The sequence below is a fragment of the Dicentrarchus labrax genome, unplaced genomic scaffold (assembly GCF_905237075.1).
Source record: "Dicentrarchus labrax unplaced genomic scaffold, dlabrax2021, whole genome shotgun sequence".
NCBI lineage: Eukaryota > Metazoa > Chordata > Actinopteri > Moronidae > Dicentrarchus > Dicentrarchus labrax.
Window position 1 is genome coordinate 14410564 of NW_026136712.1, and position 288358 is coordinate 14698921.

The 288358-nt window shown below is 40.7% G+C and overlaps 11 protein-coding genes and 1 long non-coding RNA gene across 19 annotated transcripts; 5 read left to right on the forward strand and 7 right to left on the reverse strand.

The window, feature by feature from the left end:
* The first annotated feature begins 4655 nt into the window (after positions 1-4655).
* Positions 4656-30945, forward strand: LOC127373107 (vinculin). Its single transcript, XM_051417207.1, has 21 exons — positions 4656-5013; positions 14580-14650; positions 17215-17365; positions 19026-19134; positions 19799-19921; positions 20039-20199; positions 22741-22831; positions 22960-23107; positions 23879-24032; positions 24127-24302; positions 24989-25179; positions 25817-26016; positions 26953-27081; positions 27222-27371; positions 27535-27643; positions 27739-28041; positions 28141-28265; positions 28376-28561; positions 28649-28852; positions 28966-29070; positions 29201-30945. The coding sequence occupies exons 1-21, from the start codon at positions 4846-4848 to the stop codon at positions 29345-29347; spliced, it is 3201 nt and encodes a 1066-aa protein (XP_051273167.1). The 5' UTR covers positions 4656-4845; the 3' UTR covers positions 29348-30945.
* Positions 30946-32172: 1227 nt separating this feature from the next.
* On the forward strand, positions 32173-136798 carry adkb (adenosine kinase b). 2 transcript variants are annotated; one of them, XM_051417209.1, is made up of 11 exons: positions 32173-32509; positions 36050-36124; positions 36235-36288; positions 49158-49236; positions 75210-75382; positions 77320-77428; positions 107149-107319; positions 123760-123795; positions 127448-127562; positions 135164-135250; positions 135577-136798. In XM_051417209.1, exons 1-11 carry the CDS (start codon positions 32460-32462, stop codon positions 135699-135701), a joined length of 1074 nt encoding a protein of 357 aa, XP_051273169.1. In that variant the 5' UTR covers positions 32173-32459; the 3' UTR covers positions 135702-136798. The 2 variants fall into 2 exon arrangements, with proteins under 2 accessions (XP_051273169.1, XP_051273170.1); XM_051417210.1 differs by lacking the exon at positions 32173-32509 and adding an exon at positions 35069-35183.
* Positions 35197-36040, reverse strand: LOC127373109 (uncharacterized). The gene is made up of 3 exons (XR_007886882.1): positions 35870-36040; positions 35648-35757; positions 35197-35521 (listed from the first exon to the last, which is right to left on the reverse strand). It is a non-coding gene; the product is annotated as an uncharacterized LOC127373109 (long non-coding RNA).
* A 2722-nt stretch (positions 136799-139520) lies between the features above and the next one.
* Positions 139521-163280, forward strand: kat6b (K(lysine) acetyltransferase 6B). 6 transcript variants are annotated; one of them, XM_051417476.1, is made up of 17 exons: positions 139521-139750; positions 142209-143071; positions 147177-147285; positions 148848-148963; positions 149192-149273; positions 149772-149901; positions 150889-151850; positions 152959-153080; positions 153567-153679; positions 153799-153940; positions 154075-154236; positions 154822-154915; positions 156472-156703; positions 156997-157156; positions 157585-157863; positions 158738-159029; positions 159157-163280. In XM_051417476.1, exons 2-17 carry the CDS (start codon positions 142454-142456, stop codon positions 161991-161993), a joined length of 6450 nt encoding a protein of 2149 aa, XP_051273436.1. In that variant the 5' UTR covers positions 139521-139750; positions 142209-142453; the 3' UTR covers positions 161994-163280. The 6 variants fall into 6 exon arrangements, with proteins under 6 accessions (XP_051273436.1, XP_051273439.1, XP_051273435.1 ...); XM_051417479.1 differs by lacking the exon at positions 139521-139750 and adding an exon at positions 141164-141187; XM_051417475.1 differs by lacking the exon at positions 139521-139750 and adding an exon at positions 141203-141438.
* A 161-nt stretch (positions 163281-163441) lies between these two features.
* LOC127373851 (serine/threonine/tyrosine-interacting-like protein 2) lies at positions 163442-169424 on the reverse strand. Its single transcript, XM_051418691.1, has 7 exons — positions 169087-169424; positions 168642-168859; positions 167618-167812; positions 165516-165617; positions 165178-165397; positions 164874-165097; positions 163442-164349 (listed from the first exon to the last, which is right to left on the reverse strand). Exons 1-7 carry the CDS (start codon positions 169212-169214, stop codon positions 164135-164137), a joined length of 1302 nt encoding a protein of 433 aa, XP_051274651.1. The 5' UTR covers positions 169215-169424; the 3' UTR covers positions 163442-164134.
* A 1974-nt stretch (positions 169425-171398) lies between these two features.
* On the reverse strand, positions 171399-175583 carry LOC127373540 (dual specificity phosphatase 29-like). The gene is made up of 5 exons (XM_051418119.1): positions 175530-175583; positions 175231-175299; positions 173739-173924; positions 172565-172785; positions 171399-171790 (listed from the first exon to the last, which is right to left on the reverse strand). Exons 3-5 carry the CDS (start codon positions 173891-173893, stop codon positions 171573-171575), a joined length of 594 nt encoding a protein of 197 aa, XP_051274079.1. The 5' UTR covers positions 173894-173924; positions 175231-175299; positions 175530-175583; the 3' UTR covers positions 171399-171572.
* On the reverse strand, positions 175359-179240 carry LOC127373541 (dual specificity protein phosphatase 13-like). Its single transcript, XM_051418120.1, has 3 exons — positions 178929-179240; positions 178515-178732; positions 175359-177965 (listed from the first exon to the last, which is right to left on the reverse strand). The coding sequence occupies exons 1-3, from the start codon at positions 179054-179056 to the stop codon at positions 177754-177756; spliced, it is 558 nt and encodes a 185-aa protein (XP_051274080.1). The 5' UTR covers positions 179057-179240; the 3' UTR covers positions 175359-177753.
* Positions 179241-179839: 599 nt separating this feature from the next.
* On the reverse strand, positions 179840-183102 carry LOC127373542 (dual specificity protein phosphatase 13-like). The gene is made up of 3 exons (XM_051418121.1): positions 182553-183102; positions 182270-182487; positions 179840-182117 (listed from the first exon to the last, which is right to left on the reverse strand). The coding sequence occupies exons 1-3, from the start codon at positions 182675-182677 to the stop codon at positions 181924-181926; spliced, it is 537 nt and encodes a 178-aa protein (XP_051274081.1). The 5' UTR covers positions 182678-183102; the 3' UTR covers positions 179840-181923.
* LOC127373539 (sphingomyelin synthase-related protein 1) lies at positions 183088-188549 on the forward strand. Of its 2 annotated transcripts, none has more exons than XM_051418117.1 (6): positions 183088-183260; positions 184227-184802; positions 185579-185674; positions 185803-185920; positions 186008-186158; positions 186661-188549. In XM_051418117.1, exons 2-6 carry the CDS (start codon positions 184246-184248, stop codon positions 186963-186965), a joined length of 1227 nt encoding a protein of 408 aa, XP_051274077.1. In that variant the 5' UTR covers positions 183088-183260; positions 184227-184245; the 3' UTR covers positions 186966-188549. The 2 variants fall into 2 exon arrangements, with proteins under 2 accessions (XP_051274077.1, XP_051274078.1); XM_051418118.1 differs by having other exon boundaries at positions 183103-183443.
* Positions 188550-189109: 560 nt separating this feature from the next.
* On the forward strand, positions 189110-193320 carry LOC127373515 (voltage-dependent anion-selective channel protein 2). The gene is made up of 9 exons (XM_051418056.1): positions 189110-189268; positions 190417-190488; positions 190616-190665; positions 190814-190966; positions 191050-191102; positions 191204-191431; positions 191544-191694; positions 192350-192407; positions 192491-193320. Exons 2-9 carry the CDS (start codon positions 190422-190424, stop codon positions 192580-192582), a joined length of 852 nt encoding a protein of 283 aa, XP_051274016.1. The 5' UTR covers positions 189110-189268; positions 190417-190421; the 3' UTR covers positions 192583-193320.
* An 89-nt stretch (positions 193321-193409) lies between these two features.
* On the reverse strand, positions 193410-199064 carry LOC127373514 (catechol O-methyltransferase domain-containing protein 1-like). The gene is given in 8 exon segments (XM_051418055.1): positions 193410-193677; positions 193763-193780; positions 193782-193897; positions 195972-196026; positions 196709-196827; positions 197344-197449; positions 197563-197684; positions 198870-199064. Coding segments are annotated over 8 exon segments (771 nt in total). The 5' UTR covers positions 198952-199064; the 3' UTR covers positions 193410-193524.
* Positions 199065-226955: 27891 nt separating this feature from the next.
* On the reverse strand, positions 226956-229719 carry LOC127373670 (zinc finger protein 503). Its single transcript, XM_051418341.1, has 2 exons — positions 229138-229719; positions 226956-228540 (listed from the first exon to the last, which is right to left on the reverse strand). The coding sequence occupies exons 1-2, from the start codon at positions 229390-229392 to the stop codon at positions 227107-227109; spliced, it is 1689 nt and encodes a 562-aa protein (XP_051274301.1). The 5' UTR covers positions 229393-229719; the 3' UTR covers positions 226956-227106.
* Positions 229720-288358: the final 58639 nt, after the last annotated feature.

The window sequence follows — 288358 nt, forward strand, 5'->3', positions numbered from 1 at the left end:
CATACCTCAACAGAATGCATCTACTATAAATATCATTATTGAGGCTCCACCTGTGCTTTTCCTGCTATAACATGTTAAAGTGTGAGCTGAATACTCTTAACAACTTAGCAACAATAGCAGGTGGTCTAATAAAATAATAAAAAGGTTATAAATACATACATAATTAACCAAGACAAACTTTATCTTTGTTTTCTAAGATTTTTGTCCAAATAGAATAAAACTTACGGTTTGTTTAGGCAGACAACTGGAGCTGGCATATTCTTTACTTGCCTAACATGTATCAAAAAACGCCATTCATTAAGAAACACTGCTGCTAACTGCTACTCTTGCATTTCATTAGCAAGCTAAGCTAACATGCTATTTCAGCTAAAAGTAAAAGGACTTTTCCTCCGATATGAAGGCGACCTGTGCTTTCCTTCATCAGTTAAGCTAAGTATTTGCTGCTGAAGCTAACCACAATATTTACAGTGGCATTAGTAGGTGATATAAAAACTTATGTGACTGAGTATTGTATCAGTGGAGCACATATTTTAGGTTGATGCCTTTATTCCTATTCTACTGGCTCACAACAAACTATAAGCTCACATTGTTTTGGCTATAGCAATATAAACATTAGTGCTATATTTCTTCCCCTGTAATATTTGCAGAAATAAGAAATTCAACATAGATTTGTCACGCACATTTACATCTGCAAAATTCATTGATTTATGTCTCAGCTTATTTCACTTTTTTTTTACCATAATTACACCTAAAGTGCATTGCACCTGTTCAACTCATTGTCATGCTAGTACTCATACTGCTTATCAATGATGAGTTATAACATTACATAAGCAAAGATTGTCTGCTGTGGGTTTGACAAAAAGTTATTGTTATATCTGCATAAATAATGAGTATTAGTCTGCTGATACATTATCAGGTGAATTTCTAGGTTTACATGGGTATTAGTCTTCATTTTAATGAGATGGTATATTCATTGCAATGGTTGGAGATGTTTTATTGAAGAAAGGCTTCATGGCGACTGGTGTCTTCTGTCTAATTGCTGGTGACTCTATCTAATGTCTAATCTATGTTTTGCTTGGTGTATGCTTTTGAGAAATCTTGTGTCCCAAGCCTAAACGCTAATTATCAATTCAGTACATATTCTGCATTAACAAAATAAACCCGTTCCACATGAGTTGGCTGAATAAACTCATACTTGCCCAAACTCAGTGTGCTGGCAGAGACGACTCTGCTTGATTCAGAAACCACTGCCAGCAGTCTGTTCAGTCAACAATTTTCAGAACTCAACTGAGTTGATTTAGTCATATGATTTACAGTATTTTAGTGTCTCTTAATAATTCCATGATGGATCGGTCATGTGAATGGCCAGACAAGAAAATAAAACTATATGTTAATTAATTAATATACTAACAAGCATAATATGTTCAGTAAACTATCTGCTATCTGACTAAAATTGCAATATAGACAGATAGCAGTTTCATTTGTTGGCTGACTTATAACCAAAGAGACCCTTCATTGGGTTCATTGTTACAAATGCCTTGTTCAAACCTGGAGAATATGTATGTAAAATCTATAGTCAAGATCCCACATTTCCACAGATACTACATATATAAGCCTGAAATACAGGAAAAATGTGTGATATCAGACTTTCATGAGAGTACTATAAGCAGAGAGTTTCGTGAGTCTTCTCCACATTTTTGATGCTGATGTTGTCACAGGTCACGACAATGGTACTGAGTCAGATACCTCAAGCAGTGCTTTCTTGCTGAGTCTCCCCAGCTGATGACAGTATATACTAAATCGGAGAGATGACCACATGGTCAGTATGACGGAAAATCTTTAATCTTAAATATTTTACGATGAAAATGATCCTAAATATAATAGAGTATGTAGAATTGTGCCCAGGTATATCACATAGAAGGTCAATAGAAACTATATTTGTCATGGGATAAAAATAGGAATTGACCAAAACAAAAAAAAAATGAATAAAACGGTTACATTTAAAAACTTAAAATAAATTGCATCAGTCTCTGAAACAGTATATACTGTATGTCAGCCTTCTCTATGAAGTGCAACACAAAGACTTTGCTCTATTTGCAGACTTTAGTGCCCTCATGTGGCGTTTTTCACACAGCACTTGACTACACATTGATCCAACAGCGAGCCAAACACACTTTCAATACATGTTCAAGACAGAAGTTTACCTTTAGGGCTTTGGAAGCAATTTGTAAAACTGTGGAAACAGTGTTAGACAACAAATGTAATCATAAAGATGAGATCATGAACTTATTAGGATGAATCGTCTGGATGCCCTCACAAACTCCTGTAGAGTTTCCATTCCAACTCACTATTTTCATATTAATTCTAATTTAACTGTACAGTTTTCCAGTAAGGGATTTTCTGCACCACAAATAGTACTACTAAGTCCTACTGACTTCTTTATTGATCCGATACAGGACCACACTTTAAATACCCCTCAATGTCTCAATTTAAAGTCTGTATGAAAACATTCAGGGCTAATGAACAGATCTTACTTACACTGTGATTCAGAAGCAGGCGTCTTAACTAATATACTAACTACTAACTTATATTTAAATCCTCCAATTCTTCTCATTGTTGCTACACTGTTCACTCACTTGCTCTTGAGCTTTTGAATAACTAGTTCTGTGTCTACCAAATAACTTGAAGTCACCATGTTTTTACATAAGCTTTTGAAATTACAATATGTTGTCATATATTTACTTGTTCTTGGCCTTACACAAAGCACATGCTTGCAACTTGCAACAACACTTCCTTACAAAGTGTGTCTCAACACACACAATCAGTATCATCATAAATAAACTACTTCTTCTCTTTTCACACTCTTTGGGCAAAACATGCTTTATATAGTATATACTTCTTGTCTGCGTTCCCCTTTTGCTGACTGCATTTACTTATTTCAACCAGAGGATGGCGCCCACTGCTCACTCTTGTAGAGATTTAAAAAAAGAAACGAAAAGCAGCAAGACACTAATAACTGAACCATTATGAAGAACCTTACATTAAAAACTTTTTGTCATACAACAGTCATATTGAGCAACAATTACAACTCTCCCGGTGATACTGTATTTTGATAAAGCATCCAAGAACAAGTCTATCTCAGCATGTTTTTGTGCACTACAAAGATTTGTGCACTGCTGGCACTGCCATGTCAGAACATTATACCACCTCCACACAACAGCAGGAACCATGTCTTATCAGCCCTACAGCGAGGGAGGAAAGGTGTAGACCACCCAGACTTGCTCACATTCCAGCATGGACACACAGGGACGGCCTTGTCAGTAACTTGAGAGCTGAGGAAAAGGCAGACCATCTTTGATGTCTATATTCAGGATGGACTCTAATGGACAGTGCATTTATTTGACTTTTAGGGGAGATGCAGGGTTATAATATATTTGGTGCTTTTTTCTATCAAGGTATAAGCAGGGTAGACATAAAAACTATATTTTTGAAGTGAGAGATGCACCCCATGTTTACTTAATAAAATAAGATACTTAACAAAATGTAGGTGTCTGTGGTGAAGTTTAACGCGTAGCCCAAACAACAAAGTTAAGATAACGTAGGAATCCTGATCTCTTCAATGTGATTATCTGTTATTGGCATTTGGTATAACAGCTCCTTATATATAAAAAGAAAAGCATATCAGCCCCTTGTATGTTTACACAAGGGTTTAAACAGAGTAACTTCCTTGATTCTTTCTTTTTGGACTCTTCCTTTTTAGGAAATGGGCCGCTGCCTTGCAATCCCTCTTGGGATTCTGTGGGAATTCCTTTGCTGGTTTACTTGGCAGTTGGTTTTTCAATCCTCAAATATTGTTATTTCAGGGTGTGAGGTTGGGACGGAGAAGGAATTGAAAAAATGTGTGATGCGGCCTCAGGACACTTTTAACAAAGCACTGTCCTTAAGTTTGTAAACAATTCTGTGTGGTTGGTGTGATCTACAGTAAGTGACAAGGGAATCCAGGCTCTTATTTTGAAACACTACAATTGGCAAAGTGACACCAATGTGTTTCCAGAGTGCTGTGGTGTCTCATTGATGCTTGCACATCCTTTTTTTTATATCCCATTATCCCATTTTTTATCTTCCATTGCTTCCTAGTAAAAATTCCTGTTTAAATAGACTGTAAGAGATTATTCTGTAAGGATCAGATTGCCGTTTAAGGACTTTAATTATTTCAATATTCCCTTTTATGGATACTTGAATGGATCAATTTGAGGTTTATTAAGAATATTCCTGTTCTATCCTGTTACTTTTCAGTGAGCTCTGTATTCTGATTTCCCATCAGTCACAGCTTCAATATATGTGCCAAAAGCTTGTCTGACTAGTTTAATTTATAGCGGCTGGAATCTACTCCCCTCAAACAGTAGACACATATTTCCCTTTTTAGGGCATGAGAATGTATTACGTAATTTAGGGAGCACTCGGATCTCTAGCGAACTCGCCTGTGCTGAAGGGGAGGTGCCAAGACAGAGCGGCACCCCGCTAGACCAATCAGACGCCGGGGAACTCGCCTTCTCGCTCGCTGATTGGTCAGAGGGCGGACAACGTGGGTGACGTTTAGGTTGCTCACGCTCTCTCCTCTGGCAGTTGGGGTTTTTTTTTTTTTTTTTTTTTTTTTTTTTTTTAACGTTGATGGTTTCACGGGAGTAGTTGTAGTCTTCATACCGGAGGGTGAAACTGTCCTGCTGGGAAAAGCTATCGGGATTATTTTAGGCTTTTTGTAAGCGGGAGTTTTGGGAGAAAACTGCCTTAGGTGGTAGGATATTTACTTATTTTTCTCTTGGATAGTGGTCTAAAGTTGTCACCATGCCGGTTTTCCACACGAAAACGATAGAAAGTATCCTGGAGCCGGTGGCTCAGCAGATATCCCATCTGGTGATAATGCACGAAGAAGGTGAAGTTGACGGGAAGGCTATCCCAGATCTGACGGCGCCGGTGGCTGCCGTGCAGGCGGCTGTTAGCAACCTTGTTCGGGTGAGTAACTTTCTTTCCCTTTGTGAAATTGTACCTGGCAAAGTGTGGCTCACACTCGGCGGGTGTTTGGTACGCTACCTGTCGCTCTTTGTCCCACACACCGTCCTGCTGTCGTGTTAACTCACTTGGACGTATAAAAACAGAGCATATGGGTGTAGCTAGCTATGTGTTTAATATAAGGGAAATTGAATGCATGCTATAAAAGTTTCTTGAAGTTGTTTGCCTCGGGGGGGCAAAGGGCAGTGACGCCCTTTTCCCCTTGAAAATATGCCCTGCCTCCTCTGTAGCTGACTGCCATATCCTGACGTAGGCACTGGTGCTAGTATGTATGAGCCAGGTAGTGGAGCAGAAATCCTGTTTCATTTAATCCTCTTCATTTGCACTTGCTGCCATTTAATATGACTGTGAGTTTTAATATGAATGAATCTCTTTTAGTTCAGGAACTTCATTAACTGAAACCATGTCATTAAGGTGGGGCAGTTCATTGCACTTCATAGCATTTGCAACCAAAACTTCCAAACAGATCTATATAGACTGGGAGAAATGATTGATCATTGAAGTCGTAAAATATTATATGGCAGCTGTCAGCCTGATTATGAATGTCAGCTATATAACTTCTTCAAAAGTATTTTTTTCTTTGCTGTGGTCACATACTATATTTTGATTGCTGTCAATACAAGGTGTGACTCCCTTTTTATAGCTGTGATTGCAGAGACGTGTCGTCAGTAGTTAACACTGCAGGTCTGTCTGTAAAATCATTAAAAATATGCATCAAAACATACACTAATAACTTGTTTTTGATTTATAGCCTAGGACCCAAGACCACAAGAACCTGCCAACTAACAACCAACCAAACAGACCTAAAAATATAACCTCCCTGGTGATACAGTAGCTATAAATCTTGACTCACTCTTGATGCGCTATGGCAAGCGCTCATATCTAGTTGGTACCCATGATGTTTTCTACCCGCGCAAAGCAATTAAAATGTCTTTGGGGCTATTAATTATGCATTTCCAGACAGTCTTTTGAAAACATTACATTACATTGCAGCTGTGGTTTTAAGTATATTTAGATATAAAAAAAAGACCTATCCACAGTGGTGTTCCTCAGAACTGTCAAGTGAGGAAATGACAATGTTTGTTTCCTCAAATTCTAGACCGAAACACAAACCAATACATGGAGAGTTTTCCTGGAAAGGAAAGAAGGGGCTGTCAGATATTGTGTCTTTTAAAGAGAGGAAGAGATAGAGACTAAATTAAGGCGGACTTGGTTCCTGTGTGGTGTTCTCTCTGTCAGCCTGGTCAAGCACAACCCTGGCAGTTGTTGGGCGATAAATTTGGAAAATTGCTCTGGCGTCTCCTGTCAGCAAAGGAATTCTTTGTTTAGAGGGATTGCCTACCATTGCCCCACAGTTTATTTAGTAGGTTTTATGGTTCATAACCATTTCAAGCGAGCTGACTTTGTTCTGTGCCTTTGTTTTGTCCTCAATGCCAACTCTCAAATTAAAAGTCTGGACGTACAACCATCTACCATATCATACTGCAGTAATGCCTTGGTTACACATTGTAAAACATTAGACCTGAACTTATTGTAATAATTCATTACATACTTTGCTTTTGTTTTTTGTAATCAGATGTAAACAACTGGTGGGGAAGTGAGCTGCATTCAAATTTAACGTGTTAATAAAGAGTCATTAAAGAAGATGCATGTACTAGTCTGTCCTTCAAAGGAATTATAATGATTGGTGTGTGATATCAAATTATACACACAACCTCTTACTTTAGGTACATACTGCAGACATACAAAGTCATGCAAGTGTGCTCAGTTAAAACAAAATTGAAAACATCATCCGAACATTGCAGTTGTGCTAAATGTTCCACTTTTGTCTAAAGCCTGGCCCCCCAAGTGGCTAGTAAATCAACGAATGCAGCTTTAAATATAGAAACATTACATTTTAGCTGATTAATGCAGCGCTTGTCAGCATTTCCTGACAGATGAAACGTCCTGTGCAACCTCAGCTAGCTTGGGGTGAAATGATCCAGGCTCTCTGGACATTCTGAATTGTGATCAGATGTTTCCAGCAGTGGCATGAATGAATGGATAGGCCTGTAATTATTTCCAGTTGCCGTGGCAACATAACAACATGGACAGTGTTATGATTTCATTGAAGTTGGGGATCAGATGTAATTTTCTTCTGGTTTCAATCCCACTAGTCCCGTGAGTCATACATCGCAAAATGAGAAAATAAACACACTGTGTGGATCTTATCTTTGACCTCTTTGTTACTGATGGCAATGCATATTCTCAGGAAACTATTGTTTTTTTTTCTCACTTATTCACTGTTTTTACAATTTTACAGAATTTTGACTTGTAGCATTTTCAATATTTGCACCTGTTGTAAGTCACTCAGTTTAAGTGAGGCTGTTAAACAATGTAAACATATAACTTGAGAGCAAATCACTGTCAAGGAAAAGGATCATCCTTGGAAGGGAAAAGCTGTCTAATGGCATTTCTCTAGACATTCTCAGGGCGGGGCTCTGTCAAAGAAAAGCTATTTACTTCATTGTCCGTGTTGCCCAGAAAACCACATGTTGCACAGACTTCCTCCAGCCTGAATTCTGTTCAAAGTCTCTTGAGCTAGAAGCTTAAACACTGGTTGGATTTTGGATGACAGATGATTGTACCTTTCAAATGACGTATACTTACGGTTGTGTCCTGTCACTTTCCTTTACCAGACAGAGAAAGGGAAGATGAGCTTTTAGGATGCTCTTGGATGCTTAAGTCTGTCTAAAGATATCCGATGCACTCACTGTGACAAATGTATAGACCTTTTAAATTATTAATTTGAAAGGGCCTAATCTTATTATTCCAGATGCATGGACATAAAAGTGTAGTGCTCGTACGCTGACCCAGTATTTTAAGCCTAGCACGACCACAAACCATTGTGAGTCAAATATGTCTGGTTTAACCGAGACCCCTCATGAGCGCTCAGCATCTTTCACTGTTTACTGATTGAAACAATGAGCCAGACCTCAATTAAAGATGAATGTGAGGAATGTGCAGAATTCCCAGCAAGCAGGAATGCATCCCTGCCCAGAGGGGGGTTTGAGCTAATCCTTTGAATGAACCATTTTATTGAAATTGAGTATTATTATCAATTATCAACAAGGTATGCCAGAGAAAAGCCTGCGTTCTCACGCCGTTTTTGTCAACCTTATATTTGTCTGTGATATGTGTCTGACCAACAGCTTCAAGCTGGTGAATATCTTCTTCAGCAGGATGTGGCTAACCATAGTCAGTGAACCTGTGGGTAAATTCTGTATTTGGAATAGTGTGACAGACAATTTCTTCATTGCTTGTGCAACACCCATGCCTAGTGCTTATTGCACAAATGGCTTGTGCAACAATAACATAACTTAGTCGCAAGGCTTAAAACCTGCTCAGCTGCATATAAAGAACCAACTCCATTGCTCCAGTGCTGGATCATTCTAGTTTTGTCTCATATGTTTCAGGTTTAAGTTTCATCTTGAAGATGTGGTGCTTAAAAGTGTTGTTTGAGTCATAATGAAACATCTAAAACATTCAGAGTAAAGTTATATTTGCAGTCCACATCACAGCTTAATGTTTATATTGCATATTAAGTGAATCTGAGAGTTTAGATATTTTCTTACTGGGTTAAATGCATGAAAAACATGCTTCTCTGTGTCAGCAGTCATTCTTTTGAGTTGACTATACAGGCCCTTTTTTATTTCAGGCCTGTTGTACTTCATTATTTTTATAGCTCTTTTTTATAGGCGTGGGATAAAGAGAAGAATGCCAGTGATGTATGGCTCTGGAGCGGATAAAGTAGTAAGTGTTAGTCTTCCTGTTTGCACAGATCACAAGGCTCACATGACTTGTAGAGATGATCCTGTGTGCAGAACACTCAGTGACTGTACAGCTTATCTTTGGATAAAAAAAAAAAACTCTTCTTCCATCTTCTGCAATACTTCTCAGGTTTCAAAATACCACTGTGCATCGTTCATCGTGTAGCAACCCCAGAGAAATGCAAATACTGGAAGTTGGGCTTAACGGTAGTCTATGACTCTCATTTTACTCATTCGAACTTTAACAACTTTTAAGTGTTGTTAGTCTTCAGCTTCTTAAACTTTAAGAGAAATACTGCTGATACAACACAAGGACATATTTAAATACTTGGTTGGATCTGTATTTGATGAACTCTTGAACAGTCATTTCAAGCACCTACTTCTTTAATCCTTTACAGATGGGAAACAAATGTGTTCATTAACTAAAGTGCTTAAAGGCATACAAAAGAACATGCTTCCTATTACCTGGTACTCTTGCTTCCTGCAATTTGTCAAAGGGAAATCATTTCATCCTGCTCACCATTTGATTCTGTCATCTTGACCACAATGCAAGGATCACAGAGTCTGAAATGTTTGCGTGGTCTCCAATGAAAAGAGATAATCTTGTCGTCACAGACATGCATTGTTGAGTTATGGATTCGTACTGCACTGATACTGCACAGTCTATTTTTTGTCATCACTCAGAGAATTCGTCAGGATAGGGGGAGGTGGAGGAGTGTTGAATTGATGAGGAAATGCAGGAAGCCAAGTCAGGAAGACCCAGCAGCTGCTGGCCCCACTTATGAACAGTGTGAGCCAGTGAAGGGAAACCCCTCTCCCTCGGCAATGCACTGTTTATGGCTACGGACCATGACAAAGGATACAAAGCAGTAGGGCTGTCACAACCCACGTTTGGTGTGTTTTATTTTATAACGTCTCTATCCTGTGCGAGACATAGGAGAATAAAAAAAGGTGCCACTACTCTAAACCAAAAGCTTGCACACCATGCATTTCCAGCATTTGAGGGCACAAATAATGTGCTAGAAGTATAAATGGTATAGGAGAAACAGATGATTGGATGCCTGAGTTTGATTTAACTTCCCCCCCAGCTCTCAGTTGATACAATAAGAAAAAAAGTAATCTCTTGTTATCTCTGTTCTTTAGCACTCCTTGTTCTGGTGAAAAAAGGCCAGCTCATTCATGAAGAGCCTTATATCAACTCAGTCTTTTTTTTTTATGAGGAGGATTCGCCCTCATGAGTGCCCCTCCCCAGTAACACTGTACGAGCTGCTAAGCTCTTGTAACTTGAGATAGATAGTTGTGATATATTCTCTCTGGCTGCGGGCTCTGTATTGCCATGGCCAAGCAGGCCATTTGATTTGTGACTTTCATCGCCTTGGACACCCCATGTGTTGCTACTTCCTGAACCAAACTGATAAACCATATTCATCACCACTTGACAGATGCATGATAAAGTCGTTGACCTTCAGTACAACCTCTGATGAGTCAAAAGTAATTTAATATCTCAGAACGCAGCACTTGCTGGTCCTGAGACTATTGATCAAAAGTAGCTAATGGAGTGCTGCGCCATCAATTTGTGTGAACATGTCTCATCAGATTGCAGTGCAAAGTCACTTGGAGTACGAATCAGTGTCTGAGTTGCACTTTGACGAACTAAACCTCTGTGCAGAATGATATACAGTTTATTTGTAGGACATTGCTAAGGGCAGCAGTGACGGCGCTTGCCAGAATTTTGCCATTATAGATCTTTGTGGTCACCATGACTAACACAGCATTGTGCTAAAACTACCCAACATGTGAAAGGCAGGCTGTGTCTTGGCAGCCGTCAGGCTTTCAGAGTGGCCTTTCTTCTCCCGGCAGAGCGATGGGCCGCTGTCAACAAAGCCGAGTCTGTTCCAAAGGAGCAGCTACTTTATCAAGCTACTTCACAACACAGGGTTTCCACACAGCACTCTTGGATGGTAAAAGGAGTGTCAGTGTTTCCACTCCAGACACATGGTAAATGAGACCGTCAGCCTGTAGCGTAGTATGTGACAGCTTGGAAGAAGATGACACTGAATCTGTGAAAGGTTTTTAAAAAGAAGGTGGAAGTGAGCAACTGCCCTTCCTTAAAGTGGTCTGTGAGAAACTATTCAAGGAACAGCATATTTGTGTTGTGGTTTGACCTGTGCATTTCTCTGATTAAGACGAGATGATAACTAGAAGTCCTCACGTCATCTTTTCTTCTCTCCCACATGTTCCCCATCTTCACTATCAATTACCAATTAAGGCTAAATGCCAATAATTAACTTATTTCAATCAGTTTTTTAAAAAATTATACTTTTATGTGGATGAATCAGTAGTTAAAATTATCTTGTCGCAGCCCTAATGTCAGACTTGGTCGGTGTTGCTTTCATAAGCATGTGGTACAAAATTTGGACAGACGCTCAAAATAGCAAATAAGGCCAGGCATCATGAACTGCTTGACAACAACGGTTGTAAACTCGGGTCACTGTTCTATTTCTGCAGCTAATTGTTTTGGAGACTGTTATTGAACTTCAGACAGCAGGAAGAGGCTACGCAGGGAGGAGGAAATGGAAGACAGTGATGACCTGAATACAGTACCAAGGGCCTCAACTCGTCTTGGTTTCTGACACTCCTGCATGCTGCTTTGGGGAGAATATGACTCAACACTCGTTAAACGCAGTATGCACTCTTCTTTAGCCTCCACATTGTTGGCTTATAGTGTAGTCTGTCTTCTCTCATTTGTTCAGTTTAGGTCATGTCTAAACTTGACTTGATCTCTTATAAATCTTAGACTACTCGAGAAAGTTTTTCTTTATAACTGCAGTTTATTAGCTTAGAAGAAGTGCCCTCCAAGGTCAGAATGCTCTTATTTTACGAAGCCAATCTGTGATTAACCTTAAAGTTTGACCAGAGCCCATAAAATTGCATATTTTGCCTGACCAACATTAAAAACCCAGAACCCAGCCAAACAAACCCTCACATGTAACAGGCTATAAATGTCAAATGCTTACTATGACTTTAATGTTTAACTGGTATCAAATTTGCCATTGATTGATTTTACCATTAATAGTTTTAGCTGTAAATCTATGTACCATCATATATCTTAGAAGGAGGTTACTGTGTTCTGTAGTGTTGGTGAGTTTATAAGATCTTTGTGTTACTTTTTTCCCCCTCACTTATGTTTACTACACTGTCAGTGCCCTATATCCCTGCTCTGTAGCCCTGCTGCCCTTTAGTTGAACGGGACAGAACAGCTTTAGTTGTTGCTGTTGGCTTTTGTTCAGAGCCACTCATTGGTGGAATGTCAGGGTGGCATATATACGCTCTGAGATGGACAGCCTCTGCTAAGCTCCCGTTTTAGTTTGGCACAACCTTTGGCCCTAATTTATAACCCCTCAGTTGCTCAGAGTCCCTCTGGTCTGGTGAAAAGAGAGTGAGGAGATGCATGTCTGCTCTGCTCCACTACAGCCTCCACGTCAACCACCTGGAATGGCTCTGCTTCTGCATGTAGTCAGACACGTTGACAAGCAGACTGGGCGTGCTCAGCACAGCATCAGGACTACATCCCCAAGCACCAGAATAAAAGCAGAACCTACTTTCTTTTTGTAATTTGCAGTAGGGCTGCTTGATTATGTTTAGATTAATCAATTAGTTGTTTAGTTTATAAAATATTGGTAAGTAAGTGCCAAAACAGTGCCATTAATACCCAGACCCCAGGGTAATGCCTTTTAAATAGCTTGTTTTATCTGACCGTATGTCCAAAACCCAAACATATATAAATGACTTTAACAATTAATTAACTATCAACATTTGTTTTCAGTTCAGCACAGTGAGACAGTGAGACAAATGTTATATAGTGCTACATTATATCACAGTGAGGTAATCACTCATGTAGTTAATATTTGTTATAATAATAACATAAAGGTTTAACATCTCCCAACTGGGCAGAGATGCAGCTCATTTAGCCAAGTCAGTGTGGCCCGTGTCCCTGTTTGAACGCGTGTGATCTCTCGCCCATGGCAATTCGACGTGGGTGAGTTGTGTCTCTCTACAGAGCTGAGGTCACGACGGGGGAGGTGAGTCATTTTGGCATTTGAGGCAGAGGAGGCGTTCAGCTGCTTTACACATTATAAGGGGCCTGGCGTCCCCCCAGCAGCTGCCTCGTTGAAATAATGGTTCGCCGGACAAGTAACAGGACATCATTCTGGAAAACTGTATGATTAAAGACAAAACTCCCTTAAGGGGAGAGTTGTGGTAACAGAGTTTTTACTCACGCATATGACATGCTATTGATGTATAAAATATGCATCCAAGTTGCATTAAAGCTTTGGAATTGAATATAACTGAGGCAGCACAACTCCTCTGATACTTACTGCTAGAGCTTTAAGTGTTGACTGATACAAAATCCTCATGACTGATGAGCTAGTCATCAGGGCTGGGGCTGGGGCTGGGGCTGGGGCTGGGGCTGGGGCGGGGGGTGTTTCCTGTCTCCACTGGAGACTGTTTTGACCACTCCTGCTGCCGCCTTTACCAATTTCTAAATATGACATATGAGTAGCTAGTTGGCTTGTCATTAATAAACAAAACAAAATGTATCATCTAACAATAAAAACAGTTAAGTTAAAGCATTTCTTCTTTTGTAATTCCATCTAATGAACAGATTTTGGGTTCAGTTATAATCCTAGTGGTTGGCAGTGTCCTTGTTAAAATTGTAACCCTAGTCATATTTCCTGACAGGGGTCCTAATAAGAGAACATAATGGATGAGATGGGGGACAAGAACTCTACTCCATTCGTTTCTATATTGCTAAACCACAGGGTGGTGCATTAGGTTCATACCGTGGTCACTTATCAAAGGAAAAAGGAGAAGCTGTGTTTGTTGATTGAATTAGTCACACGCATTTGTGCTGTTTATGTAGTCACTGTAGTTTACCTTGTGCACTCATTTAGAAAGGCATTTAGACTATTAAATATCTCAACTATATTTGAGTTGCAACTGATTCTGCCTTACCAACCAGCAACCACAATTTCCTGTTGCAACTTTACAGTTTTTCTCAACATCTTTTATCAGTACTGACAATGCTCTGATAAGCATCCAAAGAAATAAAACTTGATCAACAAATTAGAAGTTAATAAAATCTGATTCAAGTAAATGTTTTCAGTCCTATTTATAACATAATATTAGTAACATGTGTGGTGGCTCAGTTTTTAAGCGTTTGAGTTTAATCCAAACTTCGTTTCTAGGTGGGTGGTCACACGGTGGTTACATACCACTTTCCTCCTCCAGTCCACCCACAACTCTAAATTGGTTTATGAAAATGACTGTGCGGCATCTGTATTGACACTGTAATGAACCAAATGACATGCCCAGTGCATGCTGGGACAGGCTCCGTCCCTCTGTGACCATAGAGATAAAACAAAAGGAACAAATGACAAACAGGTGAAGTAAGTTAAACACATAGTCGATAAGTCAAATTGAGCACATGTTTTAGAGGAACAGGTTAACATTGATTCAGTTGTTCTCAACATGTTATTTAAATTTGTTGGCATGATTTATTTGGAAAAAATTGGTGCATGCAAAATGGGATCTCATGATTTCTTTGATGTTAAATCATTGCTTGCAAATGTCTCTGTGTGTAGTGATTATACATAACTTGAGAATGATTTTTACTCATAAATAATCTGTGTTTTCCAGGTGGGGAAGGAGACTGTACAAACCACAGAAGATCAGATCATGAAAAGGGACATGCAACCAGCTTTTATCAAGTAAGCACAGAAGGATATCTCTGCTGCCCTCAATTTCATACAGTGACAAACCTCTCAAATGTATTTAGATGAAATACTTATTTCTCTCTACAGTATGTGGAACCCACTAGCCTCTCTTTGGCTCTCTTTCTCTCTTTATCTGTTGCAGTAATGGCTGGTTGTGCCCAAGTAAAGGTCAGACATGGCATGTTAAGTGCCTCAGAATCTTGCCCTGGTGTAACATAAATACTTTTTTGCACACGGAGGACTTCCTTCACCCTAAAGGAGAAAGGCCACAAACTTGTACATGTCATTATACATAAGAGCCACTGGCTGCTGCTGCTTTTGGTTCATGTTTAAACATAAGACACACAAAAAAGTTTACATACTGACGTAGAAAAGGACAGATGTACATATTTAATCAATGTATTTGTTTCCCTGGCTCACACCACATCAGCTAAATCATTAACTTGTCCCCAGCTGCTGTCTGTGCATATCACAGTCTTTCACCGATCCTTATTACATGAGAGACTACAGTCGAGGGAGGGAGAGGCGGGACCTGGGAGCCCCCCAAGGTCAGGGATGAAACGCATTGGCAGGCACAGGTCATCAGGCTCAACACATTTGGCGCCTCGAAGTCACATCGTCACCCTGTCGTCATCCATCAGCACATGTGCTGGAATGCGTCTCTCTCACTAAATATAGTGTCTGTCGGGGTCCGGTTAATGCATGGCTGTTCCTCGCTAGTGCACGCTGAAGGACACTGCTGGCTGGCTCTGCAAAGACACACACACACACACACACACACACACACACACACACACACACACACACACACACACACACACACACACACACACACACACACACACTCATGTCAGCCTTGATGTCATGCACATACATTAGCTTTTATCCTGCAGGAGACTTGCTCCTTCAGGAAGAATGGAAACTGAACTCCTCTTGTTTGGCCCCTTTGCAATGCCTAAAAATGTGGAAAATAGCAATAGTGATCTCTTGTTACCGCAGCAACATTTGGGACAGTATACTGTGGGAACTAGAACATGTGTCGGTCCTTGGCTTGTTGCCTGTTTCTTTGTGGAATATGGCTGTTATGATACTATGCAGGTGGCATGTGTGATGCAGAATCAAAGGACTGAGCCTGCGGGTTTTGCTGCTCTGGAGTTCACTGAGTGCATCACACCCATGAAGCAACTATCAATCATTTACATTTCTGTGGAAACAGGGGTTAAATTGGGCTGGAGCCAGCTAGAGTGGAGCTCTGCCTCCTAAGGTCCAAATCACATCCTGTGAGAGTTAAGTCAAGTCAATTTTATTTAGCCCTAAATCACCAATTTGCTTTACAATATGTAAAGTAAAAGTGTGCTTCATTTTTAACCAGGCCCAAACTTCCTTGCCCCCATATCCCACTTTAAACTAAATGTCTATTCCATTGACCTTTTGAGAAAAAATCTTAACTCAGGTTTGTCTCAGTAGATTTCTTCTGGAGCTCTCAGCTCACAAAATGCAACTGAAAGCTCCGGACACCTACTATTCCCAAGGTCAAAAAGAAGCCTTCAAGCTCAATTCATTAGGCTTTTTCTCACCAGTCTCTCTTCAGGACAGTAACAATACTACAACACATACAGTTTACTCAAAATATTGTGTTTCATGCTTCATTAATTCCCGAAATAGATCTGCAAATTCCTTAAAAATCATCCAAAAATGCTCTTATATATATATATATATATCTATATCTATATATTATATTTATCTCCTTTTTAAAGGTATTTTCACAATCAGTTGGCTGTATATAGCACAATAGCTGTATTTTGGAGGAGATGTTTACTTATAAGTAACTCCACAATATCCTTATGATTTTGTAAAAATATGTATTCATAATTTGTTTATGAAAGAACAAAGTTTGGTCTTTTTGCATGCCTTGCTTGTTTTGAACAAGATTGGTTAACGTACAAGCTGATAATCACACACACACACACACACACACACACACACACACACACACACACACACACACACACACACACAGCTTGTTGCACAGGAAGGAAACTACTGACAATAGTTTTAGGATGAGCTTAAACTTGTTAAAATGAGCTGTTCACATGATGTGTGAACTCCCTGTAAACATGAAATTTTGTCAGCAGATTTTTTTATTGGGCTAAGATATGTTAATTCATGCCTTGGTTATTTTTAATTACAGCTAGCATCAGTATATAAATAAGGGCGGCCCCCTTCCTTATTCCCAATTTAACCCCTGTATGGGATATGATATAAAACGTAATTCATCTAAACTGGCTTTCACACATACATAGCATTTGCTTAGAATGTGACGAAAGGAATATAAAAACAGGAAATGACACAAAGTCATACTTAGACAGCAGCTACTGTATGTTATGGCTAGCTGTATCTCAAAGCTTCCATCTGTTTTTGCTGTAGGCTATTTACTGTTTTCATGCCTAATGTCCATCTGGCTTCTTAAGGGCTTCATATCATCAGCATGACTTGTTTTTATTTATTTATTTATTTTTTTTCTGCCTTTCAAATCAACCATCTTCTGTCTTCCACAGAGTGGAGAATGCATGCACTAAGCTGGTACAGGCTGCCTCCATGCTGAAAGCCGATCCATACTCTGTTCCTGCTCGGGATTACCTCATCGATGGCTCCCGGGGCATCCTCTCTGGGACCTCTGACCTGCTCCTGACCTTTGATGAAGCCGAGGTATTCATTCTTTCATTCTTTATTTTGTTATCTATTCACCAGCAGAAGTTTGTTGAGCAAGGTCAGAATGCAGATTCTGTTACAGGAAAGAAATATTGATCAGTTGACACTGCTAGATATCATCAGTTTGAGAGGGTTACTGTATTCTAGCTAGGAATGAAAATCTGATTCACATAGTGATTTAATGAATCAGGAGGTTGTTGGGCCCCTAACTACACTTCAGAAACACATGTGAATTTAATAATGGTTTATTGAGTCACCTGATGGTTGAAGAATTGATTTCTCTGCATCTTGTGCTCTGGAGTTCTCCCAGTGCATTAATAAAGCATTGGTGCAAAATGTGCTTTGATTTTTTTTTTTTTCCCCACCTGGACTTGCATGATGTTTACAGATGAATGGAAATACATGAATATGACGTCACTTCTTCTGTGCTTGGCTGGTTATAAACATAAGTATGATGGAGAAATTGTGTTAATGCGATAACTACGTTGCACCCACATACTAAAATGCCACGCTAGGGATTACGACTTCACCACCAAGGAGTCAAATATGTGCTAAACAAGGCTGCCAGTGCCAGAGTCAAATTAAGAGCCTGACCATGCAAAAAGTAATTGCGATGCACCAAATTGGAGCAATTATTTTTTACACAGCATATTTGTTCATTTTAACTTTAATTCAAGTTTAATTAAATGTAAAATAATGTATTAACTTAAATTCATTTACATTGCTGTTCATCTTTCTTAGTTATTTAGTTTTTAAAATATTCAGCTTCAGAGACATATCTTTACCATATCTCTTTAATGACAAAATTTTATTTGTTACCTGTCAAAAAAGTAACACATCTGCTATGTTCTTGCTTCTCAAAAAGTGAAATCGGCCCAAAAAAATCCAGTATAGGTCAGGCTGTAAATAGATTCTGGGTAATGGTTATGGAATAGTGCGAAAGACCTACCAACACTGACTTTAACAAAACACCACTATGCAAAAGAAATGGACAGAACATAACTATTATAGCTTGTAACCACGTTAAAGGTTGTACCATTGATTTTAATTGAGCAGCAGCTGAGCTGAAAGGCTTTTAATGGGTTTTTAACAACCATTTGAGCATTGCAAGTGGCCCTGCTGGTATAAGGACAGTATCCATTCCCGGTACTGTAATGCTTATAAAGAACACAGAGAGGTAGATAAATATGCTGCAAGTGTTACTCCTCCATATTTCTTGTACAAAGCCTTCCTAAAAATTGAACCAGGCAGGAGTATCATCTATCAGGCACATCTTTCTCTTCCTCTCAGGGATGGAGAGTAGAATAAAAAAGTTGCAGATCAGCTCTCTGGGAGCAGACATCAGGCGTCCCAGCGCTGTCCGCAGCAGTCAGCAAGACTCAGCAAGAGTCATCAGTCACCGGTGCCATCATGTTTCCCAATGCAGCTCAGGCATCGCTCTGTATAGTGGGGTGGTGACTCCAGCAGTCCACATAAAGCTGGAGTGAAGCAGGACAAAGAGGCTGGAATGTCAGTAGGCAGCATTATCAGAGTGTAATTAGGGAGAATGTGAATGGAAAGTGGGGTGGGGGGTGTTTGCATAATCACTTTTTTTCTGGCAATGCAACATTGTTTTTCAATTAGCTTTTGTTGTTGTTTTATCCCATTGTTATCATAGGTCCGCAAAATAATCCGTGTGTGCAAAGGCATTCTGGAGTACCTGACAGTGGCAGAGGTGGTGGAGTCTATGGAGGACTTGATCACGTACACAAAGAACCTGGGACCAGGTCAGTCTGCTGATACAGCAGGAGTAAGATTACTTTGCTGAGATCTGGGCTGGACAGTGTCTCTTGAGATTTGCTGTCTTCATTGACAGATTCAGGGTTTGTTTGCTGGAATTAAACATTTTTTGCTATGTTAGCATTCGTATGTGTCCATTGCAGTAGTGAAAGTAGTACTCAAATTTTTATTTAAAGTTTTACTTAAGTAAACGAATAATGGAAGTTGCATAAATCAGATGTATGTAAATCATGAAAATTAAAATAAATCTTCTCTGAAGACCTGCCCCTGCCACATTGTTGATTATGCATCAATAATCCTCCAATCTCCAGTTTCAAGCAGTTTTATGTTTAAAGATTAGTTGAAAGATTACATGCTCCTCCAAATGATGATTCAATTCTCTAAAGCTCTTTCGAGAATGTCTAAAATTATCAAACAAATCTGTCTTTCTGAGTTCCTGAAAAACTTTCTATTGTAAGAGTTTGATCACCATATTTTGCAGAATATGTATACTATTAATCTGAAGATTAACAAATAAACCCAGCTGTCAGATACATGTATTAGAGTAGGAATCTTTAACGGAAATACTCCATATACCATTACACCTAAATTATGTTATTTGAGTAAATGTTTTTGATTCCTTTCCACCTCTGGTTTGTTGCCTGTGTCCAGGGATGACAAAGATGGCAAAGATGATAGATGAGCGACAGCAGGAGCTGACGCACCAGGAGCACCGTGTGATGTTGGTCAACTCCATGAACACAGTCAAAGAGCTGCTGCCCATCCTCATCTCAGGTAATCACATACTGCTTTCATAAAGCAAATACACTGACCCACACAATGTATTTTAGGTGAGCATTTTAAAGATCAAGTATTGTATTGTTTACTGTGAGTTCTGTTTTTGTCTTTCAGGTATCAAAATCTTTGTGACAACCAAGACATCTGGCAGCCAGGGCGTGGAAGAGGCCTTGAAGAACCGTAACTTCACATTTGAGAAGATGAGTGCCGAGATCAACGAGATCATCAGAGTGTTGCAACTTACGTCCTGGGACGAGGATGCATGGGCCAACAAGGCACGTACAAAAATGACATGCTTTTACCTTAGTTTGTCTATTGCCTTCAAAGTCACGTGCACACACTGTTATTTTTATATATACGTGAGGAACAAGAGACTGCTTTGCTCTTTGAGTGTTTAAACTTTTTTTTGTGCATTCTTTGTGGATCACAGCTGGAAGCAGTGTCTGAATGAGCAAAAAGATTAATTTTGTCGGCTACCCACTGTGCTCTCACGCACTCTGACTGAAGAGATTATGAAGTGATTCTCATTCGGTGTATATGTTTTTCCTTTCTTAACAAGGCATGCACTTTGTTTCATCAGGGATTACTTTATTTTTGAAAGGTGTGATAAATGCTTTTGCAATATTTTAAGCGTACATACAGTTAGTAATTAAAGGAGGAATGCTTCAACTTTCTCTGTCTCTATGTAGCTGGTTAATCTTTTGGGTTCTTTCATGTTTTTTCTGCTCTGCATGTTCTGCTTTTTCACTGTCCTGACACTCTCCCAATGGCTCTTTCTTGTGCCACTTTTTTCATTTGTTGCCACTTTTTTGTTGTTGTTGCTCTCAGTTGGTATGTCCAGTTCAACATTTGTATTTATGTCGTTCTTCCTTTCTTTTTACCGTTTCTTTCTCCCTTCACCCCCTGTAGAAGGTAAGCCTGACCCCTCTCGCCCCTTGGTTGTGCAGCAGCATGTCTGACAGATGTGTGTGCTGTCTGCTTTGTGGTGCCATTGTGTGCTTATCAGTAGAGAGGCAGTAGTGAGGTTATACTGCTGACTATTAATAGAGTATATTAGCAGTTTGAATACGTTTGTACTGCTAATGGAATGGTGTTTATTGAACAAGTGTAAAGCAGGTTGAATTGCTGAAATGTTGATCTATGCAGTATTTTGTTCTCTCTTTTTTTGGATTTGTTTTGCTTCATAACATGACATTGTATCACCATCTATGTGTCCTCCTCCTGTGCCATTTAAACCTTGCTATGTCCTCAACCTGTCTGATTATAGATTGACCCGACTCGTGCAGTATTGATTTGGGTGTCATTAATGAGAATTCGCTCAGCATTCATCCCTCTTTACCATGATGATATGGTCTCTCCTAATCTGTACTTGCATTTAACAGCCATAGGAGGAGAACACATAGAAAACCTGATATGGATTTTGTTGTATAAATGGCTTTTTACAATTTTTAGTTGTAATCCAACAGATATGGCTTAGTTTGCTCACACATCTTATTTCCATGAACACTAAATTTGCCCTCTCACTTTACATCATCCCTGTTACTAATGCCATGAACCATGCCATGAACCACACCCTGTCTTAATTTATGAGTACTCCCATTCTGTGTTTGATTATAGGCTGTAATGAATGTGTGTTTGCATTTGATATGAGTGCAAAGATCCTATATCTATCTGTGTTTCACTTTACTTCACTGGCTTTTTCACTCACTCACTCACTCACACACACACACACACACACACACACACACACACACACACACACACACACACACACACACACACACACACACACACACACACACACACACACACACACACAGGTGGTTACTGACAGAACAGCAGTCTGCATGTTTGAACAGTACACTAATACACCCACACAGCTCTGGTAGCATCACTTCACACCTTTCGTACATCTTGTTTTTCCCCTTCCTTGTTCAGCTCCACACTCCCAGTTACTCAAACAAACATGCTTCTTGTTCTCTTTCATTTTTGACAAAGGGATTATTGTGAGGGCTCAGACATAGTTTGTGATGAATATTTTTAAAACAATTAGTGGAAGTTTGTTCTTATTTGGCTTAATTTGTTATGACCTCCTGCTGAACTCTGTGTTGATGAAGATTTAAGCTGCATTATGAAGAACAGTGACTTGTGTTCCTTGAGTTTCTATTATCATACCATGAAAAATTAGCAAATTAGCATCATTTAACCACTCATTCATCCGCTCTGGTCTCATGCTTTGCTTTGCAGCACTACAGGACTCTTGACAATGAGTGGACTCATTGTCAAGTCAGCCGCTGTTGGACAGATTGTTGTATTTCCATCCACTCGGATTGAGATACAACAGAGAGTCATTTGGCTCTTATCACACGACACGCTCATTATTGAGGATATAAGAGAATGATTAAAACAGCATGCGCTATGTGGTTGTGCCTGACAGATGTTAGCGATGCTGCACATGGACTTTGCTGTATATTCTTTCACTGGAATAACAGTGAGGTTTGATCATAATGATGACGAGAGCCTGAAGCTTTTCTTGACGATGGAACTTGCACACTCCAACCTAAGTTGCACTGAGTCCTGGCCTTTTTCTAAATAGTAATATAATTATATTATACCACATGTTAACCTCATTCACACATAATACACTGTTAACAGGAATATACACTCCAGTGTCTCTAATAATCATGTCATGATTTGTAGAGAGAACATGTGTACATGGAATAACTAAGGGCATTGATCTGCTCCTTTTTTTAGTTTTCTTTGGGTACATCGATTCCCTTTAAGTCATTAATTTATTCTGTCTTTTAAACCCAAAGGACACAGAGGCCATGAAGAGGGCTCTGGGGCTTATCGACTCAAAGATGGCTCAGGCTAAGAACTGGCTGAGGGATCCAAATGCTCAACCAGGTAACAAACATCCATGTCCTCCTACCTTTTTAAACTACTCATTCTTTCGCTAATCACGTCCTCAGGCCGATAATCTTGTTGTATCTAGTGGCGTTATCGATGTGTCTGACTTTGTGTTGTGCTTTTAGGGGACGCAGGCGAGCAGGCCATCCGCCAGATCCTTGATGAAGCTGGGAAAGTTGGTGAACTGTGTGCTGGGAAGGAACGCAGAGATATCCTGGGCACGGCTAAGACCCTGGGCCAGATGACTGACCAGGTGTCTGAGATGAGGGCCAGGTACGCTATACACCATAAACAATGTGTGTGTGTGTGTGTGTGTGTGTGTGTGTGTGTGTGTGTGTGTGTGTGTGTGTGTGTGTGTGTGTGTGTGTGTGTGTGTGTGTGTGTGTGTGTGTGTGTGTGTGTGTGTGTGTGTGTGTGTGTGTGTGTGTGTGTGTGTGTGTGTGTGTGTGTGTGTGTGTGTGTGTGTGTGTGTGTGTGTGTGTGTGTGTGTGTGTGTGTGTGTCACAACTATGGCAAGATAATTCCCCTCATATTTCACACAGTCCACGTCTCTTTCATTAGATGGTCTCATGTTCTGTTACTGTATGTTTCCTAGATTCCATAACTACATTTTCATTGGATATTTTTATTGATAAATGCTTCTTTTATACAGTAGTTTTTTTAATTTTTCATTCTTAAAGGTTAAGTAGTGTAAGGCAGTAAGCATATTAGTGGAGATTATAGTGCGTAAGAGTGGAAGTGATATCCTTCCGATATGAAACCTGATGGTCACCAGGGACCCTGAGTCACGCTGGATTAAAAGCAGCTGTCTGGTATTAATCCATAATCTATTTTAACCCCTCGTTGAGTTACTCCTCTGAAAACCGAGAGATGCCTCTGAGCCTAATCTGGAAACAGAAGTTAGGAAAAAGTATTCTTAAACAGGAAGACCATAAGGCTTAACCGTTTGAGTAAACAAACAAAGACATGTGCATGTGTGGCCTTTTTAAAGGCATAGTGATGCTGCGGTTTATGATATCCATATGTTTTCTCTGTCCACCCCAGAGGTCAGGGCACGTCCCCAGCTGCCATGCAGAAGGCACAGCAGGTTTCCCAGGGGCTCGACGTGCTAACTGGCAAGGTGGAAAATGCTGCTCGCAAGCTGGAGGCCATGACTAACTCCAAGCAGGCCATCGCCAAAAGGATTGATGGTGCACAGGTGAGTCATTAACCCCATTTGCGTTATAGAATGTGGATTCAGACCTCAAAATTCAAGTATTTGATGGTATTCTGTGTGTTCTCTGCCCTTGCAGAACTGGCTGGCAGACCCTAATGGCGGCCCAGAGGGAGAAGAGAACATCAGGGCCCTGCTCACTGAGGCCAAAAAAATTGCAGACATGTGTGAGGACCCCAAAGAAAGAGAAGACATCTTGCGCTCTATCGGAGAGATCGCTGCCATGACTGCCAAGCTGTCTGATCTCAGAAGACAGTACGTTACTGACTTATCAAAATATTGCATCATTTTATGCTGGGTTTTGTTGTTTTTTTTTTAGAACTCTGATTGTCCCTTCTTCTTAACCCTTGTAGTCTGCTTTTAGACTTTGATTACTGATGATGATGTTCAGATACTTTAATTTAATACTATACCTTAAACAGATGGGTTTTGATGATTTATGTCTTGACTTGATTGATTGCTGTTTCTGGGAGTTCCTTTTTTTTTTTTTTTTTTGTTTTACATATGCACGAACATTTGAGAAATCAGTTTTCAGTAACGGCTTTAAACTTGGACTTGAAAGGTTTTACAGCCAATAGATCAGTGAGGTATTTTATCTCTTCCATTTCCCTCTAAAAATCTTGTCATAACATGCACACGTAGTTATTCTTCCTGTGGGAGTACAGATTTCATACTGCAGTTCAACTGGAACTCTTCAAGTGTACTGTAGTATGGGTTTTTGTTCAGCACCAGAAACGATAAAAAGCGCTAATTTTACCACATTATTAGGTGAAGTATTCCAAGATTTTGGACTAAACTGGCAGTGTGAAAGCACTCGTAGTCAAACTGATTATAGTTATTTACTCCCTAACTATAGTTGGCCATTTACAGACCTCATTTCAGCCCTATCTTTATGATAAAACACCACCTCAGACCATTTTGCTGTTTTTAATTCCTTATAGGGGTAAAGGTGACACTCCTGAGGCCAGAGCTCTGGCTAAACAGATCGCAACAGCTCTGCAGAACCTGCAGTCCAAGACTAACAAAGCTGTGGCCAACAGCAGGCCTGCAAAGGCAGCTGTGCACTTGGAAGGAAAGATTGAGCAGGCGCAGCGCTGGATTGACAATCCCACCATGGATGACAGTGGTGTGGGTGAGTCTGACTCCCATCCTCCCCAACTTCCTCGTCCGGCTATCGTTCTCTCACACTCCTTCACATTCCTTCCACTGCTCTTGTGGCTAAACTGCAGACCAGACACTTTGTACATGTTGCTCTCTAGTGTACTCGACATTCCACAACGCTCGCCCAACACTGTAATTTTTTTCTTAAGTTTTGGCTTGTCACCTCTCAAACCTGGACATCGTCTTACATGTTTACGATAGAGCTGTAGGCTGGCTGCTCTAAGAAGGATTGGTTTACACAATATTGTGAAGGCAGTGCTTTGTTAAAGAAACAACATGAAATAATACAGAAGGAGCCTTGGATTTCTTTTCCCTCTAGTGTTGGTTCAAGCACCCAGTAAAACTACCCAGGATTTAATGCCAGTGTTTAATCAACACTGGCATTAACAAGCTCATTTACATACAGTTAAGGAGTGCTGTAACTATTTAGTATTTATTCAGTTTAGTATTTGATTTAAGTCATCTGTCAAACAAAAAATGGCAATTATTCTGTGGTTCCAGCTTCTTAAATGTGAGGATTTTCCTCTTTTCTCTTTTATGTCATTATAAACTAAATATATTTGTATGGTAGGTTTTTTTCATGTATTTGTCTGTGTGTGTATGTTTAGGCCAGGCAGCCATCCGTGGGCTGGTGGCAGAGGGCCGCAGGCTGGCCAACGCTCTGCCAGGCCCCTACAGGCAGGAGATGCTGGGTAAGTGTGAGCAGGTGGAGCAGCTCATGGCCGAGCTGGCCGACCTGGCTGCCCGCGGTGAAGGGGACTCCCCTCAGGCACGTGCTGTGGCTCAGCAGCTCCAGGAGGCTTTGAAAGTAAGTGGGCTCATTTTCATTCAGGCCTGTAGCTTCACTATGATAGAGCAGGATTCATACACAGAGACAGAGAAACAACCCCCTCTGCTGGTTATCAGTGGTGGAAGACATACAAAAATCTAGTAGTCGGTAGTATGACCACAATGGGAAAAATTGTAAAATGAAGTTATTCGTAGTACTCAAGAACAGTACACATTGTGAAGAATGTACCCTATCAGCATTGACTTATTAATACAATAACACATACAATGTAAAATGATTAAACTTAATTTTTTTTTGTGCCAAAAATTGAAGGTAATGAAATAAGATTATAAGAGATGTGAGAGAGTTTGAGAAATAATGGTAATCAGATCAACAATTTTGTGGTTTTCGTACGCTTGTATGAGTCAAAACATTACATGCTACAGCCTGGGACACTTCTCCAAAACTACTAGCAACATGATTCTGAAACAGGTTTTTCATGGTTCCCTAAAACCTAAATTTTTAGTTTTTGATGTCCAAACTGAATGTAAGCTCTACATTTGAAAGATAGGTAGCAACAACAGCCATCAGATTTAACAGAATGAGTAAAATGTGTAATATTATCACTCTAATGTTGTGGAGTATCTCTCCAAAAATGGAAATTCTCAAGTAAAACCTCAAAACTGCTTTCTTTCAGTACTTACTTTCCATCCCCTGGTGGTTCTACAGAATACATAAACTCCGTGTGGCTATCAGTTTAGTTCTAAAACAGTTGCCAATTAATCCATTAATTATTTGGAAAAATCTGTAGTTATTTGTTGCAGCCCTAATCATATTCTAATGTGTATTTTGTCAGAGGGTGTTGAAGCTCAACAAGAATTTGTATTTTTTAATGAACATCATCAAGGTTTATTATTATCTGTAACCCCAGTGAGCCACTGTGAGTGTGCTGACATCTGTTTGTCCTCCTCCCAGGACCTGAAGGGGAAGATGCAAGAGGCGATGACTCAGGAGGTGTCCGACATCTTCAGTGACACCACCACCCCCATCAAGTTACTGGCAGTGGCTGCTACTGCCCCTCTGGATGCCCCCAACAGAGATGAGGTCAGTGGTACAGTCACCCTGCTCCCTACTGTGATCTCAATGCAGTGAGCCTCCTTCAGTGGTGTTACATTTATTGGCAAGGTGTTGTATTATTTCTAACAAGCGTTTTTTTTATAATTGTTTTATTTGATCATGTGTAGGTCTTTGACGAAAGGGCTGCCAACTTTGAGAACCACGCCAATAAGCTTGGCACCACAGCAGAGAAGGCTGCTGCTGTCGGCACTGCCAACAAGAGCACAGTGGAGGGAATCCAGGCTGCCGTCAAGTCAACAAGAGACTTAACACCGCAAGTATGTCACGGTTTAGTGTTTATATCTGTTTCCGTTTGTGTCTGCCCTCCACTCTGCATCACGAGTCACAGAGCTTAAGTGTTTCTCGCTTCTTCAGCCAAGTCTTTAGCAGTTGTCATTGGACTGACAATTAATGGCTTGGATTGTTTTGTTTTTTTCCTAGGTGGTATCTGCTGCTCGTATTCTGCTAAGAAACCCTGGCAACCAAGCTGCGTATGAACATTTTGAAACCATGAAGAATCAGTGGATTGACAATGTGGAGAAAATGACAGGTGGGTGTGCCATAAAGATGCTGTAAATTCCCTGATCACATCCATTTCATACCTCCTGGCGTATTTCCCGGTATAAACATGTTGTGGATGTTTAGGTTTGGTGGACGAGGCCATCGATACCAAATCTCTGCTGGATGCCTCAGAGGAGGCCATCAAGAAGGACCTGGATAAGTGCCGCGTGGCCATGGCCAACCACCAGCCTCAGATGCTGGTCGCCGGCGCCACCAGCATTGCCCGCAGAGCCAATCGTATCCTCCTAGTGGCGAAGCGAGAGGTGGAGAACTCCGAGGATCCTAAATTCAGGGAGGTGGTGAAGGCTGCGTCTGATGAACTGAGCCAGACAATTTCTCCTATGGTGATGGACGCTAAGGCAGTGGCTGGAAATATCCAGGATCCAAGTAAGTTAATGTTGCTAATAGGTTTTAAGATTATGTTTCATGTGAATGTGGACTCTTTTGATTGGAGATAAATGTGTTTTTTAATTTTGTGATTACCAGGTCTTCAGAAGGGCTTTCTGGACTCAGGTTACAAGATTCTTGGTGCTGTGGCGAAAGTCAGGGAGGCATTCCAGCCCCAGGAGCCAGACTTCCCACCACCTCCTCCTGAACTGGATCAGCTTAATGTAAGTGCTCAAATAAGAACAACTTTGAATTTGGCAAGTCATCTGAAGCTGCTTTGGTTTAGTGTCCAAAACGACTGCCAAACCATAATTACTTTAACTTGTCCTCATAGCTTAATGATGAGGCAGCACCACCCAAACCTCCTCTTCCTGAGGGTGAGGTTCCTCCCCCCAGGCCTCCACCCCCAGAGGAGAAAGATGAGGAGTTCCCTGAGCAGAAGGCTGGTGATATGGTTAACGAACCCATGATGGTGGCTGCCAGGCAGCTCCACGATGAAGCCCGCAAATGGTCCAGCAAAGTAAGTGAACACTGCAAACGTAATTACGGACTTTTACTTTGAAATCCTATACTTTCAGATTAAGTGTGTTCCTGTCGTACCTCATAGGGAAATGACATCATTGGTGCTGCCAAACGAATGGCCTTGCTCATGGCGGAGATGTCACGTCTGGTGCGTGGAGGCAGCGGAAACAAGCGTGCCCTCATCCAGTGTGCCAAGGACATCGCTAAGGCCTCTGATGAAGTCACACGGCTGGCCAAGGAGGTGGCCAAGCAGTGTACTGACAAGCGTATCCGGACCAACTTGCTCCAGGTCGGTTCAGTTGTCTTTATCAGAAGGTTTGCAGTGGCTTTTCACTGTAGAAATACTATATTGTTTTGGTATCAAATGTTTTGACCTTGCCTGACTTTCTGATCTTCTTTCAGGTGTGCGAGCGCATTCCCACCATCAGCACTCAGCTCAAAATCCTGTCCACAGTCAAGGCCACCATGTTGGGTCGTACCAACATCAGCGAAGAGGAGTCAGAGCAGGTGAGCACAGTCTTTATTATGAGTGTCTCAGATCACAATATTCCAATTATTTTTCTATAATAGCTGTTTATAAAAAATTAAAGATTATTCCAGCCTTGCTCATCACTGTATCTCATTTCTTCTCCGACAGGCTACTGAGATGTTGGTCCACAATGCTCAGAACCTGATGCAGTCTGTGAAGGAGACGGTCAGGGAGGCTGAGGCAGCTTCAATTAAGATCCGAACGGATGCGGGTTTCACCCTCCACTGGGTCAGAAAGACCCCCTGGTACCAGTAAGAGAAAGGGCTTCATGCTGGTTCTATCCAGCGGTCCAGGAGGACATTGAATGGACAGATATATACTTTATCAGAGCTATGATATCAGTGCCCCACATCCTAATAAGGGTTTTCTCTTCTAGTCCCATGTCCTGTCTGTAACAGTTGCTGTTCTGGTAGAATGTAAACAATGGGACTATCAGTGCGAGTTATGGGTTAGATCCTCACTGGGAAATTCCTTTTTTTTCCCCTGAAGTGTGTAAAAGTGTTTTAAAGCTTATTTTGACAAATCCCAGGAATATATATGTTTTTGATTAGAGGTTGGATTTCATATAATGCAAGGTTGTTGTTGGCCTCTTCTAGACGCAAACCTTAAGTTAAATTTAAATAACTACATATTCTCAAGACATTTTTATATCTTTGTACTGATAATTTTATTATAACTATCATTCATTCTCCTTTGCTAGGATAAGCACATGGACTTGAGGAGGTGTTACAAGTACAATATAGGCCTACGCTCAGCACACGCAAAATATATTCAGTGGTATTATGCCTGTTTACACTATTCTATATTCTCACAAGTGAAAGAGAAACACTGTTCATTATTTTACATACTGTAATGCAATTGTAGCAGTCTTCATTTTCTTAAGAGCTCTGCCAAAGACATTCTGCCATGATCTTTTGAAAGAATAGTTATCTTTCTTTGGTCCGCAATATGTAATTTTGAGTTTAAAAGCTAGTTTTTCTTTTTTTAGACAAGTTAATTAAAAAAAAGTGACTAAAATTTCAACCAACAGCAGGTAAAGATGAACACTTCTTGTAAGCTTGCAATCAGATCATTCAACTCTTTCTTGGTATGTTTAATGTTTCACATGTTGCATTGAGATTACATGTAAGAAACAGGCTTGTGCTTCACCTCTAGGCCTAATAGCCAAAAAATTACTTCTCTACTTTTCACAGCAAAGCTAACAAAGCTTCAGAGAAGCTCCTCTTGACTGCTGTTTTTTCTTTTCTTCTTCTCCTAATCACTGCACACAGTTGTATGTCTCATGTTGTCTTGTTGTGCACAATCATTTTTTTTTGGGATGTATGAATTGCACACTTCTCCTAGGTAGTCAAGGGAATGACCAGAGTTTAGAGATGAAGCACAGTGTCATCTACAACTGGTGAAATCTTAATTTTATGCTATCACATTTGTTTCAACATGTTTCGAATACACTAAACAATAACTGGCCACTGCTTTGTGGCTACTGTAGTTTATATTATGAAATGCCTGAAGACCGTTGGTGTGAATGTGTCTTTTTAACCAACTGATGTGCCTTGTGAGAGAAACTTTATTTTACAATTGATACAGTTTTCATTTACAGATGTTTTTTGTATCATTTGTAGCAAGGTATGATGGTATTGATTTGTTCAAAACACTTGTTGTACATGATTCTTCCTATTAAGTTACATCTGCTTCATGACTTTTACTTCAAGTCAAATTATGCTCTATGCAAACCTGAGAAAGTTTGTTTAAAAAGGATATCAGCATTATGCAACTTAGTTGGGTTTAAATGGGCCTGGACAACATTTTGCTGAGGCATTGTTCACAATTTTGTAATAAAGCATTTTATAGCACTTTGAGGTGTCTTTACTCTATAATCTCTGTTCTCACCTAAAAATGACAATGAGAGCTGTTGTGAACATCTTGTAAGTATTTGATATAAACAGGCGGTTGCATATATTAACAGACTGTATCTCCGACTTCTTGCTGACCTCTACTACGCCACCTGGATCAGCATGCAGGTATTACGCAGATGTCTCAGTCAACTAAACATCATGTAAATGTGTTTTTTTTTTTGGTCTGAATGAACCCACTAGGGGGCCCTGGGAAAAACAATAAGCCACTGCGGTCCTTACTGACCCCTTGTTCTTTGCTTGAGCATTATATCCTGTCACTGTCAAGTAGGCCTACCCATGAAATACAGTTCCCATGGCAGACTACACATGGCAGCTTAATTATATTTTGCCTAGAGCCCCAAAAACCAACTGGAATTTTACGTGCCGTAAGGTTGCTCTGTGTGTTGTGAGAATATAATTTATGCACCAATTAAAACAATGTCAACAAACTGAATAATGGTGATAAAACTAATGCAGGACTAGCCTTAAGGCCCTTCATTTCAGTTTTGCCATATTTCACATTACCACAAAGTAACCCACAATGAACCCGGGGCTTTTTAGGTCCCTGCTTTGTCCACTAAGTAATCCAGCCCTGGCAAAAAAAAAAAAAACTGCATGATTTTTGAAAGGAGTTTGGTTAAAAGCATACATTTACATATTTGATGTGTAAACAATTATGTGTTGATTTTGATGCTGAAAGGCTTATTTAAAGGGTCAGTTCACCCAAATTACAAAGAAACATGTCCTCACTTATACCCAGAATGTGAGATATCCCATTTATTGTTTTATGTCCTTTTATTTTTATGTTTATTTTTGCTTCTTACTGGACAGTAGACATGGACCGTCTATATTTAGACTCATTTTAACTTAAAATTTGCATAATACCATTTGCTGATGCCTCTATTGTCCCCTGTTGGTGAAACAAATTTGTTTAGAGATATACACCATGTAAATGTTCACACAGGGCCCACAGACAGACCAGGTAGACAATATTAATAGAGTTTTGCACACTACCAAACTAATTTGCAATCGATTAAATTACTCCAAACCCACCAACATGCAATGAACAATGGGCCACTGTGGGATATAAATGCAGCAATATCCTATAAATAATGTAAAGTACTATAATAAACAACAGTATCTTGAACTCAGCAGCCTTTTGTCTCCTGCATGCAACGGGGCAGGCTTGTGAAGTTTAATCTAGGTTGAAACAGATGATACAGAAAGCACCGCGATAACGCGAGATAACTATCCCTTTCTGCCACATTGGCTCATAGCTAATAGCGACCATTCTCTGAACATAACCATTAATTTTCCTCCTCTCTCTAGGTTGCATGCTGGTTCTTCACCGCCGTCTGTGGAAAGGGGGGAAAAAGGAAAGGAAAGGAAGCCGCAGCCTCTTCACTCATCCTCCCCGGCAGTGAGCAGTGGCTTCCCGGGCGTCAACACAACAACCGTCGCTGGTCAAACAAATGTCCGACGAGGAGCCAAACATGTCGACTGGGAGGAAAACGGCGTTAAGGTAATTTAAAAAAAAAAAAAAAAACCCCGATAGTATGTGTGTCATCTGATTCGTGACAGTTATCCGCTGTAGCTAACCGTGAATTGACGCCAACGTCGGCGGTTGTTGTGGTCAACCGTCGGCAGGTTGATGAGGCGCTAAGCGGTGTGTGAACCTTTGAACGTTACATCAGGTATTCAGGTTGCAACGGCCGTTAGCGTTTAACGCACAGAATGCTCGGTCATAACGATGCTAACGGCAGCTAGCAGGAGACGGTGGGTTCATCAGTTTGACTGGGAGACAGGAATTGTCGTTACACCTATCATAACATAAATATATATATATATATATTAATAAAATAAAATAAAAATGCTAGTGACGATATTTAATCATAAAATGTAAGAATTGTGTGTTTATTCAGTTTTTTAAAAATATATTTTTTTAAAATTGCAAGCGTGTGAAATATATGGGGAAAAAAAGACCAAGACGTACGAATAATGCATTAAAATATAGGTTACAGTAACGTTAGATATGTATATGTAAGTTATATCAATCGTAATGAAGCACTATTAGCATATGCACAGTGCTGGCAGGCAGCTGGTGTCTTGTTGACATTTTGCATAATGTTTAGTGAATGGTGCTGCATTCACTTGACTTGAGGAAAACTTTCCCATAGTCAGTGCAGTGTTAGTTGTAGTTACTCACAAAATGTAATTTATTACTCTTTTCAGGCATATTACTTTTCCCCACAAATTGATAATTGTGTCCTTTTCTCCCCAAAATACAGACTTATGACGATTAAAATCCAGTTTTGTTTGTTAAAATCAAAGTAATGGAGTATATCCAGCCATTGAATGTAAGCATTTCTATCTTTCAAACCAGTTTCCTGCACGATTACACAAATTAATGCATGGATGTGATTGGATTAATGGATTTCAAATTAGTGGGGGGTGCCTACAATAGTTTTTTGAGGTGCTAACTGTAATATTATTACTGAAATGTATTAGTTTCATTATTAGCTACTGGGGAAAGTAATATTATTACTGTAATATTATTGTGAGTTACTGCCCAACACTGGTCACACGATTATGAGTTTATGTTTAAAGCCAGTAAAAACAGATGAGTAAGGTTTTTGATTTTCAGCACAGTCGATCCAAACTGCAAAGTGCAGATAATCAAAAGCAGAAGAGAAAGAAAAATAAAATCACATGTGCATAACAACGCCTAACAGAGAGAAAACAAACAACTTAATGCTTCAGAAGTAATAAGAGAGCAGATTAGGCCCAAGAGTTAATGTGCATTTAAAGTTGACCCCTGAGAGCATCAGTAGAGTGAGAAAAACACATGGAAGGAAGAAGGAAGTGACCTTTTTCCAAGGGACATTTTGACATACAAAAATAAGATAAGCACGTGTGTAAGTCATAAGATTATTGATGGCTGAATTACACGTTGCTGTTTCAGTTTCGAGGGCCTGGTGCTGTGCGTGCCGGGGACAGAGCCATTGTTAATGATATTAGTAACACCTGTGCTCTTCCTACCATGACCAGTCTTTAAAGAAAAAGGCCTATTTGTTCAGTTGTTGTGGTGGCTATTGAGAGATTCATGTCGCCATAGTAGCATTAGTCCTGCACCCAGGAACAGACACAAGCTTTTGTTCAGAGCATCTTAGGTCTCTGAAGCCAATGGAAAAAGGCTAGATGTGAGAAATATGGCCACAAATGTCAAATAGTCCCAAGGCTACTTTATATTCATTGTGGCCCTTGATGCAGGTGCAAGACAAAAGTACCAACAACTCAACACAGTCAATACTTGTAGCATCATCAATAAAAATCCCAAATATCAATGAATATTATTGATGATAATATACAGTTTCATACAAATTATAACTCAAATGTTGAGCTTACAATGCCAAGTTGCCCATAGGCCCTAATTTGACCTTCCTATATAAATAGCTTATTATTTTAATGTAGCGAAAGGAACAATATATATAATGTGTTATTACCTGAAGTCTGATTTGTCTACACAAAATAAGAGTGCTGACAACTATTAGCAACATTTATTCATTAATTCACATTTATTAATGTTTTATATGTAAAGGAACAATCCATGCTCCAAATATCATTACCAAAATTGTGATTAGAACTGGCAATTGTCTCCCATTTAGATTGAATTCAACACACATTTTAGATATAGAAGAGCAATTAAATCATTAATTTTTTCTTGTGCTATGAAGTATTTTCTATATAATGTTTGTATACAGCTACAAAATAGATATTATTGTATTGTATCAGTTAACAGAATTTGCAAAATGCAGATTTTTTCATATATATCAAACTCAAACAGTTGAACTATATGTAAATAAACATGCAATGCCTCCTTAAAAATTCCAGATTTCATCATTTATTTTACATTTTCTCTGGTATTTGTTTTAAACCACGGGGTCCACTTCCTTTCCCATTGGCATCAAACGCAGCACAGAAAGCTTTGCAGTGATTGGAACATGTGTAGCCAATCATATGCCTAGAATATACTAAGGCCCGCCCATTCTTCCTCTTTCAACCAGTCAGTGTTGGTTAAAGTGCAGCTTTAGTTCCTGTAGTTAAAAAGCACATTGCTTGACAGAGAGGAGGAAGCTGTTGACCATTTAATCATCAGGTTAAGCTGCTGAGATTTCTGACATAATGCCAACTGCAAGGTAAGATCCAAGAGATAATATCCTCCAGTGTTTACACAGGGAACACTTCCACTGTTATGTTTGTCTTTTAACATTTCCTCACAGTGCTGTTTCAATGGGTTGATTCAAAAGAAAGTGTAGACTTTCAGGCTTAAGTTGGAGCAGCTTCAGTGAGTCTGGATCTTCTTACATCCATTCTGATACAGTTCATGTAAAAACCAAAGTGCTGCTGTTATTTCTCCCTGTGATCTCCACCAGACATTCAACACAGTGGTGTCTTGTGTTTTGTGAAAGTTGAGTCACCGGTTATGAAAACTCTGTTGTCAAGAGTAGACTTTGACCACTATAATATCTTGTTGCTGAAGGAAAAAAAAAAACAATTAAAAAAAGTTCAAACAAAATACAGTTTTTCATGCTTTGACGCCTCAACTTAAGTCTAAGCGTGCATTAGCCTAATGCCTTTGAATGATACACTCATGCCTCACATGTGTTTAGATGAGACCATTGATACATCAGTTGTTCAGAGAATGATAATGCTTTATTTAGATCTTTTATATGTGCTGAAGTGCCTGCTTTTCCTTTGAGTAATCTCCATCTGAATGGGGGGAAAAAAAGAATGAATCACTGGTTTTACATTTACAAGTCCATTAGTCTGATATATGAGCTCATGAGTTTGAAATTTAACAGTTAGCATGTGTTGTACTCACATTGAGCTTCGAGAGAAGATCAGGTAACAGAAGCCATCCCTAATAAAAGTTTTACTGATTTTGATTCAACAAATTAGAAACAGATGATCCTATATCACAGCAGATTGTTTGTATCCTCTGTTCGTGCAGAGCCGGTGAGTGGGAGTCTGCATAATACAATATGTTTTTGTCTCCCCACAGTGAAAACACCCTCTTCGGGATGGGAAATCCCTTGCTTGACATTTCAGCTGTTGTGGACAAAGATTTCCTTGATAAGTAAGTCCAAACAGCTCATCTGTTTCCGCTGATATCTTCATATTTCTGCATCTTAAAGCACACTGACGTTATTTATGTATTTATATATTTATTTGCATTATTTCCCGAAGGTTCGGACTGAAGCCGAATGACCAGATCCTCGCTGAAGACAAACATAAAGCCTTGTGAGTCAAAACTTCACCGGGGCACCACGTGCTTCAGTAGTGTAACGCAAAGTGTTAAAATTACGAACCAAATAAGGGATACACTGGTCATTCATACCCACTACTACCATCTTGACACTTAAGCCGTGCTCAAAATAGCCGAGTTATAAATCAGCCCTCTGTAACTTGGAGCCTCAGCACTGGACCCGCCCACATTTTTCCCATGCTGAATTGGTGCCAAACTACATCAAGATGCCTCTGAATTTACTACTGCTTTGAATCTCATAGTATATCTACATTGATATTTACACAGCATGGCATTACATTTACACAAAACCAATTAATTGTTATTATTTATTCAGAGAACGGTTTCACTGAGCACACATGCCTCTTTCCCAGACCCTCCCTCCTTCACATTGCAAACAGATGCTACAGTAATATTATAGCCTTCCTCGAAAACGTAGCTGAAGATGCCACTATACTCTTCTGAACCTGCAGGTAAACATAGGCCGTAAACAGCAAAAGAAGATTAAAATGAAAATAAAAACGAAGCTTTAATTGCTGACTGATCTTACACCGTCCTCTTTGTTTGATAGTGATGATGATGATAGAGTGCAGATGGTGTCTTTTCATGGAATTTGCCTGTGTTAATTTTAGCGCGGACGTAAAAAGTTCACCATCTGTAAGTAAGACGATGGTGAGAAGGGAGAGTTTTCTTTGAAGTCTCCAGGATTAAACAATTTTCACATTTTTAAGTAAATCACATATTTGGGATGTCAACATTTGTTATATGCTTGTCTCTTCTAAATAAGTGTCAGGATGTTTGATTTATGATTGACTGATCTTTAATAATTACCTTGATAGTAAAAGACACTAGAGTTGTAAACCGTGGCCTTTGGTAGTCATTCATTTTATTTGGCACATTCCACACTAGACAGAAACTATACTATATTTCTGGGTTCAGAATAAGAATCATAATAATAAACAGGTGTATTGGTATTTTGATACATGCACAATAAACATAGTAAGCGATAAGAAAAAACAAGTACTGCTAAAGTCAAGAATCATAAAATATTAAATAGAAATACAAAAACCCAATATGAAATGTATATAAAATGTAATTGTATGTATATGTATATGTATGTGTATGTGTGTATGTATAGTATGTAAAAAATCTATCTGTATTTAAGGATCAACTCTATCATAATTCACAATTATCATGATAATTCACAATTATCATAGAGTAAAGCAAGATTTCAGTGAAATTGGGATTTTAAAAGGAACAGACAAGACAAACACAGAAAACATGTTTCGCTTAATATATTTATTTTAAAGTTTTGTCACACTGAATAACGTCTTCCTTTTTTTTAAATCAACATTTCATTTATTTTATTAAATGTAAACAGGGTGTTAACTACAGCCTCTGTGGTGACTCATGGCTTCACTGATAGGATCCCTGAGCTTCTCTTGTCCATGTTGATCACAATGGCGCTTACAGACATTGTGTGTAATATTCACACATAGGCTGTTGCCAGATTGTTTGCCTTCACCTGTCCTTCACTTGCAAGAGTGCCACAAATTACTTTTCTTAGGCCTTTATTTCACCAGGGCCACTCACACAGCACAAATGCTCTTCTACAGGAATTCATTGCTCCACACTCGGGCACATACACACCTCGAAGCCACCCAGTACAACAGTTTTATCTATTGGATGTAAGATAACCGCATAACCCTTATCTGCTGGCCACTGAGCAGCTCCACTTGAACAGTTTGGTGTTGCGTACCTTGCTCAAGGGCAACTCAGTGGTGGTATAATGAGGAAGGACGGACGAGTGCTGTTATTTAACTTTCTGTACCCAATTTCATCCTGCTAGTCCGGGGATCGAGCCTATGTCAGCGTACGCCAACCTTGGTTTTCCCACAATGCCTCCACAGCATGTACTTTTTTTTTTTTTGCTCCACTCAAACTTGATTTTGACATTCAGTCTTTGTCAGGATACTCGTTTGATCAAGACCAGTAATTTCAGATTTGTAACCACGAACAAGGCTACACACAAGAAGCTACATAATTGTACACACTGGCTCAAAGTTCAGACAAAACAAGGGAGACCACACAGATAACCAAGGTTTTGAAACAAAAGAAATGTATTTTACCACTATTAAACTATACAACAGGTATAAAAATATGTACATCAGTGTTGTCAGTAGTGTATTGAGTGTGAGGGTGTGCGCTTACTGTGGTGTAGGGAAAAAGATAATGTGAAAAACAAATGGAAGTCAAAGCAAGAGCCTGCTGGCTGGGAGGGGAGAGATATAACTAACAGGTTCAGCTCCCTATATAGCCCAGCAATCTGGGAGCATGTTAACTCGGGTGTAGCTCATCCTCCAGCCGGTTCATGACAAAGTGGGGGCTCATAAAATTGACTAGTTTGGTAGTTCATCAGTTAGAATCCAGAATATGTACAGAGCTACCGTAAACTGGAGACACATCTTCTGGTACATCGCCATTGTTGCTATTATTAATTTTCCGATCATTTTTAATATTGTGAATTTCTGAACATTAGTCCTAATGCTTTACTCCACAATCTGGTCCTTCGGTGCAGATCAAACATTTGTAAATATTCTCTCTGATTTAAAATAGATTTAGAGCATTACGCAGCCATGGCAGAGTTGCTCTCTGAGTGCTTTCTAGTTTTTATGACATCTAATTTTTCAAGAGTGCATGTTGAACGAACAATTTCCGACCTGACAAGTGAAGAATTCTGTTTTAGTGTCTTGTGTAAACCTTCAAAGCAAACCGTGCATCAGAGCACCAGAGTAATGCATGTACAACATAAAGACAGATCAGTACATCAGACCGTCTGTACCTTTCTTTTTTTTTTTTTTTTAAACAATAGTCTACCTTGTCAGGTCTTGTTACTTGACAAAGGGACACATGTGACCTTGGGCGGCGGCAGCAGCAGCACAAAGCAGCATCATCAGCAGTGTTGTTCTCCTCCAGCACAAAGGCAGCGGTGTTATCTTTAGCCCCACAGACACCGTTCCCTCCACATTCTGCACAAGGTCAGGGCAGGATTAACATGCAGCTTTGGTGGTTTATTCCCAACACAATGCATTTCAATGCATGTCGCCTCCCAATACCACCCACCCCCACCAACATACTCGCCCTCGTGACCATCAATTTATATCTGAATGTACAGTATATGTCGTATTTTTTTTTATCACTTTATCTATTAACTTCTAGCAGTACAGATTACGAAAAAGCTCAAATTTCAAAGTACATAGAGGTCATTCACAAGGTCATCGGTGTATCGAAGAAGAAGAACTTTGACGGAAGTGTTGTGACAAATAACATCATTACTTAAAAGGCCACAATAGACTTACAAGGCTAGTCGACTAACACCATTGTTGTGCTTCTGAATCTACAGAGTGTAACACGATTCATTTTTTCTCCCCATCACCCTGGTGGGAGAGAGATCATTGGATGCAGTGCACTGTGGCCATGCCTGAATTCAATTATCTAGTCACAGCAGAGCCCATATAATCCTGTTGTGGCTGAGAAATTGCCTGCTGTAGAAACCATCAACATCCCTGTTAGTACTGGCTGGGGATTTAATGTTTTTTTCTCTGAATAAGCCTCAACTGTGACTTTTGATGCCTTTTCATTTTGCTTCAAATGTTTCACAAGTTCCAATTAATTCCCAGTATTAACTCTAAACGCTATTCACTGTGAAATCAGAGCTGAAAGGATTTGTTGATTAATTGATTAGTTGACCAACAGAAAATGTCATTTATCAAGCAAAAAACGTAATTAATTAATCAAGAAAGAAATCAGATTAATTCTTAATTAAAATAACATTATTATTAATATTTTTAAATATGTCATAGAACAGATAACTAGTATTATCATATCATAGGAGGGCCACTTCAACATCCAGGTACTACAAGAAAGTGCAGTATTGTGGAAATATTTCCACTACTAACATCATACTTAACAAAACAACTGGAAACAGCCGTCAGTTTGTCGTAGACTAAATTACTAATCGAGTATTTAAATAAATAATAAAGAGATAAAGTAAATTGTTAATGAAAATAATAATTAGTTGAAGCCATATTGAAAACCAAGCGGAGCATCCGCTCTGCTAAAAAAACACTAACATCCTGGGCGACCTCGCTGCCTTGTGGTTGAGACGCATACCTCACAACCACAATGTTTGGTTTGTTTTCCGGCCCCATGAAGTTTGATACCGCCCTCTCACTCTCAAACTCGTGTATCCTGTCTGTATCTATACTTTCTCCTGCGTAATAAAGGCCACAAAATGCTAACTTAGAGTAAAGTATAGAATACCCATAACCGCTCCACTGTCTCCTCCATACAAGGAAGCTTCTGCTTTTCAGAGTTTGCAGTGTGGTGGTCAGAGAGTCTCGTGCTTGTACTGTAACTGCTTTTATTTGGATGTTATTTCCTGTGGTTTTTGAGCTGCAGTTGAAATGGTTGTTTTCAGTAGATGCTGGGTTTTGTTTTTTCCGAGGTTGCCATGTCTGCTTTTGAAATTGGGGTATGAGAGGAAACCAGCAAACCAAAGCGCTGTGTTTGACTTCTTTTATGCCTGCTGAGATGTGTATTCATTTTACATATTGTCAGATGTAATGCTGGAGGTCTTGTTAACTTTTTGTAGTCACTGCTGCCATCATGTGGCTTAAGTTTGGTACCTGCAAGGTGGGGAATATGTTATGACTTTTTAGAATTTGCAAATATTTGGGGTACATATTGTCTTTATCTCAGACAATCAGGCAAATTAGACAAACAATGCATTGTAATTACAGTTGTAATATTTAAAAAATATTTATTTTTTAAGCAGCTGGTTGATATTTTATTTGAACTTTTCACTTTTTTCTTAATATTGAAATTCTTTTGCGCAGTATTATATTCCACAAAAATGGTTGTGTACCCTTTTATGTCCAGCAGGGGGCAACAGTAGCCTGCTGTTTTGACCCCAAGGAGTCTCCATAGGAAACAACATGTCAACATAATGAAAACACGCCTCTTTCTGCAGGAGATTATAATGTGGGCAAATAGACATTTTATTTCAGGATAACTAGGCATTACAGGTTGTTTAGAACGCGCGACATTTCATAACATACCATCCACCCAAAGCCTCTTGGGCTTGTTAACCATATCATATTAGAGCTAATGATTATTAGTGTGTCAAATGAGTGAGTCATTGTTATAGTCAGTGTATTGTCACCTCCGAGGGGGAGAAATGAAACATCAGCTGGCTCCTGAATATTAGTCCCGTTCAAACATTTGTTTTATGACTCCCTCTGTCCAATGATAATTAATTGTTTACTTTCTCATCTCTGGATGATGGCGTGACTCTTTTCAGAGGTTGTTTGCTCACAGCAATTAAGTTCATCAGTGCTCATCCTCCCTCCTCCTCCTCCTCCTCCCTCTCCCTCTCTCTACCCCCTTCCATCCTTTTCTCTCTTTCTCTGTGCTAAATGCAGATTAGCAGCGTCACAATCGCATCCAGAATGAGAGTAAACTCCTCATTATGCCGTGTGACCCTCTGCTGCATGAATAATTCAGGGATGCAGCGTTAGTGGTTGGCTGTTATTAGCATTCCGGATGGCGAGGGAAAGGGAGAAAGAGGGAGAGAGAGGGTGGGAGGCTCATATCACTGACAGGGCTGACTCAGGGGGATCAGCCCTGGATTGAGACACACATCACACACACATCATCACACGACACAGGAGATCAGTGGAGGTGCCTCTCCACTCACACACCCCGCTGTCTGTGTACATCTTACACACCCCTGCTGCTGCCGTGCAGCTCAATCTGCTTACTGGGAGGAAAACAACAAAGGCCTCTCTCACTGAGTACATGCTAAACACTCTGGCTCCTGGGTGTGTGTGCGTGTGTGCGATAGATTCTGCTCTGTAAACACACTTGACTCTACCCCTCCAATTTTTTTTATATTTTTTTTTATTTTTAATACATAACGAAGCAAACTGTGAGTGCTAGAAACCCCCGGCGGAGCTATCCTGGTGTGTCAGGAGGAGAAACACTCCCCCATGTGTGCGTGTGTTTGTGTGCGCTTACATGCAAGCATGCGTGCAGAAGCTGCATGTGCTTGCCATGGTGCCACTTCACTGGATGCACTCATGCTTGACTGAGTGTATAGACACATTACACGCCCCCCCCTTTTGTTTTTACTTCCCAGTTCCCTTGTCTGTTGCTGAGGCTGAGTGCTGTACTACAGTACTTAAACTCACCTCCGCCGGCCCGCTGGGGGGTCAGAACATCCGGCTCCCCCTGCTGCTGAGGGCAAAGGTCGCGGGCCTGCATCCATCAGCCGGCCTCTGAGCCAAAGAGAGAGAGCAGAGATTAATGGCACTCAACTGGTAATTGAGACATCAGAAACATGTTCAGTCGTCAAACGCGCGCTCCTCTTGATGTTTTATTGATGTGCATGAATCCGACGATTTGGGGCACTTGCATAAATCTGACGTGCTCACCAGAGCTCTACTCAACCGTAAGAAACGTGGATCTTGACCTTTATCTTTATTAAACAAGGAAACTTTTCAAATAATGGAAATAAAGAAGCCTCAGATCTTGTTCTACTGTGGGTTTTTTTGTTGAGGAAATAGGGTAAGACGGGGCGATTTCTCTGCATTTTAAAGCATACATGCTGCATCATGAGAGATGGCTGATGCAATCATAATTAAGGCTCGTCCTTGCCGGAGCTGCAAATACCTCCCTCTTGTTGACAGTGGCTGCCAGCAGGTGGTGCCAGAAGGAAACATCACAAGTCAAAGGGAGTGTAACAAACATAATCCACATCTCTGTGCATGTGGGCGTCCTCCCGTCCTCCCCTCCTCCCCTCCTCTCCTCCTCCCCTCCTCCCCTCCTCTCCCTCCAACTCCCCCTTTTTTTAAAGAGCGTTTTATAATTAAAATGTGGGCGTCTCAGCCAGTACATACAGCATGTTCAGTTCAGAAAAGCATGCTCAGGGCTATTTTTAGTCATCTTTGATCCCCAGCAGCCACACAGGAAAAGCCACTGATGGCAGGAGCCCTGATACATGTAGGCTAGTTGGTATACTATCTGTGCTGATCATTTCTCTACACCTAGTCTGTGCGGGGGTAGAGATGGGAGGCCTGACTGGTTCGCAGCAACTCTCCCCGTGTGTTTAAAGTTCACACTGGGCCATATGGTCCCCGCAGTAGGGGGTGTTGGTGGAATTATTCACATGGAGCTCTCTGAATCACCGAGATCCTGGTATCAACCTCCAAGATAAGGGGAATGTCTCAAAGGCTTTGTGCTCCGGCTTCAAATCTCAATCCTCTGGAGAACACCGGAAGCCCCATCCTTGCTTACAGACTCCGTCTTCCCACTCTCTCCCTCAATGTGTCCCTCTTTCTCTCCTTTTCATGTCCACACACTCTCACACTCCCTCTCCCACATCCACACTGTACAGTGTGACAAACAACGCCACCCTCTGCAGCACGAAGCCAAAAACCTGTGACATTTTAGAGGAAATAATATGAACTCATCCTCCATGACCAGATTTTGCCCCCGCCGCCTAATCCTTGAGTGCAGCCTAATTAAGTACAAACAGCAGTCCTCGGTTAATGCCAACAAATGGGCTGCTGCTGCTGCTTGCTGCTTGCTGCTGGATCGGCCAATTATTAAAGGGATGCACATTTGTTGTTTCTGGATTCTAATGCAATTACTCACCCATTATGACCATGTAATTGTGCAGTCATTAATTGTGCATCCAGTCTATAATACAGAAAGGCTCATTGCGGCTGGAGTCGTGGTGTTTTCTGCACCGAGGGACTCGAGGCGGGTTTTTTTTCAGCTGAACATGGATTGGACTGAGATACCTGAACGATGGCGATATCGTAACACATTTGTGCAAATCAACATTCATCTCGTACTGTAGTGTATTAGAAGATGTCAAAGGACGGGAACAAGGCCTCGCTTGCTGTTTGAATCATGACTCATTTGTGTTCAGTACTTTTATGCGCCTCATTCTTCGCCATCTATTCCCATCCTGCCCTAATGTTCCACTGATAAGAATGTCCTATTCATTCTGCGTTCTTCACCAGTTGCTACAGAGAGAGAGAGACTCTACAGGCATTGAATGAAAAGCACATCTATTTCTGAGGGGGAGCGCGAGCACGGTAGAAGATAATTATTGATTTGAAATAAGAAAAGATAAGGCTCAACCTTGAGCAGCCCAGCGATAGCGCACAGAACAGAATAATTAATGGGCCTGTCTTGTGTCGGGACAAGCTTTCACACTGAGACGAGCGTATTGATTTTAAACAGATAAACTGCGTAACCCTTTGTGAAGGGTTTGACAAACAATTTAATTGGGGGGAAAAACAACAATATTCCTCACCCTTTCCATCTCCCTTTCATCACGTCCCCGAGCTGTTTTTCCTCTGCCTGACCTATGGAAACAATTACTGTGCATCAGGCCTTGTACTGCCTCCAGACTACCAAGGAAGGCTGGTGTAGGATGCACGCACTGATTGGGGGGAATCTAATCAATGGTGGAACCTGTCTCCACTCCAGATGCCTGTGTTGAAACTGGGATTACCGAAGCCTTTTAGCTATATTGCCCCTCTCTGCTTCTGTCAGAGAGAGAGAAAGATGGATCTGCCTGTTTAAATGTACCTGCCTGCTATAGCTGAAGCAGCGATAATTTACTGCTCCTGTACAACCCTCCTCCTTTTCTAATCCCCCAAGGAGAGCAGCAAAGAAGCCCCAGTCCTCTCACTTCTTCCCTTGCCCTCCCCTGATTAGTGATAGGGGCTGTTTGATCATGTTTCCCTGCCTGTCCTTGTGATTTGTAAGCTGTTTAAACGTGAACGAGGCAATTAAATAAGGACGAACGGAGGAGAGTGGGTGCCGCGGTGATCATTAGCGATGAATTACCCCGGTGTGCACTCAAACACTCGGGAGGACTTTCACGCGGACCACTCCCGAGGATCCAGATCCAATCTAGCCATTGATTAACAGAGACTTGTTCTTCCTGTGAAATCACTCGATGGGGATTTTAGGGCACTCATCCGGTCTTATCGAGATAGGCTAACATCAAAGGCGAATGAAGAGGGATTGGGTAAATGGGCTCGCCTTGCCCTCCATGTAAGAGACTTAGAGGAGCAAATCTTGAATTATTGCCTCATGTAAATAATCTACTTGGCTCTTTTTTGGGAGGTGAGAGAGGAACTCATGAGTCACTCGGGGCAGAGAACACTCATAGTACTTTGGAAGCTCTCATATTTCCCTTGATGGGAAACAACGGTGGGGGCTCCTTCCCCAGGAATGTAAACAACACCATGTTCCTGACTTGTGTGATCTGCCCCAACAATTTGAATGTGTTAAGCCAGGGAGATGTAGAGGTATTAGGTTTTGAGGAGGACTCTCATATCCTCTGAATACAGATATTCCTTTCAGTAGCCTAATTCCCCTAATTTGATTTAAGCTGAATAAATAAGTGCCCTATTAGTCTCAAATTGGAAGGTATGAAATTGAAAAATAGCACACTGCCTTTAGTTAAGAGTGGTCTTTAACCAGAGTGTCAGGGGCAGTCTCTTGTAAGGCATGTGTTATATAACACAGACTGTCCATACATTAGTGGAATTCATGGCATATTTGGAATTGCTCTTCCACTGAACAACACCAGTGGGTTTTAAAAGTAGAGGTTACGGGCTGAGGACATTTTGTTCAAAACAATTTCTTTTTCTCTGCTCCCTCCCATCAGCGAGTGAGCTTAGACTGCAGTAGATGGAATGGGATTTTCTCTTCCTAAATGGCCAAGGGGGCCGTTTACGGTGTCACTACTATGGGATCACATGATGTTTGAGGGTGTAAAGGTCTCGAGGCAGCTGCTCCTTTTCGGATGGGATTTTCGAGGCATCCAAGAGCAGGGCCCCATGCTGTCTGCACTGAAAGGTGGAGCAAATACTTCTAGGAAGAAAAAAAAAAAAAGCTCAAATCCTCTGAAGCTGTGTGTCTATTTGAAATGGGTTCTGGAGTCCCTCGGCTGCCTTCATGTTATAAACACCCACAGTGCTCAAATTCTTCCTTTGTCAAGGAGTCATAACAGGTGTCTCAGGAAGGATTTTTTCCCGGTTAGCATATTTTCCACTTGCATGGAAAGTTTTTTTTTTTTTTTTTTTTTCTTTATTAGGAACATTCTGCCCTGGGTAGACCCCCTTGCCTTGAGACATGATATGCAGACTTTCTTTGAAGCAGTAAAGGTTACTTTCACACTCGCTCAAAATTTGGCCATGCTTAGTTAAACCAGGTTGTGCTGCAGTATTGAACACCTCTGGCTGACATATGTTGGTAAGCCATGATGCACTTTGCATACATATTACTCCTGTCTGCAGTGGGTATATGCAATAGACACGAAATATTTCTAGGTTCAACTTCAAAATTCAGGTTCGCCACCCCAAAACGTGCAACCTTTGACCTCCCCTGAGAATGTTTTTTTAATCCTAAGAAGGGAACACATTGACATTCTGCAGCAGAGCCTTTACATAACCAGCACCCCTTGGGATTACACTCAAGCATTTTCTCAACAACCCCTCTTACGCAGTTAATTTAAGGTGGAATTGCACATACAACACCAGTGGGAATGGTATGGTGCACCTTGAACTATTTACCATGTCATTGGATTTTTTTCCCCCCCTCCCTAAATACACTTACAAATGGACAGTCTTCAATTTACGGTTGAGGAAAAAAAAAAAAAGCCAAGGACCTCCTAATGTGGCATATCATCTTGACTGCAGTTAGGTCAATTTCCTTAGCAGGGTGGACACGTTTGTGTAGCCAGCCCCCTGGGAGGTTGTTTATATGAACGATGTGGTGAAAACACATTATTCATGTTCTCAGCTCCTCAGATAAAGAGTCTATCTTGCAGCGTAGCCCAGCTTTGCATCATGTTACGCCTATGCATTGATGCTATTGATGTATGAAATGGCAGTATGATGGGGAAAATACAAGAATGATAAAACCGCCGTCAGTATTTCACTGTAGACCCAAGGGTGTTCCTGTGGTTTATGTTTGAAAAACTCGGCAATTGTTTACTCCCCCATTCCCCAATGTCATGTCTGTTTTCTTGACTCATTGTGTTTAGTCTGTTTCAGTCATTTCTAAACTTTGCTGTATGGTTCATACATCAAACATTTAATCAGATGTGGTCTCTCTGTAAACACATTATCTGGCGATGAGGGTTTGCGCACAAGGAAATTGTACAGCTTGTTTTTTCTAATGCTCTGAAAACATCACCTATAAAATACAAAATAGCTGCCTATCTCTGGCAAGTGAAAAATTAAAAATGTATTTTATTTTATGCATCCCTTTTGAGGAAGCAGTTCAAGTTTGTCAGAAATAACTTTCTCTTGCTCATCTTGCTTTAATACTGTATGACTAACTGCAACCATGTGTGGACAATGTTCCTCTTTTGCTTTTATCAAGCTGACATTCAGACCCCAACTGCCTCTTTTCAACTCCGGCAACATTTGTGGTCAAGTATCCCATTTAACAAAATCCAGCGTCTACTCGCTGCTTTTTTTCCCATGCCTTTTTTTCTATTTAAGCAGTATTGCAAAAAAAAAAAAAGAGTATGTTCTTCTCAAATTTATCATATTGCAGTTGACCTACTGCTGCCTTCTTTATAGCTGGGGTAGAAAGTTGATGACTTCACCCAGTAATTCTCAACAAGGGTGCAGAGTAGATCAAAACATTTGGAAAAAAAACTATATCCACGTACAGCGAGCTGTAACACCTGAACACTATGTCTCGTGCTTGAGAGTGCGGGAAATGAGCAATCATTAGCATTCATTTAGGGTTGTTTTTGTGTATGCCCTGAATGTAAGTCCTATTTTCACTTTCATTTTAGCTCTGTTTTTCTCTCCACCAATTCTTGAGAGAAATATCCGACTCTTTAGCTGCTAAATGCTGCACTATGTTTACCAGCTAGATGTTAACTTTGTCAGTGTGACATTTACATAGTGCTTGGAAAGTTGGAGTTTTTTGCTGAACACATGTTGTGATGAGAGCAATGAGACTGAACAAAACCAATCTGTGGACCTTAAAACCAAAACAATAAGCCATAAGAGCTGCAGACTTCGGTCATCTATCAGTTGAAGCCATTGAAAATATATCAACGGGTGCAGCTTTAAGTTTTGCATGATAATGTGCAAAGATTCTGTTGGCATGTTAAATTTATTATGTCAACATGTTAGCATGCTAAACTTGAATTATTTATATCTGGGGATTTGGCAAGCTATCTTTAGTACGTTGGCATGTTGGCTGTGGTATGTGTTATAAGCATGCTAAGATGTATGTGCACTTGAGCAGGGTGTGACGCTAACATTAGTGTTTCAGCATGCTATGTGGGTCTGGTTCATATTACAAATGACACTCACTGGAATTTGGTGCATCGTATCCTGTGTTGAACTAGTGGAAAACATGACATGTTGATAGTTATAAAAAGCTTGAGAGATCAAAAGAGTCATTCGGATTATTCTCTGGAGACCATGAATGTCTTTACCAAATTTCACAGCCGTCCATCCGAAAGTTTTGAGACATTTTCACATCTTTTTTGTTCACAGTCGCTTTAGCTGTACCTGTGTAACCACTACTGATGGATTCTCTATTGCCTAATTTGTGATACTTATGTCTCACTCCTCCTAAACATGTTGTAATGTGACAAGAAAGTTGAGAAACCTGTCGTCTACCCATGTTACAGGTGGTGGTATTGGGTGTCTACACTAATCCGTTATCAGCAGGTCTGGTCTAATTCACTTTGTACTTAGTATTGAATGTTATCTTTTATAACGAGTCATGTACCTCTTTGTTTCAGGTTTGAAGAAATTGTCAAGAGGAGCAAAGTTGAATACCATGCTGGCGGTTCAACCCAAAACTCAGTGAAAATTGCTCAGGTTAGTCTTCTCTGGCCCTCTGCAGTGTGCCTGAATGTGTTTTGAATATACAGTGGTATGCTTGTAACCTTAGATTTGTCAGCCTGGCAGCCTTGGGAATACAAAGCATAGCTGCACAGCATGTTGACACATTAGAGTTTTAGGTGTTGTGAATCCATCAGACCTGCCACGGAAAAGAGAAAGGCGGGGAGGATTCATAATATTTGCAGTGTTATCTAGTTGGCCTAATTTCCTGAGACATATCAAACATCAATTAGATAGAATTACAAGTAGATGCAATTAACATGTCACAACAAATTATATCAAACAAATGCTGATCTTCTCCCTGGCTGGTAGACAGATTTAAGCATCTAAAAGAAATTGGTGATTGTCCAAATCTAAAATGGCAATCTGAACTTGAGCAGATTATTCACTGAATCTTTTTTTTTAAGTGACTGCAGTGAGTCTCTGAATTTGACATGCAGTGATTAGCTCCTGATAAGGCTTTGGTCTGCTCACAATAAACAAAGAAAAAGCACCCAGTTGAAAAATAATTCTCTTCCGAGAAGAAATGAGTGCAGAAGCTAATTGAGAGGCTGATGTTTGTGAAAGCGCCGACTCCTTCTTATGTGTGGGTTTTTGTTTGTACATGTCAGTTCAGTGTGTAGAATTGGTATTTGTATGTGTGTGTGCGTGTGCATTTTTATTTGTGTGTATTTAGCACAAGATAGATGCAGAAAGAGGGAATAGAAAAGCCGGCAGGCCCTCGGGCTGCCAACATCTCCATGCTTTGGAGACAGTAAGCATCCTTTTAAAAAGACACGCAGAGCTGTGCACCTCCATACAAACACTCTTTAATTATCACAATCAGAGGCGTTAACATAAACCTCAGTCACTCACAGACATGAACTGCCAACTGAATTTTATTCTTTGGGAAATAACATTCACTATTTTTAAAATCCTGTCTGCTTGATGGAGTTTGATTTTAAAAACGGATGGTTTCCTCTTGAGTCAATTACAGCCTTGAAAATGCTCCTTTTTTGTCATTACACTAACCAAAGCCATACATTTAGTTTGGTCAGGCATAGACCTTGACAAGGATTTTTTCATGTTTTATTTAAGAAGACACTGAAGGAAGTGCCCCAAGTTGCATATCAACTCCCTTGTGAAATCAGATGGAGATAGGAGATTTTTTTTTACAGCTGGCCATTGCTGGAGAAAGAGCCGTCATGGCCTCTGTGCCCTGTGAGAAACGTTCAGTCAACTAAATTATTCTGTCTTATAATGGCATGGCAGACCCCAGTCAAATGTTATTCTACTCTGTTTATTTGGATATTTACCCCCTTCCGAGGGAAGATGTAGAGCTGATTCTGAAAGGCTCAAGATAACAAGAGTGTTTTCGTCCCACACCCAGAAGTCTCAGAAACAGTTTCTGTCAATATATACCTTGAAGCGCTGACTTTTCCACATTTCACTTTCAGGTGATGGTGTTCTTTTATGAAAAATGTATAATGCATAACCGGCTCCCAGATTATCACATTGTAGCACTTGCAATATGTGAAACTTCAAACCCTGCTGTATTGTGGAAGCTGAACCTTCAAACACGAATGATATGCACTGCAGCACTGAATCCACATCAAAGGGCCCAGTGACTAAATGAGATGCTCGATCCAGGGCAGGTTTGCTCAGGAGCACCATCGCTGCTGGAGGAGAGAGAGGTGTTCAGAGGCTTTGCACAGGAATCGCTGCACACGCTGGGAAAACCCAGGGTGTGGGAGGATCAATGCCTTTGCCAGTAGAACTCGTACTTTCCTCCAAAACCCAACCGCTTCATTGGAGGCTGTAATAGGTTAAATACTGCCGCTTCATCCGAGTTAAGATTTCTGCACTATCAAGGAAAACCTAAACCTCAGCTTTAAGAAGATGCAGAATCGATGGTAATTGGATTTAGTCAAATGAGAATTGACCAAGCTGAAGCTTAGATGGATAAGTATTGTTTCCCTCTAACCACCGTCTCTGCCCCACTCTTTGATCGAAATCGTCCGTTGCAGTGTTTGCTAGCCGTTGATTGGTTGCACTCAGTGCTATCTTTAGCACTGGGACATTATCTCCCCCCCCATGCATTGTGTCTCCAGTCACTACTTATCAATATTCAAAGCACACATTGTCACAAACCAGAAGTCCCAAGGTAGATGTATTAACACACATGAACTTCCTTAGCTGTGCACCAGTGCTCCTCAATAAACCTTAGATCTTGTTTGGATCATGTCAGTGAAATTGCAAGCTTGTACAGTATGCAGAGCTCTCTTGCTCTGATTCCTAAGAAGAAGAAAAAAAAGCAATGATAGAAGTGGGTTAGAGGTTGTTGCCTTTGCCCAGGCTCCAACAAACATCATGCCCTGAAGGGGCATCCAACATAAAGGCTCACCTACTGGATGTTGCAGGGCTGTAAGGTAACAAAAACCAGCCCAGCATTGCTTGCTCACATACTGCCTCACACTTCAAAGGGCTTTCAGCTCTGATAGGGCACGGCGGGAAACAACAATCATATTTTTTTTCAGTCATTTACAAAGTCGAAGGGGGAAAAAAAAGTGGCCTTTCTGAGCATGTGATCCAGATTTTGGTACCGCCGAGCTTGCATGGTGTTTATCACAGGTGACAGAATCGGTGGGGGGAGTCAGTTGACTGGAGGGCTGTATCAAGAAGCACAGTCAATTCATTTAGACAGAACATCAAAGTCCTCCAACAGCTCCTTAGGGCCCAGAGATTGAAGTCTGAGCTGAGACAGGCTCATAGGGAGTTATTGCTGCTGCCAGGGAAGTAGATCCTACTCTGAGTGCCTTGTGTAAACCGTGCATTCTCATTATGATCCTCACAAATCAACAGCATTGACATATTTTATTTCTTTGCACTGTAAGCACGCTTTGTACCCATTCACCAAAGGGACAAATTGTTATGTTTAAGTGCCCTAGCTGTGAACGCGTAACAAAAAAGTTATGATTAAGTATGTTCTCTTTTCTTTATTTAGATTTTGTGCGATGTTTGCAGACTATATCATCAATTCACTGTGATGTCTTAATTATTGTTTAGAAAGTAAAGGCTTTTGAAAAATATGCCATCTCTGTTATGGTTATGATGCCTGTTTAACATTTCCTCAGACTTGGTCAATCGTGGAAGGGGTGAATGGGGCCCAGGCTTGGATGTTGGCTCTGAGCTCTTAATTGGAAACGCATGTGCACCACACTGTTGAAAGTTGTATTTAAAAAACAGAAAAATCCCACAGCACTACTTGACTTCGAAAAAGGTCCTCACCAGCTCATATTTTGTAGGGCAATACTTAAACTGGGTTTGATGTCACATTGAAGGCATTGACTTATTTCTCGGGTTGAAAATATTCCATGACCTAATGTTTGGCTTTTACAGCTCGTTTTGTTAAATAAATAAAGAACAGCAACTTGCCTCCATTTGAATGGGCTAAATGAAGAAATGCCTGCGTCTGGTTCCACTTAGAGAAAAGAGGACAGTTAAGGAGAAAGAGTGGAGCTTTTGTGTTCAAACTATGTGACTGAACTTTCAGGAGGATGTGCTTATGTGCTAAAATGTACGTTCACAATATTTCTGTTGCTTTCTGTTTTTTACTTGCATTCTTCTAACACTTTAAGATTAGTGATAAGACAGTATTCTTTGTCTGTGAAGAGACTTGGAGGGCTTTTGAGACATTTGTTGTTGGATCATTCTGTAGCTGGGATCTACATAAGAGCTTTGACTTTTTTGTTTTGGTTTTTGATCACGTTGAGTGAGCTTATAGCTGCATAGATCTCAGCGCAGCTGTGCCGAAATGAGCACTCTAATGACCGATTAAAACCTGAACCCTGGTGCGCCTTTGAGTTTCACGCCGCAGAAATCAAACCTCTCAAGTATGCGCCTGTTGTTAAAGCAAAAGCCTCTTGTTTGTTTTAAGACAGGTTAATTGCAGAACCACTGTTAGCACCCGCTCTGAGCCGTTTTATGGCACCGGGGTCTTGCCGTTTCCTTCCCATTACGAAGCAGTGGAAGGTCACAGTCTGTTAAGCTTCTTGTGAGAGACGCATGAAACCAAATGGATTTTTTTTTTTCCTTTTCATTCCCATCTCCACTCATTCTAGGCATTCCAGGTGTGCAAGTGTGCACTTGAGGGGGGCTGCCATTGTTTTCCTCAGCACAAGGAGAGGAAGCAAAGAACGCCTCATTCGCTTTGATGAGCGATGTGTTCATGCGTGGGCTTCAATGTCACCCGCCATGAGGCAGCTGTGAAGTCGCAGCTCACGTCTGTGGTGCCATTTACTCAATGATGAAGTGGGGAGATCTCTGTTGGTTCCACATCCACCTCCCCTTTACACACACATGTACGTACACACACAGTGTCTGAGCATGTGTTCCTCCCACCTCAACTGTATTGTGACTGTATGTCACAGCTAATACCAGCATGCATTAAATCTCAAGCTCTGTGATCACAATGATAAAGGTTGACTGGGCGATTATGCAAGGCTTTGTCATCAGAGGGATTTGTTAACAGCCGATGGCCCCGCCGCGTGACGCCTTCTTTCTTGTGTTTCCTCGAATTTGACTTTCACACGAAAATGATTTGTTTGATTTAATTTTCCTCTCAGATGCACAAGATTTGTGTTGCCCCGGCAAGAAATGGCACAGATTGCTGTATAGGTGACATATTACCATCCCCGTTGAAGTTAATTTGCCGTCAAATTTGTGACTTAATTTAAGCTGCCAAAGGGAAGACGTGGGGAGTAGATTGTAACTCATAAGTATGCATTGGAAAGAGTGTTGATTAACATTGAGGGCTCGAGAGACAGACGCACTCAATGTGTATCATCTGGCCTCAGAGGCTGGCAGTGGAATTGAATGTGATATCTTGCATAACGTGTCCTTGCTTTAAGTCCTTGGTTTCAGGCTGAGGAAGAAAGGCTGCACCATTGGCTTGCTTGCTTTTTGCTTGGCTGTTGTACAGTTGCCCGGGCTTCAGGCGAGCTCTGAGTGAAATCTAAAAGGACTTGTGAAACAGACAGTAGTCTACATATCTGGCAGCATTTTCATGTCAAATTATAGAATGATATTTTGCACAGGACACTTAGTTCGCCTGCCACGTTGCTGTATTCTGCAGTTGAAAGCAAGCACTTGTGTGTTTGGTGCACAGGCGATGAAAAAAAACAATCAGCTCACATGGCTGTGGAATGGTGTGAGAGCCTTTCAGACTGTAAACAATGGTTCATTAAACAAACTATTGGTTGGAATCATCTGTTGACACAGGTCAAGTAACTGATGAATGAAAGGATGATTGTGCATTTTACAAAACTGTTCTACATTTCTGTATGATTATGAGTGAACGATGCCCCTCTCTCATATTTCCCCGCAGAATGTCTGTGGCAGTAGCATTTATTTGGCACATTCTCAGCATGCTCCCACTCTTGCGGTTGAAGTGTTGCATAGCAACTGAGAAAAACAGCTTTAAATATTTTGGTTAAAAAGGTTTTAAGAAAATAAAGAACAGCCTGCAATTACTGTTCATTTCTCCCGAGTTCATAAGTTTAAGGAGCTGTAGTATTGTGCCAAGTAATAAATGAAATACCAAATTAGGCTTTGTGTTTGCTTGGAAAAACTGAGAAACGGTATGTGTAGAATATTGCGTCCCCTTGTGCCAATTCAGCTATCCATCTATAGCTATTTTGTTTATCGAATAAATGCTGGCAGCTGTCTGCACCTTCGCTAATTCACAACTGTTTTGAAACAAAGCTCACAGTAGTTTTCAGAGTGCAGCTTGGCTCAGTTTTCAAGCCAACTGAGTATATCTGTGACAGGATGGAAAATGTGTAGGTGAGTGCAAATTTGAAGTGATGTGCCTCAGGAAAACGGATGGGGATGGAGCGACGGGGATGGGGGCGCATGTGGAGAGAGAGAAGGCTGGATGACGCACAGCAGGTGACAGACAGACACTAATAGTAATGGCTCTTATCAGTGCTTCGCTCGTTCCCTCTTTTCACATGGGCTCTGACATCCTCCTCCTACTCCACCCCCTCCATCTAGCAGGGGGTGCTGGGAGCTCGCTGGGTTGTGCAGCCCGCTCAGACGGAAAGAGCCTGCCAAACACCGGTCCCCTCACATATAAATTGCATCATTAACATCGCCTAGATTATTCCAAGCTCTCCCACCGGGTTTATGGCAGCACCAGCTCAACTTAACTATTTGACTCACTGAAGACATTCAGGTTTCCTGAGTGAGCTGTGCTCAGATCTGTGGTGAAATGCACCAGTTCTATTCTCTCTTAAGGTTTTAAACAAATCCAGAGGAAATATGTCTGTTTTTTTTCACTCAGAGAGCCTTATTATATAGTCTATGCTGTGCTGTATTTTCTATCTTGAGTTGTCAAAACTTGAGTTGTGTGTTGCCACGCACACCAAAGGAAGACTGGTTACTAGTATGGCTGAGCGACATGGCTGAAATCAATTTCACAATATTAGTAGCTATTTTTCGTAGATGTGAATATATCACGTATAAGATAATGAAATCCATATTTAATGCAACATATAGGTGTGTTCCAGTGCTATACGTTATTCCAGACTAGACTCTTCACATGTATGAAACACAAACTTTGATGGCCAATCTTGTTTTTTTTATAACCCTAACCCTATATATTACAGCTCTGTGTAAAATAAGACAAGAACAAACGTCATGTTTAAGTTTCTCTATTCAGAGAGGATGTTGCGTTATTGGGGATGGGAGGGAGAGTTTTTATGATTGTTCCGTTTTTACAGAACAATACAGCCAATGAACATAGTATTGAAAAAATAAAGATAAAACGATGTATTATCCTACGGCCCTAGTTAAAATCCATTTCAATATATAAATAGAAGAATTTCATGTCTTCATGTGTGTAAAACAAGAACTTCATTAACTAATGTCATTGGTTTTTAATTAGATTTTTTAGACACTTGGATAAAACAATAACAAGATGCTGAAGCGATTAGTAAACTAATTTAATCCAAATTTTTGGTACCTTTTTTTTAAAATTAGCCTTTTGTATCTACAGGCGCCGCAAGTTGCCCTTCATGGAGGCTGCAATGTTGAACCGCCATTTTCTTTCAGAATGTATAAAATATTATTATTTTATGTCTAAAAAAGACAACAAGGGTACTCACCAATGTTTGGGTACAACAGTTAAGTTTTTGAGTACAAAGGTTGAAGAAAAGCAGCACAAATCTTAGAATAAGGTTGGACGTGTTAAAGATCCAACGTGTAACATTTAGGAGGATCTATTGGCTGAAATATAAATTTCATAGGTGTTTATTGGTATATAATCACCTGGAAAATAAGAATCGTTTTGATTTACTTAGAATGAGCAGGTTGCCTTCCATGGAGGCTGCCGTGTTGAATTGCCATGTTTCTACAGTAGCCCAGAATGGACAAAACAAAAACAAAGACTCTAGATAGGGCCATTCCCAGGTGAAGCGAGGGAGTTGCAGTCTGCAACTACACAACTAGATGTCGCTAAATCTTACACACTGGTCCTTTTTTTTTTTTTTTTTTTTTTAAAGAAAAACTGAATTACAGATTTATTCATAATAAAAATGTGTAATCTCCTAATATGATTCCACTCAAAGTTGATAAATGATAATACTAAATTATTGGTCAGCTCTAGTTGCTGTAAACTAAACACTACTTAACCCTATACTGCTAATTGCCTTTTCCTTAAAGTATACAAGAAAGTCCATGATCTGTTGCACCTTAGAAGGAGGCTCTTAAGCCCAATTGACATCTGCAGAGGAGCTGGATCGCGCTTCCTCCTCAGATCACTTGGCAATTAACTCTGTAATTACTATCCGAGGTCAGGGTTAAGCTCTGAGTTAAAGGTTGGAGCAGCAAACATTTTTATATGATCCTCTTACTCTATTATCCTTTCTCACTGCTACAAGGTTTTACCTCATGGGGAGAATACATTACATAAAGCCCCTTGGCAATTACTCCTCAATGAATATCCCCATGCTGTATAGTCCATATGATTAATCTGGAATCCCCTCTGCCCCTGTCCAACCGCAGGCCTGGCTCTGCTTACCATGCAAGTTTCATTTTCACCTGAACAAATGGCTCCTTTAGACAAAAAGTGCCAACCTTTTACTTTTACTGGCTGCTTGGGAGAAAAAAAAAAAAAAAACGAGAACAAGAGAGGGAGAGCACAACCTCCTGCAGTAAAAACAGATATTCCAACAAGGAGAAAAAGGAGGGGTGGGGTCAGAGTGGTTGGTGCTGGTGGTGGGGAGTTTTTTGGAGAAGGGGGGACGCTTAATAGTGTTGAATAAAGGAACATTTATTTTTGTGCTTCGGCCTGTAACAGCCTCAGGAAATAGCTCAGTCTCTTGATCGGGAGCAAATCCTATTAACTTACAGTGCTCTCACTCAGGGTAATGGGCTCCACCTTGAGACTTGGGGAGAGCACTTTTCCCTCTGACACATTGATACCAGTGTCTGGAGGGCTTGGCGTTGGGTAGTCTAACACTCGGGCAGAGACTAATCAAGTCAAACAATCTACCGGGCTGGAGCAACACGGAGTGAGGATGTTGATATCCAGCAAGCTCATTCAACAGGCCCCTTCACACGTTCCTAACCCAATACCAAAGGATCAGTGCACGGGATCAGTTCAAGATCAGGTTATTCGAGCCCCTGAGAATTGTAAAGCGATCCCCGAGCGGCTTTTGCTTTCTCAGGAGTGATCGGAGCTGTCGGCTCTGTTATAGACTGCAAGGGCCAGGGCCAAAGGGAACTCCTGGGGTCCCCATTTATTTCTGTCCAGCGAGGAAAGGACTGTGTCTGGGAAAGTGTTTGCACTGTAAGTGTGTGTTTGTAGGAGAAAGTGAGAAAGAGAAACTCAATTTTCAGAATGTGGGTAACCACCATCCCAAAGCCAATTGGTAGAGAAACTCCAATATCTTTTAGTGAAAACATAGGGTACCTCTAGTTTATTATTTTCTGTCAGGAATCTGATGTTTTCAAAAATGGCTGTAGTTAGTTTAAAGCTGCCACGTACTGTTATTAGCCTACTGCAAGAACCTCCAGAGACATGGGAGCTCTCTATCAAAGCATAACTACTCCAATTAAGAGACTGCACTGGATTTGTGGGTGGTAACAGACTTCTACTCTGCTAAAAAAAAAAAAAAGCGGCAAATTACTCGTTTCTCATCTCACCCCGCGTGTTTTTGAGCATTGGCACCGGTTGAAACCCTCTAAAGCCTCATCGAAAGGTGTCCCAAACATGACCACGTTTGATGCTATGTGACACCACTGATGGATCACTTCAGTCTGGACCTGCTCATAAATCCATGTTCAATGGCATGTTCTTCTCCTTTCACCATTACCCCTTGTGCCTGCTGTCATCCGGCTGTCTTATGTCTGCAGAGTTACAGTGTGCACCTGTCAGATACAATTTATGGCAAGCAATTTGTTGTGTACCATGGGAGTTGCAGTTTCTTTAGAACTTTTTTTTCAGTTTTTTTCTTGTATTTGTTGCACATTAGACATGGATGTTTCTCTTGCAGCATTTCTATTCAAGAGTGAAAATTAAGTATCTGTTTTATGTTCAGATAAGTTAAAGGATTACAACCCCCTTTTAGATTATCAAACAAAATGCATTGTCACTCGGTTTATGACTCATTTTTTCTTAGTTCCTGAAGCGTTGGAGGTACACGGTTTCCTCCGGACAGCAACATGAGCTGGCTTGCGACGAGCTGTCACCAGCTTTGTTTGACACAATAAAAGGAAATGAATGCACAGCAATTAGATGTTTGTTCTGTCTTATTGTTGCACGACTGCGCCACTGCTGCTTGTGCTCTCAGCTAGGATTATCGCCCCTAAGAGGGGGAAGCATTACAAAATGACAGCCTCTCATGTCGAACAAGTCAAGCTGATTCAGTGAATATTGAAGAGTTTCCCACCACATGTTCTCCTGCATGTTAAGGGAGCAGCGTTAACCTTGTTTTGATTTGCATCTCCTTAGCAATTAAGATAATATGTCGTAATTAGAATTTTAATGTACCGCTGTGAGATTTTTGATAATTATACAGAATTCTCCGCGGTGATTTTCTCTTGCCTGCTTGTCTTCACAGATGAATTCATGGCTGATTAGATCACTGCTCTAATCAGATTTGAGTTACATTGTAAGATATCTTCCCACATGTCTCTGTCAAGCTGAGTTACTCAGTGTAACTGTGAAACAGTTAATGTGACAACACATATGTTCGATAGGGAGTTTACAAATTGTACTTTTACAAACAGCAGGTTGCTCCAAAACAACAGATAGAAAGCTGAGGTGGAACTTCAGTCTGCCAGACCCATATAATTAAGTATAAAGGCTGGTTAGTTGAATACAGGGTTGAAGTGATGTCTGGTGCTGTGTCTGAAATCACTCCCTCCTTCACTTGTGCACAGTTCTTTAAATTAAAAAAACTCAACAGTTTGCTCTTATTGTGAGCAGTAAATTGAGATCTAGGACATCAGTGACAGGTGCAACACATCTAGCAATGGCTTTTTGTTGCATAATGGGATTCTTGGCTAAAAGTAGTGTAAATGCTGCACATTTTATTCCGTTTACCACACAATATATTGCATAGGTTTTACACTTAAATTCTGGACACGCAGAAAGTAAAGTAGTAGCAAATAGGAAGTGATTTTTGGATGCACCATTGATCTTTGATTGTGTCTCAAGAACACTGTTTATTGATGTTTCATACCCATCTTGGTCTTAGCTGCTAATAGATGAGAAATTGATCTTTTAAACTAAGCTGGAAGTGTAGATTTAGGGATTGTCATTGCAAGTGTTGAATGGATTAGGAACAATACAGGATGGGGATCTTGTTTTCACCTGGTGCCACCAACACGTCACATTTCCACCTGTCCAACACTAACAACCTGTAATGTTACCATCTTAGCTGCATTAATGTTAGCTTATAATATACTATTTATCTAACAATACTAACATTTATTATAGCATGCTAACATGCCGTATTTAGCTTGTTAAAGTGCTAACACCTTTCATATTGTCATAAGCGGTCAATAGGGCAAGCATGACCTCACAAAACAGATCATTTCTAAAAAGTGGTGGTTAAGTGTTAATTTTGTATTTCATCCCTCTGACATAAATATAATGAATACATTCCAGATTTAATTGGTGGTGTTTTAGTAGGTCAAACTGGGATTTGAAAATGAATGTTCATGTTTTCCTTCTCAGATTAGTCTATCTATACACCCCGCAATGCAACACTACGATCATTCCACATTATACATATTTCATATCTAACCTCAATACATTAACTACGGTTGTTTGTTGTGCGTCTGCCTGTGTTTTCGCTCTGCTGTTTCCTAGCTGCTTGTTTTTATTCAGCACGAGACAGCAGCCAATATTCCCCTTGGCCTTTTCACTACAACAGTACAAACCAGTCAATATTGGCAGGAGAATATTTTCCTGCCCAAAGTTGCCACAGTATCAATACTTGAGGACGATAACAGGGGCCAGGGTAAATGAACAGATATCTGCAAAGAAAAACTAAACCTGAGACCTCTTTGTGGTGCGAAATTGGCCACCACAAAGGAATTAATGACGGATCCTTCCAGCATAATTGTCTAATTATGCCGGGCAGATGGGGCACTGCTTTAACTAGGACACATTGTGCTACCTCTCCAGACTCTCCACAACAAAAGGCAAACCAGTGTGACAGCCTCTTCAGCAGTGAGTGGGAGGGAGAGTGAAAGAAAGAAAATGGAGAGAGAGAGAGAAGAGAAGAGAAGAGGAGAGGAGAGGAGAGGAGGGGGAAAAAACTGGGTCTGTCACTGAGCCATTCCTCCACTCGATATGTTACCACAGAAACAAATGTATGGTGTAAACACTGCGTGGATCACAGCTCCTGGGAGGTGAATCACTGCAGTGTAATGAGGTTGGTTTACATGCTGCTTCTCAGCTTCCCACCCAGACTAACTCAATACTTAAACCCTCTAATTAAAGAGAATCGGCCACCCGATAATTGATCACATCGGCTGCCTCGGCATACGCCGTCACTGTAAGGCTTCACACCACTGTTTATTAGAGCTGTCTGCCGGCTTTGTCTCCTGGGAAGGAAGAGAGAAGGGAAATGATAGAGGGGAGGGGCAGGTAAGGATGAAACAAAGGTAAACATGTAAAGAAATTAAATCTCTGTTCTTGAAAGCTGTTGTTAAAGTAGCGGTGGGAGAAGCAGTAGAATATCACATGAGTTTTTGTCTCAAGGTCCTTTCAGGTACTTCAGCTGTACATGTCACTCTGTGGTCATGCTGCCAGCCGTATACATTAAAAAGTTATTAAAGGTGCATTAAGTAATCTATGACCTTTATTGACCTCTATCTGCAACCAGCAGGAATTACAACAACACTGGAGAGACTCTGTGTACCAATTCCATACTATTTACTCTTAGCAGGTTTTGAGTATAAAAGCTTTTTGAGTGTATGTTGTCCACAAACATTTTTTGGAGACAGCATCTTCTCACAGCTGCAAAATGTAAGCGATTTTATCTTTTGAAAAACATTTTTTAGTCTTCTGAAGTTTAATTGGCACTGTTATTCCAAAGTTCCAGTTTGATTGACGTCTATTTATGCAAGTTTTTATTTGTATTCCCTCCTGTTGGTACAAAACAGAGGAGTACATTGATTTCTTAATATACTAATTGTTCAAACAGTAGACAATGAATTTGTATAATGTAGATACTCTGTCATATTAGTATGTAGTATTAAATTGGGACAAAGTGTCTGGTGCAGTTTATTGTAGGCTGTAACTAATAATAGTCAGAATTTGCGTGTTTCAAAACAGAGTTGGAGAGTGTGTTTTGAAAGCTTCAAATCGTAGCATCTGCCTATGTTTTTTTTTTATGGTTTAAAGATGCCATCAAAAAGCACATAATAGTAATTTTATTCAGTCTTTAATTACTAGTCTCCTGGTGAAGTGGTGGAGAATATGTGAAAGGTGCTAAAACAAATCAAATCTTTATTATATATACAGCTTGGGTGAGAATCTTTGCATACATTAGAACATTGTGTAACAGCAATGCAGTTGTTGGCACAGCTCTCCTGTTTTTCTTTGTTTTCGATGCCCCCGTCTCCGCTTGTGCACTTGTGTTTAGTCAGATGTTTTTATTGACCTGTATTATTATTGACCTGTGTTAGCTTTACCACTGAGGTCCATCACTGTGTTTTGAAGCAGGTTGGACAGGAAGTGACAGAACTGACTATTGAGCATCTTCAGGACCTCTGACTTATAGATTTCCTCTGACTCCCTGTGGTGTGGGGTAATTGCTGAGTTTCAAAAATTGATTTATGGAAAGTAAATGTATCATCAAGGCTGGGACTGCGAGGGGAAGTGGATTGATGGTGAGGAGACAGAAGAAGAATCACGCCTGCTGTAGGAACATAACATACAGTAGCATGTATTTGTGGTAAATGGGTCTGGGAGTAAATACCCAGAGTACACCTGCAGAGCAGACAGAGCAGGTTATTACAGACGGACTTGAGCAGGTGTGGTGGAGTCAAGGAAGATGTACGACTACAGTCAGTCTGTTGAGCTAATTTTTTTTCTGAAAGGATTTTTGTCCTTTTGTTTGCTTGACTTTACTTCTTCAAAACACTACAGTCACCATAGCAGCACAGCAGTGAAGTATCATGCTGCTTAACTGTAACAAAATCAGTTATTTAAAATAACATAAAAATTGCTCCCATTAAGAATTAACTTTAAATATTTGTACCATGATTTTGTGCATGCCATTATTACCCTGTCAAAAGGGCTACACGTTTGTAAGTGTGTAAAGAATTTAAAGGCAAATAGCTATAATTAAGGCCTATTCATCAAAATGACTTTTTGAGTGGTCGCCATTATTAGATTTGTTCTATAAGTTACATCTCATTTGTATTTATGAGCTTTACAGCGACCTGACCTTGTCCTCAGACAAATAATTACAGTTTTCCTTGGCCTTATATTTTTGTACAGAATGATCTGATCAGTCTGTCATGTCTACATTGGCAGCATCCCAATTGGCAACTCACCAAAGAGAAACATATTATTACAAAGTGGGTGTAACTTCCTTATGCCAATCACAAAGTGCTGGTTTGGCATTTCTGAATTCCTCCGGCTGGCAGCTGTTAGCGATTTCTCTGACAACCTTTTAAAGAAGCTTGCTGGGGCTTTCCCGTCATTAACAATTATAAAAAAGAAATCTTCTCCTTGCGTGCACGCATACATACAGTGATATACTTAACTTGTTTTTTACATACTGCACATTGTGATACAAGATGCAAAAGTGCAAATTACAGCCTGAAAACCTACCATAAAGTTGAATTAACCTCTCTGAAATAGTGTTAGCAATAAAAAAACTAGAAAATACTTGCCCTGCCAAGCCTTGGTAAAGTGCCAAAATATTGTAATTATTAGATAATATTTAACACTTAACATGTATTATTAAAATTACTTAAAGGCATTAGAGGCATATTATGATTTGAATAACATGTGTTAAGTCTGTTATTAAATGTGTTATTTAAAATGTTTGCACCTGGATCAGCATCGGTATAAATCTTGTTGATGAATTATTATTGAATTATTGCTGTTCTATATTTTTCTTTGCAATTATTTTTCTCAACAAATAGCACAAAAAGATCAAAACCAACAATGAATTGATTGTACTAACAAGTACTGTCTGTTTAATCAAAGTCTGGCAGACCTCCATTATAGTCCAAAAGCACATAAATAAGCCACGCTGATGTACTAGCTGACATTTCCCTTCATTACAAAGAACACGGCCAGTCGGCCACTATAGTTTTGTTGGGTTATTCTTTTACTCACTTGCTACAGAAAATAGAACCCAACAAATGCACTATTTTCTCCTTTTTGAGTTTGTTTAAAACCATGGTGCCAAGCTGTTTTAGCAAAATAGAAACGATATACTTGTGAGCTAAAGATTTAGATCTTTATTAGGAACCTATGGGCTTGGGAGATGGATTTACGCATTATTGGTTTTGGTCTTTTCGTGGGATTTGTTGACAATACCAAAAACATAGAAAAGCATCATCCTTATCCTTTTAAGAACTCCATTAAGTTCCTGAATATGCACAAAAGACTGCGTAGTAGTAGTTCCCTGGCTTATTGCCCAACAAATTTCATTGAAATCTGTTAACAAGATTTTACAATGTATAGTACAGGCTCTTACAGCATACAACTACTGTGTGATAACACATTTCCCCTGAGAGAGGCTAGCATGTCTAGCACTAGCTTGTGACAATATGACTAACACTATGTTCTTGTTGCCATTAGTCTTGAGATATGATTGATGTTGCAATTATGGAAATGTTTCTATACACACATTGGTTTATGCCTAAGTGTAACCATGAGAACAACCACAGCATGTTAGCCTCTGCTTATTTAGTCTTTCTGCAGAGGTTACCAAGTGAAGTTAAGTTTATTGAACTTGGTATCCTTTTGCACTCATTGGTTTTTATTTCAAGGGTGTGAGAGAGACACAGCACTTCCCTCTGGCTCTGAGCGGATCCTCTGTGCTGTTTTATTGTAGTGGTGACCTTGGTTCTTCTCTAAAAGCCTTCTGTCAGTGCAGATTCTTACAGGCACACAGCCGTGTAGGGTTGGCTGAAAACTCATTGAATCTGCTTTGCCAAAGCCAACAGGGCAGAAGGGTGCAGGTGCTGCACTGAAATTGGTTTGCTTTTTGCTTAAAAAGTAAAGTGTCCTTCACCCAGAATGGCTCTCTCTAAACAGTCTCTGTAACCAGAATCGGCTCCCTGTGCTCCACTTTTGGGGTTATGGTTTCAGTGGAATTAAAACGTCTGTTTACATTGTGCGATACAAATATACAGTATGAATTGGATTCTGATACTAGACTGTATATATTTGGGTTATGAAAACTGCTCAGATGGTGATATGTGGCCATTCCAGTAAATATTCAGTGTAGGATGTGAGTTAGGTGAATCAGTCTTGGCCCACATTCAGTTTATAAAGATTATTATGAGACTGTGATTTCAAGGAGAAAATAGACTGAATGAGATCGAATTCATTTTTTTGGCCGAAGGAAAGGCTTGTTGGCACACAGAACAATATCTAAATAGAAATCACATTTTTCACTCCAGTTAGATTTAACTGGAGTGCATTGTCCTCTTTTCTGGCTCAGAAACTTTGCTGTCTAGAAATGTGAAAGTTGCAGCCGCAGAGTTTCGGTATATTAACATTATTGGCACGCAGGGTGTTATATCTGGCAAGGAGAATCCATTTTGAGGGAGTTTGGAAATACAGTATATGTAAAGAGCATCTGTCACAGACCTTAGTTTCTTCTCTTAACCTGCAAAGCGTTAAATAGGTCAGTAATATTTCCCTTCTTTTTGTTGTAAAACGCACAGGATACAGGACCAAATCATTAGCATGGATGGAATCCAGAGCATTAATGGTAACCAGGCAGAGTCGAATGACATTGTTATTGCAGCCGTTCCCGGGAAAGTGAGGGGAGCTGAAAATTTATATTTGATTTATTGCAGGGTTTGAATTTATGTTCCAACTCTCAATAGGAAAGTAAGTGATCTTCGCCTTGCTTCTCACAAGAGAGGGCCCCACAGCATCTGGTGCTGGAAACATCTCTGTATCAAACGGAGTTCCTTCTAGTTTCTCTTTGCACTGCTTAACCACCAAGAATTTACACCTGTAGGGGATATAGTATTACTATGTTTATTGGACTGGATTCAGGTCTGAGCCTTGAGAAGTTATCAGATGAGTGAAATAAGCTCCTCTTTGTGGGAAATGTCAGGTTACGAGAAACATTATTTTTGTTGTGTACTGACTGATTATCTGCTATTTGCTGCTACGCTAGTTATGATTGGAAAGACAAGCTAAGTCATTATTTACCTTGGTTTATTATGTATTAAATGCTTTTTGATAGCTTGAGTGTCTACTCAGTATTGCAAGCATTATGACATTGATATAAAGATCTTTAATCTACTCTGCTCAAGTGCTGTTATTTATTGGGAGTTCTTTTTCCAACAGGCACATACTGTAGATGAGAGCAGAAATATACAGCTCACTGTCACCGTGAGTGTGCTTTTGAATCTTTGAAACATCATATCTTCACGTTATTATCTGCTTGAAGTGATGATACGAATACCATTCTTTATGGTTTGGTAATAACTGCCTTATTTTTCATAGGGACGCACAGCATTATTTATCACTGGCAGTGTTCATGGGGATTAATGATGCATAACTCTGTCGGAGTTGTCTGGCATACAGCACCAGCCGAAGGAATCTGGAAGGTTATCAGAGCAATAAATCCCAAGTTTTTTCGCCGTTGTTTGTCACGATGCACTGCAGCAGCCAGTAGTTATGACGGTTCCAGCTTGTTCTCCTCCTCTCCCTCTCTCTGTAAGCCGTCAGAAAAATAACACAACTTGTTTAAGCTGCCGGTTGATAAGGTGGAATTTGATCGCACAACCTCAAAGTTCAAAGCGGGCAACTGTTCTTAAATCTTTTGCTTATTATGTTGATTCTGTCTGCTTCCAGCTGGATGATGGGGTGTAGATAAGGAGCGCTCCACACACTCTCTCCACCTCTGATGTTCGTTCTTGGCAATGAGAACATGAGCACAGTCTGTTCAGTCTTGCATTTTAACTGTTTTGTCAATTGCCGTCATCCAATTCTGTTATGTCTATAAACGGAAAATTAAATTAGGTGTGCAGACTGTTACACAAGTTCAATCTATACCCGCCCAACAGCAGTATTTCTTTCATCATGGCTTATATTCTGTTTAATTTATCGAATCAATTGCCCCTTTAACTTGCCAAGCAGGAGGAAGCCATCCATGCATTGTCCATGATCCGGGCAGAGAGGAAGATTCAGTCTATTAGTGCAATGATAGGGCCTTTACTGCAGCGAGCTCACTGATTGAATGGCATCCTTCTCAAGGTCAGGCTGGAGCTAAGAGCTATTTTCTGCTTACCTGTGCAGCCAGCCGGCCACAGAATCTGCACACAAACTGCCTTTACACCGGCGAGCTTAGTAAGCGGAGAAGCTCATCACTGATATTTCCAGCTGGTAACATGAAGAGAAACCTCTTTGCCTGCAGAAAAGGACACAAAGGCATGAGTAATATGATAAGTGGGATCTAGCTACAGTGCGTAAAGACATTAGGAATGTTGTTTTTCGATCTGCGCCAAGGGCCAAATCATATCCTCCCATTGTGTCGCTGTCAAAGTAAACCAGTGTGTTAAATGTAAGTCAGTTTGAAGCAAAAGTGCAGACGCGGTCAGAGGTCACACTGGGAGCACGGTTGTTTCGTCTGCTTGTTTTCTGATGAATGTGAAGCACATGCTGTTGCTAGCCTGGTTTCCTTGAAAACACAAGCACCCAGCTGAAATAATGCAGCTTGATCACCATTAAGAGAATTTGTGGCAGTCTTGTTTTAAGCTGCTTATGTTCAGGGACCTACTGTATATAGGTCCAACATACTGTTTAGCAATATAGAAGTGTGTCAGTGAGCCAACAATGGATAAACTAGGAGATTAGGGTTAATAATGTCTAGACGGTTAGTTTCTGTTGAATAATCTTGATCATCATTCCGCTGATGGTAAATTATGTCACAAAATGCAGTCATAACACTCATTAGAGCCCACTTCCTCCCAGCAGCTAATGTTTTGAAGTGAATTTTCCGCACTGTCACATTAAATTTAGCCGGGCCTGACCTGTGCTAAGCCCTCAACTGGGGCTGTCATTTGGCGTATGTTTAAAAAAAAAAAAAAAAAAAAAATCAAAAATCTCTTCGGTAACACGGATCACCCGCGCTGTCACCGTATCCAGGGGGGGCGCTGCCACCTCCACGAGATCAAAGCACCGTGCAAATCCGCCATACTGCATACAAGGGAGTTGCGGTAGGGGGGGCCTGAACCGATTCACCTGTGCAGGGGCCGAGCACAGCTGCACTCCCACCAGCTGGAGCCCATGGACCACAGATAGGATTAGAGGCTTTAGTTGCAAAGGTCCCTCATCATCTCTCCGTTGGAACCTTGTATAGCAACAACCCCCACAAACACAAATGCCACTTTATGATCACTTAATAACAACCCCCATCTTCACTTCATGCACACACACACTCGGTAAACCAGCTCATGTGCTTTTATAGCCACTATTGTCTCTGCAGATAAATAGGACAACAGTCTGGGACTCCCAGCCCATGAATCTGGTGTGGAGGCATTTTCTCTCCTCAGCCAACCCCTCCCCTCTCCTCAGAAAGGTATCATTGAACGGGCCGCCATTGTGAAGCTGCTCCCCGGCTTCTGTTTCCAAGCTCAGCCCCTCATGCCTGCCAGGTAAACCCGTCTGCCTCTTTGCTGCTGCGATAGGGGAGTTTGGCTCTGACTGACTGAAACAACATCACCTTGTTTATCCTGTAAATAATTCACCCCTCCCAGGCAACAGAAACAAAATCAAGGTTGTGTGTTTAACAAGGGAGGCAAGGAATGAAGAAGAGCCAAAAAGAAAAAAAAATCAGGTGTTTCCTTTTTAGATAAACTTGCCGCCTGGGGACAGCGACACATCCCTGATTCCTATGCAGTGCGAAGATGCTGCAGTGAGATGTGTTAGGAGGTGTGTGTGTGTGTGTGTGTCTGTGTGTGTCTGTGGAAGGGTTTATTTTGTGTGCTCACTGAACTTGCCCTTTGATAGCTCTCTGAAGAGGGTGCAGAGATACTGTCGGGGACATTCTTGTCGTGTTTAACATCAGAACCTATGGAGTGTGTCAGCACGTCATCGAGTTTGATGCTTATCATCGGGGGCCGTTCCTCAGAGCTGTCACCTCCCCGCCCGCCGCCCTGTCTGTGACACACGTGTGAATGCGGACACGCAAGCTGCATTCGTCTGTTTGGGTGTTTTGTGTTCGTCTAACATCACTCCCCTGGGTTGGTGTACTAGTGTCTAGTATAGACAGACTGTTTATTTCCTCCTCACTTGTATCATCCTCTCTCTTCTGTTCTGACTTTTTTTTTTATTTGTTGGGGTTTAAACATGGCTGATACCATGTACGGTGCAGTCCATATGCATTTAGACAATGACGTGTTATTGTGTTGGCTCCAGAATAAAACAATAGGTATTTTTCCACGTACAGGCACATAAAAATAAAATCCAGAAAGCGACAATTACCAGCTGTTACTTACTTATTACTTGATTTCCCAATAACCTCAATGCCACATTATTGTATGGACTATGAAAATGAGCACTGATTGTACAAATGTAACTTGTGTGAAACCTACACCAATACAATACATTAAGTATCTATTAAAGGCAAAAAACAACAACACGTGGATCTCACTCCTGCTTCCTCTTACAGTACATGCCTCCACCAGAAATCCTACAATATTAAGAATACAAAGTTCAGTATCTGTCTGTGAACCTTACCTATTACATGTCACGCCATCTTTATCCCCAGTGGCTGATGAACAGCACGCACAGATCACATGCACAATACAAATTCCATCTTAAGTTGTAATCAGCTATGAAAAGCCATCATCAAAGTTACTGGTCCTCAATTAATTATGTAATCTCGTTGTCGCATCAAGTCTATTTGCATAACAGTAGTTGATGGAAAAGCAAATTGATTTGCATTTGCACAATATTTTAATGCAAAATAGCTAACTAATGAGGAAATGTATCCCGTCTCTCTCCGTTTGCACTGGCAGAAATTCCTACATTGTTAAGTTGGTTTGGATGTAAACGGGGACCACCTTCAAACAGACTTAATGAGACATGAATTTGTATCATTACTTCCTGTTAACATGATTTGATTCCCATAGAAACAGGTTGTTGTGGTGGCAACACATATCACAGTGAAGGAACAAAGTGAAAACCAGTGGGGTATCTGGACCAGTTTGATTCAGTAGGAAAAGTTGAAGAGTGGGATTGTTAAAAAAAAATTGTGATGGCTTCTTTTGCTGGACTCACACCTACTAGTGCATGAGGTCATCATTGAACTGATTTCTTCAAGTCAAAGTCCCCATTAAATGGGAACTTAAAGGCGAGACTCAGTGCTTTCACCTAACCCAGTGGTTGTTAAATTTAAAATCTAATGCTGAGCTAATGTAGAGCCCAAACAGTAGGAAATGAGTCACCCTCCAACTACTTGCAGATTGCACAGTACATTTGAACATCATTAGAGCATCAGTCAGTTTTATATTGTCCTGCAGCCAGAGCCTAAAGCTGAACGACAACTGTGAAACAACCCTTACAAAAGCAGACTTGAGTAGTGATACACAAGCCTCCCCACCACGCTGTTGTGTCAGCGAGGGACGAGCCAGGAACTGATCAGAAACAACGAGGATCTGGATATTTGAAGCTGATATTGGGCCGGATTCCCATCGGGCTACATGTTAGGCCTCCCCTTTGAGTGTTGATTGCAGAGAGGAGAATGTGGTTGACTGATCTGAAAGGAAATTACTGGAGAGAGAGCTTATCCATGCCTTTGACTGATAATCAGCTCATTATCGTGTTGATCATTTACAGCTCTCCCCCTCGCCTGCTCTCTATTCTTTTAGCTGTGTCACTGAAGCAGAGCACAGAGACTTTTAATGGCTTGGCAGGGAGCCCGCTTTGGTGAGGCATAGTTAAAACAACCATGCTAGCCCTGGCTAGTCTCCACTTTTACACAGTACAGGTCCCCACCCCACTTATCAACCCTCCCAGGGAAGAGAAAAAATTAAAGAAAAACAACAACAGCGACAACAACATATGCAACCCCGACGCGAACAGTGCCCTAGCACCCCAACATGGCTAACTGTGCATGAAATTGAACTGATTGGAGTTATTGACCAGAAGGCTCCAGCCCCTGAGAGGACAGGGAGGAGGGTGAGGGGAGGGGGTGACGGGGGGTGGTGGCTTGTGTGTTACCTGATTGAGTGAAAAATCCTCGGCCGGTTGCTTTGATGCCCGGCACTTTACAGGAAAGAGTGATTTAATGGAAGCTGCCAGACCTCATCAATGTCAGCGTTTGTGGTGAAGGCCCTCCGCTCCACCGTGCTTTATATAAAAGCGCTCACCATGACAGGTCCTGATGGACAGATGTTTGCTAGTTGTTTTAACTGCACAGTAAAAAAAACAACAACACGGATATCAGCCTCCACCTCTAGCTCTAAAAGACAGGCTGTGGAGCGAGAGCAGGCTGTTACAGGCCACCCCGGTTCGCAGCACCCTCACCCTCTGCTATTTTAGGCCTCTATAAATAGCCCTATTGAATTTTTGCCGGGGTTGATAAGCCTATAATTAATGTGACCATCATTAGGCACGGACATGTTCTTCTCAAGAGGACCCCGCTGGTGAGGTGAAGCGAGGAGAATGGAGACTTCTCCTCTGTCCTTGTTTTAAGGATGAACTGAGCAGTGTGAGAGGCTGGAAACTGGAGTGACGGCCAACCAGCTTCCCGGTGATGTGCAGAAGGCACCACTTTGTTGTCAAGCTGCAGGATAACACACAGCGTCATCTATCAACTCCACACAAAAGCCCACTGTGCAGCGTCTTCAGTAGATCTGAATTGCATTGGAATTGCATCATTAATAGAGCAGAAATGATTCCCAGCAACTCCGGGAGAATACATTGACCCCTGGGGGAGACTAGAAACAAGACAATGTTTTTACAGGAGGAATATCTAACTAGAGGTCCCATTACCACTTCATCAATATACAGCAGCAAGTGAGCGAGGAGACGGAAGGAGGGAGGGGAGCAAAAAAAAAAAAGCAGAAGAAGAGGGAATGTAATAGCTTATAGTGCTAATGGCAGTCTGAGCGCTCAAGTCCCAAACATTCAGCCGCCTCATCTCATCTGGGCTGTGTAATTGCCCTCCTGGAAGCTGCCACGCGAAGCGGCTGCCTCCGTAGTGAAGAGTGGCAGCTGCTGGATGTTGATGAGCAGGCCTGGGTCAGCTCCCCAAGTGGGGCTCCTTGCAACCATGAGATGTCATAATTAATAGCTATCTGGGGCCCTTGGGGCCTGTGTTGGGTGGGTGGGTAGGGGGGGTTAGATGATTTTGGTAAATGGAAGCCAAACAGAAAGAGACGCCAGACATATTCTCTAGTTAACATAATGTATACTTATCATCACTTTGCCTTTAGCGAGTACGCCTGTGCAGCATCTCACCCCCTGCTTTTCAGGGATATTTTTCTTGCTTGTTTGTATTAGGTTTCCCTTCCGTATCTAAACGTACCTAGAGATCGTTCGCTGTGGTGTATCATGGGAACTTATTAATCTTTGGGGACCGGTGTTCTCCCTAGTTAAGTAAATATACATGAGCTGCTGTGCATGATACAAGCTCCCAGCACCTTCAGAAAAATCTGTTAATTCAGCTTCCCTGTTTCTTCCCAACCTCTCTCTCTCTCTCTCTCTCTCTCTCTCTCTCTCTCTCTCTCTCTCTCTCTCTCTCTCTCTCTCTCTCTCTCTCTCTCTCTCACATGCCGCCTGGGGGCAAATCTCACTCTGTCTCATCTGCTGCTTAATTTCACTGGAGCGGCCCTCAGTAATGAAGCGCCTTGATGTACATTTGCCAATTTCTGCCTCTGCCACTGCGGTATAATTGGGATGTGACTAAGCATGAATACCCAGCGCAGGGTTGGTTGACCTCTCTGCGACCCCGCGAATAGCGCTTTTGTCATAATGGAGGTATTATCTCACATAATCTGGGAATGGAGAGGGATTGTCTGCAGGGTGCCAGGGATGGAAATGAATTGATATAACTCCCCGCTCCTGTGCACCACTGAGGGAAGAAAAAAACCTGCAAGATACATTTTTTACATGCTCATAATGAAGACATTTTCTTCTTATCTATTGCTGCTTTGTGTTTATTAGAGTAGGAGAGCAGCTTCTGGCAAAAGCAGGGGTGGGTTTTTTTAGGAAGGGAGGGAGTTTTGATGCTGTGGCACTAAAGAGGATTTCTCTCTCTCTCTCTCTGTGTGTGTGTGTGTGTGTGTGTGTGTGTGTGTGTGTGTGTGTGTGTGTGTGTGTGTGTGTGTGTGTGTGTGTGCGCGTGTGTGTGTGCGCGCGCGCGCCTTTTCCCTGCGTGGGTGCACTGTGTACTCATGCACATGTTGGTGTGTATGTGTGTCTGTTAATGACCCTGTAAAATGACAAGCTGAGCTGGCAGTGAGAGTACAGCCGACGGTCAGAGAGAGAGGGAGAGAGGAGGTGGAGGAGGTAGGAGAGTTCAGATGGGGGTGGGGGTGGGGGGGGGGATGGTTGCGAGGTCGGTGGTACCACTGTGATTCACCATGCTGTCATCAGTGGGACGGGGGCCCCTGAGTGGCCCTCTCTATTCCCACCTGAGAGGCCTGCAAATGGAAGGGCCGCGCTGTCATTATTTACAGCCCGCAGCTCCTAACCTTGGATTCGGAGCTCATCACGGCGAAGGGAAAATCAGATAGGACTTGACGTGTACCCGAGCCAGTGACCTTGATAAGTGTGAGGTGCCTGCAGCAAGAGGTTAGGGAAGAAGAGCCTGCTTCTGTCGGCTTTCGCTGTGGATTTGCGCGTGCGTTTGTACATGTTTGTGTGTATTTCAGCCAGGTGGGGAGGGGTGATGGTGGGGAGGGGAGGGGAGGGGGCACAGCTGAATGACTGAACCATGACTCAAGATGACACGTGGTAAAACCGCTCATGGACCAAGATACAGCAGGCATATGTGGCATTATTACTGTTCATTTTGCCGGCGCCAGCGCTGAACATATAAGTCAATTAATTGAGTAGGCTATTGACAGAAAATCAGTTGACAGTTATTATGATTATAATTGGTTGATAGCTTTTAATTTATTAAGCAAAAAGCTGGTTGCAGCACTGCTAAACTAATAGCACTCTAAATTCAATACTTTGGGGGTTTGGATCATGTTGGTCATACAAAACATGCAATTTGAAGATATCCCCTTAGGCTATGCAAAATTATGATGGGGGGTGGGGGGCTTCATGACGAAAACAAAGGTATTAATGGATAGGGAAAATAATCATTATTTGCAACCTGATTTTTTACCAGGAAAAACCCCACAATACCCTCTCTGATTAGCTGTGTTTGTAAATTGGCAGCCGTGATTTGAAAACACACCTGACTCCTGCTAAAAGTAATGATTGTTTTTTTTTACTGGGTATTTTTTTTTTGTTTTCTATTTGATTATTTATTTATTTTTCCATCTGAACTAGTTACCTGGAGACCAGAGGGGGGGAGCACAAAGAAGCAGGGGAGAGCATCTCTGGATGGGTGATGAAAATGCATTTTTCTTCCCCCACCAAGATGCTATTTGGTCGTGTGAAATGATTAATTTCACACATATACAGGTCATCCCCAAAAGCAGCAACATCTCATTCACAAGGGGCCCCCGTCAGCAACAAAACAGGAGGCTGCAATAAAATGAGCAAACAGCAGCACGTACTGTACGTCAATAAATCTTTGGAGGTTAAACCTGAGCGCTGTAGAATTTGAGCAGCCCCCCTCTCTCATCAGGTAAAAGTCACTGAGTACATCAGAACTGTCGAGACCAAAAAATGGCCGACAAGCAGTTTGGGGAGTGTCCTGTGGTAGCAGGTATACACAAACTCACACACACACACACACACACACACACAGAGTCTGTGTTTGCATAAGTAGGATGGAGCCTTGAATTATGGGGTTTGTGTAAATAAGGAGATGAGACTGTTTTTAGCACACAGGGAAGAGGGAGTGCTTGGATGAGAATAGTGCCTCTATGTGGAGTGGAATTGGTCTTGGGTTGTTTACGACAGCTCACAGCCCTCATATATCACAAGCAGTATGTTTGCTGTGAAGCTACAGTTTGTATGCCATCTGCCTTAGCTGAACTTGACCCTTCAAACAGACTTATATTTTGTAAACTGAGCTCACTGTAACTGCTGTTTTTTTTATTTCCTCTTTCTTTAGTGGATGATCCAGAAACCCCACAAGGTGGCTACCTTCTTCGGGTGCATCGGTACCGACCGCTTCGGGGAGATCCTTAAGAAGAAGGCCGAAGAAGCCCACGTCGACGCACATTACTACGAGCAAAACGAGGAGCCGACCGGTACCTGTGCAGCCTGTATCACCGGGGACAATAGGTTAGCCACCTCTCAGTCACCCTTGACCAAGAAATGACCCTCTACTTCGGATTTGAAATAGTCCTTTTGGTTCATTTTCACATCCTCAGGCAGGCAGTTGACTCCTCGGGGCTGGAAGTCATAACAGGGAATCATAGCTCGGCTCACACATCAAAAGGAAAAAGAACAGCTTGAGTGTGTTTTTTCCAGGCCCCCACTCAGTCTCTACCGCCCCAGTGGGTTGTCATCCATCTATAGGCTGACAGTAGCAATGTGTTAGAGATGGCTGGGCTATCCCAGCTCTCACCTGTCAGCCTTCTCGGCTGTAAAAGGGGCTTTAGCGTCTCTGGCGACTCTCACGCTAGCATCATCATCAGCACGTTTGAGACAGCAGAGGTCAAAGTCTGCACACACACATACATATCACTAACAGCGAGGGCTCCAGTTCATGATAGACCAAGTGTGGATCAATAACCTCCTTTTCTAAACACTCCCCTCCTCTGCAGCCCTTCATCTGCTGCTACTGGAGTTGTCAGTCAGTCAACGGCTGGACCTCAACCGCCCCGGGAACTGGCCCTGTTGAATGGTCTTAGTGGGCTTGTTTGATGTGGGCTCTGACACCTGAAAAGGTCAGGTGCCGTGCTCAGGGAGACGAGCCCTGTAATATTTCTTACAGGTGTTTAACAGACAGCTCAGGAGGCCAGAGGAAAGGTCGCCGGCAGGGCCAGATTGGAAGGAAGATGGCTTTGAAGGACTGGGAGCCAGTATGTCACAGCCCCCAGGCTTTGATTAGTGCAGGTCTTCAAAGAAAAAAAAAAATCTACCTCCCTTACTCAATCTGACAATTTGAGCTGCAGACGGTGAAGATGTCACATTGTAAGCGTTAGGAAATACGTTTATTCCATAATCAATGGTTCAATCAGTCCTCTCCTTGAGGATCTGAGAGCTTTTGTGTCATAATTGGAGCCCAAAAACACTTATTTTGCATCAGCTTTTTCACAAATTTATCTTTTTGCGAAAAAATTAATTTTTTTAAAGAACTTAATGATAATCCCAATATGTAATGACTTCCAATTAGAGTAAGAGTTGTTGCTAGCCTGTGCAGTTAGCTATGTGACGTTAAATCGGCCTCTGTAACTTGTATCCCCAGAACTGAGTCTTTAAGGTGACCTTAGTGTTTCCTACCAAACCATTTAGCACTGCCTACAAGCTCCATAAACCAAATGGTTAGTTTTATGTGTTTATTAGAAGTACTTCAGTGTTTTAATTAAATTGTCAACTTGATGATTATGTCAGCCTGAGAGGACCAGCCCGTAGGCAAACCAAGTCCGAATCACCATAGTTACACGATGCCTGACGCCGTCCGCCGTGCGAACTGTGTGTGAGCGCTTTCTTCTCAACTTGCATGAACGGACCTCTTCCTATAGCAGCAGCCTCCTGTCATATGGTCGCCAAACAGTTTTCCCCCTAAGTAGCAATGATGGTTGCACTCATTTTGATGGCCGCTCATAAAGCGACGGCGCACGAGGACTAGCTAATGAGCTATGTTAAGATAATGCCACCTGCTTCACTTTCCAGCTCCCACCACTCACTACTCAACTCAAGTGTTCATTTAGTAATGCATTTCTGTTGTTTTTCCACCTTTTGTTAACAGTGGGCCACATTTCCAGGTGATATGATAATATGAATAATTTGGAGGTGGTTCATTGTTGCCTTTGAAAGTCAGCTGCTTATTTTGATCCCTCCTTTTTGGGTGTTAGAGACCTTTTTTTTTTTGAAAGGGAAAAAAATAAAGACTTTACTTTGGTTCAGACATTCTAAGAAAGCATTATCATCCTTTTTATATCATGAAAGAACAAAGGAAAGTCTGGGGCCCGAGTGTTTTTAGGGATGTTTTTGAGACAAAATTAAGATGGATGATAAGCGAGGCAGAAGATTTATGGGGTCTGTCTCGGCAGGTCCCTTGTTGCTAACCTGGCAGCGGCAAACTGCTACAAAAAGGAAAAACACCTGGACTTGGACAGCAACTGGGAGCTGGTGGAGAAAGCCAAGGTCTATTATATTGCGGTAAGTGAGACCCTCTACATTCAAAATGACTGTTCCCCAACTCTATTGCCAGAAGAGGACAAAATGTTAAGAGGCTTTATTCAGGAAATGCCTCAGCGTGCCTTCTGCATTGTCAATATAACTATTCATCCTTTGTCGTGTGAAATGAGCTATGTTACCTATTGAGACAATACAGCTCCATTCTCTCTATTTTACCCTCGTCTTTGTGCGCGAAGCTGCAGCACAGTGTGAAATTGTTCTACATGTAATGCATTCATTCATTTCTTCTAACGTGAAGACAAGCCAACAGGTGCTGTGAAAGTGTGAAAATTGATTATTCAAGTTCATTCTGCTTTACCCCCTCCTACACAATCTTCCCCTTACAGACAAAACACACACACACACACACACACACACACACACACACACACACACACACACAGACACAGACACAGATTGAGGAGGACAGATGTGCCCTTAGACATTCACACACACTCAAGCTGCACCACTGAGGTAATGTCTTCACTTACAGCTTCTAGAGTAGGATGGCCTGCCATGCTCATGTTTCACTGTTTGGGATTACATTTAATTCTTGCAGATCAACATTTTCTCTGATCTCGAGTCAAGATGATAGCCCTGAAATTGCACTGCATTCCACGTCTTTAAGCAGTTCATTATCGGCATAAATCAGAATTATAGCCTAGCCATCAACATACCCCTTGGAATACTGTCCCAAGTGAAATTCACAATGCTTCCCCTGTTGCCCACAAGCCCTCTAAACATAAGTGTACTGTAGTCAAATAATGACAGAGGTTTCATAATTAGCCGCGCCGTCGCAGAAACAAACACCCAAAGCAAAAAAAAAAAAAGTGCTTGTGCCAGAAAGCAGATCAGTCAGTCCATCCTCCAGAGTTTGTGTGGTCTCATTTTTAGCCTCTGCTTCGCATTAGCAAACACGGCACATCCTCTGCAAATTGGCAGTTGGGTTGTGCCCACATCCGACAGTCTTGTGCGCAGGGAAAAGCTTCCGTGGGATTTGAGGGGGGATAGAAGGGCCACAAATGGGTGTTTGTCAGTGCTTGGAATCTCAAACGTCGTTTCCAGCGTCCCTCCTGGGCCTCTTTGTCAAAACAGGGGGATCATTCGCTTTATTAGAGTCCCATTCGCACTTCTAAAGTACTTAGCCAGATACACTGCCACAGCTATTCCCACTTAATACTGTGTGGCGTGTCTAGACCGGTGTTCACTAAGGCCTCCTCTCTCCATTAACCTTGTCGAGAGCACTCAGATGTATTTACCCAATTTACAGCCAGATTGTACATTTTCTCCCTCTCTTTCTCTCTCACTGTACAAACCTCTGCTGCGTATTAATGTGCTTTGTTGATTTTCATTAAACGACTGCTGGGCGGTATACACAGAGTCGAGACACTCTAATCTGTAAATGTAATTACCGAAAGAAAAGCGCGCTTGTGTGTATGTTAGCATGTTATTTGCTCGCACGTGCGTCCGTGTTTGTTGGAGCATGTGTGTTAAAGAGGTGATTGATGATTCCTGGCAGAGGCTCTCAAGGTGCCTGCTACTATGTGGTGTGATTGGATGAAAACAGAATTATTAGAGGGCTCTTGCAGCCAGTCTGGCTCATCCAGCAGCAGCGGCGGCGGCAGCAGCAGCAGGGCTGGTGGCAGACGCAGAGCAGGGAGGCAGCACTGCCATTTCTCACAAAGAGAGAGAATGTTGAACTCCTGCCAAATGTTTGGTGGCAGGCTGTTGCTAGGAAATCTGGGTCCTTAGGCAAATCATTGCACAAAGACCAATAACAAAGGCGTGAGGGGGAAGAAGGAATGGCTAAACGCATTTCAGGCAGAGGATATCTTTTTTTTTTTTTTTTTTGTTGAATGCCATCGCTGCTGCAGTGATGTTTACAGTTATTTCTTTCCCCGACGATTGTAAACATCAGAAATGGAGGGTGATGTATTGTGTGAAGGGGAGATGAGTGACTCTAATTGGTGGGGGTGATGTGTGTGTGCTGGCCCAGTTAGCCTCTCTCCCCCCTCTTTTCCTTCACTCCCTCTTTCCTTCCATCCCCATCCCCCTTGGCCCTCCATGGACCCCCCCCCTTTCTCCTCTCCTTTTGCTGTCTCCTTTGCCTCCCCTCCTCTCTCTTTCCCCAGTCTCACAGACACACATACACTTGCTGCTAAACACACACAGCATGCACGCACACATTCTGCAGCATACCACTGGCTTGTTTTTCTTACCACTGAGCGCTTTGCCCTGTAATTTGATCTCCACTGCTTGATGCATCCTCCATGATGCCACTTTGAATTAACCTATGGCTCCACAGCTCTCCTTAGCCCCGGCTAATAAAGTAGCCTCTCCTTACTTATGCCATTTACATTCAGGGAAAAAAAAGAAGAAGCACTTGATCCATCTCATGGTCGTGCACAGAGCAAGTAACATAAATGAAGAAGAGGGGAGACGAACAAGACAATTGACTGTGAAAAGGCCTGTTAATGACTGGGCACAGATGGTCAGAAATAACCCAAGGATAGACGGAGGAGACACTCGCCTCTGCCAACTGGCCTGATACACAAAACTCACCCAATGAGACACAAGCTGCAGTGCTGTTAGGTCACAAACCTGATCACAGCTGTGGATGCTGTTCGTTTACGCCCTAAGCTAATGGCGCAATCCCCGTTAGCCTGCAAGAGGTTAGCCACGCCCGAGGAAAACAGCTAGCCCACCTTTTTTTTTTTCTTTCAAACAGCGTAGCAACTTGAAGTAGAATGCCTCACACTGTTAACACTGGCATACTGCATATAGCATTAATTGGCAGTTGTATTCTTGCCCTCACTGCAGGGGAAAGCTGAGTTCAGCTTCAGTCACCGTAGCATAATATGCACGAAAAGGAGGCGAAGGGGAGGGCAAAAGCAGGGGGGGAAAAGCGCAATACTGGCACCACAAGCAGCACGTCAGCCTGCTTACACTCCAGAGTGGCACACATACACACACATATACACACACATTGTTACTCCTCCCCAACAGCCCCTGCAATTTGCAGCCAAAAAGGCGAAGGGAGAGGTTTTCCACACACACAACTAACTGACATCTCATCAGCCAGCCGAAGGGCTGATTAGCACAGAGGTGACTGCGGCTGTGTCTCTGTCCAACGCAGAGGACCACACTGTCCTCACGCTGACCTTGAGCTTCCTCTCCCCTCCATCCTTCTTTTCTATCCTCCTCTCTCCTTCTGCTCTCCCTCTCACTACTGTTCTTTATCTCCAATATTCCTTCTGTCCTCTGTCTACATATCCTCCCTCTCCTTTTCTGTGTTTTCTCTCTTTCCTCTCCACTCTGTACTGCACCACTCTGCACTGCCCCTGTCCTTCCACATAGCCAGGGAGGGATCACGAGGCAAAATGCAGGCAGTGGAGAGAAAGAGGAGGGAGGGAAGAGAAGTGGAGAGTGGGGGGGGAGAAAAAAACTGGCAGGCTCCCCCTTTGTCTGCAGGCGATCAGTTACAGTCTTGGTTGCCGATGAAATTTAATCCCCACCGCATTTACATGCCAAGTTTGACTTCTGGCAAGCCTTATTAAATAGATTTGTAAATCATTTCATCTTGATTAGAATCTGTTCTCAAGGGATCAACATTTTTTCGCCTTGCTTGTGTTTTGTTATGTGCACAATCTGTGCCCACTGGTGTTAAAATTTGAAAGTCAACCCTTGGTGGTGTTATTTTTCCGTGTGAGTGAGTGTGAGCAGTAGGTTTAGGGGACAAAGAGCGATGGGTGCCAAGTCCCGTCCGTCACCGGCCAAGCCACTGTGTCAGCATGTCTACCGTCTCTGGAGGTCATGTCGGTGGGCGAGCAACTGCTATGATGTGTCTTCTCTTTATTAGGCTGACACCACAGTGTCTTTAGCACGGAACAATGTCATTTCAAATTGTGCCTAATCAGATGGCATTTTGTAATTGCCAGCAAGCATCTTATGAATATGAATTCATAATTGTTCAATTACAAGCCGACTGCATCATATTTATTGGCTTATTTATTTTTTTTCTCCCGCTGGCCTGGGCCAATTATAGGATTTAAATCTTGAGGCAATCAAGTGATAAGGGTGAGGCGTTTAGTGTTTGCTGTCACTATATAATTCTCTCGAATGTTAAACATGCATCTGGGAGGGCTGTATTTGTCAGAAGGCTGTGCGTGGAGGTGCACCTGCCTAATTGAGTGGTAATGAGCTGTCAGGAGTGCGGGCTTGGTGATTGGCTCTCGGCGGGGCGTCCCGTGCCAGTGGGACGTATGGGCTGGCCCGGCCCTGCTGGAAGATCAGCCAGCTCCACAGCCCTGCAGGCCTGAGTGGGCGGAGCGTAGTAAATTAGGGTGGAGAGGCCAAACGGCGCTGGCTGTGGAGACATCCTGTGGCTTTCCCTCAGTCTGTGGGATTTATTTAGGTTGTTTACAATTATCCTTACTCTTGATTTGGTTTTAGTTCTTCATGTCAGAGGTGGAAGAAGATTTTAGATGTTCTGCTTAACTAAAAATAGCAGTACTGCACTGTAAACATAGTCCATTAAAAGTCCTGCATTGGATTTTACTTAAGATCACCATGTATAGAATTATTTGGGTGATTTCTGCATTTATAGAGCTCTCAAAAATTCCAACAATGGAGCAAAAATTTTTTTTATAGATGTGAAAATTAAAAGTTGTATGACTCAACAGCTGTCAGTGATTATGCACACATAGGAACCTCATCTCCCTGTTCTTTTATTTCACTTTTTCCTGTGTGGGCGATGCAACGGGCAAGCCGAGACTCCTGCCATGGTGACAGGCTCAGAATTTTGGAATGACTGGAAAGATGTGGGCTCCCCCCTCGTCCCCTTGTTCAAAATAAATCAGGAAATCAGTATAAGACTGTATGCTGGCGAGCAGAGCTGCTTTTTCAAGCCAAGCCATGTGAGGATATTCACAATAATATCCAGAAAATGGAAATTCATAAACTCTGTTCTCGTGATATGCTATAATATCGTATATTGTGCCAAATACACATAATAGCTTTATGTTTAGAGTATTGTCGGGAACATGTATTCAAGTGTCCAATGTAAAAGTACTCATTATACAGATTGGTCTGGTTATAAAGGAATTATATTATGGATCATTATTGATTATTATTGATTTTTAATGTAGCTGGTGGAGATAAACTGCTGGTAATCTCTAACAATACATTACCCAACAACAACAGCTGATTTGTTGCATTCATTTATCTGATCTAATACAATATAAGCACAGTAAGCTTTGCAAAAGGAGCTATGTTTGAAATTGTTGTGGAGAAAGTTTACAAGATGTCGGGGTTCAGCTCATTTTGTTATTACGGAGGAGAAGTTCTCATCACACTGAATGGCATCTATTTTGGTTTAGATTTGTGTATTTGTGTGATTTATTTTTATTTATTTATTTTTTGTTAGAAATGTGTGTGGAAATACTTAAAAGTTGGCAGGGCTGTGCTGGTTTTATTTTGGGAGTCTTTATTTCCAGCATCCTAATTTGAACAAGAGGAAAAAAATGCTTTAATCCACTGTATCTTGAGTAATTGCCTCTTGGGCTTGGTGGTGGGGGGGGGGGCACATTTTTGGACTCTGGCGGGCGTCCAGGCTGTAGTCCATATTACTCTGCCAGCATGCAGTGACTTTCTCCTTGTACACCCACGTTACCTTGTAAAAACAGTTTTTCTTCTTCAGCAGGGAAAACACCGTGTCCTTTCACCCTGGATTACTGTGTGCATCTGCTCCACCGGCAACAAGTCTGTTTTCCTCTGCCTTGCTGTAAAAGGGATGAAATAGTTCAGACTTAATGATATTTCTACTTTCCATCACCTTGTCCCTCCTGCTCCCTCTGCATCAAAGCAGCCGGTGTATGTGTGTGTGTGTGTGTGTGTGTGTGTGTGTGTGTGTGTGTGTGTGTGCCTTTTTATTCATGAGACCAAGTTGTAAAATGTAGAATGTTTCCGTCCTACACTGGGATGTTGTGGCCATTTGTGCGAGTTCCACGGCTTAATTGAATAGACTGAGTAATTATTTGTCAAGTAATGCTGAGCAGAAAATAAATAGCCACTTTGCGGCTGTGAATTGTGCCTGATGGCCATGTGTTGATACTCTCACCAGGGAGAGTAAAAACCTGCTCTACTGGCTAAGTATCTGATTAAGATTCACATGATGAAACCGCAGACGCTTTAGGATAGTGTGTCTCCTGGGCAAAGATAGTGAGTAGAGTTAAGTGTCAGACGCTGTTATATTATCACGCTGGAGCATAAAGCCTCGACTGAATAAATATTGCTGGAATATTCTTCTCACCGCAACCCATCCGCAGCACTCGGGTCAGCTTGACAGTTCCTGAGAGTGGCCTACAAAGAATCACCACAGATGTGCATCTCTGTGCAGCAGATGCTGGACACTGTTCTTTGAGAATTGTTTCCTTCTGCAAGGTTTCATTTTTCCCTTTTATGTCATTGTAATTTGTTTATGGTCTGTAATAAGCCTGTGCATATCTTCCTTCTGCCAGTTTGGCCTGGATCCATTGTAAACTGGCAGTATTTTCTTTCCTCCCTCTTTTTTTAAAGGAGACTAATGACTTCTGAGGATAATATAATATTTTGTAAGGATTTGATCATTCATTCATTTAAGTAATAATCTTCATTACATTACACCTCAGTTTTGATACCGTTTGTGGCCAAGATGTTCTGCAGTAGCCATAATGTATTTGCATTGGTCAATTACCTCACTATTTAGTTGTTTCCATTGTTACTGAAAGATAATCCATACAGGATGCAAATTTGACAAAAATTTGACCAAAAAATAAAAGTGAACGTCCACTTACTGTGCTAGAGCTTTATTTCTTATCTTACATTTTTCTTTAGTGGATGGAGTTTTCTCCATTTTCGTAATGTGACCTAAGTATAGAGCTCAGTTTACTAGATAATAAGTTGATCGCCTATCAACAACATTCGATCAGGTGTTACCACTTGTATGTTGGCTATCTACTTTAGTCTTCTCCATTACGTAACGTAGTTAGTCCATGGTTTCATTGGACTACACTGATATGCACGTTTCTCTTCTGTCCATTGTTATATGCAGGACTATTTGTAGGCTGTGAGCAGTGACTTCTTGGGAGTCTGTGCTGGCATCTAGTCCTCCACATACCTCCCCTCCGTACAAACCTCAGATCCATGCTAGCTGTTTCCCCTTATTTCCAGCCTTTATGCTATGCTAGGCTAAAGTAACCATCTCCTGGCTGAAGTTTTAAATTCAATGATGTGAGAGTGGTATCAATCATCTAATTATTTTTTATTATCAATTCATATTTCAGTTTTTTTTTTTTTATCTATAATGAAAAATGCTAGTTCCCAGAGCCCATGTTGATACCAAAATACTTGTTTTGTCTTTTGTTTACAATTATATAAAGAATATAAAAGCAGCAAAATCTCAAATTTGAAAAGCTTGAACACTGGAATGTGTGGATTACTTGCTATGCTTGACAAATGCAGATTAATCGATTACGTTAGTCTAATTGAAAAATAGTTTCACTACAGCAGCAAACACATTTTTGCCTTGGTTTCAGTAAGCATGTCTAGGGTTAGCACATGTAGTGAGAAACTGTTTATTTTTCATACATGGTCCCACTCAGACATAGGCTAGTACTCTGACCTTATCTATTGTTTCTCAAGTGTATATTGTAAGCAGCTTTGGAGGCTTTATAGAGACTTAGCCAGCAGGGCTGCCGTTGCTCTGGTGGAACATTTGGACCTCTGGCAAGTGTCAGATTTTCAGCAGCACATTAAATCTCTTAACCCAGTTCTTTTTTCCCCTCCCCTTCCTCTCTCTGTCTCTCTCTCTCCCTCTTTCCCTCTCCCCTTACCATGCTAACAAGCTGGCTATGATTTATTTTTCATGTGTGGCAGTGTTAGCCTCCGCCTTTTTTATTTATTTTTTTCTTATTTTCCCCGGCATCTAAACTCTTGTGCCAGTGGTTAGCCTGGTGCCCGGGCCCTGAGGGAGCAGAGTGGAAATGCAGCCAGAGCAGCTGCACATCCACCCCGACCGGGCAAAGTCCTCCAGTCGCGCTGTGATCGGGAGGCCAGAGCCACTTTGATTAGCATGTCCGTCGTTATTGGCCAACTTGAATGTCATGCACCGTGAGCCCAGTCGTCTAATGCTTCGACTGGCCAACGGGGCCGCTCCCTGCAATTACTGATAGGGCTGCTTGTTCCAGTGTGGAGGAGAGGCCAGGGAGAGCGCCAAAGTGCCAAATCATTGTCCTCGGTAAATAAAAAGCAGACATCTTCCTTTTTGATGTTCTATATGTGCGTGCCTTATTTTCCGATGCTGTGGCGCAATCACATTTGAAAGCATTTTGCGCTCCCAACATAACAAGGGGGAACCAATCAAAACAATAACTGTGGTTCCTTTTGACAAAGCCCTTGGCTCACAATTGTCAGAAGATGTAAGCTGACTCATCCACACAAGAAGGGCATGTATCCCTGGGAGCGAGGGGCGAAAAGCTATGATGAATCTTCCCCTCTGTGCTCTCCTCTCTCCACTGAGCCTGCATGGATTAATTACATGACTAGTAGCTAGTTTAGTCCCATTATTTATTTTTTCTAATGAATAATTTTACTCTCCTTCTCTGCCTAGATTTTATTCTGCTCAGGACTTTTCAGCTTCACCCCGTGGAAATAAGAATGCATTGATTATTTTCCATCTAGCAAATATCCCACCAACTGAGGAATAACATGCCTTTCCCCTAATTGGTTTGTTTATCTTGAGCAACAGACTCTGGGTTTGTTTGGACTCTGGCTGGCATCCACACACTGCACCGCTCCTCAGCATGATTACTCACCTTGGGAGGAGGCTGCTGGAGCAAGGTTGATGTTCCCCGCATAGACATCAGGCTGTCATTCTCCCCGCTTATGTGACATCATTTGCCAAGACAGATTTGTTACAGGAAAAATAAATTCAGGCCTAAAAAGGGATTGATTTAAGGACAGGCTGCGAGTGGAAAAAGGCGACAGGAGGGATGGGGGCTCCCAGACACATTTCACCACTGAGAGGGCTCGGGCCGGATCCAAACAAGCTGCCAACAGAAGATGGATTCTGGCTTCATGTATAATTGATAAACTGTATGTTCTAGGTGTCAGCTTTAAAGAGGGAGCTAGGACTATATCAGGAAGCTATTTTTCCTCTCTGAGGCGAGCATCATTTTTATTTTGTCCTCCCCCGTTCTCTGGCTTATCTTCTCAGTTCAGAAAGCCCCGTTGAAAATTATCGTTTTCTTTGAAGACGACGTTCGGGAAGTGCAGCTTTAAAAGCACATCCTGTTCCTGCGCCTATTAGGAGTGCTAGTCCAGGGCAGATAGCCATCTGCAAAGTTGACTGTACATCCTGAGTTATCAGGATTAGCCATCTCACTCTTGACACCTAGCACATTAATATTAGCTATGGGAGACTCTATCCTGCAGAAAGCAGCATAAAAGGATTAATGCAGCGCTTATCCTTTTGGAAATAATGCCCTTTATTGAGCGGATTTGACACTGTAAAGGCTAATGATGACATTGAATGGAGCCAGAATAAGTAATGGCGCATCATCCCGTGTCATGCAGCCAGAATAGTCGCTATTTGCATTCCGGCGGCTCAAACTGTATTGATTTTGCTGAAGGCGTTCGGTTGTTTTTCCTCTGCAGCAGTAAGAAAGTGTTACTCAATCATCAACGTCCTGTAGCTAATGACAGTCCTCTCCCTGTAGGCCCAATGACATGCTTCGTTCATCGTCACACTGTATGCTACAGTCTCACCTCTGAGCACTGTGAGCTGCAGCAATTACTGTACATGAAACACAATATGCCAGCACGTCAGCCTCCCTGTCTGTCACGCAGAGACTGTGGGATTAATGTGGCCTTGCCCACTCACTTTAATAGTGATAAATTTGTATCCTGCCAGTCAGATCTATGAGTGTTAGCGGTACAGTTTGTACCACAAAGGTCTGACTATTTCAGTAGAACAGAAGAGGGTGGAATACCAACTTTGTACCCTATCATTTCCCTTTGACACAATATTATAGCTTTGAAGAGCAGTTTTCTATTGTGTATTCTTTTTTTCAGGACTTGAAGTGCAAAAAGTGGCCTGATTCATATTATTTTTTTTAATATCGCCCATGTACACTTGACTCTGAATGTTGCTAGATGTAAACAGGAAATGTGCCTGCATGGGGTAACCAGATCCTGCCCCACTCTGAGAATTTAAATCAAGCTAAAATGATTGTAATTCAGTGGGAGAGAGTCTCCTTGAACCCCTAACATGATTTGATTATAAAGAGGTTAAACAACTGTAATAATAAATCTGTCAGGTTTCTAATAAGATGTGCCATTTTGTACCTGGCATTATAGCACTGAGGGGCAGACAAGTGGCCATCGGGCCACCTGAGAACATTCACTCTGTTCTTTCTGCTAAATTGCTGCTTCCCTTAGGTGTTTTTTTTTTTTTTTTTTTTAGCTGACAAGATAGTAACCTTATCAATCACAGCTGCTTCCCTCTCTCTCCCAAGGACTTGTGTTGATATGTTATAAGTGCTCTCTCCTTTGGCGGTTTTAATGGGTATATTGCATGCTCATTTGAGCGATGCCTCCCTGTTTCTTAATGAGCTGATAAAGCCGCAATTATGGAGGCAAATCCTGATTTCTGATTTGCATTACCGACTCTTGTTTCACCACACACGGCGGAAATGTACATGATTGAGGTGCTGAGATGTTGGCCTCCCATCCCAGAGACTTACACGTGTGTGGGGTGGGGTGTGGGGTGGGGTGGGGGGGGGGGACAGGAGATGGACAGATTAGATTAGATACAGTAGATGCTGCATGGCCCCGGCCGCTTGTGCGTAGAATGTGATTTAGTTGTGAGGTTTGAGACGGGCTGTGGTGCTGCTCTGGGCTCTGTGATGAGTGTGGGGACAGACTGACAGTGACAGTGGGGTGGTAATGGCTCTGAATGAGGAAGAATGGCCCCTGTAAGGCCCCTCTCTCAGTGGCAGAGCAGAGCAGCCCTGTCCAAATACACTGCAAAATGAATTCTTCTCTACACCTGTGTGGATTTTTTTTTTCACAGAACTACAAATCGAGGCTATTTATAGCTTCGCCAATCTGAGGAGAAATGGTGAAAGAAATGGAAAATGCTACCCTTTAAAGAAATCCAGCCTTCACTTTTATTAAGTATCAGCATCTTCAGTAACGCCACAGCCCATCAGATGTTGAGACATCAGTGGAGGTAAAAAAGATGAGAGGATGTTGTATCATTTTTTTTTTAACAGGACCCCGATTCCGAGAGCCGAGGGGGAGACACAGGGCCGATCAAAGTCGACCTCTGGATGTGTGATCAGAGTTGCGGACATATCAGTATGAGAGCAATTGCATATGAAATCCCAGGTTTGTTTTCATACAGCCACATATTTGCCTCTCTTGCCCTCTGTGCCCTGTTTCGTCTCTCAAACTGAAACATCATGTCTAGAACTTTGGCTGGGGAGCTCTGCAGTTCATGAAAAATGCATCCACTCCGCTCTTTTTCTAACTCTTCGCCTCTGATACCCTTGTCATATCATATCCATGTCATGTCAGTGTGTATATTAATTATGTAGCAGGCGCAGTTGAGGAGACAATATTGATGCATCTCGACTAGATCTCCTATGTATATTACTCACTCGTCGTCGGGAAATATAAACAAGACTTAATTAAGGATGAGAAGACACTTTAATGTTTAGCCTTGTGAGTAAATAATTCTTTGCCAGTGTTTACAGGAAGCATTTCTATCTGCCGCCTTCTCCCTTGGGGCTCCATTTTATTCTCAGACTCTCACTCTGTTCAACCGTTGTGGTCACTTTTTTCCGGTTCAACTGAGGCGCTCGACCCGGTCATCCCGCCTGGGTTTAGCCTCTCTTTTAGTCTTATGAGCTCTCTCAAAGTATATTACCCAGTAGCACCTTTTATGGGAAGTGTCCCAAATTGCAAAGGCAATTAATTTTCTTTGCAAGAAAAAAAAATATGCATGAGTAAGAGGTCGTATTGTATTCTAACATTGCTCAGCAGTTTCACGTGTGCCAGATCCTGTTTGGGATTTGTGTTTCTGTTTATGAATCCTCCCTGTGTTGTAATCTTATGGAACTGTAACAGCACTTGAACATATCCCCCTTACCAAATGAATATCAGGAGGGAACACAGTTCTGGATGGTTCCTCTTGAAATACAGCTGATTCCCTCCGGTCCTCGTCCTCCTCCTACTGTAACAAATGGTCTCTCAGGATTAAAACCACTACAAACACTTGAGAGATATTAATCTTCTTCCAGGACCTCATTCAAAAGTTGCATTTAAAAGAAGAAAAAGAAGCTTTTTACACATTTGTCGGGTTTATTGCCAAGTTGGATATCTGTGTTCCTTGCAGATATAGATAAGCGACATCATGCTATGAAAGCATAATTCAAGTTGGTAACCCTGTCGTTGCCAACAACTGAGTAAACATTGATCCTGTGCGCTTTGTAATGCTAGAACGATTGTTTTACAGCGTAGTGATTGCAGCGGTTTGGCAGGAATAATTGGAAGTTCAAAGCGTCGATCCGTGAGTGTAGCCTGGGGATAGGTTTCTGGAGAAGCTGACACTTCAGACGTATTATGAAGCCATCACGTCTAATTTGCACAGGCCTCTTTTGTAATTTACCCCCAATTCAGAAGAACAGTCTCTTGCTCTGCAGCACAATGCACACTCTGCTTGCATTGTTCATGCTCATTGGAAGAGACACTGAGTGAATGAGTCTTGGAGCTCAAATAATGTGCAGCACTGTTCCTGTCATATTTGTTGCTGTGTAATGGCTCCTGATTTGTAGTTTCCTGCAGCGCCCTTTCGATTTGGTGCAGAGCAGACGGCGCTGCACGGTATATAGCAACTGTTTTCTGTGCATCCAGTTTAAGCAACTTGTTTACAAGTCGCTGTTGAAGCAAATGCTTGACAGATAAAGGACCTCAAAACATTGTATAGTCTTTGAGAGGGGGGAGGAAACCTCTTCAGAGGAAGGACTGGGGTTTTCCACATGCCGCCCAGACATTCTCACACATATTGAGTTTGTCTGTGTGCATCTTTGAAGATGCAAATGTGTCAACCACATGTAACCAACCACCCAGCGAGAAGCTGAGATGCTCAACTGCCTTTCTCACGGCTCTTAAATGGCTGCCAGTGATCTTCAGCAGCTCTGCGTGTCTGTGAAGCCTGCAGTTCTTTTTTAACAGACAGATTAGTTTTTGTGGGATATTGAATAATTTGTGCGCATTTATCACTGAGCAAAAACGTCAGTTTAACCACATTAGGAGACGGAGGAGAGTTTGGCTGTAAAACTTTATGACTTCTCATGTAGCAAACTGTTACAGTAGATAGTATGTGTAAGCATTTATAGTATAATGATACAGAAGCCATTAATTGGCCATCAATGTAAACCAGAAGTTACTAGAGTCATTAAATGGATTTATTAGTTAAACTCCTTAAGATCTATTTTGCATGACAATACAGACAGAGTAACTTCTACTTGCAGTACATGCAGTCGCTCCTTAATCAAGAGAATATTTATACCTCAAACTTGCCAGCCAGCTTTGACATCTGGTGTAAGAAAAAAAAAAAAGACAGCACATCATAGCTTGGCATATCCTGACAGAGGAGACATTCGTAAATTATTAATTTTTTCCCTTGCACTGTCACCTATCATTGCACTATCCTTCTACTCCGCCTGCGTTTTGAAATGCAAGAGTAGTAGTCCTGCAGTGTGGCAAGTCATGTTACTGGCTCTCATTTCAATATCTGAAGTGAAAGGTCGGGATGATATATTCTGTCCTGCCGCGGTGACAGTGACTTACACGCTACCAGTTCAAGATGGTACACTTTTACGAGGCCCACCCAGCCTGTCGAGCAAACTGATAATGAATCAATCTGTGTGAAACATTTATGGGTGCCCCCCCCTTTCCTTGCGTGAGGCCAATTAGAGCATCCTCGGTGGCCCCTGCTGTCTGAGTCAGGGAAGCCCCTTGCATTGTCATATCAATATTCCTCTGTTGATCTCCAGCTGAGGCGAGTCCGGCTGCTCTTTCCACACATGCTAATTTGCATTCGCCAGCATGTGTGGGAGATGGCATGCTGGCTGCCTCTCCTCCTTGTTCCCAAACCTACTGTTGCCTCCCTCTCTCTGTTTTTTTTTTTTTTTTTTTTTTTTTTTTCTTTCGAGAGGGAAAGGTTTCTTGATTCCTGGCATGCCAGAGAAGGGTCCTCTGAGGATTACATTGGCTAAGCCCTTATCACTCCAGGAAATTCACTGCCTGCTTAAAAAGTGGTAGGAGTAGAAAATCAAGGGGAAGTGTTATTCTTTTTAAGTTTCTCCCTATTCCCATGGAAAGTTATTACGGGTTTGAAGAAAAGTCCTTTTTTGGCACTCAAGTTTTCTCGCAACTGCATTTCATATTTCACCCTTCTTTTTTTTTTTTTTTTTTTTTTCCAAGCGGCTGGTGGAATTTTAGAAGTGGAAAATGTGAAGGCAGGTGCTTGAGAGAGAGAGAGGGAGAGAGGGGAGGCTTAGGGAGGGCTGTGCTCACTGGGAAGCGATGTTAAACATCCAGGGGAAATGTTTGTTATTCTAATGGGATACCACCATGGTAACAGCTTTTAGAGACTCCCAAGGCTTTGTGTGGAGTATATGCACGCTTTCATCAATCTCGCCTAATTTCTTTGGGGATTAGCAAATATAATCAGTCCTTTCTCCAAGTCGTCACCTGCTTATCGACATGAATATTATGGTGAAATTTAGCAGAACACAGCCCTGTTGGATGTGAAGAAAGCAATACACGGGCCATTAATATAAATCACAAATTGAAGTGAGTCACTAAATGGATTCAAAAGTCATTAGTATTCCTTTTGTGCTGAATGACATCCCCGACAGAATAGCTTACATTTTACACATACTTGCTTTTTTTTTTTTTTTTTTTTTAAATCCTTGCTACCGAGAGCAAAGCACTTCTGCTTGTATTACATCTTCAAGTTAAACATGTTTCAGACAGAGGTAATGAATTATGTTATTTTCAGATTTAATACCTTTACAGGGGTTTTAAAGGCAATGGAGTGAACTCATTTACAAGACTTGGTGAAAAAAGAAGAAGAAAACCTTGCCTGATGAGGAGCCTCCGTGTTTAAAAGGCTCCAATAACTCGTAAGCCCCTCTCAGTTTTTATACCTTTTTTCTCTCCCCCTGCAGATTTCCTTAAGTGGCTTATGTGAATTGCAATTGCCACATTGAAGCCGGGAGTATACAGAATACATTTCTTCCCGGCCGTGACCAGCTAACAGCGCGTTGAACTTGTGCGTGTGGTGATGGAGAGGTTTCACACACAGGCACTGCAGCGCCGTGGGAGTATAGCCTGACCTAAAGCTAAGCCCCCAGCCGGAACAGCCTTCCATCAAACTCTCACAACACTGCTCTCTTATCTACTGGCATTTCTGTCTGATACAAATAGCCAAGACGTGATATAGTTGGCTACATGTCATATCTGGCATTGTACTACGCTCTATCTGCTCCCCCCTCTGTGAAATATAATGCTTTTAACTCACCAGCTTTTTGCCTTGGCTATTTTTTCCATCTGTAGCACAGACAGAGACCAGTGTGTTTGCTCGTCTTGGCCAAAGGCCAAAGGCTCTTTCTGATATAATCCCCACCATCGATCAGACTTTGTTTACTCTAACATGGTTTCTCTCCCCTCCAGCAATTAGAAGGCAACCTTCCACCTCCTGCTCCACAGACCAGCTTTATAAGTTTATTTTTCCCTTAAGTGGTAATTTTTCATGTTGTGGCTAAGCTCTCAGAAGTGTGGGTGTATATTAAGTAATGGATACTCTTCAACCAGACTGACATGTTTGATAGCAATTTTTTGTTAATGTTTCTTTGTCTTTGAAGAGGAGAATTCTCCAGTCTAATCATTATACTTTATTATTTAGGGATGATTCACACATTTCCTCTGTAGCCCTTCACATCCGGTGTGTTTCATTTCATTTAGGCTGCTCCACTTAGAAGTCTCAAGCACTTTGAAATTTTAGAGAAATGGATGTGACTGTAGAAGCTCGGGATGACTCTCTGTCCGTCTGAGAGGCTCTCGTTATAATAAATCAGGCGGGAAAGTGACTGGTCTTCTCTGTGGTCTTGGCTAGAGAGGTTTATAATCCACACAGAGAGGAGCACATTTTGTTTTATTGGTAATATTGTGATAACATTAAACAAAGAGTTATGACCACTTTAAGCTCTTGGTTTAGTGCTGAAATACTTACCTGGACTCAGTGAGTTGAATTAGATGTTCACTTGCGTTTGGTTTCATGAAGAAGAATCATTGTTTAATTGTAAATAGAACGTATTTACTATGAATTCTGGGTAAATTAAGACTTCACTACCTCTCTTCTACCTAGAGCAATATTTACTTTTTATTTTATTTGAGTGATTCAAGTGTGAATGTATGCAGTACATAGAGGCAACAAAATTCCATAATAATTTTACAAAACAGTGTAACATGAACACACTTTACATTAAGAATCAGTTACTGTTATACAGCACTACACCAGTGCAGATCTCCATGTATTGCCCAGTATAGAGTAAAGTATTACGTGTTTATTATGTATTGTAAATGAGTGAAGGAAGAACAGGTTTTAGATTGTTGGAAGTTGTGTTTCCATCCCCTGGTTTCTATGACCTTTTTTAGTTTGTTCATAAAATTTTTTTTAATAAAAACGTAATGGAAAAAAGCTGAAATATCACATTAATGTTTTTAAGCTTCTCTGAGGTGGAAAAGTTGATATATACATCGATAAAAGCAAAATGTGACGGAAACCAGCGAAACATTTGACTCATTCCGTTAAAAGCTAAATTGAATGGAAACTTGACTTAAGAATTTTTAAACTTCAACCAAGCACCCACTTGAAGCTACTCAGACAGAAGAAATTGTGGAGGCAGTAAATAATATTAATGCTAAAGTTGATGAGAGTGACAAAGATGATCAAGAAAGGTGTACAAACATGGTACAAAATGCAAAGAAAGGTAATATTAAGTATATGAAAATTACAGCATTGGTAGCAAAACACACATAAGCATTTTTTTTTTTTTGCTACTATGGAAACATAATATCTTTTAGCACTGAGTCACTTCTGGTTAAACTGCTCGAAATCCTGTATTAGACTAGTCCAGTGGTTCTAAAACACAGAAGCCAAAAAAGTCTCTACACTCCACAGTTCACTTGCAGTGTGAACAGGGGAACCAAAATAATAAAAAAAAAAGATCCAAGTTGAATTTTTGTGAAATAAGCCATGTATGCGCCACCTGCAGTGGCTCTGTGCCCCCACAGTTTGAGAGCCACTGGACTGGTCCAAGATTAAAATAAGACTGGTTTAACCCTGTAGATAAGCATGACATATCTTCATGAACGAGACCCTGATGTGTTAGTCATCTTGTGCTTCAGAGAGGCAATATTAACCATGTTGCGGCTAATAAGTCTTGAAGTCAGAATTATCAAAGGCAAACGGCATGCTAATGCCTCTGAACAATTTTGATTTAACATCTAACACATTGCTTCACCCTGTTACTTGTGGTTTTGGCAGACAACCCTGACGCCTACCAGCAGCATCTGAATTTAGTGATTTTTTTTAGGTTTTTTGTTTGAGTCTTAAGAAAGACTCATTTTCTGGCTGTGATTATAGCCATCTCTGGCTATCCTGAAGTGGGAAAAGCTCTTAGTACACTACACTACCAATATTTGAGTGCTTTGAGGGAGGAAAATGTCTGTTTAGCCCAGTGCAGAGCAATAACTTTCACAATAACTCACCAACAGAATATAAGTACAGGAACAGCGGCCAACTTGTAATGGTATTATCATGCATTCAATTTAAAAACGTTCAGTTCAGTTCCTTCAGTGTCTCTATTTTAGCCAGCACTGACCCCATCTCTTTGCAATCAAAATGCCACAGCAACAAGTGAGTCCTTTTTATAGAACTTATTCTTGCATTGACAAGACTGGTAAACCTTCTGCTGAGCGCACCGTTTCTGCTCTTCCTCTTTCTGTGTTTACATCATCTGTGTGCACTCAATATAATTCCCCCTGTTGGCCTGAATAAAAACAAAGGCAATCAGAGTTGACATCATCACAGCACCAGGAAGATAAAAACAGGTGGAGTGAATAAACAAGCTCTAAAGTTTCCTAGCCTTGACAGTATTTCTTACCAGTTGTCATTTTATATAGCTGTGTCATTTTGTGCATAATTCCACGGTGCATTGGCTTGGCTTGATTTGATTTAGGACCTCCACTTTAAAGGAAATTGGGCTTAGGGTATGAAAGTTCACACTTCTTGCCTCCAGGCAATTGATTTTTCTGAGCTTGATTTTAGTGCTGTAGCAATACCAGTATTGAGTGTTAGCACCGTGTTGTGTCACTGAGGTCCAAAGATACTCTCCACCTAACCTTAGAGCTCAGTGTGATTTTATAACTTTAAAGTTAGTAGGGATGAAGTTACAGGGGAAATGTGTTGATTTAACTCTATAACAAGTCATTGATTAGCTGACAGGAAGTGTTTAATCATCTAAGTCATTTGTCAAAGTAAAATTATTCTCCAGCGTAAAAAATATGTTCGGCTTTTCTGTTTTGAATGATTATAAACTGAAAATCTAAAATAGGCAAAACAATTTACTAACTAGTTGATAATTAAAATAATATGAATTACAGTGATTTTGGATAGTTCTGTTTGATTGTAGATCATAGAAAGTCTGTAAAATGCATGACATTTATATTATTTTGTCCTTCAAACATGGAAAAACTCACATTTTCTTAATTGTTGGACATGATTGGTCAGTTGTTTTATTTATTTATTTATGTATTATATAACCAAGAAAGCCTTGTCGAGATAAAAAAAACAATTTTTCAAGAGTGTTCTTGCCAATATAAATCAAAAAACACAAAATATATAACAAGATCAGAATTAAAGGGGCTGTCGACCAATTCGACGTATAAAGGTCAGTTTACTAGTATTGAGGAAAACCCCTCAGTCAGTTTACAGTATAATGTCCTGGCCCTGGAGAAGCTTTTTAAAGGCTGAGAAAATAGCCCTTGATGATGTCATCAGGGGTTATTTTCTCAGCTTGGGATTGAAGAAATTAAAATTAACCTTTGTTTGAAAAGTCGGGCATTAATCAGACACATAGGGTTTAATGAAAAGTCACTGTTATGTTACATAATGGAAAGTGTAAGATCTGGCAGTTTTGAAGCTCAAACCTTGGCGCAGGACCCCTTTTTAAACTTAAATTGGGAAAGTCATAAATGAAACGAGAATCATTCAAAAGAGCGATTCGATTTTTGTTTGCAGTCTAAAAAGCTGCTGCAACTTTTTACCCTATGTGCTCATTTCAAATTCTAATTTGGCGATTAGGGAAGAATCTGTTGATAGCTGTTGGTGTTTTCATCCGGGGGCCATCATATTACAATTTCAATTAGAGGAATTTTTTTTTCCCAAACAGGCATGAATAATTAAAAGTTCTTTTGCTGCCACGTGTTCTCCTATTTTGCTGGTGCTGAGCGCACACAGTCAGAAGTTATTATTAGACTGAATTTAAGCGGCCCCATGTCCTCGGCTCTGAGCAGTGGGCACCGAGCTCCTGCATTGAGTTTGACAGCCTTCACACAATATTGTGCAAGGGCGCTCCCTTAGCTTCTCATGCTGGTTAAATGTAATATGGCAGATGGATAGTATTTGCAGGGAGAGCGGGGGTCTCACCCTCCCTCTCACTCTTTTTTTTTTCGCCGTCTCTTGCCAGTACCTCAGACATTTCAAGGGGGAGAAATATGTATCAAATTAACTCTTAGCAACAGGGCCTCCAAGCTCCCTGCCCTTGTCTTTTCAGCAATCAGAGCTTTGTTATTTTAGTCTTTCAACCAAAACCAAACTGGATTCAATGGCTTCAGCAATTACCTGTAATTTTCCAACCTGGTGCGCTAGCTTTCACCGGAGCGACTGTGAACAGTGAAAGATTGTCTCCTCGGTTCCTCATTTTAGTGTTCAAGTTAAGTGCACTAATTCATTTACATCCACAGAGTGGCACATTTGGAAATGTTCACTTCCCAGCAGCAGGAATGTCTGCAGAGATTTGGTTTCTGTCTGTGCACAACCTCCCAGTCACTGAAACTAGAAACCCCTCTGCAGTGTCGACACTCCGACACTGAACCTCTGCTTTATACATCTGACCCATATATTAATACGTCCTTTCAAGCCAGTTCAGAAGAGACAACTCTGAAGCCCCGACATCTGTTTTCACATTGCAGACTTTTAGCCCATTTTTCCATCGACCCCCACAAACTCCCCTTTCCGTTCCCCTTCCTGTTCTCAAATCGTGTAAGAAACTACAGGAGCTCAACTTGACTCCATAAGTGTATATGTGTGTGTTTGTGTGAGTCGGAGTGATGTTTCCCCTTCAGTGGTACTGAAGGAGAAAGAACTGCTCGCACTAAAATGCTAATTAAGTGCAGTGTGGCAGACAAGGACACTTGAGAGTGTATGCATTAGCAAATTTTAACTCCCTGCAAACCAAACAGTTTGTTCTGGGCTAATCTCCCAATGATGGAGGCAAGAAAAACAGTAGGAACCAGAGAGAGTAGAAAATATAGACTAGCTTTAGAACATGAAGAGGGAAGAGAGAAGCGTGGTTTTCTTTTTCATTACCAAGATAACACAGTCTTAGGAGAAGAAAGCATCTCCTCTGGCATCGTTTTTTTGTTTCATCTCCTCACGGAGGTAACATATGGTATCTGTAAGGGAGAGTCAGTTTGTGCTATGCGGTGAATTATTTTGTGGATTAGTATTGGCATTTAAATGCTCTTGGCTTTAAATCTTGTCTGTTTTAGATCTTAAGTACATTCCTTGGCATCCCGCTCTCCCGCTCAGGCTGGCCTCTTCCCCCAGCCAACACATTTTTGAAACTGTAGAGCTTAACAGGAGAGCAAAAGGCAACCATTTGAAAAGACCCTGAAGCTGATCTCAAATTACTTTTAGTGAGATACCACTCAAATCAAACCAATTCTTCCAATGTTGTGATGCCAACAAACTCTTAACCTCAAGTTCAGGTTAAAAACCTTTTTTTAATTTTTTTCCATCCATTACTTTACAGAGCGGAGGCGTCTGAGGTTAATGTAATTACGGTCTCTGATGGTTGTACAAATTGCAGGCTGGTAGCGTGACACACGCTCCCCTAAAGTGTTCTGTGGTTGGCTCTAATGTCTTGTTTTATCCACGCTCATTAAGACGACCTTGGCCAGGTATGTTTGGTTACTGCCACAACCTTCTAGCTGCATCTCTATATTTCATGTACACCACAAGAGACCTTCACGACATTTGGGAAAAATATCCGCTGGCTTGAAAATCGGTTAATATTTAAACCAGAGAAAATGTTTTAGAAATAAAAACCACCGCAGTTAGTAAGTGATGTCTCTGCCCAGTTGTTAAATCCAGCATTTGTGGCACATTTATGTTGCCCTAGAGATCTTGGCTGACATGATAGCCCCCTTTCCTCATCTCCAAGCGGCCTTTAAAAGCACCCCCCCCTTCTGTTTCCAGTACAGTTGGCCTCCCTCCAGCTCCCTCAGAAGAAGTGGATGAATTCCTAGATGTCTGATAAGCTTCACCAGAACATGATTCTTAATGGAAGAGAGAAGAAGAAGAGGCAGATGCTATCAGCACAGTTGAATTGCCTTGCAGTCAGATCAAACATCCTAAAAGTGCAGGGAATGCTGAATCATGTTGCGAGGTTGTTATACATTTATCTCCTCTGTTGGTTTAATTGAACTTGTTTCTAAATGAAACCAACTGGCCGCTCCGATGCAAACAAAACATCATTAGCATTGTGAAAATCCCAGTTGTTTTTGTAGCTTTTTTTCCCCACTCAGTTCCTTTGAAATGAAAAGCCTTAAATGAGCCCTTTTCATCCTTATAATTTTTTTCCCTTCCACTCAAGGCACTTTGTGACACCATTAATCACTTACCTCTGTTTGTTTGTCCTCTTTCTTTCTCCTGTTTATCGAGCCAGATACTGACACAAATTCCCCCCACCCGTCATCATGTGCGAAGGTCTTGTTTGTCCCTGTGTGTTTGTGTGTAAAACAGCAGGACCTTCAGGATCGGGGAGTAAAATATATCTCGCAACACTAGCGTAGCGTGCCAGAGGTGTCTTGATGGCGATGGAGTCATACTGAGCTAATGAAGCTCCAAACCTCAACTATCGATCCACCTCGCAATGGTGCTTTACAGAGATAACTGAGGAGGAGAGCAGTGTGTGGCCTCACGCGCGCTCTGATCTGTGTGACATCTAATTCTGTGTAATGAACCCTGTGCACCAGAGAGCATGATGGGGGGCTGTCTATGGTAATGACAGGGATAGCATGGCCTGGGCGGCTTTTGAAAAGCTTTGAAACACTGCCGGTTAGCTCACAGGGCTTTTCTAACAACGAAGAATTTATCACTAGAGCAACCGCCTCTATAAAATTACTTGAAACAAAGTTGTATACATGGATTTAGTGAATACACAAAGTCCTTCTGCTGCTCTGCTACTTTGTAGTTTCTGATTGTATGCCGTATTTCCATTTCTCTACTTTGTAACTCTATTGTTACCTTTCTATACCCTCTACAAGCAGCACCTATTTCATACTTGTCCGTCCTAGAAGAGGGATCCATCCTCTGTTGCTCTTCCTGAGCTTTCTCCGATTCCTGTTCTGAAAGACGTTTTTGTGTAATAGAAGCTTTTCCTTACCTGAATTGGAGGGTCCAACTCGAAACCAACAGTCACATTAGCCCTCCCTCCATTGAAACTCATTTGAAAAAATTAAAAAACCTTGAAATAAGTATTTAGTAGCGAAATCACAAACTGTGAACAGTGTATCAGAGCAATAATGTGGTTTGTAGACTAGCAGTGTGGCATTGTACTGAACAGGATGAAGTACACAACTAGAATAATGACTTTTATTTTCAACTACACTGCATAAGTGTTTCTATTGGCCAACAGAGGCCAAGAGTTGAACAAAGGTTAACTACAAGCCGTGAGTCTGCTCGAGCTGGCCAGAGATTGCATCAAAACAGGGAATACATCCTTGAATTCAGTCGTACTGGCTTTCACAAGAAGATTTTCACAGAGTTAGGTGCTTTTGTGACTGCAACATTAGGCTGTATTCAGACTGAAAACAGCACTGCATTCAAGAATTGCAAGGGGCTTTGTATTGCTGTAGGTAGAGGTGAGAAGATGAAATATGATCCAGGAACATCCACAACTCTGAAGGTTAATCAGCAGACCTGAAGGGAAACGGTGGATTGTTTTACAGGCGGTGATCCTGAACGAAAATTTTAAATATTTATTTTGTTTGAATTTAAGATTTTAATTCATACACCATTAATCATCTCCCAACAATTACTGCTTCAACACGTAAACCATCAAATAAATAAAATGACTAACTAACTCCACCAAACACCATTATCCAAGTGAAAATTGTGCAACCAAATTCATTCAGTCAAAATTAAGTAATCTGTTTTGGTAAATGGCGCCTCCTCAGTTCTTCAGCAGTAAATACATTATTTTTTTTAAATCAAAATTTAGGAAAAGTACAGTGGCTCCTCCCCCCATGTTGTTATGAATGTGTCAATGGTGACCAGCCTCGGATCAGACACCATAAAGGGCTCAGATAAGAGGATTGTATCAGGGATGGATGTGTCTGAGAGGGGAGATTCGGACAATTGAGAAAGTTCATAGCGTCTTGCTGTAAGTACCTGAAAAAATTCTACTTGGGAAGGCTGAGTGGTTTTTTTTATGAAAGACTTTGAATACCTTTCCTGTGCCATACTCGTAAAAAACAGCATCCTGAACCGATGATTTTAAAAGATGATTAAACAAAATGGGTTAGCTGTACAAGTTAAATTGAGTCCATAGTCTTATGTTTTACCACGGGGTTCCTGATTTCATTGAGGGGAAGTGAAGATCCAAGAATAGAGAGATTATCATCAGAGTGCAGATGCATCACTACCCAGTCAGGACTGCTGGTGTGGCTGTAAACCAAAATGCAAGGCAGCGCAGGTTAGCAGCCCAATAATAGAAACTAAAGTTTGGAAAACCCAAACCGCCAGTTGCCTTGAGTTTTTGAAGGTAGGCCTTGTTAAGACAAGGGCACTTACTCGGCCATATAAAGGAGGAACTAACTGAATCAAGTTGGTTGAAGAAGAATCTGGGGATAAAAAGTGGTAAAGCCTGGAAAAGATACAAGAGTTTAGGTAAGATGGTAATTTTGACTGCATTGATACTCACCACAAGAAACATGGACATAGGTGACCACTGTTCTCTTTTAATTAAGTCTGTATATTTCCAGTAAATGTAAATTTTGACATATTTTCACAATTGACTTCGATCTTAATAGTAACTGAAAACAACACAACTGTTAACCACATGGAGATGGGTGGGTGGAGATGTGTTGACATTCAGAGTTTTACAAGAAGCTTCTCAACGCGGAAAATCTGCAGAGGTGTTATCAGAGTTCTGCGGGTGTGTGGGCCTACTTATCAGGCACCCAAGTACAGCTGTTTGTAATCAATCAATCAAACTTTATTTGTATAGCAATTTTCATACAGTTTAGTGCAGTTCAAAGTGCTTCACAGATGATAGACCAGAAGATAATAAGACAGAATGGAGTTAAAATTAAATCAGGTTTATTTAAAAATAGAATACAATAATAGAAATGACATTACAATACAACAATACAATCAATTTTACAGGTGTAGCAATAATATTTAATAAAAGCTATATTAATATATATATATACATGATAAGGAAATAGTGCAAATAAATAATGAAATTATTATAAGAAAATATGATAAAAATTGTAATTTTTTTTAAAAAAAAGCAAGTAAATAATGTCTAAAAAGCCAGGCTACAGGGGTCGGCTTTGAGTTTACGTTTAAAAATGTCAACACTCCCAGCTGCTCTCAGATCCTCCGGCAGGCTGTCCCAGCAGCTCGGAGTGTAAAAACTAAAGACTGCCTCGCCAAAAAGGTTTTTGTTCTGCACTTTGGAACTACTAGAGGGCTCGTGCCAGAGGATCTGAGGGCCCGTGCTGGTTCATACACTGTGAGCATGTGTGACCGGTGCGAGACCATGAAGTGTTTTTAAAAACAAGTAAAAGAATTTTAAAATCAATGCAAAAGCTGACAGGCAACTGCAGCCGATTTGTAACTTTTTTTTTGGGGTAGACCAGAAAAGAGCGCATTAAAGAGTTTCTCCGTGTCACTCAGAGAGAGAAATGGTGGTGCTTATGCAGTATAGTGGAAAGTTCACACACGGACAATCCGAGTCATCAGCAATGCAGTGGGTTCATGGAAATTATGAGTAGGTTGTGGTTATTAAAGCAGTACTAATATTGCTTTGAATACAGCTTTGAATCTGCATTAACCTTTCTTTTTTTTGACCACTTGGGGTCAACAGAAGAAGCTGTAAACACAACACTAACATATTATCGCATTATAAAGCGAAGGTTAACATATGTCATGTTATTTTATTCCTTTCCACTGTCAGCCTAGACATATAGACAGATAGAAATATCTATGTCACTGGGTGCCGTTCAGGCAGAGTTCATGGACCAAACTATGATACTCTCCCAGTTGTGTCCTCGCTTGGTTTATTTTCTTTTACGCAGCTTTGATGTCTGTGTCTGAGAGAGACAGTGGTGGTCAAGCGACACAGACCGTGAATGGGGAAAGGGAGCGACAGTAGCAAGAAAGCCAGTGAATCAGAGAAATAAAAAGTTATTTTCTGATTGTTTCACAGCGCTTGCGGTCTAAAGCACACATAAACACACCCACACACCACCGCACCAGTCTGCGGCTAATCACCACAACGTGTAAATATGGCCTGAATGCAGCCTTACACCCTCAATTCAGATAGGGACAAACCGGAAAAAACTTTTTAACAGGGATAAAAATTTAAGAAATATCAAGATGGTTGGAGCAAAGTAGCAAAACGTTGCCTATTTATACATCCAGTAGACTCAGAGCAACATTAGTATTTGTCTAAAGTCATGTTTCTGGCCACCTGGCAAATGGAAGTCCGACATTCACTTTCCTTTTTAGTTTTGATTTGGTCTCCTCGAGACCTCATCAACCCTGAGGAAAATATCTGGCTCTTTAGTTGCTAAATGCTCCACTATGTTCAGCTGGTGAACATAGTTGCTTACTGTGTCTGTCTGCTGTTCGGTGCTGGGCAGGTATTGCACAGTGGGATTATCAGAGCTTTCTCACTGAAAACAGCTGCCTCCTCCGTCTGGAAGGAACTCTGAGGAGAGCAGTCGGACTGAGCCAAAACAGTACAATTTTGGGCTCTAAAACTGAAACAATGACATGAAAGGCTCTAAAAAGCTGAGGGCTGAGCTGAGGAGAACCGAAGAGTTGGGTGATAATTCTCTCGCTGCAAGTGACCCCTTTCATATTATACGTAGTCATTTCATCCATTTAAGGACAGAGGGTCCTTATTTTGTAAAACCCTCTGAGAGAAACTTGTGATTTCTGGCTGTATAAATAAACTTGACTAAGATCTGGGGATTTGATGAAATTTAGTACTGCAGTGGCCATAATTACTCTTTTCACTGAAGTGGTGATGGTTTAAATTCCCTCCATCATTCCTGAGTAATAGGAAGTGTCAAACAAAACCTTCATGACACAGTGCTTTGAACACTCCCCTTTATCCCTGCAGAATTAAAATAGACCTGAAAAAAAGCTTTTCCTTTTCCATGACCACCTCTGCTGCTGGTGCAAATGAAAATGCCCTTCCCAAAATAGATCATTTTTACCCTTCAGATGTCCACTTTTATTTTAAGCCTGGTGACACCATGCCATCCATCACACCCAGTGTTTCAGATGTGAGCAGCCCTGGGGAAAACACTGATACAATGCAGGGAAAGTGTGATAGCGTGCTGCTGCTGTGTAGTTAGGACCTCTATGGTTAGGCTACCACTAATTTCATCTCAGAGTAGCATTTAGACATTTTCTTTGTGTGAGTAAAGTGGAAGTCATTCCCCTTTTTAGGGTAAACATTGAAAATGGATGCCCTGCCTTTCCAACTCTTCCCTCAAATTACCACTTGACATGGCCAAACATCGCTCCGCATTATTGTCTGCCAGGAAAATGCATTTCTGAATGCTTTATTGAATGTTTTGGCTGGGTGGAAATTGTACGAAGTGTACCCAGGGCTTTGATCATCTTGACCTGGAAATGCGATAGTCACCCCACTTCACAGGGCTCTCTGACACCTGGGAAACTGGATCTGGTATTCTTGATACATGATCTGCACCGCAGCACTAAAGACTTAACTTCTCCTGTTTCGTAGTCGGCAGAGACTACTGATGGGAACTGGAATTTCACATGGCTCAGACTGAGGCTTTTTTTTTTTTTTCTCCCACAAGCCACTGGAGTCACAACATTTGGAGGCTGGTGGAAAAAATGGCCTGTATGATTTTTATGAACGAGATTCCTGCAGCATTACTTTGGCTTCACACACAGACGCACAAAAAGGTTTTTATTTGTAGATTGGATTTTTCATTTTTGTGTCTCAAAGCTGACAAAAGATTTCTGGCGGATGTTGTGAAGCAACATGTAAGTGTGCACAGTGAAACCCCAATATAGACCTGACATTCTTTGAGTCATCAAAAAGATAGCATTTTTGATTTGGATATTCATCTTTGGGTTCGTTTTCAAGTGGTCCTGCTGTGTTGTGCAGCAGAGGTGGGCCTAGCGTCATAGATGAAGAAACTTTATTGAAATAAAACACAAAGCTGTAGGGAAAAACCGCAGGAGCACTTTTTCTCACAACTAATTCCATAGATTTTATGGTTGTGACAACTGTTTAGGGTGCCATTTTCTAACTAAATTAATCATAAGATGTATCAAGTTCTGATTGGCTCAACAACTTCCTGGGAGAAACCTGATGAGACTTAAAGATTATGGTGTAATTTTATGGTGTATGTTTTTGGCCATGTTGTTTATTTTCACATAGTGAAACCAATGTCACTGTAACATGGCGTCCCTTGGATCGGAGGCAGTGTGTTTTTCAGATCCATAAAAGCATCACATCAAATCTAAACTAACTTGAGTGCTTAAATAAGAATAAGGTGTTAGAGTATAAGAGGATTGTTTTTGTATTATGTGGATATAATTCATTCAGAAATCTGTTTGTGTTTTACAGTGCTGAGCAATTTAATGTGATAGGCCTGGCAGTGGTATGAGGGTTGAAGCACATTACACAGAGCCAGTGTGTGATTAGAGAAGCTGTGGCATGGCTTTTAAAGTTCACGGCCCCTCAGGATATTTGATCGAGCCGCCGGCCTTTGATCAGTGTTAACATTACGGTAACCATGACAGTTTATTTTCAACTACCAAAAAAAGACCATTTGTGTCAGAAAACAATCTCCCCTTCCTCTGACACGTTGGCACGCCGCAAAAGAAAAATGTCAGGGTCAGTGATGGGCCATTAGCCCAGAGTGAGTTCCTTTTGTGATCCAAGATCCATTTAAAACACCTTTTTAGTCGTCAACAGATGGTACCGTGACACAGCAACCACAGGCGTTGACCTGTGCCTTAACTTGAAGACATTTCCCAAAAAACCACAGGACATACAGCACCGCAGAGGAGCGAGAATGTCTGCCCAGAGAATGAATGACACCCATGAATGTGTAATAAAGAATTCACCTGCTTAGCACGCCTGTATTGTAATGCCTTGTACATTTGATTGACTACACGGTCACCCTCTATTCATCGGTATTATACCCTTTTCTTTTTCATGGAGGTCGCTCCTTCATTCCTGCAAATGTCATAGCGCTTAAATGAGAACTGCACTGTAGCCCACAATGGAAGCTTTTCAGCCAGATTAAATGTATCACTGTGCTGAAACTTTCCTTTCCTCTCTCCCCCTTTTGCCCCTATTGTGACACAGTGGTTTTACAGAGCAGCTTGTTGCTGAAAAACAAGGTTAAGAAGATCAGTATCAAAGGAGGAGTGTTTTTGTGTGGCTTGCAGGAGAGTCTCGCTTCAGGTTTCCACCTGAAACACAAAGGTGTTTTCTTACCTGATTTGTATTCATTCACACAATGAGTGGACCTGCCTCTCTTGTTTCCAAGTAAGGAGAGTCCAGACGAGACTTTTGTTCGCCCTATCATCGGATACGTGCATGTTGCTTCCTCCAGTACAAGCCTTGGAGCCCAGCCACAGGCTTTGTCCTGGATGGATTTTTTCCTGCCCTTTTTCCTCTTCTTTGTTGCTCTGTGTATGTTCTAAAGAAACCATTTCAGATAAATGTTTCAGCACTACCGCTTTTTTTTTCCTTTTCCTTTTGGCTTCTTATTTCAATAAGCCTTGTCACCCTAAAATTGCCTCGTCAGAATCCAGAACCCACAAATTACCAGTTTAAAATGTGTTTCAGTCCATAGGAGCCTGTAATTCAGTCCATTATGGTGCATGTTGTGCTCTCAAAACACAGACAGTCTACCTATACAGTGGTACTGTACAGATAAACTTGTTTGGTTCAATTGAGGTCAGTCAAACTGCTTAACACATGATGTAAGTAAATAATATTCTTGTTTTTCAGGGTTTTTTCCTGACTGTGTCCCCGGAGTCAATCCTGAAGGTGGCGAAGCACGCTTCAGATAACAACAAAATCTTCTGCATGAACCTCTCAGCACCTTTCATCAGCCAGTTCTTTAAAGAGCCCTTGATGAAGGTCATGCCTTACGTCGACATCTTGTTTGGCAACGAGACGGTAAGTGAAACGAGACATGTGTTCAGGCCTCTTCAGGACAGATATTCTGTTTGCCAACACATTGTTTTAATTGAGATGTACAGTACATGTCTTCTTGTGTTTTTGTTTGTATTTATCTCCACAAAATAAGTTCAGTCGTGTTTGTCTGTTTTGTTTTTTAGTTATTTGGTAGGATATCTCAAAAGGCTGTTTGGTTGCACGTCAAGTGCTTTATGTTTTGTCTCGTAACTCCTGAAAAGTAAGGCAGAGAAGCAAAATACATTTTCTTCCAAATCCCTTCGTCCTTGACAAGATAAGCCATGCCCATTTTATGTCATAAAATACTGTACAACATTAATGAATTTGAACATAACAAATTAGAATATAATGACATGTTTAGCCACGCTAGCAGCATGCTGTGTGCACCACTTGGGTCCAGACTGAAATATATCAACAGCTATTGGATGGCTTGCCATCAGATGTTTTACAGACATTCATGGTCCTCTGAGGATGAACCCAAAGACTTTTTCCTCCAGCACCTCCATGAGCATGACATTTTTGTTTTTGACTGAAATATCCCGACAACTAATGGATGGATTGTCGTGAAATTTGGTACAAACATTCATGTCCCCCCTTGACGTGTCTCTTAATATGTGACCAAATACCTACAGAACAAAAGACATTACCGTCAGCATCAGCTGTACTTTGTTTTGTGTCATTTGTAGATGTTGTCATGCTTACACACTAAACGTAGGTAGTGAACATGGTAAACATTATTGTATACCTGCTAGACATCAGCATGTTAGCACCATCGTACTACAAGATTACTACTACAGATTTAGATTTAAAAAAATAATAATAATCTAGGCTGCAGATCAGTCAATCATTGTGTGTGTGAGATGCAAAGCCCATTAGCATTAATACAAGAAGTGCAAAAGATTATGCAATCTTGTTGGAGGTGTGTGCTCTCTGAGTGCCTTATAGTTTGACACTATATCCCCTCACCTTGTTTAAAGCATCAATCAAAATGTCATGTCCACTGTTTCATTCCACTCATTGCTCTCATTTCTCCTCAGTATCCATTTAACTTCTCACTTATCACTGCCCCATAAAGAGATGAATAAGAATTAGCCCAGTAATCATTCATCTCAATCGCGTCACCATTTCATGCCAGTTGATCCATTGATTTTTCTCGCCGCTGTGGAAGCGGGTCGCTGGTTGGAGGTCAAGCTGTGGTCACAGACTGTGGTGCTGCTGGGAAGTATCCTCTAACAGGCCAGCTGAGCTTGACTCAGAGGCACCGCCTGGACAAACTGCAACTTTGGGGTGGGAGGAGGGGAGTGGATGATCACTGAACTGAACTCGCCTCCCCGCTGCTAAAGCTACTAAACAGAGCCCTGTCTTTGGGTTAGAGATGGGGTCCACAGACCAGGACAGAACTGGAAGAAACTGCTCAGCATTTGAGGATTTATCGCTGTTGCTGACTTCAGCTTTTTCCTCTTTTCTTTCCTCTCCCAACATAAGACCTCCCTTTTACATATGCACCTCTCCTCTCTCTCTCTCTCTCTCTCTCTCTCTCTCTCTCTCGCGCTCCCTAATTGCTGTGAGGAACGATTGTGTCTCCTAAACCACGGTGTACATTTTGCAAGCGTTATGTATTTTCGGGTGGGTGGTACTGTAACTGTTTGCTTAAGAAGTTTGCTCACACCTCCAGTCATTACAGTTTAATGACTCTGGATAATTGCAATGCATGTTTGTTGAAGGAGATTATCTTTTGGAGTCTCTGTCAGGGCTTGCTCTCCGGAATTGAACCCGGCTAAGACCACGAAAATAACAGATTCAGTGGGAAACAGAGCAGATATTCACTGCTCAGCTGCCTCAAGCAGTGAGGTCTTCCAGGGTCTATATAGGACTAATGCCTGTCCAGAGTGTTTTGACTCCTTTTGGCCTTCCACTGTGTTGGCTGCTAGGAGGAGGGAGCGGGGAATGACTGCTCATACAGTCAAGCCCTAGACCTCCCATTGTGCACAAGCCAGACAAGGTTGGCGGTCATGCAGTGGTGCATGGTGAGTGACAGGCAACAGGACTGCCTCGCCCACGCTCGCCCATCCAGCCCCCCTGGCCGTCCTCTCACCCCAACTTCCACCCCCCAAAGTGATGGATCAGCCTCAGCCCGCGATGCTTTCATAACAAGTCAGTGACAGTCAGGATCATGCAGACTGACTCCTATAGCCTTGCAGAATGTGCCATAAGGGAAGGCTAATGTGTCTGCCTGTCTCTGCCTTCCTCTCCCACACTTACTGAGTCACGATACAGAGCTACGCACACTTGGGGAAATATTTTCTAAAGCAGCTGTAAGATCTCATGTTTTGAAAGAGACTAATAATAATTTTGGGCAAGATTGAGGTTTGCATTATTTGTCATGAGTGGGATCTTATTTCAGTCGGATCACAATGCCCTTCTGATCGTTTGAAACTCCAAAACAGTTGTGCAACACCACAGACTCCAAAAAATGTCAATAGTCTCTGTTTCTGCTCTTGTTTTTGCCTGCTTCTGATGTTGAAATGTGTCTGTGTTTCTGACTGAGTCTACCCTTGGTAATTCTGCTGTAATTCGATCCTGCTGGTACTTGTTTGAAACCTGGCATCAGCAGGCCCTCCCTGGCCTATCGGCAGCCTTGTACTTATATAACAGTCTCCCATCCATCCTGTAATTACTGCCTTTTTGGGGCATAGTGTAGTGTCTGTTCCTTCACTGGTGGGGGGGGGGGTGTGTGGAGAGGCTAGCGACGCCGTTTGTGCGTTTCCAGGGCCTCTGAGATGGTGCCGACGGAGGCACATAGACATCAAACGCTACTTCACTTAATTGGCAAACATGTCGTGTGATAACCTGGGAACAGCACAGGCCTAATTGAGTCCTCCTGTGCTGTCCTCCTCTGACTACCTGACATGGAACCCAGGGCATTACATTTCCCTCCATTTAATGGCTGCAGTTAATTAGGCCCGAATGAGGGAATCATTACCGCTGGAAAAACCACATGCCAGTGGATTCGCCGATAAAATTAGCCACAATTTGCTTTTGCTATTTGAGCATAAGAGATAAACCACACAATGGGGGGAAAGGATTGGACCATTACTGGCGGATTTGTATTGTGGAATTTTAGACATATCATAGACAAATGGAACGATTAATCAAGACTGAATTAATCACCCTGACTGATGTTTTTTTTTTTTTTTGAAGCCAGGATTCATGGCTTTCTCTATTTAGATCATTTCATGTGCTTGGGCTCTTTTTTTTTTGTTTTTTTATCTGTGCAAATGGTTTAAAAATGTGCTTCCTTTAATAAAACGGTACTGCAGATGAGAAGCTTATTTTTTTGCCCCACAGTCAATACCCAACAACCTCCCCGCTCCTCTGCCATTAACATTATATACCACCCCCATACAGGAGCTCTTCATGCCTTCCATTGCTGTCCAATGGGTTCTGCAGCTTCACACTCAGAGGGAGCTTATTTTTATGGGTCCCCGCCCCGTCTTCCAAACGAGAGACAGCCATTGTAATTGAATACTCAATAGGTGAGCCATTTAACAAAAGTGGAAATGGCATTCGGCTATGTATTAATGTGCTTTGCTGAGGCAAAAGGAGCCATCATCATTTCAATGTTCAAGCTGTTTTAAAAGAGCATTTAGCCTGCCATCTCTCCGGGCCATGAGAGCAAAATGACACGGATTTCTTCCTCCTCTGTACTTTGTGTGAATGTTCCTCGCCTAATATTTTGTATGGTTATCTCGGTTATTTTCCCATCCATCCCTCAGCACCTCTCCCTGATCTAGGTGGAGGGATACAAGCAGCTCTACAGAAGGTTACTGTCATGAAAAGCCCCTCAGGCGTTTTGGCTCTCAGCCCTATTTTTCTCCATCTGCATGCAGTGTGTGTGGGGTGGTGGGGGCTCTAATGATTTTTCCAGGACAGGCTGAAGTGGGTGTACAAGTATATATATATGTGTGTGTGTGTGTGTGTGTGTGTGTGTGTGTGTGTGTGTGTGTGTGTCTGCGTGTTTGTGTGGATGGAAAAAAAAGCAGGCGGAGGAGATACATGGGCAATATGGCGTCATTTCTTAACATCCCTCCAGATTTGTCATTTGGCTTTGTTTGTTTGATAGACTGCTTGGAAGCCTTATCTCTGTGGCGAGGCCCGTGGCTGTTTATCGCCTCAGTGACGTATGCGGGATCGTGGAAGTGCGTGCTCTCTGCTGTCAGTATGTGTGGATGATGGCAGGTTCACTAAAGGCCCCTTAGGGTATGAGGGGTGTTCTCGCACAAAAAAAGGGAAAAAAAAAAAAAAAGAATAGGAGGAAGAATTTCCCCTTGACAGCTCACCCACAGCGGACTCGAGATGTACTTCTCAACGGTAGCTTGGGGAAAATATCCCGTCTCACTGCCTAAAACAAAGAGATGTGAGAGCCAGATTAGCGTATTACCGAAACAGCTTTCCTTTTAGGCTCTTCTCTCTCTCCTCCTGTCAGAGCTGTCTGCAGAGAACGGGGAAGAACATGAGACATTAACCTCCATGTGTTTATTCACAAGGCCCCACAGGCCAACTGGGAGGATGAACACAGAACCATCTCTAAAGCTAGCGAAGCGGAACAATCACAATGTGTCATTGGAGGAAAAAGACATGAAGTATTAGCTGCTGCTCTCCTTTGTGTCTTTCACAGCTGAATTTTAATTGAATGTGCTATTTCTGTGATGAGTCACATGCCTTCCGTTCAGCGCCAGAGTACATTGACCTTCAGTGTGACGTACAGTCAGTGAGTTGTATGATGAGTCATAGCGCACATTAGCTGTGATGATTTGCTAAATCCAAAAGCTGCCTTGTTTTTATTTTTGTTTGATTTATTTTTTTGCTTAAGTAACATTTCTCTTACTTAAATTGTTTATTTTTTCAGACTTGTCTCTAATCCCTCGTTAGTTGAACTGCTCGGCTTTAAAGCGAGACTATGTAAATTTTGCTGACGTGGAAGTCCAAATTTTCTATTCAACATCATATACCTCATAGACCCACTTTACACAGATTCAGTTTATTTCCCTTCCGCCTGTCAGTGGATTAAAACCCAGGACCTCCTTGCAGTGAAGAGCTTATACTCACTGTCTTAGCCTTCAATGTTATTTCACAAAATATAAAATAAACTACTAAAATAACAAGTACCAATGGGGGCATTGCAGTAAGCGAGTAAAACCAACTCTTAAAAACACCCTTTTAAGCATTGCTATAGTGGTTACAATTATTTCAGCTTGTTATTATACTTTTAAATTCATTACATGTCAAAGTAGTGTTTTTGTTTTTGTTTATGACAAAGTTGACCCATATATTACTCAGAAAAGACCTGTGGTCCACTTTTGGGCTGTGACCCGCTGGTTGACAACCAGTGAATTACATCATACTTCCTCTCGCTCTCAGTCAGACTGTTGAAGAAGTGCTTGGCTAAGAGGCAATTTTGGCATAGTGGCCTCAATCAGAGCAGAGATGCAAGTCAAATGACATCAACTAAACCAAAAGTGATGACAAAATGACAGTAAAATTTGTAGTTTATCCGAGCATCACAAGCACTTGACTATTTTGCCATTTTTAGCCATTTGGTCAAATAAAAAATGTTAACAAGTCCCCACCTTGGAACATGGTATCCAGTCATCCAGCTACATCTAACAAACAGATGTTAACTTACTGTTTTAATTCTTGGTAATGTTATTGATGTAGTCCAACAGGAGCACAAGTAGTAAAGTCAGCAATTCAATCAGTTGTGCAGCACTATCTGCCAAAAGTTTGCCGTAACATTAGCTAACATTAGCAGCTATAACTTATTGGTCATCCCGAAGTGAGGTTGAAGCAGTGAAAGTGTATTAAATTGAGCAATGGTGCCTTTTACAGCTTGTGAATTCAACTTTTCATCTGAAATCATTAGAAAGAGAAAGATTGTGTTATTTCTTCTTTTAAAAAGTTATACAGTTTTATGTTAAAGGGGCATAAGCCAAAAAGATCAGATGAAGTGTCGCTACAACATACTCCAACTGCTCCAATTAAACTATCCGCCTTTTCCTGTGTGCATACTGGCAGTGAGGGGATTCAGTACTGGAGAAGAATGATCTTTCCAACATTCCTCTGTTTTTCCTGGCCTGTCTGTTTGCGAGTCATAGTACTTTGGGAGCCAGCATGGCTCCACCAGAGGAGTCCGACTAACCACTGTAATTGTGCCGTGCTGAAGCCGCCTTCCCCAACCCTGGGATTGAACCATGAAATATTCGAAAATGCTGGGGTTAAGAGAGGGGGGTCTTTGGCAGTGCAATGTGAAATGTGAGACCATAGAGCATCTTTAACAAGGAGGCGGATAGAAAGCCAGCCAGCCTGCAAGTCGGGCAGCCAGGGCACACGGTGGAGTCCTCTGAAGGAGAATAATTATGGATGTAAGAGGAGATATTGCGCTGGGAGCAGATCAATAGTGCCCACGTTCTGCTGGCGCTGAGGCCAGTGTATTTCTGTCACAGCAGGAGAGAGTGCAGGATATCAGCTTGTTGCTGGAGGGACTCACAGAAGTTTGAACACCGGCGGGCATCGCAGATAGCCTTACAACCCTCATGCCTGTCCACCAGCCCCCCTCCTCCCAAATCACTGCTGCTTGGAGTTTGGCTGGTTGCTTTCCTCCCATCTCCAATCCTCTTATCCACACAGAGTTGGCGGGAGGACTGGTCTTTGTCTACTCATGATTGTATTCCCACAGTCCAGGCTATACAGTCATGTTTTCCAGTGTCATTTGGAGGACTCCCCTATTCTCCTCATGGTTATAAAATTCTGTATTAAAAAAATTACAAAGACATAATCAACAAGCCTAGTCTACCCATCCATAATACCAAATTAATTTGCCCCATGCCATGGGTAATAAAACCTATGGGCTTATTTTACAAATGTTGTTTAGCTCAATCTGCCTGTTGCTCCTACTTGAACTGAATGAAAGTATTGTTTTTCTAATTTATTGTGGGTTTTTGATCGCATCATGCCAAGTATGTCCTTCTAGAAGAGCCATGTGGTTATTCCACTCTCCCTGCAACTATCACATGTTAGCTGTGTGCATAAATGTGAAATGATTTAGCCTCCTTGTTGAATTGCCCTTGCCCTCCATGCAGCTTTTCATCTGGCAAATGGCCATCTTATGCCACATAAACCGACAGCACGCTGGACATCATCTCAGTTTTTGTATGGCCAATTTATTCAGACAAAGCTCTCATGTCCCTTGTGCACACAAATGGTTTGAATTATTCTGAGAGCTTTTTTTCCCCTCCCTGGGTTTTCATTGTCTGGAGCATGCATGTCCCTCCAGAGCAGATCTTTGTTTCTCATTAGGGGGTAAATAGAGCAGGCCAAATGCTCATATGTTTATTATACACAGGAGGGCATGGTCACTGTTCTCAACAGTTCACAGCAGAAAAAAAGCAGTTTGCTTTCTCGACCTTGTGTTTGCAGCGCCTGCAACCAAATGTCTGTTGAATTTACTGGATAATAAACTGCAAAAAACTGATGGACTGTGATGAAGTCTGATTCAACCTCATCAAAAAGTTTTTTCAACAGACTGTTTTTCCCAGGATGTGGAATAAATGCATTTATGAATGATTATGATTATAATCAAAATCATCATCAACATACACAGGTCATTATTTGAAGCAAAGTTTGCAGATGTTTTGTTGTGTGTGTAAAGATATCAATATATATATATATGCATATCAAATATGCATGCATATATTCATACAAACAAACAAAGAAAAGTAGAGAATAACTAGATTTCACAAACATGGCAGCAAAATTGCAAAATAATAGAAGAAATAAACAGCATTCAAAAACTAGTTTTTTAAATCTGATATATTTCTCTGTAATGATAGTGGTTAAAACTCAAAAGTTCATCTGGACTGTGATGGATCAGATTTGACCCACTCACTCAATGACTCACAACATAAGCAAACAACTCAGTGTTGCGGTTTCTTATATTGTTACTTTCTGGTTGGTGTATGAAAGAAAATGCAGCACCACCTTTTTCTTCCCACCTAAAACAAGAAAGAAGTGCACCAGTCAAACTCGTATACATAAATCTTTGATATGAAATAATGATGATAAAGGCCCTCAGCAGCAGGTTATAAGTTGAGGGCATTTAGAGAACTTAAGTGCTAAACAATTCCCTAACTTTCTGTTGCACCCAAACACATTATCTCTATCACTTAAGATGAATTGATGTATTGACCCAGAAAATGTGCCCCCAAAGAGCATGAGTCAAGATTGCAATTCAGTTGCTCACATATGCGTGACTAAGAAACAGTAATCTCCTAACTGTGGAAGTCCTGGTTCCTGAAAAAATTCAATCAGGTGGACCCTGAACAAACAAACATCCAGACAATCAATAAAACTTACTGAAGCAAAAGTAAAACTTTACTTTAAAACTAATTGAGTTCTCAATTGTGTTAACAACTCGTATTTTCTCAAGTAAGTTATTCAGGTGAATTTAGGAGCCCAAGTTGCATTTGCTTGATCACCTTTTGACTTCGAAGCAGAGTCAAACTTTCAAGAGCACTGTTAAATCAGGACTATTTTATCCATAGTTTATGTTGGGGCTATCCAGATTATGTTGAAAAGCAAACAAAAATCTTTAAAGTCTAAAATCAGGTGGATATTTGGAATTACAGTAATAACTAGTTCAAAGGTGCTGCATTAGCTCTGCTTGTTGAGCAGACACGTTCATCCACCATTTTTCCTTCATCCGGTGTCGTTCCCTGAGAGATAGCCAGTCTCTGGCAGTCTGACGTTGTGCACTGACCCCTTGTTAGAGCCCAGAGGTGAGATGTGTGATAGAGGCCCTCAGTGCTGATAAGGCCATCAGGCTGATAACTAACTCCCCCCTGCACAAAGCTGCTACTGCTGCTGCCCCGGCTTCCATTAGCCCCACCAGACCGGCTGAATGCCTGCCGTTTCCCTCCTGCTCTATCTGAGGTTACATCCTCTGTTCTGAGCCCCTTATGCAAACCCTGCTTTCCCATGCTGAGATTGCTATCAGCAGAGATATTTATGTACTGCACATGTTTCCGATTGTTTAACCTTTGGACCTGTGCTGTAGGTGTTTCTACCGTCCATGTGGGCTTGCTAAGAGACCTCTCTCCTGCCCTTGTAGGCAGACTGAGATGGATGGGAGTAGAGGCTGTTGCTAGAGGTGTGTAATGGACTGGCAGGCAAGGGCACTGTTGAAATTGGTCATATGAAAGCTTAGGCTCAACCCTGCACTTGCTTTCAAGTTTGGACAAATATCATTAAATTGGACTTGATGGGAAATGTTCAAACAAATAATTTTTGTTTTTCCCCTTGATTCTGGTTCAGTCTGTAGTGCTAGTAGTAATCTAATGGACACTACTACTGCTGAGGAATTTGCACATCCTATTGTTGTATAGTAAACCTTTATAGCCATTTAAACACGACATATCTCCCTGTGGTTGACATGTAATAGTCAGTTATCAACTTTATGCCCCAAAGGCCAAAGTGAACAAGAAGTTAATTTTTTAAGGATGGTGGTTAGGGGTGTCCTGATCAAGTTTGTGGTCCAATCCCAATCCGAGTCCTTTTTAATATCATCAGTATCATCTGCTGATACCACATTGAAATAACAGCTGTAGACTGCTTTTAATCTGACGAACCTTATTTTTCACAAGCTAATGATACTGAAGGTCCTGAAATTATATGAATGATACATTAACAGGGAAAATGTGAATCCCGAAAAATGATGTGACGCTCGAGAGTTGGAGCTGTTGGAACTACATAAACAGTCTGCTCTTAATTGTACCGTGGTGTTACAGAGTGATGCTTCTTCCCTCACAAATAATCTTTGGCAGAGTACTTACTATGCCGGCTGTAGAGAGGTTCAATTTGCCCTGCCATCATTATTGAATTAACATTAATTAGTAACAGATGATATGATTTGCGGTTGCTGGTAAAAGCGCCGGCCACTGTCTGCTAAAAACGAGATGCTGCTACTTGAATGTTTTGTACATTTCTCTTTACCAAGGATAATATACCTTTTTCACAGCAGCCATTTTGACATGAAATAGTACGGTAAACACAGGTGGTGTTGATGCTGTGAAAAAGGGCTGATAGCATCAGAGTTTAGGGAATCTGAATCTGAACTCAGAGTTATTTGCTGGTGTGTCCAAATGAGTTTTCACATTCAGGCTGAGATGGACAAAACACAGTAAAATTCAAAGGATCAGATTTTAATCAGCTTTATTTTAGCTGATACTGTCCAATGAAAAATGCCCGTACCTGCCCTGATACCAATCAGCGCTGGACATCTCTTATGGTTGTCCTGAATCAATCCACAGAATCGGGTCTGAGGCCGATCCTGGCTGTTTAAAGCCCAATGTATTTCTGTTGTTTGCATCAGGAACGCTCAAAAGTGCTCCACTGAAAACTGCAAATTTACTTCAGTATTTGTTAATGCTTTTGATGAAGAGAAGTTTTTCAAATCTTGTCCAATACAATTGGACACTTCTCAAAATATTATGTGAAAATATTTTGCAGACTACGTTTTCATAATGCAGAGCTATTCAGCCATCAAACATATTTAGTTTTAATATAGGCTTATTATAAGTGCACTTTGTGCAGCTGCAGTAAGTAGGAAGCAATATACACAAATATACAAGTAATTTAGATAGATACTCATCAGTATGAGATCAACAGATACTCCATTTTAATGGATTTGGATTAGCGGCAAAAAACAAAACATGATGGAGACATCCTTATTTCTAAGCAGAAGTGACATTGCGGTTCACAACAGTGCATTATACAATGAACATATCCTGAGGCTAGTAGAGAGGTTTGACAGAAGTTTAAAATGAATACCATCTTATGCACTGCAGAAGGTATTGCAAATGTAAATGCACTATCTCACAACAATACCCCATCTGGTGAACAGTGGAAAAAGTTGTATAAAGTAGGAAGGAAGGAGGAAATAATGAAGGGTTTTTTAATCCTTTTTTTGTGCTTTTTCACAACTTTGCTTCAAGACATTAAACACTGATAAGAAGACACATTTAAGGTAACGCATTTGGGAGTCAGAGGAAGCCCTAGTTTGGTATCCGACTAAAATGTCTGTGCATGGAAGATGTAAATCTGTCAGTAACAAAAAAAAAAAAAAAAACTGACTTGCACATTGAACCTCAATCACACCCAAATGTAAGAAAATAACTAGGTAGAGATGAAACATGCCACTTAATAGCTTGGTAAAAAGGAAAGTGAAATGCCATCGGTTGTTGTTGAGTAAATTCCCAGAGGCAGTAAAAGCGACTCCTGCCTCTCCGGAGTGTGTTCCTCCATGTGTGTTTACCCTCATGTTTGTGGCATGTCATGCTTGAGCAGGATTGCTGCATTCTCCTGGGAGCTACGGGAGGGCTCGGTACAGGTGATTTATTCCTCCTAATCTGTCCTGCACAGTAGCAGGCAGCCGCCTTCCTTCCACCCAGCATGAGTGAGGTTCTATCAGCTAGCATGATCATATTATCAGCCCACATATCTTTGGGGTGGCAGCTTCCTGTTCACCTGGACTCATGCTGGGGGCTGGCGTCCTGACATCCAGTAGGAGTCATGTTTGTGACCCACAGGCCAAGTCAAGGGCACTAACAATCCCCACTGATGCCATTGCCTTGATTAGTTATTCATTCTCCGCCCCCACCCGCCGCCCTGTAATGTATGCTGTAGTAATCTGGCTGGAAACGCTTGAGTTGAATGCCAGATGTTGTTTTTACTGGGCATTTATGGAAGCTGTCTGACTCGCCTCAGTGATGTCTTACGCTTACATACAAGGAATGACGAAAATATGTCTTATTGTTATATATATCTGTAAGTAGTGATAATTGGCTGAATGATTTGAAATGTCATGACCCTGTCATGCTCAGTTTAGTTTGAAAAGCTTCTACAGTAAGTGATTTGTCATTTGTCCAGACCTGATAATTTGTTCTCCTCTAGTTTGTCGACTATGTCAGTTAGGCACATTTTCCAGCCCTATATTATTTTTCATCTTAATTCTACAATTGTAGAAGTCACTTTTCCATTAAATGGTTGTAGGCTCAAAACTCAGATGTCTTTGAAATGAGCTCTTAAATGCCCAGAAAGGAAGAAGAAAACAAGGGTGCTGTTGTAAATAGCTTGTCAGGGCTATACCCTCCTCAGTATCTCTTCCCCCCCGCATACAATGTCAAATACAATTCAATTTCTGCCTCAGCATCAGCTTAGGCTAACACGGTCAAGCAAATGCCTATTTTCTGAATGGCCTGGGGGAGTTACGCTTTTCAGCTTATCAACTTTTATTAACCTTAGCACTGAGGTTTGCTCTTTGATTTAGATTCTTTGGGAAACACTGAAATTGGATTTTTTTTTTCGACTCTCACTCCTGCTGTGACATATGCTCAACAACTTGTTACATAGAGGAGAAAAACTAAATGCCTGCTTTGGTTTGTTGCTTGGAATTTTTTATGATGGGGGCCAAAAACTTTAATTTCTTTTTCTTTCCTGATCTGCCACGGTGCTTTAAGAGCAAGTTTCAGAGTTTTAAACAGTTTTCTTTTAATGATGGATCAATGGATGATCAGTGTTCCTCAGTATAGCACCATTGTTATTGTAAGTCCATCAGTTATGATTATTGGAAGCAGCTTTAATCAATATTTCTATTTGAAAGGTGCCATATGTAAGAATTTGAGGCATTTTATGTATTATTTTTAATAATTAATATATATATTTGTGAACGGGACCATAACGGACTTTCTCTGTTACCTCTAACAACCTATGGACTGATTTCTATGTAAAAGATTCAGAACAGATTTCCCGGGAAATTCCAAAGGATGTGACGCTTATTCGTGCTCCCGAGTGCCTTTCTCAGTGTCAACAGTGTGCAACACCAGGTAACGCTAGCTTAGAAATGGAGTCCACTATGGATCTCTACAAATGAAGCTGTCTGGGTAACCTTAACTTGCTTGTTCGCCAAATGACTTCACCAGCTAACGTGATCCATGATACTAACCTTTTCTATTATGACAACCAGTGGTGACAAGCAACTTTACATTTTTGGTTCCCTCTCATGGCTCTCATAGCAATGTTTTCAGCCACAGCAGGCATCTGTTTTCAAGGAAAAAGCTCTAAAAACCCACTGTACACTTCTGCTCTGCACACTCACACAGTTAGCAACCAGCTGGTGAACCTAGTGGAGCATTTAGAAGCTACAAAGCCTGTTTTTCTTCTTGTGAGTTGGTAGAGACCAAAGCTAAGTTACATTATCCAGGCGGACAGAAACGAGGCTGATGAATGCTAATGTTTCTGTCCATCCCAGCCACGGAAGTACCCCCAACCGCAAGTCACCAACTTAATATATGACAAAATGAATAAGGTTTTTACTTCTAGAACCCTAAATGCCCACTTTGGTCCTCTATTAGATAAAGACTGAATGCAGATGGAGCTATTTGGCTTCATTAAAAGGAAGAAAATAAAGTCTATACAGCCTGGATAGCTTCCCAGAGAATACTCATATACTGTGGCTGCACAAACCGTTTTCTAAACTAGGCCTGCTAGGCTCCTGTCACATACAGTGTCAAAGAAAACAAAGTGTGAAAACTGCCCTTTACATGAAGTGTGTACTTCCTCTTTCATTTTGCTTGGCAAGATATTGTAGACTCCCGCCCCCTGACTGGGCTCTGGATTATTAGCTTAAGCTCTCTAAAAATATCCCTTTGACTGTTTAAGCCTCTGACAGCAGCAACATCTCACACATTCTGATAGCTTTATACTAACTATGGCTGCAGAAGGCTCATGCACTCAGCTCGCCTTGTTATCTTTTACCTTGTTTGCCCGAGGAGGAGAAGGAGGAGAACTTACGGGCCCCCGAAATTTACAACAGTCCTCTCTCCTTTCGGAATCAGACTCGGAGCGGATCATCAAAGGCGAGCATGCAATCACAGCAATCTCCGAACAAACGAGATGCTTTTTTGAGCACGAGAGGATTTTGCCCAGATGTCACTCGAAGCACTTGTCATTGTTGCGACAGCTGTAGAAGCACATGGACTGTCATTTGAAAAGCATCTACTGCAACGTACCAAAACAGCTCACGTCAAATGTGAAACATACACAGCCTGAAACATAAGAGTTTTGAATATTAATGTTGTAAGCCCCTTAAGGAATTGTGACTTTTATTGCCTATGATTTCAGTTTCATTGGCTTGCCTGTTTAGTAACAATAATTGCATATTTACCACTGTACAGTATTTATAAACCAATATATTAGGTTTAGCTAAGCTTATAGTACCAAATATTTTTGATGTTGGCATTCATAAGAGCGCATAGAAATGAATAAATTCCTGAAACACTGTACACATGTGGCTCATAGACATTGCTTCAATTATCTTTTCTTCTAACACCCACACTCTCTCGAAAGGCTTTTCTCACAAATATTATAGCTGCTAACTAGAGAGAGACGGAGGGTGAGATAGAGGCATGTGCCGCTCAACAGCACTGTTGTTATTCCAGCCTTCATTCATGTGTCTCCTTTAAATGCTTTGAGATGAAATATCACTGTTTTGACAAGACGTTTTCCAAGCTGCTCGTGTCCCTGCCTCATGCTGGTCGGTGATGGAACGTTCCTAAGGAGAAAAGTCAATATGTGATTGTAAATAAATGACAACCAATGTTAGACCTAAGCCCTCAATAGATTGAAAAGACGAAAGGAGGGAAAAAAAGAAAAGACTACTCACCTTTACTCATTATGAAACTGATTCTTGGCTACAGAAGCTAATTGACTAGCCTCTCAACCCCTGTGTGTGAGGGGGGGTGGTGATGAATTGACATATTGCTGGCGCTGTGATGTTGATCCAAGGCAGAGAGCCATGCGGCTTTCCTCCAGGGACCAGTAACCTTATTGTTCCATGTCATCTCCTCCCCTTCTGTTTGAGGACCAGGTTGTCAACCTCTCCCCAAGGTCATGCAAACACCAGCCCTCCTTCTGCAGATAATTGGATTATTTAGAATCATAGCATCAACTTATTGCCCCGTCTGGGGTCAAAAGTGAATTTAGTGCAAGAGGTTGTCTGTCATGATTTGTGACATCGTTTTGACCTGACAAGCAACAGCTTCTGTCACCAGTTAAAGGATCGTACCAGTGCCTATGTGTGTTTTGGCCTACTTACAACAAATCACAAATTGGACATCACAGCTAACAGTATTGCAAATCATCCTGGTGTGTTTTTAGATCTACTACATCCATTGGTTTCCATTAATTTATGGACAATGTGAGAAATCAATTAGCAGACCCTGAAACTTCCCAAAAACACTAATATTGTTGGTTTACATTTTTATATTCCAATGCATGATGTATAGTTTTGTTTTGTTTTTTTGTGTATTTTTGTTTCTTCCTACCATTCCAGGTATTTATTGATATTAACCTCTGTGTGATATAAAAAGAAATTAGCAGACTTGTGTTAGTTTTAGCCTTGAAAATCATGTAGAATTTACATTTGTGGGCAGCATAGTGTACGTTTTGGTTGAATTTTTCAGGCAGCCGTTGGTTTGGTTTTTCATACAATATGAAAATCAAATGCAAAACTTGTTGCCACTCCTTTTCAATAAACAATAAAGCAACTCTGCCAAGTTGCACCTTTTAATGCAGATGTCTAAGTCCACTAATGCATTTTTAATATTGAATGGAAACCAATGGCAAAAAAAATACATACAAATGTAACTAAACTGCATGAATTTTGGTTAAACAAGGCAAGTTGTAAGAGTTTACCATCCAATGCTCATGCCATTTGTTAATGAATGGAAATCAATGGCTGCCTGAAGAGTGGGATAGAAAATATGTATCTCAAAATCTAAAACTACATCATGTATTTGAAAATTTTCACAATCAATGTTACATGATCTGTAGTTAAGAAGCATAAAAAATGCATAAACACTGGTATGGGCCTTTTTAAAGTGCACCTGTTAGGTGACTAAAGAAACATATAGTGGCTGTTGAATGCCTGCAGTGTCGGGGATTCCCACATACCAGCAAATATTCATGGTTTCAGTGGTGGTTTCATTGCTGGAGGCTGACGTGGTGTTATCTCATGCTGCCGTGGTAAGATGAGATGAAGTGGGGCAATAGATTAAATGGGTGCACTGCATGCCTATTAAATCAGGAGTTGGCAGAGCAACACTAACTCAGGTTACTTATTCTCAAGTGACATGGCCGCACATGTGAGGAGAGGAGGCAAGCAAGATGTCTTTACTTCACGTCTGGAGTGTGACATTCTGTTTGTGACTCTGTAATTAACTGCTCATTTGTGTGTGTGTGTGTTTGTGTGTGTGTGTGTGTGTGTGTGTGTGTGTGTGTGTGTGTGTGTGTCTTTTTTTTCTTTTCTAGGAGGCGGCCACATTTGCCAAAGAGCTGGGCTTTGAGGTGAGTTGACCAGCAATTGCACACTAAACAGATCCTAAAGGTTTATTTTTGCTGATAATGAAGTTCTTTTTGGACAGTGATTGATGTGCTATTATACTCTCCAGGCCTTGCAGCAGTTGCTATGGAAACCTGGCAGTCGTCATGGTTTCTTTGTTCAGCCAGCTCTCTGTTATGACGCACTCTGCTAGGTCTGCACCCAACATCGCCTACAGATGTTATTTATTGAATTTTGAAAAGCCTCTTGGGAAGCTGAGAAGTTGGGCATGGTTTCAAGCCTTTCTCTGCAGGCTTGGGGCTCATCAGGTTGCCTGGTTAAAAAGCCTCCTCATTATCTTCATTGCACTCGGGGATGATACTGTATGTCTTCCCTTCACTGATTTAGCATTACACCACACTGAAACACACTGTAGTCTTTTAATAACCAAATTACAGCCACCTGTGGTTTTAGATTATGGAAATGAAAATTACAGTGCTTGTTACCCCATAGAATGTACACTATGTGTTTTAAAATGGGGCTGCCTCTTCAGTATAAAATGAATGTTCCCTTGGTCTACATTTTTGCTTGTATTTTGCATATTCCTTGCGCTGCTTTTTCAAATGTGAAATCAAAAAACACAAATAGCCGGTCTATGTGAGTTTTTCAAATGGGCTCAGGTATTTTAAGTGCCTTCTCTCTTTCAAAGGTAGATCTGCCTTGAATATGGCTCTGCACTGTGTGAATAATTGTCATCCAGAATCACTAACGGTGTGATCAACGTGACTGGAATAGAAATGCAATACTGATGGCAGTGACAGGTTTAAGAGAGGAGAAGGGATGGGGGGGGGTGTAGAAATGGAGGGGGCCTCACATGAAAAAAAAAACACACAAAGGGCAAAGTGTAGACTCTCCTAGTAGTTACAATTCTTTGACATTTTCCATGTCAACCTGATTTGCCAGAACACTCTGCGAAATTGCATTGGATGAATGTGATTTCTCAGATAACATCAGTGATGTGTACTGTACTTACTGCATTTCTAGATGCTTCACAGTTCTCTCTTTTTATTTTATTTTTTCTTGTCACATTCTGATGACAATTTTACTGGCCCCCATACTGTAGTTGTACACTGACAAGTCTTCAAAGAATCAATATACATACAGTATACAGCATCATTCACACATACACACAACAACTGCAACCTTGGGCGATGTCGTTGAAATAATAATTTGTATAAGAAGCATATTTTTCAACCCCTAATATACAATATGTTAAATGTGTAAAATCACCTGAGCTTAAAGGTTTGTTACAGATTTTGTAAATAGTAATATGAGAAATGATTCTTAGCACAAGATCCACCTGCGAGACAATATTCTGGAGCTTTCAGCCACATCTCATGGCTTTAATCAGCAGTTTGTCGGTAGATTATTAAAGGATGGTCTCTTACATCAGATCCAACCACCTGTTATGACTGTGACTGAAATTCTTTAAAAAACAATTTAACAATCTCCATGACAACTGAGCAAACTCCATCCTCTAAGGAATGGCTGAAAGCTCCAGAAAATGTCCAGTAAATGGATCTTGTGCTAAGAATTTCTTGTCAAAATCTAATTTATGTTAAATTCAGTTAACTGTCGTCCATTAATTAGAATGCATTTTATCAAACGAACTACTATAAGTGTACAAACCTGTTGCCTTTTTATAACATCAATCATAATCAATCATACATTTTGACAACAGATTTCGTATAATGACACAATTTAATCATATCATCAATAATATGATTCTTATATAAGCCAATAAACAAAAACTTAGAGTAATTATCCTGTTATAGTGCAAAAAATACATTTTATTACTGTTATTCTGTCAAATTTACAGTAAAAAAAGTAATAACTGCAGACAAAGCCCATTTTACAGAAGTGTATCTCTGACTCCTTTAAGGCCAGTGAGGTTAATTTAAACTCAGTAAAAGTCCAGTTAATTGGTCAGTGTAGTTCTTTTGATGGATACTATAATTGGATATTGTTGAAGTTGCTGCCCAGTAGTCAATATCTGACATATCAGCATTTTCTGAAACATTGTTATCACCACATTATGGATGACAAAAATGACACCAGCACTTCTTCAGTGTAAACACAAGATAAAAAGCTTGTCCTCTCAAAAACAGCAATCAGCAGATCTGAACACAGTCGCCTGATTGTGATCTGTTTCCTTTAAATGCTCAAAGTACTATCTGCATCGCAGCTCTAATTGAATCTTTCCCTGGCTGTGTTTCTCAAACAGCCTGCAGTGGAGATGATCACTTGCTCACTGGCTTCAACACAAAAGCACAATTTAGCACCATTGTAAAGCTTTTATATTTCACGGTTTGGTGATTTATGTCTGATCAATTGCCGCACAATTGTGAATATTTCCATTTGTCAGCAGTAAACTAAATTGACCATATCATTTGTCAATTCATTTGTTTTGCACTTACATTCTTTTTTTTTTTGCATTCTTTTGCTTTAGGAACTTATCAGGTAAGTTTTTCCTGCCAGGCAAACAGAAGGAAGTTGTCCATGTGTGTTTCCGTGTGTGTAGCTTGCCCTGCTCAACAGCCATGATGCTTACCCTACCACCTCTGGCCCTTGGAACCTTTTAGCTCCTAAACCTGAGTAGAGCGCCTTTTTTATGTCAGCGAACATAAAACCGAAGGGTGACAATGTGCCGAAGCCTTGTGTGGTTTTGCATTCAGTGTCTGGAGGAGTGCTTGTGGTTACATCCAGTCACAGTGACAAATTGCCTTTTTTTTTCACCATCGCCTGCTAACAGCCTCTGTATTAACCTCACCATTAGCACTTACTTAGAGTGTTACACCCATTTTTCCTCGGCCCAGGGTCTCCCCGGACCTCTCAGGGCTGATTAAAGGACATTTGGGAAGCATTTAGAGGTGTAAAAGCTCATTGGTTTGAGTGAGCTAGTGTGGCTGGTGGTATCGGAGCCCATCTCTCTGATTATTCCCATAACCACAGTATTTGCTCACCCTGAAGGTGCTCGAGTGTTAGCTTTGATACAGATGCTAGAGGCGTCTACGACCCTTAATGCTAGCTCCTCAGTGTGCTGTATTACGGAAAAGTAGAGTCCACCCCACTGCGAGACGGCGATAAAGACATTCCACCTGCTCATAGTACATCATGATGAGTTAATAATAAAGTAGCACTGACAGGTGTGGGTTTTTTTATCCCTCTCATGATCAAAGGCAAGCACTCCGGAGAGTTCTGTCGTCTCCAGGCGAGAATATCCATTCTGTGCAGATGCTGAGGAGAGATGGCCTGTTTCAGGAAGGGAATGATACAGTACACGCACCACCTATCCCTTCAGCTCGCAGAAGTAGCTTTATCTGACAACAGCATATCTTCACACGCTTATTTCCATCTCACTTAGGGAATATGACATTCTAATATTTTACAGCTCTCCTGTAACTGCATGGAAACATCATTGAGCGCTCCTATTGATCTTTTTTGAAGTGGTTTCATAGCCCATCTGGTTTCATTATCACTTGATCTGTCTGCCAGGATTGGAAAAATCTGACCTCCCTCAGTCACACTTGTGATCTTTGATTAACTCTTCAGAAATTGCTCTTCATGATGCATTCATTCAACTTAACACACTCACCCGGTGGTCTGGTGTTTTTACAGACAGATGACATTGCGGAGATTGCAAAGAAGACCCAAAACCTCCCCAAGGACAACGCGAAGAGACAGCGAGTGGTGGTCTTCACCCAGGGCAAGGACGACACTGTTGCAACTGTTGGTAGGCCATTTGTGTTTTCCCGTTTTTGTCTGCCTATCTACACATATTTCAACTTAAGTACCACTTGAGGCCATCCCAACTTTGGCCCCTTTTGGACATCTTTACCCTTCACTTAAACCTCATATCTCAAAACTGCAGAACGCAGCCTTAAATAGATGGTAGATCGCTGACTGAAGAAAGTCGAATGCTATCAGTAATTTCTTTGAAGTTAGCCTGCAATATTGACACCAGATGTTAAAAAAAAAAAAGAATACTTGCACTACATTCTGTCATTTCAGAGCATAAAAGAAGTGTGGGGGATGCAGAGAGCAGGCATTGATTTGTGAAGTACTTCTAACTTTGTCTTGGACAGACTCCAGGCCAGTCCTCAGCAATTTTTAATGCTTCAACTCTTACATCCTGCCCTTTTTTTTGTGTGTGCAAAATGCTGGTAGAGTGACCTTGAGAGGAGGGTTGACAATGTTGGTCCTCAAATCAATCCAGTTTCCTTTGATTCAGGGCATATTTGTTAGTGGGACATTAAAAGGCAGTGTCATCATAACTGAGCAGGGGTTGCGGGTTCAAGCGGTGTGGGGAGAGACGATAGTTTCCGATTACTGCTGGGAGCCTTTGCCTTTGTTTAGAGCCACAGGGTGTCTCTCCTCGTTGCCCTTGCAGTTCAGACTAGTCGTGCACGGGGAGAGATGGCCTCAGGTAAAGACTCCAACATATCACTCATCACTGGGGACTGCAGAGAGGCACAGCTACAGCAGGACTGTTAGCACTGCAGGACACTGCCTTCACATTTGTCCAATGTCCTCAATTTCATACTGCTGGCAACAGTATTTACAAGCTGAAGCTTTGTACAGTATGTCACTGATGGCGTTATTAAACAATCAATAATTAATTGTGTCTTTTCTATATTTTCTAGTGTGATTCCTTTTTTTTGTCTGCACTGCTACGGGACTCTCAAGAGACTGTCTTGGTATAATAAAGGTTAAAGTGGCTATAATCAATATTTTTATATTAACACTGGATAAAATGACTGTGTGATGTGTCAAAGGGCAGTTCTCCTCAACTCTACACAGGTTTTTAGCGTTTTTTAACTCTTTTTCTTTTTTTTATTCACGCCATGCAAATTTACTGTTTTTAGTTCGCTCTCCACAAATCAATGGGTGACGACACACACAGTCACAGCTCTCATAGCGTTGTTTTCATCGGGAGCAAGCAGCTGTTGTTCAGTAAAAAAGCTCTAAAAACCCTCTGTACACTACCTGCACAACACCAACCAGCAGAAAGACACAGTTAGCAACTAGCTAGTGAACAAACTGCAGAAATAAGCAACTAAAGAGCCAACTTCAAGACTTGGTAGAGACCAAAAAAAGAGCTAAAAGGAGAGTCTTTGTACTTTGATTCATCAGGTGAACATAAACACAACTCTAAATGAATGCTTATGTTGCTTCGTATCTGCTGTATGGCTGTATGGTTGAAGTTACTACCACACTATTAATAAGAATATTTTTACAATTACAATATACGCCACAGTTTGCCAAACGCGTGCAATATAAAATAAAATTTATAATCGATGTTCAGTGCAGTGAACTGTGTTCCACTCCTGAGGGCAACCCGTTCCGGCCACATTCATTTTCAAAGTAGAATTCCTGGAAGTACATTTCCTTTCATGAAAATTTGAAAAGAAATCTTTAAGCAGAAGCCCGACAGTTAAAAAGAACAAGAATCCATCCATTGTGCTGGAGGTGATGGATAATTTCTGCCTGTTTCTCACATTGCTCCTGCATGGAGACAGAGCCGCGCACCGCTGTGAACTTTATATAAAATACATGATGAATGCAGGCGGGATGAAAGACAATGTGTTTCAGATGTCATCTACAAAGGCAAACATGATAAATGTCATTGACTGTGCTATCATTGCAGTAGAGCAGTTACAGTAGTCGGTGCAGCAGAATCGGTGTGTGTGTGAACATCGCTATTCATGCCAGCCAAATAAATGTCAATGTAAAAAGAGAATTAAAGATTTTCATTTCCCAGAGGCGGCGCTCTAATAAACTTGATCTCTCATTTTGTTTGCAATTTGTCCTCCTGTCAGGATTTGATCATTTGCCAGCCTCTGCATGTCATGTTAAACCATTTTATAGTGATTAAGGATGGGAGAATGCCTTCCCCCGTGGTATAATTCTCCAAAAAGAGATGTCAATTTGTTATTGTTTTTTTTTTTTTTCCTGCCCTTCATTTGGAGCCTTTCATCACACCACCGCTTCAAACAGGCCTTTTAAGAGCTGGGAGCTGGGAGCAGGGGAAATGGCCCTTTATTTAGCTGCCACTGACACTGCTGAACTACACTGGGCTGTTGCTTATACACCCATTAAAGCAGTAATTAAGATCATTGTGCCCTGAACCTTAACGGTGAGGAGATCTAATAAACGATCATTCAGCGGGGGTCGCCACTCTAATCGCTGATAAGGACTTGATAAAGCCTGACTCGGCTCCTCTGTGAGTTTTAGGGCTCTCAAGGGGGCCAAGCAGGCAGATTTCGACTTTAAAAAAACCTGATCCATACATGTTAATCACATGAGGTGGAATGAGGAATGAATACTGACTACAAGGCGAAGGGCTCTCTTTTTAAAGCAGGTTTATTTGTCGTTCTCTCTAAAGTTACGGTAGATGAAACGTTGCAGAATTATTGAAATATCTACTTGAAGAAATCTTAATAGTCTGTTTAAAAAGCAGGATGTTTATGGTCTATACTTCATGATAGACTAAATCAATTAACATACTGCACTATGAGAGAGACCGCCTCTCTTTTCCTTTGGCATCTCACGTTGAAGTGTTTTCTTTCATGTCTGCCTGAAAGGATATTGGTTGGCGATGATCTTTTGCCTGTGGTTACAGTAATTACAGGCATATGTATTTTTTTTTTCTAACTCAATTGTGAACAAAGATGCTAGTTATGATAGGGAAACAGATTGAATGTCAACTTGCTCCTAACCTGTCGCATTTGCCAAGAAAGCGGTAACGTTGTTTTCCTCTCCGAGGCTCAGAGTTTGGCTGAAAAGCAAAAGGAAACGTTCCAGAAGAAGAAGTTGTTTCTCACATAAAGATGTTGTACTTAAACTCTGTTGAGTGCTTTAGCTCATGCCTTTTAGCTAAATAGTCATGTGTAATTCCCAGTCACTTAGCAGCTCAGGATTTAAAATGATGTATTAATTGTTTTACTTGTGTAGATGATACAGTGTGACAGGATCAAAGTTAATTTTAATGACCTGCCAACTATTTGATCTACCTGCTCTCTGTCAAAGCAACAATAGCGAGCGCTGGAACACAATCAAGCGAAGCATGTAATAATTTCAGAGTCAGAACAACGCTCCGTATGCTCATTTTCCAATAAAGCAGAGGTCGTTTCATTTGGATGTACTAAGTATTTTTTTTTTTTTTTTTTTACAGGAGAGCATTTTCTCAGTCAGTGTTGTGCTGTGAATTGGCACTGTTAAAAAGAATAGCCAATAATAAAGGACTTAATTGATACTCATTTCAAAGAGACGCCTGTTGAAAGAATTTCTTAAGTTTAATCACCACCATTCAAGAGTTGTAATGAGGGTATTATGAAGAGCGAATTAACAAAAGCACACAATTATAGCTTACTCGAAGGAAGTATTTGAGTTCATCAAAAAAAAAAATTCTCCGTTTTTTTTTTTTTTCTCTGTTGCAGGTTACCTGTCAAAGCAAAGCCATACTACACTCCTACGTATTCACCACCAATCTGCTGCTTTACTCATTTTGTCAAACCAAACTCTAGTTTTAAAAAAAAACTAAAAAAAGTACAGCAGAGTTTTATTGATTGAAAATAATCTTGACGATCTCATTACAGTAAAATGTGAAATTAGTTCAGGAAAGTGATGTTTTCAGACATTCTACAAGCCAGTAACAACAGACTCTGAATATTTTGGCAGGGGCTTTTTTTTGTGTGTCATTTTTGCCAATTGGATCTTTGTTACAGACGGCTGGGGAATATTTGGACTGTAACCTGAGTTAACATGTCAGTCAGGTTTAATTATTTGCATCAATGAGGTTATGTGAACTATCCACCAGCAGCAGAGTACAAACTTTGGTCTTGATGGTAAAAGGCAGAGAAATATTGTGCCACGCTTCTATAAACACTACTCAGAAATGTAAATGCCTTTAACAACAGCATGCCTCACACAATGAGCTGATCAGTCAGAAATGTAAGAGCATGTTAGGGGAATTTGTAGCGGCTATTCAAAGAAAATGTTCAAGCCCAAAATGACAATGCTAACATGTCGATGTTTAGCATTTAATGTTTACCATGCATGCTCGCATTTGCTAATCAAAAAATGCAGCTAAGGCTGATGGGAACGCCATTAGTTTTGCAGGCATTTAGTCATAAACCCAAAGTATTGGAAAAAGATTCTTCTGAGGTGTGGGAACCATGAATTGTTGTGAGGTATTTCAGACTGGACCAAAGTGGTTGACAGGCTGACATTAACATCCCTTAAACCACACTTCTGGCATGGCTGACAATTACAAGCTAGCTGTAAAGTAACGTGATTACTTAAAGGACCAGTGTGTAGGATTTTGTGGCGTATAGCTAGTTAAGTTGCAGATTGCAACCAGCTGAATATTGCTCGCCTCCCAAGCATGTAGGAGAAACTATGGTGGCCACAGAACTCACAAAAACCACAAATGACCATATCTACGGCCAGTGGTTTGTCTGTTCTGTGCTACTGTAGAAACCAAGTGCTAACCTGTCGAGATGTCGTCACCCATTGATTTGTGGTGTACCGCTCGAGTCGTATTATAATTGTTATTATTATAATTATGGTCGTCGCCATGGCAGTTTGTCGAGAAGTGACAATTTGGGTAATTTCTCTGTAAGACTGCATGGTATCGTTTTTTTTTATTGCAGCAAATGGAGCCCCCCCCCCCCGTCGCCCATTACACAGAATGCAGGTTTAAGACACTTTTGCGTTTGCCTCACTTCATAGACCTGGAAGCTCTGTCCATTATATAAACTGTCAATGGTAGAAACATAGCGGTTCAACATGAGAGGACCCACTCCCTTTGTATATAAAAACAGCTCATTTTAAGGTAACGTAACAAACAAAAACACAACAATTCTTATTTTCAGGTGATTATACACTAATAAAAACATACTATATATATATTATATTCCATTTCTGCCAATAGATCCTCCGAAATGTTACACACTGGACCTTTTAAAGAACACGATACTGTACGCTCTGTACGTTTACAACATTATAAGGATGTTTATAGAGACTGAGGCTGGATTTTTATGTGACTTGAACTGAATTCAGTTCATTAAGTGGTTCCAAATTTGGATTAATTTAAATACAGAAAATTGATTGCTGAAAGTGGCTACATTTACATAAGTAGTTGTAATATAATGTAGTTTGGTATAAATGACTTTAAAGATGGCGATTTCCTGGAACCATGTATCAAAACTGAGTCCTAGCTACAGCAGCCATGGGTTTGAATCCGACCTGTGGTCCCCTCTGTCTCTCCCCTCTCCTGTCTATCTTCAGCTATCCTATCTAATGAAGGCAAAACTATTTAAAGAATATATATTTAAAAATCTAGCGAAAGAGCAAATAAGACACAGCAGAGTGCATGTTAGAGTAAAATCAAAAGAGTCCTCTAATTACCAGTGAATTTAAAAGATTTTGATAAGAATCCAAATCCAGAACTGTTAATTGCAACAACATAGCAATAGGTCTAACAGATTGAAACACCTCTGGATGTAGTGTTATCACAAAAACAGGCATCACTTCATGTACGAAGTTACCTGGTTGCAAACTGTCTCTCTAATAAGAACTTACTGCCACACTGGAGAGAGTAACCATTTGTTTAAACTACCGTGAACATATTTACAGAGTAATGTATATTTGATTTCTCGGGTGTAATGAACTGCGGGATCTGTGCTGAACAAGTGCAGCAGCTTCGGATTTTAAAGCATCCGGTTTTATAACCGCCAAGTGCATCGCAGAAGCACCAACACATCTAGCGACTTGAGTTTCTTAACTGTGGAATAACTGACAAACTTTAATTTATTGTTAGCACATTTTCCATTGCGGTTAATCGTTTCAAGAGGGAGGAAGATTCTTCATCTGTGGCATTAATTAAGCAGAGTCGTTATGCTGCTAATTAGCTGAGCCTGACAGGCTTCTTGTCTTAGTTTAATTTATTATCAAAGTGACAATCACCTGCTTTCCCTTTAAAGAGAAAATGTCTTATTATGAAAACACAATCCATCTCTTCTGATACATTCTCTGTACCTGACCTGTAAAACAGTCACTTTCTGCTCCGAAAGACGTCATTTTCAAACCACAATTTGATGGAGTGTCCCTCATAGCCGGTGTATTGCACTCAATTCTTTGACATCATGTGTTGAACATATGCTCAGCTGCAGGTTGTGTATTTTTTTTCCCCTGTAGGACAAGGACAGAAATGTGTTCAAAAATTAATAAGGTGGGGTGTCTTATCTTGTACCGCAGATATTTTGTGAGCCGTTGTTAGATTAGCAGGGAGCCTCATTAAACAACTTTTTTGTCGTCTTTTTTTCTCATGTTCTCCTTAAACTCCAAGCTTTTTTTCTCAATAAGAGGTCTGTCAGCCTCCTCGTGTTCCTTTTATCCACATGTCAGTCTTTTGTCTCCTGCACCTTTTTGAAGGTTCATGTCGGCACCAGAGCCCTCAGATTGTTTGAAGATTGTGTGTGTGGTTTAGATTGCTCTGACATAAGTTGCTGATTTAATGTCACTCTACACCTCCAGACTTTGTCATCTGGTAGATTTTTGTTTCTTTTTTCCCCCCTCTCTCCTTTTAAACTGGAAGTCCCTTTGAAGTGCATATGCTACTGATAATTGAAGCAATATAATCCACCAAAGATAATAAAGAGACCCTCATTTAATGGATTCCGTTTTGAACTGAAATGACTTACAGTGACTGTTCTCGCATTGTTTTTTAATTTATCAGAGCGCTCGCCTAAAACAGTAGAGAATAGGTGTTGAGATTTTTTTCATTTGATCATCTGTTGCTTCTGGAAAATGTATTCAAGCCACTGCAGGACATTGCAGTATTTTAGTTACAGAAGTGTCCTTCAGTTTGACAGAATTGACCTACTCATTGGCACTGAAAAACAGTTAAATGATCAATTTGTTTGCCAAAAGAATTTTCATTATCAGTCAATTTATGTCATTTATCATGTAAAAAATGCCAAACATTCATTCATTATAGTTCCTCAAATGCTGGGAGTTGCTGCTCTGTTCTCTGTTCCATGACGACTAGCTTCGAGCTCCCTAACTATTACTCAACACTAATTATGTACTACCCATGTACTGAAAGGCTTCTATTTTACATCTCATTAATTAGCCATAAAACTATGCCATGCTGAAGTGCTAAAATTAAATAAGTTAACTATCTCCAATTATAACAAAGCTGTGTGAAATGACCTATGATTTTTTTTTTTTTTTTTTTTTTTACAATCAAAGAAGTAATAGGCCAAAACTTGTTGGTTGGGAAGTTGGTGTTCAACTTTAATTAACAGCCCGCCTGTGTCTTGACCACAGGTGAGAGGGTGACCATGTTCCCCGTTTTGGACATCGACCAGAACGATATTGTGGACACTAACGGAGCAGGAGACGCCTTCGTGGGAGGTACGGCATGAAAATCCTCTTCTGCACAGCTTGATTTCTGTGTACATTCCCAATTAACCTTTGATACCGGCCAACTATGTAATGTAGTAATGTCTCCAGATTATATGAGCGTGACATTTAGCCTGCTGTTTTTACTCTGTATGAGCTTATCCTAGCGCCACAGAAAACAGTCATCATTGGGGTCCTGTTGCGGATGAAACATCATTGTCCCCTGTTTTCCACAAAACCATTAGTTACCTGGCTCACATTAACGCTAACTACTCCCCAAACAATTTTGCACGTGATGGATGCTTACAGGTTGACCTCTGCACTTTCTGTCTACCCAGGATTCCTCTCTGCGCTGGTCCAAGAGCATGCGTTGGAGGAGTGCATCCGGGCCGGACACTACTCCGCCAACGTCATCATCAGACGGGTCGGATGCACCTTCCCAGAGAAGCCAGACTTTCACTGATGCATCCAACCACTGCATATTTGTCATATCCACAAGATACTTGTACATGTATGCTTCAGGAGTTTATGTAATTATTTTCTATTTACAGTAACCAACTGCATGGGACTAAGTGCTGCAGCTTGAATATTTCACTCAAGCTGGAATAAGCAACTCAGATGTTTTAATATAATTCAAACACTGTACTGGTATCAGATATTGGAATGATAATGGTTATGTTTTAAAGGAACATTCTGCTGAAAATCTATCTTTTGAGTATCACAAACCAAACGCCTGTAGGTCTGAAAGGTGGAAGAAAGTGTCAGAATCTATCACCACGTGCAGAAACTTCCATATGTTCTGTATGTTTCAAACTACAACAAAACACTCCACTCCACAAAACGCTCTGTTTCCCACTGAAGCGTTGCTGGAAGTACTGTATTACATTATTTGTTTAAGCAGCGACTGAAGTTTGGTTCCTACTTGGGAAAATGGATCATTGGTGAAGTGCATTATCCTGCAGGACAGATTTCTATGGACATGTGGCTCTAAGAAGTTTATTGTTCGCTCCTCCATGAAGGACAGCAGCTGTAGTCAGCTTCGAGTTACAATCGATTTCTAATGGTGACCCAGAGTCATGGCCAAAAAAACATATTTAAACATCCATAGAAACTTCTCAAACCATTACTGCTGCACAATCCACTTTTATTCGCTGTTGATCCTCGTGCTGACTATTTTCCAAACAATTATCGCTTTGCCAATAAATTGCTAATTACACTACTTCCATTGGAGCCTCTGAGCTGTGAGCTGGCAGTAGTGAGACACAGAAGTGGTGTATTTAGTAATGTAAACTATGAGTGCCATCCTTCACAAAGCAGCAAGCTGCAAACTTTTTAGAGCCTCTCAAGCCTACGGGGGGGTGAGTGTTGTGATACTTGCATATTATAAATTATAGCACATTTTCAGCTGAGCGTTCCTTTAATGTCGTGCTGCAGACTGTATGGATGGGGCGCTGTTACGGGCGGCTTCAAAAGTGACATTTATAATTGGATAAAACTGGAAATAATGTTTTTTTTTGTTTGTTTTTTTGTTATTACACCAATAAAACAATCCTAAACTCATCTTATACTCCTATACCAAATCAAAGTCAGCTTCAACACACAAGATTTGTTAAGTACCCTAAAAAACAAAATGCAATAATAATGTTATAATGCACAGGGATTGTGTTATTTCCTCATTATTTAATCAGCCAGAGGCTCCCTCATGCTAATCACTTTTGGACAGCTCAACACCCTCCATTATGGTGGGGACTGTTGGGGGGAGGAGGTGGTGGTGATGGTAGAGGGGGTGGAGAGACCAGGACCAGCCTGGTGTCCTGGCTCCGCTCAGTCACCCACACTCATGCCTGTTGGGTCCTAACTGGACTCTCGGGGTCTGGAGTGGCACTGTGGGTCTACAGGAGATCATTTTTCTCAGTTAAGGGATTAGTGGTTGCTCTTCTTGGCGATCATTAGAGGGACCTGAAAATTAGGCTGATCCTTCGTGCCCAGCTGTGCCGTCGCTGGGGGTTGGAGACGGGGATCAGAGGGAGCCCCCCCCCCGCCTTTCTCTTCCCGCCCCACACCACCTCCCACTGACTGTGGGCCAGCAGAAGTGTCGGGCAGTGTCTCAAGTGTTTTGTGGAAAACAATTCAACACTCATCTGTTGTACAAAGAAGTGTGATTGAGAATAACATTTTTTTTTTTTTTTTTTCCCCTAGAACAACCTGTTACATCATATTTTCTTTTATTTTCTCTGAGCATGTCAGGAAGGAATCCGGGTTTCTACACTCCATGCACAAGAGCTCTGTTTCCTCTAATGAGGCATAGTTTATGCAGTTATGCTAATCAGGGCCGTCTAGGTGAAAACATTCTCCAGCCAAAATGTTATTAACAACTTTGAGACACTTTTTTTTTTCATCAGCATTTTTTAAGGTTTCACACAGATGCGCTTTGAAAAGGACCACATTTCTGATTGGGCAAGATCACACTCCATGGCAGCTGGTTCATTTGCCTCTCAAGATGACAGATGGCAAAACACAAACACAAAAAGAGGGAGCCATGATCAAGTAATGAGAATGCCTGCCACAATAAGGAAACTACTAAATGTACTTTTTTCGCATTTTTCTTGGTAAACTTTTGCTCTGCTCAATGAATGCAAAGGGTTGGGAAACAAACGTAAAATGTGTGCATTTAATGTACTCCTTACAAAAACTATGCTATCTGTTTTGTAAGCAAGTGAGCTCCGGTGGCCTTTTTCAGGAACGTTTAATGTTTTATTGTGTAGCAGCAATCTACAAAATCTCCTTTCAATTATTGTTTTGTGTTAAATATGTTTTTTTTTTTAACAACTTTTGAAGCCGGGAGAAGGAAAAAAAACTTGACTTTGTGATATTTTGCCTACAAAAGCGAGTTCGCGACCAGAATATTATTTTCTGAACGCAGGCAAAGTGAGTAACTGGGGCCCTGGCCAGTGTTTTGCCCCGCAGATGGGCAGCAGTGTTTGTGAACACCAGTGTGGCAGTTGGCAGGGATTGAGGAGGGGGGATGGGCAGATTGCAATGGCACATGCTCCAATTCAAATTATCCCTGGACCCATGCAGCAGTGGAGGACCTGCTGGGGCCCAGGGTGGCATTCATTATAACCCAGACACAGGCAGGTTTGGTCAGCGCCTCCATCATGACACCAGTCCTCTAAACGCATCAGATCCTAACCACCACCCCTCCCCTCCTCCTTCCTCTCCTTCCCGCCCTGTTATTCACCTGCTTTAACAAAATGTTACAACAGCGCCTCGGTGGAATAACCCTTTTTTATTATTATTATTATTATTATTTGTATGTGTTCAACACGAATTATCAAAAGGCAGATTGAAATAAATGTCAAGGGCTTGAACGGCAACGAGACACTGAGCGATATTAACGCTGTAAATGGTGGAGCACAGGCGTTAACAGGTAAATAGAAAAACATCAATGAGGTGATCAAGGTAATAAGAGCATCTGATGAAGATACAACATAATGACAAGACTATTAACATGTGAATTAAAATGAATGCAAATCAAATTACACATCAAATATGTCTTCTTCTTTTAATAAGGGTTAAATGTTTTCATTTGAGATCTCTTTTAAAGCTGCCTGTACAGTACAGCATGTGTTTATAATCTGATGGGAAGTTACCAATTATCTCTCTAATTACATCTGTATTACTGCATGAAAAATGAGCTTTCTGGCATTTCTAATGCTGCTTTAAGAGTTGGTGAATGAGCGAGGGGGAGCGCAAAGAATCTAAAAAGGCTGACAATTTAATGATCTACATTATTGCTAACAACTATTGCTCTTCCTTAGGCATGGTGAAGTTAATTAGCAGATTAGGGGTGTGTTGGTGTATAATATCCCATACTGCCCTGGGTACTATTGGCCAGTGAGAGAAATAGCTAATTTATGAAAGGAAATAAATAATAAAAGTGGATTTTTTTTTATGTGTTTATGTCAAAATCAATCACATTTTTTTTAGCTTTATATCTACAGCACATCAATGGAAGTTAGAAAAATGCCCATAGGGAATAAATGTTAATAGATGTGTGTGTGTGTGGGGGGGGGGTGTTATGACATAAAAGTGTTATGTAGCCTGCCGAGACTAATCCACCACCACAAAAAGAAAAAAAAAGAAAAGAAGAAATGTTCCTCTTGGCTCATCACTGGACATGTTGATGGAGGGGGGGGAAAAGTGAAATTGACAATATCATTGTAGGAGCGCACTAAAGGGGCGACGGTCCGCTCCACTACACTGAAGTAGGGATGTCTACAGTGGAAGAAGAAGAAGGGGGAGGGTACCACTTTGTCACAGGCTGCTATGTAGATTAACCTTTCAATTAGTTGTTATCAGGTCCTCTCCATGTCTCGGCGCAAGCTTTTCAGCCTTCGTTTTAGGAGATCAAATCCCACGAAATCGCTCGGATATGTCGCCGCGCATTTATCCATCGACGTTTCCCCGATAATGAAGAGGAGTATCCGAGGGGGGGAAAAACTTGAAGAGGTAAACTACCAGCAAATATTTACGGTAGCCTGTGTGCCCTCGTTTTTTTTTTTTTTTTCCTTCTCCTCTCTCTTCTCCTTCTTCTCTTTCATACTAGTTATATGTTCATCCTTGCATGAAACTTGGTCGTTAATTCTTGTTGTGTCTTCTCGCCCACGGCGGCGGCAGATTACATAGAGAGAGAGAGAGAGAGAGGTTTTTTTTTTTTTTTTTTTTTAAGGTCTTGTTTGTTGTAACATGTAACCAAAAAAAAAAAAAACCGCTATGGAGGAAGCACAAAAAAAAAACAAAACAAAAAAAAGCTAAAAATGCTGTGTATCATTCCCTCATAAAATATGGGAAACGAGTTGCTGGAGAGCTGAGAAATGGGGGAGCTAAAAAAAAAAAAAACTAGCGATACATAATTGAGAAGCAGTGATGAAGGAGCTACTCTCCCAGCAGTCGTGTTAACTTGTATTCCCCCCTGAACGTCTCTCTTTCTCTCCGGGGCTCACTATTTTTCCCCTCGTTGGAGATATTTGATAGTTAATGGTGATAAAGAGGTCATGCCATCATTGCACAGCGCAACACAGGACGTTAATAATTTCTGCTTGGCAGATGCAGAGAGCGAGCAGGAAGGAGGAAAAGAAAAACCTACTTTTTTTATTTATTTATTTATTTTTTAAAAGCTCAGCGTTATCGTTTATTTATCGCCTCTCAATTTAACGTCACGTAGTTTAAATGTTAAATATCGGGAGAATTACGGCTCCTCTCGGGGAAATAATGAAAAAAAAGGGAGGAAGATAAAGAAGGAGGGAGGTGGTGGTGGTGAAGGGAGGGAGCATAAAAAAGGCGATAGCTTAGACACATTTAGCCCTGCAGGATATCTTGAATATGTGCTACCTGGGATTGCTACACAAATAAATATATACATATACAACGCAATGTGTTTCACTTTATAACAAGCGAGCCTTTTGCGGGTGGGTTTTTTTTTTTTATATAACGCAAAGAAATGATAGATTTAACAAACAGCCAATTAAAGTCTAAAATGTTCCAAATCACTTTCAAGTGTAACCAACTGTTTCAAGGAGGAATCTGAGTAAAGGTGGGCCGGTGTTAAACGCTTCGCAAATGAGGTTAAATATGTGTCTAATTTAATTGTTACTCAGCCACTTTATGCGCGTTTTAGTGTATTTATAACTTAATAACACCCCGTCGCCGCGGTTAGAGCTGTTAAGTTCACATATTACGAGTGTTGGAGGTAAATGATATCAATTCATCACTGAAGGCACCTTAAGAGGCGGGTCAATTGAGTGAAGTGACAGATCATACAGCCAGTGCCGTGCCTCTTAGAGTGAGCTCATACATAAAGATTGACATGTGCTTTATCAAACCAGAAATCGGATCTTGTCTTCACAGCCAATATTGAAGTTGCTAGGGAGGGCACATTAGTGTAAGGTAAGGTTTAATGAGACTCCATTGGATTGTAATCAGCGTCATGTCGGATTCATGTAAACTACAACATTGTAACAAAATGGCGACTGTTTAGGTGACATCAGTAATGCTGGCAACACTGTCATTTATCAGCTCAACTCAGCGGAACACAACTCTGGGTTTGTTACGTAGTTATTAACGGTTTCCAACGTCGTTTAACGGCTCGGCGGTTGTTTGCGGACGCGGCTCAAACATCTAACTGCAGCTGTCAGGAAGTAAGCATTGATTATTTATATATCTGTAGATAGATCGATATAAATAAAAATATGTAAATATGTATGTATCGGTTGTCATGGCCGCTCGCGCTGATCAGTTTGGTCGTTGCGGACGTCGAGCTGTCAAAAGTCGCGTGCGGACAACTAACGGTTAAACTTTACGTATGATGTCCTTTTATGTGTGTTTTTTTTTAGATCGTGTGTGTGTGTGTGTGTGTGTGTGTGTGTGTGTGTGTGTGTGTTAGACTATTTAATGTTACGGTGACATTTTGGAAAATACGTGCTGCAGAATTAAACTTGTAAGGGTTTTTTTTTTTCTTTCTTTCTTTCTTTCTTTCTTTCTTTCTTTCTTCTTCACGTCGACAAGGAATCTGAAACCGAAATTGTTTATCTGTCGAGGAGACTATTTATACTTTACCCAGAACTCGGTAGAAGTTTCTAGCTAACGTTACCTGACATTTGTGTGTAAACTTTTACAGAATACACTCTTTTTTTTTTGACAAATAATCCGGGTTTTGGTGGTGTGGATTATGGTGTCAGACTGTGGATTAAGTCAGTTGGATTTCTGTAGCAACCATGACAGCTCTTGCATCTGTTTTTATCCATCTGTTTTAACACATCTTTAAAAAGTCACTGCATTCCTCTGGCTTAGCCTCCTATAGCCAACATGCTATGAGCTAGAGTGTGAATAAGAAGAAATAATAGAGGAGGGATTGTATTTTACGAACCTGTTCTTACCTATTTGTTTTGTCTTTTCTTTTCTCTTTTAGATTTGATCTGGGATTAAACAAATAAAGCTCCAGGTCAGCTGATAAACTACCGTTGTGGAATTTACTCGTGCCAACTTTTCAGCAACTTCAATGTCAGATACCCAGGAATGAGAAGAAATATGTGGATGCTGGCGTGGAACATAATTTTTTGACCTCGTTATTAAGGATGTGGATGTACCCAGTGTTCAGCAGCAGAAAGGGGGAATCTGTATGGATCACACTTTTGTGAGTCTCATTGTTCAACCATGGTAAAACTTGCAAACCCTCTGTACACGGAGTGGATTCTTGAAGCAATACAGAAAATCAAAAGGCAAAAGCAGAGGCCCTCAGAGGAGAGAATTTGTCATGCGGTGGCCACATCGCATGGACTGGACAAGAAGACCGTCCTTGAGCAGTTGGAATTAAGCGTTCACGATGGCTCTATTCTCAAGGTTACAAATAAGGGGAGCGCCTCCTACAAGGACCCAGGAAATCCCGGGAGAGTTGGATCAATCCCGCCTGCAAATGTATCTGTGCCATCAAAGGAATCTATATGGAATTCAAGCGATCTGCGCCATATCGATTGGAATAAAATACTTAAGAGGGCCATTGAGGGCCTGGATGATACCCATGGCTCCTCGCTAAAGAACATCGAGAGGTATCTGAGGAACCAGGATGACCTCTCAAACATTGTTGATAACCCTGCTTTCCGACAGAGGTTAAGGCTGGCGGCCAAGCGGTCTGTTAACAACGGCAGGTTGTTAAAAAATGGCCCGCGGTATAAAATCAGCCATGGCAGTGCGGAGGGAAGGGGCTCCAGGTGTCCAAGTGCTTCCCCTTTGGTCCTGTCATCAGTGACACTCCTCCCCCACGAGCGAGACCAGGTACACACACCTTGGCCTCTGCATTCTCACTCTTTTAACCTCATGCTTATCCCCCATGCTACCTTGGACTTTGGTCTGTCATATGCTGTTGTCACCCTAAAGGACCTCCCCAATGACCACAACAGTAAAATTCCTGTCAAGATACTACTGTTGTTAATGCATTATTGCTTTCCACCTTCTTGCCCAGCTCGAACAAGCTTTGTTTTTGCGAGAAGTGTGGACTTATTTTGGGACTAAAACGATTGCATTTCCATGATATCATTACAGAGAAAGTTTGGGCCACCGCTGAGCGGAATTTGCCTGATAGGAATTTTACGATTGTGGTCTTTAATCTTTGGGGCTCCATCTTGGCAGGTCAGAAACAACGCCATCTAGAGTGTGTCCATTTGGGGCTGTGTTGCTGTTGGTCTCCATAATAAGAGAGCTTGGATAATCAGAAAGTCATGCTGACAGTGTGTGGTAGGCAGTCTGCTGTAGGCTTCCCATAGGTTATGTAACTCTAGCCTAATGACCTTAGGGGATGTGGCTGGCTGTCTTGTGAGTAGCAAAGCATTAGTGAGGAGATTTTGGGATATTTTATTGGTAATTTACAAGAGCATGAGCATAAACAAGTCTTCACAAACAGTGCTGAGAAATGGCAGCTGAGGTATGTGTGGTAGGACAGAATATTCTCAGACTCCATGCAGCTATTATGACCTTTGTGCTAACTGAGATGCCCCAGAGAGGAAATAAAACCATATAAACAAACTTCCAGGTTGCATTGTTTCTGCTGCTTTTGGCACCTCAGGGGTGGTTTATAGTTTTCAGAGATTGTGTCTCTATTACTGGTGCTTAGCTATAACACACACACTGCAGACAAATGTCTGTAAAATGACAGCACTTTTGTACTTGCGTTGCAATTTTAAGACACTGTCAAGTGCAGTAGAGTGTTTCATGGAAAATAGTTTTCATTGTGTGGTCCTAAAGTGCAATGTACAGTCATCTAGGTAGTTTGTTGTGAAGGCTTTTTTTTTGCAGATTGTGTGTTGAGGCTTATCAAGATGAAGTGCGGTCTAATAGTTTATGCACAAGTTATGCAGCTGAAGTGGCTAGCAAGCATCAGGCTATAGAGATGTCACCCTGCTCCCCACCAGTTTCACAGTGAATAATCAGGAAGCGACACCTTGATACTGCAGCCACAACTGTGACTGTGTCTGTGGTCAGGCCAAAAGTGAAACTGAGAACTGTTTAGAGACTCAGTGTCCTGCGATGGTTCTCATAGCTGAGGAGGGCCTGCTGTTTTCCATTTGGAACATTTCAACCTATTGCTCCCGGCCTGATGACATCACCTAGCCCAGTCCAGGTTTGCCATTCACTTCAAAGGATGAGACAGCTCTGCCTGTTCAGTTGTCGAAAGCACAAGTGTGTGTGTGTGAGTGTGTGTGTTGAGAATAAGAGATACTTTGAGGTAAAAAAAAAAAAAAAAAAAGAGCAAGTCTTGGTTTAGAGTTTATTAGATTCTGAAGAGACTCTGGCAGGAACAAAGGCAAGGAATGAGAGTTTTTTTTTTTTTCCTGCTGCGTTATGCAACCACTTGAGCGCTCTCTCTCTCTCTCTCTCTCTCTCTCTCTCTCTCTCTCTCTCTCTCTCTCTCTCTCTCTCTACCAGCAGTTTTCTAATAGGACCCCACCCCCTCACTCAGGACAGCCTGCTCTTTTGAAGCAGCATAATTTCCTGTAATGTACTTAATTTAGAATTCCCAAGTAAATCATCAGCATCTCTTCAGCTGTGTTTGTTTCTCTATTTTCACATTCTTGTGCTGTGCAGAGTGCAAATTGCTATTGGTTTTAATCACCAGGCCCAAGAATATTCCTGATGGAAATTAATTCTCCAGTTCCTGGATTAGACTTCATAGCTCAGTCAGTGGAGACTATGTTATGAAGCGAAGACTTATTAAAAAAACAAAAAAAAACTTGCCTATCAGCTTTGAGCATTTCATCAGCAGTTTGCACAGGCTGCATATTAGCACTGATGTCTTATTAATTTCAAGCTCTTTACATACATTTTTTCTTCCTTATAATCAGAAATCATATTTATAATGATCAGAGTTTCAAGGCCTTTAAGAAAACTGTTTACTCAGTGATTTGAGTTAACCTCGACAGGCTACAAAATAAAAATGACACACATGCACTTTTTGTACATGAACAAGAAGTAATAACTCTTACTTAAGTAATCATAACACTGAGGCCTTGTTTTCAAATGCTTTAGGCTGCATCTCTCAGCAGTGATAACGTAGAATGGCTTGTGATCAAGGACAAAAGCGAACATTTGTCCATTTATCTCTCCTCTGAGTGAATGTGATTTGAACTTTGATGAGCCCTAAATTGACAGACTGCGTGCGGTAAACTTAACAAAACATTGGGCTGATATCATATGTAGGGCTGCAACTAATGCTTGTTTTCATTATTGATTTATCTTTTTTTTATAGTTATTAATTTAGTCTAGAAAATAGTACTGCTCGTCACAAGTTCTAAGGCGAAAGGTCTCATCGTCATCGTTTGGCATTTTAGCTTTATAAATGTAAACAATTCTCATAATTATTGTGTTTCAGCACATGTTAACTGAATATTTCCAGCACTAGTTAGGCGCATTTGGATTGTGAAGAATACTTTCCACAACACGAGACAATCAAAATCCACTGATTACCTCTGAGCTACAGTGTTATATCCTACAGGTGTAGCCTCATCACACGGTAGCATTTCAGTGTTTTTATGTCCATAATCACAGCTGTGAGAGCAGCAGTGTGCTTCTAATGCCAGTAGCCCGCTTTCAAATATTGACCTGGCAGGTTGGAAAATAGAGTAATCATTGATGTGGCAGTAAACTGCTTCCCCTCACCGTAACAACTAATTGATACAACAGTCAGGAACAATGACCAAATCCCCACTGCATCCTTACTGCATCCCCCCACCCCCCCGGGGGTTCATTTGGATGGTGTTGGCAGGTTGAAATGATGCTCCCGTCTTGTGTTTGTTGACAGATGAAAGGAGGAAAAAAAAAGCAAACGATATCTCCCTTCATTCAACTGGAGGTCAGGAGCAGGTTAGGACCAATAGATTTGGAGGTCGCAAATTTTGTTTAGGTCAGGATGCTGATCTGCGTCATAGAAACCAGGAACTAATTATGGGCATCCCTAGAGTGCCCTTCAAAGCTCCAGTCAATTGACAAGGCCTTAGTGTGTAAACTGATGATGAGGTGGGTTATTTATGGTCACACCCTGTGAGTGTTATTTTCCGTTAAGAACTTCCTCTCAAGCAGAGAAGGAGGCAGCAGTTTGTTTGATGCTGCTCTAGAGGCTTGTGTATATGATCTCATATTTTAAGGGACACCTTATGAAAGCCATATTACGTCAGTCTGAGTTAAGTCTGGTCATGATTTCAGCCTAAGATTGGTTAAGTTTTGACTGGCTGTTTCATGAAGAGATGACACTAAGTCTTCCCCAGTTTCCTCTGCAAAGTCAGCCTCTTTTCATTCTAAGTGATCAATGGGGGAAATCCTCTTAAACCTTCAGCTCATATTTTACTTCTTCTGAACTTAAGCGTAAGCCTTTAAATGAGTGTTTGTTCTGAGACTTGCAACATTTACAGTGGATCATGGCAGTAACAATGAGAACATGTTTTATTATTGAGGTAATTTGATTACATGCTGGTTAATCCTTTCAGACTGGAGTGCAAGCTTTAAGAATTGGATTAAGCCCTTAAACTATGATTACTAAGATCACTTACCCATTCAGATGTAATGGATAAAGGAGGTGGATCTCGAACGCAGAATATCTCTGAGGATGAGATTCATTTATTATTCATTTCAAGTCTGTGAGAAGTCAACTCTTTTTTTTTTTTTCATTCTATGAGCTTACACGTCTACAGCTTCATATTTTTGTGGCTATTTCATTAAATCTCACTCTGGTTTTATCGTCTTGCTTTAACCAACAATATGTCTACAGTGATCTCTAAAATCCTGACCAGATAAAATGTCTGAAAACAAACAGGCTTTCAAGCACTTCATACGCAGCCTGTGCCCGTTTCTGTTTTTTAAACAGTTTGTCTCTGTTTGTGTTCCCACCCAGCTCCGCGTTGACCCCATCCCAATATGCAGTTTCTGTCTTGGAACGAAAGAGTCAAATCGGGACAAGCGGCCAGAAGAGCTGCTGTCCTGTGCAGACTGTGGGAGCAGTGGTAAGTCGTCTTGTGTAACGCTTCAGTTTTTGGATGTTCTCACAAGCTATAACATGCTGTGGTCGGGACAGAACTGTATGTGTATGTTAGCAAAGGCTCACACTGTTGCTTGAACAGTGTGAGCCTTTGTGAGGGATAGAGGTAGGAGATATGATCAAAAAGTCAAAATATGGCATACATGGCATGCAAAATGTGAAATATTATTACTTGTGTTCAGTGCAATGTTCTCCATTAAACCAGACAAAAACTCCTCAAATGTGTAAAACAAAATCTTTCTAGTTTTTAACTTAAATTTGTTTGGAATCATTCATTTGGACCACAACATTCAGTTGTTGTAGAGTTATTATTATGATATTGTTATGCTATTATGTATGTATTGTTAACTGTAGAACAGTATTTAGACTCCGTCATAGCATGATATAGTCTATCTGGAAATTCAGTTGGCAGAATATTTCTATAACTAGAGCAAAATGTCATTTTCTTGCCTGAAATACCTGAAAAATCATTGTACCTAATCACATTGATGCAATTCCTGCAAATTTAAAGTTTTCATTGAGCATTCCTGCTCATTGATTTGCAGAATTGCCCACAATACGCTTTTACAACCACATCAAAACTGCCATTGTATAAAGGTTATAGAAAAATCTGTTATTCTTGACAAATATCTATCATCCCGCATCATACAGCATACTGTCATATCACCCAACACTGGTAACAGCAGTTCTCAGCATCGGGTTGGCAGATGTCACATTCTTGCTCCGCATTTTTCACTTCCCTTTAAGGGATTTAATGGAAGAACAATGTTCAAATTGAGTGGCTGGAAAAATTGCTTGCAACCCTCAGTGGGCTCAAGAAGGGCAGATGCTCCATAAGTGGCCGTTAGAATCTGAAATCACCCGAGTCATTTTCTCTCAATTCAGATTCTTCTTATAGAGCGCACCCGGCACAGCGGATCAAAGATCAACCCTTTTCCCGCTGCAGACGGGTAGCATTTCCTTTACTGTTCTTTTGTTCCAGACAAAACTGCTAACCCCCCATAAAATTACCTCTGCCAAGGAGTCATTTATGTTTGAACAATTATTTTAAATGCCGTAAGGAATTGTTCTCCTGGTGACATTTTTATAGCTCAAATTTGACTAAGTAGCGTCGAGGTGGTTTTCATTAACCGCTCGTAGTGTACACAAATTGTGCTCTCACTGTAAAACAGCTGTTTTACAACCATGAGAGGGAGCCGGGTGAGGGAGAAGGCAAGCTTTTACATGACTTTCATGGATCGGCTTCCATTAGAATGAGTGCTGCTACTGTTTCTGCCTCATTAAGATCAAATTATCTGTAATTAGCGGCTCAGATGTTTGATCATACTGTTTTTAGACACAACTTGTGGCGGGGGGAAAAAAAAGTGTTGCGGACATACAGGCACACCATTGTTTTTGATGAGGTAATATGTTAATATTTAACCTTACTGTGTGAATAAATGAAAAAGCCTGGTCTCTGGCTCTGTGACACAGTCAACTCTCGCAAAAATGTGTTGTGCTAATATGCATTTTCGATTGCTTCTGAAGGGCATCCATCATGTCTGAAGTTTTCCCCCGAATTAACCTCAAATGTGAAGAGATTACGATGGCAGTGTATTGAATGCAAAACCTGCAGCTCCTGTCGAATACAGGGGAAAAATGCTGTAAGTATAATGTCGCATACATCTTAACACATACCATTTTCATCGTTGTTGACTTGGAGGTAGATCTCATATTGTGCATCCCTGAGGATTTGTTGGTTTTTCAGCAGATTTGTAAAAGCTTCTCTTGTGCACGTTTGGGCTTATTTTTCCAAAAGACTTTAAATGACGGGGGGTGTTACATGTATGCAACAGGGACATCCCTTACACATGCCTGCTGTTCCCTTTCAGGACGAGATGCTATTCTGCGATTCATGTGATCGGGGCTTTCACATGGAATGCTGCGACCCGCCGCTTTCAAGAATGCCAAAAGGTGAGGTGTTTACACTGTCTGGCTTCTCTGTTTCCCTCTCTGCTGTCATTTCAAAGCCTTTTTCTTCACAGACGGCCGTTCGGGCCTGTCACTCAGCACACAGAGAGGCAGCGGTGGCTTATTAGGAGCTTTGCATGCATATCAAATTATTTCAGCATCCCCGGGGAGATTTGCTATCTCTGGATTACAGTGCTGACCCTACAGCAAGGCTTGTAATGATGGTGCACGTACTGTAGTAGAACATTTGGCTGGCAATTCATACAAGTCACATAGCTTTGCTCAACAAGCTGACATGAAGTCTATTTCACTGGACAGAGAATTGACCCAATGTTTTTCTTATGGATTTTCGCATTGTGCTGAGTAATTGATTGTCATTGTGAGCTGGTGGGAAGCTCGCCAGCTCTCGGTATTAAAGGAAATGTTTCAAATGAATGTACTGTATGTCCTCTGAATTGATGAACCCACCCAAACGATACTCTGTTTTTGGACACCCTCCAGGAACCTGGATCTGCCAAGTCTGCAGGCCGAAGGAGAATGGGAAGAAACTGCTGCACAAGAAAGCCGATCAGATCAAACGTCGATATGCAAAGCCAATCGGAAGGCCCAGAAATAAGCTCAAACAAAGAATGTAAGTGTGCAATAATGTGAATATTAGCAGTTTTGTTTTGTTAAAGATGTTAAAGGGGTGATATTGCTAAAAGTCAGACGGTGAATTTACAGTATAAACAAACGCCCAGCTTATCTTAACAGTAAAATTATTATCCAAACTGTACATCACAGTTGACAGTTTTTCAGGTTGAAGTTTGACATACCGTTGTTGTGTGCAGTGTTGCATGTTTCCAATTCAATTCAATTCAATTTTATTTGTATAGCGCCAATTCATAACAGAAGTTATCTCAGGACACTTTTCAAATAGAGCAGGTCTAGACCGAACTCCTTATAACATTCCAGATCTGCGCAATTACTTTTGTGAGCACAATTTTGTCATTAGATTATAGTACTAAACTAGGACCCAAGCTGTAACAAACTGGCGTTATAAGAGAATAATGACACACCGAGCAAAAAATAAATAAATAGTTTTTTGTGGATGTGAATGGATTTCTGCTCCCAGAAAACACTTGTTATTTAAACACCTATTTGCACTGAAATAAAAATAAACTCTAAAAGATCTTGTGTACAGTGCGCAGTGGTGGATTACAAGGATTATAAGTATCAAAAGTAAAAGTATTCATTATTCTTGGATAATGTATAATTAATGCACAAATGTTTAAGCAGCACTTTAATATTGTAGCTGTTGAGGTAAAGCTAAGTTTATGTATTTCTGGTAGGTTGATTCATAACATTGCATCATATTTTAGAAGTCGATCACATGCTTTGTCTGTACAATCTTAATCTCCGAAGTAACTAGCAACTGCCAGTTGCAGCAAAGTCCAGCAAATGTCAGGTAAATGCAGTGGAGTGAAAAGTACTAGTCGGGTAGAAGTTTAAATAGCATGAAATGGAAATTAAAGTTAAGTATAGGTACACTATTTGGGTGGAATGTAGTACTTACTTTTTACTTCTGGCAGTGAGAGCTGACATTCTACAATAGACGTTGTTTTTCTTGTCTTGGCAGGTCTGTAACCAGTGGTGACGGCTCCATGGTAGCACTTGGAGGAAGGGGGTCACCTGGTAGGGGTCAAAAGATTACCGTCTGTTCCACACCTTCATCTGGTCATGCTGCATCTGTGAAGGACGCCAGAGACAGATTGGCTGTTGCAGACCCCTGTTGTGCGGTCGACGCCACCCAATTCACCACTTCCACCCCCACCACCACTCCCCCCCTCACGCCCACCTCCACCCCAGCTACACTCACCGTTAACAAGAAAACCAAAGGGCTTATCGATGGGCTTTCCAAATTCTTTACCCCTTCCCCCGTGGGCCGTCGCTCGCGAGCTGTATCCGTAGAGTCGCCCGCAACACATTTAAGCTCTAGAGACAAGGGTCTGCCCAAACTGTCCAAGCCACCAGAGCCGTTTGCCTTTGCTGTTGACGCCACTCAAAAGATAACACCCTCGCCCTCTGCACTTCCTCCCGGTCCCACGTTGCCGGGACTTAGTCCCCCCTCCCACGTGTCCAGCAGCTCCACCTCTGCTAACTCACCACAGAGCTCCTCCAGCCAGTCTAGTGTTCCTTCCCTGAGTAGTCTCTGCAATAGCAGCCAACTTAAGGGACTATTTGACGGACTCTCTCACATTTATACTACTCAGGGACAGTCGCGGAAAAAGAGACTACCTTGCTACGCGCCGCCTAAGCGCATGCACCATAAGCAGGATTCACCCCATGCGTCCAAAACGGGGCCCCAGCGCCTTGGAAAGAATGAGTTTAATAAAAATAGGTTACACTCCACATCTGCTGGGCCGGGCCGACCCAGAGGACACCCATTTAAGATCGTCAGTCATTTCAAACGTAACCCCTTCCTTAAAAAGCACAGGACACTAGGCAGGCTGAGGTATAAAGTGAGCCCTCAGAAGGGAGCCCCCTCACCAGGAAAGGGAGACTTGACAGATGGAAGAATTAAGCCTGAGAATAATCATGGTAAGCAAGGCTCGAAACTCCAGCCAAGACCTGCGTCTCCACACCTTTAAGCTTCTTCTTTATTTTTTTAAAGCTTGACACTCGCAGTTATTTTTTTCCAGACTAGAGATAATCTTTTCTTTGAGAAGACACCCTCAACATTCTAACAGACTACTAATCTTCTGCCTAATTTGAATTCTTTTAGTTTCTTAACCCAGTTTCGTTGCGTTTTGACTTGGCTGCGGAGTTTACGTGGCTTCCATCCTCTCGCCCGTTGGCTTTTGTCATAGTGCATGGCCCACTAACTCCCTCATGTTGCTCCTTGCTCTGTCCTTGACCCTCTGCAGTAGTGCTTCACATTGTGATCACTACCTAGTAGAGGCTGTAGTCACATCAGCGCTCTTCCTCATCCCACCCTCACTCTTGAAATCTCTGTCTCCACTCAACCTCACTTCCAGCGGTCATTAGACACATACAACCCAGTGATTCACCCACCCAAGTTGACTCAGAGCTGACATGATGATTATAGCCAGAAGTGCAGTAACCCTTACATTTCACTGTCTTCAGGAGTGGAGTCACAGTTTAAAAAAATAACACGTAGGAAAAACAAATGGATATATGTTTCAGGCAGTTCTAAACAGTATACTGCACAAACACTACTTACCCGAACAGCACATTTTCATAAATATGTTAATGACACATCACGTCCACTTGTAATGGGTTTTTGTTTTGGTGGTTAAGTCATGGTGTTGATGTCTTTCATAAAATTACTGCCTGCTTTCCAACATCAGTTGCTTTTCATGTCGACACTCGCTCCCTTCACTGCATCTGCTTCTTCATTCATGGGAAGCTGTCTTGGTAGATGACTAAGCACATGAAAGCAGTTACGCAATTAGAGTGATTTAGTTTCACTTCATTACATTAGGGATTTTCATATAAACATGCAAAGATGATACATTATGAAATTCCTCAGAGACACGGCCTCAAATAGGCTCAGCAGCAGTACTCACAGTATAAGCACATTTGCATAGAATGCATTTATGAGATTATTCAGCCAATGCTGCTTCAACCAGGCCTGTGCTGATGTGCTATCTGATGTGTTGATGTCGTGTTATTGTGCCTGTAACAGGCCACAACGGGGAGCTGCGTGTGAAGCAGGAGGCCCGAGCTGACTTTGCGGCCATGTCCAGAGACCATGTCACAGAGGAGGACATCGAGACGTTCGTGCATGTGCAGGAAGTCGCCGTGCAGGTCAGAAAACATCTTAAATCTTCAACTGGAATAGTTAGGCTTAGCTGAGCAGTTTAAAATGTTATTTTTATTGATATTTTTAAGTTGAACAAGGGGGTTATATCTCATGAGCACAGTTGATTTACATCAGATTGTATTCTCAAGATAAAGTTTAGTGAAGATAAGATTTGTAGATGTACTCTTAAGGTTTCTGTGTACCATGGGACAAACGTTTGTTCATCCCGTGTTTTTAATGTATTGCTATTGTGAAAGCTAGTGGATCAGAAGCTAACCCATATGTCAGTGGGGGTTTAAAGATTTTATCTTAAGTAGATTTTGGTCAGTTTTCATTTATCTTTCGTTGAGAAATCAGAGCTGTGAACCACAATCTTTATTTGAGAATTTTGTCACAATAGCATTTTATGGACTGGTGATTAGAGACAGTGTAAAACTGAATTATCTGGGTCACCACATTTATCCATTTGCTTTTATTCAATCTTTTCACAGAGAACTGGATCTCTGATGAACACAGACTCCATGCGATGCCCTGCCATCATTGAATTTGGAAAGTATGAGATTCAAACCTGGTACTCGTCGCCTTACCCGCCTGAATATTCAAGGTAATGTTGCTTTTTACATGACAAATAATGCTAGTTTCTTTGTAAGTGGAGTTTTATTTCAATGTTTATTTCAATGTCATTGAAGTACAAACTGCAGCTCTCCCTTTTGTCTTCATCAGATTACAAAAGCTTTATCTGTGCGAGTTCTGTCTGAAGTACATGAGAAGCAAAAACATTCTCCAGAGACACACAAAGAAGTGTGGCTGGTTCCACCCGCCAGCCAATGAAATATACAGAAAGGACGACCTTTCCGTATTTGAGGTCAGCTTCCCTTTACAGCAATAAAGCAATAACTGTATGCTGCATGAGATTCCACTGAATGGGTTCTGGGAGGAGGAAGGAAAAATGGGAACTGTTTGAACAGTGTCCTCTTGCTCTTTTTATTCCGTGTTTAGGTTGATGGAAATGTCAGCAAACTATTCTGCCAAAACCTCTGCCTGTTAGCCAAGCTTTTCCTGGATCACAAGACCTTGTATTATGATGTGGAGCCTTTCCTCTTCTACATACTTACAAAGAATGATGAGAAAGGCTGTCATCTTGTGGGCTATTTCTCCAAGGTAAGAATTACAGAGTGATTATATGGGAAATGAAGGAATACCGCACATCATTTTTAAATGATGATACTGATACAGTAAGACTTTACTGTTATTTGTCTTTTTCTTGTAACGTTGATTTAACGTATTCAAAGTAAATGATGAGTTGATTCATGGATTAGTAAACCAAGAATGCTAAACATTTGTCAGTTACAGCTTCTAAAGTGTGAGGATTTGCTGATTTAGTCTGTTTTACATCATTGTGAATTGATTATCCGTAGGCTTTGGACTGTCTCATCTTCAATTTGTAAAGCAAATTTTGGGTTCTGGCAAACTGTAATGCATATTTTTCATCATTATCCGAAACGATTAATCGAATAATCAAAAAAAATATGTGACAGATTAACTATCAAAATCAAAGATAATTATCATTTGTTGAAGCCATAATTCAGACCAGTGTGAAACTTTTAAGTGAAAGCTTATCACCTTGTGTGTGTATGTGGTGTGTATGTGCATGTGCACAGCTTTAGACAAGGACAATGGCAGGTGCAGTAAATTGCCAGCTTCAGCAGAGCTCTGACATACTTGATCTGTTTCTCCTTCCCTCAGGAAAAGCTTTGCCAGCAGAAGTACAATGTCTCCTGCATAATGATCATGCCTCAGTACCAAAGGCAAGGATTTGGAAGGTTCCTTATTGATTTCAGTAAGTTCCTTAATGCTTTTTTAGACCACTGAACTGAGTTTTTTTTTTTTTTTTTTTTTTCATTGGCCTTTACAAACACTTTCAGATTAAGGGGTGAATTTGTAGCTTGTGGCAAGGTGCTGTTATTTGGTTAAGGCTTTGAAGTAGCCTAATCAAGAGCATTCATGTACAGTGCTTAGGCAATCACAGAAGATTAGGAGCGAGAAACATTACATTCTGGCTGCATACATTATGTGACGGCCAATAGTATTTCACCCAAGCATAGCCTGAAGAGCTTTTTCATAGAAAAAGCCCCCATTTCTCTCCTTGACTTGTGATGAGGTGTAGATACTGCTTTTATGTTTTAGCCCAGTAAATGCAACACATACAATATTTAAAGCCTCGCGGTCCACTTATGAAAACAGTTGCTGCCTTGAGTGGATTTCTGTGTTTAGGCTGGCGTTTTTTTTGTCATTATAGGCGTTTTATTGTTTTCAAGAGTTGTCTCTTTGCCGAGTTTGTGTGTGTGATGAAGAGAAGGAAAAAGGAGCGAGTGCAGGGTGGGCGGGCGGTAATGGAGCATTTGATTTCCTGTTCACTTTGGGAGCCATTGAGACACAGAGATGCAAGAGGATCTGTGATATTGAGAGTGTGCTGATAACAAAGACAGGGATTAAGGGAGATTGAACACAGCTGAGTTCTGAGCTCTTTGAAGGCTTTATTGGAAAATGTAGCTTTGGAGCTGGAAGTTGTTTAGATTAAGATTTTCTGTTATATTGGATTGTATTAGAGGAACACTTTGTCTCAGGTAGCTCTGAGAGCAGAGCGTTAGGGGGGTGCCTGTGTGAAAAATGTTCTCTTTCAAATCATAATTCAGAGGACGCTGAGTAGCTCTTTTGTATTGGTTTATTAATGATAATATACTTGTAAAATGGCACGAAATGAAATATGACTTTTTTTCAATTAATTTATTTGAATATTCATTGCTAAGTGTTTGTTATCACGGGCTCCTCTTCTTAGCTTTAGTAATGAATATTGTCATGATTACTGGAATATTATGTGTTCACTGTTTGGTGATTAGATTTGCTTGTTTGGTTCTCGGTAGTGGGTGCACATTAAAAGGCATTAATTAATTTCATGCCGCTCATAATGGATGACCCTTGACAGGGCTGCTATAAAACTAATTACACACAGATACATATTAGTATTAGGTTTTTTTCTTGTTCGTTATCTCTCCTAAGTGCAGTCTCTTGTGAGCAATGACATCCAGCTGCTTCTCTGTTTCGCTCTGTCGCTTTGTTTCCTCTTTACTCCCCTCTTTCAACCTCCTTTGTTGCCCTTGCCAGCATGTATCATAGCTTCTGACAGAGGTTGAAGGAGAGGAAAACTGATTGCCTTGCCTCTCTTTATACTATTTGAAGGTGAAATCCCAACCAGCGTTTGGTGTCACATCCTTACATGAATATGTAATCCATAAGGGAGGGGGTGTAGGGACTGAATTGCAATCTGAAATAACCCAGCAGCAACCTCTAGCTTGACTAAAGCATTTTGTTTTTGTTTGAATCTTGTCTTTTTAGGTTACCTTCTCACCAGGCAAGAAGGACAAGCCGGCTCCCCGGAGAAACCGCTGTCAGATCTGGGTCGCTTATCCTACCTGGCATATTGGAAAAGTGTCATACTGGAGTACCTTTATAAGCACCCAGATAAACACATCAGTGTTAAAGGAATAAGCAGGGCCACTGGGATGTGTCCACATGACATCGCCGCTACTCTCCAGCAGCTCGGCATGATTGACAGACAGGATGGCAGGTCAGTTTCCGAGCCGCAGTCTCCTTCAGCCTGTGCTGCCTCTTCTGCATGCTGTCTGACTTATCCAGGCCAGTGGGTATTTTTAACAGCATATCCATTAATGCCGCTGAATATTGACAGAAGTAAGTCAGGTTAAGCACCCCCAAGGACATGGAGCACCTGCTGTCCCAAAGAGCTCGTCTTTGTGCTCGTATTTAACCACACATCACCTTCTGTCTACCTTCTGTCTACCCTGGCTAGTGCTTCTCTCTTTTGTCCACATGAACTCACAGGCTTTTCTCACTCTGACCTAGGATTGTGTTGATCAGAAGAGAGCGATTGATTCAGAGGCACATGGAGAGCCTGAGGGCTAGCCCACGTCGGAATGAGGTAGACCCCGACGCCCTGCGCTGGACACCTTCCACGACTCTAAATGCTGTCCTGTCTGAGGAGGAGAGGGAGGCAGAGATGGATGTAGGTTTCCTCATTTAATCAGGAGACTCTTGTTATTTGTTTACACTTGCCTACAATGCTATTATTGGATGTTTGTTTGATTAGCTGGAGAGTTCAAATAGACACTATTAATGGGAAAAGCATTCTCACTGGCAGCAGGGATCTAATGTTGTGCAAAATTGCCCTAAATCAGTTCACTACATAATTGATAGTGCTGAATATTCCATGAAATGCAATCTTTCCACGCTTGCTTAACGGAAATGTTTCCTCCATGACGGGCAAACATCCCATCAGGATGCTGTTCTTATTATCAGGAGAAACCTGCAGTGATTCATTTGTCATGATGTTAATTCCAATCTCTTGTTTTCCCATTAGCCTCATTGCTCAGATGTTGGAGCTGTGCGTGCGCCTTTCCCAGAGATAATGCGTCTTGTCTGTTTAATTACCAGGCTGAGCGGCTGAAAGAGCAGGCCAGTTGCTGGGAGAAGGAGGAGAGAGAGGGCTACATGATGACTCACAGTAGCAGGCAACCTCTCACCAAGGTCCACTGTAAGGTTCCCTACAGGACCTACGAACGCCGCCCAGCGCTTTCCTGGACCAGGCGCATCCAGCAGTCGCAGGAAGTGAGTGATGACGAAGCCGATGACGACGACGACGACGACGATGACTCTGATGGCTCACCACCTATCCTAACAAAAGCCCATGCAATGCTTGCAGCCAAGAGAAAGGTGACTTTTATTGTTTGTTGATGTGACTCATGCTTCTTCTGCAGCACCACAAGTCAGCTGTTCTCCCCAGTGGGATTATCTCATTGATTATCTGGAGTTATATTCTAGGACAAAGTGGAATTGAATGTACATCATTAGATATTTTCCTTCATTAGGGACCATGTTGTGTACTCTGGTGAGATGGAAAGGTTTGATAAATATTCATGAATTCAGTGGAGGGTTCAGTGGCTTCCTCCTGTCATCTGGAGCCTCCCCGTGTGCCTGCAGCTGTAGATAATAGATTGTGTTTTCACTGCTGGTGTCGAGACTGTGCAGGCTAAACCTTGTACTATTGTCAATGGTCATGGTTAATTTACTGCCCTCCACTGTGCTTCTCACATCTGTTCTGTCTATATGGCACTGCCCCCTTGTGCTGGAGATAATATTACAGCCGGGTGCATGATGTCAGAGAGACCTTTTGAACAAAACAGTATGGAAACCAGAAAAGAACGACACTGGCTGTTGGAGTTTATTTAGTGCATTAGTTACAGTATTGATTTCACATTCTTCTTGTGAAGGATTTTGTAGAGGAGAGCGGTTGAGTCGTAGGCAGCCGGTGGGAAACAACTGGAGAATGTAAAATATAGACTGTGGTTTCTGCTTATTCTGCCTGTCTCATTTGTGGTTTTCCACACTAGGCTGCATTGCTCAAACATTTAGTCTCACAGTGTGGTTTTAACATTTTACATTTAGCACAACAGCCTGAATGAATTTCTGCTATATCCTCATGGAGGTCATCCACCTAGTGCCCTAGTTTTCAGTCTTTACAAAACTGCTCTACTCTGATGGAGGTTTTATTCTGTTTTCATTGGCTCTTCTTTTATTTGTGTTTCAGAGAACCATTGTGCTCAAGAAGAGAGGGCGTAAAAGAAAGAGAATAAACAGCAGTGTTACAACAGAAACCATCTCTGAGACAACTGAGGTGCTGAATGAGCCATTTGATAACTCAGAAGATGAGCGGCCTATGCCCCTGCTGGAGCGCACCTGCAGAGTGGGCGAGATGGAGGAAGAAGAAGAGGAGGAGGAACGGGAGGACAAGATACCTATTACACCAATGAAACGCAGAAGAGGTCGCCCGAGGCTGGACAAAAATGCACAAAAAGACAATCTTGAACACTGGAATGAAGGTATTTGCACCTTGACTGTTGCAAAAGAAATACTCTTTGCTAAATTATTTCTTAGGAAATGTTTGTCTAGCAGATTGTTCTTTCTCTCTGGCAAAACAGTAAAGTTTGTTTTATTTTTTATCCGTAGGAGCTGAGGTCCTCTCTAAGAGACCCAGCAGACCCCGCCCAGTGAAACGGAAGAAAGGCTGGCCAAAAGGAGTAAAACGTGGTCCTCCTAAATGGAGGCTAAAGAATGAGAGAAAGATGGGCTTCAAGCTCAATCTGTACACACCCCCTGAAACCCCAATGGAGGCAGAGCAGCACCACATTCAGACTGAAGAACCAAAAGGGGAACCAGACCAGGATATTGTCAGTGCAGACGAGGGCAGCAAAGCAGGCAGAGGCTCGGCTAGTCCAGATATAACGCTGGACAGGCTCCCCTCTGAGCCCCCAAGTCCTGCTGACCATGGCTCGCATAAGTCGAGCTCCCCTGAAGGATCGCCAGTGGCTTCTCCGGTGTGCTCACCTGCCGCCTCTCCTGGCGCCATGTCCCCGAGGCCTGAGGACAGAGGCGATTCCCCAGAGCCGCCTGAAGATGACCAGCAAGAGAGTGAACACGGGCAGGACTCACCAGCCAAAGATGTGGAACACAGCACAGTGGGTGCTGTATCACTGGAGAATGACAATGAGGAAGATGAGGAGGAGGACAAGCAGAGAACTCAAATAGAGGATCAGGATGCAGATGATGAAGATGACAGCAAGACAGCAGAGCCTGAGTGCAGCAAAGCAGAGTTGGAACAGAGTTCAAAAGAAATGCCTGAATGCACCCCACCTTTTTTAGATCCAAAAGAAGACAATGACTCTGAGTTGAGTCAGCAGGTTTCTACAGTACCGTGTAGTGAAGAGGAACCAGCTACCGCTACAGAAAGCATCCAGGAGGCAGTGACAGAAACGTCAGTAGCAACACCAACACCTGAAGCAGTAGCAGTCGCTTCAGTAGCAGCTGTAGACTCTGACAACCCTGTAGACTCTGAGTCAGAGGAAGAGAGCACACCCAGTCCTTGTCCGGATCACCCACCTCCTCAGCCCGCAGAGAGGCCCACACTCAGTCCCGTGCTGCGGGAGGATCCTCCAATCTGCACAGAGATTGACTCAGAGACGGCCCAAGCTGTTCAGTCCCTGACACAGGAGACTGAGCAGGAGAATGTTTTCCAGGACTGTGTGGAGAGCCAGGAGCCCTGCAGGAGCCTGCAGACCTACACTCACGTGGCCCAGAGCCCCCAGCTCACCTCGCTGGATGACTGCCCCCAGTCGGACCACAGCAGTCCCCTTTCCTCCGCACAATCCCATCCCAGCCAGTCGGTACGCTCCGTTAACAGCCCGGCTGTCTCCATCCTGGAGAGTGGCTACACTCAGATCAGTCCTGACCACAGTGCCATCTCAGTGCCCTCGCTCCACAACATGGAGACGAGCCCCATGATGGATGTGCCGTCGGTGTCAGATCACTCGCAGCAGGTGGTGGACAGTGGCTTCAGCGATCTGGGCAGCATCGAGAGCACCACAGAGAACTACGAGAACCCCAGCAGCTACGACTCAACCATGGGGGGCAGCATCTGTGGGGCAGGCCCCTCCCAGAACAGCTGCTCCTATGGCAGTATCCCCCCTAGTGGCCTGGCCCAGAGCAGCTGTGCCGTGAGCCAGCAAATGGCTGCCGTCAACCCCGGCAGCTGTGGGATGATTCAGCAGAACAGCCTGAGCTCGCCGCCGCACTGCAACGTCAAGTCGCCACAGGGCTGCGTGGTGGTGGAGAGGCCTCCAAGCAACAGTCAGCACAGCCAGCACAGTCAACACAGCCAGCGCAGCCAGCACAGCCAACACAGTCAACACAACTCCCACAGCAGGCACGGCCCACACAATCAGCACAGCCAACACAATCAGCACGGTCCACACAATCAGCTAAGCCAGCATAGTCAACACAATCCCCACAACCAGCATAGTCACCACCACAATCACCACCTGCAGCACAATCAGCTCAGCCAGCACAATCAGCACGCTCAGCATAGCCTTCACAATCAACACAGTCAGCACAGCCAGCAGCAGCCAATGGCACAGTGTGCCATACCCACCAACTTCACCACCACCATGCAGCTGGCAGACATTCCTGAATCTGGCAACCCAAACTTCGCCCTCTATGAGCGGATCAACCACCAGGGGGAGTATGGCAGTGGGCACTACTCTCAGTCGTCAGGCCTCAGCCTGGCCAAACTGCAGCAGTTCACCAACACGTTCATAGAACACCCTCACTCGCTGCCTTTCAACCACTCGGCCTCACACCCCATCACATCTTATGCAAACACCCCTTCGCTGTCATCTCAGCACTCCAGCCTGGTCTCCTTGTCCCAGACCCCACATCGAGTGCCCAACCCACAGGTGCAGGCCACCATGACCCCGCCCCCCAATCTCAGCTCCACGCCAACCATGATGCTACAGCGCAACATGGGCATCCCGCCCTCACAGCGAATCCAGCCCCAAATGGCCTCCAAGAGTCACATCTCGGCACGCTCCAAGTCGGCCCCGCTGTCACACCACCAGCAGCAGATGTACGCCCGGCCACCGCAGACTGTGGCCATGCAGGCGCCATCTAGGACGCTGGCTACCATGCCGCGCATGAACATGAGCGTGAACATCATGCCGGCACCAGCCTACAATGTCAACTCCATGAACATGCCCTCCCTCAACGCCATGAATGGCTACAGCATGAGCCAGCCCATGATGAACAGTGGCTACCATGGCAACCATGCCTATATGAACCAGTCACCCCAGTACTCTATGCAGATGGGAATGATGGGAACACAGCCATACCCCCAGCAGCCCATGCAGGCTCCACCACATGGCAACATGGTGTATACTCCAGCTGGTCACCATGGTTACATGAACACAGGCATGTCCAAGCAGTCCCTGAAAGGGCCTTTCATCAGGCGGTAACTCTCCGCAGGACTGAGCTGTCTCTTCTCACGTGCATTTTGCTGTTAAAGATGCACTGATCTGGCCTTTTTTTTTTTCTTTTTTTGGTGTCTTTTTGTTATTGTTTATTACTTAAAAACCAGCAGCAGCACTTGGAAAGAATGCAAAAATTTTCATCAGTGAGTAAACTTTGAAGCTAATGTTAAAAAGTATTTTTGTTTCTCCAAATGGGAAGCCTTACATCATTACGATGAGAATCTATTTAATTAGTGTTAGTGTCTCTGATGTGTCTTTAGAGCAGGCGGGTTCAGAGCTCAGAGGTAGAGATTTCATCAGTGGTCTTGCAGTCGTGTAGCAGCCTCAAATGAAGCCATTTAATGTGCCTGCTACAAGTGGAGTTAGTGGCTGTTTGAACCTGTTCAGTGTACCTGTCTAACAGTGCTGACAATTAGTTTGTACTATACTCATGCCTTTGTATATTTAAATTATTGTACTTATTTTGTAAAGTGACAACTAGCATGCTTCAGTCTCTGTTAGTGACAGTGCATTGAGTAGTACTGTACAAGTGTTGTGCTTAATAGCAAGCCATTTTAAAGATATCTGGCCTTTATTAGGTTTCCCTTCGCAGGGAAAAAGATGAAACTATATTTTGTTAATTCTAATAATGTAAAAAAATGTAAACTTAGTCCTGTTTTCTGTTCGGTTTGAGAGGTTTTATTGCTATGTATGTATAATTCTGAAGTCTTTTGTAACAGATCTCCTTGAGGCAGCTTTCTGTTTAATAAAGCAGACTGATTTCTGTCAAAATAACAAAGCATATCTCAGTGTTTGTACCCTGAAAATTCTAAAACATTTCAAAATGTCCAGAAGTGTGGCAGAATTTAAAAGAACTAAATGATTATAACGATGAATAACAATAAAGAAAATATAAATTTACTCCAAAGTTGATATTTTACATAATGCCTTTAAAGCTACGTTTTCATTCCATCTGTAGATTTGTTTTCTATCTTTATAAAATGTTGGATTTATATTTTACCGAAGTGTAGAAGAATAGAGCCTGTGAATAGACCAAACTAAGCTAATGGATTGCATGTAAAACGCAACTTGTACTTGTGTTTTTGTTTATATTGCTCTTTTGTAGCCTTTGTACCTGTACAGAGTTGCTGGTAAGAACAGGGGGGAAATACCTGGCTATGTGCACAAAAATTGGACAGAATGACATTCTTGTATTTATGACTTTTCTCCTTTTGTCAGTTACTTAAAATGCTGTACATTTTAGCATAAGAATAAATTATGATTGACCATGTACTTGATTGTTCTCCTTTTAATTTTAAAAACATTTACTAGCCTGAGGCGTGTCACAGAATGAGAATGCAATGATAGATTTTGAATTCGTGGTAATCCAGGCAGCCGTTTTCTCTGCAGAAAAGTATTTTAAAATAAAAAGAAGTTAAAAAAAAGACTTGGACTTGACTGCTCTGAGACTTTATTTACCCCTCCAGAACTCGACGTGAAACAAAATAAAGCAAATGGGACAACAGGCAGGCTTTACATGGCCACACACAGTGAATATTTAATGATTAGGCCTTATGCATTAAAAGGAATTGGTCTCAGTTGTTATGAAATGTTTAAATACCTTGTCATTAACTAACCCTAACCCAACATTCAGACACCTGAAAACACTTTGATCTTGACTTGCAGTTTGCTGATTTAGACGTGAGACTTGGCTATGAGTGGTTTAGAATGACTTGAGACTTAACTTGAGTTTGTCTCACATTACTTGAGACTTGACTTGGACTGTTTCTTTTTTATCACTTGAAACTTGACTTGAGACTTGCCGTGGTAGACCTGAAACTTGATTTGTCCCAAATGACTTGAGACGTAACTTGGACTTGGTTTCAAATGACCTAAATTGGCCTAAAAACCTAAATTGGACTTGTATAGGAATTGTATTGAAGACTTCTCTTGGACTTGTCTCACAAGACTTGTTGTGAATGTTGTGATAGACTTAAGACTTGACTTGGACTTGTTTTGACTGACCATATATCTTTATTTGTCCCCAGTGACTTGATTTCACTTGGACTTGGTCTTAAATGACTTGAAATCCAACTTGAACTTGTCTCCAATGACTTGAGGCTCAACTTGCCTCACGAGTCCTACAATCAGCTCTGCTCTGTAGACTCTCCCCTTTTCTCCAGGAGGTGCATGTCCAGCTCTCTCAGCTGTTTCAGGAAGCCCCAGTTGGGGATGATCCGCCTACGTTTTTTCACGTGCTCGATGGCGTCGACCACCGTCATGTTCTCACAGATCATGAGGTAGGCGAGGAAGAGCGTGGCCGACCGACTCCTTCCCATCACACAGTGCACCAGCAGTTTATCTGGAGATACATAAATCACACAATCAGGGAGTAGCTTCATTCAACCCTTATTTTTGGTTCAGTTAAAGGGTCAGTTCACCCAAATCACAAAAGGTATGGTTTAGAGATTCCAGATTTCATTTGTGGGGGAAAAAATGGGAATGTAGTTCCTATGAAATAACCTGAAAAATACACACTGATGTTGAGTTTTTAAAATGTAGTTTTTTATTTCTTTTAGCTCCACGAACAAACATTCCTTTCATGCCATTATGAAAGGATGGTGGCTGAAGTTTAAGGACAAATATCTCTAAAAATCTTTTTGCCACCAACTCAGTTTTAATTGTGTCTCCCAAAGAATTGGAAAGACATTTTTTCCAAGGCTTTTGAGCACCACAAACAAAATTCCCTTCATCATCCTACATACTCTGGTTTTGGTGGATGTTTATGTGTGAGCCTAGTCATTAAAACCAGAACTATCCAGACTAGAAACCACTAAGTCCTCTGTGATATGGCTGAAATGAACCTTTAACTATGTGTTGTCTTACTCTGAGGATTGCTCAGTGTTTCTTCTATAAACCGGGCGGCGGAGAAGAAATACTGGCTCAGGTCGAAGGTTGTGACGTCTTCTGCTACCACGCCGTAGTAGACGACGTCCATGTCGCTGTAGTAACCGGCTCCAGTGTCCACATTGTTCCACGTCCCCTCTGCTGCATTCAAGATGTGTGTAATCCCCAACCTCTTCAGATTATGCTTGTCCTTTGCAGTCTGCCTGCAAGAAGCCGGCGTGAATATTATTTTAATCCTCTATTATATTGGTCAGTTTAGTAATTTAATACTTTTTTTACTTACTCGTCCCCGATGTAGACATTAGGCCAGACCTCATTGACATGAGTGTAAGCCACACTCCCACGGTTGAGGATTTTCTCCAGCTCATAGCCCCCAGGTGTGACATATTCATCCACAGGACTGGATTCCTCTGCTGCCTTTATAACATTTATCTTGGTGCCAGTCTTTGACTTGTGAGAAGCCATTTTCTCACTGTGGCTTCCTTTCACACATGATTTATTAGCTTAAGGGGGAAAAGAAATACCACACTTGCTTTTTTCCCTTCCACTTTTCTCCCTCTACAATCATGAAAAAGTACATTTTGTTTTTTGTTTTTCACATGCATCTCCAATACCACTTACCGAGGGGTTGAAGTCCTTCGTCTTCCCGCTTGGAAATTTTGTTTTCATCATTCTGGCAGCTTGTTGTGAAGCAGTCCTTAAAGGCAGAACACGGTAAGGTTTAATTCTGGAAGGCTCAAGTCAGGGCACAGATTGTATAACCGCTCTGTGACGGGCATCAAATGCAGAGGATATTTTTAGGGCTGTGATGTGGCGGGCCCCTGACCTTAGCTGCCACGTTCTCTGCCTGTGGGGAAAACTTCCACCCAGCCAGTCCCTGCCATCTACTTCTAAACACACAAATTTAATCTCCACTGCTGGCAGGAATCCGTGCTTATCCAAACTTTGCACTTGCCAAAGGATACCCATATTCACTGGAGTGAACAGGACACTCTGAGCTTTTGCTCAGCCGTATGAGCGACTCCTTGAAATTGTGTCAGGCTCTCTTAGCCTTTCTGCATATCTTCAGACGCTGGGAGAAACTGTGTAAGCGCTGCCTCACAACACCCGTTAAGGATGTTCTGCATTTTCTGGAGCCTCTCGGGGGCCAAAAGAGAACCGAAATGTGTCAGACTGTTAGACAGATGAGGTTTTTCACAGGATGGCACATGTCTTTGATTCCCTGTTATATGATATGCATGGTCCATTCAGTGATCTAAATGCAAGCCCCCAAAGTGAGAGTGTGATGATGACTGTATTGCAGAATGGCTGGATGAAGCTGCTAACATGTCAGACAGAGTTTTCACACCATCAGACTCCTTTATTTTTCCCTCATATCTTCATACTCTGCCATCATTCATTCTGACAGTGAAATCATTAAACCTGTGATATCCAATTCCTTTTATTTTGACAGCATCTCTCTCTCTCTATCTCCCTCTCTTTCTCCCAGTGTGCTCTGGAGAGCATCTCTTATTAAGATGGCTTCAGCGTTTCATCTCTTTTCAAAGTCTGACCTGAATCTGTATACACACTCAGAACCATGCTGGCATATTTTTATCATCTTGTATCAAGCCTCTTTAGACATCACAGTTTTAACTGTACAACGTTGGATTGCAGCAGTTAAGACACAGTATTTTGAGAAATGTGAATATATAAGTGGAGCATTGTTTATTTATAGGAATATGCTGTCTTCGTGTTGTTCAGGTGCAGCAGGGGTTTTGGCAGTTGTGCTACATTTGTTTTAATGGCCTCTTTGATATTGACTTTGCTGTGTATTCAACACAAGCTTAAAGGACTTACAGGTTTGAGTTCCTTAACTACAAGTCATGTATACTTTACATTTTTGCTATCTGTTTTCAAATGCATGCTGTGCTGTTTTTAGATGTTTTTGATGTATTGTTTCTGGTATTTGCAGAGAGACACTGGTTTTAGAACATTTCTGGATAAAAACCAGTTCACAGCAGAGATGTATCAGAGATGTTTTATCTGCATCCAGTCAGAGGAGACTAGTCCAAGTCAAGTCGCAAGTAATTTGAGATAAGTCATAGTCAAGTCTCAAATAATGCAAGACAAGTTCAAGCCAAGTCTGAGGTCTATCACAGCAAGTCCAAGTCAAGACACAAGTCCTTTAGGGTAAGTTGAAGACAAGTCCTCAAGGACAGACCTAATTATTGTATTTAATACATAAATATTCAGGCTGTGCGGCTATGCAAGGGCTCTGAAAAGACAGCAGAAAATGTCATGTCTTTTAAAGCTTTCCAGGGAGGGAAGTCTTAAGTTAGTCAGGTATTACAGCAAAATCAAGTCCTCATTTTTCCTTTGAAAGTCTGACTTCAGTCCAAGTTTTAAGCCGACAGCTGCCTTTAACAGGCTCATGAATCTTGCCTGAGTTTTGTAATCCACTGTGAAAATCAAGTCTGCATTTATTTTTTTCACTTACATTAGTCATATACAGTAATACAGTGCAGACCTTTCAACTGAATCTGTTCTTTAACTGAATTATAATGCAATAAATATGTAAGAAAAGCAGTAATAATTCAGAATGGTTAGCTATAATGTAAGGAATGCATGATCTGTATTAAACACATCAAAACATGCAGAACCACTGTAATGTACAAAAATCCTCAATGGAGGAAATTCTCTCCCAATAATACTCTATTTGTCCTCTGTTTGATGTTATGTCATTTTCCTCTGGAGGGCCAAGGAAGAGTCCAAGTGACAGAGTTGATTCAGAAATCCAACATTTGGAAGAATGTTTCTGTGCCTGCGAACAGCCTCCACCGCCTCTACGAGGGTAAGTCTTTCTTTGATCATGAGGAAGGCCAGTGCCAGAGTCGCTGAGCGGCTGATTCCTCGAGCACAGTGGACGAGCACCTTACCTACACGGACAAGAGACAGAATCACTTACAATGACAGCTGTGTCTATATAAGGCTGAATCTGTCGCTCATATCATTAAATAACATTCAGAATGTGACTAATTGCACCTTTTCCTAATGTAGTGGGTGCAACTAGACACTAATAGTTTAATGTACTCAATAACAAAGTTGGGAGAAAAAACAAACTGGTAAGACCGTACAATGTCTTTATTCCTCTTTAGATGTAAAATGTGAAAAATATCTAGTAGCAAATTCTAAAAAAGTGTCAAGTTGTAATTTGTACTTCAAATTAATATCAAATTAGATTCAAGGAATAAAATAATATCTGACTGAGATTGTCTTAAAGAAGATAAAGAGCAAATATCTGAGTCTCCAAACACATCAGTTTGCATCTTCACACAAACTTATTTTAGATTTTGTAAGGACATTTTTAAAACCAGTATGTAGGATTTAGTGGCATCTAGTGGCGAGATTGCAGAGAAACTATGGTGGCTGCGAAACTCATGAGGAACGTGGACGGCTTTATCTACAGCCAGTGTTTGGTTTGTGGGCTACTGTAGAAACATGGTGGTCTAACGTTTATGACTATAAATTTGAGTTGAGTTGAGATAGTTTTAATGGATAATACTTAATATATACAAACTAAACAACAACATATACATTTTTCTGTCATAATTTCTCCAACTTAGTCAACATTACTAACAAATTTTCAACTTTAAAATGCATCTTGTCACATTTTTATACAACAATATGTTATGATGTACATTATTATTATTATTATACTAATCTAACATGTTTCTTTAATTTTCTGCAGCTCATATGGACGCGTACCTTTCCGAGTCAGAGCACCGTGAATAAAATCAGCCGTTTCAGCGAAGAATGGGCTCAAGTCAAAATCTTTACAGTCTGGTGCTTCTACTCCATGATACTGTATGTTGGTGTCTTTGTAGAAAAGAGGCCCAGTGTCAATGTGCTGGGGGCCATCTGCAGCATTCACCACGTGTGTTATTCCCAGATTCACTAACAGGCTTTTATGCTGAGCTGTAGCACTGTAAACGACACAAGATATGATACCATGCATGCAGCCGTTAGTGGTTTTTCTCGCCTGCGGCCAGCTATGTAAGCATATGTTTGCAAATGCATCACTGGTGACTCAAATGTACAGATTTTATATTTATCCAATCAGTTGGCCAAATACAGGACTTGTTTGCAGCAACAGTTTCTCAATCAGATCAGCATATTGCAGCAGGGGCCCTGAAGTGAGAATGTCACTTACGCGTCTCCAATGTAGAGGTTGGGCCAAACCTCGTTGACAGCTCCAGTGGGGCGTCTGTTCTTCAGCAGAAGGCCGAGCAGATCGCAGGTGGGAGGTGTTTGATACTCTGGCTCCTCCTCTGGGCTCATATTTGCATCTTTTCACTTAAGTGTTGCTGTGTAATTATCACAAATTATATTCAACTCAACATGCAGATAACAGATAATTTTCCCAAATACTTGATGTTCTTGGATGGAAAATTTGAGCAGTTATTGCTGCTCTCGTGCTAGTTTTTTCTCCCTGGAGGCATTTGGAAAGGAACTACAGTCAACTGTAACCTTGTTGGTGCAGCTCGCTCTGTTTTCCATCTGAACAGAGTATCAGTGTTGTTTAGAGGCTAAGCCCAGCTGGAACGAGACAGCTGAAGATGCCAGAGTCTGGGTGGACTATTTATTCCTCAGATGACTGTGACAGAAGCCAGGCTGCATGTGTGGTGACAACTTTAACTACAGAACCACAGCAGTGTTTACAGTTGTAATAGTGTAAGTGATTCAAAACATGGTCAGGTTGCCACATTGAGTCAGTTCAAACCACAACAATATGTAGCTAATATAGAGAATTTAAAGGATAACGCTGGTGTTTTATCACCTGAAGAGACTAAACCGGAATTTATTCTATCACCATTAATTTATCTACTGTCTGATATTATCATTTAAAAACTATATAAAACACAAAAACATGTTGTGATGGACACAGACACTGTAGTTTATTTTGAAACCATTCTGAGACAATTTCCCATTTCTGGAGAGTAACTCAGAGTAACATTACTGAGCGTGCTCAGTTTACTGGAGGGACGTAACTACATTTGTTGTTGACAATCTCACCTCAAGGTCCGTTTACATGATAATTTACATGATCTTCACCAGCTGGTAGAGTTTCCCCATTTGTTATAGATATAATTATAGATGTTTAAATTTCCATTTTTTCCCTAAGCACTTTTAAGGAATTCTTTTTTTAGTTTGTTAGATGCTTTGTTTCTGAGTGTTAAAGAGAAGAATGACACCACTCTTATGTCTGTGTATTAACTATGGAGCTAGATCCAGGAGGACGTTTATTCCCCCCCCGGATCTAATATGAACATTTTAGAGGGCACTGTACATTGACACTCAGAATTTGGACACCTAAATTAAATGGTGAAAAATAAATATAGTGCACTAAAGAGTAAATATAGTGAGTCTTGCCGTTGCCAAGCAACTACCAGAGACTTCAGGAAGTCACTGGCCAGCCAAGAAATAGTAACAGCTCGTGACTTAATTAGCTACTGAGCAGCTTCCATAGGAATGAATGGAGCCCCGCCTCCAATGCTGTGTCCAGTACGCCCTTAAAGGTCCAGTGTGTAACATTTAGGAGGCTCTATTGGCAGAAATAGAACATAATAGTCATAGGTGTGTTTTCATTTGTTACCTTAAAATGAGCCGTTTTTATCTACAGGTCCTCTTCTACAGAGTCTGCCATGTTGAACCACCATGTTTCTACTGTAGCTCAGAATGGACAAACCAAACACTGACTTCAGATGGGGCCTTTCTTGTTTTTTTTGCGAGTTTTGGATCTGCAACTTCACTGCTAGATGCCACTGAATCCTACACAGTGGTCCTTTAATACACACACTGTAACTCCCCTTAGAAAACACAACTTGTCAGTTTTGCTTTTCTGTTATATAACGTGTTAATTGAGTCGAGCTTTAGATGTGCCAGTCTAGCTGTTTCACCCTGCTTCAAGTATTTATGCTGACCTAAGCTCTCCTGGCTCTGTAGCTCAATATTTCATGTACAGAGATGAGGGTTGTATCAGTCTTTAGTATCTCAGTCATCAATATCTCTCAGCAGGAAAGCCAATTTCTATTTCCCAAAAATGATGAACGATTCCTTTAAGGACTTCTATTTCACAAAGTTCTTTAGTTTTTGTTAAAATTCTGGGCTTTTGTTACCTCTAATGGATAGTGACAGCTAAGGAGTGACTGGAAAGGGGGGGACAGAGAGTGGATGACAAGCAGCAAAGGGCCACAGGTCAGAGTTGAACCTACTGCAGCAAGGACACAGCCTTGGTTCATGGGTTACCAGCTCTACCAGGTTAGCTACCCTTAAATGTTGAGGTTCAACAAGTTGGAAACAGCAGTTGACAGTATAGTATTCTTTATACTTCTTGTGTTTATTGTTAACTAATATGTCACCCAGTGCAACTTCATGGCTTCTTTATTTGTTGTTGGAAAATAATGGGCCTGTGTCTACACACACAGAACTGTTATTAGGATCAAATCATTGTCGGTTTTGATCTTTAAATAGTATAAGACACTTTAATTTCTTCACAAAAATGATAGTTATCTCACAAAGAAAAGACAATTAGAACATGTTTTTACAGTTACATCTTTGTTGTAATATCTAATTAAAACTCAGATATCGACAGGAACCAGCAATATAACCCAAATGCATAGACTGATGGATTTTAAATCAAGTCCGCCTGTTGACACTCGATGATCCCTGGTAGTGCAGCTTTTTGTCCAGCTCTCGGAGCTGCTCCAGGAAGCCAGTGTTAGGTGAGATGTTCCTGTTGGCGCTGACAGCTTTGATTGCGTCCACCAGCGTCATGTTCTCGTGGATCATCAGGTAGGCCAGAACCAAGGAGGACGAACGGCTGATACCCATCACACAGTGGACAAACACTTTACCTGCCAATCAGTGGAAACAAAAAACATCCTGTGGATGAATCCAGAGCTCAGCCAGCCTCTACTAGCTCCATTTCTATATTTACAACCATGCAATCACTGGATTATTGTGGTGAACTTTATTCTGATGTCTAATTTGTCACTCCTCTGTGGATTAAAAACCATGCACATCACAGAGAGGAGTACTTCTAACTCCTGACTAAAAGTTTTCAACAATGTTGCAACAAATGTTTCTACACACGGTAATCCCTGGTTCCTTATCGGGCCTGAGGATTAGGGGGCATAGGAGCGCGTAATTGAACTGTCTTGGCGTCTGTGTATTTCTGCCGGGGATTACTGTAGGCCCCGCCACACACTGGAGCCCCCGATCAGCCACCATGTGAATGAGGAGGCCTCATCTTATTACTGTCATGTCAGATACCGACTTCACTTTGCATAACAGGCCAGGCAGGCACAGGCCACAAACATAATTGTGTAATTTCCATGTCCAATAAAAGTCTTGCTTACAAATTACCAGGGCAATCCATTTAAAACCAATTTTCCTGGCCAAGGTCTGAGCTTATGAGAAGATTACCATGGGGGAAAGATATTAGCTTGATATTATGTTTAGTGTTTGATTTGCATTTTAATGACTAATACAACTGGGGGCTGCTGTAATGGGAATTGACTGACAAATGTTTCTGTACTTTGCCTTGCAGGAAAAAAAAAAAAATGTCTTCTCCAAGTTAATGTGTAAGAATGATGAGAAATACCTTGAGCACAGTAAGAGCTCCTCACCTGTGGGCGAGCTCAAAGCGTTCTTGATAAAATTGGCCGCTGAGTAAAAGAAGGGACTCAAGTCAAAGCATGGCATGTCATAAGCTTCCACTCCATGATAAGTGATTTTGGTATCTCGGTAGAAGCTGGCCCCCGTGTTCACATTGAACTTCCCATCAGCAGCGTTAAGTACATGGGTGATGTGGTGAGCCTGGAGTGTCCTCTTGTCTGTGGCTGCGTTCCTAAAGGGAAAAAAACTATAATTATCGGTCCAGTGCAAAGAAGTGAAAGGATTTGTCGTTTCTGTGAGCACAATTGCACAAACAGGGAATGTTCATAAATTACTCAGAAGTCATCATGTGATTAATAAAACATTTACTAATGCTTTATAGATAATTAATAAGACGTATAGGCCTAATGCATAAATCAGATTTTATTTTGTGTTGCCAAGTTGTGGACACACTTTTAAATTATGAAACATTGTGGTTGGTGTGGTAGCTTCACCCATAATAACCACCTAACAACCGTAATAAATAATTAATTAATTGCACAACTGTCTTTTAGAGAGAAAAAAACTATAAAGACTGTTTCTGGAAAGACAAGTTGCTATTAAATTTTTTAAATGCACTTTTTCTGTAGCCTACTTTAAACACCACAAACTAAATTCATTTGATCTTCATTGTATTTGGGTGGTGGCAAAAATCCTGTAGACAGATATTTCTAAATAAACTGTTCGCTCCGACTCTGCTGCCTGGAAACAGTTTGTATTAAGCATGTTAGCTTGTTAGCATGCCCATGTACTAATGCTACATCCATTTGTCTAAAGCTAGCTCTTTATTGTGCTTACATTGAGTGTATAGCCCAATGTTAACCATAGCTTGTTTCCATGCACAGGGTAGGTGTCCAGCAACAAAAGCATAGTAACGGAAAACTTGAAGGCTTCATCATTGAACCAATGTACTGTATGACTACTAACTTATTACTGAAGACTGATGATTTATAGACCTGCAATAACCTGTGGACACTGACATTTATCCATAAGTCAATATGGCAGTTTATACTACAGCTTATTTATCCAGCTGACACGAAGCAACATCGGCATGTCATTGGCGACAATCTATATCCTTTACAGTATGCCTTATTGTAAAGCATGGAGTTGGAAAGAGTGTTTGTTTTTTTACTGTTCTGGTCTCACTTGTCTCCAATATAGATCCTGGGATGAACCTCATCCAGATGGTTGTTGGCCCCACTCTTTGTCCACATCAGTCTTTTGAGTTCCGAAGCCGGGGGGGTCTCATACCTGCCGCCAGCCCCCTCTGGGCTCGCCAAGCAGCTGAGGCCTCTGGGCATGTCTGGATGCTCCACTTCTGCCTTTTACAACCTGTCACATAGACGTACCACATATGATATTCCAACAGAGTTTAACTGAAAGTTTAAAGCAGCAACAAGGAACTTTTCATGTTGTGTTGATTCTGGTGGCCCCTGTGGACAAAAGCAATAGTGTTTCCACCACCTCGATTCATTGATTTCAATGGTTTATTGAACCAAACAGCACTGGTCATTGCTATGAAATATGGACCACAAACGAGCGGTGAGAAGTCATCAAAAGGGTCGGAAATGTTTTTCCTTTACCTTGGTCATCTACAGTATGAGACTCCACTGATGACTACTAATGGGCTTTATTGGAGTAAGAACATCATTCTAGATAACACTGAAAGAGAAATACAATAGTGAGGATGGTTAATCAGAACATCAGGTATGGAGGCCTATAGCCTTTAAATATAGACTATAAATATGCCAATAAATGTACTCCACAGTAGCAAAGGACCATAAGAACACATAATTGTAAGATGACCTTATGATGGTCTCATTATTTTATCTACAGCTCAGTACCACTTGGTGGGTTTATTTATCTCCAGGGACACAGAAAATTGGTATTCAAGGCCTGTAAACATCAGCTTTTCATTTCCTGCAGGCAAGTCAAACCTGTGCATTTACAATTTTCACACTGGGCTGCAGAGAGACTTATACTATGTGTACTGTATACATTAGCATCCATTTAGGCAGCTGTGTGATTCTGCTCCAGGCTGAGGACGTACAAACGATGTGTATGCATTGTTATAGTAAAGAAAGCAGCTCATCTTCCTATTTACATTCCGCTGGTGTGTGGAGACATAATGTGGCACTCAGGGTTCGGAGACTTATTGTCGCGTCCACAGGGATGAGTCATTGAGACCAAATCTGTTTCAGTGACCTTTTGTTAAGCTCCCGTGGCATATGGAGGTGCACTCAAACATCATGATGGCTTTATCTGCATGTGCATAGTTGCATATGTGTCACTCAAAACAAAAACGCTGCAGCTGACCCGGCATATGCTCCATGCATATGAGTGTGTGAGTGTTGGAGGCAGAGTAAAGTGTGTCTTTGCACAAATACAACATGTGCCCAGAGTACCTGGAGGCTCTTCTTTCTCCTCATTGATCTATAAGTACAACCCTTCCCTCCCTCCCACTGTCAGGGCAGAGAACTGATTTCCCTGGTGCACATGTTGAGCTGCAGCGCTGCTTTCATAGCCTCCCCCTTAGGCTAACCTGTCCTTCCTGCTCTACTTCTGTGTAATTAAAGATGCTATGTATGGGAAAGTGCCCACGGTTAACATGGAGGGCAAATAAAAATGGCTTTTTTACCTCCTCCGGGCCTCTTCTCGTGGTTTTATGAATTACACTTCCCTCTTTAGCCTTTTGGATGTGGCTCGTCTGGATTTGTGAGCAAATTAATAAAAGAAGAATGTGTGGTAATCCATCAGGCAATGCAGTATCATCACAGTACATACTCATTTATTAAAGTGCTTTATAAACATGTTAACCTTGCAAACAAAGGTATACAGTACAATAAATTGATACACTGTACATACTAATAAATATTTTCCAACATGGATTTCTGTCTGCAACAAACTCGTAAGAACACATTGTTAGTAGACACTTGCCTTGGTTGGAAACGTTGCGTTTCAAGGTCTCTCTGCACAAGAGCTACATGTAGGTCGACAGCACAACTGTCTGCGTTCTCCTTGGTAATCTACCCTGCAACCTTTTTTGCTATTTTAACATCTGAATCTCAGCCCAAAATAATTCTGGCATCATCTTCTGCATTCCTTAAAGGTTACCCGAGCTACCAGCTCAGGAGGGAGGATAGGACACGGCTTTTTCAATAGCAAGAGAATTAGATCAGTGCTGCTATACTTGAGCTTAAATCTGACACAGTCTTGACTGAGATTCTTCTCTACAGTGAATTGTGTTTAAACCAACAGCTGGACATTTGGTCAAGTCAGGAGTTTCTAATCTCTTTTACTATATATGATGAAAATTTAGTGAATGAAAGCACAAAAACTGATATAAGGTTTGTCTTACTAGATTTGAACACACCATCTGAAAGAAAAAAAACCCACTTGCAATATGGACAAACTCAGTTTTGGCTAAAGCATAAAAATAGTATGTCAAGAAAATAAAAAGGATTACACAAGCGTAGAAAGATGAACATATGTACAAACGAAGCAAACATTTATTTTTTATCACATAAAGTTCTTTTTAAAAAAGAATCCTAATTCATGTAACATTTTCTTGTACCCAAATGAAATATCTATAAATTGAACGTCTGACTCTGACAATACAAATCCTGCCATATAATTCAGTGTAGTTTCACACACACTGCTGTTTCTCTATCATAATATTTGGAGGTGTTATTCACAATGAACTCATTTTAATGTTGATACTGATGAAGATACCAATGTGAGTGTGCGTGTTTGTGAATGATTCATAACAGGTAGGAATCGTTGCTGTCAAACTCTACTATATAACAGATGAATCTGTGTACCTTTTTGTTTTTGACATTCATAATGTTTCTACAGATGACAATCAAAAGATCTGAAACCTTCTGATGTACAGCGTTGATCAGCACAAACCAGCTTGACGAATATACCAAAGGAGTTTCATACTGTGAACACTGATGGGTACAGAGACAGACGCTGTAGATTGATTCCCATTTTGAGTTCTTGACTTGAAGAAACATCTTTTCCTCAACAGAGTTTACATAAAATGATGATTTGTAAAACATTTTCCGTAAGACTTTGGTCCATTCTGCTGTAATACAAAGTGAGGTGCTGAAGAAAACATCATCTTACAAGAATGAGAGGTAAAGGCTCAAAAACATAAATAGTCCTAAAAACTCCTTATCATTAACATTCATTGTTCAGTCTCAGTTTTCACTTCACATTACATTAAGTTTTAATTTGTTCTGCAAACAAACTTTTTGTTAAGACATTCTTTGTTTTTAAAGGTCCAGTGTGTAGGATTTAGTGACGTGTAGTTGTAGAGTCCCCTCACTTCGCCCTCCCCTTCCAAGCGTGTAGTAGAAACTAAGGTGGCCGTAAAACTCACAAAAAACACAAAAAGCCCCGTCGGGAGTCAGTGTTTGGTTTGTCAGTTCTGGGCTACTGTAGAAACATGGCGGTTCACCTGCAGTGTCTGTAGATAGAAACTCATTCTAAGGTAACAAAAACATGACAATTCCTATTTTCAGGTGATTATACACTAATAAAAAACATACCTGCTAATATTATATCACATTTATGCCAAAAGATCCTGCTAAATGTTACACACTGGACCTTTAACGTTACTGCCTCCAAAAACAAAACAATCCTCAGACTCAGCTCGTCAGGCTCCGCTGCTCTGCGTTGTCAGATTTGGAAAATCTTTCGTTCAGTTCGACGCGTATTACATTAACATTTAACAATACCATGTCAGCAGGCTGCCAGTGGCATTAGTATTGTGCTAGCGTGTCGATTTTCTAATCTTTAACATGTTGGTGTAACATGCTAATATTTAGAATAACCTGAAGAAGGTAATATGTGCTGAAACACTGATTCATAGTAGGCAATTCAAAATAAAAAGAGATATAACATTCAGCATGTGTCAATATTTAAAATGCTAATAAATAAATGTAGTAGATGAGATAAATACACTGGAGTTACGTGTTCAGCTTTTCATAACATGCTAACATGATATCTCAGTGTTCTCAAATCTCAAACTACAGCTGAGTTTGACAAGAATTCAGTCATTAATTAAACCAAATTTCATGTCATTGGCTGTAGAAATATTTCAGTCTGGACCAACAGACCAAACCATCCCTAGAAACTAACTGTAAACTTCTCTTGATTACAGGATCTGACATGTATCCTTTTTTCCCGTCAGCTGAAGCTCCAGATCCAGCAGCAAAGCCAGGAAATTCCTGTTGGGGTAGATGGCTCTCTTCTGGATCAATTTCTGCAAAGCCTTTTTGAGCGGGAGGTGACGGTAGATCATGAGGTACGCTAACACCAAAGTCGATGACCGGCTCATTCCCATGATGCAGTGCACCAGAACTTTCCCTGAAAAAAAAACAGACAAGATGAAGGGAGAGGGGGGATGTGAAGAAAGGATTAGTGAGAGGCCTCAGTCTTATTAATATCATACATGGCTGCCCGTCTCACGCTGTGGCCTTTCTTTTTCCCTGCTGCGAGCTAAAAATAGTTCCCACAATTCATCGCCTTTGTTCATTTAAGGTCCCTTTGCTGACTGTCTCTTTAATCCCAACTTGTCCTCTGCTTGATAGCTTCTTTGAAAGGAGCCATGGTCACATTATAGACTTAAATTCTGCAAGGTAAGACCCTTATTATTACCGCTGGCTGAAAATACACACATGCCGTTAGAAGTTGTGTTACACTGTGGTGACATTGAAAGGATGGCATGATGGGAGAATTTGAGTAGATGGGTGTACCGAGGATTAAAGAAGTTAAATAAAAGATGTGCAGGAATTTTAAATAAATATCTTTTTTCTGTTAAATTTTATTGCTCAATCTTTCTGAATTATGTAATTAAAACCCACTGTGCAGTAAAAAAAAAAAAAAAAAAAAAAAAAAAGCCTTGAGGAGTCTTACCATCAGGTGACTTCAGAGCTTTGTGAATGAAATCAGCTGCAGTCTGGAAGTAAACATCCAGATCAAAGTGTGTTGAGTCATCTGCTGGAATGCCACAATACACAAAGCCGTTGCCATAAAAGCTTTGGTTCCCTATGCTGCCTCGCTTGGAGTGCGCAGCGTTTAATACATGAGTTATACCTAATTTCAGCAAGGCAGCCTTGTTTTGGGCTACTGCCCTAGCAAGACAAAGAGACAGAAAGAGGTTCAAGACTTATGTGAATGCTAAGCATCACGGCACAATGTTTTTACACTAGAGTAACAAAATCACTCGTTGAACATAATTGCTGTGTAACATGACAAGTAGTAGGTATCACATTTCCTTGCAAGGCAAACTCATAAAATCTTTAAATTTGAAATAAGATGTATACTTACACATTGCCTATGTATATTTTCGGCCAGACCTCATCAACTTCATTGAGATGTAGTTTGCACGAGTCCAAAAGCTTCTGCAGATCCTTCACAGTCAGATATTCTTTTCTCTTGTCTTTCAGAGTTGACATTTTAAGTCCAAATCCCCCTCTCTTGGATCGATTACTGGTCCAAATGTTTGTTGTATTAAAGCAGTTCCCGTCAACTCCGGCTCAGGATGATCTGTACGAGCAGGTGTTTATCTGCTGTCACTGGACAGTTACCCAATTTAGTGCTTAACCTAGCGTGTAGTCTTACTCGTGCAGAGGGCAGAACAACAAACAGTGCAGTACGGGGCTGTGCTTTTCACACTGCTGTGGGAGTCTGATTTAATAAGCCTCAAACAGAGATGAATCATTCCATAAAGCAGTGATAATTAGATGTAATTAAGGACAAAATGTTTAAGTGCATTGCTTATACTGGATGACAGAAAGTCCAGTGTAATGCAACATTTATGGAATGGAAATACTGTAACAGCCTCATGCAGCTAGTTTACTGCTTGGACATAAATATCTTGTGAAAGCAAATTGGCTGAAGAGGGAAAAAATTAAGCTTTGCCGTTAGCTGCACATGACTTCAAACAGCCCTCACACTGGTGCGAATGTCTCTTTTAACCCTCCTATAATGTTGCAGGTCAATGTCACTCATTTCAGTTCTTATATGGAGGAAAAACATAATTAACCTTTCTTTGAAGGCATGAAATGTAATTTTCTTCTCTTCATTCGAGGTCATGAATGTGTATGTACAGTAAAATGTGGATGTGATGGTGTGTTGTTGATGTTGTACACAAAATAAGTCAATAACGGTTTCCGGTTCATTTTGACCTGGAGGCAGTTATTTATTGATTATTTAAAGTTCTGCTTCTGCTTATTGATTAATCTACCGTAGTGTATGTGGTGGGAATAAAATCCCACCGGATATATACGTAACACTGCTGGTGAATGTGTGATTCTGGTCTGATCCAGATGCGGGTGTAGTTTGACAAAATGGGGTTTTGTGTGTTCCTGTGCGTTTATTTTGTAAGCCTTTTAATCAATGCATCTTTCTGACAGAGACGCTTAAAAGAGCTCAAGGCAATAAGAAGGATTTTAGCACCAGTCATGTAGAGTAAGATGTTTCTGAGCCGTTAATGATACAGGTTTTCTCTGGAGAAGATTCTTCATCTACATCTGATTCACAACATGTGAAAGGACCATGGAAATCTAAACTCTCTCATGTTCTATTCTAACCGTCATCACAGGAAAGCCAAGGCAGACTGTCAGACTGTTCTCAGATAAAGATCCCGAGAAAACAAGATTTATCAGCATTTCACTTTGATCAAAATCCAGTCGACCACTGGAACCACAAGATGTGTTGGCAATAAATTGACATGTTTAAAATGCAGAAAAAACGACAGGAACATGTTCAATTATTGTACATTCAGGACATAAATTCTGAAAAGCCGCTGAGATTTAAGAACCTGAGGGGTGGTATATGATTTTGATGATGTTTTTTAATTAATAATAATTCACAAAATGTCACAGTGTATTTATTAATTCACTGTAAGATTATGTTTTAAATTAATTAAGAATTTGCATTATCTCCTAACATTTTGGCGTAAATGCTGTTTCAAAGCCTTCTACTTGTGGTGGATTTCACTGGAAAATCCCTTTTTGTATTCAATTAGTTCTCACAAATATCACATTTTAAGTTTAAAGAAATGTCTATTAATGCATTTATAGCCTGTGTGTAAACAGTTAATACTTGATAACACAGTATAATGTAGCTATAATCTAATATAATTACACACTTGAACAAATCCTTACAGGCTCTTGGCACCCTATGTACCAAGGTCTTGCTGCAGCAGCCCCAGGTTTGAATCCAACCTGTGACCCTTTGCTGTGTGTCACTCTCTCTCTCTCTCTCTCTCTCTCTCTCTCTCTCTCCCACCCCCCTTTCCTGTCACTCTTTAGCTGTCACTATTGATTAAAGGAAATAAAAGCCCCCAAAGAATACATAGTTAAAAAAAATAAATGTGTTAAAACTAGATGGTTATAACTGTTATATTGTCAAGCATTCATTAACCATTGACATGCCAGTTATGAATGCCTCATATGCTTTAAATTACATTAATAATTACTTTAAAATGTCCTTAAAGATCAATTTAGGAGAATCTAATGAGAGAAATGAAATATAATATTCATAGGTATGTTTACATTAGTGTGTAATCACCTGAATTTAGGGAACGTCGTGTTTTGTTACCTTAAAAGGAGCCTTTTATATCTACAGACACCGCCGGTCGCCTTCCATTGGGGCCACCATGTTGAACTGACATGTTTCTACAGCAGCCCAGAAAGGACAAAGCAAAAACCGGCTGTAGATAGGGGCGTTGTAGTTGTTGTAGCACTGTAGTTTCTCTTCTGCGCTTGGAAGGGTTAAAACAATAGATTGTGATCTGCAATTACACCGCTAGATGCCACTAAACGTACTTACAATTAAATTATACTGTGTAATTATACTGTGTTATAAACCACCTATCGACTGATCATATGCTGCTTATCAATGCTAAACTGGAGGGAAAAACATTAACATGGTACCAGAATGACCTAATACACAAAAACTAATTATGAAATGAATGTTAAGTATCATATTGTGAGTTAAAGTGGAACCACAGTGTTTTAAATTAAATGTATATCAGGGTTGTACCTTTAATTCAATGTAATACAAAGGTTACTTAAGTGATTCTGCCTAAGTGATTATACTGATGTTCTATTAATATGAGATCAATATCTTGTGAATAGGCAGCATGATCCACAGCTAAGAGTCAATGTAAATAGATTAAGCTCAATACTGTTCTTGAAACAAACTAATCAGAGTACAAATCTAAGTACAGTATTTCCCTCCGCTGGCAGATGCTGAGTCCTTCATTTATCTTTGAGGTAAGTTAGAAAATAAAAGTTTTTGAGGTGCAGAGGAATACTCAGGATGTCTTGCGGAGCTTCATATCCAAAGCACAAAGCTGTTTGAGGAATCCTCTGTTTGGGAAAATCCACCTGCGCTCTTTGACCTTATTGATGGCCTCGAGCAGAGTGTAACGTTGGTGGATCATAAGGTAGGCCAGGACGAGGGAGGCAGATCTGCTCACTCCAACTGCACAGTGGACAAAAACCCGAGCTGGTCAAGAAGAAGAAAAAAGGATTACAATGAGCCTAAAGCATGAGCTGATACTGGGATTTTATTCTAGATAACATGAGTGACTCGCAGAGAGGACTGCACAGTCTGAGATAAAACTGAGTGACAATAAAAGCAACACAATGGGTATTTACCACCAGCTGTGTCAAGTGCATTCTGAATGTACTCAGCGGAGGGAAAGAAATAGCGAGAGAGGTCAAAGGATGGCGAGTCATCGGCAGGCACTCCATAATAATCCACAGTGGAGCCGTAGAAGTCATGACTCCCCTGACAGTGCATCCTCCCATGAGCTACATTCACAACATGAGTGATTCCCAGCTTCCATAGACTGTAGCGATCATTGGCCACTGACCTGTGGACAGGAAACACATTAGAAAAGAAACAATCTAAGCATTATTTCATAAGCAAGAGACTTACATGTCGCCAATGAAGAGGTTAGGCCAAACTTCATCCACGTGATTCCCAAACCTTTTTCCTCCATACAAAATCTTCACCAAGTCTTTCACAGAAGGCGTGGCTACATTACTGTCCTGAATGTTCATAGCTGGCCGCACGGATATTTATAGCTTCATCAACATGACAAAATGCTCCCCTGAAACTCCACATTTGTATGATTTATCCTCCCAACTTTTACTCTCAATCACTGTTGAGGCTTTGCTACAACCATGTTGGTACTGACAAGGACAGGTGTTCCTGGTCTAAAATTAAATCAGCGACCCAAATCGTAAATGTTGGTCAACCTCACTCCTCTAAATCTTTTTACCACGATTTCTCACTGTGTGGCCTTTTAACTGCACTGAGAATCCCTTGCTTTTTCATCACAACAATCACTATACTGCAGTATTAAACACGCTGCACTTCCCTCTTTTCACCAATGGGTGTCGCTGTTGGTCAGCTGGAGATTTTTTTTTTTTCCCCCCTGTGCGCAGCTACTATAGACAATACCGCCTTGTGTTGTCAACAGTATTGCTAACCAGCGCGAAGCCTGGGCGAAATGATTCCCAACAAGCCCGTGTTATTGCAGCATACGTTTATACGATTTCTTCAGCTTCTTGTGAGATGCCATATAGCTAGCTAGCTGAGTAAATAAGTTTCTGTCTCGTCCTCTGTCACGTCTCAGTCCGGGTGAGTGAGCGTCAGGCACACGCATTGATTAAGCTAGCGAATAGCTTGCCAGCTAACGTTAGCTCAGAGCTGAATTAGCCTGGCTGGGGTTAGGGGTAGTTGTGGTAGAAGAAAGGATGCTTTTCGCTTGGTTTCGTGTCTCCCTCGGGCATGCTTGTCGTTACACACACCGTCAAAAACCAGGTTGGCTAATAATCTTACTACGATATAAAGAGAAGTTAGTGGAATTAGCTCCTGGCCCCACCTAATCGATAGCTAGTGGTGTGTGTGTGTGTGTGTGTGTGTGTGTGTGTGTGTGTGTGTGTGGGGGGGGCGGGGATGGATTTTAATGGACAAAGTTACTGACCGTCTGTACACCACATAAGCTGCAGTGTCAACATAACAAGTAGAAATGCTATCACTGTATGGGATGTCTTGGCAATCCTAGGTACAGTCTTGGGAGACAGGGTTTGTTGCCACTTACACTGAAGTTAAGCTTGATTTATTATTGGGTAGGATAGTGTGGGCTTGGCATAAAATTGGGGGATGATAAACCAGCAAGTCGTTATCCATAAGTAAGTTTTAAAGTCGCTGTCTGAGCTGGTGAACGGGGCTGCTCCTTCACCTCAATCCTCAGGGTGTGGTTCCCATTGTGAAAACTTATCTTAGCACACTCTTGCCACTGTTTGCCTCAAATAGCTGTGAATGCTTAGCTTGCCAGTGGGGCTCAGGAATTGTCTTAAACTTGTTATCACTTAACATTTTGTCAGAGTGTAGTTATTTTCTGTCTATGTGGCAGTCTTGCGTGGTTTGTTTGGAATTAGTATTGCTGATTCAGTAGAAATAAAGAGTGCCTAACAGTGCCTCCTTCTCCTTAAGAGTCCTTCTCTCATTGGCGAGGAAGTCACTAAGGAACTGATTTTGACAGTAAGGCAGAGTTCAGTTGTTTGAGTTGCACTTTTACAAATTTGACGTTCTTTTCTCCAGCCTTCAGAGTGAGGAGGAAATGACACAACTGAGTGTTCGTCGCTGGACGCCCAAACACGTCGCCAAGTGGCTGAAGGAAGAGGGTTTCTGTGACTATGTCGACTTGCTGTGCAACAAGCACCGACTGGACGGCACCAGTCTGCTCGCCCTCAGCGAGTATGACCTCCGCTCACCGCCTCTGGAGCTCAAAGTGCTGGGGGACATCAAGCGGCTGATGGTGTCCATCCGCAAACTCCAGAAACAGAATATAGAGCTGTTGGAGGAGCTGGGTCTGCCCTTTGATGGCCACTCTCCTACAGGCTCCGGAGGCAGTTTGGACTGGCTGTGTAATGGAGACTCAGGCAGAGACTGTGATAGCACTGACACAGCACCAGTGGGAGAGGAGTATCACCAGTACACTAATGGGAAGTACAAGCAGCAGACGAGGCGCCTGGACCCAGAGTACTGGAAGACAGTGCTTAGCTCCATCTATGTGGTCTTTGTGTTTGGATTCACGTCCTTTGTCATGGTCATAGTGCATGAGAGGGTGCCTGACATGCGCACATACCCTCCACTGCCAGATATTTTCCTCGACAGGTGGGTGTATGACAGCTAAGACTCTCTCAAGTCCTGTTTTTCTGACCTGGGGCACTGGGTAGCCCTTAAAAAAGCAACAAAAACAGTCAGCTGTGAAATTCCAAGGAGAGAGTGAAACAAAAACCAAAATATTTTTATCAACTGTATCACACCAGATGGTGGACATTATAATTGCCCTACTTCCTTGTAGCATGTTTCTATAATTGTCCTCAAATATTCCTGATGGGATAGCTTTGGTTCAGAGAGATCTTTTGAGTGTTTTTTTTAAGTGACCTACTTTGTAGTGTGACCTGTTGTCTATGACCAGCTTTGAGCTTTTTGTGGAATGTCTCAGTTTATTGGGAAAGCTAATTTCAGGTTAATGCCAGTGTGTGCTTGGCAATATAAAACATCTAGTGATTTTAGTGTTAAGGGTCCATATTTTGCTGAAATCAGTCATGGAACTTTGTACATAGATATCAGAACTTGTTTTGAAATATTTAAGCCATAACTGTAGTATTTTAACTTTCAGGGCTGAAGCTAATGGTTGATTAATTAATGATTTAAGTAATGAAGTCATTATTGATTGATCTGCCAATCTGACCGACAGTCAAACCCCCAAAGATATTCAATGTATACTACTATAAAACACATAAAAGCAGAAAATCCTCACATTAAAAAACTTAAACCAGAGAATGTTTGGAGTTTTTTTTATGATAAATGAATAAGTGATGATGAAAATCACTTATCGACTTTTAATTTAAGCACTAATATCTCTTTTCCACTCTTTCCAACAGTGTGCCTAGAATACCATGGGCCTTTGCCATGGCTGAAGCGTGTGGAGTGATCCTCTGTAATATCTGGCTGCTGGTTCTGCTGCTCCACAAACACAGGTAGAGTGCTGACAGTCTTTCACATCAGCGCAATGTCAGCGCAGGGATTCTGCTGTAGGATACCTAAAGTGTGTCACTTAATTCGGGACCACGGAGGACCCGAGCTAATGCTTTCTCACAACTTGTAGGTCCATCCTTCTGCGGCGCATGTGCAGCCTCATGGGGACGGTGTTCATGCTGCGCTGTATCACCATGTTTGTCACCTCCCTGTCTGTGCCAGGACAGCACCTGCAATGCTCAGGAAAGGTAACACCTTTTTTTTTTTTTTCCACTACATCTCTGCCTCCTTTTGGAAGATCACAGTACTGATAGTTTCTTCTCTCCCCCTTTTAGATATATGGTGACATGTGGGCGAAACTGCAGCGAGCTGTGGCCATCTGGAGTGGTTTTGGGATGACCCTGACAGGAGTGCATACATGCGGTGACTACATGTTCAGCGGCCACACCGTGGTCCTTACCCTGCTCAACTTCTTTGTCACAGAGTGTGAGTAGCCTCTAAATCTGAGGTCATTTTTGTCATTTTGCTTTAAATTCAGATCCACTTCATACCTCAAAAGCCCCTTTAAAGCTTTTGTTAAGATTAAGAGGGAATGGCCAATAAATAACTGATAATAAGTTGAATTGGTTGTCAGATTTTGGACACATTCATTCATGAAAACCAGAAGAAATTATGAGCTTTTATTAAAAGCTGTGACATTGGTGGGTTAAAGTAATAAGTCATGGGGAAGAAACTGTGACTATATTTGGCAACATTGTCCCTTTGTTGCCATCCAGTGTCTTTCAATGGTATTACAACTGAAATAAAAACTAGTATTCCTCAGTCTGACCTGGACAAAAGTAGTCCGTCTCGTATGATATGATATGATATGATATGATATGATATGATATGATATGATAGATGATATTGTGAAACTCCAAAAAACAACCAAAGAAAAAAACATTTAGAGTGTATCTTCAGCTGTTCTTTATTCTGGCTTCACAAACAGACACTCCACGGAGCTGGAACTTCATTCATACGTTGTCCTGGGTCCTGAATCTCTTCGGCATCTTCTTCATCTTGGCCGCGCATGAACACTACTCCATCGACGTGTTCATAGCGTTCTACATCACTACCAGACTCTTCCTGTACTACCACACTCTGGCCAACACCCGGGCCTACCAGCAGAGTCGACGAGCTCGCATCTGGTTCCCCATGTTCTCCTTCTTCGAGTGCAACGTCAACGGGCCCGTCCCCAACGAGTACTGCTGGCCCTTCTCTAAACCCACTGTGATGAGGAGGCTGATTGGATAAAAAGCAGCTTCAGCGCTAATGTCAGACACTTGATAGCCTGTGCTGTTTCGTCTGCTCTGTCAAGTTGCCAACTGAGGTGGTGTGTGTGTGTGTGTGTGTGTGTGTGTGTGTGTGTGTGTGTGTGTGTGTGTGTGTGTGTGTGTGTGTGTGTGATATCTTCATCAACAAAGACAACTGATGTGAATCCTGTTAGCACCAAGGCCTGATGGGATACACAGAGCCATACCTTCTTATATTCTGGGACTCATCTTCTAAACCTGCTTCACCTGTCAGCATTTTTAGGCGGATTATACAACATCTACAAACCCCTACATTCATTCATTTGAAACGTGAACACAGTGAAGACACGTCTCATGTATTGGTTGCTTATTTTTCTTTTAAAGGGATAATATTATTTTATGTAGCATGAACTGCATTTTTCAGTACCTCACAACTTTAAAAACATCCTCCTCTGTTAAGAGTATTTGGTGATTTAAAAAGAAGCCACTAAAGACTCTCAGGCAGCAGTCTACCTAATCCTTCCCAGCAGTTTGCTACTTTCTGTGCAATCACAAATACCTGATCATTTCAAGGTTTGGATCTGGATTCTTAGTCTGAAAGTTTTGTAAAACATAACACTATGGACCACTGTTAAAGCAATATGTAAAGATCTACATTTCACTGTTGCTATTTTCTGTATAGCAAAATAATGTTCTACATGTCAACAGGTCTTTGCCATTGTTTGAATTTCTTTTTCATTCCTTGAGATTATGCTTACGTTTTGACAGTGTTACTAAATGTTGACAGAGTAATTCATGCCTCGTTGAAAGATGCAGTAACATAGAGCAGTTCTCTGTTGATATTGTTCACTTAGCGCTGCATTTTCCTCACCAGACGTAGTAAAGATGCATTCAAGGAAACGTCACAATCGGCCAAAAACATGGAATCAAAAGATTTTTTCCAGCTGTCTTAAATATCTAATTCCATTTGCCAATTACCTTGAGTGTTATGATAGGTTTCTCCGTGTAGAAATGTCCCAAATCTTTCATGTTTACTGTGCGATAGTTGTATAGTGTTTTTTAAAAAAAAGAATAAAAAAAAAAAAAACCATAGAGTGTAAATGACCAGATTTGTGTAGAATTTGAAATTTCCCTGATAATAATCCTTTAACATCAATCTGTTGTAAGGGTTCTTGAAAAAGGACCTATAAATTTGTATGTATTTGTTTATATTAATTTATTTAATTTTGTAAATGTCAATAGGTATTTTTATATTTCATATACAGTGTTACAGCAACATGCACATGGAGAAATATGTTTACAGTTGCTCTTAACTTTGTATTTGTTGGAAACACAATGTGCTTTTTAAGTGTAATGTTTATTTCAGATGGGCCTCTGCATTTCATGGAGTGAAACTTGCCAGATGTTGTAATTGATTCGGTCATTGGCACGTTATAATACATGATTATTGTAAATGGAGTTGACAGTCTACAACACATCCTTTCAGTGACGAACGATGCTGTTGTGTTCATGCGCTCCTGCAAAGCCACATTACTCGTTTCATGTCTTGTTCAGTCATTTCCATCATTAAAGAGCTGAAATCAAAGACTGGGTTGTTTTTTTTGCTTGTTTTGTTTTTTTTTTTTTTTACCCCCACTCACTGCACAACCATATAATAAATGTTTGCTATGTGCATAGTTATCAGCATGAGAGAGATGCAGCTCATAAAACAGTGGAAAACTAATATTCACTGTGTATTATCTTAGTATTATAAATGCTGTCAATATAGGCATTTACTGTACATATATTTTATTTTTTGATTTTTTGATTATTGTATTAGGAACTTTTATATTAAACTGTTATTTATATTACTTATATTCTCATTATATTTTACAAATACTGAGACTTTGTTTTCCTTGCAATTGTTGTTATTTATACCAGGTTCATTAGCATTAGCCACATTTGCGTATTGGTTACCATGGTGATTTAGAGGTATTCCTCTTGCCGGTAAGCAGCACAAACAGGGCATGAAAAACATCGACTTTCACACACTACAAGAATTACTGTTTGCTGTGGCCAAACTACAGAACATACAAATTCTCAATGAATTTACCGAGAATTACAAAATGATCATCTCGCCGTTATTTCCGACGGGCACGAAATAAGCAGCTATAATCGGGGTCCTGCGGCGCCGAGGTCAGGAGGGTGTTTGTTGCGGTGTCTCCTCCATATCGTCCTACACCGGTTCCTTCTTCTCGCTTTTATCTTCATCCCTCTCCTGTCTCACAAAGTTGACAGCAACACAATCGACAGCGGTGACATCCGGTAAGTCTTTGGCTCTTTATTTACTTCAATTGCTCTCGTTTTGTATTTAGTTTGAATGTCAGCAAGGTGGTTATCAAACGCCCCCTACCCTCCTCCTGTGTTCAAACTCCTTCAAAATACTGACACAGGCACCAATGACAGTGTAATATGTTTTAATGTTGGCAGCGGTTACCAAAAAAAAAAAAACCACTATTTGAGTAGTAAAACTTACCAATAAGCAGTCCTCAACTGCGCATGCATCAAAGTTTAAGCCTTAACCGGTTTAATTCAGTGTTATTCTGCAAAAGGCTGCTCTGATAATGATATTCATGCCGAGGTATAACAGCTACGTTGAAGAAAAGGTCACGTTAAATGGCGTTTTTGCGAGGTGTGCTGGTTACTGTAAGCATACAGTGACAAGCCTCCGGTCTAACCTTGACATTGAGAAGCCGTGACAGCAGAATCTGGGAGACATGGAGACCGTGTGACTCAGGTGCTGCAGGTGTGTGGCAAAACTAAAATAAAAGGCCTGTGACATCCCTTTATAACTATTTAATAGTATAAGCTTCGTCACACTGCAAGGAATACTATCAGTTTTTCTAATGTTGGTCATTTTAAGTAAATTAAGTCTTATAATAGTAGTAAGGAATCGTAAAATGCAAATTACCTCAAGGCAGGGATGCTGGAAGTCAGTCAGAGCTGGGGGCTGCTGAGAGAAAATCTGTCTATATACTGGCATCATGTTAAATGCATTCATCATTTTTGCTTTAATTTGAATGGCCAGGATCATTTATAGCCTATTTATGAATTATTAACAATTACACATGGTTTTTAAACTTTTAAGGGGATAAAAATAATAAAAAAAACAAGGCAAAACCTCGTTCCTGCCACAAATACCAGTGTACATATGTAAATCCGAGTAAAAAATAAGGAAGTCACGGGTTTAAACATTTTCATGAAATAATGGTTTACGTTATGTCCCGATTTGAGGGGGTGCTGCAGCCCCCTCAGCACCCCTACCTCCACCGTGCTGTACTGCACAAATTCCCAGAAAAGATATGTGGACATTAACTTGCTCTTTTATACGTCCATCAGTTTGCAGTTGCACATTTTTCTGACACTGTACACATGCTTAGTTTCAAATTTTTGAAGTGTCCTTTTTGTGACAGGCAAAATGGCAGTTCCTCCAGCATATGCAGACCTTGGAAAATCAGCGAAGGACATCTTCAATAAGGGATATGGTAACTGGAAGCAAGATAAAAGGCAGTTTTATAAGTGTGTATTTATTGACCCTCAGAGGACAGGACGGCTGTTTAAAATGCGCCACCCAACTCAGAAAGTAGTCCCTCACTGTCATTGTCCTTGCAGGTTTTGGACTGGTTAAGCTTGATGTGAAGACAAAGTCTTCAAGTGGAGTGGTGAGTGACTATAATATGCATTGTAGGTATTATTAGTTGATTTGAGGTCACATATATAACAATATCAGTCTATATGTTGGCTGATAAGTAACAAGAAATTGCAGTACCCAAATGAAATGGATTCATTTCCTCTTGTATTCCCTTTTAGGAGTTCAAAACGTCCGGCTCATCCAACGTAGACACCAGCAAGGTCACTGGAACCCTGGAAACCAAGTACAAGTGGGCTGAGTACGGGCTGACGTTCACAGAGAAGTGGACCACAGAAAACACACTTGGAACAGAAATTTGCGTAGAGGATCAGGTAAATTGAAAACGGTGCTGTGTTGCTGATCACTAATAAAATCGCTCTAAATGAAGTCTGACTGATGGAATGATCTTCTTTAGATCACCAAAGGGCTGAAACTTACTTTTGACACTACATTCTCACCAAATACTGGGTAAGCTACTGTTTATATGTTCATTGTAAAATAGTGACTTGCAATCATTGTATAGAGAATAGCCTTCTAACTCCACTTTATTTTCTTAATTCATTTCACAGCAAGAAGAGTGGCAAGGTCAAGACTGCTTACAAAAGGGAATACCTCAATGCTGGTGTTGACGTAGATTTAGATTTTGCTGGTCCTACTATCCATGGAGCAGCAGTGGCCGGCTACGAGGGCTGGCTGGCTGGCTACCAGATGACCTTTGACTCGGCCAAATCCAAGATGACCCAGAGCAACTTTGCAGTTGGTTACAAGACCGGGGACTTCCAGCTCCACACCAATGTGTACGTTTTAGGATCAGCAAATATTTAAACCAAGCAGAGTAAATAACTTAACTGTAGAGTGACACAACCAGTTGATTGTTGACAACATTGTTTGCTTTTTTTTCTCTCTCAGAAATGACGGTTCAGAGTTTGGTGGATCCATTTACCAGAAGGTAAACGACAAACTGGAGACCGCTGTAAATCTCGCCTGGACAGCGGGCAGCAACGGCACTCGCTTTGGAATTGCTGCCAAATACCAGTTAGACTCCAGTGCCTCCATATCAGTAAGTTTGTTTGTTTGTTTGTTTTTGTTCCTCTAAGGAAGTCCTGTTTCATATCCTGTTTATCAGCAGGTAACTCAGAAATTTATTAACAGTTCAGGGAAATATAAGTTGGAAATTAGGTCATAGGCCGAGGAACAAGTGATTGGTGTTTGCAAGGATCTCTGTTTATTGTTTACTGACTGAAATGTTTCAAGGTCCAGTGTTTAGTATTTAGGAGGATCTATTGTCAGAAATGTAATCTAATATTCATATATATGTTTTCATTAGTGTATAATCACCTGAATATACAGGAACGTGTTTCTGTTACCTTAGAATGAGCTGTTTTATCTCCTCTAATGGAGTCTGCCATGTTTCTAACCCAGACAGTGGCTGTAGAAATGGTCTTTCGCGTTTTTCATGAGCGTCAGAGCCCCTGTAGGTTTTCCTTCACACTTCACAGCTGGTTTTCATTCCCAGGTCATCAAATACAAACACCAGTGGTGTTCAGTTAGTTGCAGTCTGCAACTTCACCGTTAGATGCCGCTAAATCCTACACACAAGTACATCCAGTATATCAAATAATAATTAGATGTGTTAGTTTAGCATTGTAGCATTACAGGCAGTACCGTATGTACTCTTTGAATGCTAGTTTACTGATTTAATGTGTTTTCTCCAGGCTAAGGTGAATAATGCCAGCTTGGTAGGAATTGGATACACCCAAACCCTCCGGCCTGGTAAGAACCATCTGTTGTCTAATATTCAATTGAAAACGGCTACAAACACAAAAATAAACACATATATTTTCTTTGTTTTTCAGGTATGAAACTACTTCTCTCTGCACTGGTGGATGGGAAGAACATCAATGCTGGTGGTCACAAACTTGGTCTGGGCCTGGAGTTGGAGGCATGAGGATCTGCTCCGCCATTTCATAAGAAGAATAGGAATATTAGCTGAATCTGATCCTGAGCGTTCCTGTCTGGTCAGCAACAGATATTTTAAAGAGATGAAGCCAAAACGAAAAAAAAAGAAGCCCAATTCTCGAGCACTGTTAAACTTTTCCACCAGCCTCCTTTTCATTGTGGTCACAATACGTAGTCATGTTTCAATCACATGTAATTATAAATCAGTGACTCCTTCTGCCAATGTATCCTCCATAGTGATAGAAAAATCCCTCCTCTGGGTGCACCATGTCCAGGAATGGCTTCAAAAAAGACAAAACCTTATTTTGCTGAAGTGTGATAGCGTAGAATGTAAATCCGAGCTGTTACTTTTGCACAGTAGAACATACCTTTATTTAAGCTCTTTCTCCTGTTTTATTTGCACATTTTATTTGTATTTTAGTTGTGATGGTCTGCCTGCTGGAGGTCACTCCAACAACATATGCTTATCAAGATCAAAGCCAATGTATTGGCCAGTGTTCACTTATCTTTTTAGAGAGGCTTAATTGTGCTGTGTGATGAGACCTCCGCTACCTGAAATACCTGCTAAGTTCCAAGATAATGCTAAATGGATGTTCCTTTCCTCAGTGTGACTTGAGTGAAAGAATATCCGACACTTTTATTCCCATTTTTTGAGGACTGTGACACTAATTTGGAAGCGGTTTGTGTGTTGGCGTGTCTAACCTTTACAATAAAGTCCTGAAATCAACCATCATCCTCTCCTGTAATTTGACATAATACATAATTCATCAAACCAGATAAATAATATATAATGATAAAGTCAAACACAAAATATAATTAAATTCCGTCACTATTTTATTCAAACATTACAACTTTAAGAAGACCTACAATATCACTATGTTATATTCTTTAAAAATTACTTAAAAATCATAGCACTTATCAGACATTTGTCCTATAGTTTGATAGCCAGTGTGAGACCATCTCCCACTGTGAGCATGCTCAGGCTGACTCGAGTGTCTCGGTGCAACTTCTTGTTCAGCTTGTCGATGGCCACAGTGTCTTCGTCATCCGGGGAGGGATTCACCACCTTACCACCCCACAGCACCTGAATGAAAACAAGTTTAGATTTATATATATGTATGTATTTAACAACTTGAAATATCCTACTTTGTCTCGGATGGAGCCCTTACGTTGTCAATAGCAATGATGTCCCCCTTTCCTCAACAGCTGCAGAGACTTCTCGTAGTAGCGGTCGTAGTTAACTTTGTCTGCATCGATGAAGGCAAAGTCAAATGTTTCAGCCTGACCAGCAGACAAGAGATCATCTGAAAGAAACAAGATGGAAAATATATAAATATATGTAAATTATACTTCAGGTTCTTTCTAACAGCTATACCACAATATACTGAATCTGTCACCCTACATCTGTGTTAGATAAGAACTCATTTGGACAGATCCTTTCAGATTCCTAATAACTTGAAATTAAGTGCAATAAGTTCACTTTAAATTTATTGCACAGCATTTTTACCCATTGGCAAAGAAAATATATTCTGGTGGCAGAGAAATCAGCAAACAAGATCTTCCAAAAAACGGACTTTTGTTAAATGTAAGAAAGCTCCTTTTATACACTTTGACTATGAAAGCAACATGCACAAAGTAATCACTCTGCCCAAGTTAACATCACATGACCATATTTTGAGCTTTCTCTGGCTCTATTGAACATAAGATAACATCTTATTCTAACTTTTTACATTATAACTTCATAAATAAATAAATAAACAAACAAACAGTTCCCAGCTTTAGAGTAGTTTTATGAGTTTGAAAATAAAACTTTCTAACAGTGAAGCAAATGCAAACCTGTTTTGGTGATTTGAAGTGAAATTATTGAAAATTATTAGAAACAAATTGGTATCTAGGCAACAGTATAGGCATTTCACTCATTATGTATACTGGTTAATAAAGTTTAATATATATATATATATACATTTATATATATATATAAAAAACAACGCCACGTGATCCCGGTGACCTCTTCGATGACATATGCACGTGATTTGACGTCGCGCCACGTGGTCACGGTCACTTCTACCGTCTGATTCAAGTTGACAGCAACACTTCAGAAACTCTCCTAAAATGTTCAAAACACGTTTGTGTATTGAAGTCATTCGAGAGGAATTGATTTCATAAACTGAGGAGAATAAAGAGAAGAACAGAAAACGGATCTCGTTGACGGGATTCAGGTACCGAAAAGTATTTTCAGGTAAAACCATTTTGGTCTGCAGCTGTGATACTTAACCTCTGACTAACTTAGCTGGATGGGTTTGTTTTGCCAAATAATTATTAAAATGAAATTGGTTTCAGCTTTCAGATTTCATTCAATCCTACTATTAACTGTGAAGTAAATAATTTAGAAACACCTCTGGAACAATATACAGTGTGTTTTGTCATTTAAAGTGCAATTTGAATTATTATAAGGATTTGTTTTAATCAGATCTTTTACTGTTTATTTCTCAAATAGATTTCCAGGAGTTTTTCTTGACAATCCAGGACAGCCCTTGCTTACAAACTGTCATATAAACTGCAGTTTCAGGTAAAAGTGGCTACATTAATGTGGCCACAGCCCATCAGTAACAGTTCAAATCAAGCAGAATTTATTGTATTTTACAGAAAAATAATCTTGCATGGAGATATGAGAATTTTGCTCTAAGATCTGGGAAAAACACAGACTCAGTGCTGAAACCCATCACTGCACTCAGTTCCACTTTGCATCTGGTGAACCCGCTTTAAAGTGTCATACAGTCGAGTTTCAAACTAAATACACACCCAGGTTTACATAGGCTAAAAATAGAAACAATTCCGGGACAACAGATTATTTCCTGGATATTTGGTCATTTTAATCAATTACCAGGTGTTTACATGAGTGGAAAACTAGTCTCTAATTTTCAAGCTTTTCCAGGTTCTACAGGACGTGTGGGAAACCTGAAATGTGCATCCAATATGGGACATTTTACCCGTAAAGTAGTAACTTTAACATATACTGTAGCATCATCAATTTATAAAATATTAGGTTACAAAAATTGCAGTGGGAATTTGTCTTACAATATATCTATGATTATTTTTTTCTGTGGCATAAACTCCTAGGAGATTTAATCATTCACATGTCTCAGCTGCCTATATTAATGACTATTAATCAGGGACGTGTGCAGACATTTTGGGAGGCAGGGGATCAAGGCAAAAGGACACAATGGCGCTTAAGACCAGGTACCCCTAGAGAGGTTTGAGCAGTTGTGGATGTGAAATACTGTTAATCTCATGGAGATGTATTAATTCAGTAGAATTATCTTGAACAACTTTAATAGGATAGGTAGGTAAGGTAAGAAAACTGGTGTATTACTGTACCCAGAGTTTTCAGTGCTGGCTGTATGCGTAGATCAATTTTTTGCTCGACTCCAGCCTGTAAAAAAAACCAAACAAAAACCAAGAATATTTTATAAAGTAATAGTGCAGCAGATAAATTGTCTGGTAACTGATGAGAAACAATGTAATGCAGTACATAGGGATGTCTTTTGTGAGTGTATTTCACTTTACACTTTCACATTAGAGCCCCACCGATATGTCATTTTTGAGACCAATATCGATTTCAGAGAGGAAAATTCACACATTACTCATATGGGAGTCAATATAGTGAAGCATTTTTTTCCTGTATTATTAGAGAGAAAAATATCTGTGTCGATAATATCAGTCGGGCTCTAATTTGCATGCAGTCGGTTATGCAAACGTGATGTTGTTTACAATAACCTGGTGTTGTTATTTATCTGGGTTACGATGAATCTAAATAAGATGCAGCTGACTGTAAGTTTACATATTGTACATAAGGTATGCATGACTGATTATTACTGGTCCAGTAGTCGTCTTTTATCACACAAAAGACACTGAAGTCTGTTCCACATGGAGGTGAACAGAATTGCTTCAAGCAGAACTACAGTATGCCTATTACCTGTGGCGTATGAAAATCCTCTGCACTGATCAGCACTTTGCAATATGGGAACAATACAGTAATATTACACATAATACAATGAACCACATGATGAAACAGTGTTATGACAAATAATAAACACATAGGTGGTAAATGGTACCTCTTTCCAGAAGGGTTTGCCAATATTGGTGTAGTCTTCACTGATGTCACATGCCACCAAAACTCCATCGTCGGGCAAAGCCAGCGCCATGTTCAGTGTGTTGTAACCGGTGTATACACCTGCAATGGGAGGGCACGAAGGGAGAGATCAGTACACGCAGTAATGTGTCTTTTCAAAAGAATTTGAGTCAAGTGACGACAAACCAGTAAACATCATGAGGAAAAACTATCAAAACTGTCCCCTTATACAATTTTTAAGGAGCAGGTAATTGCAGGTATACAAATACATGTATTGATATCAACAAAAAACAGTCGGACGAGTTATGGACGAGTCCTCTTCCGGCCCTGCTTCTACCCAGCAGCACCCCTTGACTAAACCAAACAAGATGAAGTCAGCTGTTCAGGTTAATGTTTTTGAACCTCTTCTATTGCTTTTCCTAGCTTATATAACACATGTTGAATTGTGCTCCATAAATAAAGCTGCCTTCCCATTTAGTGCATATACACGCACAATGCAATTTGTCTTCGTAACCTGGTTTCTTGTGTGCCTGTAAAGGTACTCTGTGTCTCTAAAGATTGTGGCAGATGTGCACATGCTTTACACACCAGATGTGATGCTATGTCTGAGACCCTTACCAATCTCTAGTGCTTTCTTGGCTTTTATTAGTCTTGCCAGATTGGCCATGAACTGCGACTGCTCACAGGCGACCATCATGATGTTCCAGGAATCTTCCATTGTCCTCTGAAAGGCAATGGGCCGATAATTAGACCGTGAAACGTGATTCAATCTTATGACATCGAGTGCTTAATTGTGCCAGAGCACGGCAGTTTTCCCGGATACCGAGACATCCTCACCAATCTAAGGCTTTTCAGGACCGGATGCTCCCTCATGGAGTGATTGAGGACGTACTGCATCAGTGGGTTGTCTTTCTCGCAGTGACTTTTGGTGATGCTCATGGTGGGAGATTTCTTTTTTCCTGAGGGTGAAAAATGAACCATGATACAATTATATGGATCTTAAGAGCACGATGATGCCATGGGACCTTACAATCCAGCCTGTGCATCCTTCAGGGAACCGAAGTCTGGCCTAGTTGATGTACAGTAGTTATTTGATTAAGATAAAAACTTAAATGATCTCAGTAGGGAAATGCAATTATTGCAGCAGCAGCAACAGATCCAGATAAAGGAAATTGGAAGACAATATAGTTTGACGTCTTGAAGGCAATGCAATGAATCCGTCTAGTATGAGACATATGTGTCCCTACGTTTCTGGATATTTACGTTTTTTAAAGGCTTTGCAGTTTTGTAACAAGGATCAATAGAAGCTGGAAAGGAAAGGTGAATGAATTAATGAGTTGAACAGACTTTGTACTGGGCGTTAATCTGTACAAACTTGAGGCGGTATCTCTGGAAAACACGTTATATCATACTGATAAGAGGTGGAAAAATAGGATTTACACGATCATGCATATCTTTTAATAAATACACTACTGTTAATACATTCAATTATGTTTTTCTATCCATGTAATACCCCGGTAATGCACAGGATTTCATGCTTAACTGTGGGTTATGTAATCTCAGCTGGAAAAAGGGTGCTTTAAGGTGGCATAACGTTAACAGTCAAATTTGGGTCACTCCGTGCAGAATTGATTTGTTCCCTTAAATCTTAATCTGTGAGATTTTAAATCTTAATTAACATAAACCCAAACTGAAAAGCTCACAGTACAATAATGGAAGTATATTATTGTCACACACAAAGCCTAAAGGAGAATATTTATTGCATAATTCTCACTTGTTAAACCTTAACAATTCCCCAACATATACTAGATATTATACTTGTATAAGCTTTAAATAAACAAGCATTAATCCTCTGTTTTGAATATGTGAAAGAACTGCTGGAGCCTTTGTTTGCAAGTCAAAGCAGGGTTAATAATAAAAGCCACCTTTAAACCCTACATAACTTTTATATTCCTACTTTTACTCTACTTTACAGACTTTTTCCCTCCTCTGTGCAGATCCTACGTCTGCACTAAACCCCCATTATACTTCGATTAAACAAGTCCATGTGACTGATCTGTCCGACTGATTTACCCACACACACACACACACACAGACAGACAGGTGACCCGCGGTGTATTAGCGAACAACTTATCTTCTCTTACCAAAGAAATAACCGGCGACAAAAACAACTCCCAGCGTGATGGATCCAACAAACGCTTCCCTGGAAACACTACGAAAAGACATGCTTTTACTTTTATCGATAACTATGACAGAGCCACGCGATTTAAAAAAAAAAAAAAAAACCAATTGACCCCTCCGGTTCAGGCTCTTCCGCGTGGGCTGATCGTTGTACCGTAATGACGCGAATAGAGAGAGAAAGGAGGAGGACGCGCAAGCTGCGACGTGACCGGCATGGAAAAGCGTCTGTCGCCGCACACCGTGCGTACTTCCCCGTCCACTACCTACCATCATGTGACTGCCATTGTGTTGTGTTGAGGTTGTTGTTTTTTTTTGGCAGGGATGCAACGAGTGTAGCGACTGTAGCTAGAGCCAACCACCGAGGGGAAAAGCCCAGTGTGCACTTTATATAAACACAATGACATTATACTACATTTCTCTGTAAGTGAGTGTGTGTGTTACAGAGCTGAGATCTGACAGGTGGAAATTTAAAAAAATGCAGCTGCAAAACCCGATGCATGAAAAAAGGAAGAACTCACCACAGAAGTTCCGTGTAGAGGAGACGATGGGTCCGCTGGCTCTGAGAGGACGACTGTTTGAATTCCTGCTCCAACGAGCATTACAAATTGGGTCAGTCGTAGAAAGTAATGACGGTCATATGACCTGCAGCAGCCCTCATGATAGGATTGTGAAACGGACGCCCACTGTTACGACTGACTGCTGAGTGGGGCCCCTTTCATAGGGAGATGTCAGGACACATTACTGAACAATAGTGGACGAAGTATTCACGTACTGTATAACACAGTTTAGTTCATTCAGAGTGCAGAAATAGTAGCAACAGGATTTACTTTGAGAATAAAAAGCAACCTTTTTAATCCAGAGTGATCACATTCCAATGTTTATTCTATTATTATTATTATTATTATATAAGATGATTGTGTTATTATTACAGTTGGATTAAAGTGTACACAGTGTTGATCTACTGTAGTAGAGTAAAAAGTATAAAGTTGCATGACAATGGTAATACTCAAAATACAATACTTATAATATTACTTTTCTGAATTCTGAATTTCTGAAACCTTGCTCCATTTTCTGAAAACAGTAAACACAAAACCCTTCAAGCACTATTTACAAAACCTCGGACTCCTCGAAACTCCTTGAAACTTTCGCCTCAAAACAGATTTACTTGTGCTCAAAACCAAACACTGCTCTCAAATCATAAACAAAGCGATCGAAATGATATACACTATCAAGCAGTCAGTAAACAATACACCAAAAAATAGAAAACACATTTTCCGTCATTGTCTTTTGATGAATGAAAACATGTTCTATCATAGTAGCTCAAAATTGATCAGAAATTATATTCTGCTTTGCTCTTTGCAATTTTTTTTGTTCTTCCTCCTCCTTGTAACCCTATTTTTACAGTACTGTACCCAGCATCTCACAAACTTGTCCTTTGTTTCTGTGATACTGTAATTCTTGTTCTTTGTTGATATGAACCTGCAACCAGTCAAAATCTATCGAGCAGTCAGTACTGTAAACAAATGGAAAGCACAATGTTCAGGGCCAGACAATTTCCATTCTTAGACTTTCTCTGTCCCACCTTCAACAACCTGTTTGCTCTCTGAACTATCTTATATTGGTTGTGTCACATGATTTGAAACAAGTGAAATCAATTTTGAGTGGTCGTGTTTAATCAATGACATATGTTCTCTATTTGTGTTTGATTGTTGCCACTTGTGTTTACCAGTATGGATGACATGTGCATTAGAGTGCAGAATGTGTTTAGAGTTCTGCTGGAAAAGTCTAAGTGAGATCTGCAAATTGTGTTTTACCATGTGAAATGATTTAAGACAACAGACTGCACATTAACTAAATGAGTTCAGGCAACTGCGAACTTTGTTCAGCCAATGGGTTTTAGTGTTTTAGCGATTGAGAAAAACTGTAATTGATCCTTGAGGGGGAAATTTGTTTGTTACAGTTGTTCTGCTCACACATGGTAAAGAATAGAAATAATACTTATATTACAATATCTAACACAATATACAGAATAGAAATGTATTTATAGATAAGTAAAAGTAAGGATAAACATAAAAATGGAAATTTAAATATAACAAGAGCCTAAGAGATATAATAAGGTAATAAGAGCCTATATACAAAGTAAATGTAAACATATTCCACAGTGACAGAAATTAAATAGCAATGCGTTTATTGAATTGTACCCAAGTACAGTATAAATAAAGCCCCAAGTGGCTGTGAAATCATTAAAGCAAACACACAAATTGTCCAAATAGGACAATGTCACATAATTTAATGAATTGAATGAAAATCAATGAGCTTCAAATATCAACTTTACAGTTTAAGTGTAATCTGCAGTAGGTTACTAGAACCAGTTAGAGTTAAATTTTATTTTTCATTTAAGTTAGTCATCCATTCAGATATAAAAAAAAGACATAAAAACAAGATGTACTATATTTTTTAAGTCATATTATGTTTTTTTTTTTATTACCATTTTAACTAGAGTAACATGTGATTCACCCTTTCTGGCCGAACCCAGTTAATGATCAGGCTAAATTAAGTTTCTATGTGACCTCAACAATAAAGGCATCTGTCATGAGTAGATAAGAGATAATTTGACTGTCTGCAGCTATCATGACGTCACTTTATAACAGACACATGCTCTCCAAGACCTTTTGTTGAAAGATGTAAGGAGACACAAGTCACAAGGTCCCTGTGAAAGCACCATCACAATAGGACAAAATGCTATATAATATAAAAACAAACTACATTGACACCCTGTATTATAAATGTTAAGGCAATTTGTCTGTTAACACGAATAGAGCTGCAACAATTAACCAGCAACTCTTTTGATATCTGATTAATTGTCTTAAGTTATTCTTAAATCTCTAAACACTCTTTAATTCCAGCTTCTTCGATGTGTTTTTTTGCTTTTTTTCTGCTTTATATCATCGTAAAAAATGAATATATCTGAGTTAGGACTGTTTATCTGCCAAAACAACACTTTGATTTGGAAATTTTCACGTTTGTCTCGCATTTTATAGACTAAATGATGAATTGATTGATTGAAAATATAATTTAAGTTCAGTTCTAAATGTAAACACACATTTCCGCTGTGTCCCAGAGCAAACAGTAGGCTTATGAATTTATGGTTTATTCTGAGATACAGTAACTTACCATATTGGCATTTTCTACATAAAATGTAAACATATTCACTGTACAGATTTTCAGATTACACTATGTTGTAAGTATTTAGAACTGTATTCACATAAATGATGATGCACTAAATTAATTTCTACATAACCATAATGTATCAGTCATTTACAATAACGGCTCTATCACCTTCTGTTTTATCATTAATGGATTACAGTTTCTTTGTATTGAAAGATGTTGAGGACATTTATACACAGAAATATAATGTGACAATAAAACTAAACTGTATAAGAAAAGCTAATACAGGTTACTGTATCTGTGAACCCTGCAGGGAAGAAACAGGAGTGTGTTTTATTCTATGGGAGTTACCATAACTGTAAATTTCATTATTTTGCATACAGTGTTAACAATTAATATTGACTCAAAGTTTGAGTGATGTAGTGACAGCAATAGACTGAAAAGGATCTGTTTAGGTGCTTGAAGAGTTTATTTTTAAAAAGTAAAGTGTAGCATTGTGAATTTCTACAATAATGAAGGATAATTAAGTAGCTGGAATAGGTGAGGAACTTCTGTTATAGAACAGGATGATTGGCCTTTGATACAAGTACAATATTATATATAAATATTTATAACTTGATAAACATACAATAAAATAACTGTTTTATAACACACAATTGTCCTTCCTGTATGAAATTAAATAGACAATACAAAAAGTTGAAGGTGAAGAGGTGTAATGTGGGTGTTCATACAGAGAGGGGCAGTGTTGTCAAATCAATGAAGCTCACTTATACTGGTGTTACACATGTTGGCTTTGTCTCCAATTAATAATACTGATGATAGGAAGAAAATAGTTTGGTGTTAGTCTGTTGTGATGGATGTATTTGCACTTCTGACATGACCTTCAACTGAAATGACGAAGCAGAATTAAAGGAATATTTGTGTTAGACAAACAATGGTATTAGTGATAAGAAATAGTTATATAATAGTTAAGTGTGGTATAGTAATGCCAAACCTAATGACTAGCACTAGACAAACAATCCTTTAAATCTTTAAAATGTCTTAATCATCCCAAAATGTACATACATCCCTAAATATAAACTCAGGATCAATAAATCTCTTGATAAATGCTGAATGCTTTCATTAATCTGTACTTAAATCAAAATCAAAAGAGCAGACTAAAGTGAATTAGCAACGTTGAGGGCTGCACTTTATTTTATTCCTTAAACTTATTCCATGCCCATTTCATTTGAATCATAATATAAAAAGTTTAAAGGCTTTTAACGTATACATTTAAGAGTTTCAGTTCCCCAGTGAATGAAAAGCATTGTGAAGAAACACCTCATATACTGTGGAGGTAATGTAGTTTACAGTTTTATATTTTCTTATCTTCAGTAGTAAAGGGAAGCCGCAGATAGAAATGTATCCACCAGAGGGGGAAATGAGCCTTCTTTTTTTAAGTGCTTCATATCAGACAGTATAATATATAATACACAAATATTTCTAAACAATGGGATAGAGACTGTATCACATACAAATTGTGGCAACAAATCCAGTGCATGTGAAGGCCACAGCGCTGGCACAGGTTCCTGTGTGACAGTGACAGTGAGCAGAGGGTAGCATTCATCCTCACAGGGAACAAGATTTGGACCTAATGCTGTTTTCTAAATTACACCTCCTTGTACCTGCTCTACCTGACGGATAGCTGGCTATCTGATGCACTCTCTGCTCACCGATCTCCAGTTCCCAGGCAGCCCTGGCTGCTGGCCTGCCTGCCACCGCTGCTGCTTACTGACAAAGTCCGGACAGCAGGGGAGGGCAGAGTATTCCTCCAGGGGGGGCTGGGACACTTCCAGCTGGGCTGTTGAGGTGTGGAGCTCGCCTCGGGGTAAGCCTCTCGTGTGAGTAAACACCATAACAATCCAGCAGAGAGACACGCTCCCTGGGTCGGGGAATTTTCTAGTATGCCAGAACAATGTCTGACACTGTTGTGATGATTGAATTTTATATGGCGGCCTGAGTCGAGTGTACTGTCTATGAGATGAAGTGTTTTATGATGCCAGGATGATTAATGTGCTCTGAAATGTGTAGGCCTCCTTTGTATGTGTGATGAGGCAATATTCTGTTTTTATCACACATTACAGGAAACTTTATGAGTCTATTATGTTTCTCTATTTCAGAGCACTTGTTAAGATTTAAGTGACCTACTGTATCAACCAACCACACTTTTACTCGCCACTACACTTTATTACTCTGCAAATATGCCCTACAAATTCTAAATCAGAGCTGAACTGTGCTCGTCAGACTTCTCCACTCTCCCCGACAATGAAATGTCATGTAAGTCCGCTCCTCTCAACTCTCGAATTTGACTTTGGCAGCAGTCTTTCTCTTTGACTGACAGATGAGCGAGCGATACGACTCCATCAAAAAGTGCAGCCTGACAGTTTGATTTGACAGCCCTCTTCAAACCAAATATACTTCTTGTTCCTGGCACTACATCAACTTGACAAGAAGAAAAGTGGTAAAAAAAATAAAGAAAAAAAATGAGTAGATATCTATACTTTGATATAGATTCCACTATTAAACAGTAATAGAAACAAATGTCCATATACCCAAACATGTCACCCAGTGTTTAGTTCTTCTATCATGTTCTGACAAGTGATTGAAATATTATTTCTTGTCCTTTTATTTTGTTTTAGGGCAGCAACTAATCTTTATGTTATTGATTCAGCTATAGATTCATGTTTTAAATGAATTGTTTAGTCCATAAAGTGTCAAAAAATAGTGAAAAAAGGAAATGAATGAACTGAAAAGCAATTTAGTCCATTTCATTCATTCAGCCTAACATCCTATTCATTTTAGCCAATTTCTCTTTGGGTGGGGGGGGTATTTTGTTTTTGTCAGTAGTGAGAGACACATCTGCCCTGCTAGAGATTTATTTATAATTTAGGTTATTCCTGTAACTTGATTTATAACAACTTTATCTTATCCGTGCTTGTCGCACATTTTGCGGCCATTTTTTTGTGGCACAGGAAGATGACGTCATCTTTCTTTATTCTGCCTACAAAGTTCTGATTGGTCCATTAATTCTCCAACTAGAGAAAACCACAGTCAATAAGCTATACACCAGACCTGTTTCATTTGTTGAACAAATCAAAGATGTGGGCAGGTGTTCAAAGTAGAGCAGACACCCTTTCTCAATTAAAAGTATGTTTGGATATTCCATTTTCAAGCAAAAATGGCAAAAATATGTATTATGTTTATGTTATCTTAGTCTGCTTTAATGGTAAACTGAATATCTTAAAGATTTGAAGACATTTCTATGGGCTCTGGGAACTTGTGATTGGCATGTTTTCACTATTTACTGACATTGTAGACCAAACAATTCATCAGCAATCTCAAATCAAATTACCCTGAAAATAATCATAATAGTTGCAGCCCTAGTTCAGAGGTGTGGAAACTTGCTAGACACTCATTTTACAATCATATAAAACAGAGATAGCAGCAAATCTTAACAGTTGAGAAGCTGGACATCATTCTTGTTTCATAAATAACTTGAATAATGATTAAAGATGAAAGACTTGTGCAATACTAAAGTAATCCAAAGACAAAATAACTCATCTCCTTGCTGGTATTGTATAGAATATATGATGTGAATAATCCTTTTTATAATAATCTATAATGCAGTGCTTGAATCTTAAAGGACACACCAAAGAACTTTTAAAACCTAAGACCTATGGGTAAACGTGACACTTTAATAGCCATTAAACAACAATTATTGGTCAATTATTCATCAATGTGAAATGTTTTCCTGCCATTAGCAGGGGGCCTACACGAAGTTGTGATCAACTCACTAAATATTCTTGTACTCGTGCTGTCATCCCTCCAGTGTGTAAATCCTCATCATTGTGATATGCCGGCATTCTGCTCTCCCATTTAGCTAATAAAATGCATAGACCTAAATGATTCATGGCAACCATTTACATAATTCATAATTAAATCACAACTCGATGGCTTGGAATTTATTAATAGTGAAAATGCATGTGCCGCCATCGTGATATACTAATTAATATCTTTAGTTATCATTGGCACATTGCTCACTCAGCTGGGGTCTGGTTATGGGGCAGGAATAATGCAATGCAACAACAAATTATCTGTTCATTTAAGTGGGAATGTCTCGGAGTGATTGCCGCAATATGCATTTGCCTTAAGAACTTAATGGGGGAATCTGTTTTATCAGAGTTGTCACATGTTCTGGCTAATCATTTTGAACACTGTAAAGATTAGGGCTAATGCATTTCCATCCTCTAGGTCCAGCATAGGGCTGCAGGGCGTCTCTAATCGCGCTGTACACTTTTCCCACAGTCCACAAAAACACATATGCCACATGCTCCCAGTAAAAACTGAAAAACTGCAACTGAAAACAACATTGCTAAATTGGTTGTTGTGCTGAAACATTAATTCGAGTTACTGACAGAAAATTAATCAGCCACAATTGTGATGAATAATTAATCGTTTAAGTCGTTTTTCATGCAATAATATCAATATAATATCAATCTTTTGCTGGTTCTAGTGTCTCAAATGTAAGAATTTGCTGCTTTTGGTTTATATCGCTATGAAGAAACATTAATATAAATAAATATATTTGGATTTTGGACTGTTTTTAGGCAAAAGAAGTCATTTGAAGAGGCCAGCTTGTCCTATTCATTATTTTCTGACATTTTATAGACTTTTATGGACAATTAATTTAAGTTAAGTTCACCCACACTTCAATTAACAGCAAGCATATTTTTCTCACTTACCTCTACATTATTGCCATTACAATTAAAGAAGTTACCTTGATGAGTTCATAGTACAGCAGAACAGACACTGAACATAGCATACTAATAAATTGATTAAAATGCACAAAATACATATAAATAAATTAAATAAAAAAATTAACATCTCAAAGTGCCAATACTTTACAATTCAAGAGCTGATAGCCTAAAAATACTAAAATATGCAAAATCCTACAAATAATTATAAAGAAAACAATAAACTATAAGCAAAATATACTTCAAGTGCCAAATACAATTCAAGAGTCAGTATGTTTTTATATAAATGCCTTTATATTCTGCCTATATATTCTGCCTCCATACAAACACAATGAAGGTGAACATGGGTAAATAAATCCAGAACTATCTGTATAGCTATTCAGCACTGTAGAGAAAAAAAAATGTTCTCTTTATTTTGGGTACACTGACCCTTTTAATCAAAAATATAATCGACAGATCCATCAACAGGGAATAAGCAGCTCAAATTGGTTGCAACATGTAACAACAGTAGATCCAGTGTATTTAAAAAAATGATGCGATGTGACCTCACAATGACATCCCACTGTTTTTAAAAACACACGGGTCAGGCTAATGAACTTGTGTCACCAAGCACCTTTCCCTCTTTCTCTTATGAGCTCAATGTATTCTTAGTTTCGACAGTTAATTCAGAACCGAACATCCACTAACTCTCCCCACCAGTGGACAAACAAAGGGGTCCTCTTCAGTAATGGTCCCCGAGGCTTCACCACTATCTATTGATCTGCTGTCACCCAATTTCTCCGTGACTTATGCCCTGCTTAATTCCCATTACTGTGCACACTGAAGCCTTATCAGCGAGAACAATAGGCTTGTTGTCACTGAGGGCAAAAATATGAGCAGGCCTGTGACAGTGTGAGCGCAAACTCATGACTTCAACTCCTCAAGCCCTCTCTGTGACCTCTACGCTCCTCCATGTAGGCCAGTTTGAAGCCCGGCGTTAGAATACTAAACTAAATCCGGACTGTTTGCAGATGAATCAGAAAATTGGATCTCGCTTGTTTCATAAAAACGACCCCCAAAAAAGAGAGGGGCCGGCTCCTTAGCCATAAAACTGTCGCTGTGATATGTCTCTAGCAATGATGATTCTCAGTTCCTGCATGCCCCCTCTCCGGCTCTTCCACCCGCTCGCTGCTATCTCTTCCTTTCAATTATATGTTTCTCTGCTCTTTTAGACAAAGAGTAATAAAGCTATAAATCGTGTATCCGGCAGAAGGTATGGACATTCTGTCTCTGAACTGCTGTTGAAACTGCCATAAACCACCCACAAAGTCAAAGATAAGGATTTACAGTTATTTAACATCATCCTTGTCCCCTAAATCACACTGATAAGAGAATTAAGTGATGGCTATAGGTTCTTTGTCCTCTAGCTATTGATTTTTTTAACAGAGAGGGCCAGTGCAATGTTTGTATTGAGCATCCTATTTGCTTTAGGCTTAAGAGTAGAAATTGAGCTATTTGGATTGTTTTATTGAACTACGGATTCTGCTCTACTTAATTTATCTGATAACAGACCCTTCTCCTTGTTTAAATCCCATTCACAGTGGAAATGTTTTTAAATGTAGAGTCACAAACACGACGGAGACGTTGCTAATAGGAATCTGCGTGTTGGAGTGTTTGCCAAGAAGAGGTAAATGAATAATTGAAAGGCCATTGCACCAGTTGTTTTATATAGTTAAGGACAATTGGATCTTTATGCCAATTGTTTTCTGGTATAGTGCAATTATAATGCTCTTCTACATTACACGCACAAGAACTGGGTATGCTCAATGTACCCAGTCTAAATAGGAATGATTGTTCCTTCTTGGCCTCTCTAGACAAAACTCATGACTTGATTTACAGGAAGACATCCATCTATAATAGTAATTGGTATAAATATCAAATGCAGCAAATAATCTGCTTGTTAAAGCGGCCATTGTTTCACCAACCAGGGAGTATATGTCCCTCTTAGCGTATAATGTCCCAGTTTGAACAAAGACGTGTTTAGCTTAGCGGAAGTTAAGTCACTCGTTTCAGCATGAAAACACTTATGTCAGTGCCTCAGAGATGGCGAAGTTGCAGCCATTCACATTTAATGATTCAATTGCTGTTTGGCTTCAAGTTCACGACCCCGGAGCTATGATAAATGTCAAGCGCAAGAATGTCGCGCTAACAAGACATGCCACTGCCAACCAATCATCTTGTTATTGACTGAGAAAGCATAAGGCGCTGTAATGTGACTCTAAATGCTACAATACAGTGTATCTATCTGGGTAACCATGTGGGCCGGTTATTCAGTCTGATTCAGTCTTGTTTGCCTCAGAGCGCCACTGTCAGTTTCTACTCCAGATCACTCTAACAGGCATTAGGGCACATCTCAGATTACGTGTCAATACTTTCATTAATCATGGAAATATCAGGGTGGAGGAGCAGCTATTCATTTGGAAATTAGCTATAGTCCTGTTGGTTTTGTAAGGTTTAATTTGTCCCAAGTGGTTTGTGGTACCCCCATAGCCCTGTCAGATGAGCGGAATCCCTTCATTGATATCAGTTATTTCAGTTTACATGTTTTTAAACTAGATTTCAGTTTTAGTTACAGCATTTTTATCTACCTAGCTATCGATTCTGATACTTCTAACGTTTATGTGTTGCAACTGACTCAGAGTGGTGGGTGGTGTGTTGTGTCTTATTGTAGCTGGTAGATTATTGCTGATCATGACAATAAATAAACAAAGTTTCAGTCTCACACACAAATGTGTATATGTATTTTATTTTTAAATCAAATCATAGTTTATCGTTTTCGAATTAGCTGAGTTACTCCACTTTCTACATACCCCAACCTTTAATATCAGTGATCCTGAATAGTTTGCATCCCACTGTATTTAGTAACACATTGGTCAAGTTAATGAACTTGTGTCTCCAGCCGCCTTTTCCCCCTCTGTTATGAGCGTAATGTATTATTAGCTTGGACAATTAATTATGTCAATTATGTCTCAGTCAGCGTGCAGGAAAATATTGACTTACACCAACTCTTTCACTCAGTCGCTTCCACATTCGTCTCTATTTGTTCGGTCTGTAATTAACCTACAGTACAATATATTCTTCTCTAAGATGTCACCCTTCACCAGCTGTTGGCTTGTTTTTAGAAATGACATCATTCGTGCAGTATTTGTTGGAAGCAGTTAATTACGGCTGGGTGTCATCTCCTTTAGCTTGGCCTTGGATTGATGTGATGACAGTCTTTAATTAATTTAATCCTGTGTATTAAAATAGTCCTGTTTGCGTCAGTGCCTAATCAACATATCTATCACATAGGAATAAACTGGTGACATCAAGGCCCAAGTTGTTGCTGAGTGTCATTAGTAACTGAGTGTAATGTTTGATAAATAACATCTTTAGACTTTATGTGAAACTAGGGGTCAGTGATATGGTTGAAATCAGTATCTTTGTATTAATAACAATATTTTTGACTAAAAATCCTATCAACAAATCCCAGCACTGACCCACCCTGCTCTGTGATGGGAGGTATTTATTATAGTTTAGAGCTGCTGGGTGGGACAGCGTCATGCTGCTTCCATATATAAATCCCAGAAAAAGCTTTAGGGACACCTCTCTATGTATAGCCCAGCTGGGTTTTATTTTGGCAGAGGGTCATTCCGTTTTGTTCACAGACCTCCCAGTTTGTCTGTCTTAGTATAGTGCCTACTGAGGAAGGGTTAAGCAGGTGGCAAGATGGTGACAAGACTGTAATCCTTGTTCTTTCATTAAAAATCTGCTTCCTTTTAAACAGCAATCACACGAGAAGGTAATGTGCAGGGAAGCCTAGCAATGTGCTTTCAAAGACAGGGAAGAAGTCTGCAAGTTAGGAAAAACAGATTTAAAGAGTGCCTGAATTAAAATATTAAAAATAGGCTTTGCAAATGTTTATTAGGAAAGAAATGCGCTCCACATGGTTTTAGAGAATACATGCAATAATGAAATGTTGACAATGAATGTAAACAAGTTTTGTTTGTTGACAATAAAATTCCACAGGGCACCTTTAACTCCAACTTAACATTAACAGTATGCAGATGAATTAATCAATCAGCACTGATTGCACAATTTGAGAGTCATGTTTTGGAGATTGATTTCAACAATCTCTAAAGAAAGTTGTCCTGTTCTGAAAGCTAAAACTGTGTATCTCCAAAATTTCATCTTTTTATCAGCTATGAAAAATTAGCTCCTCTCTTATTTATTATTTTTAAATTAAATTGTTAATTATTGAGTTAAATTGGTTTTGGAATTTGTTATTCTTTTTGCTTGAACCTAAAATGCCACAAAATAAGGGAGCTGGAGTCAGCTTATCGGAGGTGATTTATCAGTTGTTAAGTTGTTATTGTCATGTAAACACACCAAACATTTCCTGGTTAGCCATTCAAATGCAAAGCTTCCTCACAATGTCTTTTCACCATAGCGACTATTAGTAACTATAAACCTTTTTTGACTATGTTAAGACAAAATATTATAAGAAATGATTGATTGCTTGAAAGAAAAAGAGATTAATCAGTAAAGGAAAGATTAGTTAGTTAGTCAAGTTTTGCCCACCTGTGATGATGTGTAGCCTAAATCCATCAATGATTCTGAAAAGGGTTAACTGACCGGGAGCAATTTATTTGGCTATTATCAGCTGGCCAAGCATGTTAAAGGTTTTCTGGAGATCTTTTAAAATCTTTTTAAACACTATTTTGGGGTGACTGCATCTCAGCATCCCTCCACAAAATGCCCTTTTGAGATGACCATGGCCACTGGTGGTGCTCTGCCTCATTAGTGAACTGTGGGAACAAAAGACTCAGAGCTGAGGAGTCCAAAACCCACATAAATACAGCCAAGCCGGAATTATGCTCAAATGTAAAACTCCCAGACAAATGAGATTGGAAAATCTCCGGGGCGTCTTCTAAACTTTGCTGCTGTCATCAATCAGGGATATTGCCATGCGAGTCCATACAGGACTTGGACAAACTGCTTCTTTAAGCATTTCTCCGGGAGGCATAAAAGTGTATTTATGGTCACCACGGGCAGGTATAGAGGAAGATTGGCAAACATGAAAATCAAGTCCTCTCTCGGGTGCCATCCAGCCATGCTCGGCTGTGTTAAATCATAGATGGAAAGAACAACAGTCTGGTGGCACAACAGTTCAGTCTGACGAAGCACTGCCTTGGGCCTGCGTTTTACATTCTTACTACAGCCCGTTATTGGAGTCAATGTTTTGTCTTCATACCTGTTTTCAGCTCTGTAATGAACTTCATCTGTCTTGTTCTGCACATCAGTGACATGTTCCAGTTTAATGTAACCTACAGTTTATTGTATATTACCCAATGCCAAGATTTAGGGCTGCAGAAGATCCTGTTTCTGCACTTAGCTGATGTGGGATTGATTTCCTTTACGGATATATGAATCACTGGGGTCATTACTGAGTCGGACTCTTTCATTAAATTGAGCTATGTCTCCTGCTTCAACACAAGGCCTTTTGAGAGCCCTCCACCAAGAATATACTGTACCTCCATGGGCTAAAACCACTTTGAAAACAGCAACATGTAAAGTATAGGTTCATTTATCCCACAAATGCACAACATTGATCCTCCTGTGGAGAAAAAAGGTGACAACAGAGTCTTGGAGCCTTTTAATAATTCACATGTATGTGGAGGGATTGTAAATATACTGATAAGTGGATCTGGCTGATAAATGGAGAAGCAAAACCTCGTAGTTATTTGAATGAGTAATATCAAGAGTGGTAGAAAATTATAAATACGATACACCCGTGTACTCGTATAAATGCCAGCGTACCTGAATGCTTTCCAAAACGCTTTTAATTGGGAGGCTTATAACAGATCACTGCAAGTCGCTCTCACTAGAATATTCCTCACACACACACGGGCAGTATTGACTTTTCAAATAAAAAGACATTAATGTAGATAACGGCCATTTTGAATCCTCATTAGTCACCGGTAATCTCGAAACATGGGCGATATATTAAGAGTGGTGTTCGCGGCTAGTCATTAAAGGAGAAATAAAAGACAAAATAAATCCAATCTTGAAACGCCTGCGATTAATCATGTTGGCCACCACTGGCTGGCTGGCTGCTTAACAGTTTTATTGAGTCATTTATGCTGGTTTCCCAGATAATCCATTTATTCTGAATAATGCCTCCCTTCATGCTCAAAGTGCTGTGTTCAGGTGATACCGCCATAAACTGTATTTTTTTAATCCCTTCCCCCTAGACAAACATATATTACAACAATTACATGGAATGGCTGACAGAAGAAAAGCAACAATTGTACATTATTCAGGGAAGCTTTAATGAAAGTGTTAATTAAGTATATTTCCAATTATTCCTGAAGGGGATCACAAACCAAGATAGTATCATGAATAATTTACTGTAGAGTATCTAATTAGAACTATTTTAATATAATTTTCACAGCAGAGAGCACTGAATTACTAAACAACGTATGCACAAAGGTTCACTGGTGGCCCTGAAATAGCACACAGGGCTGTACATAGCGTCATGTGATGTGAGACAATGGAGCGATAAGCAGTGATTAAGATGTTCCAGTGTACAACACAAGGGAGGATCCAATTCAGTTGCTGTGAAGCGTAATCACTCTGTCCAGACTCCAGAAGTGGCTCAGACAGCCGTGCATCTAGACCTCTGGAGGCTGACAACACTCCTAAAATACAAACGTCAAGGTCCAGAGTCACCCCGGCCCCACTCGACCCCGGCCCTACCACTCTCTTCAGAGATGATCCTGTTTAGTGTCCAGATGCACAGGAAAGCACTGACTGCTGACAACCACATCTAAACTCCTTAATTAAGTATGTGTTGTTGCTATCCTATAGGGTCCTGGGGTTTCATCATAATGCACAAAAAAGCCAAAGAAAGGTCTTGTTTCTTCTCTCAAGAGTTTGTCAGTGAGGGAAGACTATTAAGTTACCCTCCAGAGTCTTTAATACTTTTGCTATGTCCAAAATCCATACCAGAATATTAGAATTAGTACACAGTATTTGGGATTTTCAACACTGTGTTAGTCCCAATAGGCTCTTTTTTTCACAGCAGACATTTTGACCTGTCATAGAAGGAGAAGCACAGGTGTTACTAATAACATTAATGATGGCTCTGTTCTTATTAAAGTGTCCCAGTGAGTGTGACAGTGAGCCAGCATGCACAAAACCAGGACCCTGAAACTAAAGCAGCTAAATTGAATTCAGCCATCATTAATTTTATTAGTAACACCTGTGCTTTTCCTCCTGTAACATGTCACAATGTCCTCTGTGAAAAGGGCCTACCCCATGTTACAACCTAAATCTAAGGTTTTTAGTACGTAGTGCATTAATGGTGGAAAAGTCACAAAATGAAGTTACACAGTAGTGGCAAGTTGTGGTTTGATTGACGTCTCTTGGCACACATCTTGTGTTGTTTCCTGTAATTACAAAACAGGAAGGTACATTGATTTCTTATAGCAGCATACTATGAAAATTACTATTGAGTACATACTGTATTCAATTAGTGTAGTATGGAAATGGCACACAACATTGGTGTAAAGGTGACTCAACATAGGTTTGTACTCCCCAATAGAGGAAGTAATGATCTATGACATGAATAAAAGTTTCATTTAAGTCAATAGCAATTAAGCCCTTTAGGTAGTTTTATATTTATTGCTCTAAAATATGGTGTGTTGAGTAGCTTTTGTTGGGAAAAATAAAAGACAGAAGAATCTGGCACCTGCAGAGCAAAGACAAACATAATCAGTACTAGTTTGCCATGTTTACAGTTTAATGAAAAATACCACAGCCTTGCTGGCAATGATTTATTACAATATTTAAAAAGTGATCTCTGAGAAGTGCTGTTCAAACGCAATTACTGCTCATCACCAAAGATGGCGCCAGAGGTTAAAGGGCACATACCTCTGCTAAGGCTGCACACGCCTTTAAATTAGTGGCTGTAATAATACAAATGTTTAGAAAGTTTTGATCTGTGATCCTTTTTTATAAATACTGTCAATGGTTTGTAATGGAAGAAATATACATAAACAATTATGAGATACATGGGAAGTAACAAGTGAGTGCAGTTGTTCATGAGAATGTGGCAACAACATTCAAACCTGTACTATCTCATGATGGATAGCACAATGGAGCAGCACTCAAACGTTTCCATATTTCACTGAAATCTGTTCCCTAGTTTTTGAGTTGTACTGCTAAAAAGCAAAAAAAAAAAAAAAATAAATAATGCAGGGCCAAAACCTCTTGCCCCTTTAAGTTTAAAAAAAAAACCCAGCTGCTACTTTTCAATCCGAACGTGAGTGGTCTGTTTCCGTTCACCATTAGTAGATATGCAGTTGTATATTTAGTAATGAGGATTTTGAGTGTACTCAGCAGCGTCTCTGGAGACTTTCTCACAAGGTTCTTGACTTAAAGCCTGAAACCTATCAAGTGTCCCACACTGCACAAGTCCTAGCACCTGACGACATGGTCCTGCAGGGAGTTTCTGCTGTCACAATAAATCAGAAACAGACAGGATACAGTATAATTACGCGGGGGTCCCGTTTCACTCGGGCCCTGTCGAATGCTTCAGCAAAATCTACACTGCACGTGGTGGCGCACACCACAACTGTGTACGTTGCCATACCCACAGAGCTTGATGGTTGACTTGAGAGGAATAATCCATGGGAGATAACATACAAAGAGCCGTTGATAGTTTATGTTGAATGTCTTATATTGTACACAGTGATGTACTGTACTGCTGGTAGCCCCCTTTATTCTTAAACCTCTCTTGCTTTGATAGCAGATGGAATAAATGGGATGCCTTTGAGGGAAAATCAGCCTGTTTTATATCTTAACATGTAGCTGATACCTTAGAACTGAGGCATTAAAGACATTTGATGATGTCTGAAAACAAATGTTTCACTCTGTAACCATATGAAGCCTATACTTCAAAACCAAAGTAAATTGAGATGCCTGAACTATCAGAGCTGGGACCCGTGCTGTGCTTATATCTGAGCTTCCTTCATAAAGATGAATCATAACGTCTAATTCTCACAAATTACCCAAACATTATGTAGCTCTCTCATTTCCAACGCTGTTTAATCTGTGTCTGGAGTATTCGCTGTCACTTCATGTTGCAAACACTCCTTTCACTCTGGCAGTTCATTGTCTTTTGATGGGCCATAAAAGGCTCGGTTTGATGGATGATAACTCGGGGCATCTCTCTTTGTTGTGGGATGTGACGACTGAGTCCATGTGAGATGTGAGGAGAAGACGCAGTGTGAATGGGAGATGTCATCGGTGTCTTGCGCTGACACCGAGGCCTTAAGCACAGGCTTTGATCTCTGTGAATGATTGCAAAGCAAACACAAATAAAAGATGCCAGTGTGTTCCAGTGAGAAAGTTGTACTGTTTTTTGAACATTTTCCAAGAGATTTCAGCCTGATCGGCATTGTGGAGGTAGAAATACCTGCTAATATCAGGCCTTGGTAATGATTTAGACGGTGACAAATTGGAAAAGGTGGTTCAACAAAGGCAGACCATGCTCCGGCTTCTATCTGTATGTAAAACGTGATTTATCAAGAGAGAAGACGGCTCATGTCATTGCCTTCTGATCCAGTCCAATAAATATTGAGAGCTCTATAGGCCCTGGACTCCCTGCTGACCCTACAACATCTGCTCAGGCACTTACTACTTAATATATTAGCTGTGAGAACAGGGCAGGTGTTTTCAGCTGGAGCCAGAGAACATGAAAAACAGATTGTGCCTCCGGTTCAAGCAATTGAATTAGAATGAGTCACCACCAGCTTCTCTCATAAAATAAAATCACAAATAATGTTATGGTATGAAGGGCAGGTGGGAATATTTCATAGGTCTGCTTGATGGTGGCAAGACAACTTAAAATAAAAATAATTGCAGCTCACATAAGGAATATATTATGGGGTAAAGATTACAGAGATAAATATATAAAAATCATTGTTATTTAAAACTAAAACTTACTTTGCACTATAAATTGCTTTCCAGTATATTGCAGCCATTTGTTGTTGTAGGGCAGATCTCTGTGTCCCGCTCTTCGTGATTTTACTTTGATGTGTACTTAACCAGATGAGCATAATGTGCTTCATGGCCTTCACATTATAGATTCCAAAAAGAATACTTTAAAGGTCTAATCATGCTGGTAGTTAGGCTCACGAGCAAACATTTACCAGCTGTAAGCTCTACCTATTTGGAATTAAAGGAATTAAATATATTTGAAAGCTGACTCATTAGGAGAATTCCCAGGAGGCACTGGGGGGAGACTGACCAAACTGATTACAAAACACGTGATAAATGTGTGCTATTATGTGAGATATGCTGATTGCCTTATTAGTACCGAACTGGGGGATTGTTTTTTTCCTCTGTGAATATAATTTGTGATCTTTTCACTGTCAGTATAAATGTTTTATTATACAGTAAAGTGACACTGGGCAAAATTTGTTTTAAAGGGCCAGTTCATCCAAACTATAACATATCTCCTCACTTACCTCTGGTCGTATGTAATGGAAAAACTGTGGGACCCTAAATGACCTGATTAGACTGAATACAGTTACTATGCCCTTGGGTCCAGAGACGTGTGTTGGATGACTATCAACCAGGGGGGACCCATGAAGACCTTCAGTGTTTAGCCATGCAGATAGGTTTGGTTGCGTTTGTCCAGATTCTGATTTTGATATGCCACTAGGGTGGCTCACAGCATTTAGTTAAACAAGACTAATTGTCTACAGCCAGGTATCAAAGGTAATTTGAGCTAAGTGCTAACATCAGCATGCTCACCATGTTCACCATAGTTGAGTATGGTAACAGGCTAACATGTGCTGATGACAGTCAATACGATTCACCATCTGGGAATGCCTGTACCAAATTTTGTGCCAAGCTGACAGATGTTGAGATATAAAATAAGTGAAAATTCTGACCTACTGGCAAGAGGGATCAAGTCAGGATTCATATATGTTGGCCGTGACAGGATGTACAACATTTCCTGGCAATCCCCGTAACAATTGTTTCAGTATAGAGGAATTTATTTCAGTAAAAGACAAAAATGTCAACCTGCTGGTAGCAGTGGTGGACCAACAGACACACTGACATTGCCATACCTAGAGTCATGTCACTACCAAAAATTTTATCAGAAGCAGTGAACAGCTTTAATAGGAAGTAATTATTTAGTAGAAAGTAGTTCCAAGTTCCAAAATAAGGCACCACAAGACTTTTCAGGACTGGATATAGTTCTAGGATGCGTCTGGTGATACTACAACTCTTTTTTTTTAATGGACTGGTTGCACAGCAGACATGTTCTCGTGCACAGGGTTGGGAGGGTTACCTGAAAAATTGAATATGATCGAATTCCTAATAACCTGTTAAATTTTTTTGTCAGAAACCTAATCCGAGTATCACAATATAAAAGTAACATAACGTGATTACTTTCTCTTACTTTTGGATTACCTCAACAACAAACATGTAAATTAAAATAGGAGAAAAGAAATAACCATAATTAGTTTTGATGCAAGTGTATTCTGTAATGCAACAGAAAAAAATTAAAATGGAAAAACTTTTAACATCAGAAATGTGTATTTTCAGTGTATTTTTAAAGAAAAACTGACTGATCAGTGCAACCCTGCAAAATAATCCCCATTTTGACTAAAAGTTACCTTTTTTTTGCATCCTGATTACATAATTTAGTTACATGTAATATGCTACTCCCCAAGCCTGGACACGGGGTAGCAGGAAACTTACAGGTGTATTAATGATTGCTGCATACCACTGAGGTGAGGTGCTATTGTGCATGCTGGTCCGCTGTCACTGTTACTGGGACACTTAAAGGAACTGAGCCGTTGATACTGTTATTAAGTCCACCTGTGTTTTTTCTGCTGTGACAAGTCCAAATATCTGCTGTGCAACCAGTCAACAAACACCAAAAAAAGACCAGAAGTATTTCCTGTGTAGTCACAGCCTGATTCATGACTCACATTCATGAGCCTCACCTTTGCAATGGGCAACGTGTTCCTTCACTATGACGAGCACTGTGGTTTATTTTAAGTCAATCCCACATACACAATCCTGCTGCTGTAAATCACCAGCACACAAAATCCACAGCTAAAAATATTCCCTAACAAATGTACGATGATTTCATTAAAAGGTTGCTGTGGAGTTTAGCCATGGGCCAAGTCATGAGCTATCATTTAACTATAATTTCTTATCATTATGAAACAGGCCACCTGTGAGCATTTTCATCTACTTGTTTACTTCTTCTTGACCACTGAACTTACTTTAATGAAAAATCTGGCACAAGTATCCCATTATTATCTCTTATTGTGATCACTCTCATGCAATTAATTTTCTTCTCATTTAAAATATAAGATAACATATAATTGTTTGTTTTCTTTAAACCCTTGGGGGAGGTACGTTCTCTTTAGTGAGTGCTGTCTAGTTTAGGATTGGGGTTCAGAAATCACCAATGTTGCTGAGAATGATTGTGGAGTTGCGCTCACATGTGTGGGAGTAACACTGACTGGAACCACATTTTAGGTCTCCTGTCAGTTGAAAATGAGTAATGTGCTGCAGATCATAGCCTCAGGATAAAGCCGTATCTGAAGCAGTATTTGAAGGATATCAAAAACCCAGGATACCTCAAATTGACCCCTGTCATTTCCTTCAACAGTGTATTTGCTTTATTTATTTTATTTATTTTTTTCGACTCTTTTGTGTCTTTTTCTCTCATATGAGCTCAGTTTTATGTTGTACACAGCTATCCTGAGCCATCTGGTTTTCATTTCCTGCGAGGTTCAAGATGGTAGGAGAGTTTTTTTAAAAAAAGGAGCCTCGTTTGAACCAGGGGCTAATGTAGTCAGGATGGAATCTGTCACTCAGTCTATTGCATGTTGATGACTAAGGGCAGTTTCAGCTGTAAGCAGTCCATGATTTATGGACACCGAGTGAACTCTTGTAAGCAAAAGCCAACTAGGAGTTCAGAGCAGCAACGGGGCCCTTTTTTGGCTGCGGCTTGCCTGCATTTTCTTTCCATTCATGCCAAAGTATTTCGCACGGCAATTAGCTCTGTGCTCATTTGGGTCTGCAGTCCCACAGGGTTAGTGAAGCCATTTATCATCCTCAGGGCTTGGAACTCTGCAGCTCCGTCTCAGGTAGTTTTTTGTAAACATTCATTGGCCGGGCTCTTTTCATTTCACCAAATGAGAGGGAGATACAGTAGTTTTGAGGTTCTGCCATCCATCCATCTGTCGGATGCTTTGCTTTTTCTCTACAGGTGTGAAGGCAAAAGGGAAATGTCATTTCACATGGCTCATTTGTCATACGGTAACTACATAGTTAGAGTGAATAGAGTGATGACAACATGGCCCCTTGCTTTTTTTCAGAGGGTCAGCTGCTTTGGATTTCGAGTGTAGTGTGCGGGCAAAGCTAAAGAATATTCTGTACATTGCTAATGAGGAGTACACTCAAAAGAAAAAAGTTCTAGTTATTTTTTTTTTAGAAAATTAATGTTATTAAGTCTTTTAGTGAGCAGAATTTATAGAGTTTTTTAATAGCAGACTTGACATTTAGCACATGTTTACACAGATACAGATGTAAGATATGAAACCTCGTTAGGCTCACATTAGAGAACTATTCATGCTTTATGCTGATCTATGCCTCGAGTTATATTGAAACGTAAGTGTTGGCTCTGCTACAAGTATTTATATAGCTTCCAAATGCCTGTGGGGTGTCATTAAAACACATATTTGAGCAGGCAGAGCCATAAACATATGCTGGATAAATTTTTGTGTTCTTAGCTGAAACATCTTCAGAGGCAGCCAGGAGAATAATTGAACTACAGTGTGTGCATTTTTCTATTTTCACATCTATCCTTGGAGAGCCATTACTTTACAAGGAGCTTGCCAACTGATTCTGAATCCATCATTTGTTGTACCGATATATTGCGGTCTCTGTCTGCTACTATGTCTTTATCAATCAGAATTAAGGAATTAGATTATGCTCTTAGGTTTTCTCCTCCTTAAGTGGAGTCACACTGCAATGCAGGCCCAGGGGTTACGGGGAGTATCAGAGGGGACTAATTGTCAAGGTTATGTCTCAGCGGATGATTGATGTGGGGCCAGGCTGTTTTTGTCAGCCTGTCAGGTGGCTGGAATGTTTAATGTTCTCATTATTGGTTGCTCTGTTGTGTATATTTCTCTGTCAGCGCCGCTGAGCCATCTGAACTGCCAGAGCACTTCAAAGGCCTGCAGGTCATCCGTCTTCCTCCTGACGCCCTGAATGTTCAGCCTCAGCTGAGTGCTGGTGATTTGTTATGACTTGAGAGCCAGCTGACAGACAGGTCTCCTATAAAAAAACATGCACCCATTTCCCTTTTGTCGTGCAGTGAAAGCATCGCTGCTCCTGTAATGGAGGGAGGGGGGCAACTGTCACAGGAGGCTGGCACCTGACAGTTGTGTCATCTCACTAATTTGTGGACAGGATGACTTGAAGCATTTTGTCTTCTTCTTTGCCTCAGTGTGGATTTTGGTTTCTGGTGTCACATTTTCTCACAGGTCACCATCTGTTGTGGAGTGCCACAGGGAACAAAGCTGAAGAGGGACCACTATATTAAGGCACATTTTCATATTCATCATTAGTACAGGGCCCGGTATATGTGATGGCACTGAGCAGAGAGCATCATGGGAAGAATGCTGATGGCTGCAAAGCCAGTCATGCAATGAAAAGTGAGAGGTGAGATGCTAAAGACAAGAAGAGGGAAAACAGAATCCAAATCTCAATTCTTTTCCCAGGCCCTTTACAAGATTGATTGTTTTCTGCTGATCTAATTTTGGATCATACAACAACAGTCCATTTGTCTTAAAGAAAAATGATGTGCCACATGGTGCAGATGGAAATTTTTTTTGAAAGCTGAAAAAGATTAAAGAGAAACTCTGCTCCTCAGCCCTAATCACGAGCTGTAGATTACTCTGTCGATTTAACCAGATGGCAGGCTCGATTCTGCAGGCCCTCCTGTATATTAATGAACAGCAGTCTGTTATATTTGACTTAGGTAAGTGAAATGTCCATCACCTGTAATGGTCTGCCAGCTGGCATTATGCATTTTACACCACTTTGGGTCCACGTGGCATTTTTCATTTGCAATGTTATTGAAAGAACATTTTTGTTCCCTGCTATTTTCCATCATTGTCACTGTTCTGGTAAATATATGTGTTTTTTTTTAACCAGGAAGAAAAGTCTCCAACTTGTGTCCACAGCTAATTTCCTCTCATAGGTCAAGGCAATAATTCTGGCACTAAAACTGTCGCGCTGGGCGAAGCACACAAGTTCGATAGTAACTTGATTAAGTTAGCCTGTCGACATGACTGCAAACACGGCAATACAGTATGTTAACAAACCTAATAATAGGAAGGGGGAGATAAAGTGGAGGGGATGGCTGCACACTTTCTGGCTGGTCGTGTGTCTGGTGCAACGAGCTGCTGACCTTAAAGAAAAAGCCTGTGTGGCTTTGGTTTGTTATTAGTTAGTGTGCAACATAATGTTTTCTTTGTCTTCTTCCTCCGCCGGCTCTACAAATACAGTTCATTTGTTTATGACTATATCAGATGTTCTTCTCATTGGCTGCCTGCTCAGTGCATTTAAGACTGGTTTGCTAGAGAAACTGATTGTTTTTGTCTCAGAATGTCAGCCTGATGGGACTGCATAAAACTTAAAGAGGCAATGAACACATGTTTGCCAGCCTGCGCACCCAGAAACTCCCTACATGAATATGCCAAGCCTAATTTTAAACCAACAGCGGGGGAACTTTGGCTGCGTTTCCTAACCAGAAAGCACGAACAGCGCGGAAGCACAATGCCAGTGTGTCATACATTTAAACACTGTTAAATTAAAGGCTGTTTACTGTTCTCAGAGGCCATTCATCTTACTCAGTGTTAGCCTGCTGCTTGCAGATTTGTCAGTAAGAGCTTCCACATGCCAAGATGAGGAGGGGAGAAAAGTTGGGGTTATCAGAGGAGGGTTTTCATAGCGTGTCTCTTCAGTCAGCCTGTAGTTAATTAGCCACCTCCACACAATAAGGCCATAAGTCATTAATCACCCGGACCCTAGCAGAAGTCGACTCACTGTGAGCAAGACGTTTGGAGACAAAAAGTTTGCTGCCTATGACAGACTTCAAAATGGCCCCTGTCAGTGGTGTGTAAATTATAGGGCATGTTGAGTGCTGAAAGACAAGGGCCCACTGTTTAACTCACTGTTGCTCTTTCCTTTGCTTTGTGTGTTGACGGACTCCCTTCAAAGGAAAATTCCCCTTTTTCTCCGTTTCCCATCGGCTGACTCGTAACTCAGAAAGACACACTTTACTGTGAGTATATGGAATACACACAAATTATCCACATTAAGATAATCTCGAGCTCACTTCCTCTTTATTTTACGGTGCCTCACTAGAGTTGATGGAAGAAGACAAGCTCCAAAGGTCAACGGCTCAGTAGAACCCAGCTTTAACTTTGCATTCTTACTGTTTACTTTGCTTGTCAAAGGGAGGAAATGATGGAGTGATGATAAATATGGGGCTTGTTTGGAGAAGCCAAAGCCTTTCTCCTACAAACATAAACCACCATGTTTCCCTGGATGATGGAAGCCACACTTCTCAGCTGATTGAACATGCAGAAGGTCATCGGTTTTTCCTTTTGCGTCTGTAAACAAAGATCCGCCTGCCTTGCCAGAGTACATAAGCACTGAGAAAGATTTATTCAAAGCAGCAAACGTTTACGTAACAATGGGGAAATCCCTCGCTTTGATCGTTAATACGGCTGACAAAAAGGGTGTTAAATTCATTATATGGCCAAAACATGTGTAACAAGTGTTTGAAAGCTGGTGGATACATTTATTTGATCCATGAACCTATGTATTAAAAATCCGTTTTTGTACATGACTATGGGCGTTGTGAGGAGGAAGAACATCAGCTCAGCGTGGCGGTAATGACGTCCACCACATTCGACCATAACAGACCCATCGACAGAAGTAACACATGGCGCGCAGCTGTGCAGAAGTGACCATTTTTAACATCAACGTGTCTGCGATGTGCCACGCTGTGCTGATCTGTTCCCCCTCAGGTGAAAGGGCCATGTGTCTTCCTCATGCCGCAGTTCAAAGCAGAACAGGTGTGGCCACGTCCCGTGATTTAACATGTAGTCACGAAGCTGTCCAGTGTCTCATGTCCCAACAGTATTTCACATCCAAACATGTGGGAAAGAGATCCTCTGTTAAAGACTGATAGACATTAACATGGTAGGATGGATGGATGTGAAGCCCAATGAGCCAGTTAATGTAATAAACAGAGACGCACCAATTACCTCTATCAATATGATGCAACAACTGCCCCTGATGACCACAAGACCTTAATTAGGTTAACTTCTTCCAAACGCAAGCTCTTAAGATAAACTGGATGATAAAGATTCAACCTGTTGGCGCCCACACGCTCACTCCTGACACTGATCCATACAGCTTCATAAATACTACTAAACTCCTGTTGAAGCCTGTTGAGTTTGCTCATAAACAAAATATCTTCTCTCTCCCTCCTAAAACCTTTAATCCACTGTACAATATTATTGGTGAATTATCATTGGACACAATCTACCTTAGCAACATATCTACAATGTGTCTTCATTTTGCTCTCCAAATTGATAACATATTTAATCTTTTTTTTTATTCTTAAAGTTGGAAAAAAAAAAGGAGAAACGTGTTAACTTTAGAGACACTGTAGCTAACTTTAACACTCCCTATTTAACAATAATAAGTAGTACATAAACATGTTATAACTGATCTATCACATACAGTAATGTGGTTGTATGCAGTTATAAGGACACCTTTTCGTGTGTATTTGTTAACAATTATACCATTTGTACCCATATTTTAGTACATTGTCATTTATTATTTGTTCCACTTATAGATGTCCACAGGTGGACACTGTGTCTAGACAAATACATTATAAAATGTTATAATATAATAATAAAGGCTTACAACTACACAATAGAGAGTTACAGAATGAATGTATTAAATGCTTTTATACTTTTATTAAATGCTAGATAGGATAATGGATAAGTGTTCCTAACTGATAATTTTTAATAATTTGTGATAGTGTGAATTTTAGTCTCTGTGTGTAGTGGCTGTTTTATGAGACTGACTCTCACTTGTGTGTCTTATAATTTTCTCTGAGATCTGTCTTGGAAAAGAGCTCTTGATTTTAATGAGACTTCCTTTATAGAAAATATTAAAATTCTAAAACCAATCACTTGAAAATGTACTGTTAATAAAAAACAAAACAGGAATATTACTCCAGAAACAACTTAACACTATAAAGTCCAAGATTTGCTAATTAAATGTTAATTTCGAGCAATTTAGTCCACATGTATCAAGTACAGACTTTACGTCTAAACTCAAAATAATCCAGGAACTGACGCTATAAAACAAATCTACTGAATAATTTATTGACTGGTTTATCTGCTCAGATGTGTGAATTTATGCTGCAGTGTCACTAATCAATTAAATGCTGAGGAATACTGTTCATAGATCTAAATCTCATTTGTTCACATCACGCTGATGTTCTGTTTGTAAATGAAGAAAGATGCATCACATATGATCTACTCTGGCTTCATGGCTGACTGGTTGCTGTGCTGAATTGTGGGTTAGGGGCTTTATTACCATCTATCACTGAGCTATGTTTAGGACTCATCTACATGAAGGATGGGTGGATTTGATGAATATGACATCTGACCGTTAATGATGGTGATTTTATTGCTGGAAAACAGCCTGATTTACTGAGGATAGATAATGACACTGTTGGCTTGATTTAGTTGATTTGTTTTAAGGGGCTGATTAAATAGTTAGGCCTCGCTTTATTTCATGCTCTCTGCTTCGTGGCGTCATTAGAGCGATCACAAAAGCTGTGGAAACGTCCCACATCTGGTGTCATCGTAAATCTTTGTTTAGGGAGCTCCACGCTGATATCAGTAGCTCGTTTGTCTTTGTTAATGAAACGATAATCCATGACCCAGTGAGTGAGAAGATTCAGCATGTTTTGATGAGCCTGAGAGATAAGCCATCTGAACACACACACACACACACACACACACACACACACACACACACACACACACACACACACACACACACACACACACACACACACACACACACCATAAGGAAATAAAACAAAAACATACATCCCTTCACTATTATGTTGTATTAAATATATAAACATGCACAGGTTTTGCATCTATATAATTAGTTCTCCATCTGCAGGCGCTTTGTAAAACCAACTGTCAGCCTCAGTGTAACACCAAAACATAAAGGACAAAACCAAAGTTAGGAATAATATGAAAGGAGTTGTATTTTGCTATGGCTGTCCACAGTTAAATTTTATATATATATATAATCTTTATATACTTTTGTTTGCCACAGTCCCACAAAATAAATATAGGGCAATTAAATAAATATATATATGAACCACAGTAACCTTATACACCCCTACAATCTCATTGTATATCCAAACTAAGCCCCAAAACAAAATAAAAAACAAAACAGAAATAAGTGATAAATTCCACTTATTAAAACCTTTTAAGCTTTTTTGGCCTGATTTGACCTAACTGGATAATTTATATATAACAGTAAATATGTATTTTCCTCCTTTTTTAAAACGAGAACTTGACCACTGTAAAGTTTCACAGCTGTTTGAAGCTTTAAAAAAGCCATCCAGGTCAAAACGGGCTTCATGATACGTTTCGCTGCCCACAAAATAAATCAATGACAATTCTGATTGATTTTTCCACGTCCATCAGTCTGTCAAATCACTCCGCAGCGGCGCGGGAAAATTAAAATAACTTTTGCAACACAAAGTGTTGATTCAGCATAAAGAATAAAATCCATATTACTTACAAAGGTCCCATTTTTAAATTTTTGCACAAAAAAATAAGGTTTCGTTGCACAGCAGGTAAACACAACACAGTACTCTCTCCTGAGTAAAATAATGCACATTGAGGCTTTTCAAAGTTATATTATTTTTTATTTTAGTCACGCTTGAAGCTATCGCAAATAAATACACTGATCCCCACATGGATCCAGTCCCTGCATCAAGTACAATATAAAACTCATTGGGCCTAAATCTCCTTTATAAATGTATAATTCTTTGTCTCTACTGGTATCCTAAGGCCGATGCTGTTGTCAGTCTCTGTCCATACAAGGCGTACGGGGAGTAATATGCCCCTGTGGCCGCGGGCACCGGCACCGGGGCGCCGGGTGTGGGCAGGGGGCTCTTTGAATAGGGGTGATAGCGGCTGGTCAGTCCGAGAGGGTGGTGGGGGCCCCTGAGGGCCAGCGTCCCGGGGCTGCCTGGGCTGCCATTAGGAGGCATATGCATGTGACAGGCCATAGCAGCGGCGGCAGCGGCGTTGGCGAGAGAAGAAGACCCCGGGTACCCAGATATCAACTTCTCCGTACCGGCAAAGGCCGTGTGAGTCCGCAAGTGGCTGAGAAGCTCTTCTGAGGAGGAAAAGCGCTTATCGCAAGGTCCGTTAGCAGACACCCAGTTACACACGTGCGGCAGGGGGTCATTGGGCAGCATAAACCCGTAAGGATATAAGGGATGTCCGCTGAAAGTATGGGCCGAGGTGTGCACGCCGTGCAACGGGTGCGTCTGGTACATGAGCGGGTATCCAGATTTGAGCGCCGCCGCAGCAGCCACCGCAGAGTCATGTGCGCAGTTAGCGCTGGACGCACCGGACAAATGGCTCGTGCAGTGGTAGCTCAGGCAGTACGGGTCTCGACACAGACTAGCAGACATTAGAGTCGGCGGGGACGCCCCAGCTAAGGGACTCGTCCCTGCTTTACTGCATCCCAGTGAGCTGGCAGCAGCAAACTGTGCACTTAAAAGCTGGCTGCTGGATTTGGAGGGGTCAAGGGTCATTCCATGAGGGAGGAACTGCTGCGGGTAACTTGCATAAGCACCCGCTAAACTTCCAGGATAGGAAATACCGGAAGGTGGCATGGGGAAAACTGTATGACCGGGCTTATATGGGGAAACAGGGGCCACCAGTCCAGAGCCGAGGACGGAGGAGGACGAAGAGGTTACAGATGTTGAGTCTGATGTAACAGTCTTGGACCCAGATGTGTTTTCCTGGTGTTGGCTGCCATCAGAGGTAATTCCACTTATCCTATGGCTGCCATTACTCTCTGCCGTACTGCTTTTATTGCTATCAGACTCCTTCTTTTCCTCCTTGTCCCCCGCTTTGCCTTCAGCCGGCAGTGGAGAGACGGAGGTGCAGGAGCTGGGGCTGCCTGTCCTGGGGGTGAACGGCTGGCAGGTGGCGCTAGGCACACGGAAACTGGTTTTATCTCCACTGAGGCTGCTGCTCGAGTCCTTCTTGTCTGACGATTTGGAGTAAGGTTTGAAGCTAGATTTGTCGTCGGCTCCGATGTCGCTCATTTTCAGCGGACCGGATTTGGTCTCCTTGTCACTAGATCCATTTGAGGTCACGGAGGACAGTTTGGAGGAGGACGGCGGGTCCGGTTTGCCGATCTGAGAGCACGTTTGGGCCAAAAGAGCCAGAGGACTTTTCTTGGCATCCAGCTGTAAAAGAAACCAAAAAAAAAAAACCAACAACACACAATTAATGAAATTCACAAAATAAACTCGCACATGTCATGTTTGTGTGGTAAATACGCACACACGACCGCTCCGCGTAGTTTACGCATTGCGCATAAACTTATCTCGGGATGAAACTCAAAACAACTCAGCGTAATGGGCATGTAAAGAGGGAGCGTCCACACGGAGCGGGTTTACGTGAGATACAAGATAAGAGTGTACAACTGCCACGCGCCGGAAAAAACGACATGACACACATGGGCATCAATTTACTGCAACAAGGTCATTAGTTTCCAAAGCGAGACACGACAGTTTATTCATATAACGCAGACACAAATTAAAAAAAAAAAAAATCAACCGAAAATGTCGGAAATCAACTCAAAAATCTGACCTTAAAATCTTACTAGCAGAATATTATTCGACAGAGTACATCTATTCATTACACAGCGCGACTAAAACCCCCATTTCTCATTAGTTATTGACCCAATTTGTCCACAACATCCATCCCATAATAGCAGGTTGGACGCGGTGGTGTCCAGTGATTTTCAGAGTGAAACACTGTGGTTTGGTGTTGGCGCTTACCTCGATGGGACTGACCGGGGTGGACGGTAAAGGCTGAAGGTACTCCGGGTGTAAAAGGTGTCCTGCCCGAGCCGTAAGCATTTTCAAAACCTTTATGGGAAGACGGCCGGCTTGGCGAGAAGGGTCTGCAGGAGAGACGGAGTTGTGGACGAATTGCTGGCTGATCTTCACTGCGCCCTTCTCCCCCGAGGAGCCGCTCTCCCACGCTGGATTCGTGCTATTTCTCAGGACAGAGACCGTGGGCGATGTGATCATGACCCAATTCTCGTGGAAATGGTTGAGAAATACATGTGTAGGGTAAAGAAAAAGCCAACACTCAAAAAAGGAAAAAAAAAAACGGGTTAAAGCCTCTGCCAGAGAGAGAAGAAACAAACGTTAAATCCTTTTTTAAAAGAGACGCGCAGTGTGTGAGCAGAATCCGTGCGTATCACAGCCGCGTTGCTTCATCCCCGGCGTCGCTCTGACAGTGTGGCTGCGGGTCCGAGAGCGGACTCGGTTAGTCGTGGGCAGGAGAGATCACTCCGCCTCCTCCTCTCCGAGCAGCGTCGGAACTAGTCCGCGGATCACAGCCTTTGCCGCCTCCCAATCAAAAAGAGATCCCGAGGTGATCGGAGGGTCGAGTGAATGTGACGTTTCCTCCACGCACGGGCGTGTATATCACATTTCACCCACTCCGAGCGCTTTTTAATTTTGAGGGTTTTTTTTATATGCGTCTTTGCGTAATTGGCGCTTGGACGCATGCGCCGCCCTGTGTGGTTTTGCGGACGGAGAGCAAGGCCAACAAGGGGATACAAATGACCAAAACCTCTTTATATATCAAGTGAGAACACGATACATTTTAATTAACACATTTTAGTCCAAACAGCAGCGTCTGAAAATAAAAATAATCTTTTATTGTTAGATATTTGGCAAATTAACACCTCTGGCCAAAATATTACACATTTACATCCTTACTCTAAACTCCAGTTCGAGCTAATTTTCTTTGGACAAGTACTGCAATTAGGGAAACTACAGTTCAAGCCCATTTGATTGCCTCCACTGTGTAAGAAATGTGTAAAAGAGACCTTTTGCACGATAGTGACTCATTAATGAATAACTTCTGACTCTAGATGGATAGAAGGCTTTTCATGGTCAGATATCCATCGGCATGTTTCACATTTTCTGCAACTTTCTCCCCTCAATCACGCAGCCTGTCATCTGTCAGTTCCCTGTCCTGCACGCCAGTTATCTGTCAGCCCTCTGCAGACTGTGTGTGTGTGTGTGTGTGTGTGTGCCTCTTTTCAGTCAGATTCAGGTCAACTATTGTAAAGTGAATCCATGAGAAGTGAGGAGAAGAAGTGATGTGCCTCTCCCTTCACTCCTCCATCATCATTTAGGCCCCTTAATCTGCCCTGGTCTGGTTAAAACTGTGATTTGTATAATTGGAGATGAGCTCTGTGGCATTTTTTTTTTTTTTTTAATTTACAGAGCCTTAATTCTGCTACAGACGTCTATTTGTCTATTTACTACCATGTAATTTTCCGAGTGTTTTTTTTTTTGTCTGTGAGAAATTAAAAAAATATTCCTCAACATTTCCGCCACATTCCAGCCAAAAAGTCTTTTTTTTTTTATTCCAAGAGCGCTTAAAAAACCCCTCTTGTGGCTGCCATTAATCATTTAAAGCTTCCACGTTTCTTCCCATCGAAATAGACCCACTTATCTTATTACTCAATAGCCTATAAATGTCTTGCTGATCAGGCGAAAGTTAAACATATGCAAGTGTTTTTTGATTGATAACAGGGGGGCTGTTTTCGGCAACGGCTGTCAGGGTCTGACACAGCGCTTTGAGTTATTAGGGCAGAGAAGGGCGACCATAAATTTCGACCGTCAGGCAAAAACTCCTTTATTGTGGACGTGATGGATGGCTCGCCGCGGCAGACACCAAATTCTCGGCTTTATCCTTAAATGGCTGCACATTTTTTCGTCGCCCGTAATTCATTACTTTTAAACAGAAAGTTTGAAATCTCCTGCTAGTATTTCACACAAGGACACATTTATGAATCCCCCCCTCAATCCGTGCAAACACAACCGTTTACAAGCTGGGAGTTTGGGTACCTCAGGTAGGGAGATTATACAGAACACAAGCCTTTATCTGGGCTGTACAATTAAAGTTTCATTATTATTATTTTCATCAAAGGATTCATTAATGTTTGGTTTTTGTTTCTTTAAAAGCCCCTTAGAGCTCATATTTGGTCATAATTCAGGATGTAAGAACTAAAACTTTTGTAATTAAAGTAAAGGGTTAAGTTTCTTTATTTAGCACAATCTATGAGCAGTTTGTCACCAGTATGCAGGTATGTAACCTTTTCCTCAGCTATAAATTAAAGTTTTATTCATAAATACAGACGTACATGAGACATATCATCAGAATGGATCCTTAAAAACTTTTCTATTTCACTTTTTTTACGAGTTACACCATTGGCTATTGGCTGTCCTTATATTTACCCTTGTCCTTGGTCAAAGAAAATATAAAATTATAAAGAAAACATTGGGCAAATAGTGAGCACCATACAGGCTGGCAAAAACTAAATCTTTTTTAGTTCTTTGAAAGTTCTTTGAAGTTTTATTTTTTACTTCCTAGTGTTCCAAGTGTTTTCTTTGAATTTATTCAGGTTCATATGAAAACAAAATGAGCAAAAGCCTCCACCTGACCCCAGCTGTATGAATGCACAACAGTGCTCGTCTGTGCAGAAAGAACACCTGAAATGTGTGTTTGGAACGTCACAGTTTATCATTAACGTCGATTAAACATTTAAAATAATAGCCATTAGATTCACAGTGACAGGAGCTGCTACTATGACTGTGTTGTATAATGTGTAATTGAATAATGTGTATTGTATAATTCAGCTCTGCAAATAGGATGGTTACTACATGGTTGATTAAACAAATGCATGCATATCGTATGATACGGTAGTTCAGTCAGTTTTTAATAAAAATTTGAACTCTTTTGTCAGTATATGTGCAATGAAATGATAACCAACCTCATAATGGACAACTCTAAAAGTGATATTTTTGTGAAATCCTTTCTTTTCCAGGCACTTGAGAGGTTCCAGGTAACAGTGGAATATTTACCAAACAGCATGAAGGTAAGTAAGTGCTCCAGTCTTATTATTCTCCTCTCTTTATATTTGCACATGTACATTAAAAACAACACAAAAGAACCTGGATCTATTAGAAAATGACCAAAACTCAGGTGTAAAAGCCCTTGACATATAGCTTTCAAAAAAGGATATGGTTGATAACTGTGGCATTATAATGTCGAGCAAATGGAATAAGAAATTCCCTCGACATGACATGAAAATTCACCTTGTGGCAGCCGGCGCAGGGCGCACCACGTCAGCAGCCAGACAGGCCGACTGGATCTGACAGGTAAAAAGGGGAGATGATGGTTAGAAGGTGCTATTGTTTCATGCCGCTTTCTTGACCTGTCAGGTCCTGACGCAGAGGCCTGGATCGACGACCTCCTTGTCACATGCAAACAGTCTTAAAAGGCCGTTATCCAGACTATGGTGATTGCTCCTGTTTAATTGATTTGCTTTGCACTGAGGCCTGTCACATTAATAATGGTTAAGTACAGCCCCAGTGTGTCACCCAGAGTGGTGCGTCTATCGGGAAATTAACAGCCTTAACTAACTGCTGTCTGTGAAGCAAGAACTGTAGGATGATATGAGATGCAGCAGTTTCATGCTTAGGTTGAAACTAGTGTTTGTAATATAACTGCTTTTTCTGTTGAACAGCAGCTGTACATTTTTCCTTTTCCCCCCCATATGTATTTTTAAAACCTGCCATAGTTTGACCTCTTCAGTGAAGTAGCAGTATATATGGCTATATTATATGCCTATCTCATAATGAACTACCATCCAAAGTAAAACACAGAGCTACGCTGACAAGTAAATGGTGTTGAGTGAATAAGACTCAGATTACGCTCTCCACCACTTCACAGGAGCCTTTGACAGGTTGCAGTAGACATTAAGTCTCTCTGATATTTCCATGACTGACTGACAGGTTGAAATTGCTCCCATCACCTTGATAGCATGGTAATGCACCTTGCATGTGGACTGTCTTTAAAGTGCAGGAAATTAGACTCCAAGTTGAGAGTCGCCTTTCAACCAAATATGACAAGAAAATAGACTGCTTTTCTTCTGCGCCCAGAGAGGGAAAAAAAAGGCCCCACAGAAGCTGGCACAGAATAAGAGGTTATAGGAGAAAGTGTCAGGAAGTATTACGGATATTATGTGTTTAAGACAGGACATTTCAGATACTTAGAAGTCATACTCATTCCCCTTGACTACACCCAAGATATTTGCCCCAACCCCCCCATCTGTGTCAAATACTGTAGCGTTGACTTCATTTGCAAGAGCTCAACTCGGAGCTGACATGAAGAACTTGCACTATCTCGCCGGAAGTCAGACGACGGGAGCGCAGCATGACGGAGAGAGTTAGAAAAGTTGAGGTGCAGCCAAGATCGCGGCAGTGAAGGGTCTTTTTCACGTTGTCTCCTCAATTAGTTAAAGCTGGTCAGGAGTAGGAAGTAAAGCCTATGGAGATTATATGCTGTCGTCCACTTGCCATCAGGTAGGTGAGGATCCTGGCGGGTTGTAGTCATGCTGTAGAGAAGAGTTAACTTCACCTACCCTCCCTGTTAGCACTGGAACCAACAGCTCAATTCAACCTGACAGCTGCCATATTACTGGTTCAGAACTTTGTGGAAACTTCAAGAAGCTCCAGTAAGACCTACTGTACTGTACTTGTGTAGTAGCTTTCGGAAAAAAGTAAAGTACAATCATTTAGCAATTTTCGCATTATCTTTGGTACCCTTAGGGCTCCATGTAATGATTATTTTCATTCGGTCAGTCGATCAATCCTTTGTCAGAAAATGGTGAAAAATGGCCATCATGATTTCCTTGAGCCCAATTTGATGTCTTAAAATTGCTTGTTTTGTCTGACCAACAAGTCCAATCTCCAAAATATTCAGTTGACAAGGATATAAAATGGGGAAAAAAGCACCAAAGAAGCTGGAAATAGAGAATGTTTGGCATTTTATTAATTATCAGTTATCAAAGTCATTGTTGAGCCATTTTCTGTAAATCCACTGATTGATTAATCTACATCCTTTCTGTGTCTTTATTTCTCTAATTATTGAATGTGTAATGTGTTAAAAAGCCACCAGACACTGTGCATTTGTTTGTGAAGTGTAAAATCATGATTCTCCACATCCACACGTGCAGCACTAGATGCTGATCCCTCACATTTACTTGTCTAGATTTAATTTATGGACCCTAAGCCGGGGTGAAAATGTACAGGTAGCGTGTTATGACACTGGAAGCACTGTGAAGGTCGGGATGAATGTCTGTGATGGGCAGATTATTCAGACTAAAGTAGGCCTAAAGAATGATCTTGTCACATTTCACAGGCAGGATTAGGGATGCGCAGGAGGAGCGCTTCAGTCAGGAATTAGCGTCATGTGGTCGGCTGGAGACAAGCATGCAAGGTATTTGCCGAGACAGGCTTGGACACTTACTGCTCCATTTGTCTACTTAGTGATCAAATACCGAGGTTGATGGTTATTTCTCTGTCGTTTGTGGTTTATGTGATATGTGTTCATCATCTGTAGGTGTTTCAACGTTGTGAAATTGTCTGAATTTCAGAGATCAGAACACCCTGTGGACATCCAGAATCCCATACAATTACACATATAAATTCACAATATAGCATTAGATACAGCACACAATGCCATCTTGACTGGTAGCCCATAGCAGCACATACTATATTTGTGGCTTTGCATTTTAAATGGAGGCGAGTGTGAGTGTCTTCAGGCTATCAGAATGAGCTATTACCACGATGATTGAAGAGTGAGGGAGTGCGCGAGCTAAAAGACAAAGTAGAAGAGGCCTGACAAATGAAATCAAACTTCATAAGACCTGCCAGTGGTGTCAGTTGTTATCCATATCTCAAGCGCATTATGGTACTGCAACGCAGCGTACTGCCTTCTCATCTGTCGGCTCAAATTCATCACATTCTCGACTGTTTCTTTTAAGTCACAAGTGTCAGTGTGAAGAGGAGTCTTAATTGACAACTGAGTGGCACAGACGTGGACTGCTGCCTTTATTTTGGTGCCAAGAAGGGTTGTGTTGTTTTGATGAGCTATTATTGGCAGAAGCCAGTAGCAGATAGCAGTCGGCCTGGAAATGGGAAGTGACATCAGACAGAGAGGAGCTTGTCATTGTCTTCAGGCGAGTTCAATCTCGCTGTAAGTTCGGAACAGCCTGTTGAAATGTCACTCAGCAAGTTTTTTTTTTATCTTTTGAGAAGAGAAATTTGGGTTGATTTGGTGAAATTTTTAGCAGAAATTATTTATTTTGTCATCCTGATTTTGAATAGCTAAAACAAGTTGGCATGGTTTCAAAGAAGATTCTTTCTGGTAAATTAGATTTATTATGTTGAACATAGAACGCTATCATGAGCCTCCAGACTTCATATGCAGCACATTTAAGATCTGTGCTGCAGTGTTTCTCAACATATTATTTGTATATCTATATTTCTATTTATTTTATATAATTTCATACTTACCTTCAATGGTACCTAACATGGGGTATTCCATCATTACAACTAGCTTCAATGAAAACTACTCAAAGTGCTTTAAAAATGCAACGTTGGTCGGTCCGTAGGTCGATCACTTTGGTCCAGATTGAAATATCTCTCCAACTGAATCCTACTGACTTTAGTGTTCCCCTGACTTTCCCTCTAGCGCCACCACAGGGTTCACATTTGTGGTTTTGAATGGAATATCTCGACAAATATTGAAAGAATTGTCACAAAAGTTGGCACACCCGTTCATGCCCCCCCCCCTTCTGGATGAAGTGTAATATCTCTGGTGATCCCTCAACTTTTCATCAGGTCAAAAACTTTACTTGTCCAATACTTTAGTTTATGACCAAATATCTACAGACCTAATGGCCATCAGCCTCAGTACCTTGTGTTAAGTGCTAATTAGCAAATATTAGCATGCTAACATACTAAACTAAGAAGAACATGGTAAACATTATACCTGCTTAGCATCAGCATGACAGCATTGTCATTGTGAGTACTACAAATTAAATTATAGTCACTTCCATTGTACCGAGGCGGATGCAGAGATCTCAGCCGCAGATGTCTCAAAGCATGAGCAAATAAAGCTGAAACTATCTGCTTGGCCGGACCACAAAAGCTGTGGCTAAAGTGAGAAAATATATTTCACATTTAAGGTGAACTGTTCCTTTTTTAATAATAATTGAGGAGCGGATTGCACACACCATAACAACTAATGTAAACCGTTGTTTCTTGATACTGTAACCGGCACTCTGAGCACATCTGGCATTTATAACCAGCTCACAGTAAATCAATGAGGCGTCTGTAACATGTAGCTCAATAAAAGCACTTCTTAATCACAATGTTCTCCTCTAATATTCACTCAGTTGGAGTACAGTGTAAATAAATAGCTCTCAGCGCAGTGCATCTTACTGTACATTGATCACAAGCACGAGACCCCAGGCAACAATGCACAAAAGAAAAATGGCTTCCTTATTTTCACTCATCCGAAGCTCTGTGCAGCCCTTAATAGACAGAATCAGAATGTCTGCTGTGGTGTTGCAGGCTTTATGAGACCATTACCGCTTTTTATTGTGTATCCCCGGACTAATGGCTTTCTATAGTCCTTCTGATTTACGGCCTGTCAGCTTTGTGGCTGTCCATTAGAAAGGGAGGTTGACATTAAGCCAGTGGTTGAAGTGCCCACTGTTAAAAATAAGGAAGTCATGTCTCACACATAGACGCCTGGCTCCTAAAACGTCTGTTCCAAAACACATTCATGGTTGCTTGTTTTCCAGACCTTTTTGTCTTTTCATATGCTGCCCCTTTATTTTACACGGAGTTATATTAAGTCATTTACCGTGGACAAATATTGCACTGTTTCTGAGTGACATAAATGACACATGTCTACAGTAAGTAATTGGAAAAATAAAAGTCTGTCAAATCCATTAACGTGCATTAACACTTAACGTTTGGAATAATCTGCATTAAATTGTGTTTTATGGGTGCTTTATTATAGTGCATAAACTGTGGTCCTAGCACTTAAACACGTCATTAAGTATTAGTTTGTCATTACGATTTTATTTTCAGCTTTGATTTTGTAAAGTTTTATGGGTTGGGTGGTATCCTTTTAGTCAAGTACTGCATGAGTCACCTGCACATAGATGAGGATTATTGGTGCTGACATCAGTTACACCTGGCAAACACACTTATTGTAAACTTAAAGGATCATTCTGGTTTATTTCACCTTCGGTCTTATTTTCATAGTTTTAGCCATCATTGCCATCAGTAATAATAACACTGTAAAGTAATTGCTAAGATCTGGGAACATAATTAAACAGAATCATTAAGGGAAAGAAACATGAGATTCAGACCCTGGATCAGGAAAACGAGACATGGAACAAAGTTCTCCAACAGTTCTTAAAGGACCAGTGTTTAGAATTTCAAGATGTGAAGTTGCAGATTGCAGCTAACTGAATTCTGTCTGTATTTGACGACCTGAGAATGAGAATGGGCCGTGAAGTGTGCAGGAGAAAATACGGTAGCAGTGAAAGGGCCTATCTGGAGCCAGTGTTTGTCTGTTTTGGGCTACTGTAGAAACATGGTGGTTCAACATGGCAGACTCCATGAAGGCAACATGCGGCGTATGTAGATAGAAAGGGCTCATTCTAAGGTAACAAAACAAAAACAATTCCTATTTCCAGATGGTTATACACTAATTAAAACATGTCTATGAATATCATATTGTTCCATTACTGCCAATAGATCCTCCTAAATGTTACACACTGGACCTTTAAACTCTGGATGTTGTGATCACATGGTCTACGTCTAAAATCCAAAGGTCGCCACAAGGGCCCGTGCTCAGATTAGCAAAGTTTATTTAAAATAAAGTTCAATGGTGAATTATGACTCAAACTTTGTGTTCCAAACTTCCATCATAGTGTACAGAACAACTTCCTGTTTCAGTTTTGACCTCCCATACTTACAGTTGTGTGTGCACAGTTTTCTCACATTTTGGGTGCACTGACTTTAGTTTTTTCCTCTAAATAAAGTGGTTTTATATAATCTGACTAAACTGTTTGTCTGACTGTCAGTGTTTCTTACCCCATCTGACTTCTTTTCAGCAATGTAGCTGATTTAGTTCCCAAATCTTTGCAAATACTTTGGTGAGCTATCATAACGTGATAGAGATGATGGCCAAAACAAAGAAAATAAGACCTTAAAGAGACCAAAGTTGTAATAAAGTGGAATTATCCTTTAATGCTACTGCTTATGTTCGCTCTCAGAGCAAATATGAATGTAGAAAGTAGAGACTAGGCCTATTTCACAGCAGGCATTTTGACGTCATAGTAGGAAAAGCACAGGTGTAACTCATTACATTAACAATGGATGCGTTCCATTTAGGTGTTCTGGTTTGAGGGTCTTCTTATTATACATGCTGGTTCACTGATGTGGCATATTAGTACATTTAATCAATGAAATGGAAAATTTTATTTAGATCGGCCTTAGATCAGCCTTTTTTCTTACAATCCAAGACTTGAAAGACGGTAAGTTCAGACAAATCAGGGTCATTTCCAAAAATCAAAAACACGTAGATCAGGGATGAAAATCTGAAATTTACCTGCACTGTGTTCGTGTTGCCTGCGAGGATGAGCACATGCAGACAAACAGGAAGGAATGTTTAATTTAAAGGGGATCGTAAATGGATCACTATACAAGAAAGCCACCTCAGACTTTTATCTCTGTTGGCTCTTGTATGACCTTTCATACTGCATTTTCTTTTATGTACAGCTGGACTAACTTTAAAGCCGGCTGAGTCGCAGAACAGTGCTCTTACCTCAGATAATCTCTCCTGATTCTTCCATAAACCTGACTTTATTAGCTCATACACAAGGATCATCCATGCGGAATTAGAGCAAAAAAAATTTTACCGTGACAATTTAACTTCCTTCAGATGTTCTGGAAGGAAATCACGTCGCACAAAACGCGTTCTGTAGTTTCTGAACGTGATACATAATAAGCAAAATCTGCTCTGAAAACCACAGATATCTCGTCAATATTTCGCCGTCTTTCCCTAATTGTTCGCGGTGCATCAGAGCCACAGGCAAGGGTTAGGCAGGTGATCCCTGACGGGGGTGGAGCTGGTCCTGCTTCACATAAAATCAATTCTGGCCTTTGGTGTTGGCAAGCCAGCGGGGTTGGGGGCGAGGAGGGGGAACACATGTCTGACACCTCCTGACTTTTTCATGAGGTAGTTGTTTGAAGTTTTAAACCCCCACAGAGGATTCTTGGGGTGATGAATATAAAAGGGGGTGCAGCTTAAAGCTCAGGCATATTATCATCAATGAAGACTGTTACCCAGTTTGACGAGGAAAGTCAAGTAATTTTCTAGACCTGGAAGAATTACCAAGAATATTACAACCTTCAAAAGCTAATTTATTTAAACATCACCATCATGATTTTTCAATAATGGCATGTGTTTTTCTTTTTTGATCGACGTCCTTTCATTATAAGCTGCTCTTAAGTCGTCCTTGTCTCAAGTGGTTCTGTTCTCTCTCTGTTCACGCGCTGTGGTGGGCACAAAGAAGAGGAGCATGACCTCAAAGCATCTTTTGTTGCAGAGGCAGTGGAGGGTGGTGGCCGTGATTCATGTGATGGGGTGAGGAGGTGTGGTAGGTACTGAGGAGGGTGGGCCGACAATGACAAGCTTGAGTTCTGCCGTCCCGGTGGTCCTGTCTTTCAGCTGTTCTTGTTAGAACTGCTGTCTCTTCAAAGCTTTTGATAGTAACATGTTCATCTCTGACTATATGACTATTTATTTGTGTATCTCCACCAGTTAGGTACACTACTATAGTTAACTATCTCTGCCACGGAGTACATTTTTTCAGCACTGTTTATTTTACAAAAACAGATTTTATAATAAGTTTGTTTGGGCCATGAGCCAAGGAACAGGTGATTAGTTTTTGTTGTAGATCTGGATTAATGAGATTCATCATGTGGTATTTTATAGAGTTAAAAGATTAAAAGCCAAAACAAGTTTGTTACACTGGGTGACACTTTCTTTCATTACATTGTGGTTTATACTGAGTCAATTCCACATACACCATTCTGCTTCTGTAAGTACTCACTATGTGTATTAATCCACAGCTGAAACTAGTCCCAAACAAATGCACTATTTAGTACTGTTTGGTTAACATTTGCTAGAAGCTACAGTGCCCCGCTGTTTACAGGATTTACTGAGCCCCTTCTAGAAAATGGAACAATATATTTGTTAGTGGTTTTAAATTATTTGTGTCAGTAGGAACCAGTATATATAAAGTACATTGTGCAAAAAGATTTTTCACCTACATATACAGTAGGTGATGCTGGAGTCTAAATGTAGTAATGGGTCCCAATCACATGAAAGTTTCACACTTCATCCATGTACAAATTAATAATATTCCCAGAATATTAATGGAATTAATTAATCATTAATGGAAGTCATGCCAATTTATGCCAATCAGCATAAATGGATCACTGTGTACATCGATGTATTTCTGTATCAAACATTTCTAAACATTGTCTGTCACTAAAAACTAAAAATAGAAATGTATCTTTGCTGAGTCTTTCTAGTATTTGTTGCTAAAGGTGTTATTTTTTTTCAACCTCACAGTAACTGACATACATTACATTGAACAGTGCAGAAGTGTCATTTGCTGACTTCCTCTAACAGATGCTGGTGCTCGTCTCAGGGAAGTGCAATGTCCTGGATCTAGTGGCACTGCTATATAACTGTATAAATAGATTCCTATGACAGAGCCATTCATCTCCAGCCATGAACACATCAACATTAAAAGACAGCTCACCGAGACCTCTGCGCTTGTTAGGGCAAGATCAGCAGTCCAGATGCCCAAGATGTAAACTCGTGAAGGGAAGATTAATTTATCTGTCATCTCTGCCTTTGACAGTAGTTATAAATCTGATTTAGCTGTTGAGCAGGGGCCATGAAGAAGGGCAGTTGGACATTAAGATTTCAAAGGAGTGATATCAAGAGGACTAACTTGTGACTCATGGCCTGCCACAAACGGGTCAAAGGTTCTTGTGGGACGTACTGTGTGTGTGGTGTGATGTTTTGCAACTTTGGGGAGAAAAAAAAAGAGGCTTCTGCTCATCTCTTCTTCCTTGTGTTATTTTCAAAATGGCGGCAATCATGTGAGGCGCCTCGGACAAAAAACGGGGCCAGGGTGTCAAAGGAGCTATTTACTGGTAGATGGATGGGAACAGGCAATACGAGGTGGTCACATCCTGTGACCATCTGCACGGGAGTCATGCTAGTTATTCAGATCGGACACAGATGCTCGGGCATAACGTGAGCCTCTATGCAGATATTTGGACGTGTGACAAAATGTTTAGTGCCACAGTTCATAGAATGTCAAGTGGATTTGTGATGTGCCAGCGTTTTCTACAGGTTCATTTGAGTATTTCACTAAATTGCCTCTTTCTTTCATCGAAGTAAATTCACGGTATTTGTATTTTTGTGAAATTAACGTCATCCCCTTTAGAACTTCAGATTAGTCAATGTGAACTTTCAGTATTTTTTCTTTTTTTGTGTGAAATTAACATCATCCTCGTCAGAATTACTAATTCTAAGCTGTCTACAGGTCGTTTACTTCCTTCTCTCTTCAACTAAACATATTAGAGGGTTAAAGAAACTGAGGCATTTGCTGACACTGAAATTACTCTGTGCATAACATACTGCTTTAAGATGCTTAAGGTGGGGATAAAATGTCATACCACATTAAACAGCTAAATGACCTGATCACAGCACTGTGTAGGTGTAGCGTGGGTGGGAGGGGGCGACACACGATGATGAATCTCTTCCTTTGAAGCCTTTTCTTTTCAACGTGTCTGGGTTGCTTTCACTCAGATGAAACCACACTCTTTGTATGGTAAACAAGAAGGTTTTGTGACGGGAACAAAGGGTGAATAGACATTTTTAAGGGAGTCTATTGTTACTGCACATATGTATGTCAAGTGGAAGGACACTGAATACACTGAGCAGTCCTATTTACTTACATAGTTGTATAATGTAGTCTGCTGTAGCTGGGGGAAATGTATATATTTACCATTACATTTCACAGAGAATATTTGAATTTTGACTTACTCCCTCTCTGAGCCACATATATAGTCACAGCTTACTTTGGATATATAATCAGTTTATAAAACATTAAACATTGTTATAGATAAAAATGATAGTAAATGCTACTTATATGTTCAGTATAACAAATACTTAAGGACATTGCACTGACAATATTTTTTACTTAAAAGTGACTGATTATCTTAAGTGCTGTGTAGTGGATCTAATTTATGCCAATGTAAAGAGTGGTTCATGTGGATTTTGAAAAGTAACTGATAGTCTACATTGGCATCTAAGCAAGGAAACTTTAAAGTGTTAAATTGAGAAAGGAATTTGGGATTTTTTTTTGTTCAGGTCCAAATGTTTTGTAATATTGTAATTGATTAATATAATCATAATTATGACCAAGTTTTAACAATAGAATGTGTCACTACAATTACTCTACTCACTACATTGAAGACCTATCAACATCACTAGTAAATGCTAAAACTAAGCATAACAACAGCACATAAAGAGAAGAGTCATAAAGTCAGCAGACTGACTTATTAAGTTACACAGAAAAATGTAACTAGCATAAGCCAGCATTAGCAACCGTAAGCTATGGGTTATACAACACCAAGTGAGGCTGTAGCTGCAAAACCCATGATTGTAATGGATTGTGTTATTTGGTCTTTCAAAAAGTTCCACAGTCTCTCTTTAAGGAAAATTCTGAATGCACTTACATGCAGGCTACTTGTAATGGAGTATTTTTACAGTGAGGCTCTGCTACTTTTACTTGAGCAAATGCTTTGACTACTCAATAAACCACTGGTCTACAGTTTAAAGCCCTGACTAATCTTTCACCCTCAGTTCCAGTAACTCACAGAACAAACTGTTAATAAAGTAAATTTCAGTGGTCTCCTCTCCATAGTAAATTCCCGCACATTACAGTACAAAGTAAGCCGTAACGTACTTCTGACTTAACTGAACCTAATTACATTAATGATGGCATAAATTACTCCACTGGTGTGGTTTGGCCACTGTGGTGCATTTTTCCCAGAGCTGTGGCACGGAGGACAGTGGGAATTTTGACATGTCAAAGCGTCCAGGGCCAGAAGCAGGATTAATGGCTGCCTGCCTGCATCCAAGGTCCTTCAGCAGTAATTGCAAGCAGAATCTGACTCTATGATCTCAGCAGCGGTATGCAACATGCCAAAACAGCCTGCTTTTGACAGATTACCTTCCTGCAGTAATAACTTAAGCACGTTCATTCTCGCGAATTAGGCATTGCATGCCTCCCACACCACAAAACAGGAGCAATGACTTCTTTCCACCTCCTCTGAATATACAGTATATCTTAGTATATATTTCTCTGCTTTGACAGATCAGAGTTAAAATCAGTTTTTAGTTCACAAAATCTGCTTTTGTTGGCCGTATTAGTTCACCTGCAGTTGACAAGTGCTGGGAAATGAAATGTTTTGAATAAAAGATGTAATATTCATCTCTTGCAGCTTTAAAGACCTAATGAAATCCTTTTGGAGAATCATGCTACAAGCGTCTTCAGGGCACTTTCACTGTTTTAGCCGCTCTGCTATGTTGCCTCCAGGCCTGTGCAGGAATAAATCCCACTGTGGTTCTCTCTCTCTCTCTCTCTCTCTCTCTCTCTCTCTCTCTCTCTCTCTCTCTCTCTCTCTCTCTCTCTCTCTCTCATTCTCTCAGTTGATAGTTTGTGTCCAGCCTCAGGACAGAGGGACTCCTATGTGCTGCTCTGTGGTGGGTTGTGTTCTCTGGAGCAGTTAAAAGCCTGGCAGCTCCACCCCATGACTGTCCAAACACAGTTGACTCTAGGCATCCACATCAAACAGAGCTCTCTGCGAAGCCCATTGGAAAGTTAACCATGGGGTTCCTGAGTTTATTTATTTATTTTCCACATATAAAAATGTGTCTGGCTTCAGATTTAAAAAAAAAATAATACAAATTTTAAAGCAGAATTTATCCATTAGAATGTGTAATTGATGGGACAAAGCTGTATTTGAAGAGTGGTCTTGACACTGCACCCGGTTCTACTCAACTCTTCTGGACTAAGTCGAAAAGCAAGATTCAGAGCAAGTAACAAGAAAAGACAAGTCAATGAAAGATCCTTTCAGTGTGCTCCTCAACGGCACTCACAACGGACATGTTGGAGCGAAATTAACTTTCCCGGCAATGTGTGTTTTAGAGCGCACGCACTGCAATCACTAATTCATCCTGCCTCGAGATCCTTTGACATTGACGTTCGAGGGTAGATGCTATGTGAAAATGTAAATAAACTTTAGAGGAGCTTTGGGTCAGTGTGGGATGAAATTTATAGTTTTGGCATTTACTCTGCAGTCATCATTCATCCCCCTGTCGAGAGCAGAGGCCTTGATCAGCAGAGCCTCCGTTGGCCCTCAGATGACCCGCAGCCTATCTGACCAGCTGTGGTTCAGATGCCTCAGTCTGAGATGTTCGCATTACTGTAATAACTGAGACCATTAACCCCTTCTGCACTACAACAGCCTCCACAAGAAGTCTCCTTCTCACTGTCTGGTTCTTGTGCTGACAGGAGATGCCTTTAGATCTTTGGTGCAAACATAAAAGGCTCAGTTCACGCAAATTGCAGAAAAGCAACAAACATTTTAAATTTGTGCCATTGAATGTTGTGTCGCTATCCCAATACAGTGGAGGTGAATTGAAAATAATGCTCCTGACTCTGAATAATCCAGAAATCTCACTGTGGACAGTTTTCATAGGGCTTTTTCTTGTGTAGAAAGTAAGGAAACAGTGAGGTCTTTGGATTATCCAAGGTAACCAGTGCATAGTTTATGGAAAGACTTGTCACTGTTGAGTTTTCCAAATGTAATTTTTAAACTCTTTGAGCATCACAAACTACATTTAATTTACTTCCATTGTATTGGTGTCATGGCAGAAACCTCAGAGGCTGTTATTTCAAAACCTTGGCACACAAAAACATCTGCATGGCCACTAGTGGTAAATGACAAACTATCTTTTATGTGATTTGGGTGAACTGACCCTTAAGACTTCTAGGCTTCTAGAAATCCTAGATTATAATGGATTTGGCAGCCACTGCAAACTCAACAGGGTATGTGCACTATGCAGCAGAATGTACTGCCCTGTAAAAGCCAAATCAAAGTCTAATAATGGTAAGGTGGCCTTCAAGCAAAGTGCCAATTATTTTAAATTGCTCCATTAAAGGCAGCAATCACAACTGTCAAGTTAGCATTTGGACATAACGGCTCACTTCTGGTGGTTTCGAGTTCACGTGGGTGTAACTGCAGTGTAATAAACACATGTAGATTTACATAACCTCATGAAACAAATGATTTTGTTTGCTGACTGCTTGCCATAACACGTAACTGACTGACAACAAAAAAAGCTAGACATTTTCTCACTTCAACTAAGAGAACAAAGCCCCTCGCTGTTTTTCCTCCTTTTAACAGGTGAGTGCTCCAGCTATTAATTTGTGTAGGGCCACCTACTTTAATTGGTCTTAATCTGGAGTGAGTGGCTTTGATCTCTCTGACAGTTTGACTGCATTAGCACGAGTGTGCAGGCTAATCCTTTGCGTAGCTTGTTCTTTTGGCGCAGTCAGAGGCCTGTCCGGCGATAATATGTCAGCTGAGGGATAAGCCTTCATCAAACAACCAGGTCTAAGCTTCTGGAAAATGGGGGTTGAAGGGCCACCATCATGCTGTGCTTCAAACAAAGATAGAGGCGTAAACCAACGCCGGCTTTCAGTTTGTAACCTTTAGATTAAACCTCAAGAGGGACATTTTCAAGGTTTTCAAGGTTTGTGTACTTTAAGCAAACTTGTTGTCGTGTTTCAGCGTCTTATGTCCTGTGACCGCACACTTCTTGCTTTATGATAAACATTATTACGTGGCCCTCTAACCTCGAGTGAGTCCTGGTTATTACAATGAACCCTTTATATCCATCATCCCACCACAGTTCATGCTCACACTGCATGCATGATCCACATGTCCAAACAGTGGCTTTATCTGTGCTGTGTCATCTTATTAGGAAGTAACAAGCGTATGAAGTGTTTGTCCTGAACTCGAGCTGAACTCTGATGAATTATGATAACCATCTCACAGTCAACAATATCTGCTTTCACGAAAGGAATAGAGAGATAGTGTCTGAAATGAAGAAAATAGCAGCACTTGTGCTTCCCGAGTGATTATATCACACATCATGGTGATTTACTTATCACGACTGGCATATCTTGACTTCAGTGGATCTTTTGTGTTTGTGTTATATATGATGGAGGAATGGTAGCTGAGCTTTCCTCAGGGTTGCATGTGAAAAGGCCAGATGTATCAGTTAATGCAAATTCAAAGAGGGCATTTAGAAAGTAAATGGGTTAACAAGGGATATTATGGTCATAGATCAATGTAGGAATCTGTGCTTTCCTTGAAGTTGGTTGTTTTTAGTATTTTGGTGAGCACTGACATTTATTGGTTTCTGTTTTTTTGTTGACTGAGAATGTGTTGTTTGGGCCTTCAGTAAAGAAAGCAGTGACAGTGAATTAAAAAAAACAAACAATTCTTTCATATTACGTTTTCCTTTTAAGCCATTGAGCTCAAATGTGTGTTTTGGAAAATACCTTCTTTAAATATGTATGTCATCTGAGCTATGAGCTAGCTAGCTTGAAAGCCCTTTTTACAGGTGTAGTGATTGAGTGACAAGCTTGACAAATTGCCTCTCAGGTGGTTTAGTGTCATATGCATCCATTCAGCACGACACATTAGTTTCCTCCATTTTGTATGGGTGAATTTGGAATTTGGAAGTGCATGGTTTCGCATTTTGGGACTCTATCCTTCCTTGAAGTCCTGCCATCATTGTGAGGTTGCCCAGCAACCAATAGAGACTGCAGGAAATCACCGCTCCCGGTCAATACATTGTCCTACACATAACCGCCTCCATAACTCCACAATATGTCAGTTTTACAATTTTAGTTTTTGTACAGATTAAACCAAGGAGATGCAATGTCTTGATGAGTTTAGTTTAAGAGGGGCTGAAAGGTGGATTGTTTTACCTTTGGACAGAGGCAGGCTAGCTGTTTCCCTCTGCTTCCAGTCTTTATGCTAAGTTAAGCTAATTGTGAGCTGGCTGTAGTTTCATATTTAATGGACAAACATAAGTGTGGTATCAGTCAACTAAGCTTATTTCCCAAAATATCTATAACTATTCCTTTTAATTTTTCCCTGTGTTCAAAAAGGTTGCATATGTCTATGAGGCTTATTTTTTATTTTTTTACATAAATAACAAACATTTGTGGAAAATCACAAAAATAAACATAATTTTGTATATATGTAATATATGTAATATGTTTTTCTCCCTCTTTCCTAACTTGTTTATCATTTTGGGACCCTTCAGATTTATCTTGTGATCCCTTAGTAGGTCGGGAATCAGTGTGCATCTACATACAACAGCTAAATGTATAAAGTATGTCTGTAAAAACAAATTTCTACGTAAAAATACCCAGATTTAGTTTGTCAAACAGATTCTGTTGTATTTTATGATTTTAAATGCGTAAACTGTCTAAACCTTCTCAGCCCACTGCCTCGACACGCTGGAGGCCACCTGTAAGTGGGCATCTGTTTTCTGGCCATTTGGCCGATCTGTCATCCATCAGAAAACAGCAAAAAATATTTCGGTACACCAGGGAAACCATTGGAAGGTGACTCGCCAGTCATGGGCACAAGGTAAAGATTAATCAAATGTTATGTGTACTATCACCAGCTGGCAGCACCAGCCTCTAAGCCTTTGAGTGAGTAAGTCCACAGAGAGGCCCGTGGCACAGCTGAGTTTGTCTTGTAAAAGTGCAGCTGTCCAAGACATGACAGCTACAGCATTAGCAGGGCCATTAAGAGGTGTAGAACATTTCCAGGGAAACCATTTGAAAAATGACAACCCCCGGCACTGCTGAGATATTAATTATACGCTGCACCCATGGAAAATAAGCGAAAACAGTTGGTAAGACAAAAGACGCCTTGTTTTCTCACAAGATGCCTTGTTTGTGCATCAAGCATTTAATAAGCAACAAACTGAAGAAGGAAAAACTAAATTCTAACTACTGCCAGTAGCAAACGGTTTTGAAACACGGATGACTGGAGTAATAACTAATTACCTGTCGGCTCGTTTTCCAAAATTAATCAAGAATTCAATGTGAAAATTAGAAATTATTCCTGAGGAGAGCAGCCTTTTCTTAAACAATTTGCTCTCAGGAAAAAAAGTAGAGACAAAACAAATTTCTCCTGGGAGTGTCTTTGAAATTCAAACACACTGTAATGTTTTATAATGTTGTCCTAGAGTACAAAATCTCCAAGATGAATTGCAGGAAAATGCACAATTTGTAAACTAACCTGAACAATGCTTTCTCCAATAGAATCATTGCTGCTGTAACAACCTGAGTTTGGATTTGAATTTGCATCAGATCAATTTTAAAAACTGGAATTACTCAATAAATTCAGCAGATTCTAGGGAAAACAACACTTATTCACATTTTTAATAGATTCCAACATTGCTACCTGAATACATGCTAATACAGGGCTAGACAGCTTTCCCTGACTAATAATTCTTCTGATGCCATTTGCCAGTTAGAGAGCCTGTAAGGCAAATCCCAACATGTGTCAGTTATTACTGATAAAAAGCACTGCTCAGGTGTGCATACTATAAAGTTGAAATACAGATGAGTTTGGGGTAAAAGATAAGTAATTTAGTCATAAATCAGCCTAATAAAGCAGCTCTCAACTTGTTCTATGATGTTATAAAGGAGGAGATGTGGAGGTCAGGAGGAAGCTGAACTTGTTTTGGCCCTGCATGGGGGTGTACAGGATATGGACAGGGTGTTCCTGTCATACAATAAAGATTAAACCTTTTGCATATTCTCATCCCTTTATGCAGAAAGCAGTTTCATAATGACTAAATCTACCCACAGTGTTAATTGGGGATTAATTTGCCATGTTTTCAGTAAGTTGAAGGCATTAACAAGGTGCCTCCTAATTAAAACCGCAAGTTCCTGAGAGTGTTATAATTCCCATAAGAATAATGCATTAATTGGTCATAACTAAGCCCTGTGTAGAGTTGATTACAGTTATGGCGGTGAGCCTGGTCAGAGTAGTTTAAACTCTCAAACTATTGCATATATAGGAGCTATATCCTGTCCTCTTCTCAAGGGAATGAGAGGAACTGATGATGGCCACATAATGTCTATTCACAGAGCCTCATAAATAAAGAGCTGCCCCTGAGTGCAAACTATGTTTATTATAGCCGCCTGAACCTCCGTGCCAGCCCTTGGAGTTACTTATGCAGATAAATGCAGCACCATTCATCATCACCTCTATTCATAAATAGCCAATAACTCATCTCTCTCCATATGGAAGATTAGACCTTGGAAATGTGACTTAAGCACAGGAAGTATTCAGTTCATGAAAAACATGAGTGATCACACACACAGCCATCTCCCTTTTACTCATTATATCTTATTCTACATGTCATTTCCCTGCTCAGCTATCATCTACGACGCCCATAAAGAATCATACGAGAAGCTTCTTGGTGGTATGCTGACTGAGAGCAGATGAGGTGTTTTTTTTTTTGTGTCTTACTGTAGTGTGCTGGTTTGCAGAGAAGAGGCCACAGAGGTGCATAGACTGATGAGAAGGGATGATATATGTAGCGCCTGTGTCCCAGCTCTCCTCTGGCCCATTGTCATTAATCACGGCCATTAGGCTCCCCCTCCACCGCCGCTCGCCTTGTCTGCGCCCAGCCATCACAACCTCCCTTTTGTCTCATATCCATAAAGGGAAAGGCCGTATACTTTCACCCCGACTCCCACTGCAGAGATACAGGGATGCTAAAAAGGGTGCTAGCATGTGTTCTGGGGAATTAAAAGTTATAATTTATCTCATTACGGCCTGGAAGGCATTTTGTTACCCTGCAGCAGAGGTGTTTTAATACTAAAGTTTATCCCTCTACAGGCTCCCTTTTCCATACTGATCCCCAACTATGGTGTGATTTACAATTTTATCTCAGAAATAAGTAGAATTGTTTTAATCTAAGCACTCACATTATCATCCTGTTGTCTCCGCGAGCTAATCAGCAGTCAGAGTTGCTCTCCTCTCTTCAGCTCAGTCTTCACATCGTTAAGTCTCCCCCATCCTCCATGTCATCAAACCCAAGAGGTCTGATATGATAATATGTGTGAACTGAAATGTGAAAGCAATTCATATCACTTTCCAAGGGCTTTGAATGTTTGATTTGCATAACTAGAGAAAATGATATTAGATGGGCATATTGATTTAATTTCATCCTAGAGCGCTGTTAATTATGGTATCATAAAAGTGTCATCTCTTTATTATCGGGTTCAGAATGGGGGTTGATGGCTGGTGTTGGCGAAGTACTCGCATTGCTACGGGAAGGCTATCATCATGATATTGTTTAGCATAATTTTACATTATGAGGCTGGGTCACGATACGCAGAAGATATAGCTTTATTTTATTATCTCTCAATCAAACTTCTTTGACTTTAAAGGATTAGCTGTATCTAGTCTTACTTTGTTCTTTGATATTGCATGAATACGTCTCCTGAATGATCTGTTCTGAATGTTTTACATCTGCTTCACTTTCCATGCACCCCCTCCCCCGACTTGATTTATATTCCAGTTTTAACAGTGTTACATGTTTAACATCATATGACCAGAAAAGGAGCACGTTCTTGCTTTCAAGTTGATGAGAAGCATGTGTCTTGCATATGGCCTTTGTGTGTGTTTTCATATCCTAAAGACTGCAATCTGTATGGGATTATGGGATACCTTTCCCTCTATAGCTATGCATGCACATCCTGTATACCCAGTACTGGTTACTGGGAGGATGCTGAACAAATGAAGTATCCCTTCCTCTGCTTCCAGCTGAATTCAGATCTTTACAAATGGATTCCCTGAGTGCAATTCATCTAAATGAACAGTGATCATTATTCTAGATCTACCCCATCCTTAATGCTAGAGCACTATTGAGCAGATATCTCTTTAAACACAGCAAATAGGTGGTCTGGGCTAAAGGAAGGCTGAGTGCATTCATTACTTTTCTTCCTTCTTTTTTTTTTTCTCAGGAACACAAAGCAGTGCATAATGTGCAATCTGATAAGTGTTCTCTTGCGCGCGCCAGGCTCCCCCTCCTTCATCGTCCTATACATCACTGGCCGGCTCAGCTGTGGTTTGCGAGAGGAGAACTCTGGGATTGGTGTGGCTGAAGTTGATGAATAGGCCTGCGAGGGTGAGAAACTCCAGGGCCAAGCTGTAGGTCCATCCCCATGGCATGTGATGCTGATTGGCTTTGTCCTGTGCGGCCGCTCTGGAGAAGCGGACATTAAGATTAAGTGATGCTGTCGTGTCGGGGAGCAGTGCACTGCATCATCCTGGGGAAGAGACAGCTGCGGTGGTTAATCCTTCATCACCAGGGGAGCGCTGCCAGAGCAGAGATATACAGCCAAAGATAACCCTCCATAACTTCTGCTAAAGATCAGAAACTTTGAGTTCGCATCCATCTGTCCTCAATCCTCACTTAAAAATGAGAAATGAGCAGCGGAGGTGCTGCAGACAGTGGGAAACAAATGGAGCAAATAACATCAAGATGAGGTGAATGTTTTAGTGAAAGGTAATCCCTCTCTAACTAACGGCGAGTAAAAAGCGGTCATTGTGGAGCACATACAGTACTGTAGCTTCTGTAAGTGGAGGGAGAAGAAACAAGGGCAAACAAACAGAAACCCATTTACACAGCTTCTGCAATCGCTCTTGTGTCAGTGGCTAACGGACAGAAGTGTACTTTATCACACATTCTGGGTTGTGGGAATTCCCAGTAGATGGAAAATCTAGTTTAAACAGAGAAAAAAAGCCACTCAGAGCAGAGCTAAAGTGGTCTGTATTTATGTGTCTGCGCGTGGCGTCAGCATATTTTAGATTGCTGGGTTTGCATGTTTGTTGTTGGTTTGATGTAGCTGTCATGATGTGATGGATGAACATCATCATGTAAAGAGTTAAAGGAGAGGTCTATGCTGCAACAGAAAGCCGACATGTTATATTGCCCAGGATGGCCCGAAAATACATTACAGCAGGATCAGTCTCTTTCTATCCACTTCACCCTTTCCACTGCCCAAAGCCAGCCTGCTTGAACTTTACCTTTTTACATTTTCATACCACTTGTGTCCCCACTTTTGTGAATATGGTAATTTCCTCGAGAAAAGCCTCTGAGATCCTGTGGGATGATATATTTGGTATGGCGGATGCATACCTGCAGAGAGCACTTGTGACAGTGACATATTAGTTATGGTGTCTCTTGGAATCTGATAACTTCAAATTTGCCACCTTGTTAAGTTTTGATTTATGTGATACCATTTCACTAAAGTAATTGGCCTGGCCTGTTGTAGAAAATAATCAGCCTCTCCGCAGAACAAATGCTGGGCCATGCTAATGAGGCAGCCCGAGTGCTGAACTGATGCTGCCGACTGACAGTTATTAATGATTGTTATGATATACAGACGAGTCGAGATTGGACTGAGTTGAGCGAAAAAAAGTGACATTTAAAAAATACGGCATATTGGGAAGTACTAATGAAGTAATATACTGCAAGGAAAACAATCATGTGCGTTGTCAAGGCAATGTGTAATTACCCAGCAGCCACCCTGGCTGGCTGTTTGGCAGACAGGCTGGGGGGAGAGCTGAACAACCTGGCCGGTAATGGATGGAGCTCTGCTGGCAAGGGGCTAAAATGCACTAGGCAGTGACAGAGGTGTACAGATTGATGAATTAATTGGGTCTTTCTTGGGACATAAGGGGAACCGCTGCGGCATATGCTCAGCTTGTTACTTTGGAAAGTCTACTGACCCTGAAAGTGAAGCCATCCCACGCAGGGAGTTGTGGCTTTTTTTTATTGCTCTTTTTCCTGGGGGGTTGAATTGCACACACAGAAGTGTAGTCAACTGCAATTTGTTACAATTTTATAATAGTAAATCGTAAGTAGTGCTGAATAGGGCTGGACGATAATTCAATATTATCGACTTTCATTGGGATTATATTGTGTGTGATAAGTTATTAAGTTAGTATTCTGTTATCAAAGTCAATGATTCACAGGAAGCTGTAATTAAAACGGACAAAATCAGTTATTTAAATGTGTGTAGTGTGTAGACTTTAGTTGCATCTTGCGTTGTAATTGTAATCTCCAGGTACTGAAAGGAAACTACGATGGGCGCGAAATGCACAAAAAACATGACCCCCCCCTTTTTGTTTCTAAAAACTGGATTGCTTTGAACATTACTTTTTAGAAAGTTCTTGCACATCCAAAAGTCTTAGGGTGAAGTAATGGCTTAGTAGAGCTAGTTCATGAAACACGTTGTCCGAAATATTTCTAGGCAGAGTGAAAAGCCGGGGAGATGCAATTAAAAATAAATATGGGAATAACACACATTTTCAGACAATTAGGTTAAATAGGTTGTTCAAACTTTTATCTGACTGACCAAAAAGTCGTAAGTAAAGTGAGCATAAGCAATCGACTAATATCATAATAATGATTTCACCTGTATTTGCCAGCTCTATAGTCCCGGTAACAATTATTTATTAACCTATTAGTCAACTGACAAAAACTTAGTTAGAAACAATATAAAATTTGAAAATCTATTTATCGTTTAGGTTCTTTATGCTGGTTCCAGCTTCTCAAATGTGAGTGTGAATGGACGATTGGTTGGGCAAAACAAGCCATTTGAGGTCATCACTTTGGACTGTGGCAATTGAGTAGCCATAAATTGATTGTTATGGGCATGTTTTTATCAAAAATATAATTGTTAATAATTATCGATAATTAAACCTTTTGTAAGTAGCAGCCCTGATTCTGAGCATGGCAAAATTAGTTTAAAAAAATGAAGAAATGGACAAGGCACCAGAATTTTGACCAAGTAGTAGGTGAAATCTTTTTTCTTTATTGCTTCAAAATTAGTCAGAGAAGTTGAATAATAGTAAAGGGCTGGATTGCTGGAACAAAACCAAACACATGAATGGTGGATCAAAGAGTCCCGTAAATGACATCATCACCCTCCTGACCGGTCAAACTCTTTCGTCCACCCGCAGCCACTTGCAGAGGTCTGCACATAGTTGCCATTTAATCACAGCGCTGCGACACCCCTCTGTCAAACGTTCTTACTTAGTGCTGACTCCCGCTGAGTGAGAATGAAAGTTCTCACAGCTGCTAACTGTCACTGTGGTCTTACTTCAGCAAGTGCCCATTGGCTGCGATCGCTCCCCCTCACTCATCTCCCATCAAGCCGGTGCATTAGGGCCGACTGCCGACCGCATCAGTGGGCCTCCTCGGCCGAACAGAGAGTCCCAGGCCTATCACCACGAATTAAACCAGAGGCTCTGGTAGTGGCGCTGCTTTTGGTGCCACTGAGCATTACACTGACACAAATGCTGAGGATCTTTGTCAGCTATTATTTCAATACATGAGTGTGTGGTGCCTTGTCCATCCTAGTTTCTTTGAAGCTCACATATCCTCCTCCTCCTGCTTGGAACGATTCTTCCTTTGAAGTAAAGGAACAAGCTCTTGGATATTGATAGTTAATTATCCTCATGTTTTCATTTCTGTTCTGTAGGTAGGCGTCACTGTACGTTATCTGAGAGAGTCTGTCGAGGCTGCAAGTCTAAAGACCTAATGTACCAGATTGAATTTTTTCCCAAAGAAAGTTCAGTTGTTAATGAGAAAGATATTTTCTTACATTCCTCACCTTGCAACTTTGCACCACATTTAATTTAAATTTTCTTACTAAGTAGCCGAAAAACAAACTGGGCTGAAAACACAACCTCCTTTGTGGTGCTAATGAGTTTGGACCTTCTCTTTAATCAAAACATTGTTTTCGTACTCTTTCCTTTGTGTTTTCTAACTTCTCATGGTTTAATATTTCTGGGTGTCGTGTCTCCCACTTTGACTTTCTTCACTTGAGCTGTTAATCAAGTATCCAACACATCTTTGCAGCCGTGTTGTTTTGGGTTGCCTGAAAAGCAATATACTCTGCACTACATCCCTTCCCTACTTCTCTTCCACTGCCCTCTCCATCTCCCTCTCTCTCCCCTCCCTCTGCTCCATCTTTACACTTATCAGAAGAGACAGGTGAGTTAGTGCGCGCTCAACTTCAAACCGGCGTAATTGTTTTTCATACGGAATGAGAGCCGCGAACTAGACATGGATTGTAGAGGAACAACAGGGCTGATTAGCGAGGGTTAGATTTGCTTGCTGGACCATTTTGACACCTGTCTCCCTGCCTTCCCTGGAAGCTGGACCTGATCCCTCTATACTGTCAGTCACACTGGTGGGCAGAGAAGGAGGAGAGTAGGCGAGATAATGGATTGAATAAGAGTGTGAGACTTTTCCCCTCTCAGTCAGGACCGTAATCACAGCTTGTCTTGAAAGTCACCATGATGGAGCTATTATACTGTACTCGCGTTATCTACGGCTCATATTCTGGAGACAATAAAGCTTGGGAGCAATTAAGTCCAATGACTTTTCTATTCCATTACTGTAGTCATTGATGTAATGCTATTTTTAGATGGATTGTGCAGCGTCAATGAGGTATAAAGTTTGTTACATTAATGCACTCTCATCATACATCACAAGCTATTAGAGTGTTTTAACAACATTAATATTAGGCTTATTTAAAAGTGCATTGAATAGCAGTGCACCCTTATGTTCTGGAAAACTAATGTACAATATTCAAAATATGCATCCCATCTGGCTGCATCTTGTTTACAGAACACAGTGGCAGCTTGGGGTTATTAATCATGTTTGTCTTAATTACCCCGCATAGCTGCTCCATCCCCAACTCCGCATTTGACCTTTTTTCTGGATCCTTTCAAACCATTAATCATGCAAAGATCAACGCCAGCCAAATAAGAGTAGATTGCATTGCATTGCCTCAGCTCCTCATGGAGGCAAACGATCTACTTGGAAAGTAGCTTGTGTATAATTATCTGCAACTATGAACTATAAGCACAGCTGGTTTTCTTATTCGCCACTTGTGTTAGGACAAGTTTCACAGTTGAAACTAAACGTCGTCTACTGTAACAAGGATGCCTTCTTGTTCTGTAAGATAAACTGAGTTGTCTTTGTATGCCTCGCTTGCTAATGTGTCTTGATTTTCTTGAATTAACGAGCGTTGACATTTTCAGAGACAAATAGTTATTTCTCCAAGTACTGTTCCTGGTTTCTTGCCATATGGCCTGGAGCAGTCACTCCTAATCTTAATCTGACAGGTAAATGAGCGTCTGTGTGTGGTCTATCTGTTGACGAGGGACAGTTTAGTCCTGTGGGCTTCAATGTCCTTGCCAGAAAGGCAATACAATTTACTGAGAAGTCTTAACCCAGGCATCTTTTCAGACGCTTTTTATTTGTCACCACCAGTCTGAGGAATGAGATACTGCCATCTTTGAACAAATCACAGAGCAAGCACTTAGTATACTAGTGAGACATGCATGACAAATAACAATTAGAAGCTTGTTTTTGTTTCAAGAAATGGATTGTAATTGGAAAAAATTCCATCTGATGACCTGGAAAGGAGATCTGCTGATTTGTTAACCTCTGCTGTCGATTGTTTTTCAGTGAAAGTCGTGTCATTTATCATTCAAGTCAACCAAGCAGTGGCTGTAATTTGCATCACACTGTGCGGTGCTGTGATATAAAGAAGAACTCCCTTTTCCACTCCCTCCTCACCTTCAGTCAGTTAAACAGATGAACTATTGCAGGACAAAGATTAAACAGTAACTGGGGGTGCCACAGCACTATGTGAATGGGGCCTGACAGACGTTTTATCAGTAAACCAATTAACATGATTTATGGTCGGGGGTAACCATGAGACTTGCCCATAAATACAAAGGGCTGGCTGAGCAGCTCCTTCTAAAGCGAGATGTTATCAGGCTCCTTGCGATTCCGCTTTGCTGGCATGGAGTCAGCATGCATTTGTAAATGCAGCTACTGTGCATGGAGGGCCTCCCCCCTTACTTTGGGTCAGGAGTTCAAAGCCCAGCCTGAAGAGTTGAAGAGTGGAGCGTGAACTCCCGACCCCCTTAATGTAACAGGGTAGAGCAGTGGAAAACCAGTTCTTATCAGGCTTCTCCCACCCAGGTGCTCGCCTGCTCTGTCCCAACCCATCCAAAACCATGGCTAAATCAGAATATACAATCTGAGATGATTCAGGAGATTAAGATTTCAATAATTCTCTTAGTCCAACAAGAAAAGCTGAATTAAAACTGATTGAAAGCAGTTGACTCGTATCTGCTAAGGGCAAGGTAAAGAAGGCCTGACACGTGGTTTACTGCACCAACTGTCTCGTGTGGAATTTGAGCTGTTATCATGAGTTCAGGCACAATGTTTGCTTAGGAAAGATTTAGTGTTTCCCAAAAACATGTTAATTGGACTCTGTCTTTTTCTAGGTGATATACTGTTTTTACTCACGCAGTCAGAGGTCGTCAGGTCTTTAACATGCTCTTGCCTGACGATAAACAAAAGCTTATAGGTGGATTTTGTAACCACATTTTCTTAGTTTTAAATTAGATTTAGACGTAGTTATATAGTGTTAGAAAAAATTTTGACAAATGCTCATAGCAAGTACAGTGGAAAGTGGAAAACCCAATGATAATTCCATTTACTAAAGAATGCCATGGGATAAGATCAAAAGCTTTGTAAAGAGCAAGTAATTGAGCCTGAAAAGATATATATGTATTTTGACATGCAAACGTCAGGTGACCTTCGTTGTCATGGTAACCACAGTCAGGCGACCTTTGCAGTCATCATAAAAACATGGGTAACATCGTAAAATGGTGCAGTTTGGTTAGGTTTACACTGAAAATTGCATTAAAATAAGTATGTTAGTAAAACACATGTGACATAAGTAGCCTGGGTGTGGACTTTTAGTCTTGTTCCTAAATAATAATCATTTCGGCACTAATTTAGATCATGAAGTAACTAACTATAAGGGCGGTGTTGCATTTATCGAGTTTATTTGCTCAGAGACACATCTTCACCTGCCCTGTAAGCAGCATATTTAGGCTTATAAATGATCAGGTGACTTTCTTGAATGAGCGTTTTGTGTATGTTGCTGCTGCTGCATTTTATAGTGACAGTCAATGTTATGAGACAGCGATGATGAGCTCCTTATTCCGTCTCAGAGATCAGCATGATCAAGTACTCATGATTAATCATGGCCGAGTGATTCTATGATTAATGTTTATACAATCCCTAAAGGAGCTGCAGGACATACTCTCACATCCTGCACCATGTTTACAATTTTACCCCTTATTATGAGGGAAGATGGAGAGCTCCATTTACAGTTCACTAACCTTTATGATGGCGGGCTCTCATCTGCATTTTATTTTCTTTTTAACACTTAAAGTCATCTACAAATGTCAAAATAAAACAGGCCCATGAAGTGTTCAGGGCTCAGCTTTTGAAAGAACAACGCTCTTTGATTTAGTCGAGGGCGTTCCACTCTCATTCCTGTTTTTATGAGAGCTTTTAATTTTTATTGAAGGACGGTGCAAAGTAAATGGTTCCTCATCTAAGGAAGATTAAATGGTCTTATACAATTTACAGAAACACGAGGGCATGAGGGACAAAGGCTTGAAATGAGCTTTACACCACATGTCCTCTAAATAATGTGAAGGGAGGCAGAGGCGCAGAGGGAGACGAGCAGCAAGGAGGATGTGCTTCTCTGCAGACACATGTAAATCAATTTGTATTGATCCAAACAATATAGCTAGCAGCTCTGCACATTCATTGATTAAACAATTAGATAACTGCTAGATCTATCCAAATAGAAAATTATATTTGATTTAGCTAGAACCTCACTGTCGTATGTGTTCATACTTTGATGTCCTCTACCCATAGACCTGTTTATAAGATATACATATTTATACAGTAATTTATTATTTATGAAATTCACAGTGGTGGAGAGTAATGTACAAAAAGTACATTTATTCAGATACACTTTTGAGGTACTTGTACTTTGAGTGTTTGCATTTTATCCATCCATTATTTATTAATGCTTATACTGAGAAGGTTTCTGGGGATCTTATGCAGCTTTATACTTTATATTCCACTACATGTCAGGGGAAATGTTGTACTTTTTTACCACATTACATTATCTGACAATGGTGGATTGCCAAAATAATTAAAAGCTATGCTCTTGGGTCACTGTGTGTCACTTGGTTTTCAGCAATTGGTCGAGGGGGCCCTTTAGATCTGTATTAAGACCTTTGTTGTTTTAGTTTATATTGTGCACACTCAGCATGGTACATATTCCTAAATGAATGTGCAGCAAATAATAATCCAGCCTTTCACTGAGGTCCGTAACCAGAATTTTAGATGGGGTCATGAGTCTAAATTCTCCAACAGCAGCCCCACCCTGTAAAAAAAAAGTCAGTTTTTTGCATTTTATTTTTACTTACTTACTTTACTTTTTACTTGTTCATTTAACTGTTGTATTTGAAACCAGTACAATTTAAACATATTGTGTCAAAAATATCCACCTCAGCTTTTAAAAAGTTCTTCCAAGTGTAATTTGTCTGTCATTGTAGAATTCAAACTCTTCATAGAATTCAAATCTTTGAGTAAAAACCCAGAGTTCAGGATCTTGGTGTCCTCAGCAGTAGCTACAGCATGCTTACTTTGTAGATTTGCACAAAAACATCATCTTATAAAATATAATGCACAGTTGCAATTAATCACAATAATATTATAAGAAATTATCATTATTATTCTGCATAATGATTACATTAACAATGACACTTTTGCTTACTAAACATTTTGAATGCATTGTCTTTATCTGTAATAGAGTATTTTTACATTATGGTATTTAACTCTAACATAAGTAAGGGATCTAAGTAAATGTTCCACCACTGAAAATTCATGATGGAGCCATTATAAATCAATCTAACATTGAGAATATCATAATGTTTATTACCATGGTGATTGCTAAGCAGCATAACATTTTGTGTTTCTATTGTACACTGCCGCACCCTCTCATATTTTTCAGATCTTTGGCTGCTGTGTGCCATTTTTTCCACTGTCTTTCAGAGTTTCAGAGGGCCAGTAAACCATGGCTTTCAATTCCCCTGCTCAGGTGTTTTCACTCTGGAATAGGAGTGATGAGCAAACGCTTTCAGACTCAATCCTTGAGCAAAGGGCTGTGCTGACAGGGATTATTATTTATTTGTCATGGTGGATGTAATAAGCTGTAGATACAGGATGGAGGGCCTGTGATTTATTGCTCTGTCGACCGCCACTAGCAGGACGTGCGCTCTAGCGTGCAGGATGAATACCGCAATGTCAGTTCTGTCCATCCGTCACCATCACCTCTTCCCGCCGCTGCCTCTCTCACACACCCTCCCATTTCATGCCACAATACATAAACAATCTTTCATTATTTTGATACCTTCTTCTCCATATTTGTTTTCTGCACGTAAGGTTGGGCCTCGGTTTTATGTGTCCCATTATTTTGATGCACTAGCTTGGGTTGTACACCCTGGAGTTATTGTAAAACGGTTGATGTTTCCATCGACTTTAACATAAAGGGAATCAGATCTGTTTCTGTTCACGTTTCTGTGTTGGCCCGACTCTTATTTTCACATTTTGAGCAATTGAATCAATGTTTTACACACAAAAATCTTCTCGACTAAACAATCTGCTTCTTTCCCCTCAAAGATGGGCTCTGTTATATCATATTCCATAGTTTCAGACATGCTGTGTGCCTTGCTATTGTCCACTGGCACCGGCCACTGGAAGGGTTGTACTCCAAGTAATTACGGCCGTATTTTGTTGCTGCTTTTAATGTTATTGAGCCACATCTCACAGAACGGGTGACTCTCTTGCCTCTCTGTAGGTCATGTAATCTTGTTAAAAGCCTTCATGGTTTTAGGATTATGTTATTGAAATGTCACTTAATTGGATAAACATTTTTCATGCCGTAAACACACTGCGCAGGGTTCTGTTTAGTCGCCGTGGATATTGTTTACACGGCAGGGGGATTTGCGTAAGTGGAACTGACTCTGTAAACAGCGGCTCCCACTAGAGGCTTTATGTGAAAAGCAGGCTGAGAGTGAGGCATCAGGGAAAACACTTAGCCCACATATCAGAGCTGCGGACATGTGCTTGGCGAGAGGGAGCGAGCACGTCGGTGACAGCGCTTAATTAATATGAGGAATTGCCTTTGTGTCCGGGTAAACGACTTGAGCAGGAGCCGCTTTGTTGTTTAAGCCCACTCAGCTGAGTGTTTGGTGGGTTTTTTTTTTTTTGTGTGGAGTAAGCTGTAATCTGGGAATAACATTACACCCGTGCATGGGAAGAACCATGCAGCCAAATTTTCATTCCCTAGATCAGACTTTGTATCAATCATTCCTCTTTTTCTTTCTTCTACCCAAACAACAGCTACTTCCCTTTCTCTCCAGGCCCTCAGATGTCATTTACCACAGCTCAGCTTGGTATCTGTCTTATTTAAAGGCTCATTTTTCCTCAGCAAATTGTTATTTATGGACTTTTGTTTGTTCTCGGGCATCATTACTAACAAAACCGTTAATAGCAATCATTTGTTATTCGGCGCTGGTGCTGATTCTTGGGATGGGGGCAGTGAAGTGAGAATACTCATTTGGAGGTTGAGGAAAGTCTTGACAGGGCCCATTTATAACAAGATCATTCTGGAAAGTCCAGCCTATTAATAACCCTCCATCGCAGTCTAATTAGTGCTCCTTGATGTAAACGAGTCTGAATTGTGGAGTTGTGTGAATTTCTCCTGTAAAGATCACTGTTGGTGTCATACATGTTTCTTTGAAAAAGCTGATCTGTAGAGGCAACGATTATTGATTAAATCAGCCATTATGTTGTAGTGAATTCATCTTTATCCATCTAGATATGTATGTCATAATATATGTTTCCACCATTCCTCATATGTCTCCTAAATACCATTTAGACTGCTTCATACTCGAAATGCCACCAGGATCTGTTGACCCAACACCCAATGAATCCTAGAGAATGTGACATTGTCTTAAAGTATATTACTTACGTTTTAAAAACATCTTCCAGTAGGTTTCTGCCCTGCTAACCGGTTCCATTTTGGCTCCAGCTCTGAGTCTTCCAAATCAAATATATTACCTCATAAGAACAAAGCATTAAGATAGATTGACTTTTATTTCTTAGATATTTGGTTATGTATAACTTTTAAAATTAGTGCAAATGATTAGTCGATAGTCAGAAAATGGTCAAACACTTTGATAATGTATTAATCATTTAAACCATTAACCAAACAAAACCTTCAGTGGTCCTAGCATGTCAAATGTGACTATTTGCTGCTTTTCTCTGTTTTAAGTCATATATGTAAACTAAATAGTTGGGTTAAGAGTCCATTCTTAGTACTATCTGACATTTTATAGACTAACCGATTAATCAAAACCATAATTCACATGGGTGTCCTGGTAGCATAAGGCCTGACTTTAGCCCCTTCACTCATTTGAATGAGGCTAGTCTGTCAACACAGAGGGCTCCAGCAAAAAAAATGCAGGATGTAATCTGGCCAAAGGGCATCACACATCTCCGATTTTTTTTCTACTGTTAATCTTGCGATCTTCGCTATGAACAATAAAATATCAACCGGTAACTGTCCTGTCAGAGTACCTGAAGCAACATCCCCCACTAACACAATCCCCTGCGCTCATTTACCACTGTATTGTTTTTGGTCTGAAGGCCTCCTAATAGTTAAGACACACTTTATAACCACAATGTCCCTGGTTTAATTCTATCAATGGAACCTTTTGAATGTCTTATCTCCCTGTTCCTCCTCACGCTATCAAATAAAGGCACAACAACAAAAAAAAGGAATTATGAGATTAACTGATAATAAAAACAATTGTGACTTACTGCCTTATAAATTGTTGAAAGCGTAATAAAGCTTCATACTCCTATAAAAGATAGGATTTAATACTAGATTTGTAGTCAATAAAATGCTACTGCACATATGTATATGCTAACTTTATATGTTCCATATAGCTTTAGATCCCCTGAAACCTCCATGTGGAATAGCTGACTCCCTCCTTCTCCTCCTCTTTCTCTCTCTCTTTAAAGTGCAGTTGACTTGCTGCTTATCAAGCCTTAATTAGTGATACATTTTCTACCCCTGATGTCTACTGATGTATTTGAGAAGAAAAGGCAAATTGAGTTGTAGCTTGACCCGAGAACCAATCCCTCTTGAAAATGTTCCCCCTCTTTACCTCCCTGCCTCTCTCAATCTCACCTCATTCCCTCCCCCCCTCTTTTCTCTCTCTTTCTTTGCCATGCGAGGCCAGGAGTGGTCTGGAGAAATGAGGTGCAGCATTAGTGTTTTTTTGCTTGCCTGTGCAATAGAAAACACTGCACGTCAGGGGCCCCGTCAGCAGATCAGGGAGATGCAGATGGGAGGTGAAAAAGCTCCCTGGTGGCAGTCGGGCCCTGCTCGGATGTGATTGCAGCCGCCAGGATGAAGTCAGCACTGACAAAGTGCGCCCATTGATGGATGGACAAAGCCGGGAACTGGATGTGAGAATGGATGGGGCCGGAGTGGGAACTTAACACAGACAAACAAAATGAAAGACAGAGAGGAATTACCTGCTAAAGCATTCCGGCAATACAAATCCCAGAGCAATTTACTTACTGCTAACTGAGCACAGGAGGAGTGTTTGCATCGGTACAAGTGCGCCCAACAGCGGGAATGGCTTTTATTCAGTTGAAAGAGGTTGCCCAATTTTTAACAATTGTTTTATGATTGCTTGTTGTTCAATATAGTCAAATGCATACATATTAAGTGCAAGCTCTCACGTGAAGCTGCTTGTGTGCGCACACACACACAAACACACACACACACACACCTAAAACACACATACACACACACACCTAAAACACACATACACACATCCAGACTATAGGGCTGTGACTTGAATCAACTATAATCTAAACTTTAAACTATAATCAATTACTTTTTTGATTTATCGATCCGTGTTTTATGTCTCTTTTACATTAGGGCTGCAAATGATGATAATAATAAAAAAAATTTTAGAATAGTGAAAAATTGCCATTGCTAGTTCCCAAAAATGTTCAGGTGGTTTGTTTTCTTTGTCAAAGAGTCCAAAACACAAAGATGTTCAACTTACAATGATATAAAACATTAAATCCTCACATTTGAGAAGCCAGAGTCAGCAAATGTTTGGCATTTAAATGACCTAAAGTTTTTTTTACAGATTATCACAATTGTTCTCGATTTGTTTTCTCTCAATCGACTAGTTTCAGCACTATTCCAGACTGCGTAGTCCGTATAAAGGAGCTGTAAATCGTCTTGTGTGCTCAAGCACAGTTTAATTTGTCCTGCCTCAAAGTGGACTGTAAAACACAAGATAGTTTAGGTACCTCATGGCCTGAAGAGAACTAATAACCCCTGAAACTCAGGGCCAATAACCTTCCCAAATCCAGGACCTGTGTGGGGGGTGGAAGAGTTTGCTCCCTTGTTGGGGAATGAATTCTCATTACCATTGCACTAGCACTACATTAAATGTCAGTGTTGCTGCTGGATGGGGCCTGGAAGATTAAGACTAATGCTGTTGGCCTCAGGAACTCCGATTAGAACTATTCTCATTAATCAGAGTCTCAGAGATGGAAGCAATTTAAAGCCCCGGTCCTCTCTGAGCAAGGGGCAGGGCAGCACCCTGTCAGCGAGGAGGGGCGACACACTTGCACCCATTCACTATCCTTTCATTACGGCCGCCAAGGACATGTGAAGGCCAGTCACCCCTTGATCCTCACTTCCAATTAATCTGACCACTGAAGATCTCCTTTCACTCACAGATTGATTGTCACATTGGGGTAAATAGGACACATTTTATAATTTTTCTCATCGTACCTGCACCAGTTGGGCTTTCATAGTACAACATGCTCATGGTTTGGTTCGATATGTGAAACACGGCTCACGGTACAGTGCACTCAAGACATTTTTGACAAAGTTGAAACTGTTACTGTACAAAATGTCTCATTCCTCCGCTGGTGATTTGATTTGGATCTCTTTTACCTCAATGGTCTGCACGCACAGGTGTTTTCACTTATTTTGCTTTCTCAGACCTCTTCTTAGGACTGTTTGATTGACATCTCTCTGACCCTCCTATTAATTTTGTTACTAGTGTTTGGGTGGGAGAAATTACACCTTCAACATCCTTATTGGTTCATGACGTTTGGTGACCTGTAATTCCAAATGTAACTCTCAGCAGAGCTTTGCAGAGGTCTAATTAACCAGAATAAGTGCAAACACCTGTGTGGGCGTGCTGAGCCTTTAAATCTGCCTTTGGAATCTTCTTAGTTAGATGAAAATGTCCAGTAACCCCAGGAATTACAGTCATATTTTGCAGTTTTGTAGCACCCTTTTTACATCCAGTGCCAGTATTCATTGCAAATGCAGGACGGAGTGTGTCCTTTACAGTATATAGTAATAATATATATGTAATAGTGGATGGGTGTGTAGACCGGAGATTACATCCTGTCCCAGTTTAAAAATGAAAGGTGCCCCATAGAGTTGTCTTCTAAACAAACAAAAGTTATGTTTACATTCAGTGTTTCTCACTAAAACACATTGTGTGTATCCTGTGTGAATGCATTTCCTTCCTCATAAAACATTTCCAAAGCCATTTTTTTTAATGCTATAAATCCCACATTGTTTACATCGATGTTTACGAGCTTGTAGCCTGCTTCTTCTTTGTCTTTTTAGGGGTATTGTTGAACAATGGGATGTGAATGCACGTGTGTGTACAAACAAAACAGGGACCCACTTGTAAAAAATATGCTCCATAATGCTACTAGTGGTCAGAAACTCCACATACCACCTTTAAAAAAAACTTGCTTGTATATTATAGAAGTTGTTAATTACAGGAAATGTTGGTACTGAAGATTAAAAAACAATGTAACTATGAACTTATTCCAGGGATTTCCAGAATCTAACATCTGTTACATTTAGGAGGATCTATTGGTAGAAATTGAATATGTTTATAGGTATGTTTTCATTGGTGTATAATACATAAAGCCTTTTTTATCTACACTGGGAGTGGGTCCACCATGTTAAACTGCCATGTTTTTACTGTAGCCTGGAACAGGTAAACCAAAAACTGCATCTAGGTATTTCACAAGTTTTGCGGCCGCCCATTGTTTCTCCTACATGCTGGGAGCAAGAGGGTGAGGCGAGGGAGTTGTAACCTGAAACTAGAGCAGCTAAAGGGCAACTAAATCCTCAAAGTCCTTTTAATGTATGCAAATAAAAATCAGCACATTTTCAGAGGCTTAACTGGTTGGATTTAGTTAGTTTTCAGCTCCATGATGCATATTGTCACATTTTTGCATTGGGATGTGTCATCCTATGATTTGTTTCTTTGTATCAGCGTCCAAGGTTATCTGTGCCAGTGTGGTAACAGAAGGCCAAAGAGAAGCTATGAGGTTTAAACTGGATGCAACCTGTGTTTGGTTCTCAATTAGCACCTGTCACAGGAGACAAGCTGCTGGGCTCATGCTCTCTGTGACACCCAATAGATGGGCTCTTGCTTTGTGAACCACCAGGGACGGAAGCAGCTCCTTGGTGGGAGTCAATGTATTCTGTAAACAGGCAGGCAAACAGGAGTGAATCTCTCATAAATCTTGTGGTGTAGTGGTATCATTTCCTTCAGGTGACCTTGGCGAGGTTGCAGGATGGGAAGCCTGGGTGTGGAGAAGCATAAAAAAAAAAAGCATCCTATGATATACGGGCAAGTGGAACGAGGTGTGCCATGAATCAGTGAAGTGAAGTGGCCTGTTATTAGCTGTGAAATCTTACACATATGAACTCTCTCTCTTTATGACTATCTACCACTCATCTGGTAACTTTGGCATCACAGTATGTATAGTACACTATGAAAAGATGAAAATAACCTTAAACATGACACCAGTTTGTGGAAAGAAAAGGTCAGAGATGTATTTCTGGTAGATTGCTTCCCCCATGTAGGCTGCAGAGCAGGACCATCAAGCTCATTTCTTTCCCCCCATTTGTGTTTCAAACAAATACTTATCAACAGGCCATGAAGTAATCAATGAGGATAATCCATCTGGGAGCCTGTCGATATGGTAATGACTCTGTCTCATCGTTATTGCTCCACAGCCATAAATCATTCGCTTTACCAGAATGCTTAGCAGCTGTTGCAACAATACCCGTGGTTGTGCGGAATAAAGTGCTGCCTTTTGTGATCAATGCCTCACCATTGTGCTGCTCTGCACGCTGATTGTTTTCAGATTTTCTGAAAAAGCCGGACGGATTGTATATCAATAAGTCAAGGGGCTCTAACAAAAAGGTAGGCTGCAGGTATATCATTTCAATTAATCAATGCTCATATTACGCTTTATTAATGGTGCATTCATACATGCATTCATACCAGATATGCATTAGAGGAGGTGTAGACAAGTGTCAACAAAAAGGTTGCAACATTACCAACCTGATGTCTTAAATTGACTTAAGTTCTTTTAATAGAGAGAGTAATAGTACACAGCATTAAAGTTATTAATGTGTCTTTATGTTTTCCACAAAACAAACAATAAATCAGTAAAAGTACGTACATAAATGACCATTGTGTAGGATTCAGTGGCATCTAGTGGTGAAGTTGCAGATTGCAACTATTTGAATACACCTCAGCCTTGCAACCACGTAGGAGAAACTACAGTGGCTGCAAAACACGAAAGGATAGAGCCTATGTAGAGCCAGTGTTGTCTGTTGTGGGCTACTGTAGAAACAGGTTAACATCAGCTCTATCAATCATGCCCCTTTAAAAAAAAAAAAAAAAAAAAAAAAAAAAAAAGCTTTTATGCACAAATTATATTGTAAAATAATTTATACTTATAATAATAAGTATAAAAATTAGAACTTGCAGTTTTACAGGGGATCATGTGTAGGACTATGTCTTGGCTTGTCTTTTTGTCACAATGAGGTTGCCAGGCAACCAGCAGGTACTCCAAGAAAAGAAATCATCCCAGTACATAAATCCCAATGTTTACAGTCTTTGTGCTAATCTAAGCTAACTCACTGCTGGCTGTAGTCTCACTTTAGACAGACATAAGAGTGATATCAATCTTCTCTGCAAGAAAGCCAATAAACTTTTTTTTGGTAAAATTTTTAATGGTTCCTCTGAGGTCCTTTTGCTGTGTACATGACTCGTGCAGTACCAGGATGACACACTTCCTGCACTGGAAAATATGTAGCCAGCAAACGTAATCCAGGCAGCAATTGAATTTCCTTCGAAACAAATTTAGCAAATCGGCACTAGATATTACAAGATAACAACAAGATATTTTGTAAGAGGCTGGGTAGGTTAGTGTGTGAGTTGCAGGTGCTGTAATAAAACTGCTTTGTTTTAGAGTTATTTAGTAAAGATGCAATCATTAACAATACTTACATTACAGTCATTTATTTGGTCAGAGAAATTAAGTAATTGCTGATTTATAGTCTACAGACCCCATTAACTCCAAGCAGATGTGAAATATTTATAAAACATCAGTGTTCTTGTCCACAGTCATGTTGTACAGCTCACAGGGCCAAATCTCAGACTGAACTTAATTTATTGTGGCCTTGTTCTCCAGAGAGGCAGGAAGGAGTTGCAGACGCGGGCTGAGTGAAGGAAGAAAGACAATTAAAACTGATAGCACTCGTCCACATGAGTGTCAACAGCAGCCAGGATGGAAGCAATTTATTCATCCAATCATCCAAGTACATGAAGTGCGCCGGTGTTCTGCTGCGGCTGCATTGGGACGCTGGAAAATGTGATAGTTGTTTCCTCCCTATGAATCACTAGAGGCAGGATGCTCGCCGGACGCAAAGTGGATTGTTCAGTGTCCTGATAACAATTTAAATCCTGTTATGGATAATGCTGGGTAATGCCGTCCTGAAAATTGAACATGACACTCAGGCGATTTATTATCTTTGTGTTCTTAACCTTGGATATCGGATTGTTTGTCCAACCATATCCTTTGGAAGGTGCACTCTTGATACAAGCGTGCATTTTTCATTGCATGTAGATTGCAGTGGTGAACAAACAGATAAAACCAAGTGCGAAAGATGGAGAGGAGATGATGTATGTGTCTACAAGCACGAAAAGGATGGTGAGGGTTACGCCAAATGATCCCAAAATGCTTTCAGATGTCACACAAAGCCGGGGATGTGCTGTATTTATCTGTGGTGAAATACCACTGCATTAATCTGCGAATGCTGTTTAATGTCGGAACAGTTAAATCTTTCATGATGAAATTTATCACGTCGTAATTTTAGCCACAGGACAGTTTCAGAGTCGGACAGTTTGCAGATGTGAAGCAGTCGTGGGGGTAAGAAAACATCAGCTATCAAATAAATCACTCAAACGGCTTTTTTCGAAGCTTTCTTCACTGAACAAAGCCTGTAATCATTTTCAACGCGTTATCTCGTTAAACTCATGCCATTCGTATGAGTTAGTGAATAACCCATAGTTGCCTGTGACCCAGAGGCATGTGCATGTGCCTTTTATACTGTAGCCTCTTTCTTTCCAGCTGCTTTTTCAGGCCCAGCTGCTAATGCCAAAAAAATCCACAACAAATAGGCCTCCCTTCAGCCCCTCCTCGTTGTTGTTGAGAGTTTCCTCCCCCTCTGGTCCTGGGCTGACACCAGGGCCGGCCTTTGGTCTGATTTAAGACCCTGGCCTACTGATGACCCTGTTTGCTGCTCTCTCCCTCCCCTGCTCTATCTCTGGCTCTAGGTTAGCTTGACTTAGGGAAATGCTTGCTCATTCTCTCCGCTGCTCATTAATCCAACAAACAATGAAAGGAGCTGAGCACAAACACTGGTGTTCGTAAATCTTTAATGTGGAGCTTTTACTTTTCTGTCCTTTGTTTTACGAGGCCAGGGCTTTTGTCACAAACAGATTTTGAAATATATTTTGTGTCTAATGCAGCAATACTCTGAGGGAACAGATTATTGCTTCCAGTGTTTCAGAGTTTCGTTTGCACATTATCTGTTTTCCTGCCACAGGCTGGGAATCATAGTGAGCCCAACTTTCCTCCTCATGGCTTTTTGGCATCAGAGTGCGTGTTTGATGATTCATGTGCTCCAAATGAACGTCATTACTTTAAGACAAATGACCAGCCCTTGACCTTGACACTCGGACTCTTGTACTAGCTTTTGGACATAGATATGCAGCCTCTAAATACATAAATATATTATTTATGTGTGCTTAAGTTACTGCTATTGTTGTCTCAGCACATACAAAGGCCAGAGCTGTGGCCTTGGGCCAGGCGGCAGCACTATTTGTCATGGTTTTTCATTCTCATGCATAATTAAAAAACTTAAATTACTTGCCATGTACAAAATTATAATGCTGCAGGAAACAGACTACATGAAAATGTATTTTCTTTTTCATGAGACTGACAGGAAATCAATTAATCCTGATGTATTATTTTATGCTGGACAGGCAGTTGGCTCCAGGAGAGAGAGAGGATGGAGATTGGCTACAGCTGTTCTCATTGGTGCAGCCATATATTATAGCTGGCGTTTGTGACAGCTTCTGAGGAAAATGGCTGAAGGGTATCGGGCAGGTGACTCGACTGTAAAAGAATAACACTGTGGGATACAAACTGTTTTCAGAGACTGATATAAGATTTGTGGTGGTGAAGAGGCACTTTACTGCTGCGCTGCATGTACTGTAGGTTTGCCCATATTTTATCCAACAACGGCATTCTGTCACTATTTATGATGAAGCTTTCTGTAGCTCATGTCATTTTCTGTGTGTGTGCCAGGAGTTGTTGCTTCTTGTGCTTGGACCTACTTCTTTTTTTAGTTTACAGCAAAGTGTTTTATATGTCTCTTAAGATTAAGTTTTATGAGATTCTTATACTTGTCAGTTTAATTTTAGTTACATTTAACATGGGTTTAAAACATTTAAAAGACATTAAACGTGCCAATCTTTAATCTCTAATGATGTTTTCATTAGTGTATAATCACCTGAATATAGGAGTTCTTATGTTTTTGTTACCAGAGAATGAGCTGTTTTTTGCGCTACAGACTCAATGGGTCGCTTACCGCAGAGGCTGCCATGTTGAACCACCATGTTTCTACCGTAGCCCAGAATGGACAAACCAAACAGTTTCTAGTAGTAGTATAGTAATAGTTTCCCCTTATACACTTCACAGCCCATTTTCAATCCCAGGTCGTCAAATAGAGATGCGAACGGTGTTCAGTTGGTTGCAGTCTGCAACTTCACCATCAGATGCCACTAAATCCTACACAGTGGTCCTTTAAATAAATAGATACGTTTGACATCTTAATTCAGAAACATTTCAGAAATCATAATGATAAGTTCAAGTGGTGTAACTTGAGTGTGATTAGGTGTGATTTTATTGTAAAGCCATTAAATTATGATTATGAACAATGTTTAGATTATTATATAGTTCCCAGCATCCATTGTCTCTTATATTTAATCTCTCCAGAAATCTGTTTAGTTAAGTATCATAATGAACACTCATGTGTCTGTCCCTGAATATGTTTCAGAAGAATAACAGATCTCTGATAAAAATTTAAATTATGTTAACCATGATGACACATAGCATCCACTTCAGCCACTATACTCTACTATCCATCATTTCTAAGTCACTATTGAAAAAGATAATGGATGGATGTTTTAATATCAAAATTGTTTTCTAAAGGCTGCTAACAGTACATCAAAAGCAAACCTTTCTCCTAGAAATTACACTTGTGTACTATTCATTTGCAACAACAAAGAAGTTCTGCTGAATTGTAATGCAGCCCAGATTGCGTGTATTGTTTCAACATTATGAGGAAACATTGTTAATGAACATATTTTCCAAGTCGCAAAATGTTGATCTGTTAAACGTTGACTGACGAGGCATTTTATTAGTTTTTTGCTACAATATCTGCTCTTGCAATACAATATCCACTCTTAGTAACTAAAACATGAATAAACTTGTTTTTTGTGAAACAAAAATATGTTACAAAATGTTGGCAATAGCATAATCCAGACAGAAATTATGTTTCCTATCAAACATAACTGGCAAAACAAATGAGTAGTATATGACTATAATTTCTTGGCTAGGGGGTTTGTCAATGAATCTAAAAAAAATCATTTCTTCTGCCGAGGTATCTAACATATACTTCCAGGTTGTTGTTCATGAGATCGAACGGCAGACAACCAGATTTAAAAGGCAAATATCTGCTGTCAGATGGAACAGCTCATAATAAATGTGCCAGGTTACTGGTTCGCTAGTTGCACAGCAGCATATGATTGGTTTATCACCCTCAGTTCTTGTTAATGGACCGCTTTTATGAATGAAGGGAGACACAACCACTCAGTTCTTGTTTATAGCCAGATGAAGTCTGCATTTACTGAACTTCCTATATTATCGCTGTCAAAATATTGAGCCGTAAATTTTTTTCTACTTCCATAAAGACTGTTGAGACGGTTGTTTACAATTATGGAAAATGTAGAAAAATCAGAGTCGTTCGGTGATTGTGTATAAGAGACCATGATGAATGAGGAATTGAGAAAAAACTAGTGACTTGTGTCGATCATTCACGGCCTCACAGTTGAACAAACAAATGAAAAATGTCATCATTTCTGAGAGAAATTGAGAACGAATAGAGGAAATCATTTTAAAGTAAAAGGATGGATTATGAGCCCACCCACCCCGGATTCAAATAAAAAAAAATTCTTGTGTGGATGACGTGAGGTGACACAGACCAGATAACACAATGCAGTGTCCTGCAGAGGTCAGATAACACTTCACCAGTGAAGCCATAATACTCACAGCCTCAATATCAGCGAGGGCGAACATGAAAAAAAAAAGGAATTGTGAGCGATTCGGGGAACTGACGGGAGCCAGGTTTTTTTCTTCTTCTCTGGGTTAATTCATTGGATGAAACGTTGTGGCACATGATGTGTCATATATCAAAGGCAGGGCATCAGTAATCTTTGCTCAAGGGCATGGATAACAGGCAGATAGACATGTGAATGAGATGGAGAGGGGGGTTGGCGAGCGACTCATCCCTTTCTGCCATCACCACAGAGAAGATAGAGGAAGATTTATGGGACATCACGGACCACATACTAGCATCCTGACCATCTTATATGTGAACCCCTCCCTCCCACAACCAACCTCCATCTTGTTTTTTAAAAACACAACACCCTAGCAAGCAGTTGACTCACATATCAGGTATTTAGAGACGTAATTAGGTCGGGGTTTTTGCTTGCTTAGTCAGCCATGTTGTTTTTAGTGGTAATGGCAACCACAGTTATCAGACCTCAGTCACCCTTGATGCTTTGTGCGTTTTTCCCCAACTTCAAATCAAACTTTTTGAGAGCCGTGCTGCTGATACCGCCCACCGATGACTGATTGGAGCACACTGGGTTCCAGCTCAATGATTGACACTGATAAAACCGCATGACTAACTCTGTTTTCGAGCTGCCTGACACATATATCCGTCTCACGGTGTGTGGTTGAAATAATCTTAGAACCATCAAATTTCTCCAGGGATTTCAAAACAAAGAGCTATAACACAAGCATATCTAATGTTCAGGATATCTGTATTTGTTTTTACACATTAGCAACCCATTGAGGTTCGATAAACACAGATGGTTTGGAGCCCGTCCAGTTTCCAAAAGCGCGGCACAAAGCACAATAGTCTTACGCATTATTTAATTACAGTCATCTGTAATGCTGTCACTTTGACTCCACCTCCATTGCGTGACACGGCGCTGAAATGCTAAACAAAGTCTTGCATGCAAAAGCTGTGTGACAGAAATTAGGTACAGTAATACGTATACTTTTTAATTGAGTGTGATCCCTGAAGTAGCGCTGTTACGGCCTGTCTGATGGGATGTAATCTGATCCACAGTGATTATAACTGTGAGGACAGATAATCACTGAGGTACAAAGTGTCATTTGATGAATTCCCGGCTTCCCTGGAAGAGAAGTCGTCACATCTGCCTAACAGGTCGTAGATGATTTCTGAGGATCACAGCTGGTGCCCTCCCTCGGGACACATTCATGTGTTATCATCAGTCATTACAAAAAGTCTTTATAAATTAAAATTAAGTCCCTTTGGGTGTATGAACTGCACTATTCACAGCAGAAATAGCTTGGGGTTCTTTTCGAATTAGGAAACAGGAATGCTGTTTTTGGTAAGACTGTAAGAATGAAGCTTTGTTGTTTTGAGCTATAATACAAGTTTTTACTGCTGTACACTGCCAGGTAGGGCTATTTGGCAGACAGAAAGCACAAATCAGCACACATATCCTCAGGGAGCAAGAAGAAACCATTGCAGACATTCTGCAAAGTACCCAATAATTTCAGGTAACAATTACAGTACAGGCGCAAGCCCTTCAGCAAAGCTTATACTTCTGAGTTGCTGTTCTTAATATTGAAGACAAAAATCATGCAAAGTAGCCAGTACTTAATCTCCTATGATATAAAAATTAGACTTTTTTTGCTCTTGTGTATGTCTGCACACACTGTACATCAGATTCAGTCAATCACACTGCACTTTGGATGTTCCCTGTAGCAAAGAGACGCTATCTTTCACATAACTCTGCTAATTGACCTGAGTGACTGGGTGAATTATAACATCTACAACGAGTGCTCACTTGTTACATAGCAGTGAAGGGACTCTTGTGAAAGCCTATGAACAAATTCAGAAATACATACCTTTTTCACAATTGGTTTAGTTGTGACGGTCGCGTTTAATCATTGAGTCGATTGTGAGCAAACATTTTCAGTCTATACTTGGGTTACATCTATGGCCTTGTGATATAGATTGCAGTCAAAGAACAGAAACAGGACAAACCACAATCTCGGTGTGTATCAGGTTGCTTGCCAGGAACTATTGAACTTTTCTTTGACAGGTCGTTCAGACTGTGACAGACGCGAAAGGACAGTGGGCTCAACTTAAAAGCCGGGAAACAAAGTGAGTCTGTCGACTCTACTTCACATCTGATCCACTGCAGATGAACTGGTTGGTGTTCACGTACCTGTCAGGAGCTGTGAGCAGAAGGAGGAAGTGGCTGTGTTCGTTGGGTGATATCCTTCCTCTCCGCAACGGCGGCGAGAGAGAACGCCCTGCTCACACAAAGGGTAGCCTCACTCCTTCGCACTGTTTATTTTTAGTCATAACATCCACTACAATTGAAAGTATGGGTCAAGGTGAGGCTAGGACACTTGTGAGGGGAGGGTGCCTGAGGAACAACAAACAGATGTTCTTTGATGATAATTGCAGAGAAGGGAAAAGGAGTGTGGAGGGCAGGCTCGTAAAGCACTCACTTGTTGAGGCTGTCCCTCCTGCCTCCTGCCCCCTCTGAAGCCCTGTGGTGGTATGTTGTTTAGCCCCAGGAGTCAGAGTGGGCCTGCTGGTGCCATTACCCTTACTTGCCAGAGGTGACATCTGCTCACAGTAGCAACCACAAATTTGAATGCCAATATCCTTGCCTTGAACCGACCTGGAAAAGCAAGGGGAAAAAAAGTTTGTGTCAGTCAGTGACAATCTTTCTCAACATGAAAGGTTAGGGAGCCACAGCCCTTAATCAAGTGTGGCTGTCAGCAGGCGCCCTTTAAAATGGAGCTGTAAAGACAGGCTGCCAGTGTTACAGCCGATGAGCGCTAGAACTGAATGATTGATTTGTGTAAATCATTTTCTTTTTTGCTCTCTCCCTCTCTTTTACGAGCATCAGTAGCGGTAGAGGATGGTGAAGATACCATCATGGGATTAAGTATAGCTTCTCCAGGCTGTCCTGGTGATTAATGAGCTGCCACAGCATTCCCAACTGTCACTAAGCGGAGCATGGGTTCAAACCATGTCTAGACTGATGATACAAAGGATAAAAATCAGTTGTGTCATTGTGTCATTAATGTCCTGTAGTTCTGATGTTGATTTAGCAAGTTGCCAATCACCTTCAGGGGATTTTGAGACTCGTCTCAATCGTCTCATTTCTGCAAAATATCTCATTTCTGCTCAATATTCTAGACAGATTAATATTAGACTTATTGATATACATTAGTTTTAGTGTTTGGGTTAGCATCCATGCAGTTTTGCAATTTGATTTAGTGTTTAGCATTGGTCCAGATGCTTCCCATCACTTGGGACTCTGGCTCTTTGTTCTATTCTTATTATCTTTAGTAACGTACTGCAGCAAAAAAGCAGGCAGGACAGAAAAAAGTGCAGGCAATGTTGTAAGAAAGGCAGCTGAGGCTATTTTGGCAAGCTAGATAACATTAGCATTCCATAAGTTATGAAACACGCAGCCGTCTTAATCCTCAGTCAATTTGCATTCACTAGCAGCCTAGTGTGCTTCTTGTATTTTAGCATCATGAAATAATTCTGTACTAAAAATGGCCCTAAAATACTTTATGAACTTTACTTTATGAAGAAGTTAGTCTAACTCTGTAACTGAAACTTGCTGGACTTTAGGGAGTCACCCCATTTTGCAGGCCAGAGTTTGACGCGAGCAGTGCGATCAATGTGTCTAATCTAATACTCATAGTCACCAGCTTCTTCTTCTTTTTTTTTTTTTTACACCTCCCAGCCAAGAGTTTTGCTGTGTATGGACGCTATCTCACTCTAGCTTTTTAATTAGTACTTTTTATCTCAGATATTGATGGAAACGTCTGTCTCTCCTCGCAGCTAGCTGTCGGTCTTGTTCATCAGATCCTCCAGAGATTCTTTACGTCTTGTTTTAGAGATCGTCCCTTGTAATTTCTTCTGACCTTTTGCATTAAACTAGAAATCTGCGCACAGAGCTGCGAGGAGAGCAAGAATGAAGGAAATTGAGCCGCTCTACATCTCTATCTCTCCCCAAGGAGTGTCGTGTTTCTCTTTCCACCATTTATTTGAAAGCTATCATTTCCTGGGATTCATCGCTGAAAAATGGCATTGATTCTCCGGATGATAGATGCTAAGTGTCCTTCTATCGACAGACCTATTGACAGGCCTGTGTAAATTCTGCATCTTATAACCACCCCCCCCCCCTCCGGATAAATGATACACCTTGTGAACAGGGAGGATGTAGTTTAGTCGATGGCAATGTCTGAGCATCTCCTACAGTTGCGGGTGTCACTTCTAAACAGTGTGATTCATTTCGTCAGAAAACACCTTATCAGTCACTGCGCTGAATAATTACACATAATAAGACTGACGGGAGATAACGTCCCCTTGCAAAGCATGCAGACTAAGAAATAAGAATGACTACAGAAGATTTTATTCAGCTATATGCTGCAGCTATTGTAGGAAGGTCAAATCTTAATCTAAATATATTTTTGAATCTAATATCCCTGTCTGGAAGGTTTGCTGTAGCATTAAAATGACTTATGTAAAGCTTTAAACCTACTGCATGTGCTGTGAAGCAACTCGCTTCTTTACTGCATTGTTTACAAGGGCTATTTTTCTTTGACTCTGTAAGGTTTATTGCATCTTAATCTTACCCTTTTGTAGCACTGCCTGCAAGGACGTTAAATAATGTCCCACTGCCAACCGTTTTCTCCATCTCAATTTGTTTTATAGTAATACACAATTTAACCTTCAGAATAGCATTTGCAGGTTCATAACACTTGGAACAGGTGTAATTTTTCTAACAAACAGAACTGCAATGTGACCCTATTTATCTCTGTTTCTTATAATGCATTGTATTAATCTGTGAGCCATTCATGACCCATTATTTCAGTGGGACTATAAGTCACTCTTATTGTTCAGCCTCACTACTGAAGAAAATCTTTCTAGTCCAGTTGTTTCACCTTGCAGCTGTTGTGTGGGATCTGTGGGAGTTTGCCTTTGTAGCTTTTTGCACAATAATCCACGATCCCTCATATGTTATGGAGAGTGAAATGGGCTGTTGTGGTTCAGCCTCTTAAAATGTGAATTTCCTGGCTTCACTGATCTCAGTGGTTGGCTCTTCTGGTGGCTTTTTGGAAAACATTGAGAAGTTATCTTTTTTTAAAAATAATATTCTGTTTCGCCAAAGGCAGTCAAAGTAGTCAGTGTTATGTGATCTTACACAGGATTGCAGTTAAGCCAATATGTAGGTGTTCGATCTGTGTGATCCTATAAATAAGGGCTAAAACAAAAATTCAGTCGTAATTGTAACATTTTCACGTTCAGATTAAAGAAACTGTGAAGACCTTTATACAGCAGAACTGTGTGGTTACTGCAAGATGAACCTCCGTGCCAACGTTTCCTCTCCTTGTTCCGAAGATAAATTAGCAGCTTCTAAATAATGCAGTGAACCCTAATTCTCTTTGATTAGTAGTGAGTTAGATGATGGCGACCCATTGAAATTGGTCATCAGCATAAATAACGAGCGAATGAACTGATAAAATGCAAAGTCCTCGGCCATCATAAATCAAATGGAATCCACTGGCCGTGGAAGCGGGTGGAATTAGAAGTCCATGCTCCTATTAATTATGTTGCCTTGTGAAGGCGACAGCGTGATAAATCAGCGCTGAAAGGCCCTTCACTGGCTGAGCCTGAGGAGTTAGACTGCCTGCAAATTGCTTTGTGTATGCTCCTAATTGTTTCTTAAATAACCCTCCTTTTTGAGGCAGGTTGGAAAGGTAGTCTACCAAGAAGGGTCAAGGGAGTCAGAGCCACTGCCTATCTAAGATAACATTATAGAAAATAGTCTCTCTCTCCCTCTCTGTCCACTTGGTGTTAGCCACTATTCAGTATAAAGCCAGTAACTTGCCATAAATTGTTACAATTCATTTTGTTTTAAATGTAATGCTGATTAGTCCAAATAACCATTAAGAGTAATAAGTGAAATGGAAAATGTATATTTATATCAATCTATACATAATAAACACCCGTATAAATATAGAGTACGATAGCCTAACAAGTCCCTCATTGTATTTTTCTCTCTAATCCCTCATTTTAAACCCCTGCCTAAATTGAACCAATATATTGATTTAAGGAAAAAAGGCTTTACTGGTCAAAAATTCCATCTTTTGTATCAATGTTTTCTTAGAATCATTAAGAATTATAAAATGTGTACAGCAGCCAACATTCTTAATTTGGTAAGTTATGCATTCATTTCGACAGTTTCCCTCCTTGCCTATAATTCTGTGCTTTACACACACACGCCAACAGTTTTATAACTGCTTTTATTTTATTTTCTGTCCCTCCAGAGTCATATTATTTGCGCCCCTCTTGTGTAATATTTCCATGCAACATCTTTTTTTGGTGGCCAAATAACATCAAATGGATTAAATTAAATTACTTCAACTTTTGAGGCATGTAATAACGATCAGACCTCTGAGGAGCATGTAATTAATGTGAATACTGAGGCAGTCATGAGCTATTGCTCATTAAAGTACCACCAACTATAAAACTCTGAATTTGGCCCAGGAACTTAATTTATATTTGTTGAGGAATGGGCATCGTCTAGCATGAAATGTAGAGTTTCCAGAGTATTTAGCAGGAATACGCAGCTTGGTTAAATTGTGTGTTCTGCCTGAAATGCCAGCGGTCATGCAATGTCAATGTACGGCTTTGTGTCCATGTCTGCTGTCAGTGTGTGTGATGAGGGGCTTCAGTGCTTTGAGGGCTTTGATCTGACAGCTCTGCAGAGGGAGATGTGTGTGTACAGTATGTGTAGTAGGGCAACTACTGAATGTTGTCATTATCGATCATTTTTTTCAGATTAACCAGTCAGCCTTTAAAAGTCAGCAAATAATGATTCCCAAAGACCAAGGTGACTGTCAGTGCCAGGATCTGAAAGGTTTCTGATTACCAATGCAAAAATGATGAATACCCCTGCGCTAAAATGTAACTGCAACAAGTCAACTACGAAAGCTTTCTGATTATTGTAATATAGAAGTTCCACTGAGAGTAAAAATGATTATAGGATGACCTCAGGAATACGTTGTTAATGGAAGTCTCTGTTATAAGCTGCTAGCCTGTACAGACTAGCTAACTAGCTGGCTTGGAAGTTGAACGCTCTTCTGTAACTTTTTTTTCCTGACTTCCTTAGAAGTCTATAAGATAACTTTCTATCATGTCATGTTGTAGCACTGTCAGCATAACCCTAAACCAAATGTTTAGGTTTAGTGTTTGCCATTAGATTAGTTCTGGTAACTTTAGAAATCAGAAGTAAAATTAGAAATCACTTTTCAATTTTGACTTTTACAATTTTAAAATTTTACAATTCTGTATTATATAGGACTGCAACTAACCATTATTTTAATCATTGATTAATCCGCGATTGTTTTGGCAGTTAATCCGTTCATCGTTTTGTCTATGAAATGTCATTATCATTCGTCATTCTAGTTTGTTCATTCTAGTTTCCCACAGCTCAGGTTGATGTCGTCAAGGTGATCAGTCCAAAACCCAAAGAGGATATACTCAGTTCTCTGTCATATATGACAGAAAAGCAGCAAATCATCACATATGAGAAGCTGGAACCGGTGAATATTTTTTGCGTTTTCACTTGATAAATGAGTGGAAAGGATAGATTGATTCCTAATATTGTAGATTAATTTTCTGTTGCGTGTGTTGGTGGGTGCCCTTCTATTGACATTCAGCCCCTGGTAGATGTTTGAGTTTAAATAATGCTCCCGTGCGGACGGAGGAATAATGGTGTGGACTTTCATGACATTGCGTCAGAACCAAGGTGACTGACTCGAGGACTGATTGCTCCCCCTCTCTCTCCCTCTCTCTCTCTGTCCATCCCCCCTTCTCACCCTGTCAATAAGCATCCTCTTGTCTGATGGAGTCACATCAGGGCACTGCAGCTGACACCATGGTGTCTTTATTTCCTGCAGCAATCCTTTTACAACATACATCAGTGGTGATTAATACACTGACAGCAGCCAGGAGGTTAACCCCCTGCTGCCAGCCAGCTACTGTTACAAACACACACGTCTCACCTTACATACCTAACTACACCATACTGCAATTCCTCTTTAATATATACTGTGTATAATCAAAGAAGAGAAATGACAGTGCAAGACTTAAGTTGCTTGTCCAGCACTGTACGCTTTAGATTTGATTGATGGGAGCAGATAATACTTGGTATTCCAAAACTGTCTTTTACATTAAACCAAATGGTTGCTCCCACTTGCAGCTGTCTGCACGGTTATTAAATCGGAGGTCTTCCGATTTAAATTTATGGCATCCATTATTCAAGAATTTACATGTCCAGGTGTTGCATCTGTTTGGCTTCAGGTAGGGGTCACTTTGATTTATTAATACCCATGGTTTCATCTGCTAGACAATCGCTGACATATTGTCACTTAGGGCAGCGTGTCTCTCTGTCTTTAACAGCTGTGACAACCTACGTGTTATTAGCTCCCTGGCTGATTATGCAGACGCGCAGACCGAACATGTCAGACTCTGTAAGGCGAGATTACACACTGTACTTAATGCCTATAATAGCCAATAAACAGCAAATCATGGACTCGAGGCTGAATGAGGAGTTTCTCATTATATCTTATCAACACCTGCTTAATTGTTGAACATCTCAGAAATCTCATGATCAGGAGTGATCGGACCATCTGGGTCATTCAGAGCCATATGTTCACACTTTGTTATTGTTTGTTTTTTGTTAGCTAGAGCCCATAAGCTCTGTAGATTCACAGCTTTTGAGTTCCAGGTACTTGGTGGGTGAAAGAGCTTCAGCATTTGTGCTGGAACACTTTGTCGATTAATGGCTCAGCAGAAAATTTGTCAGCCACATTTTTGATAATAAGTTATTGTGAAACACTGGCTGGTACATTTCATAACCTTTGGTTTGGTCAGACACAAGAGGCACTGTGTTGATGTCACCTTAAGCTCTGGGAACTTGTAACAGGCATTTTTTTAATTATTCAAATAATTGATAGACTAATTAGTGTGGAAGCCCTACCTCAAACCCCACAGTGATATTGGATTATAATAAACTATATATAAAAAACTGTAGGATACATACAGACAGACATAACAGCTGAATTTCAAATGTCACGTGTTAAAAATTCCGTCTTTTATGTCGATTTCATGCCTGCTATTTGCGTTAAAACCTTCAGCAAAATGACTGATCTAAGTGGCAGACAATCAAGATATAAGCAGGGGTCTACAAACGGGTTTTGGCACCAAACATCGCTGTCTCTCTTCTCACAGTGCGTGTCAGCAGGACGGACCACTGAGGGCCATAGGTGGCCCAGTTGTTAGGACACAGCAAATGTCACGGGCGGAGGGAGAGAGCGTCCCCTCGAGTCCCCCAGATGCTGCTCCCACCTCTCATCATTAACTCTCACACTGAGATAGTAATTAGGGCTCCTTGCGGCATAAGACAGATTCTGCATCAGACCAGATTTTCTAAGCTGTCATTCTAATTATATAGGCCAGGGCAAGATGGATCAGGTTGGTCGTGTGTTAGTGTTGATGTCAGTTAATCATGGTGACCCGGCCCCAAGTCACAAAGCTCTCTGCTGTGTTCGTCTGAAGGTACGAAAAACAAGTTTGTGGTAGAGGTGGTGATGCTGTTAAATTTTTATACCAACTCCATAGCTGTCCAAGTGTTGTTTAACTGTTATTAGTTCTATCTCATGGCTCATAGACTATAACACAAAGTATTTCCCAGTGTGACGGTACAGTGTCATGACTCACAGTAAGAGTTTAGCTGCTCATTTAAGTCTGACTTTAGCCCCCGCTCCTCAAGCAACTGGCAAATTACAACCTTTTCTCACAGTGTAAGCTAGGACATGTTAATTGGATTTGACAAGGGCATATTATGCACAACAAATATGCATAATTCGGCAAAAATGGAACAGAAAATTGGAAATAAAGAACAGAACAAAGTAGATTTACATGGTTGGGTAGTCTGAATGTCTGGTATCATATTCTCTCCTGCCGCCTCCATAAAAAGGCACAGAACTGTAACAATGGGTATCAGTGGAAAGTGCTTTAAAGTTAAAGCTGATGGATGGCTTGTCAAAAAAAATAATTGCACTGGTGGGAAAGTGGGTCTGCGTGCTTAGAGGGGGGAGAGCAGGATCTACAGAGAGTATGATGGGAAGTGACAGTGGTCTGTCAAGACGCAGTGGCTGCCCAGAGTAGTGTGAAGCCCCAGCTAGAAGGTGGCAGAACAGAGCAGGCTGTCAGAGCAGGAAAGTGCCTTTAATACATTGAAATGAAAAGGAATCCGCCTGTCAGACCTGTTCAGCCAGTCGAGGGAGGAAGAAGGAATATGGTGGAATAGGTGTAGACGTGGTAGAGCTGGGAGAAGCCGGCGTGCCACTGGCCTGGCTACAGGTACAAATCATGCAGTCGAATGAGAGGGAATCGTCAGCCGCTAGTGGCCGCTACCAGTTACAACTGGTTCTTTTTGCTGTGACAATTCATTAATCAGTTTGACAGATCTGGCCTTATTACATGGAATATTTGACACTTGAGCAATTGGATTGTCAACTGCATTTCAAAGTGAATTCTGGTTCTCTTGTTGTAATTCAGAGAAGCCTGTTATCTTTAAGGAGTTCTGCACTGACCTTGGGAGGCAATCACTGTGGGTTTATGCTTAAATGTATTCAGTATTAGTAAAAATACATATCTAGACATATGCAACACACAGCTCATTCTTCTGCTTGGTCCCCGTCCATGCATGATATAAAAGTGTCCAGCTTTGATTGGAGGAATGATGTATAGACTGACCTAACAAAGGATCAAGTGCCCAGTAAGACAGACAGCTAATAGATAGAGAAGCAAGAGGAGCCTCATTTAGAGAGGAAGGGCTGTTTGTGCTGCCAATATGACAAAGGGGAAGTCGACAACCATTGATCCATGCTCACGGATGACAGCTTAAAAATTCAGCAATAATCATGACAAATGAGGAGAGGCACCACAGCCAGAAAATTATCAATAATCGGCGGCTAAGAAGAAATGCCAAGGTCAGAGAGAAAAGGCTACTGAAGTTCTGTCTGTGTGTGGACCCTGCCAGGTGATATATTGGTAAAGATAGGAGGAACAGCCTCCAAAGCAAGGTAGAAGTTATTAATTAAGTTTTGGATCCCACTGGGACATGAATGTCCCTCAGTATGGATTCCTTGCCGGAGCCCACTGAATGCCAAGGGCAAAGAGACCATTATGTAACAGGCAGTTTCTGGTGGCTTTGATCCCTCACAGGGGAGCTGGTGGATGGATTTGCCGTATCAATAACTCAATCCCTTTTCAAAGGAAACCTGAAGAGGTCTGAGGCATTAGTAGCGCCGTGTTTCATGACAGGTCACTGCTGATGTGGGTTCAAGCAGGAGGGATTTACCTAGTCATTCATTCAAACATTTATGAGTCACCTGTCCTGGTCAGGGTCACGGTGGCAAGCAAAGTAACTCAGAATATTTTTTTTCCCCTAACCAACTTTCTCCAGCTACAGGAGAACAGGATCTCCAAGTCCTCTAAGGTCAACTGGGAGATTTAGCACTTCCAGTGTAACCTGAGTCTGATTCTAAGGTCTTGCCTTTGGTGATGCAGGGAATACTTGCCAATGGTAGAAGCATTCTTACTAATTGCCCAAACCTCCTCTAATCTTGGAGGAGCAATGACTTCATGTGGACTCCTCACTTTATCTTGTGATCTGAAGTCAGTATCTTTCAATCACTACCCAAAGCTATTGAACATATTTTCTGGTAAATTAGTTAAAAGCGCTTCACTTATAGCTCAGCTCTCTTGTTCCCACCACTGTCTTAAACAAACCTGAGGTTATTGTTTTAAATTCCTCTAACCAGTGGCCGGTCTCTAATCACTTGTGACAAATACCCCATGATACCTGAACTCCTCCACTTTGGGCAGCTGGTCTCTCCTCAGGAGGAATTTCTTTTATTTTTTTTGAGGAGACAACCATTTCTTTAGTCATGTCCATGTTGCACTCCGGCAAACCACTACAGATCAGATACAAGTCAATGCAGATATCACCAAACCATACACTCTTCAGAGTAGTACCCACTCTGACTGTTCTTATTGAAGGGGAACTCTACCAATTTTACATATCAATGGGTGTTTACAGGTCTCTGGGAGGACTACAGCATGTGTGGAAAAAAAATCATATAAACCCTTTTGTGGCTCCAGAAACTGCACCAAGTCTGATGAATTGCCTCAAGTGGGATTGGTCGTGGCAGAAGACTACAAATTTGAAAATAAAAAATATCTGGTAGTGTGGAGTTAGACCAGACCTCAGTAGCCACCTTGCCACCGCTGCTTGAACCAAGTAGCTCGGGGCTACATTAGCCGCTATTAGCATAACACACCCGAATCTCCGACCAGTGGTTGAGTTGCGTCGTGAAAAAAAGAAAAAAGGAATGCGTGGAATAAAAAAGACGATATCTGTGGTTCTGCTGCTTAGTTTGAACTGTCCATCATGATCATCATTTTTTAAGTGTGTGTATATATAGAGGAACCATTTTGTGATTAATCTGATTCTAGTAGAGCTGTAGCTACGAGGGCAGTTTGAATCAGTCAGTTTGATTAGCTATGTACATACCCACAAACACACAGTGAGTCACAGGCATTTGAACAAGCCTCTGCATAAATGACTGACACATCCTCCAACCTACACTGTAGTCATATCTAAATTTATGAAAATCCTGGCAAAAACCACCATAGGTTTTACATCTTATACACAAGGTCACCCTGCTGACTATGTTGTATAGTCATTATCTGTAATGAAGTCAATGGCTTGTTTCGTAGTTGGGGCAATTAATAGTTGCATCATTAGACTTAGCTCTCTTTTCATTTAGGCTTAGCAAGTTGCATAACGCTAATGTCCTCGGTTATTTGCTGCTAAAGTAGAATGAAAGAGGAGTAAACTGAAAAGTGTTAAAAGAAGTTGCTGACACAGCCAACTCAAGTCATTCCAGTGAGATGCAAATACAGTAATGCAGCTGCAAATGCACTTTTTTTGTATCTTTTCAAATCATCCGAGCAGGTCACTTGTTCAGCCAAGGTTCAATGGGCCACGAGGTCAAAAAGACAGGAGAATAATTTACTAGCTGTGTCATGCTCCTGTGATTGAGTCGTCTTTCTGGCTTTGGGACCTGATTTGTGGCCTCCATGTGAAAAGTGGCATGTGGCTGTAGGTATGCACACTTCAGGGGAGGTGCGCTTTCTCGCATCTCCGGTCCAAACTAGCACACTGCTAAGAACAACACAAGATATTAATCCTCAGCTGGTGAAAATGATCATGCAGCAAAGAGAAAAACCTTGGTGGAGGTGTGAAACAATTAAGCGTCCATAGCAGCTCATTTGTTGAGGTGTGCTTGGCATCTTTACCGGGTCTATAGAATGTCCACATCCATTCACACAGAGTTGTACATTTTTTTAAATACTGTTAGCATCATAATGTTGTCCATCGCCTCAAGAGGGATGATTATTCTGTCATATTATTGCCGCCCAGACGCTGCCCACACACTTCCTTTGCCTTTGCTGTAAGGATAAAGCACAGTTCCTGTTTTTCTGGGACCATCTGTAAGAAAAAACCAGCCCAAGGTAAAAACGATGACTGCAACTTGGCAGAAGATTAAACGAGCCCTCCGCAAAAGCCATTAATAATTCTCATATTTTGGAAACAGACCATACATACAGAATCTGTGGTATTTAATCTCCTCTCTCAGCGAATAAAAAAAAGGTCAGCTGGGAGGGAGAGACTGTTTTTTCTTCCCCAACCCAGAGTGATGGGCCTAGCTTTTCCAAGGCACCCCATTTGTCTGTCAGGGCTGTGAGCAGAGCCAGTGATTTAGTTTCCATCACATGAAGCTCATGTCCGGTTGATGATACTGCCAGGCGGGATATGGGGAGAATTTGTCACCTGGAGCTTTGACAGGGAGATAATTGCTGATAGTTAGCAGAATAATAGGATATGAGCATTACTGGCCACACAGGGTTTAGGGAATATTTGTTTCTCACACTTCAGAACACATTTTCCCACATCATTTCAGTACTGACTCTATTTACACAGAGATAATTTAACGTAGTCAGGGTGAAAAAACCAACACATCAACCAAGTATTTACAAAAAGATCTACATGCAAGATTTCTTTCATTACACAGCTGAAATGTTGGTTATAATGTCAGCACTTAAAGCAGATTTAGCATGTGATGTCATTATTTATACAGGTGTCCCAACAGTCTGGGTTATGCTTTGAGGTGTTTGCTTTAATGGTGATGAAATGTGCAGATAAAAAAAAACGTGGCTTTTTTTTGAAAAAAACCCCCCAAAAAAACAATAACATGAACAGAAGTCCCTATTTTCCCCCTCGCATGCAACCCCTCACCTCCAGAACAACAAAGGTAGGGAGATGAATTAATGAATAAATAAATAAATAAATAAATAACTACAGAAAACAGAGCAGATGTAGCACAGTCAGACATGTGTTCACGGTTGATAGCAATCTTAATAAAAAAAAAAACACAACAAGGTGTTCATATATACACTGAAAGTAAAAATATGCGTATGTCATGCATTGACAGTACCTCAGGTCCTCTTGTATCTGCCTGTGTGTCAGGGTGAATATCCACAGGGTCAGGCAAGAACCCTCCGGCCCATCAGCAGGTCTCAGACAGCCTCAACACCTCTGCCGAGCTGCATCCACAAACAACAACTCTGCCTGTGGCTACAAACAAGGCAAGGCACATCAGAGCACAATACAGAACCATTTCAAACTCACCAGGAGTTGCAGCCCCCCCCAGTTAAGTCAAAGGTTATTTTTCTCTCATTATTTCTTGGTTGATCCTCGACTAGCGCCAATTGTAACCTCCAAAGTGCAGCAGTCAGTGAATATGATGCACGCTGTTTTCTTTTTTGGAGTTTTGGCTGCTCTGGGTTTCTTATTGATAGGATTTCCAAAATCTTCACATTCCAGTTTGCAGCTGGTCTGAGAGTTCATCTAAGGTCTTTTA

Bases quoted from the DNA above. Each gene is read 5' to 3' on its own strand.
- LOC127373541 (XM_051418120.1), bottom strand. From the start codon at position 179,056: ATGTCAACTCTGAAAGACAAGAGAAAAGAATATCTGACTGTGAAGGAT. The intron at 178,733-178,928 runs GTAAGTATACAT...TTGTCTTGCTAG, and splicing joins AAAATATACATAGGCAATGT to GGCAGTAGCCCAAAACAAGG. The intron at 177,966-178,514 runs GTAAGACTCCTC...TTTTTTTTTCAG, and splicing joins AGCTCTGAAGTCACCTGATG to GGAAAGTTCTGGTGCACTGC.
- LOC127373107 (XM_051417207.1), top strand. From the start codon at position 4,846: ATGCCGGTTTTCCACACGAAAACGATAGAAAGTATCCTGGAGCCGGTG. The intron at 17,366-19,025 runs GTATTCATTCTT...TTGTTATCATAG, and splicing joins TGACCTTTGATGAAGCCGAG to GTCCGCAAAATAATCCGTGT. The intron at 28,562-28,648 runs GTAAGTGAACAC...CGTACCTCATAG, and splicing joins CCCGCAAATGGTCCAGCAAA to GGAAATGACATCATTGGTGC.
- LOC127373851 (XM_051418691.1), bottom strand. From the start codon at position 169,214: ATGAGCCCAGAGGAGGAGCCAGAGTATCAAACACCTCCCACCTGCGAT. The intron at 167,813-168,641 runs GTACGCGTCCAT...TTGTCCGTGTAG, and splicing joins CGGTGCTCTGACTCGGAAAG to GTAAGGTGCTCGTCCACTGT. The intron at 164,350-164,873 runs GTAAGACAACAC...ATGTATCTCCAG, and splicing joins AACACTGAGCAATCCTCAGA to ATAAACTGCTGGTGCACTGT.
- LOC127373670 (XM_051418341.1), bottom strand. From the start codon at position 229,392: ATGATCACATCGCCCACGGTCTCTGTCCTGAGAAATAGCACGAATCCA. The intron at 228,541-229,137 runs GTAAGCGCCAAC...TTTCTTTTACAG, and splicing joins CCCCGGTCAGTCCCATCGAG to CTGGATGCCAAGAAAAGTCC.
- LOC127373540 (XM_051418119.1), bottom strand. From the start codon at position 173,893: ATGCCCAGAGGCCTCAGCTGCTTGGCGAGCCCAGAGGGGGCTGGCGGC. The intron at 172,786-173,738 runs GTGAGACCAGAA...TTTTCCCTTTAG, and splicing joins AGGATCTATATTGGAGACAA to GAACGCAGCCACAGACAAGA. The intron at 171,791-172,564 runs GTGAGGAGCTCT...ACTGATTGGCAG, and splicing joins CGCTTTGAGCTCGCCCACAG to GTAAAGTGTTTGTCCACTGT.
- LOC127373542 (XM_051418121.1), bottom strand. From the start codon at position 182,677: ATGAACATTCAGGACAGTAATGTAGCCACGCCTTCTGTGAAAGACTTG. The intron at 182,488-182,552 runs GTAAGTCTCTTG...TCCTGTCCACAG, and splicing joins AACCTCTTCATTGGCGACAT to GTCAGTGGCCAATGATCGCT. The intron at 182,118-182,269 runs GTAAATACCCAT...CTTCTTGACCAG, and splicing joins TGCACTTGACACAGCTGGTG to CTCGGGTTTTTGTCCACTGT.
- LOC127373515 (XM_051418056.1), top strand. From the start codon at position 190,422: ATGGCAGTTCCTCCAGCATATGCAGACCTTGGAAAATCAGCGAAGGAC. The intron at 190,666-190,813 runs GTGAGTGACTAT...ATTCCCTTTTAG, and splicing joins CAAAGTCTTCAAGTGGAGTG to GAGTTCAAAACGTCCGGCTC. The intron at 190,967-191,049 runs GTAAATTGAAAA...GATCTTCTTTAG, and splicing joins AAATTTGCGTAGAGGATCAG to ATCACCAAAGGGCTGAAACT.
- adkb (XM_051417209.1), top strand. From the start codon at position 32,460: ATGTCCGACGAGGAGCCAAACATGTCGACTGGGAGGAAAACGGCGTTA. The intron at 107,320-123,759 runs GTAAGTGAAACG...TTTCTTTTCTAG, and splicing joins TCTTGTTTGGCAACGAGACG to GAGGCGGCCACATTTGCCAA. The intron at 127,563-135,163 runs GTAGGCCATTTG...TCTTGACCACAG, and splicing joins CGACACTGTTGCAACTGTTG to GTGAGAGGGTGACCATGTTC.
- kat6b (XM_051417476.1), top strand. From the start codon at position 142,454: ATGGTAAAACTTGCAAACCCTCTGTACACGGAGTGGATTCTTGAAGCA. The intron at 143,072-147,176 runs GTACACACACCT...GTTCCCACCCAG, and splicing joins TCCCCCACGAGCGAGACCAG to CTCCGCGTTGACCCCATCCC. The intron at 153,680-153,798 runs GTAATGTTGCTT...TGTCTTCATCAG, and splicing joins TACCCGCCTGAATATTCAAG to ATTACAAAAGCTTTATCTGT.
- LOC127373539 (XM_051418117.1), top strand. From the start codon at position 184,246: ATGACACAACTGAGTGTTCGTCGCTGGACGCCCAAACACGTCGCCAAG. The intron at 184,803-185,578 runs GTGGGTGTATGA...TCTTTCCAACAG, and splicing joins CCAGATATTTTCCTCGACAG to TGTGCCTAGAATACCATGGG. The intron at 186,159-186,660 runs GTGAGTAGCCTC...CTTCACAAACAG, and splicing joins CAACTTCTTTGTCACAGAGT to ACACTCCACGGAGCTGGAAC.